Source organism: Anoplopoma fimbria, chromosome 20 (assembly GCF_027596085.1).
Source record: "Anoplopoma fimbria isolate UVic2021 breed Golden Eagle Sablefish chromosome 20, Afim_UVic_2022, whole genome shotgun sequence".
In the NCBI taxonomy this organism is placed as follows: domain Eukaryota; kingdom Metazoa; phylum Chordata; class Actinopteri; order Perciformes; family Anoplopomatidae; genus Anoplopoma; species Anoplopoma fimbria.
This window is the reverse complement of record NC_072468.1, coordinates 24,619,613-24,891,298: the sequence shown is the minus strand read 5'-3', so window position 1 is coordinate 24,891,298 and position 271,686 is coordinate 24,619,613. Positions and strand designations below refer to the sequence as shown.

The 271,686-nt window shown below is 38.3% G+C and overlaps 11 protein-coding genes across 11 annotated transcripts; 7 read left to right on the top strand and 4 right to left on the bottom strand.

Annotated features, from left to right (window-relative positions):
- Window positions 1-7,416: 7,416 nt before the first annotated feature.
- On the top strand, window positions 7,417-10,914 carry LOC129110032 (pentraxin fusion protein-like). Its single transcript, XM_054622192.1, has 5 exons — window positions 7,417-7,480; window positions 8,075-8,360; window positions 8,658-8,812; window positions 9,782-10,061; window positions 10,652-10,914. Exons 1-5 carry the CDS (start codon window positions 7,417-7,419, stop codon window positions 10,800-10,802), a joined length of 936 nt encoding a protein of 311 aa, XP_054478167.1. The 3' UTR covers window positions 10,803-10,914.
- Window positions 10,915-13,260: 2,346 nt separating this feature from the next.
- Window positions 13,261-17,512, top strand: LOC129110031 (uncharacterized). Its single transcript, XM_054622191.1, has 6 exons — window positions 13,261-13,297; window positions 14,260-14,346; window positions 14,492-14,771; window positions 15,048-15,202; window positions 15,781-16,063; window positions 16,252-17,512. The coding sequence occupies exons 1-6, from the start codon at window positions 13,261-13,263 to the stop codon at window positions 16,400-16,402; spliced, it is 993 nt and encodes a 330-aa protein (XP_054478166.1). The 3' UTR covers window positions 16,403-17,512.
- A 979-nt stretch (window positions 17,513-18,491) lies between these two features.
- Window positions 18,492-25,705, bottom strand: LOC129109111 (uncharacterized). Its single transcript, XM_054621075.1, has 5 exons — window positions 21,890-25,705; window positions 21,063-21,342; window positions 20,612-20,766; window positions 19,420-19,699; window positions 18,492-18,832 (listed from the first exon to the last, which is right to left on the bottom strand). Exons 1-5 carry the CDS (start codon window positions 21,951-21,953, stop codon window positions 18,682-18,684), a joined length of 930 nt encoding a protein of 309 aa, XP_054477050.1. The 5' UTR covers window positions 21,954-25,705; the 3' UTR covers window positions 18,492-18,681.
- Window positions 25,706-26,561: 856 nt separating this feature from the next.
- LOC129110029 (uncharacterized) lies at window positions 26,562-45,163 on the top strand. The gene is made up of 12 exons (XM_054622190.1): window positions 26,562-26,613; window positions 26,859-26,923; window positions 27,887-28,172; window positions 28,705-28,859; window positions 29,338-29,617; window positions 31,046-31,186; window positions 40,482-40,535; window positions 40,782-40,846; window positions 42,056-42,344; window positions 42,741-42,895; window positions 43,407-43,686; window positions 44,959-45,163. Exons 2-12 carry the CDS (start codon window positions 26,863-26,865, stop codon window positions 45,104-45,106), a joined length of 1,914 nt encoding a protein of 637 aa, XP_054478165.1. The 5' UTR covers window positions 26,562-26,613; window positions 26,859-26,862; the 3' UTR covers window positions 45,107-45,163.
- A 1,669-nt stretch (window positions 45,164-46,832) lies between these two features.
- On the bottom strand, window positions 46,833-75,538 carry dpy19l1l (dpy-19-like 1, like (H. sapiens)). The gene is given in 23 exon segments (XM_054621073.1): window positions 46,833-48,825; window positions 48,965-49,090; window positions 50,030-50,129; window positions 50,975-51,149; window positions 52,276-52,395; window positions 54,821-54,845; window positions 55,064-55,143; window positions 56,219-56,290; window positions 56,674-56,775; window positions 57,758-57,838; window positions 58,220-58,279; window positions 58,496-58,582; window positions 61,581-61,658; window positions 63,144-63,243; window positions 64,383-64,474; window positions 66,743-66,800; window positions 66,966-67,059; window positions 69,865-69,985; window positions 70,607-70,744; window positions 74,112-74,199; window positions 74,286-74,310; window positions 75,077-75,118; window positions 75,121-75,538. Coding segments are annotated over 23 exon segments (2,211 nt in total). The 5' UTR covers window positions 75,296-75,538; the 3' UTR covers window positions 46,833-48,653.
- Window positions 75,539-151,352: 75,814 nt separating this feature from the next.
- Window positions 151,353-164,823, top strand: tbx20 (T-box transcription factor 20). Its single transcript, XM_054622165.1, has 8 exons — window positions 151,353-151,482; window positions 152,715-152,952; window positions 154,581-154,745; window positions 157,018-157,126; window positions 160,376-160,534; window positions 161,469-161,545; window positions 163,785-163,897; window positions 164,403-164,823. The coding sequence occupies exons 1-8, from the start codon at window positions 151,353-151,355 to the stop codon at window positions 164,729-164,731; spliced, it is 1,320 nt and encodes a 439-aa protein (XP_054478140.1). The 3' UTR covers window positions 164,732-164,823.
- An 11,623-nt stretch (window positions 164,824-176,446) lies between these two features.
- herpud2 (HERPUD family member 2) lies at window positions 176,447-186,845 on the bottom strand. The gene is given in 10 exon segments (XM_054621448.1): window positions 176,447-177,397; window positions 178,301-178,412; window positions 178,632-178,967; window positions 179,328-179,453; window positions 180,031-180,194; window positions 181,114-181,178; window positions 181,181-181,220; window positions 181,876-181,943; window positions 184,079-184,496; window positions 186,715-186,845. Coding segments are annotated over 9 exon segments (1,281 nt in total). The 5' UTR covers window positions 184,236-184,496; window positions 186,715-186,845; the 3' UTR covers window positions 176,447-177,184.
- Window positions 186,846-190,896: 4,051 nt separating this feature from the next.
- pkdc (protein kinase-like domain containing) lies at window positions 190,897-194,345 on the bottom strand. Its single transcript, XM_054621712.1, has 3 exons — window positions 194,174-194,345; window positions 192,788-193,170; window positions 190,897-191,602 (listed from the first exon to the last, which is right to left on the bottom strand). Exons 2-3 carry the CDS (start codon window positions 193,156-193,158, stop codon window positions 191,011-191,013), a joined length of 963 nt encoding a protein of 320 aa, XP_054477687.1. The 5' UTR covers window positions 193,159-193,170; window positions 194,174-194,345; the 3' UTR covers window positions 190,897-191,010.
- A 7,657-nt stretch (window positions 194,346-202,002) lies between these two features.
- On the top strand, window positions 202,003-213,284 carry ankmy2a (ankyrin repeat and MYND domain containing 2a). The gene is made up of 10 exons (XM_054621711.1): window positions 202,003-202,218; window positions 202,622-202,686; window positions 205,239-205,377; window positions 205,486-205,584; window positions 206,485-206,645; window positions 208,868-209,082; window positions 210,192-210,327; window positions 210,549-210,677; window positions 211,560-211,689; window positions 212,366-213,284. The coding sequence occupies exons 1-10, from the start codon at window positions 202,152-202,154 to the stop codon at window positions 212,485-212,487; spliced, it is 1,263 nt and encodes a 420-aa protein (XP_054477686.1). The 5' UTR covers window positions 202,003-202,151; the 3' UTR covers window positions 212,488-213,284.
- Window positions 213,285-222,134: 8,850 nt separating this feature from the next.
- On the top strand, window positions 222,135-225,174 carry sostdc1a (sclerostin domain containing 1a). Its single transcript, XM_054622391.1, has 2 exons — window positions 222,135-222,351; window positions 224,729-225,174. The coding sequence occupies exons 1-2, from the start codon at window positions 222,159-222,161 to the stop codon at window positions 225,172-225,174; spliced, it is 639 nt and encodes a 212-aa protein (XP_054478366.1). The 5' UTR covers window positions 222,135-222,158.
- Window positions 225,175-227,260: 2,086 nt separating this feature from the next.
- crppa (CDP-L-ribitol pyrophosphorylase A) lies at window positions 227,261-269,220 on the top strand. Its single transcript, XM_054621815.1, has 10 exons — window positions 227,261-227,612; window positions 230,019-230,292; window positions 233,516-233,665; window positions 238,183-238,287; window positions 239,374-239,419; window positions 241,096-241,193; window positions 246,250-246,327; window positions 246,527-246,619; window positions 251,339-251,470; window positions 268,087-269,220. The coding sequence occupies exons 1-10, from the start codon at window positions 227,362-227,364 to the stop codon at window positions 268,189-268,191; spliced, it is 1,332 nt and encodes a 443-aa protein (XP_054477790.1). The 5' UTR covers window positions 227,261-227,361; the 3' UTR covers window positions 268,192-269,220.
- The last annotated feature ends 2,466 nt before the right edge of the window (window positions 269,221-271,686 follow it).

The following is a 271,686-nucleotide window of genomic DNA, read 5'->3' as shown; positions in this document are numbered from 1 at the left end:
TATGTCTTCTTTATGTATATAAATGTATGTCTTCTTTTATATACATATATAAATGTATGTCTTTTATATATTTATAAATGTATGTCTTTTATATATAAATAAATGTATGTCTTCTTTTGTATATATATATAAATGTAAATCTGAATTAGTTTTAGTAGGTTTTAATGGCTGGGTGACATTAAACAATAACAATAATAGTCTTCTTTTTTATATATATAAATGTATGTCTTCTTTTGTATATAAATAAATGTATGTCTTCTTTTATATGTTTATAAATGTATGTCTTCTTTTATATATAAATAAATGTATGTCTTCTTTTATATATATATAAATGTATGTCTTCTTTTATATATATAATATAAATGTATGTCTTCTTTTATATATATATATAAATGTATGTCTTCTTATTATATATATATATATATATATATATAAATGTATGTCTTTTATATATTTATAAATGTATGTCTTTTATATATAAATAAATGTATGTCTTCTTTTGTATATATATATAAATGTAAATCTGAATTAGTTTTATTGGGTTTTAATGGCTGGGTGACATTAAACAATAACAATAATATGTCTTTTATATATATATAAATGTATGTCTTCTTTTGTATATAAATAAATGTATGTCTTTTATATATAAATAAATGTATGTCTTCTTCATGTATATAAATGTATGTCTTCTTTTTATATATATATATAAATGTATATCTTCTTTTTTATATATATATAAATGTATGTCTTCTTTATGTATATAAATGTATGTCTTCTTTTATATATATATATAAATGTATGTCTTTTATATATTTATAAATGTATGTCTTTTATATATAAATAAATGTATGTCTTCTTTTGTATATATATATAAATGTAAATCTGAATTAGTTTTAGTGGGTTTTAATGGCTGGGTGACATTAAACAATAACAATAATAGTCTTCTTTTATATATATATATAAATGTATGTCTTCTTTTGTATATAAATAAATGTATGTCTTCTTTTATATGCTTATAAATGTATGTCTTTTATATATAAATAAATGTATGTCTTCTTTTATATATATATAAATGTATGTCTTCTTTTATATATATATATAAATGTATGTCTTCTTTTATATATATATATATATATATATATAAATATATATATATATTTTATATATTTATAAATGTATGTCTTTTATATATTTATAAATGTATGTCTTTTATATATAAATAAATGTATGTCTTCTTTTGTATATATATATAAATGTAAATCTGAATTAGTTTTATTGGGTTTTAATGGCTGGGTGACATTAAACAATAACAATAATAGTCTTCTTTTATATATATATATAAATGTATGTCTTCTTTTGTATATAAATAAATGTATGTCTTCTTTTATATGTTTATAAATGTATGTATTTTATATATAAATAAATGTATGTCTTCTTTTATATATATATAAATGTATGTCTTCTTTTATATATATATATAAATGTATGTCTTTTATATATTTATAAATGTATGTCTTTTATATATAAATAAATGTATGTCTTCTTTTGTATATAAATAAATGTATGTCTTCTTTTATATATATATATAAATGTATGTCTTCTTTTATATATATATATAAATATGTCTTCTTTATATATATAATATATATGTATATATATATATATATATATATATAAATGTATGTCTTTTATATATTTATAAATGTATGTCTTTTATATATAAATAAATGTATGTCTTCTTTTGTATATATATATAAATGTAAATCTGAATTAGTTTTATTGGGTTTTAATGGCTGGGTGACATTAAACAATAACAATAATAGTCTTCTTTTATATATATATAAATGTATGTCTTCTTTTGTATATAAATAAATGTATGTCTTTTTATATAAATAAATGTATGTCTTCTTTTGTTATATATATATAAATGTATGAATCAGTTTTATTAGGTTAAATGTATGTCTTTTATATATAAATAAATGTATGTCTTCTTTATATATATAAATGTATGTCTTCTTTTATATATATATATATATATATAAATGTATGTCTTCTTTTATATATATATAAATGTATGTCTTTTTATATATAAATGTATGTCTTCTTTTATATATATATATAAATGTATGTCTTTTATATATTTATAAATGTATGTCTTTTATATATAAATAAATGTATGTCTTCTTTTGTATATATATATAAATGTAAATCTGAATTAGTTTTAGTGGGTTTTAATGGCTGGGTGACATTAAACAATAACAATAATAGTCTTCTTTTATATATATATATAAATGTATGTCTTCTTTTATATATAAATAAATGTATGTCTTCTTTTATATATTTATAAATGTATGTCTTTTTATATATAAATAAATGTATGTCTTCTTTTATATATATATAAATGTATGTCTTCTTTTATATATATATATAAATATATGTCTTTTATATATTTATAAATGTATGTCTTTTATATATAAATAAATGTATGTCTTCTTTTGTATATATATATAAATGTATGTCTTCTTTTATATATATGTATATAAATGTATGTCTTCTTTTATATATATATATAAATGTATGTCTTCTTTTATATATATATATAAATATATGTCTTTTATATATATTATATATATTTATAAATGTATGTCTTTTATATATAATAAATGTATGTCTTTTTTTATATATTTATAAATGTATGTCTTTTATATATAAATAAATGTATGTCTTCTTTTGTATATATATATAAATGTAAATCTGAATTAGTTTTATTGGGTTTTAACGGCTAGTTTTATTGGGTTTTAACGGCTGGTTGACATTAAACAATAACAATAATAGTCTTCTTTTATATATATATAAATGTATGTCTTCTTTTGTATATAAATAAATGTATGTCTTTTATATATAAATAAATGTATGTCTTCTTTTATATATAAATAAATGTATGTCTTTTATATATAAATAAATGTATTCTTCTTTTGTATATATATATAAATGTAAATCTGAATCAGTTTTATTAGGTTTTAACGGCTGGGTGACATTAAACAATAACAAAATATTAACTATGAAATAGAAACTATGAAAATGTAGAATAAGATATGATAAACAAACAAACAAAAACAAATGAAGAGAACATTAAAAACAAATATGTTATTAAAGTGTCAAGTGAAGTAGAGTACATATTTATATATAAATAAATGTATGCCTTCTTTTATATATTTATAAATGTATGTCTTTTTTATATATAAATAAATGTATGTCTTCTTTTGTATATAAATAAATGTATGTCTTTTATATATAAATAAATGTATGTCTTCTTTTGTATATAAATAAATGTATGTCTTTTATATATATACAAATGTATGTCTTCTTTATGTATTATGTATATAATATATATGTCTTATATTTATATATATATATATATATATATATATATATATAAATGTATGTCTTCTTTTGTATATAAATAAATGTATGTCTTTATTTTATATATAAATAAAATGTCTTTTATATATATATAAATGTATGTCTTTTATATATAAATAAATGTATGTCTTCTTTTGTATATAAATAAATGTTATATATAAATGTATGTCTTCTTTTGTATATAAATGTATGTCTTTTATATATAAATAAATGTATGTCTTCTTTTGTATATAAATGTATGTCTTCTTTTATATATATATATAAATGTATGTCTTTTTATATTAAATAAATGTATGTCTTTTATATATAAATAAATGTATGTCTTCTTTTATATATAAATAAATGTATGTCTTCTTTTATATATAAATAAATGTATGTCTTCTTTTATATATAAATAAATGTATGTCTTCTTTTTATGTATATAAATGTATGTCTTCTTTTATATATATATATAAATGTATGTCTTCTTTTATATAATATAAATGTATGTCTTTTATATATATATAAATGTATGTCTTCTTTTTATATATAAATGTATATATAAATGTATGTCTTTTATATTTATGTATATATAATAAATGTATGTCTTTTTATATATATATAAATGTATGTCTTCTTTTATATATAAATAAATGTATGTCTTCTTTTATATATATATAAATGTATGTCTTCTTTATATATATATAAATGTATGTCTTCTTTTATATATATATATAAATGTATGTATGTCTTTTTATATATATATAAATGTATGTCTTTTTTTATATATATATAAATGTATGTCTTCTTTTATATATATAATAAATGTCTTCTTTTATATATTTATGAATTTTCTTTTATATATAAATAAATGTATGTCTTCTTTTATATATAAATAAATGTATGTCTTCTTTCTTTTATATATATATATAAATGTATGTCTTCTTTTTTATATATATATAAATGTATGTCTTTTATATATAAATAAATGTATGTCTTCTTTTGTATATATGTCTTCTTTTGTAAATAAATGTATGTCTTCTTTTTATATATTTATAAATGTATGTCTTTTATATATAAATAAATGTATGTCTTCTTTTATATATAAATAAATGTATGTCTTCTTTATATATATAAATATATGTCTTCTTTTTTATATATATATATAAATGTATGTCTTCTTTTATATATATATGTATTCTTTTATATATATATATATAAATGTATGTCTTCTTTTTATATATATAAATGTATGTCTTCTTTTATATATATATATAAATGTATGTCTTTTATATATATATAAATGTATGTCTTTTATATATATATAAATGTATGTCTTCTTTTTATATATATAAATGTATGTCTTCTTTTATATATATATAAATGTATGTCTTCTTTATGTATATAAATGTATAATATATATAAATGTATGTCTTCTTTTATATATATATATAAATGTATGTCTTTTATATATAAATAAATGTATGTCTTCTTTTGTATATACCGTAAATAAATGTATGTCTTCTTTTTATATATTTATAAATGTATGTCTTTTATATATAAATAAATGTATGTCTTCTTTTATATATAAATAAATGTATGTCTTCTTTATGTATATAAATGTATGTTTTATATATATATATATATATGTATGTCTTTTATATATATATAAATGTATGTCTTTTTATATATATATAAATGTATGTCTTCTTTATATATATAAATAAATGTATGTCTTTTATATATATATAAATGTATGTCTTTTATATATATATAAATGTATGTCTTCTTTATGTATATAAATGTATGTCTTATTTTTATATATATATATATAAATGTATGTCTTCTTTTATATATATATAAATGTATGTCTTTTATATATATTCATAAATGTATGTCTTCTTTTGTATATAAATAAATGTATGTCTTCTTTTATATGTATATAAATGTATGTCTTCTTTATGTATATAAATGTATGTCTTTTTTATATATATATAAATGTATGTCTTCTTTTATATATATATATAAATGTATGTCTTTTATACAGCCCAAATCAAATTGTTTAAAGGATATTCAACCTTTGTTTCTTAACAATATATGTAATACTTGACCTCCTTCTTAACAGGGCTTGTAAAAAGGTAATAAAGTAGTCCATGATTATGAGATATGGGATATCCTTGGAGCTTGCACGGGCATAAACGTATATATAAATAAATGTATGTCTTTTATATATATACAAATGTCTTCTTTTATATATAAATAAATGTATGTCTTTTATATATATATAAAAATATAAATGTATGTCTTCTTTATGTATATATGTATATAAATGTATGTCTTTTATATATATATAAATGTATGTCTTATATATATATATATAAATGTATGTCTTCTTTTTATATATATATATAAATGTATGTCTTTTATATATATATAAATGTATGTCTTTTTTATATATATATATATAAATGTATGTCTTTTATATTCTTTATGTCTTTTATATATATTTATAAATATGTCTTCTTTTGTATATAAATAAATGTATGTCTTCTTTTATATATAAATGTATGTCTTCTTTATGTATATAAATGTATTATGTCTTTTTATATATATATATATAAATGTATGTCTTCTTTTTTATATATATATATAAATGTATGTCTTCTTTTATATATATATAAATGTATGTCTTTTATACAGCCCAAATCAAATTGTTTAAAGGATATTCAACCTTTGTTTCTTAACAATATATGTAATACTTGACCTCCTTCTTAACAGGGCTTGTAAAAAGGTAATAAAGTAGTCCATGATTATGAGATATGGGATATCCTTGGAGCTTTCACGGGCATAAACGCGAGCTTAAACAAAGCTTCACTGTTGTGTTCACAACTTCTGCTCTCTACTGCCCCAAGTGGCCAAAAGAAAGGTTTGAAGGTCTTTCCATCAAATATTAAATATGTATTTCAACTATCTCACTCACAGAGAATGTGGCCTTTCACTGTTTTATCTCTGTGAGTTTATCTGACCAGGAAACACAACCATATTTATTTCGAAATTGATGGTAATCAGCAGCAACACACAGCATATTGTTTAAAAACAAAAGGTAGTCTATGGAGCAACACACATAATAAGAGCTTTGTGCATCTGTCCATCTAAGGCCAGGAGGTGGAGCAGGTTTACACCATCTCCTCTTCTCTGAAATGGACAACGCCATCTCCATCATCAGAAAAGGATCATTAGAGTCTTTTTTCATCAGGCAAACAAAGAAATGTACGTTATTCAGAGAAGGGATGCTTCAGATCAGGCTTTGGTGGAACCCATGCCTACCTTTTCTATTCTGGTTGAATTCAGCCTGGGCACCACAGCAAAAGAGAAAAAAGCAGTTGGACAAAATTGTACAATAGCTGATTTAATAAAACTTTGTTATTGAAAAGTATATTGTGCAATTTCTTTTGTTTGTTTTCACTTGTTTTGTGCACTTATGTCTGTATTTTGATAATGTTTAAAGAGAATAGCTGTTAATGTGACTATAACGTATTTGATCTTGAATCTACTAATTAAAAAAAATAGCACCTTTGACTAATCTATATATTAGGTCAAAGTCATCATTGGTAAATCATCAATGAATAACAGCATGTGCAGTGATAAGAGATGCACATAAATATCCCTGTGTGGTCCACATCAAGTCATACTCACCAACAAAACATCTACAGCGGCTCCTCGTCTTCTTCTGAGTTTATTTTGCAAGTCAAGGTATGTGTTTGAAGTTGAGTAAAGCTTTTAAATAGTCTGGAGGATCATTTAATTTGTGTCTGCTTAGTTTGCACAGTTAAGGCTACATATGCAGTTTCTTATACGCCACCAGTTATTCATCTTTAACAGTTGTTTCTTTTAAATGCACTTTTGATAACTACCTTCTGGAACAACGATTGTTGTAGGTCTTAGATGGATTTCATTCAGTATTAATGATGACAATATTCATTAATTACTCACTTGTCCGTCTCAACCAGAACAATGAAACACAGTTCAGTTCTGTCTTTGCTGCTCCTTCTGGGGACGTGCTCGGCTAACACCTATCGTGAGTATGATTGGTCTATATTTGTTATAAAACATTAAAGTCTCTCATGACCTGGCTGGAACGGCTTCAAGTACTTCATTTAGAAACAATAAGAGATGCAGAAAGAGTTGTAAGAGAGTGACGTTTGAAAAGACAAGATTTCAGCCTGAAAATGTGTAGAGTTTCTGCTCTCCTGGTGTAAAAGGGGAGCTCATTCCACCGTTCTGGAGCCAAGACAGTAAACAGTGTTGATTATGCTGAATCATAGCTGGGCCGTCTTTGTAATGATGGAGTAGCAAGCTGATTGGCAGGAGCAGAGCGTAGTGGACGGGCTGGGAAATAGGGTTTGACCATGTTCTTGATGTAGTATGGGCCTGAGCCATTCCACAAACAATAGGCAAGTACGTGTGTCTTGAATCAGATCTGAGCAGCCAATGGGAACCAGTGCAGGGTGTGGAGGAGCAGGAGAGTGTGGGAGAATTAGGGTTAGGTTGAAGACCAGACAGGAACGAGTTGCAGTGATCTAGTAATTAGATGAAAATAGCCTGGTTAGCAATTGCTTAGCAATTCACAACAAATCTTCCTTTATGTGATTTTCAACCATCTCATTCCCAGAGAACGTGGCCTTGCGTGGAAAGGCGACCCAGTCAGACCGCTATGAGCACACGTTTGGAGATGCCTACAGTGCTATTGATGGAAACAGTAACTCCGATTTCCATGCGGGATCGTGCACCCACACTGATGAACAGACCAACCCCTGGTGGAGAGTGGACCTGCTGGAGTCCTACATCGTCACCTCCGTCATCATCACCAACAGAGAAGACAATTATGCAGAAAGGCTCAACGGGGCAGAGATTCACATCGGCAACTCTCTACAGGACGAGGGTGCCGCAAACCCAGTGTGAGTGAACGTCATGAATTCTTAGATGCAAGGTTTTATTTCAATACGAGGAAATTGTTTAGCAGACATAAGCCACCCAAATCCTGATGCAGTTCATCTTATGATCTATTATCTAGTCGATCACTAAACGAAGCTAACACTCATTGAATATGTGGCATGTGATGTGTGAATCACTGCCTCTCCTCTTTTTTCAGCATGTTAAGTGTTGGTATTAATTCTTACTTTATATTGCAATATAACTTTGAAGTCCTGCATGTATTAAACAAATGAATGCACTGCTTCCTCTCTCTCTTTTAGGGTTGGTGTGATTACTCATATCCCAGCAGGCAGGTCTTTAAAGATCACTTTTACCAAACTTGTGGAGGGACGTTATGTGACCGTGGTGCTACCTGGTTCAAAAAGAATCCTCACTCTCTGTGAAGTGGAAGTCTACGGGTACCGTGCTCCGACTGGTGAGAACTGAACGAGAGGCTAAAGCCACACAAGATGTGATTTTTCTAAGTGAGCCCACCGTCTCATTTACTATACAGCCGAGGTCACACCAGAGTTGGAACTGCATTCTTAAGATAACAGGCAGAATGCATGCACTTCCTGTTATTTAAAGATCTCTCCTTTGTAAAGTTGTATTTATTGGAGCCAGATGTTTCTTGACTTTAACATAGTGAGACTCACTTTGAAAAAGAATGAACATCCGAATCCAAAGAAGACACAGTTTCACAAAAGTTACTGGGATGCTGGATAGTTTGTACATTGTGATACATACGGCACCATTTACACATTTACTATTGCTAGATGCCTTCAAGTCTTTCACCACTGATCCAGAAAACCAACATTCTCACTTTCAACTACCTCTCCATCTTTTACAAAAGTTTATTCTTACAAATAGTAGAGGCAAAAATGTGCAAATAGTTGTCAATGTCAGTTCAATCAGGAGAGACAAGTAAGATGATGGAAAGATAATTATTTAATATTAACAAGTGATGTGTAACGATCTTGACAGAGTCTTCGGGGCTTAGACTCTAAAGGGAGATTTGTAATCGAGGGGTGTCTGCCCAACCCATGGGGTCCAGACACTTGAAATGATGAATCTGATGAATCTGATGAATCTGCAAAGACTGGGTGGTGTTAGGGAGGTGGAGGGGCATGTGTCACAGCAACATGAACGTACAAAAGGCAGAGAGACAATCGTATTCAAAAAAAGAGACAGTGACAGTTGAAAGGCTTACAATGCAGGTGTGTCTCTGAGCTGGAAAGAAGAGAACAGCTGATCAGAACAGCTGATATCGTGATTAAAAGCCTGGAACCATGACAACAAAGGAAAACTACGAGTGAGCTTGCAGATGTATGAGATATAAAGTACAGCCATGAGCAGGCAAAAGTATAGTCTTCCTGACTGAACTTACGCTTTGTTTTGTTTGCAGGAGAGAACCTGGCTATCCAAGGAAAAGCCACTCAGTCGTCACAGCATCTCACAGGCATCGCCTATAACGCCATAGATGGGAATCGCGCCACCGTCTGGGACCAGGCTTCTTGTTCTCACACAGTCGGAGAGTTAAACCCCTGGTGGCGACTGGACCTGGGCAAGACCCATAAAGTGTTTTCTGTCAACATAACCAACTACAAGGATCCTAATTTACAACTAATCGGAGCTGAGATCCGAATTGGAGATTCTCTTGAAAACAGTGGCAACAGCAATCCCAGGTAGTTTAATGTCCATCAACAAAAATACCATCAAAAGTTTGAGATTAATGTATATGTGTAATTAGGTTTGTTTGAAACAACACATTCATGCACAATGCACCTTCACAGCACTAATGCTGTACATCCATGCATTGCTTTCATTGATGATACCCATTCCATTGCTTGTTTTGTGTTAACTTTAGCTAAATTATGTTTAAGTAAATCTCTTGAATGGACTGTTGACGTTGTGGCTGACTAGTCCAGGGAATGTGACGAGGAGAGAGTCCATGCTAGGTCATCCTTATAGCAAACATCATTCATTAAACAAAGGTTACCTCATATGAACAATGAGGCATTGAAATCAGTGATGTCCACATTGCAAGCAGTGCATGAATGTGTGGCATGTGTGCTGTGGAGGTGTTGAAGCTGCAAAACCAAAAGCAGGGTGGATGTCAGCTGTATGGTTGGAGACAGAGGACCAGTTTTTATATCCTGGGAGACCCAGTCGAATTAGATAAAGCAACTTAAATTTATCTTTTATAAGTAGTACTTTTTAAAACAAAAAAAAGGAAACTGAGACATAACAAAGGACGATTTTCTTCTTCCACTAGGTGTGCTGTGATCTCAAAAATCGCCCCAGGTTTCACCGAAAGCTTCCAGTGTAACAGGATGGACGGTCGCTACGTCAACATCGTCATTCCTGGAAGAAGTGAGGCGCTGATCCTGTGTGAGGTGGAGGTGTACGGCTCCAGACTGGATTAGGTTCACGATAAATCAACACCTCAAATTCAACTTTATCATATTCAAGAAGGGGAGGATTCACTTCAGGACTGTTGGATTAGAATGCATTATTTTTAGCAAGGTATACCAAAAAAACTGGCAACTGTTTGGATCTTTTAAGAAACCGGACAAAAACACAAGACGAGAACCGAGCTACAACTCCCAAAACTACCAACTGAGCTGGAATCAAGGTTTCATAGAAAACAGAGCTTTAAAAATGGACCTATTTCAAAGCAGACATTTTGGTATTTTATGTGGGAAAAGAAAAGGTATTACTTAGACACAATAAAACAAAACTTTTTTGTTTTAAAAAAACAAAACTTTTTTGTTTTATTAGTATTGACCTATTATCTCCTCCTTTGTCCTTTTGTGGTTTCACACTTCATTGTCTGTTTGCCTTGTGATGTGTGAATCACTGCCTCTACTCTTTTTTCAGCATGTTAAGTGTTGGTATTAATTCTTACTTTATATTGCAATATAACTTTGAAGTCCTGCATGTATTAAACAAATGAATGCACTGCTTCCTCTCTCTCTTTTAGGGTTGGTGTGATTACTCATATCCCAGCAGGCAGGTCTTTAAAGATCACTTTTACCAAACTTGTGGAGGGACGTTATGTGACCGTGGTTCTACCTGGTTCAAATAGAGTCCTCACACTCTGTGAAGTGGAAGTCTACGGGTACCGTGCTCCGACTGGTGAGAACTGAAGAGGAGATTGTCTGTTTGCCTTATCAGCATCAATAATATTTCTAAGAAAGCAAAGTACACACGTTGTCTAATCAGACCTGGAAGTTGTAACTTATATGATCCACCTGGCAGCACATCAACAATATTAATACCTCTTATTTCACTGTTTTATCTCTGTGAGTTTATCTGACCAGGAAACACAACCATATTTATTTCGAAATTGATGGTAATTAGCAGCAACACACAGCATATTTTTAAAAACAAAAGGTAGTCTATGGAGCAACACACATAATAAGAGCTTTGTGCATCTGTCCATCTAAGGCCAGGAGGTGGAGCAGGTTTACACCATCTCCTCTTCTCTGAAATGGACAACGCCATCTCCATCATCAGAAAAGGATCATTAGAGTCTTTTTTCATCAGGCAAACAAAGAAATGTACGTTATTCAGAGAAGGGATGCTTCAGATCAGGCTTTGGTGGAACCCATGCCTACCTTTTCTATTCTGGTTGAATTCAGCCTGGGCACCACAGCAAAAGAGAAAAAAGCAGTTGGACAAAATTGTACAATAGCTGATTTAATAAAACTTTGTTATTGAAAAGTATATTGTGCAATTTCTTTTGTTTGTTTTCACTTGTTTTGTGCACTTATGTCTGTATTTTGATAATGTTTAAAGAGAATAGCTGTTAATGTGACTATAACGTATTTGATCTTGAATCTACTAATTAAAAAAAATAGCACCTTTGACTAATCTATATATTAGGTCAAAGTCATCATTGGTAAATCATCAATGAATAACAGCATGTGCAGTGATAAGAGATGCACATAAATATCCCTGTGTGGTCCACATCAAGTCATACTCACCAACAAAACATCTACAGCGGCTCCTCGTCTTCTTCTGAGTTTATTTTGCAAGTCAAGGTATGTGTTTGAAGTTGAGTAAAGCTTTTAAATAGTCTGGAGGATCATTTAATTTGTGTCTGCTTAGTTTGCACAGTTAAGGCTACATATGCAGTTTCTTATACACCACCAGTTATTCATCTTTAACAGTTGTTTCTTTTAAATGCACTTTTGATAACTAACTTCTGGAACAACGATTGTTGTAGGTCTTAGATGGATTTCATTCAGTATTAATGATGACAATATTCATTAATTACTCACTTGTCCGTCTTAACCAGAACAATGAAACACAGTTCAGTTCTGTCTTTGCTGCTCCTTCTGGGGACGTGCTCGGCTAACACCTATCGTGAGTATGATTGGTCTATATTTGTTATAAAACATTAAAGTCTCTCATGACCTGGCTGGAACGGCTTCAAGTACTTCATTTAGAAACAATAAGAGATGCAGAAAGAGTTGTAAGAGAGTGACGTTTGAAAAGACAAGATTTCAGCCTGAAAATGTGTAGAGTTTCTGCTCTCCTGGTGTAAAAGGGGAGCTCATTCCACCGTTCTGGAGCCAAGACAGTAAACAGTGTTGATTATGCTGAATCATAGCTGGGCCGTCTTTGTAATGATGGAGTAGCAAGCTGATTGGCAGGAGCAGAGCGTAGTGGACGGGCTGGGAAATAGGGTTTGACCATGTTCTTGATGTAGTATGGGCCTGAGCCATTCCACAAACAATAGGCAAGTACGTGTGTCTTGAATCAGATCTGAGCAGCCAATGGGAACCAGTGCAGGGTGTGGAGGAGCAGGAGAGTGTGGGAGAATTAGGGTTAGGTTGAAGACCAGACAGGAACGAGTTGCAGTGATCTAGTAATTAGATGAAAATAGCCTGGAACAGACTGCTCCGCCTCCAAGGTGAGTAGAGGACGTATAAGTCGTTGGGAATTAATCTGCAGGGGTGGGTTGTTGCAGCAATTTTGGCAGTAAAATCCAGGTTCCTTGCGGTCCGATTCGGGGACACAAAGAGGTTTTTAATGGTGATCGGGGTCACAGATGGGAAATGCTTTCCCTTGGAGGAAGAGCAGCTCAGTCTTGTTAAGGGTTGAGCTTCAGGTGGTGTGCAGACATCCACTGACAGATGTCAGACACAGATTTGTGCTGCCACCTGGGTTTTAAAACCTGACCCCACAGATGGTTTGTTACACAGAACCATCTGAGAAATGGTCAATGGAAACTGAAAAAGGCCAGGCACTTTCGGACACAGATTTTCTCAAGGTGTTTCTTTAAAAAAAGAAGTGGTTAGTATTTTTTTACCAACATCTTTCAATCAAACATTTCTATGAGTATTTCATCAGTCTCACTCACAGAAAACGTGGCCTTGTGTGGAAAAGCCACCCAGTCGGAGTGTCATGTGCACCCATTTGGAGCTGCTTACAACGTTATCGATTTTTTTTGCTTTGAGCAACAAGTTGCCATTGGGCCCATGAGATTGCGACTTAAGAAAACACATGCAAAGCGACACAAACAAAACAACTTATGGAAAAATATTAATTAACCACCGACAAACAGATTAATACATTTGGCAACACATGCAAACACAATAAAATACAGAAATGCACTAAAATTGACTACATAACAGTGTATTTAATGTTAAAACACTAAGTCATTGAGTATTTAACTCCATGCCAACTAAAATATTGAGCAACTCACAACATTTCTCTCTGTGTTTTGTTGTCTGCACTTTGTGTATTTGCATGCTTTTTCTTTAGTTGTAGTGTGTTGCACTCTCAGAACCATCAAGTTATCATACACATATTTATGCTTAGCAATTCACAAAAAATCTTCCTTTATGTGATTTTCAACCGTCTCATTCCCAGAGAACGTGGCCTTACGTGGAAAGGCGACCCAGTCAGACCGCGCCGAGTACATGTTCTCAGCTGCCTACAATGCTATTGATGAAAACCGTAACTCCGATTTCTCGCATAAACAAAGCTTCACTGTTGTGTTCACAACTTCTGCTCTCTACTGCCCCAAGTGGCCAATAAAAGAAAAGGTTTGAAGGTCTTTCCATCAAATATTAAATATGTATTTCAACTATCTCACTCACAGAGAATGTGGCCTTGCGTGGAAAAGCAACTCAGTCAAACCGTCATGCAGACGGATTTGCCCAAAACGCTATCGACGGAAATCGTGAATCTAACTACGGGGCGGGATCGTGCACCCACACTGTTGAACAGACCAACCCCTGGTGGAGAGTGGACCTGCTGGAGTCCTACATCGTCACCTCCGTCATCATCACCAACAGAGGAGACAATTATGCAGAAAGGCTCAACGGGGCAGAGATTCACATCGGCAACTCTCTACAGGACGAGGGTGCCGCAAACCCAGTGTGAGTGAACGTCTTGATTTCTTAATTACAAGGTTTTATTTCAATACGAGGAAATTGTTTAGCAGACATAAGCCACCCAAATCCTGATGCAGTTCATCTTATGATCTATTATCTAGTCGATCACTAAAGGATGCTAACACTCATTGAACAAGTGGCATGTGATGTGTGAATCACTGCCTCTATGTTGGTATTAATTCTTACTTTATATTGCAATATAACTTTGAAGTCCTGCATGTATTAAACAAATGAATGCACTGCTTCCTCTCTCTCTTTTAGGGTTGGTGTGATTACTCATATCCCAGCAGGCAGGTCTTTAAAGATCACTTTTACCAAACTTGTGGAGGGACGTTATGTGACCGTGGTGCTACCTGGTTCAAATAGAGTCCTCACACTCTGTGAAGTGGAAGTCTACGGGTACCGTGCTCCGACTGGTGAGAACTGAACGAGAGGCTGAAGCCACACAAGATGTGATTTTTCTAAGTGAGCCCACCGTCTCATTTACTATACAGCCGAGGTCACACCAGAGTTTTAAACTGCACTATTAAGATGACAGGAAATATGAATGCACTTCCTGATACTAAAATATCTCCTTTTTTCAAAGTTGTATATATAATTTTAACCCTATATATTCTGAACCCAAACATGTAATATAGCGAAATTCACCAGCCAGAAATTTTGATTTTAAAATGAATAATCATCTTAAAAATGATTCATAGGTGATCTTAATTGGGAAATTGTAAAGAGAAACATTTTCTGAAAAGTTAAGATTTGCAAATTCGTCATACATAAAACCGAATTTGACACTTTGCCGATCCAAATAAACAACAGGCATCTTCACAACTTTCCATGACCTCTCCATTTTCTACCGCAGTTTCTACTTACCACTGGAAAAATGTGTAAATAGTCGTGAACAGTTTCAAGTCATACACAGATTGGGGCAACTTTGTTCTGCAGAAAGCATCAAGTAAAACCATCTATCAGTTCTGATGTTTGCAAATGTTTCATGCAGGAGAGAACTTGGCACTCGGAGGAAAAGCCACACAGTCGTCGCTGCATTCTACAGGCGTTGCAAATAACGCCATAGATGGGAACCGTGCGTACTACTGGGACCAGGCTTCTTGTACCCACACAAAGGCCGACCTTAACCCCTGGTGGCGACTGGACCTGGGCAGAACCCATAAAGTGTTTTCTGTCAACATAACCAACACTATAGACTCTGTGCCACAACGACTCAATGGAGCTGAGATCCTAATTGGAGATTCGCTTGAAAACAATGGCAACAACAACCCCAGGTATAGTTAACAGTCCTTAAACTAAAATATAACTAAAAGTTTAATGGGTATTTGTCATTGGGTTTGTACATTTGAACATTTGTTTTGCAAAACTTAATAAGCAGTGACTTATATTTATCAAATTAATTAATTGGAGCATTGAAATGATCATTATGTGAGTTAATAATTATAATTTGTTCCTCTTCTAGGTGTGCTTTGATCTCAAGCATCCCTGGAGGTTTCACCAAAAACTTCCAGTGTAACGGGATGGACGGTCGCTACATCAACATCGTCATTCCTGGAAGAAACGAGTACCTGACCCTGTGTGAGGTGGAGGTGTACGGCTCCAGACTGGATTAGGTCTGAGGAGGCTCATATAACGTATAACAACCACATTTTACACTGGTGACGTTCATATTAGGCTCTTGGTGCAATCATGGCTTAAAGGGACAGTTCACCCCTCCTCTCACCTGTAGTGTTTTTGATCAATATAGATTTATTTTTGTGTGAGTTGCCGAGTTCTCTCCAATACAGTGGAACTCGATGGCTCTCGGTTTGTGGTGCTCAAAGCGCCAAAAAGAAAATGCATTTGAAAAACTCGACACCAGTATGTCTTTCTTTCTTACACAAGATAATACACCCACCTTGTTTTGAATGGTTTAGTGCAGGAACAATTATCTTGCTTGAGTTTTGTCAAACTTATTTTTGGGGGCTTTGAGCACCACGAGCCGAGTGCCATCTGATTCTGTTATATTAGAGAGAAGGAAGACATCTATTCAGTTTATTTTGTATAACAAATTTGCCTCAGAGGACTTTACAATCTGTACACATGCGACATCCTCTGTCCTTCCCTCACATCAGCACAGGAAGAACTCCCCTAAAAAACCCTTTAACAGGGAGAAAAAAGGAAGAAACCTCTGGGAGAACGACAGAGGAGGGATCCTTCTCCCAGGATGGACAGAATGCAATAGATGTACACAATAGATGTGTACATCTCTACGACCGATATCTCCAACACTCTACATACAACTCACGCTAAAACAATCTAGATTGATTAATAGCGCTTCAGATAAGAGGAAAAATATGTATTCATATTCATCCATGTCAATCATAATCAGTGGGTTCAGAAATTAAACACATATTCTTTAGTTTTATTATTTTTCAGCATCAATATTACATTTCTGAAAATGTAACAGTCACACGTTATCAGCAATATTAATATTCATTTTACTGTTTGATCTTTGTGTTTATCTGACCAGGAAGTACAACTAGATTTATTCAGGAATTGACAGTAAACAGCATCAAACACATTTTTCAAAACAAATAAGGGGAAGACACATAATAAAAGTGCATGTTTACATTGTTCCATGTACATTCAACTACTGTAACACTGTAACTACTGTATTAATGTAACCTGATAATATGTCTACAGCATATTGCTCTTCTGATTTACTTCACACATTGAAAGAATAAAAGGATGTTACGTTTACTGGACTGTGTGTGTGTCTGTGTGAGAGTCAAGAGGGCGCCATCCAGTGGCGACACTATGTTGATTTCTTTGTTTTTTCAGTACTGTGAGCTTGTTCAGCTATGACAGATTGTAATTTTGCACAATCGTACGTCAGCTGATATCAGACTCTACCTGGCTGCAGAGAGTTTGTCAGTCCTTCCAAGACTCGGAGGGAGAGAAGGTTTACAACAGCTCCTTTTCTCTGAAGTGGACAACGCTTTCATAAAAAAAAAGGATCACCAAACACAGTTTCTTCTTGAGGCAAATCAGTTCAGTCTGTGACACTCTGCTATTAAATATATAAATCTTCACAACAGTATAGTTAGATTTTTTAATGGCTCAGTAATTTCCTAAAACAAAGGGCAAAGCTGGATGACCAACTGTGCAAAGCAGCATCACCAAATCAAAACAGTAATTCTAAAGTACTCTTGAAAATTAAAAATACAACTCCTGAATACAGGGACAAGGAAAAGAAAGAAAGACAAAGAAACAAAGGCCGGCTGTGTTTTGTTGCTTTAATGTATTTCATTAAAGTGACATAAAATCCATCTGCTGGCAGTAAGAGTACAAAGAAAAGTTTAGAATTAAAAAATTGAAATCTTCACTTTAAACAAGAAAAAAACACTTTAACAGATGTACAAAACAAATACAAAAGTTAATACAAAATCATATCTAGGCCTATATAGAGAACATTATCATTACTGTAAGTTAAATGCCATACAAATATACGTATTATTATTATTATTATAAAGGTAAGGATGGTCAGTTCTGCCCTGTGTTTCTGACAAAGAGAAGACAGACTTTTCTCACAATGAAATGCCAATATGTCTGTTGTAAAATAGACAGATTTTTTAAGCTTTATTTTCTATGAAACCTTCATTCTCGCTCGTTTGGTGGAACAGAATATTAAGTTTGATAATAGGATGTTTCTTGCGGAATGCACTTTGGGAGTCTTAGTTTGACTTATTATCTTGTGTTTTTGTCTGGTTCATTTAAAGATACAAACAGTTTCCAGTTTTTTTGGTATACCTTGCTAAAAATAATGCATTCTAATACAACAGTCCTGAAGTGAATCCTCCCCTTCTTGAATATGATAAAGTTGAATTTGATGTGTTGATTTATCGTGAACCTAATCCAGTCTGGAGCCGTACACCTCCACCTCACACAGGATCAGCGCCTCACTTCTTCCAGGAATGACGATGTTGACGTAGCGACCGTCCATCCTGTTACACTGGAAGTTTTCGGTGAAACCTGGGGCGATTCTTGAGATCACAGCACACCTAGTGGAAGAAGAAAATCGTCCTTTGTTATGTCTCAGTTTCATTTTTTTTGTTTTAAAAAGTACTACTTATGAAAGATACATTTAAGTTGCTTTATCTAATTCGGGATATAAAAACTGGTCCGTGTGAACACTCTGTCTCCAACCATACAGCTGACATCCACCCTGCTTTTGGTTTTGCAGCTTCAACACCTCCACAGCACACATGCCACACATTCATGCACTGCTTGCAATGTGGACATCACTGATTTCAATGCCTCATTGTTCATATGAGGTAACCTTTGTTTAATGAATGATGTTTGCTATAAGGATGACCTAGCATGGACTCTCTCCTCGTCACATTCCCTGGACTAGTCAGCCACAACGTCAACAGTCCATTCAAGAGATTTACTTAAACATAATTTAGCTAAAGTTAACACAAAACAAACAATGGAATGGGTATCATCAATGAAAGCAATGCATGGATGTACAGCATTAGTGCTGTGAAGGTGCATTGTGCATGAATGTGTTGTTTCAAACAAACCTAATTACACATATACATTAATCTCAAACTTTTGATGGTATTTTTGTTGATGGACATTAAACTACCTGGGATTGCTGTTGCCACTGTTTACAAGAGAATCTCCAATACGGATCTCAGCTCCGATTAGTTGTAAATTAGGATCCATGTAGTTGGTTATGTTGACAGAAAACACTTTATGGGTCTTGCCCAGGTCCAGTCGCCACCAGGGGTTTAACTCTCCGACTGTGTGAGAACAAGAAGCCTGGTCCCAGACGGTGGCGCGATTCCCATCTATGGCATTATAGGCGATGCCTGTAGAATGCAGCGACGACTGAGTGGCTTTTCCTTGGATAGCCAGGTTCTCTCCTGCAAACAAAACAAAGCGTAAGTTCAGTCAGGAAGACTATACTTTTGCCTGCTTATGGCTGTACTTTATATCTCATACATCTGCAAGCTCACTCGTAGTTTTCCTTTGTTGTCATGGTTCCAGGCTTTTAATCACGATATCAGCTGTTCTGATCAGCTGTTCTCTTCTTTCCAGCTCAGAGACACACCTGCATTGTAAGCCTTTCAACTGTCACTGTCTCTTTTTTTGAATACGATTGTCTCTCTGCCTTTTGTACGTTCATGTTGCTGTGACACATGCCCCTCCACCTCCCTAACACCACCCAGTCTTTGCAGATTCATCAGATTCATCAGATTCATCATTTCAAGTGTCTGGACCCCATGGGTTGGGCAGACACCCCTCGATTACAAATCTCCCTTTAGAGTCTAAGCCCCGAAGACTCTGTCAAGATCGTTACACATCACTTGTTAATATTAAATAATTATCTTTCCATCATCTTACTTGTCTCTTCTGATTTAATTGACATTAACAACTATTTGCAAGTGAGAATGTTGTTTTTTTTCTGGATCAGTGGTGAAAAACTTGAAGGCATCTAGCAATAGTAAATGTGTAAATGGTGCCGTATGTATCACAATGTACAAACTATCCAGCATCCCAGTAACTTTTGAGAAACTGTGTCTTCTTTGGATTCGGATGTTCATTCTTTTTCAAAGTGAGTCTCACTATGTTAAAGTCAAGAAACATCTGGCTCCAATAAATACAACTTTACAAAGGAGAGATCTTTAAATAACAGGAAGTGCATGCATTCTGCCTGTAATCTTAAGAATGCAGTTCAAACTCTGGTGTGACCTCGGCTGTATAGCAAATGAGACGGTGGGCTCACTTAGAAAAATCACATCTTGTGTGGCTTCAGCCTCTCGTTCAGTTCTCACCAGTCGGAGCACGGTACCCGTAGACTTCCACTTCACAGAGTGTGAGGATTCTTTTTGAACCAGGTAGCACCACGGTCACATAACGTCCCTCCACAAGTTTGGTAAAAGTGATCTTTAAAGACCTGCCTGCTGGGATATGAGTAATCACACCAACCCTAAAAAGAGAGAGGAAGCAGTGCATTCATTTGTTTAATACATGCAGGACTTCAAAGTTATATTGCAATACAAAGTAAGAATTAATACCAACACTTAACATGCTGAAATAAGAGTAGAGGCAGTGATTCACACATCACATGCCACATATTCAATGAGTGTTAGCATCCTTTAGTGATCGACTAGATAATAGATCATAAGATGAACTGCATCAGGATTTGGGTGGCTTATGTCTGCTAAACAACTTCCTCGTATTGAAATGAAACCTCGTAATTAAGAAATCAAGACGTTCACTCACACTGGGTTTGCGGCACCCTCGTCCTGTAGAGAGTTGCCGATGTGAATCTCTGCCCCGTTGAGCCTTTCGGCGCAGCAGTCCCCTCTGTTGGTGATGATGACGGAGGTGACGATGTAGGACTCCAGCAGGTCCACTCTCCACCAGGGGTTGGTCTGTTCAACAGTGTGGGTGCACGATCCCGCCCCGTAGTTAGATTCACGATTTCCGTCGATAGCGTTTTGGGCAAATCCGTCTGCATGATGGTTTGACTGAGTTGCTTTTCCACGCAAGGCCACATTCTCTGTGAGTGAGATAGTTTAAATACATATTTAATACTTGATGGAAAGACCTTCAAACCTTTTTTTTATTGGCCACTTGGGGCAGTAGAGAGCAGAAGTTGTGAACACAACAGTGAAGCTTTGTTTAAGCTTGCGCTTTGCACTTGCGCTTTGGCGCGAGCTCCGAGGATATCATATATCTCATATTCATGTACTACTTTATTACCTTTGTACAAGCCCTGTAAAAAATCATTAATTTTGAGTCATGTTTGAATCCACCTGATGAAACAACACAGTATCTTGGCAGGTCGTAAAATATTCACGAAAAGCAATCTACTGGTTTCTTGTACAGCGACACAAACTTTCAGTTTTCTTCATGTCAATAGAAAGTCAATAAGGATCATTTCGACTCACTAATTGTCGTGTCATTCATACTCTGAAACTCATAACGTACATCATTCTGCACAGTGAAGCTCAAAGAGCCAAGTGAAGTAACAATAACTAAAACACATTTTTTAAGTGAAGGGAGACTTTAATATTTTATAACAAATGTAGCCGGATCATACTTACGATAGGTGTAGGCCGAGCACGTCCCCAGGAGGAGAAGCAGAGGCAGAACTGAACTGTGTTTCATTGTTCTGGTTGAGACAAACAAGAGAGTCAATGATAGATATACACTGAAGGATTAACCTTCAACTTGAAATTTATAACAATATGTGTTCCAGAAGTTCAATATCCAAAGTGCACACAAATGAATCAACTGTTATAAGAAGAATAACTGCTGGCAAAGAAGAAACTATGTTTTTAAAAGCATCATAATTCAACTTCAACATACCTTGACTTGCAAAATGGACTCAGAAGAAGACGAGGAGCCGCTGTATATGTTCTGTTGGTGAATATGACTTGATGTTGACCACACAGGGATATTTATGTGCATCTCTTATCACTGCACAGGCCGTCGTTTATTGATGATAAACGACACGTGACTGGTCTTTGTTCTTGTATGTAGATAAGGTTGTTTTCCGCTAAACAGCGATCCGGAACTTTGAACAATATTAAAGTTTGATCTAAATAAACCTGAGCTAAGCTAAAAATCCACATTACAGTAAATACTATTCCAGCATCAAGAGGTTAAAGGGTTTCAAAGAATGTGCCGGGGAAATGACACATTTGACTCTCTCAAATATAAAGGACGTATATTGCACTTGGCTTGTGTTGCTCAAATTTTCTGGAAATCCAATAATAAAGACCAAAATCAATGATCCTACTATTAAGTATTGTCTCTGTAATTAAAGCTTGATTTTTTTCTTCCACTGTGCCAAAAAATCATCAAAAAGGCCACCAATGAGCCACACTGTTGCACTTATTGACATATTCCTTCATTACCATGAACACACACTGTAGTTTATTCAGAAAAGCACAGTATCAACTGAAAGAATGGAGGTCTTTAAACTACATTTTGACCAAATCTGATTACAGGATGCATCACAACATTGGTCGAATGTGCATTAAAACAATCCAAACATGTCTGACTTTTATTGGCTACCTTTGGTTTTGAAAATGTGTCTCGTGTACTTGCTGTTTACTGTCAATTCCCCCGAATAACAGAGATAAAACAATAAAATTTGAAAATGTTCCTGTTTATAATTCACCGCCAGACGGATGATATGGGACACAACTTCCTGGTTAGATTAGATAACGAATGAACTTTGCATTCTCAGGAATATAATATTGTTGCTGAAAAGGCAAACAAAACAAAGGAGAATAGGTCGATAATAATTGTCCAGAAGTCCAATGAAAAGCCAAAAGAATCAACGATGAATTGATCCTAATAAGTATTACAAGTCTTTGTAACCAAAAGAGGATGTATCTTATTCCTCTGTACAATAGAGCTCTATTGTCCAAAAACTATTAAAAACACATCAATGAGCCTCACTGACTGACATTACCATGAACACAAAAAATATTTAATTTTGAAAAGCAAAGTATCAGCTGAAAGAATTGGAGTCTTAAAACTAGATTTTCACAATTCAACGCTCCTCAAGATCAGAAGCAATAAATAAACCAATTCCTTCATTTCAACGTAACGTTTTTCCAAATTTCTTACAAACTACTAGTTTTAAAGTTTAAAAATAGTAATTTACTAAATCAGATTACACCATTGAAATCTAACAAAAGTAGCTCGTAAACACTTTAGGAATGTGTGAATCAGTTTCTAGAAAACATCAGTCCAATCAAGAGCAATCAAACATATAAACAGGAAGTTACTGTAGCATCACAAGCTAGCATAACCTCCAAAAAACACAGTTTTAGACATAAGATACATGTTTTGTAAATATATTTTGTAAATTTAAGGTATCACTTTGTATCACTTTTGATTTTTGCAAGAAAAGTGCATTTTTCAAAATAAAAATTCCTTTTTACTTTACTACATTTGACAGCATTAATTCGAATTATCAGCACTCATTTTAATAAATTCTGATGTTTAAGTAAAGCTACCCAGCAGTCTATAAAGTATTTTACTTGTCACTTGTACTTGTACTTGTATTTCTACACTGTTGGTACTTTTACTTAGGTAAAACAATCCACGTTGTAGTGTTCTCTGCACCACATCATCCATCATTAGTGATTATCAAAACCCCTCAGATTGTGTAACTACTTAAAGGGCCAGTGTGCAGAATCTGGTGGTCGGTTGCAGATTGCAACCAACTGAAACTTGTAGGAGAAGTGTAAGCGTGTAGGAATACTACACGAAAAACGCAAATAACCCGATCTAACACAAACACAATGATTCTTATTTTTAGGAGATTACACACCAGGTGGCAACCTCCTGTTCTGAAGCGTGAAGCCAATGCTAAAGTGTCTTAAACTTGCATTTTTTACTCTGGTTGCAAAAAGAAGATGGATTGTATAGAAGTCTATGAGAAAATGACTCTACTTCTCTCTTGATTTATTCCCTCAGTAAACATTGTAAACATGAGTTTATGGTCTCAATCTCTAGTTTCAAGTCTTCTTCAATACAGCATGATGTTCATTTAGTAAATTATGCTCCATTATGCTTTAGGGCGGGGCTACCTTGTGATTGACAAGTCTCTACCTGGGAAATTGTTAATGAGGTGCACCTTTTGATTTACTGTCTACGAGGACATGATGGGATTTACTCTTTAGTAAAATTACTTCCATTTCTGTTGATTTCTTTTTGCTGGAGGACTAAGAAAAACTTGAGTTGTGGTTCACAAAAGGAACCTTTTTGTATCAGATTTTATTTGACATAAGATCGAGCGGTGAAGTAACCTCTAATTTTGTAATTGAATGAAACCTAAGGAAATGTGTGTCCACTGCATCTATCTATCTATCTATCTATCTATCTATCTATCTATCTATCTATCTATCTATCTATCTATCTATCTATCTATCTATCTATCTATCTATCTATCTATCTATCTATCTATCTATCTATCTATCTATCTATCCACCAGAGTCATACACAGCGTCAATACATCAGTCCTCCGCTGTCCAAATATGGTCACTTCTGTTCACTGGTTGCAAAAAAGCCAAGATGGCGACGGCCAAAACATCAGACCCGATGCTTCAAAACAGCAGTCCACAAGCCGATTGATGATGCCACGATGACCATGTCCACTTCTTATATACAGTCTATGTTATACACTAAAGAAAACAAACCTAATAATATTATATTACACTTCTGCTACGCACTGTTCCTTTAATTATCATGAGTTGCTATGGGTTGTATTATTGAAGAGGCACACTAAGTATCATATTTTGGCAAGTAAAGTTTAAAGTGAACTGGGGAGAGTTGGATCATGTTTGTGTATTTTCAGAGGCAGAAACAGAGAAGTAGGCCAAGCATTAGAGATGTTGAAACAGAGAGACATTAAACTGATTTTAGGGAACGTGCACATTGCGCAAAAAGAATAAAAAAATCTGCAATTATGCATTTTCTGCATTAAGTGATACTGTTGTTTGGGTCAAAAGCTCATAGAAAAAGGCTGACAACAGCTATTTTCCTCACATGTTGGTTAAGGAGCACATTGCAAAAGACCTCTCCAAAATCACACAAACACCTTTAAAGCATCATACAGTTAAGTCTTGAGTAAGAAGCATCAGGCTGTTGCAAAATAACCAGGATGACATCTTTGCTTCTCTGAACTGAAGTTGTTTGTTATAGCTTCGTATTATTCTTCACCGGTTTATGAAGTGCAGATTATTTGCCCACGCTAAACCAATCCTCCTGCTGCAATGGTTCATTTTAATCAAGCCATTGTCTGCAGAGGCCGTTAAGGTCGTCCAGTAAGCAACGATGGAAGAAGTACTTTTACTTATTTAAAGTAGCAACACCACTCAGTGAAAAATACTTTGTTACAAGTAAGTAAAAACGTTACTTAAATATAAGAACTAAAGTACTTTTTAAGTATTAGGCAGAGTAGCCCCTTTTAAAAGTGTTATATTCTTATTATTATATTTTTATATTTTATTGCTTATCTGCTTATTTATAATACTTGTTTTTTTATCTTGTTTTTTTATTATGTCTCTTGTTTGCACTATACCCTATGCTGCTGTAAATCCGGGACTAATAAAGGATTATCTTATTTTATCTTATATAGAATATTATTACAGATAAGCAGTATTTTAATGCCACAGCTGGTTGAGGTGGTACTATCTTTTCTTTTTACTTCATTATAGACTGATAGATAGTTTAATCTATAATAATGCATCATAATTCATTTATTGATCACGTTTTGATTGCGAAATCATAATCTGCAAAGTAACATTAGTTTTTGGACAAATAAAGTGGAGTAAAAAGTGCAATATTTCCCTCCGAGGTGTAATACAGTAGAAGTATAAAGTAATATGAAATGGGAAAAATCAAATACCCCAAAACCTAAGTACAATACTTGAGTAAATGTAATTCCACCCATGACACTAAGTGAGTGTAGGAATACATTTATATTATGGTTTTATTAAAGATACTTTACCTACTCTTGAACCACTATTATTGGTGAGGAATTGATGTGTGTGATCTTTGGCACACTTCTTTGAATGTACTTCTGAAATTTAATTCACGAGTTTAGGGAAGGGAAGAACATGTGCATGGGAGTAAACCGATGGGATGTGATTGGATAAGTGTTGAGGATGAATTTGATCTGATTTCTGATGATTGGTTGGATAAGGTTTCACAAAGATGTATATAAAGAGCACAGGAATGCTTATTTTTCAGGGGTTTGGAAGTTGTTTTCCATTTCATTGAATCATCAGACTGTCGGGATCTCCAGGTAACATTTAATTTCTTAGAGGCATCAGATCATCTCAGTACATTAATAATAGTTGTGATATTGTTAACCATAATTGTGAAATGTAACTAAATACTTATACTCATATATATGCAATTTTACTGAACAGCAGTTTCCTTATCTTTTTGTTTAAATTCAATATTCAACCTTGTTGTTTAAATCACTAATAAAGAACAAAACGTGTTCTTTTTTTATAAATATGGTAAATAAATGATTCTCTCAACCAGAAAAATGAAAGCAAGCGTTTTCGTTCTGCTGCTCCTCCTGGAGACACGCTCAGTTTACACTTATGGTAAGTATTATCTGAGAGTATTTGTGAAGTTTCATTATACCAGGAAATGCACACATGTCTGTTTGTTAGCAAGGAAAGTAACTAGTATCTTCATGTAAATAAAGTTTTTAACTGTCGGTTGTTTAGCTTACCCTCTAAAATCTTTGGAGTTGTGGTGAAAGGAAGTAAGACATTTTTTGTTTGCTCAATCTTAGTTTTTCATACTGCAATTTCATTATCTTCCTGAGGTTTCTTGCATTTTTCCCCTCATCACACTTCATAACCTTATCAAGAAGAACACAACCAGGATTAAATAAAGTTTTAACCTACAATCAGAGTGCCTCGGATGTTTTTTAAAATGTACTTGTGATCTACACAAAAATGAATTTCACTCCTCAAATTAAATACATGTTTTATGTTTTGCAGCTGCAACAGCTAAACTCTTATAACATTGTGATATAGTTGGACTGCATTGGAAAACCAACGTCCTCTTTTCTGCAAACTTGTCTGCAACAACTTCCTGCATATGCATTGAGCAACAAGTTGCCTGGTGGCTCCTCAGATTGCAACTTAAGAAAACACATGCAAAGAGACACAAACAAAACAAATTCCACAACAAAGTATGGAAAAATATTAATTAATCAACGAGATACAGATTAATCAATTTGGCAACACATGCAAACACAATCAAATACAGAAACGCACTAAAGTTGACTACATAACTTTTAAAGCATTCAAACCAAGTGTATATAATGTTAAAACACTAAGGAGTATTTAACTCCATGCCCAGGTAACATCTTGAGCAACTCGCAACGATTTTCTGTGTTTTGTTGTCTGCACTTTGTCTGTTTGCATGCTTTTTCTTTAGTTGCAATGTGTTGCACTCTCAGAACCATCAAGTTATCAGAGACAGAGTTATGCTTAGCAATTCACAAACAATCTTCCTTTATATCTCATGTGATTTTCAAAACGTCTCATTCCCAGAGAACGTGGCCTTGCGTGGAAAGGCGACCCAGTCAGACCGCTATGAGCACACGTTTTCAGCTGCCTACAATGCTATTGATGGAAACCGTAACTCCGAATTCCATGCGGGATCGTGCACCCACACTGATGAAAAGACCGACCCCTGGTGGAGAGTGGACCTGCTGAAGTCCTACATCGTCACCTCCATCATCATCACCAACAGAGGAGACTGCTGCGCCCAAAGGCTCAACGGAGCAGAGATTTACATCGACAACTCTTCACATGACGATGGTCCCACCAACCCGATGTAAGAAAACATCTCCCATAAATAAAATTAAAACTTTTATTTTGCCTTTTTTCTTTAAAGTAATGTGAATAATGCTCATTTACACCTCCAGTAGAAACATTTAAAGAATGTTTCAAGCACGGATTTTTTAATTAAATACTATTCAGATCATTAATATAGCAGCAAACAACTATTTGCTAAAGTTGTAGGGGAGTAATGAGGTGTAATCAGCGCTTTTGCTGTTGTTTGCGCTGTTAGCTGCAAACTGCCGGCTCAGCTGTCTCCATGTTGAGGCGAGAGATATATATAGCACCACCTGAGTTATTTCCATAAAATATGTCTAAAATGTTGGGGTTATTTTATCCTCTTTTGACTAAAAGTAGTATCTATTCTTACATGTGAGGAGAATGACATCTTCAGTTTGACTTCCAAGAATAAAAAAACAAGAAGCCTGTTTCTCTCATCTTCATATTGAACCTTTAAGAAGTACAGGTATAAAATGTGATTCATGTGATGGTTTCTTACTCCTTTTCTCTCTCTCTCTCTCTGTTAGGGCTGGCAAAATTGCTAAAATTGGTTCAGGTGATTCGTTCACTCTGACTTTCACTGAACGTGTGGAGGGGCGTTACGTGACTGTGCTTGTCCGGGGCTCAAATAGAATCCTCACACTCTGTGAAGTGGAAGTCTACGGGTACCCCGCCCCGACTGGTGAGCATTTGAGCCATTACGTAAATTAGCATGCGGTGACTTTCATGTCATCTATAAGCTGTGGTGTAAACCAATAAATAAAATAATATGAAGTCAGTTTTTATGCAATTCATGTTATTTATGTTGAAGGCTACATTTGCATTTAATTAATAATCATATTACAGATGGTGTCTGTATCCTGCACCCGACACAATACCTTTTATTTAACATTTAAAGTTTAATTGAGTGCTATATTTAGTTTTATGTAAGTGTATTTGTAGTGTATTTTGTGTCATTGTACTATAAGTGGTGGTTAATTCTGTTTTTATTCGACTGCAAATTGAGTCACATTTTCTCAATGAGTCATTGGAGAAATGAAATCGTACATTGCAAGAAAAACAAACCAGCATCAGAAGACACACATGTTGCATTTTTAGTTTTTTACTGCAAAGAAGCCCAGGTAACCCTTTTGATATTTGTAAGTGTGATTGTTTTGCAGGAGAGAACCTGGCACTCGGTGGAAAAGCCTCACAGTCGTCTCTGTATGACTTTGGCGCTGCATATAACGCCATCGATGGGAATCCTGACGGCAAGTGGGAGGACGGCTCCTGCACTCACACCAAAAACGACGTCAACCCCTGGTGGCGACTGGATCTGCGCAAAACCCACAAAGTGTTTTCGGTCAAAATAACCAACCGAGAGGAAGACTCAGAACGACTCAACGGAGCCGAGATCCGCATCGGAGATTCTCTGGCAAACTACGGCAACGACAACGCCAGGTAGTTTACAACCTGTTCGTTTAAAATCACAGGTTTCTTCATTTACATCTTAATATACTTTTGTATTTTCTATTTCAACACAGCATACTTTACAGCTGCTCTTATTACATTACATTACAGTCAGACGCTTTTATCCAAAGCGACTTACAATCAGTAGTATATTACATATCATTCACCCATTCACACACTGATGACAGGCTACCATGCAAGGCGCCACCATCAGACTCTAACTAACATGCACACACCGATGGCAAGCCTTCGGGAGCAATTTGGGGTTAATTTTGCTCCCGAACTGGTATCTTGCCCAAGGACACATCGACTGCCGAAGCCGGGTATCGAACTACCTTGCTCTCCACTACGCCACAGCCGCCCCCAATGTCTTTAGCCTCACTTGCGGTCGGTCCACAACTTTGTTACTGACTGTAATTCCCATCCGTCTCAGCTGTACTTTTGAGTTTACTGCTAATTAGCACGTTAACATGCTAACACGTTTAACTAAGATGGTTATCATGAACATAACCTGATGCTGACGTTAGCATCACAGAGTTGCTACACTTTGCTAGAATGGCTTTTGACTTCGATTACAATTAGGGATGGGTATCGTTAGGATTTTATCGATACTACTACTCTTATCGAAACTGCTTATCGGTTCAGTTCCTTATCGCCACTCTTATAGGTTCTTTTTCATTATTTAGAGAGAACAAAAGACAATTAATTAAGAAAAATAATTTACATTGTTTTATTAATCTTGTATATAAACAAATATTCTTTCTTAAGCAGCAATATAAAAAGTCCAAAACTCTATAAAAAAATGTTTTATATAAATATATATATAGTTTCATCGGGTGGCTAGAAAAACAATGAATATAAATATGTTTGCCGCCACAACTTAAAAGGTGATAATATGTAAATTTAGTTTTTACTGATTGTTTTGCTGCCCCCAAGTGGCCAAATAATCAATTATTGCAGGAAAAACTGGTATCAAAAACAAAAAACTTGAGGCCGTCAGTTTAAAAGCATTATCGGTTTAGCTCCAAATTACATCTCTTACTAAACCCAAACATCGCCGCACATTTAGGTCAGCAGAGAATGCTCCTCTCTCAGTTTCTACATTTGCAACCAAGGATGACGGTGCATTTGCTGTCATGGCAACTGAGCTGTGGACTAAATCGGTGTTCACAATCTGCCTAGCTTCTTCTGCTGTTTTTGTTGTCATTTTTTTAATTTCAGCTAAATGCACCCTTTTAACCTGACTCTTAACTGACTTGATTTTTATATCTTCTGGACTATATTATATTTTATTTATTCTAACTCATCTGATTTTACTGTTAAAAGTATGATTTTATTACTGCTTTGTGCACTTTGTTAAACCGACAAAGACCAACCTTTTTTTGGAGTCAACAACATCGTTTCTGTTTCTCCTGCCAGGTGTGCTGAGATCACAAGTATCCCAGCAGGTGGTGTCGCTGAGTTCAAGTGTGAAGGGATGGACGGTCGTTACGTCAACATAGTCATCCCAAGAGAAGAGTTTCTGAGTCTGTGTGAGGTGGAGGTGTATGGCTCTCCCCTGGATTAGAGATGAAGAAGTTCACGATACACAACAATAATCAAAAATAAGTTCTTTTGAAAACTATTACAGTGATTCCATTGTGAGATTTTTTTATGGAACTTCTTGGTGTATATGTTAAAATTTCTATTGCTGATGTTGAGTTGTCTTTTTTATTAACAAACTTTTCGTCTATTGTTACTAGGATAAAACTGTCTGTAATCTGTGATAAAATACAATTAAATCATTAACACATCCACACCTGTTCTTTTCATTTCATCATTATTGGTCTGAATCAAAACCTTTTTTCTTGCATTTAAAGTTTCGACCACCACAGAGTGATACATTTAGCATAAACAGGACAGAAAATGTTTCATCATTGATTGAAGCACTTAAACATCAATACACCATCACATACTTACGGATAAGACTTATAGAGTTTTAATCAATTTGTGCTGTTCACTTGAATGTGCAGCGAGATATCACTCCTGAAGGGAACAGCGATGCTGGGCCTTGGACTGAAGAATTGCAAAACACAGGATTTTCACCCAGGAGACCACTGTTAGTGTCCCGTGTGAAAACAAAGGCAAATGTTCACACGTTGTTTTACATTCTGTTGTTTTACATTCTGTTGTTTTACATTCTGTTGTTTTACAATCTGTTGTTTTACATTTGTTTTAAGTACTGTTGTTTTAAGTACTGTTGTACAGTGGTTTTACATAACATTGTTTTTTTATGTTAGGTAGTTTTACGTACAATTGTTTTACATACCGTTGTTTTAGGTACCGTTGTTTTAGGTACCGTTGTTTTAGGTACCGTTGTTTTATTTACCGTTGTTTTAGGTACCGTTGTTTTAGGTACCGTTGTTTTATTTACCGTTGTTTTAGGTACAGTTGTTTTATTTACCGTTGTTTTAGGTACCGTTGTTTTAGGTACCGTTGTTTTATTTACCGTTTTAGGTACAGTTGTTTTAGGTACCGTTGTTTTATGTACCGTTGTTTTTACATTACATTACATTTACATTACAGTCATTTAGCAGACGCTTTTATCCAAAGCGACTTACAATCAGTAGCTCAAAGCTTATATTAACCCATTCACCCATTGACAGGGCTACCATGCAAGGTGCCACCTGCCCATCAGACTCTAACTAACATTCATACAACATCCAGTCCACACCGATGGCAAAGCCTTCGGGAGCAACATCCTTTCCTGCGGTCGGTCCTTTCCTGCGGTCTGTCGAGGCCCCCGCTATCAATTCCGTGATCTGTCAAGATCACACCAGACTTTACTGTGGTCTATCTAGACCCGCACTATCCTTTTCTGCGGTTTATCGAGACCCCCTATCCTTGTCTACGGTCTATCTATACCCTACCCTATCCTTTTACTTGACCCCTCTTAACTCTCTGGCCTAACTTTAATTCATACAAGCTCCTTCTAACAAGTTTTATCCATATACTTTCTCTCATGACTAATCTTCTGTTTCTGCTTAGGAGTTCTCTGCAGCAGTAGGTAAGTTATTTATTTTATATATTTATATAAAATAATTATCTCTTTTGGGGGATTGTACCTGCCTAACCTCAGCATTACTGCCCCTCTGTTAGACGGTTTCACCATGGAGTCCAATCGCCAAAGACTTTGCAATATTCATTTTTATGTGTAATAAATTATTGTAAAATGTTACTGAAGTCTCTCCTGATTGAAATGCCTTTACTATAACTTCACTTAGTCATCATATCTATAGTATTGATTATCCATCCATCTTCCATAACCGCTTATCCAGTTAAGGGTCGCGGGGGTGCTGGAGCCGATCCCAGCTGTCAATGGGTGAAGGCAGGGTACACCCTGGACAGGTCGCCAGCCTATCACAGGGCAGACATATATAGACAGACAACCACTCACGCTCACATTCACACCTACGGGCAATTTAGAGTCTTCAATGAACCTAAGCTGCATGTCTTTAGACTGTGGGAGGAAGCCGGAGAACCCGGAGAGAACCCACGCTGACACAGGGAGAACATGCAAACTCCACACAGAAGGTTGTAGTATTGATTATTATTTATGAAAATTGTATTATGTTAATATATTTTTTTAAGCACTTTGGGTCAACAAGGTGTTTGGTCTATAATACAGCACTGAAACAAAATAATACTAAATTGTGACAAAAAAACAAAACAAGTGCAATATTACAGAAGCCATAAACCACCCACAGTGTTATATGAATGACGACTGAACCAACCATAAAACTCTGTGTTTCTTAATGGAGAACTTTGAACTTTAAATATTGCTTAACATCCACTCTTGCCTGTCCAGAAAATCAGCCAACACAGGAGTTTCATGTTCCAGTAGTTCAGATTTCAATATTAATGCTTTACATTAATTAGATTTTAAGACAAATGTATTCATTTTGAAGTTTGAATGGTAATCTTACTGTCTGGTTATGTAAAGCAGTGTAACAAGGTTGTGACAAATTATTTCTCCTGTAATTTGTTAATAGTGTTTATTGTGACATATCCTGTTTAATATGATTTATCCAGCTAAAGAGAAGGAGATTTTACACAAACTTTAAATAAAATTATATCTCATCACATCCCCCAAAAAACTCTTTCTGTGTCTCATGTGAGCAAAAGAGCAGTTGTGCTGCTGTGACCTCCACTGACCTCAGACCAGCGTCTTCGTAGTGGGGGTGGTTGACGATGGGCCGACCTTTGGAGAGCTTCACGCTGGCCATGGTGGGCATGGCCCCAGCAAACACAGAATCTGCATCACACAAATGAGAAAAAAAAAAGAAAGGAGGGAATGGGTATATTGTATTGCGTTATACTGAAAGGTGTTTCTATTATTTATGTTAACCTTTTTTGATTTAAATTGGATGGACAAAATAAAATAAAACCAGTACAATTCAACAGCACTGCAAACTACATAGAGTTCCTCTCTAGTTTTAATAAAAACTCACTTTTCACGAAACACGTATTTTTCACTAAACATGTATTTTTCATTAGACATTTTATCATTATACTCTGCTTTTTCTATGTCAACAATATGTCCCTGTCTTAACACAATGCATCCACCACATCAGAGCTGTTAGTATTAATATCCATCCATCCATCCATTTCCTCCGCTTATCCGGGGCCGGGTCGCGGGGGCAGCAAGCTAAGGAGGGTCCTCCAGACGTCCTTCTCCCCAGCAACACTTTCCAGCTCCTCCTGGGGGACCCCGAGGCGTTCCCAGGCCAGACGAGATATATAATCTCTCCAGCGTGTTCTGGGTCTACACAAAACACAGGATTTTCACCCAGGAGACCACTGTTAGTGTCCCGTGTGAAAACAAAGGCAAATGTTCACACAACGCTTTTTACGCACCGTTGTTTTACATTCTGTTGTTTTACATTTGTTTTAGGTACCGTTGTTTTAGGTACCGTTGTTTTATTTACCGTTGTTTTACGTACCGTTGTTTTACGTACCGTTGTTTTACGTACCGTTGTTTTACGTACCGTAGTTTTACGTACCGTTGTTTTTACCGTTTAGGTATAGTGGTTTTACATTATGCTGTTTTATGTACCGTAGTTTTACGTACTGTCCAGTCGGCGTTCCTGCCGACTCCTTCTGCCTGCCGACTCCTGACCGTCGGCGTTCCTGCCAACTCCTGACCCGTCGGCGTCCCGGCCGACTCCTGACCCGTCGGCATTCCTGCCGACTCCTGACCAGTCGGCGTTCCGGCCGACTCCTGACCCGTCGGCGCCCCTGCCGACTCCTGCACCTCCAGAACCGTCGGCTCTCCGGCCGACTCTTGACTCGTCGGCGCTCCGGCCGACTCCTGCACCTCCTGATCCGTCGGCGCTCCGGCCGCGCTCCGGCCGAATACCTGCACCTCCTGTCCCGTCGGCGTCCCTGCCGACTTCCTGACCAGTCGGCGTTCCTGCCGACTCCTGTCCAGTCGGCTTTCCTGCCGACTCCTTCACCTCCTGACCCGTCGGCTTTCATGCCGACTCCTTTACCTACTGACCCGTCGGCTTTCATGCCGACTCCTTCACCTACTGACCAGTCGGCTTTCCTGCCGACTCCTTCACCTCCTGACCCGTTGGCTTTCCTGCCAACTCCTGCACCTCCAGAACCATCGGCTCTCCGGCCGACTCTTGACTCGTCGGTGCTCCGGCCGACTCCTGCACCTCCTGATCCGTCGGCGCTCCGGCCGACTCCTGCACCTCCTGACCCGTCGGCTGGGCCGGCTGCAGCATCCACCTGCTTCCGCTGGGTCACAGCGTCCCCCTGCTCTTGTTCCCGCTGGGTCGCAGCGTCCCCTGCTGCTGTTCCCGCTTGGTCGCAGCATCCCCCTGCTCCTGTTCCCGCCTTGCCGCCAGAGCCCCAGGTCCAAGAGACCTTGCCGCGAGAGCCCCAGTCTCCAGAGCCCCAGTCTCCAGAGCCTCTCGCCCGACCTCCAGAGAGGATCCGCCCGCCTCGAGAGACCCTCACCCGACCTCCAGAGAGGATCCGCCCGCCTCGAGAGACCCTCGCCCGACCTCCAGAGAGGATCCGCCCACCTCGAAAGACCCTCGCCCGACCTCCAGAGAGGGTCCGCCCGCCTCGAGAGACCCTCGCCCGACCCTCGCCCGACCTCCAGAGGGGATCCGTCGGCCTGGTCGTCTTCGTGGCCGACCCCCAGGGAGGCCCCGTCGGCCTGGTCATCCTCCAGTTCGCCCCCGAGAGGGGTTCTGCCTCTCCGCCTTGGTTGTCCTCCTGTTCGCCCCCTCCAGAGGGGTTCTGCATCTCCGCCTTGCCTCAGCCTTCAAGGATTCTGACTCTGCGGCCTCGGAGGAGTTCTAACCCTAACCCTAACCCTTTATTAAAATTGTATCATGTTAATATATTTTTTTCAAGCACTTTGGGTCAACAAGGTGTTTGGTCTATAATACAGCACTGAAACAAAATGATACTAAATTGTGACAAAAAAACAAAACAAGTGCAACATTACAGAAGCCATAAACCCCCCACAGTTATATGAATGACGACTGAACCAACCATAAAACTCTGTTTCTTAATGGAGAACTTTGAACTTTAAATATTTGCTTAACATCCACTCTTGCCTGTCCAGAAAATCTGCCAACACAGGAGTTTCATGTTCCAGTAGTTCAGATTTCAATATTAATGCTTTATATTAATTAGATTTTAAGACAAATGTATTAATTTTGATGTTTGAATGGTAATCTTACTGTCTGGTTATGTAAAGCAGTGTAACAAGGTTGTGACAAATAATTTCTCCTGTAATTTGTTAATAGTGTTTATTGTGACATATCCTGTTTAATATGATTTATCCAGCTAAAGAGAAGGAGATTTTACACAAACTTTAAATAAAATTATATATCATCCCAAAAAAAACAAAAACCTTTCTGTGTCTCATCTGAGCAAAAGAGCAGTTGTGCTGCTGTGACCTCCACTGACCTCAGACCAGCGTCTTCGTAGTGGGGGTGGTTGACGATGGGCCGACCTTTGGAGAGCTTCACGCTGGCCATGGTGGGCATGGCCCCAGCAAACACAGAATCTGCATCACACAAATGAGAAAAAAAAGAAAGGAGGGAATGGGTATATTGTATTGCGTTATACTGAAAGGTGTTTCTATTATTTATGTTAACCTTTTTTGATTTAAATTGGATGGACAAAATAAAATAAAACCAGTACAATTCAACAGCACTGCAAACTACATAGAGTTCCTCTCTAGTTTTAATAAAAACTCACTTTTCACTAAACACGTATTTTTCACTAAACATGTATTTTTCATTAGACATTTTATCATTATACTCTGCTTTTTCTATGTCAACAATATGTCCCTGTCTTAACACAATGCATCCACCACATCAGAGCTGTTAGTATTAATATCCATCCATCCATCCATTTCCTCCGCTTATCCGGGGCCGGGTCGCGGGGGCAGCAAGCTAAGGAGGGTCCTCCAGACGTCCTTCTCCCCAGCAACACTTTCCAGCTCCTCCTGGGGGACCCCGAGGCGTTCCCAGGCCAGACGAGATATATAATCTCTCCAGCGTGTTCTGGGTCTACACAAAACACAGGATTTTCACCCAGGAGACCACTGTTAGTGTCCCGTGTGAAAACAAAGGCAAATGTTCACACAACGCTTTTTACGCACCGTTGTTTTACATTCTGTTGTTTTACATTTGTTTTAGGTACCGTTGTTTTAGGTACCGTTGTTTTTACCGTTGTTTTTACCGTTGTTTTACGTACCGTTGTTTTACGTACCGTTGTTTTACGTACCGTTGTTTTACATACCGTTTAGGTATAGTGGTTTTACATTATGCTGTTTTATGTACCGTAGTTTTACGTACTGTCCAGTCGGCGTTCCTGCCGACTCCTGACCCGTCGGCGTCCCGGCCGACTCCTGACCCGTCGGCATTCCTGCCGACGGCGTCCCGGCCGACCTGACCGTCGGTGTTCCTGCCGACTCCTGACCAGTCGGCGTTCCTGCCGACTCCTGACCAGTCGGTGTTCCTGCCGACTCCTGACCAGTCGGCGTTCCGGCCGACTCCTGACCCGTCGGCGCCCCTGCCGACTCCTGCACCTCCAGAACCGTCGGCTCTCCGGCCGACTCTTGACTCGTCGGCGCTCCGGCCGACTCCTGCACCTCCTGATCCGTCGGCGCTCCGGCCGACACCTGCACCTCCTGTCCCGTCGGCGTCCCTGCCGACTCCTGACCAGTCGGCGTTCCTGCCGACTCCTGTCCAGTCGGCTTTCCTGCCGACTCCTTCACCTCCTGACCCGTCGGCTTTCATGCCGACTCCTTTACCTACTGACCCGTCGGCTTTCATGCCGACTCCTTCACCTACTGACCAGTCGGCTTTCCTGCCGACTCCTTCACCTCCTGACCCGTTGGCTTTCCTGCCAACTCCTGCACCTCCAGAACCATCGGCTCTCCGGCCGACTCTTGACTCGTCGGTGCTCCGGCCGACTCCTGCACCTCCTGATCCGTCGGCGCTCCGGCCGACTCCTGCACCTCCTGACCCGTCGGCTGGGCCGGCTGCAGCATCCACCTGCTTCCGCTGGGTCACAGCGTCCCCCTGCTCTTGTTCCCGCTGGGTCGCAGCGTCCCCCTGCTGCTGTTCCCGCTTGGTCGCAGCATCCCCCTGCTCCTGTTCCCGCCTTGCCGCCAGAGCCCCAGGTCCAAGAGACCTTGCCGCGAGAGCCCCAGTCTCCAGAGCCCCAGTCTCCAGAGCCTCTCGCCCGACCTCCAGAGAGGATCCGCCCGCCTCGAGAGACCCTCACCCGACCTCCAGAGAGGATCCGCCCGCCTCGAGAGACCCTCGCCCGACCTCCAGAGAGGATCCGCCCACCTCGAAAGACCCTCGCCCGACCTCCAGAGAGGGTCCGCCCGCCTCGAGAGACCCTCGCCCGACCCTCGCCCGACCTCCAGAGGGGATCCGTCGGCCTGGTCGTCTTCGTGGCCGACCCCCAGGGAGGCCCCGTCGGCCTGGTCATCCTCCAGTTCGCCCCCCCGAGAGGGGTTCTGCCTCTCCGCCTTGGTTGTCCTCCTGTTCGCCCCCTCCAGAGGGGTTCTGCATCTCCGCCTTGCCTCAGCCTTCAAGGATTCTGACTCTGCGGCCTCGGAGGAGTTCTAACCCTAACCCTAACCCTTTATTAAAATTGTATCATGTTAATATATTTTTTTCAAGCACTTTGGGTCAACAAGGTGTTTGGTCTATAATACAGCACTGAAACAAAATGATACTAAATTGTGACAAAAAAACAAAACAAGTGCAACATTACAGAAGCCATAAACCCCCCACAGTTATATGAATGACGACTGAACCAACCATAAAACTCTGTTTCTTAATGGAGAACTTTGAACTTTAAATATTTGCTTAACATCCACTCTTGCCTGTCCAGAAAATCTGCCAACACAGGAGTTTCATGTTCCAGTAGTTCAGATTTCAATATTAATGCTTTATATTAATTAGATTTTAAGACAAATGTATTAATTTTGATGTTTGAATGGTAATCTTACTGTCTGGTTATGTAAAGCAGTGTAACAAGGTTGTGACAAATAATTTCTCCTGTAATTTGTTAATAGTGTTTATTGTGACATATCCTGTTTAATATGATTTATCCAGCTAAAGAGAAGGAGATTTTACACAAACTTTAAATAAAATTATATATCATCCCAAAAAAAACAAAAACCTTTCTGTGTCTCATCTGAGCAAAAGAGCAGTTGTGCTGCTGTGACCTCCACTGACCTCAGACCAGCGTCTTCGTAGTGGGGGTGGTTGACGATGGGCCGACCTTTGGAGAGCTTCACGCTGGCCATGGTGGGCATGGCCCCAGCAAACACAGAATCTGCATCACACAAATGAGAAAAAAAAGAAAGGAGGGAATGGGTATATTGTATTGCGTTATACTGAAAGGTGTTTCTATTATTTATGTTAACCTTTTTTGATTTAAATTGGATGGACAAAATAAAATAAAACCAGTGCAATTGTACAGCGCTGCAAACTACATAGAGTTCCTCTCTAGTTTTAATAAAAACTCACTTTTCACTTAACACGTATTTTTCACTAAACATGTATTTTTCAGGCACAAGCCAAGTAATCAGGGATGTCCCACTTCTAACAAGGAGACATTAGACATTTTATCATTATACTCTGCTTTTTCTATGTCAACAATCTGTCCCTGTCTTAACACAATGCATCCACCACATCAGAGCTGTTGGCATTAATAGAATAACAAGAACCGCAACGGATCCAAATACGACTGCAGCCCTTCTCGTCTGTACCTTAAATCTCCATAAATGTATCTTATGCGTATCTGTCTGATGTGTGTAGTATCTCAATTCCCTTATTAATTCTCAGTTTGTCGTTAAAATGTATGCCGTTTATACTGGCTGAATGATTCTGTATTTACTCATGTACTCCTACACACACACATCTGGGCGTTCAGCCAACACAAAGCTAACCTCCTTGGCAGGACAAATTATACTTTTACCGGACAGGTTATTCTTATTTCCCATCTTTCCTGGCACGATGTTACAACAGATGATCTTAACAAACATGTTATTGGGTTCAACTTAACAAGTTATATAAAGTTGTACATTAGATAGATTTTGGTGAGGAATTGATTTGTGTGATCTTTGGCACACTTATTTGAATGTACTTCTGAAATTTAATTCACGAGTTTAGGGAAGGGAAGAACATGTGCATGGGAGTAAACCGATGGGATGTGATTGGATAAGTGTTGAGGATGAACATGATCTGATTTCTGATGATTGGTTGGATAAGGTTTCACAAAGATGTATATAAAGAGCACAGGAATGCTTATTTTTCAGGGTTTTGGAAGTTTTTTCCATTTCATTGAATCATCAGACTCTCGGGATCTCCAGGTAACATTTAATTTCTTAGAGGCATCAGATCATCTCAGTACATTAATAATAGTTGTGATATTGTTAACTATAATTGTGAAATGTAACTAAATACTTATATTATGTATATGTAATTTTACTGAACAGCAGCTTCCTTATCTTATTGTTTAAATCTAAGACATTCAACCTTGTTGTTTAAATCACTAATAATGAACAAAACGTGTTATTCTTCTATAAATATGGTAAATAAATGATTCTCTCAACCAGAAAAATGAAAGCAAGCGTTTTCGTTCTGCTGCTCCTCCTGGAGACACGCTCAGCTTACACTTATGGTAAGTATTATCTGAGAGTATTTGTGAAGTCTTTCATTATTAATCATCACCAAGAGATGCGCATATGCCTGTTTAAGTAGTATCTTCATGCAAATTACGTCTTTAACTGTCGATTGTTTAGCTTTTGCTCTAAAATCTTTGGAGTTGTGGTGAAAGGAAGAAAGATATTTTTTTGTTGGCTCAATTTTAGTTTTTTATACTGTCATTTCATTATGTTGTTTTTTTCTGTACACATGACCAATGTTGCATATATGTCCATCCTGGGTGAGGGATCTCTCCTCAGTTGCTCTTCCTGAGGTTTCATGCATTTTTTCCTTGTTAATTTTTTTATCATGTGACCTGTGTATGAGAATACTGCCCACTTAAACACTTATACGACTTGACAGTGAGAAAATGAAATGCAAACATGAACTAAAACCGACTGAACATACAATAGCAAAATGACTATAAATAAGTTATACTCTCATGCCATGTGACACAGGTCACATGACCTAATTCTTTATTTGTCACCTCATCACACTTCATAACCTCATCAAAAATAACACAAACAGGATTAAATAGGGTTTTAACCTTAAGAGTGCCTCGCTTGATTTTTAAAATGTACTTGTGTTCCTCACAAAAATCAAATTAAATATATAATATTTGATGTTTTGCTGCTGCAACAGCTAATCCCAACTCTTATAACATTGTGATATAGTTGGACTGCATTGGAAGACCAACGTCCTCTTTTCTGTCTGCAACAACTTCCTGCATATGCATTGAGCAACAAGTTGCCTGATGGCTCCTCAGATTGCAATTTAAGAAAACACATGCAAAGAGACACAAACAAAACAAATTCCACAACATATGGAAAAATATTAATTAATCAACGAGATACAGATTAATCAATTTGGCAACACATGCAAACAAACAAATACAGAAACGCACTAAAGTTGACTGCATAACTTTTAAAGCTTTTAAACCAAGTGTATATAATGTTAAAACACTAAGGAGTATTTAACTCCATGCCCAGGTAACATCTTGAGCAACTCGCAACGATGTTCTGTGTTTTGTTGTCTGCACTTTGTCTGTTTGCATGCTTTTTCTTTAGTTGCAGTGTTTTACACCCTCAGAACCATCAAGTTATCAGACACAGAGTTATGCTTAGCAATTCACAAACAATCTTCTTTTATACCTCTCTTATGTGTTTTTCAACCATCTCATTCCCAGAGAACGTGGCCTTGCGTGGAAAGGCGACCCAGTCAGACCGCGCTGAGTACATGTTCTCAGCTGCCTACAATGCTATTGATGGAAACCGTAACTCCGAATTCGCTGCGGGATCGTGCACCCACACTGATGAACAGACCAACCCCTGGTGGAGAGTGGACCTGCTGAAGTCCTACATCGTCACCTCCGTCATCATCACCAACAGAGGAGACGACTGCTGCACTGAAAGGCTCAACGGAGCAGAGATTTACATCGGCAACTCTCTACAGAGTGAGGGTACCACAAACAGGATGTAAGAAAACATCTCCCACAAATATAAAAAAAATAATATTTAGCCTTTTTTCTTTAAAGTAATGTGAATCATGCTCATTTACACCTCCGGTAGGAACATTTAAAGAATGTTTCAAGCACAGATTTTTTAAATTAAATACTATTCAGATCATTAATATAGCAGCTATTTCCATAAAATATGTCTAAAATGTTGGGGGTTTTTATCCTCTTTTGACTAAAAGTAGTATCATTATTCTTACATGTGAGGAGAATGACATCTTCAGTTTGACTTCCAAGAATAAAAAAAACAAGAAGCCTGTTTCTCTCATCTTCATATTGAACCTTTAAGAAGTACAGGTATAAAATGTGATTCATGTGATGGTTTCTTACTCCTTTTCTCTCTCTCTCTCTCTGTTAGGGCTGGCAAAATTGCTACACTTGGTTCAAGCAATACGTTCACTCTGACTTTCACTGAACATGTGGAGGGGCGTTACGTGACTGTGCTTGTCCCGGGTTCAAATAGAATCCTCACACTCTGTGAAGTGGAAGTCTACGGGTACCCCGCCCCGACTGGTGAGCATTTGAGCCATTACGTAAATTAGCATGCGGTGACTTTCATGTCATCTATAAGCTGTGGTGTAAACCAATAAATAAAATAATATGAAGCCAGTTTTTACGTTATTCGTGTTATTTATGTTGTGGGCTACATTTGCATTTAAAATAATCATATTACAGATGGTGGTTAATCATGTCTGTATCCTGCATCCTACACAATACCTTTTATTTAACATTTAAAGTTGAATAATCCACATCTGAGTGCTACATTTAGTTATACTTGAGTGAAGTGTATTTTGTGTCATTGTACTATAAGTGGTGGTTAATTCTGTTTTTATTCTAATTTTTACATAACGACTGCAAATTGAGTCACATTTTCTCAATGAGTCATTGGAGAAATGAAATCGTACATTGCAAGAAAAACAAACCAGCATCAGAAGACACACATGTTGCGTGTGCATTTTTAGTTTTTTACTGCAAAGAAGCCCAGGTAACCCTTTTGATATTTGTAAGTGTGATTGTTTTGCAGGAGAGAACCTGGCACTCGGTGGAAAAGCCTCACAGTCGTCTCTGTATAACTTTGGCGCTGCATATAACGCCATCGATGGGAATCCTGACGGCAAGTGGGAGGACGGCTCCTGCACTCACACCAAAAACGACGTCAACCCCTGGTGGCGACTGGATCTGCGCAAAACCCACAAAGTGTTTTCGGTCAAAATAACCAACCGAGAGGAAGAATCACAACGACTCAACGGAGCCGAGATCCGCATCGGAGATTCTCTGGCAAACTACGGCAACGACAACGCCAGGTAGTTTACAACCTGTTCGTTTAAAATCACAGGTTTCTTCATTTACATCTTAATATACTTTTGTATTTTCTATTTCAACACAGCATACTTTACAGCTGCTCTTATCAATGTCTTTAGCCTCACTTGCGGTCGGTCCACAACTTTGTTACTGACTGATATATCTCAACTACTACTTTGATGGATTGCTGTGACATTTTGCTCAGATATTAATTTTCCTTCCAGGACGAACTGTGTTCAATTTGTTGATTCCTTAACTTTTAAAAATTTGAATTTGTCCAATACTTTGTTCTTTAATACCTGCATACAATAATGTAATTCCCATCAGTCTCAGCTGTACTTGAGTTTACTGTTAATTAGCACGTTAACATGCTAACAAGTTCTAAGATGGTTAACATGAACATAACCTGATGCTGACATTAGCATTTAGCTGTGTAACATCACAGAGTTGCTAAACTTTGCTAGAATGGCTATTGACTTCGATTACAACTAGGGATGGGTATCGTTAGGATTTTATCGATACTACTACTCTTATCGAAACTGCTTATCGGTTCAGTTCCTCATCGCTACTCTAATAGGTTCTTTTTGATTATTTAGAAGAAAAAAAAGACAAATAATTGAGAAAAGAACAATTGCTTTATTATTCTTGTATGTAAACAATAGTCTTCTTAAGCAGCAATACAAAAAGTTCCAAAATCTATAAAATATATTTATATATATATAGTTTCATCGGGTGGCTAGAACAAAAATGAATGGACATATGTTTGCTAACATGTCTGCCGCCACAACTTAAAAGGTGATATTATATAAGTGTTGTTTTTAATGGTTGTTTTGCTGCCCCCAAGTGGCCAAATAATAAATTATTACAAGAAAAATTACCTTGAAAAAACCTTGAGACCGCGGTTTAGCTTCAAGCTACATCTCTTACTAAACCCAAACGTGGCCGCACATTTAGGTCAGCAGAGAAAGCTCCTCTCTCAGTTTCTACATTTGCAACCAAGAGTGCATTTGCTATCATGGCAACTGAACAGTGTTTACAATATTCTTTTGGTTTTATTTGTAACTTTAAAATTTTGGCTAAATGCACCCTTTTAACCTGACTCTTAACTGACTTGATTTTTATATCTTCTGGACTATATTATATTTTATTTATTCTAACTCATCTGGTTTTACTGTTAAAAGTATGATTTTATTACTGCTTTGTGCACTTTGTTAAACCGACAAAGACCAACCTTTTTTTGGAGTCAACAACATCGTTTCTGTTTCTCCTGCCAGGTGTGCTGAGATCACAAGTATCCCAGCAGGTGGTGTCGCTGAGTTCAAGTGTGAAGGGATGGACGGTCGTTACGTCAACATAGTCATCCCAAGAGAAGAGTATCTGACTCTGTGTGAGGTGGAGGTGTATGGCTCTCCCCTGGATTAGAGATGAAGAAGTTCACGATACACAACAATAATCAAAAATAAATTCTTTTGAAAACTATTAGTGATTCCATCGTGAGATTTTTTTATGGAACTTCTTGGTGTATATGTTAAAATTTCTATTGCTGATGTTGAGTTGTCTTTTTTATTAACAAACTTTTCGTCTATTGTTACTAGGATAAAACTGTCTTTAATAGACCTAAGTTAAGAAGGAAAATTGACTGTCTTATATAAATATAACTAGTTTCTAGTTTTCAAACATACATTTAAGACAAAGAAAAACAATAGTTCTAATGGCAAATATTTAATTTTTTTAAAATACAGACAAAATAGACAAATATTATAAAAGACATCTGAAACACACAAACTCCTGCAACAGGAATAAACCATCTGTGTTTCGGGAAGTGTGACGACAGTCCCACTTCTTAAAAACGGGCACTTGATCAACGAGATTACTTCCACACTATGAAACCTTAGTCTTTGTAAGAGTAGTACATGAAGAAAAAGCTCTGAAATCAGATTCACAAAATGCCACGGATTGAATGTGTACCGTTTGATTTGTTCAACCGCTCCCCCGGCACATTTAATCTCACCACAGTAGTTTCTAAATAAGGAATTTGTTTGTTTTTTGTCATCGCACTGATTTAATTTGTTCTTTTGTCTCATTCTGTTACCCAATCAATTAAAATAACCCGCACCAAGGTGTGTTGTACCGAAATTATTTCAACCTGTAACAAGTTCATACACAAAATACATTAAAGCTGAGAGTCTTTTTAGAAAGTAAAAACCCATCATGGAATATTTAATAAGTTGTGAAGGACATGGCACCATGTTGGTGGAGTAACACTGCAACAGATAGTCACGCTCCTGCAGGAGAAAGGGGTGTAAGAATGTTATGATGTTCGCTTCTTTCCTCCAACAAAGCGACGACTTCCTCTTATAACAATATTTCACCATTTTGGAAAATACAATTATTTGCTTTCTTGCCAAAAGTTAGAAAAGAAGATCGACACTTCTCTCATATCTGTTCATTAAATAGGAAGCTATGCTAGGCTCGCTTAATCATTCACGAAAAGGTTATTTTTCATTTGTCTAATCTGCTCGAAAATCAAAGTGAAACCTAGAAATTGTGGCTTTACAGGGTTTTTTATTTTGGACTAATTCTTGGCCAGAAATAGTAACGTGTCGTCAGCGTGAGGTTGCCAGCGGAGACTATTGTACAAACCGCTTCGTAAGACCATCACTCTTCTTTTCTGGACTTGTAGAGTTTTTGATAAGCATATATTTTGACAACGCTGGTTTTCCTTTTTCCCCTCTGCTTCCAGTCTTGAGGCTAAGCTAAACTAACTGCCTGCTGGCTGTAGTTTAATGTATCACCCCACAGTTCTGATATGGACCTTCTTATTTAACTATCGGCATGAAAGCAAAGATGTAAATTTCCTGATATACTGAACCGTCATTAATGCACCTTGAAGAAGAAACCAACGACTGCTACCATTTACATAAAATCCACGGCTACAAATTGTTTGGATCGGCTGTTCCAGAACTCACAAACTGATGGTTCTCAATCACTAAAAACACATATTGTATGTGGTACAGTACCTCAAATACGCAGTTTTAATAACAAGACCTCCTTTGGCAATAAACAGTAATTTAAGAAACAGAAATAACCTTTTGAAGGCTGTACATTGGCATTTTCCAAACGTTTTTGGGTATTTACACAAAAAAAATTTAACAGGGCACAGGAAGTCTACTTGTTTTGAAAAAAAAAAAAAAAACTCTTTACCAGTTTATAACTGAATTAAGAATGAACGGAATTCTATTATGTGAAGTTTTATCAAAAATCTTCTTGAGTGAATTCCATGGGGACTACCTATTGTTTTAACAGCCCAACAGCCTATTTATGCGACAGTCTGTTATCCTAAAAACAAATTCCCATTGTTCCGAAGGCTCATGTCTCAATCAAAAGCTAATTATTATTCTGAATTATGTCATTGGACCTTCTTGATTTCTTTTCCTACTGGCAGAGGCATGACTCACCACTCTTCCTCCTAACCCTTGTTACCTTTGTTGGTTGGGTTGGTTAGGTTTATGCATGAGGAGTGAGATTAGTTAGCTTTAAGGGTAAGAATATCAGGGTAAACTAACCAGAGGCAGAGTACGGCGGGTCATGTCTTTGCCATGGAAGGAAAAAATAGCAACCAGGAAGGTCAGATGATGTCATTCCACATAATAAATATCCATGTGCTTAGAGTTTATAATTTCCGAACAATGGATGTTTGTTTTCGGGATAATGGGCCGATGGACAAATTGGCTTTCGCTCCAATAAGACATTATCAGGACTATTAGGATTTGGAAATATTTTCTGTCAGACTAATGGTATGGCACCAATTCCATCTGGACATCACGGTATAGGGAGTCCCTTCTTCTGAACACAAGAACATAATTTCCCCCTCATGTTCCAAAGACTCTTAAAACACTGTTGGCTTCTAAAGAAAAACTTCTTAAAGGAATAGTTCACCCAAGAACAATATTGGTTGTTTAAAGCTCTCACCTCTCAGAAAAAAGTTAAAAACATCAGTATGAGGGTCTCTGATGTAGGCCGAAAGAGATTCCTCCGCGGGAGGATAACCAGAAATCGTTTGTTAGCAATAGTTAGGTGAAGATTTGGATTTCAATGAGTCTATAAATGGATACAAGAGACTTGGATAATGCTCTACAGTGATTTTATAACCTTTTTCAGATGTTATTGAACCTTTTTTCGCCCTCGGCCAAAGTCTGTTTGCAGTGATTTTTTTTTTTACTCTCTGCTCTCCCTAACACCATTCAATAGAAAACTTTATCTGGGACCATAGTGAGCCTAGGGAGGAGAGTACTATACACAATGTATATTGTTTTGGGGTGAACTATTTCTTAAACACTTTGAAGTTTGCATAAAAATGACTCACAAATAAATTATAAAAATAGCATACTACTGAAAAATCCTTTCAGAAATCAACACTGTTTATAACAATAGAAGAAGTTAGCTTTTGCCAAGTTTGCAAAGGGTATTGCTTCACAGTATGTGGACATCATCGATTGGTCCTGCCAGACAAAACGTACTTCTTATGCAAAAGTCAAAGAAAATGAATCCTATACAGTGAGACAATACACAACACTGATGTATAAACGGCATCTCTTTGAGGACAATGTTTCTCAAACTAAAGATTCTATATAACAGAACCAATGCAACAACCTAAATGAAGAGCTACGACACCTTTTGGCTTTTTACTCGGGCACCAACGTGCGTCATGGGAAACGTCGCTGGACGACAAAGATGCAGCGATAAGGAAGATTGGCAAATGTGGAGTTCCTTTAAGTCACAAAAACTCTCGGCGCACCAAGAGTGGAGAGACTCATTGTGATTGTTTTGGCTCTTGTCCAATCGCTCAGTGACTTAAAGCACTGCAAAAAAGGGGCTCTGTGGGGGGTTTGAGTAAAAAGCAGCAATGACTGATCAAAACCTTGTAAAAGTGGTGAAAAGAACAACTGAACCAGTCCGCCACACGTCGTTATCTGAGATCGTTGGTAGCTTTGGGGACTTTCAGAACTTTATAAATGTCATTGGAAAACACTGTGGTGAAGTGGGGTCTTGAGCTCCTGGACATGTGGGTGCAGAGGGGGATTTTACCAGCATTTAGGGGATCCTCAATGTCCCAGATCTCTGGCATGCTGCACCCGGGCCTGGGCGAAGAGAGAGAAAGGGAAACTAGATTAACGAAAAACAGAAAATCTCCGACCAGCATTTTAACTGAATTAAAGTCGTGGTCCTGGGTAACATTGTTCCCTTTTCGGTGAGAGAGCACTCGTGGTGTTGGGGTACCTGGTTCGCCTGGTGCACCAAGAATCCTCCAAGACGAAGAAGTCCACTCCCAGCTTCATCAGGTTGCCCTTAACTGTTTCTCCAGACATGCGACTGTACATGGAGTAGACCAGCTTGGTTCTCTCCCTGCGAGGGACACAATACAGCACCGTTACAAAAAGGCACAAGTTGGAAAATAAACTACAGTTAGGGCTGGGGAATATATTGTGATACGAGACAAGATATCATCTTGGATTTTGGATCTTTGTATGGAAATTGTTGTCTTTTACTGGTTTTAAAGGCTTTATTATAGTCTTACAAGATTGTTCTAGCTGCTCTATTATTTACCTTTACCCACTTTACCCACCTATCCATATTACTGATGATTCATTAACAAGATTTCATTGTGTAAATATCTTTTTAAAGCACTCTGGTTCAACAATACAATATTGTGGCAGCATCAATATCGAGGTACTTGGTCTAAAACCTAAAGATATTTGATTTTCTCTATATCATCTATCACTAACTACAGTCACAGTTAATGCAGAAGTACAGCAGTCAAACAATGAAATGATACTAAATGGTGACAAAACAAGTTCAAATCACCAATATTACAGAAGCCATAAACCTCCCACAGAGTTATATGAATGAGGACTGAATCAACCACAAAGCTCTGTGTTTGTTAATGGAGAACTTTGAACTTAGAATATTTGCTTAACATCCACTCTTGCCTGTCCAGAAAATCCACCAACACAGGAGTTTCATGTTCCAGTAGTTCAGATTTCAATATTAATGCTTTACATTAATTAGATTTTAAGACAAATGTATTCATTTTGATGTTTGAATGGTAATCTTACTGTCTGGTTATGTAAAGCAGTGTAACAAGGTTGTGACAAATAATTTCTCCTGTAATTTGTTAATAGTGTTTATTGTGACATATCCTGTTTAATATGATTTATCCAGCTAAAGAGAAGGAGATTTTACACAAACTTTAAATAAAATTCTATCTCATCACATCCCAAAAAAAACTCTTTCTGTGTCTCATGTGAGCAAAAGAGCAGTTGTGCTGCTGTGAGCTCCACTGACCTCAGACCAGCGTCTTCGTAGTGGGGGTGGTTGACGATGGGCCGACCTGTGGAGAGCTTCACGCTGGCCATGGTGGGCATGGCCCCAGCAAACACAGAATCTGCATCACACAAATGAGACAAAGAGAGGAGGGAATGGGTATGTTGTTAAGAATATTCACTACCAGTTCTTTAATCTGTAGGATTTATTTTCCTAGTATTAAAACTTTATACAACGGGCACGCAAAATACTTGTAAATTTCTCCGCTGCGGGACTAATAAAAGGATTATCTTATCTTATCTTACTTTATTCAACAACATTCAACAGAGTTCTCTATTTGCATCAAAGTGAGTTTTGTCATTTTGACTCGGTTTGTAAAACTTTATGTTGATGTGGAAGGGTGTAGTTTGTTAAGCTGTCGAATTTTATTGCGTTAAACTGAAAGGTGTTTCTATTATTTATGTTAACCTTTTTGATTTAAATTGGATGGACAAAATAAATTAACCTCTGCAAATCAACAGCACTGCAAACTACATAGAGTTCCTCTAGTTTTAATACAATCGCAACATTGTAACCTTTGTGAAGGAGGATTTACAGCAGGACTGTTGCATTAGGTTTAGCTATATTAATAAATATTCATAACAAAACAACAGTTACCTATTCAAACATATTAAGTTTGTTTATTCTTAGAAGTCTAGACATGTTTTGTTTCAAAATAATGCTCACTGGGTAGAGAAATGTCCAAAATGACCTTTACCTCTTGACCTTTGAAGGGAATAATACTTTTGTTCAGCCTGTTGTAACTCTGACAGTATCTCAGATATATTGAGAGGACCTGTCGGACCACAGAGTTGTTAGAAGTGGAACCAGAAGCTCTCATGCTGCTGTGTATTCTAACTTTGTGTTCATCCTAACTCATTATACTGATATTTCACTGTAACCATGGAAGTGGGCGACCTCACTCACCCGGACTGGTGTTGACCTGGATCCAGTCCAGCAGTTCCTCCTGCGGCAGGTTGCTGAACTCTCCGATGATCCCCCACTGGGCCTGCAGGTTGGCCACTCCCTGTACGGCCATGATGGCCATGAAGGCAAACACGGCGAGCTGGTGTTTCAACCTCTCCCCGATCCAACCAAACAACTGACAGAACCACCAGGGGGGGGGGGGGAGAGAGAGAGAGAGAGAGCATTATTAAAGGACAATATGTGAGCAAAACAAACTGCATCATACACATATAATATAGGTGGAGAAGAAATGTAACATTGTGGCATTAAGGGAATGCTTCACCCGAAAATGTTCTTAAAGAATTCTTAAAGAAAGCTTTTCAAATATTCCTCCAAGGTGAACGAAGAGTCAAAAACAGAGGAAAGTCTTGATCAATTGAAGTAAATGGAGGCCATGTTTAACAGTATAACTAAATAAAAACATCTGTTTAAAAACTCTCTCACTACTCGGGCAGTTTAATCCAAGTTTCACTTATCCAGTCGTATGCTCAGTACTTTCCAAACACATGCATTTACAATAAAGCTCGACTATTCAAAACACTTCCGCACTCCCATGAGTCTTCCTCGTAGCACTTATTGCATTCGTATTAGTCTGTTGCAATTATTGTATTCGTATCAGTTCGCTGCACTTATTGAATTCGTATTCGTTTGCTGCACTTATCCTATTCGTAGTAGTTTGTTGCACTTATTATATTCGTATTAGTCTGTTGCAATTATTGTTTTCGTAGTAATTTGCCTCTGCACTATACTTTTGCTCTGGTTTATGCTTTTAGATGCTTGTTTAAGAAAGGAGATGCACTTATGACTTCTGGTGACTAGTAGTTCTCTTGAATACCTATGTTGAATACACTTCCTGTAAGTCGCTTTGGATAAAAGCGTCTGCTAAATGACTGTAATGTAATGTAATGTAATAATCCTTCTCATGCTTGTGTTGACTTGCTATTCGTCTCATGATTTGCTTTCATGAATGTTTTAAATAGTCAGGTTTTAGGGAAGATGCATGTGTTTTGGAAGTACATATGACTGGATAAAAGAGACTTGATGTAGATTTGCTGCTGTTGAACGTGACCCTCAATTAATTTAATCATCAAGACTTTTCTTTGTTTTGGGATTCTTCGTTCATCGTGATGGCATGAGACATATAAAGTTTTCTTCAAGGTAACACGTGAAGTAGGGTGAAGTGGTTGAAGTATTCCTTTAAGGAAACAAATACCCTTTTTTTAAAAATTGGACTGTATTGTTATTTTCAGTCACAGACAGACCTGTTTGGAGCAGATGAGTGAGGCCATGATGCACATGTGCGGCGTCAGGAAGAGCTTCAGACGCATGATGAGGACGGCGAGGACAAAGAACGCCACCAGCTGCAGGCTGTGATACACCAGCTGCAGAGGAGACAAGTTCACACGCAATCTGATCAAAACTGACAAGAAGGCGCAGAGGAAATAAAACGAGCAAGATAATCTACCAGGAACTGTGACTGATATCTAAGGGCAGCTATACACAAGACAAACACAAGACTCAGAGCATTACTGAAGACATAAAACAGCAACAACAAAGCACATTTTAAATATATAAAGAGAATGAAAGTTGCTTTTTAGTTCCCCAAATTGGCGATGTGTTGTCTAATTATGCTATTGGAAACTTGAGCAAACAGAAAATTATAGTTCTCAAAATAATGTGCTATTTAACAATTAAAAAAGTGAAACGTTTAATTTACATTCAGTATTTTCTGATTAAAATGCATTGTGTGTATGCCTAAAGTCTATAAGGCATTTAATCCCCCATAAAATATTGTGTTTTAAAGCTCTGCATGGTTTATACCCATGTTTGCGAGTGTGCATTCTTATTCTTTTTATTCGTTGGCGCACTGCTACATTTTTCGATGCATTACCGACACCAACTGATGATTAGTGTTAGAGCGTGAAACCTTTGGCAGGTGTGTGTGTTGCATTTCTGCATGCTTGTGCGCATAAATGACATATAAACAAAAGGTGAACCCACTCTAGCAAACATCACTTCAAAGTGGTCAAAAACTCCAGTGACCTTTAAAATGAGCTGATGTTCTCATTCTAAATCCTTATAAATCAAATATCTATGGGTTTGGGAGCACTGAGCTGATAAAACAAACTTTTTGAAGACGTATTCGAGAACTTGTAAATGTGTAGACTAAAGAATTTATCTAAGAGAGTTACACATATAAAAGAAAATAGGGCTGTCATTTCTTTGAAGTTCAAACGATCAGTTGAACATGGGATAGATTGTAATGTTAAGGAGGCATTTTGGATTCTGCGTCATAGATTGAAGAATTGGCTGCACGCTGATGTAAAATGCGACCGCCTCACAGTAACATTAGCTCTTTACGTATTTGAGGAAGCGGAGGAACTACGAATAGACAGAACGTTAATACGGCAACGTAGGTGAGGAATGTGCGATAAGGATACATTTGAATACATTTCGTGTTCTAAGTTTGTCAAGATTGACATTTCTTAAAAGGGACAGTTCACCACAAAATCCAAAATACACTCGTGCATGGACGAGAGGCTCCTGCTTGTGACAGTGCAGGCTAATATAAATTCCGCCCTGGGTGGCTGAGCTGTGACGTTATCCAGCTGATTAGAAGTCCATCTGCGCGGTGATACGTTTGGCAGATGTAGCTCGATAGAAAGAAAATAGTCCCTAAGATGAAACTGCTCACAACAAGGTCTGTGGAATATCTTGAGAATCTGGGTCGTGATTTCTCGAAACCGGCAGTGCCGTTGAGTTTTACAAATGTATTTCTTTGACGCTTTCAGCACCACAAGTTGGGCGCCATATACAGTAGTTCCCCAGCACCTCAGACATTCCCCATCACTCGCCACTTTCAAAAACTGCACTTAAAACTTATCTATTTAAATCTGCTTTCAACCTGTGATGCTAGTTATGCATGTCTTTTTTCTTGTTGTTGTTTTGTTTCTTTCTGTTATGTCATGTCTCTGCCTTGTTTACATTTTTATTTATTTTATGGTTTCTGTCTTTATCATGTAAAGTGCCTTTGGGTACCTTTTAAAGTGCTTTACACATCAAACGTATTATTATTATTATATTGGAGAGAAGGCAGACATCTCTCCAGGCGGATACAGGTAAGAGTTAAAATATGCATTATTCATTTTGGGGTGAACTGTCCCTTTAAAAAGTAACAGCAGCTCACACTGATGAAATCATCAGCTGCAGTGCTGCCGTCAGTGAAGCTATGACCTCTTTAGAAGCAGCTCCGCTCCAAACCAGACCTGGAAAGCTTCATTTGCTGGACCGACTGTATAATGACATTTGCATGACGCTTTGATCTTTTTGAACACGTCCCCGCGAGGAGCGATGAACGCCATCAGGAGCTCTGCAGTGTTACTCACTGAGCCATACAGAAATATTAAAGCAATCATCTGGGAAACTCTGGAAACTTCCACACAGTGTGGAGGGTGGATGAACATCTGAACGTTATCCTGCCCTGGGAGGGATATTACAGAAAATGAGATGAAGCAGCTGAGAGAGAGCCGACAAAAGGCAGCACAGGGAGATTTCATAACAGAAGGAGGAGGCTGCCTTTCATTTCTTAGTAATGAGAAAAGGGATGAAAACCATTTAGGGACATGGAAACTGAGCAGACGTTGCTGCACCGGAGGAATCTAATCAAATAAAAACGGATTAAAAAATATGGAACGACGCTGAAAAAGAAAGAAAAAAGCCCTCGAGTTCACACTGAGGTGTTTATATATAAAGCCTGAGCATATACTCAACAATAACTTAAAGGATGTGAAAAGTATTTGTTCTCACCTCTCCTTTTGCAGCAATTTCAGACCTGCAACACAGAACAGACAGAAACATATAAACTCAGCTGTCCACGGCCCAAATGCCTGAAGAAAATATCTATTATTCATCATGATATATATAGATATATACTCATTAAAAGTTTTAATAACATATTGTGACAAAATAATTCCCATTTTCCCATTTAAAACTGTTAAGAGTGAACTAGTGAATACAGTGAGATCAGCAGAAAGGCCTCGGGACGCTCACCCTGCAGCTTCATCAACATCATCCGGTTTGACAGACGCCTTCCCTCCGTCCCTAAGGAACCGGACTACATCTTGGACAGTCTGAAAAGAAAAAAAAACGGTTAGAATAAAAATGCAAAAGGAGAACCCTTCAAGTGTCATTTTTCCAACAAATAGTGCACAGTAGGAGAATATCTTCCCAACAGCTTGCTCATGTATTGCATTACATTCTTTGTCAAATCTATTCTTAGCTCAGCGTGGGCAGGCGTAATGAGATTACACTACATAAAGAGCAGTTCCTCAAATATATCTTTTTCTCTGATGCTTCTCCCCCCCCCCAAAAAATAACATATTTCATGTTTCAGGAATAAATCTGTTTGTTATTCACTTCTCAGAGCTTAAATAAACACATGTAAAAGCCAACTAAGCTTCCTGTGCAGAGCAAATAAAAACACTGCAATTGTCTGAAACATAAAGAGTGTGAAAGCGCCTCCTATATGCAAGCAGTTCTCCTCAGGGGTAGAAATGTATGCGCAGTAATCAGAGCAGATGCGACTCCCAGCTTAGTCTACCTGCTGCGTCTCACCTCACGTTTGACTGCCTGCTGTTTGGTTCTGAAAAGGTGGGATGGGAGGCTTCACACTGCAGCCCTGACACTCTCAGTTTATCTTACCGGCTACACAGAACAATATTCATTTGTGAAAAAGGAGGTGGGTGTTATTCACATATATTATTGTTATTTTCGGATGCATTTTATTCACTCCAAGATGTGTTGTTTGTCTACTGTTTGTGTATTTCCATGTTTGAATGCAGATTAATTACTGAATGTGTGCAGTGAAAGACAATGAGATGTGGCTCTGGAAAAAGCTGGAAAGGAGGCCTTGAGTTATTTTATTAAAGCTAAATAATCTACAGTTCCTCTCCTGAGATTTATTAAACCCCTAAAAAGTCATCTCTGTTCATAAAAAAAAAAAAATTGCCAATAAAAGAAAATCCCTTCATGCTTAAAAAAGGGGATCTTTAATCACACACAAATCCTTTATGTCCTCTTCATTCTTTTTCTTACAGACTTTGTGTAGTTAAGATGTCTTTCTGGTGGTTCGATTTGTTCTGCTGCTTTGAAAACAAACCAAAGTGTTTGTCTGAGGTCTGGTCTGAGCTCTAGAAGTGAACTTACCCTCCCAGCGATGAGAGCAACCACCAGCATGTTGATGGGCAGCAGCAACGTCCTGAGGTAACGTAAAGGGGTCTAAGGGAGAGAGAGAGAGAGAGACACAGAGTAAGGTAATGAACACTGTACTCTACCCACAGGTATGCATCATAACAACATGCAAACACAAACATGAAAGCATGCCGCTGTGTGGCAAAAAACTCAAATCAAAACCGGTTCTGCTGTCAGGTTTCTATTCCCCGTTAAATTCAGAGCACAGATCTGTCTCCCTCTGCACCGAGAAAAAAACCCACTTAGATGCAAAACAGCAGGCTTTCTTTCCCAGATAAAATGAAATGGTTTTCACACCAAACCACCAGAGACTTACATTTTATCAGTGAACGCTGCAGCACACAATGTTACAAGGATGAAAAAAGGTGACTCTGATCGAGAGCTGGATTTTTGGTAAAAACAGACTTTACCTCCAACTCCATGAAGTCAAATTCTGCAGCACAAGTGTACATCAGAGTGTGGAAGTCCTTGTAGCTCGTGAACTTAGACTTGATCAGTCCACTGATGTGAGCCTGGAGAAGACAAAACAAAACAAAATAACTATATATTTTTATTACATTTCGTATTTTTTAAAAATCCTCTAACTCCTGACTTTTAAATGTATGACTTTTTCTGACGGTGGCATTAAACAATATGACAGTTAATTAGGTTGTTAGCTTCACAAAGATATAATAATAACTAACACAGTGTCTGTTGAGTAGTGTGTATTGTTGCAAATTTGTATGAATTGATCCACAACTTCTTTTTCACGTTTCAAGTTTTTTTGTGCAAATATTAAACATTTATTTATTTATTAATTATACATTTAGTTCAAAGCTTCATTCAAAATGTTGACATTTTAACTCAAAATTGTCATTTGAATGCTGCAGTCTATTCATCCCGTTATAAACTAGTATTCCTGCACAGTTGCAGATGAAGATCAGCCTACATTAATATTATTACTATTATGATATATATAGAACATGGTGGATGCTAAGAATAACTCGTGTGATGAAAAACATTTCCAATATCTCCAGAGTGTTGTAAAGTCTCAAAGCCAAAATTTTATAAAGATGGTATTTCGTACAAAATCCACAAAAATGTTTTTATCTATTAAAATACTCTGCTTCAATCCATATTATCTGTTGCCGTCTAGCCTTTCAAAAACCAAATTTTGGTTAAGAAAACAATTTGCTCTTTCAACTGCTGCACCTGTATTAACTGGGCATTGGAGCAGCAATCTAACAGCACCATAAAAAAACCTTTATACAATCAGAATAACAATCGAAAATTCTCCATGATGTCTTAGAAAGAATATTCATTCCAAGCTTCATTCCAAAAAAACTCTCCTTCTAGGATCATGGAAACCCTTTTAAGTCATTCCTTTTGATGTGTAGTAAAACATTTGAACATTATCATATCAGGAATTTAATCTTCCGTAAACATAGTACAAACTGAATATAAGCAGTTTTTCCAGACATATGAATTTCTCGAGTTAAAGTTGCTGTGGCTTACATCATCCGAGGCACAAAGGAGAGTGGACAGCATGAATTTGAGCAGAACTGTGGAGCCGACCCAAGCCAAAACCTGCATGACCTGAAGAGAGAGAGAAGAGATGGACTCACACTCACAACTGAGACAGGAACCTGTAATAAAAACCTCAAGGTGCTGGGGAGTTGGGAGCAAGCCAGGTAAGCTGATGACTGAACATCATGGTTAAAAAAAAACAGCCATTTCCAATATTTTACTACTTTTAGCTTAATTCTTGTTCATCTAAATGATAAACAAACTAACTAATCCAAAGTTAATGCTGCATAATCAATAGCATGTTTATTTTGAGATTTTCAAATACGAGACAATACTGAATTCAAATATTTAAATATGCCTGCTTTTTAGCCACAATTGGTTATTTCTGCCATAATGAAAAGGCAAAAATAATGTGCAATGTGCAAAGAAAAAGAAGTATCTTCAAAATACCCAGATGACGACGCCAGGTTTGAAGACTTGAGCAAATCGATCCCTCAATGCAACGATTGCCTGAAAAAAAGATTTCACCAAAAAATGATTCAAAACATGAATCCACATTTATAACCATACATATTATATCAACAATGATTTTGTATTTCCATCTGCAATGCCATTTACTCGTTTTAGACCATTGATCAATTTAAACTTATCTTGACTGACCCAAAATATCTCAGAACATTCAACGGTTGTACATGCAGATTATCGGACTCTAAAGATCCAACTCACCCAGATGGAGACGAGCGAGGAGGCGTAGAAGGACGTGAGCAGCATGGAGTTTCCAAACATCAGGACAAAGCAGACGGCGAGAGTTATCTGAAGGATGAAAACATGTGGGAGAGGAGGTGTCATTAATTAGGGATAAATCCCCCGGGAAACGGGATCCTTGGGAATACAAATCCAGAATATTTCCAATTTAAAAGAAAAATATAATATTGGGAAAAATATAATATTACATTCTAGGGGTAAACCTAATAGGCTTATACGTACAAATATACGTAATCCGGCGTAGATGCAATTCTGAGAATGGGCAGGGAAGCACAACTGAACAGCAAACTGGTAACTTTCCTTTAGCCAGCAAATTAATCTACTGTAGGCTCTACCATCTAAATTAAGCTAACGACACGAGGTCTTTTTAACAAGCTTTTGTGTTGAAATACTTAATATAAAATAAATAAATAAAATATAATTCCAAATAAAGAATATAAATAAAATGAATATAATTATAATACTTATTACAAAATTTAACAATCATGATGATGACTCAACTAACAGATTATGAAAATATGTCTCAGCGCAATAGAAATTTAAAAACGCCAAATGACTTGCTTTAACGAATTTTGTTTGTTTATACGATAAAAACTTGTAAAATGCACAGAACTTGGCATTTTTATATTTCTTGCAGCTGTAGTAAAGTTTAAGCTGCATTAAAAGTTTATCTTATGTTCATTCTATTGTTGATTATTAACATAAATTGCACCCTATGCCTGAATACATTTTTATACCACCATATAATACACTGAAGCGCTCATGTTGGGAACTCATAGGATTATTCATATTTCTCCTTAAATCTAGCTAGAAATTGACCAGTGCATTTTGACTTCAGATGTTCTTTTCATACTTTAAAAACAGTAAAGGCCCGGTGATTCCTGGGACGGTTTGATTCTGCTCCCGGGACAGAAAATGAATTTTCAGGGGAAAAATATCAATCCCCCATGTACATGATCAGATGGTGTAATTATAATAATAATGTCAGAGGTTTAACAGCTTCTGTAGGTTTCCAGTGGCCTCATGAAAACACTCCATATTCACATATACAGCGGGTAAAATAAGTATTGAACACGTCACCATTTTTCTCAGTAAATACATTTCTAAAGGTGCTATTGACATGAAATGTTCACCAGATGTCGGTAACAACCCAAGTAATCCATACATACAAAGAAAACCAAACAAATAAGTTCAGAAATTAAGTTTTGTGTAATAAAATGGAATGACACAGGGAAAAAGTATTGAACACATCAAGAAAGGGAGTTGCAAAAAGGCATGGAAAATGAAAAATGGTGACGTGTTCAATACTTATTTTACCCGCTGTATCTTCCCTTTCTCTACAGCAAGAGGGGGGTAATAATTGATTAGGGATGCAAAAATCTTTTATTTATGAATTTGCTTATTTTTTTGTTAGTATATAACAGCCTCATATACAAACTGCTTGTTTAAAAAGTAACAGGTTACCATCATAAAGGCATACGAAAACCTGCAAATGTTCACATTTAAGAAGCTACAAGCTGTGGATTTTTGGCACTTTTGGTAAAAAACAGTTTATTTATTATCAATTTTACGCAGATAAAATTTCTGAATCAAAATTTAGTTTGATATTTTTGTACAAAAAAAAGACAGATTGTTTATCTTTCAAACTAAAATATAAAATATTTCTAATTCCAGCTTCAGAAATGTCTGAACTTGCTGTTTTTCTCTCTTTTTTTTGCAATATTAAATGGAATATTTTGTGAGTTTTGGATCAATTCAAAAGCATCAACTTGGGAGTAGGTGAGTGATATCGAGCAAACAGTCTGGTGAGCCGAGAATCAAACCAGCGACTTGCTAACCACCATCAGGTTGCCTAAACACTCAATTAATCATATACGCACCTATTGTTCTGTAATCGCACAATACGTTTAAACGTCATCATGCATCTTGTTGTTGCACCTTTATGTTTCATTATATTTGCTTTGCAGCGGGGAGTTTGGAAGCAGAACTTTTGACCTCTACACTGTATATAGGAGAATGACAATTAAGTCTGTCTTCTGTTATTCTCCAATCTTAATAACAGACAGATTAGTTGATAATGTAGGCATTATCTAGTTGCAGTCCTACACGTTTGTAAGCCTCGTAACAAGTGCCACTGCTCAGCCTCAATGTGACAACGCTGTAAGTCACATTGAGGACACACGTGCATGGTTTTGTGCCTGTATTACTTTTCTTCAACACAACACACACACACATACACAAAGCCAAAGTCACCGTTTCCAAGCTCTCTAAATTATGCAGAGGCATATGCCTTCCTCTGACACAAATCTCCACCATCTTACCACAAAGGCCGTTCTCCTTATCTGTGGAGCACACAGGGCCTGGCTAACGGCCTGGCATGCTGAGCGGATTAGGGAGAAAGAATGTGGAGGAACGGGACGAACGGCTCGAATAACACACACACACACGATAACAAACATCCTTACACATCAACAGATATACTTTTGTCCTTGGCAGGGAGAAGTTGCAAACACATCCTCCCTATTTCACGCTTTAAAAAAAAGGGGCAGTCGTGTACACGCGCTCAGAGGAATCGTTAATGCTGAAGAAAGTCATCCCTGCCTCGGCTGGTGTTGTCCTCGCGGCTCATAAAATTCTTCCGGCCGAGGAGCTGAGCGAGATAAGGAGAAGCGAGGCAGAGCACATTACGGCTCAGGGGACAGCGGCTGGAAAAGACTTTCACTTATGTTGGGCACAACACACAATCCTCACACTCAGTGAAAGCTAATGCACATTTGTGATACACCAAAATATTCAGAAACAGCTCAGCGAAACACCTAAAACCCTCTCCTGAGGTAAACATTTTGTCTCTTTTTGGGTCCTTTCTCTCTGTTTTTTTTGTCTCACCTGCACAATCTGGTTAATTGCATCTTTCATTTATGCATTTTTTAAAACATTATTTTCACTGTTGAATAAAACCAAGCAACCCAATAGTAAACATATCAGGTTAGGAAACATAAACTCTCACAACACTCTGGTGGATTGATTGGTTGGTTATCTACTGTACCATATGAGTGACGAGGATGGATTGCATCTTGGCGGCGGCGAGGTAACCCAGGATGTAAGAAGCAAACAGAGAAGCCACCTAGACAAAAGGAAAATAAATATATTTTTATAAAAATAAACTCCAGGAAACATGCAAATAATTAACATAGGAACGATCTGTTTCAATCTTTTGATATCTGGAGTCAGGCACAGATGATACAGCTGACACAAAAGCTACACCTAACAAGACACTTCCTGCATATTTTCAGTTTTGAGATCCCACATTCATAACCACACCATCATTTCTAAAAGAGGACCTGAAAGTGACATTTAAACTATTCTTCTTTAAATACCGATCCTTACAGACTGACAGATACACACAGCACTTACTTAATCCCCATAGAAAACAGTGTTATGATAGGTAGGTAAGGAACAACTTTCGTAATTCAAACTAATCTAAAAACAAGGAGTACATTATAAGCGTCTTTTTAGATTGCCATGTGTTTCTTTTATATCTTGTCTTATTGTCTCTTTATGTGTTCATGTTATGCACATTGAATTCCCTTCAGCTCTAAATATATACTAAACAGCCAAAGTACACATTTGAAGTGCATGTCAATAATGCTGTTTTGGAACGGCATAAATTAAAAATTAACTCTTTGCTAAGTCCCGCCCCTCAAACAAAGACTCGCCAATCATAACGTAGCATCAGCCAGCTCCGAGTCTGAGAACTACCCGACTCTGCTCCATAGACTTTCATGCAATCGTTTCAGATTTCTTCATTATCAAATAGGGCGAAAGTCTCTAATTATTCTAGTTTTATATACGGGTATGTAATAATGATAGTGATTAGAGGTATCAGAATACTAGAGAGTAATATCACCAAACAGGAGAGTGTAATAATGCCACTGATTGTGTGATTCTAATATGGTTTAAAAGCCATATGAGAATATATTTATTCTCCCTTCTTGCAGACTGTGGGGTGAGCAGTGCGGGGACACTCAGTATTTATTTCACTAGTAGTGATAATTAACTAACTTAATTAGCAGCTTACAAGTGCAAAACAATGAAATAGCTGTGAAATAACTCGTCTGGTGTTGGAATCAGCGGCGCCCTGAATCCAACAGCGTGGGCTGAGCTGCTGCCGAGCACAGACGCTCTCAGCGGTGACCCGATGGTTGTGGTGTCACAGTTCAAACTCCATCTCCTGTCTGCCAGCCTACACTCTGTAAACTACCGTTCCTGTTTTTGACTTGCTCGTCTCTGAGAGCATCTGTCCTTCTCCACAGTCTCAACTATTCTACTCTTAGGATTTCATATGCATATTTTCCTACTGTTTGTCATGAGAGGTTTATGAAATGAAGATGTAAATGGGTGCATTCTTGGAATATCATAATCTCCTTTTTTCCAGTCTTGCCTCTTTTGTTTCTTTTTTTCCATCCTGGCAAACTTCTACAATCCAGCCACCTTCCTTGCCAGAGTCCTCTGCTCTCTCTGAGTCTCTATTTTCTCCCTAATCTCCCTGCCCCTTCTGCTTTCCTCCCACACACACTCTCTCCCGATGTCTCTCTCGCTCTCCGTTTACCTGAGTGAGCAGCACAAACTGGGCGAACTGCCAAGGCAGCATAAAGCACAAATTGGAGACGCCCAGGGTGACCATGGCTGTCCTGCTCGGGTTCCGTGTCCTGGAGAGAGGCGAGAGAAAGAAATATAGCGGTGTGGAGGAGATAAGAGAAGATGCATTAAGACGGCACATTCAGTTTCACTCCCAGTCCGCTACAAAGCCCCACTTTTGTCCTGAGCCTGCCTCAGAAATATTACACGCCAGAGTTCATTCTCCTTTTACCGCTGCTGGTAGAAGAAGTCACAGTTTACTGACTGCACTCGCATAACAGGAGGTGGCGTCCACTAGTTGATGTGCAATGAGAAGATTACTAGTCTGCCTGACAAGAACATTGGCTCAGCATGCTTCAGTGCACCGTTTAGTAGACAACAGGGGTGAGCCAGCTCTGCCTCACCCCAGTAATTACAACACACAGGGCCTGTATCACTGTAACATGTCAAAGAAGCAGCAGTTTGATCAAGTGTTACTTCTGTTGTTTTGCATATTCAACAGGATGTTCAAGTGAAGAGAATTCCAATCCATGTTATTCTCCCAACAAAGATCTCATGCACCGAGATACAATCAGATTTGGTGAATGAATACCAAACTAGTGCGCTGTGCACATGTTCCACCGTGTTCCATTAAAAGTTTAAAAAGCTGCATGTTTAATGAGATGATCACATGGGGGAGCGTGATGACACTACTGGCAATGAGCACTGTATGTGCACCTACTGGTCTGGTAATTATACAGCAGTAACAATCAATACTTTTTGAGATTTTAGAATAGGTTAGATATCCGCACACTTGTTGTGCAAGTGTGGAATCCACTTGTAAGCCTCTCGGTACTACACTCAGCACTTTAACGACCTAACCTCCACCACCTGGGCGTGCACAGGTGTTCATACAGTGATTGGAATGTTTGTTTGTTTGTTTCTGCACCTGCCATTCCAGCTGAACCATGTTTGCTCTGATGAAGCTTAAAAATAAAGTGTACTCTGCATAGATTCAAGTGTGCGGATATCTATTCTATCAGTTTGAGCTTTTTGATTCTTCCAGCACCTTATTTGAGATGAAGACGGGTGGAGAGGTGGTTATCCTGCATGTATACAACTTGAAGAAATTAAAATGACTTCCACTCTTCTACATGTCTTATGGAGAATTTGCTGGAGAATAATGTGAACCACTGTGATGTTAAGACGGAGCTGCTGGTGGTGAGTTTACCGTAGGATGTAGGTGAGAAGGAGCATCTGCAGGACTAAGAACGGGTAGGCGAAGCTCTCCCTCAGGGGCGGAGTCCACATCACACGAGTGCTCTGACAACATCCACAAAGACACACACACACAAAAAAAACATGCACATTAAAAAGCTAATCAACACATCACAGTGGATGGAATCACTTAGCAACTATCTTTAAAAGAAAAAGAAAAAATTTAGTGAGGCATTTCCTTCCTCTGCAGCTTAAAAATAACCACAGTGATTTAATCATGTATTAAAACATGAGGTAAATGGGTTTGTGTACTCTCTGCAAGCTGGTCTCTGTTCTCAACCAAAGATAGTTTCTGTACAACCACAAGCTGAACTTTTCCTTGTTTTAACTCCAACAGAGTCTTCCCTAATGAAACGACTTAACAGATCACATCACATTCTCACACTTTTATTAAAATATCAATAAGTCAACCCCATAAGCTTAATGGATTTGAACCAGGATCTTCAGTAATTAAAATCAAGTGGGCTCGTAAAAAATAATGTGCACCAAATTTAGCGGCCTACAGCTGTTATTTTAATGTGCCAGATGCATATTAAATCAACACTGCATATCTGCGGCTAAGTCGTTTTATTATGTATACTGAGCGTCTTTGGCACACAGAATTAATTAAGTTTTATCTGATCTCATTTTCCGCTTGAGTGTTTCCATGGCCAGCTGTGTCATTTAGGTAAATATAAGAGTCCGACTTTACTCTGTATGGACAGACACTCTGTATCAAAGGACTCGGATCAGGGCCAAAACAACTTGATTTGGACATCCCTATTTTCTTTTGTTCACTTTTATTTAAAAAGTCTGCCACAAATCAATCCCATTTCTTTAATCAACTAACGTAACATCTCAACGCTTAGTTTCCCAGATCCACTTTGTTTGAACCGATCCGACAGCATCCAATCAAGTTACAGGAGAGAACTATGAAGAACTAAAAAAAAAAAATGGGTGAAAATCACAGATGCTCCTGAAATCTACCACCAAAAGAAAAGACTGGAAAGAGGGGAGCATCACCTGCTAGTGTGTGTGTGTGTGTGTGTGTGTGTGTGTGTGTGTGTGTGTGTGTGTGTGTGTGTGTGTGTGTGTGTGTGTGTGTGTGTGTGATTGAAATGTGGGCATATTGATCTGAAAAAAACCTGCTATTTGTTCTGGAGGAAACTGGAGAGAATAAGGTGGGAGGAGGAACTCAGCTTTGAGCTCCAGCTGAAACTGACACTGAAATAAGTCCCTCTGCTTTTCTAAACGCTTTTTCATTTGGAGTTTTACCCATTTCAGAAACCAGAGAGACTGATTGCTAGGGACGGGAATCAGCAGGGACCTCCCGATACGATACTATCACGATACTTAGGTGGCGATTCGATATGTATTGCGATTCTGTGGGTATTGCGATTCTGTAAGTATTGTGATTCGATATTACGATTTCTTTTGGTTCTTTTTTTTAAGACACTGGACCATGGAAAACAGTTGAATCATACCTTCAAATACAACACAGTCAAATTCACTTAGAGCTTTCCAAGTTTTATTTCAATTCCTAAATCTTAACATTAACTTAATGACTGCAGGGCAGCCAATAGAGAAAATAAATAAAAATGTGCCCTATTATTGTACAGCCCCTTGTCAACTGCACACAAACTGACAGATTAAGAAATGTATGCCACTTAGGCTACTTTTAAACAATAAATAAAAGGTAAATTAAATGGAATGAATAAAAGTTTACTTAAAATATAAACTTTGAAATAAAGTTTATATTGAAATAAAGTTTCCTCCGCCGTTTTGTCTGATAACTCAGGATGGTGTCGAGTGATATGGGCACGTATGTTGGTCGTATTACCACAATACTTTATCTTTCCGTGGCATAGTTTGCAGACAGCATTGCTCATGTCTAACTCATTTTTTCCTCGTAAATTATGAAAGCCAAAGTTCTTCCAGACGTGCGATTTAAACTGTTGAGGTGCAGCAGGAATCTCGGGACTAACGTCTGACATGTTTGCTGTCCAACATGTTAGCCTTTGTATTCCTACCTAGCTACTACGTGTGAAGCTGCGCTTCTAGCCGGAAGGAAATCATGAACGAATAGATTGCATTGCGCCATCTGTAGCATTATAAGCGGCAACGTTTTTTTCCGCCTTGAATAAAATAATTAAAAGTAGGCTACAGACAAAATATCGATTTGGGAGGCCGTGTGGCGATTTAAAAATCGTCACACAGAAGAATTGCGATTCGTAACTGAATCGTTTTTTTCCCCCATCCCTACTGATTGCACAGAATTATAGTGGGAAGCAACAAACATTTATCTCTCCTGGAGAGTAAAGGCGGTGCACTCACCTCTCCGTGATTGAAGAAAAAACACATCGTGGTAACAATGCCGCCCAGTCTACTGCCACTGGACAGGAACAAAATGGAAATGAAAAGGAGTAAAGAGCAAACGATTTAGAAAAGGTCATCCTCCACCTCTGGTATCACAGAAACACAAAACTGTATTCTGTCAGGGTCTGACAGCTGTGCTGTGACATGGAGCATAAAATAAATGGCAGGTAAGAGGAGTTACCTGAGATAGGCACCGTAGATGAAGAAAAGGCTCATCATCGCACCGTTCAGCAGGAACACAAAGGTCACGTAGAAGTACGCCGGGTCGCCCATCCCTGATGTGCACAACAACACACACATTCAGAAGGTAAACAGAAAATGTGTTTTTTAGAGCTGAATGATTACTGATGAGACAGAAACCAGTGCTTCTATTGAACAATTGATTAGTCAATGAGCCAAATAATTACTTGTAGTATCGGAAAATGCCTCAGATGCACCGATCCAACATCACATTATATCATTTACACGGTCATTTAAACAAGTGTCACTCGCTAGGTGTCACTCGCTAAACCAGCCGTACACCCTGAACGATCTCTACTGCAACTCTCAACAGAGATGAGAGAGAAGCGGGATGGCTCACTCGGTAGCTACTTCCATCATCAACTCTGGAAAAAACGCAATGAATCTGCATCTGAATTTTGATGGTGGAAGTAGCAAAGGATTGAGTCTTATCGCTTCTCTTTCGTCTCTGTTGATAGTTGCACATGTGCAGTGCAGATTGGGCAGGTGCTAAAGGAGAGTGTAACATTAGCCAGAGCTGTTTGTTTTTAACGCTCCGGTATTGGATCGATAGTCGTATCGGCCGAGAAGCAAGTTAAAGTATTAGAATCTGTATAGGGAAGAAAAAACATGGTTTTGGAACATTACTTGATATGAATTTTAAGCGTTTATGCCATTTATCAACCAAAATGCCAAGCATTCGCTGGCTCTAATCGTCCCTGTCCCCTTCCTTATTTTCCTGTTACCTCTCTACCGTGTCCTATCCAAATACAAATTTCAACAAAATGTTCTAATATTTTATGGATTATACAAGTAATTCCACAGTAAAAGACTATTCTAACCAATGCAAAAGAGAGGATATGTTATGTTCATAAGACCTGTGCCTTTATTCAGTTTTCTGTAAAAAAGTCTTGATGCAAAAAATAGCCCATGAAACAGGTAGCGTCTCTGCAGAGCTCTCAGCCAAGGTAATAAATTCACAGTGCTCTGCCACAATCCCGGACGATCCCCTGCTGCAGGATGTCTGCGTTTTTATTTTTAGCTATTTCATTTGAGATTTCATATCACAGAGAAAGAGTTGTGGTTTGGTGGTTAAACACAATCCATAGACTGTGATCATAAAGTCTCCAACTGCGGACCTCTCTTTAAAGCAATCCCTCCCCTTCTCTCTTGCCACAGTTACCTCTCTACTATCTTTCAAATAAAAGGTAAAAATGGTTAAAGATATATACTGATAAAGATAAGGAGATTCTGAGGTTCAATGTTGTTTTTACAGACCAGGATAGATAACAATTTCTGTTAACCTATTGTCTATAACGATCACATATATCTCGGAATTGAATTACACAAAAGCTGAACTGAAACTTGTATGAGAATGTGGCATATTTGAGATCTGGGGAACGAACAGAGCACTTCCCTTTGACCAGTCAGTGTGTTGACCAAATTAAAACCAGTTTACGCAAGAATATATTACACTGAATAACAATATATTCCCTTTTTGGTCCAGAAACTTCCTCAATTAGTACTCAGAGAGAAAGTATGTGGACAGAAATTGACCTCGCCTCACTAAATTAGCACGTATGCAGAACAGATCGACAAGGCTGCAAAGACTAACAAGGCACTTGGAAGTGTGTTGACGTTACTGAGAGCTTGTTCCATCAGCAGCTTGGTATGAAAGTGTAGAAAAAAATGTGTCCTTTCTGCGTCTCACAAAATTAATGTAGCGGCTGATAGTTGCAGGAAATGTTCTCACTTTCTGACTGCTCGATCTTATGCGAGGCAGCTTGTTTCAGGTTTGTGTAAACACAGTGAAAGCACACCGCGTTAGTCGACCCGGGGGTTCCTCGCTCCGCTAATGAGACTGACGGAAACACACAGATTGCAGCTCCACAAAAGGGAAAGCTGACAACAGCTTGTTTACCGTCAGCAGATTTACTCTTCTCGGAAATGTTCCCCGCAAACAAATATCAGAAAATGATTTGTGGGTAATAGGTTAAAAGCATTTTTCTTTCCTTCAGGGCTACTATAACAATACTAATGGTCCTCTTGCTGTGTTCTACCTGTTATTTTGCCAATTTATTTTGCTGCCATCCTTAATGCTGTACCTTTTCCTGATATTCCTGATTTTGTGAGCCTTGCTCAGTAAATCTCACTTTTCTTTTTCCTCTTTTTAATGATAATAGTGCTGAAATAATTAGTGGATTAACAGATTACTGGATCGTAATTCGGCAACCGTTTTTCTGCTTTTCTTTGTCTAATGTGATTTAAAGTCATTTATTAAAGAATTTGTTGAACTTTTTAGAACTACACTTATTCTTAACTGGGCAAGTGACTTCATTGAGTCTCAATTGAATATCTGGCAACATAACAGTAGGGGTGCAATGGATCACAAAAAAACATGGTTCGGATCAAATCACGGTTTTGAGTTAATGATCAGATCAGCATGATTAAATAGGGAACAAATATAAATGTTTAGAGATGCCAATCACATTTCTTATTGCAGATACCGATTGCTGATGATCAATATCGACCAGTAAAGATCATTTTCGTTGTTGTTTTGTTTGATCAATTCCTTCTGTATAATTTATACATTTTCTCTTAACTGCCAACTCCCCGTGAGGCTGTTTTGACTGCTTCTGTCCACGGGTGAAGAAAATCATCAAAGTCTGGGCAGAAATGAGTCATCAAGTCAGCGCGAGACTGTGTGAGTGTTTTTAATGTCAGCGTAGCTCCAGGTCGTAACCGTGAAACTATCTGCCTGTGTGATGTAGTCATCATTCAACCTGCTGCCTGTGTGTGTGTGTTTGTACAAACGAGCATATTTGCAGATCAGGCTGCAGCTCCCAGGCGACAGTCTGTACCTTCACAGCTGTCCACAGGAGTGAGTCCCTCTCCTCTGTTGATGGACCAGCACATCTTAGTGGGAATCCCTAAGTACCCCATTACACCGGTGTACATCCGGTACCAGCTGGCCAGGACCACCTGCGGAGCAGAGACGGATGAGAATCAGTGCAAAGCCTGTTTAAACAACAAGTTTGAAAAGGCCTTTCTGTCCTGTTATCTCTGGGGGAGGACGGACACACAGCGTTCCCTCTGTAGTCCTGTAGAACCTCATAACTTTCACAGTGAGTGTTGATCTCTTCTGCACTGTTTTGTTTAAACGAGTAAATTGTTTAGTCCCTAATACAATTGAACTAGCTTTAGAGAAAGCAGGAAATTAAAACTGGTAAAAGTTCATTCTGGTGTCGTCTTATTAAGCAGCCCGATTACATTATATTCAAGACAGCACTAAATCTCTTAAGATTTAACGATATCCCACAAATTCACTTCAGACATTAAACTTGACTTATCATAAAATGTTGTAAAGGATAGTTTATTCCTGCAAAGCTGCAGGAATAAACTATCCTTTTTAGAGATTCCTACATTCACCTTTTGCAGATACTGTGCAATTTTTAAAGCACCCGCACAGGAGGCTTTCTTTTTATCTTATTTGTGCAGGTTTTAGCGGCCGCAAAAGCCGAGTAATCCTTTTGTGAATTTGCCCCTGAGACAGGTAACTGTACAACAAATCCTACGAATAGCATGCACAAAAATGAGCATTACCTCTGGATAGAGATTGAATCTCTTCAGCGTGTTAATGACCAGAGGGTACTCTGTCAGCCGATCGTTCATGACCATGTGGAGGCCGTCCAGGAAAGTTGGCGCATCAATAATGGTCTTGTAGTAGGAATAGTACAGACCCTGGAACCAACAGAAGATATATACAAATGAACTTCAACGCATACAGAAAATATATCTAAATGAAGAGGAAGTCAGAAAGATAAACATCAAGACAGAGTGCCAGAGAAAAGACAAAGAAAAAAGGAAACGCCTAAAGAGAGTGTGGTGGAAATTCCAATACAATTTACTATACTAATACACAATTTATACTAATACTATCTATGTTCCGAGCTGAGTCTCAATGAGCCTTGAAATAATGATCAAATGTCCTTGAGGCAGTTTTATTTCTTGCAAGAAAGAGACAGCGGTTCACAGGGAGCCTGCCAAGCACTGAACCCCCGAGTACGGCTGCTCACCCCTGTATATATGGGAGCCGGGGTGGCCAGGCTCAGTTCTGAGTTAGCATCTCCTGACAATGAATGTGTAATGGAGGGGGGTATGAAGAACATAAGGGGTGCATGAATGTCTAGGAGAAGGAAGAAGACCAAAAGGTGGGAATGAAGATCAGGTGAGGAGGAAGGACAGAGGTGGGAGTATGAATGACAGTGTAATACTATCATACAGAGAGACAAGGTTCTCGACCTTTAGAGTAAAATCTTCACATCATAGTACATTTCATTCAAAACCTTTACACTATATACTTCCAACATACACTAATATCATTTTCCATTACAAGAGAGAGAACAAAGTGATAGAGAGAGACAGCAGTTAGACAATAATTATAACTCCACAACATTACAACTCAGACAGAAGAAACCAGAACCAGTCACACCGGCTGAGCAGATGGCAACAGTTCACAGCCCATTTGGTGTCACACAGCAGGGGTGAGGAAAGAGAAGTGTTCTGTTTGCATATGATAAAAATTCTCACCTTCACTGTCACCTATCGAAAGGGCACGAAGCCCGCTCTGCATGTCGGATAGCAGAGACTTTTTCACAATAACAGCAACGGTGACGCACAAACATATGCCACATGAAATGACACAGTAAATGGAAAACGACAGAGAGCAAGCGCGACAGAAATAAGGAATGCGCCAGAGTTTTGCATATTGTTGGAATCACAAATGTCAGTTTTGAAGGGCAAGTTCAGCGTTGTTTATAAAGTTGTGGGAGGAAAAATTATTCTTGTCTGACTGTGCAGAAGATATGGAGTCAGTGTGGTCACATAATAAATCTGCCTTGAATTATAATTTTTTTCTTCCACGTTCACATAAACTGAAGTCCGTATTGCTGACAAATTCAAGCCTGCTGTCCTGTTGTGATCGCCTGACAAACTGTGGCAGAGCTGCGGGTCAGAGTACACCTCCTTTCAACTTTGCACAACGGTTACCAAACAGAAACACAGTGTTTGGAAATGTCGATGTCATTAGTCTAGTGCTGAGTCATCACCTTGTTTGGAGAATAACAAAAAAAGCACAGTACAAACTCTGAGTGTCGATTCCCATACAATCGGTCAACTAATAAGCTGTATGCCTCGCTGTGTGAAAATGACTGGGATCATTCTATTATATGAAAGGAAACTAAAACATTGTTTCATAACTTAGTAAAACAAAATATAACAAATAAATACATAGATATAAATGTACTTAACTGTAAGCTATTGAAATAATGGTATCCAACACCATATCGGCCTGCTGTCACGATACCCGATCCAGCTATACGAGTCTGTATTGGCCTGTTGGATTATTATCCATAGAATGTGCCAAACTTAATCATTTTATTCCATTTTTTCATATATGTTTCTATTTGTATTCTATAGTTTTTTTGCTATTCTTCTGTTGTAATCTTTAATGAAACTCTGGCACAAGAATTTCCTTCAGGATTTATAAAGTTTTATGTTATCTTATCTTTTCTTGAAATAGTGCCCAAGCAGCTGTCCCAAAATTGCCAAAGTCAAAAACCCCAAAATATAAAATCTTCAATCACATGCACAGAAGAGCAAATTGCCTGTACTTAAACAATAATTGTTCATCAAATTGTAGCAGATTCATTTTTTTTGTCAGTGCCATTACCCTGTGACCTTCTGTTCTTTTAGTTCTAAACTGTAATTTGCTGAGATGATATGAAATAAATATTTATGCAAAGGAAAAGTAGATAAGTGGACACTGCCCATCCTCCGTCACACTATGAATAAACTCATCATATCACTGTTTCTGCCTCAGATTATCTTCTGCTTCACTTTTCTATTATATTTATACATTAGTTACTTAGTTGTGCATACATTCTTTGTTCAATAAGCAACAAATAAGCAACGCATCTTAGTATTAACAGGTATGTCCATTAGTTTGATTAATGGATTGGTCTGGAATGCTCCGTAACTGCTCTGATAATCAATTAATCATTTAAGTCATTTGTCAGGCTGATCATCTCACGGTTCCAGCTTCTCAAATGTGAGAATGTAAAGCTTCTTTTGGGGGGTTTTTGGACTGTTGATCCAACAAAACATTGAACAAACACAATTTGAAGACGTCCACTAGGGCTCTGGGATTGTATAGTTTCTTTAAATATTTAGGATATTTTACAGACAAAGCAATTTGTGGATACATCTAAAAGATAATTGCAAATCTAAGTGATAATGAAAACAGTATAGTATCAAACATGTTTGGCAATATGTGCAATTGCATTATATCTCAAACTGTCCTGGCTCATCTCAGGGAAAAGTGTCATCCCCTTTAAAAAAAAAGTGTTACCGGCCTCGGTGCTATTGATAGCATGTGAAAGAGTCTGTCGCTGCGTGACCAAAGTCCTAACAAACTTTCAAATGGGGCCCTGTAGATCTAATATGAGAGATGATTCAGAAAGAGGATCACATTTTGTTCAGAGAGAAAGATTTTGGGCGGACTGCTGCTGTGAAATAATAAAGTGAAAGATAAAGTCATAAAATATGACGGCAGACAATCAAAGCCAAATTTGAAAACCGCAATAGAATTGGGCTGTATGAAATACAATTTCATACAGCCCAATCAATAACAGCAGCTACTCTTAGGGAGTGCAGAGCAAAGCTTTGTTGAGCAGGCCTTTGGGGAACAAAGACATGGGGGGTCGGATCCATGGAGAACACACGGGTCTGTAATTAAGGATTTAAATTCCCTCGTCACTAGTGCTGATAAACGGGGCTCAGCGGGAAGACATGCTGCTCCGACGGAAACATCTCAACATGCACAGTGGGGCGCAGATTCTAGAGATTCCTACATTCACCTTTTGCAGATACTGTGCAATTTTTAAAGCACCTGCACAGGATGCTTTCTTTTTTTATCTTATGTTTGGCAATATGTGCAATTGCAGATATCTCAAACTGTCCTGGCTCACCTCAGGGAATACCTTTTAAAAAAAAGTGTTATGAGTGCATCCTTAATAAATAAATAACAGAATAACAATATGATGATTACCATCTCGGTCCGGAAAGCCATTTCCTTCTCCAGGTTTGACAAGTGTGAAAAGTGTCTGTCATTCTCAAACAGCTGTGAGAGGTGATGCCTAAATCAATCAATAAAGGAGAAATATGTGAAGCTTGCATCCAGACAGTTATGAATGTGTAATAACATGCTGATGGTGCAGCTCACCAGTGGAGAAACCCAGTCAGAGCAGCTGTGAGAGAGAGAGAGAGAGAGAGAATAACACTTATAGATATATATATCTACATTTATAGATACATATAGATATACACACTTATATACACACTATATATATACACACACACACACAGATATATATATATATATATATATATATATATATGTGTGTATATATATATATATATATATATATCTACACTTATAGATATATATATATATATATACACACACTTATAGATATATATATATCTACATTTATAGATAGATATACACACTTATATAAACACACTATATATATATATATATCTACACTTATAGATATATAGTATATATATATATATATATCTACATATATATATATATATATATATACACTTATATATACACTTATATATATATCTACACTTATAGATATATATATCTACACTTATAGATATATATATATCTACACTTATAGATATATATACACACACTTATATATACATATATATATATATATATAGATATATATATATATATATACTTATATATATATATATATACAGATATATATATATACACACTTATATATACACTATATATATATATATCTACACTTATGCATAACAATATAGGTGTCTATTCATAACGTGAAATCATATAAACATTGGCTCAAACTTTGTCAACACGTGTGCTGCACAGGCAGAACTCCTTCATCCCGCGCATGCGCAGACGCCGCTCAGCGTTAGCCTCCGTTAGCACGCAGCTAGGCTAGCTCGGTGCTAACGCTCCGGACTCACCGAGCAGCAGCGTGATCCCCAGCTTCCCCGCCGCGGAGGGGGCAGCCCCAGCTTGTGTCCGAGCCCCGACAGCCCGTTCTGGTGGGAGCCGCTGGAGGCTTTGCCCTCCCTGCCCGCCGGCCGACGAACGACACTTTTCCCCGCAACGAGCGGGCTCCGGTCCCGGTCCGCCCGCAGCCCCGGACTCCTCCCGGGCTGCTTCCTGCTCTTCGCCACCATGGTGTGTTTGTTTTAACCCAGGGGAGAGCCGAGGTGTGCAGAGGGCAGCGAACACAACAACACAACCCGAGGGGTGTGAGCTCAGCAGCTCCACCGTGGCTCGTATCTGGTCCTCGGATCTGCCCCTTTTACTACCTGAGTGATGCTGCACACTGGCGCTCTCTCTTCACTGTGGAAGTCTGGTGGAGCTCCGCCCCCTGCTGGCCGGCTGCCGCCACTGCAGGGGGCTTCTGGAGGTCACCATGACAACGACAAGAAGCAGGGTACCAAATGTTTTTTTTTTTTTTAATTTTTTACTTTTTTTAAATTTATTTTTTATATATATTTGTTTGAATCAAAAAAAAAATCAATTTTTTGTTTTTTTCTATTTTTTTTTCCCTAATTTCTAATGTTTTTATTTTTTTAAATGTTTTTTATTTATTTAATTTTTCAAATATTTGTTTAAATAAAATAAAAAGATTAGATTCTAATTGTTTTATTTTTTTTTCAAAACATTTTTTCTATTTATTTTCTAATTTCTATATTTTATTTATTTTTTCTACTAATTTTCCTAATTTTTTTTTTTTTTTAATATTTGTTTAAAAAAAAAAAATGTTGATAGATTCTACACTTTTTTTAATTTTTTTCAAAACATTTTTTCTATTTTTTTCCTAATTTCTATATTTTATTTTTTTTTATTTTTATTTTTTCTTCTAATTTTTCCTAATTTCTAATTTTTAAAAAAAATATTTTGTTGTTAGATTCTACACTTATTATTTTTCTAATTTTTTTTTTTATTTGTTATTTTTCTATTTTTTCTAATTTTTTGTTGTTAGATTTAACTTTTTCTAATTTTATCCATATTTTTTTTAATGTTTATTATTTATTTTTATTTTTTTATTATTTCATATTTCATATTTCATAATTTGTTTTCCCCACCGTGGGAGAGCCGAGGTGTGCAGAGGGCGCTCTCTCTTCACTGTGGAAGTCTGGTGGAGCTCCGCCCCCTGCTGGACGGCTGCCGCCACTACAGGGGTTTCTGGTGGTCACCATGACAACGACAAGCAGGGGTACCAAACTGTTTATTAAACTGTTAAAACAATTTTATTTTTATTTTTCTAATTTTCCTAATTTGTAATTTTTTTAGATTTTTTGTTTAAATAAAAAAATTATTTTTTGTTAATAGATTCTACATTCTCTTTTCTAATTTCATTTTCTTTCAAAACATTTTTTTTTTTTCTAAAAAAAAATTTCTAATTTCTATTTTTTTTTCTTCTAATTTTTCTAATTTTTAAAAATGTTTTCAAAACATTTTTCAATTTTTTTTCTAAATATTTTGTTTTCATTTTTGTTAATTTACACCTATTACATTTTTTTTAAAACATTCTTTTTTGTTTTTTTTTCTAATTTTCTGATTTTAGTTATTTAAAAATATTTTCTTTGTTAGATTCTACACTTTTTTTAATTTTTCTATTTTTTTTTTTTTCTTTTTTTATTTCTTTATTTTATTTTTTCTTTCTAATTTTTGTTTTTTATTTTAATTTTTTCTAATTTTTTGTTGTTAGATTTTACTTTTTTAATTTTTTATATTTTTTAATGTTTATTATTTTTTTTTATTATTTCATATTTCATATTTATTTTCCCCAGGGCAGAGCCGAGGTGTGCAGAGGGCAGCGAACACAACAACACAACCCGAGGGGTGTGAGCTCAGCAGCTCCACCGTGGCTCGTATCTGGTCCTCGGATCTGCCCCTTTTACTACCTGAGTGATGCTGCACACTGGCGCTCTCTCTTCACTGTGGAAGTCTGGTGGAGCTCCGCCCCCTGCTGGCCGGCTGCCGCCACTGCAGGGGGCTTCTGGAGGTCACCATGACAACGACAAGAAGCGGGGGTACCAAACCTTTTTTTTAAACTTCTAATTTTCCTACTTTTTTTAAATTTATTTTTTATATATATTTGTTTGAATCAAAAAAAAAATCAAAACATTTTTCTATTTTTTTCCCTAATTTCTAATGTTTTTATTTTTTTAAATGTTTTTTATTTATTTAATTTTTCAAATATTTGTTTAAATAAAATAAAAAGATTAGATTCTACATTGTTTTATTTTTTTTCAAAACATTTTTTCTATTTATTTTCTAATTTCTATATTTTATTTATTTTTTCTACTAATTTTCCTAATTTTTTTTTTTTTTTTTTAATATTTGTTTAAATAAAAAAAATGTTGATAGATTCTACACTTTTTTAAATTTTTTTCAAAACATTTTTTCTATTTTTTTCCTAATTTCTATATTTTATTTTTTTTATATTTTATTTTTTCTTCTAATTTTCCTAATTTCTAATTTTTAAAAAAAATATTTTGTTGTTAGATTCTACACTTATTAAATTTTTCTAATTTTTTTTTTTTTTATTTGTTATTTTTCTATTTTTTCTAATTTTTTGTTGTTAGATTTAACTTTTTCTAATTTTATCCATATTTTTTTTAATGTTTATTATTTATTTTTATTTTTTTATTATTTCATATTTCATATTTCATATTTGTTTTCCCCAGGGGAGAGCCGAGGTGTGCAGAGGGCGCTCTCTCTTCACTGTGGAAGTCTGGTGGAGCTCCGCCCCCTGCTGGACGGCTGCCGCCACTACAGGGGGTTTCTGGTGGTCACCATGACAACGACAAGCAGGGGTACCAAACTGTTTATTAAACTGTTAAAACAATTTTATTTTTATTTTTCTAATTTTCCTAATTTGTAATTTTTTTAGTTTTTGTTTAAATAAAAAAATTATTTTTTGTTAATAGATTCTACATTCTCTTTTCTAATTTCATTTTCTTTCAAAACATTTTTTCTAAAAAAAAAAAAATCTAATTTCTATATTTTTTTCTTCTAATTTTCCTAATTTTTAAAAATGTTTTAAATGTTTTTTTTTTTTAAATATTTGTTTTCATAAAAAAAAATAGTTGTTAGATTCTACACCTATTACATTTTTTTCAAAACATTCTTTTCTATTTTTTTTTCTAACTTCTAGATTTAGTTATTTATATTTTCTTCTAAATTAGATTCTACACTTTTTTAATTTTTCAATTGTTTCAATTTTTTTTCTTTTTCAAATTTCTTTATTTTATTTCTTTATTTCTTTATTTTTTCTTCTAATTTTCCTAATTTCTAATTTTTAAAAAATATTTGTTTAAATGAAAAAATATATTTTGTTGTTAGATTCTACACTTTTTTTTTCTATTTTCATTTTCTTTAAAAAAAAAAATTCTAATTCTTTTTTTCTAATTTCTATATTTTATTTATTTATTTATTTATTTTTCTTCTAATTTTCCTAATTTTTAAAAATGTTTTAAATGTTGTTCTTTTTTTTAAAATATTTGTTTTAATAAAAAAAAATTGTTGTTAGATTCTACACTTTTTCAGGGGGCTTCTGGTGGTCACCATGACAACAACAAGCAGGGGGGTACCAAACTGTTTATTAAACTGTTAAAACAATTTTTATTTTTATATTTATTTACATTTTTCTAATTTTCCTAATTTGTAATTTATTAATTTCTTTGTTTAAATAAATAAAAAAAAGAAATGTTGTTAGATTCTACAATTTTTCTAATTTCATTTTTTTTAAAAGATTAGATTCTACATTTAAAAATATTTTTTACCAGGGAAGAGCCAAGGTTTTGGGGGGCAGCGAGGCGCTCCGTTGAGGGAAAACAAAAAACACAATCCGAGGGGTGTTATTTTATTCATTTAAAAAATAATAATAATAATTCTCGAGGTTTATTATTTAATATTTAATAAATGTATTAATCAGGGAAGGAAAATTATTACTATTAGACTATTAATATTTATATTTATGGAGTTGAGATGTGTCATGCAAGTTCCACCAGCATTAAAAACCAGTAGATGTCACTAAAGGATCACAATATATCTGCACTCTAAAATCACGATTCAATATTTTAAAACTACATCACTCTCAACAGTGGTTCTGTTTCTCTGATGCCGATCAGATGAAGGTGATATCTTTATTTAAAGGGGTCACATGGGTTTCCCACCCACATTTTCCAATTTTCTTATTTTATTTATTTAAAAAAATGCTATTTTACTTTTTTGTTCTGTTTCAACAAATTCACATTTTAGTTGATAGCAGCCAGCCGCACTGCAGCTGCAGCCTTCTTATCATCATCTTTGTATTGAAGAGATTCTGCAGAGCCCCGGGCTAATGAAAGGAAGGAGGACAATTGTATTTTCATAGGATTCTGGCAGCTGAGCAGACAAAGCAGTGATGCAGCTTCCTGTGAGCTGAGACATGGGTGCCATAGTTATCTATCCACAGAGGCAGGAAGATCAGGATGAGTTGATCTCTTTTTTTCTTTAGCTTGGAGAAGGACAAAGATGGAGCATGAGGGGGAAAAAATTATTTACGGTGGTAACATCATGACAGCTTCCCTCAAATTCCACAAACGGGTGGAGAAGGTTTTCTGGGAGACAGTGTGTTTGTTTTCTCTGCCGCCTCGGAACTTAGAGCCAAAGGCTGAATGTGAAAATCTTGAGAATCTTGAGGGAGGAAGGAGATGAACATGGGGGCAAAGCAGAAGGAGTGAGTCTAACCATGTCGTACTATAAAAAGGATTATTTGAAGATAATTCGACAGGGATTTGTGTCTTTGACCTGAGCCCAAAGTTTGGTTTGTCCCTTCTTGGCTACTGTAGAAACATTGTGGTGCAACATGGCTGACTCCGTGAAAATGATTAAAGTTGCTTTGAATAAGACAACAAACGGCACAAACTGTCATGAATTAATAATAATAATAATAATAATAATAATAATAATAATAGTAGAAGTATCCTTGATTGACTTCATAAAAATCCTCTCAATCTAGGCCAAAAACACAAAATGTAGTTCTCACTCCCTTAGCTCATAAACTATTACATAACCGCCTTTATTAGAACAGGCTTTCCTCACTGCCCACGCTCATCTGACAGGATGCTTATTGTTATACCAACCTACAGCCGATGTTGTTGGAGCGTCGCTGAAAACCACCAGCACATGTGGACATCGCATGGGATGAAACTCCTTCCCTGCGTTCCACATCTCTCATCATCAACCCGCAATTTGCAACCCACCAAAAGCTCCCCCTGCCCTCGCCTCTCATGGTGGTATTTTCTCAAACTCCCGGCTGATCTACGGCTGGCCGGCTGGGATGAAATACAATAACTGAGGCTGAGTTGTCGTCAGGGCTGTCAGAAACCCAGAGGTGTCGCTGGACGGGACGACGGTGAAGGACGAGCTATTGAAAACTGTTCGCTCAGCTTGGGATCACACTGAGGGAATTTGTTTTTACACCAAACACAGCATGGCAGAGACGTGGGTGAGGATGAGGGTGGGTACAGTAAGGGGTTTTTGGCCGAGTCATTGTTATGGCTGGGGGTTGACAACAAGACTCTTCATGTGGTGTGTTGCTTAAAGCTACTATGAGGAACTTTTAATTGGATGTGAAACAGTCTTAGTTTAATATCGATGCCTTTATATGACCTTCGTAAGTAAATGAGACCATCAGGAAGGACCAGAACCAGGACTGAGCGGAGCAGACTGTCAGACCCTGCTGTTGTAAAATAAGATGGTTTTCTAAGGGACTCTGGTGCTCAGAAAAACTACCACTTTTGTCCACAGGTACCGCCAAAATTGAAGCAAAAATAAAAGTTCCTTGTAGTAACTTTAAGGGACCGCCTTCTGATTAAAAAACACGTCCACTCAAAAGAAGAAGACACAATTAAAGACTGAGCTGGTTAAAGAATTAGATACAAAAATTACAGGATTGCGTTAAGATTTGTCGTTTCCCGTTGTGTTATAAATGGCTTTTTTGGTTGTGCATTCCTAGATTAATGCAGATCATTTATATTTTATCTGTGCTTTTTCATGCATTTCAGCCAACTCATTATCACATGATTCATTTCTTGGAAATATCAACTCTTGGGAACGTAAATACAGGTGATGACGTCACTCGGTTCCTTTAAATGCAATATTGTGATTCATTCCTCTTCAAAATAGCACATCCATTGTGTCTTCTTTTGTGTGTTTGTGTGTCTTGTCAGCAAGAAAAGCTGAGGTGTGAAACAGTTAGCAGTGTTCATGAGCGGCAGCTTTCAGAGCACTGGGTTCGTCTCTGCTCCACAAACATCTCGGATATTGATGCAAGAACTGAGGAAGCAGAGGAGGAGGTTTCTGGTTTGGCATTGATGCTGAAGTAACAAAGGAACAGTGGGAAGATGGCTGTGTGTTTATGTGTTATTCAATCATGAAATACAATGGTAAGAAATAACAAAACTGCCACAGTATGAATCAGTATTTGTTGAAATAACCTCAAAGCAGACCGCTGTTTGTTCTCCATGTGAAGCAAAAAGTAATTGTTGATTTTTTTGTCACCTAACTTTTGTGCTTCAGTAACGGCAACTCCGTAGTTATTTTAACCCCAACATCGATCTTTCCCTAAACTAAACGAAGTAGTTTTGTTGCTTGAACTACTGACTGTATGCATGTGTGCAGCGAGCGGAAATTGACATGTGTTCTTCTAAGATAAGATAAAGATAAAGAGGTTTTTATTATCATTGTAGTGATACAACGAAATTCTGTTTGGTAGCCCTCAGCCAGCCAGCAGCAGCGAACAACAAATACAATAACAACAATATACAAGATAAAAATACACAAAAGGAATGAAAACGTTACTATGTACAGCAGGTGAGTATTTAAAATTTAAAATTCTTCTGGTTTTACAGCAGTTGGCATCCATCTTATTGGTGCATTACGGCCACCATTGATATGTGTTGCTGAACTCAAGAAGCTGTGTTTCAACTATTGGAAATAGCAATAAATGAAATATAGGCATAAGAAAAATAAGCTTATAATGCTGTTATAATGTTCCAATAGTTTTAAGATTGTTATTTGTTTTAATTGACTACATTAAAACCCTGTGATAGTCTGGTTTAAACCATCATCTCAGGTATATATGGAGCTAAAATCATGCAGCCTCGCAAACAACGCCAAGGGGAATACAACATCCTCATTTATTTATATTAAGTTGATCTAATTTTATCTGAAATTGTCTCTAATACCGTGTGTGTGTTCCTACATTGTGGGGACTCGGCTTCCTTTTGGGGACAAAATGCACCACCCTATAACGTTAATCATTACATTTTAGGGTGAAGACTTGGTTTAGGGTTAGGTTTAGGTTAAGGTTAGGGTCATTCCAGGAAATGAATGTAAGTCGATGTAATGACCTCTAAAGTGATGGAAACGTGTGTGTGTGTGTGTGTGTGTGTGTGTGTGTGACAGAGAGTGGGTGTGGACAGAGTGGGACCGGACAGGGGTGCTGCTGCTGTGACATGTTTATCACGGAGCAGAAACACATGCTGTCAATGATCACTCGTTGTTTGAGTATCAGTTATCTCAACATTACGGCCCATTAGTATTCTCTGGAAGTCAATTCAATTAGCGCTCTCCAGGGGCCCCCGGGGCCACAACACCACATCAGTCAGGAGACAGCGGCTGTCGCAACCACACAGTGTGTGTGTGTGTGTGTGTGTGTGTTTGTTTGTGTGTGTGTGTGTAAGTGTGTGAGAGAGGATTTAAATCTTAGAGGTTAAGAGGAAGGAGAGTTCGCCTGTTTTGAGTTCTTCTTTTGGCTCTATTTTGGGTTAAAAATGTGTTTTTTTGCTCATAGATATATTGTATATTTAGAAAGCCTATAAATATCTTTAACATAAATTTATCATGTTTAGATTCATCCCTATCCCCTAAAAATTACATTTCCATACAAGCAAACCGCATTCTCAATAACATTTTGAGGGAAATGCATTTTCTCCTGGATTACAGCAGTTTTATTTATGTCTTTAGTTGACAGGGACAGTGCACAGATTCTTAGCTGTACCAGAGTTAGTTATGAGCTAATATACATGTGTAGTCCCTGGGCAAGTTTGAGATAATAACACCACTGTTCAGAAAACACAAATTCACAACAGTACATGTTCACGAAACGATAACAATACAACAACAAAATACGGCAGCACAAACAAAAATACTCAAAATTTCTCATGTTAAGACACGTCAAGTTGCAATAGGTCTATTATCCGAGTGCTTCTTTCAACTCTTTTAATGGGGGAGGAGCCACATCGTTGATCACTTTGTACACTAAACTAGCGAGTTTATGCTTCTGGATGATGTAACAATGATTGTAACTTGAGGTTTTTTATTTTTGTCCAGTGACTTGAGTGTTCACCATTGAATTTAGATAAAACCACTTGTTTAGGTTGAGCTGAAGATCAGGGTTTACATAAAAAAAAGTACATTAATTACAATAACTTTAAGTTTTGGTTTCACACGGGACACAAACAGTGGTCTCCTGGGTGAAAGTCTGTTCGACCCATCCATCCACCACGACCTCATCCTTTCATGCAGACTTTTATTAGAATTTGATTATTTGTGATTTTGAAGAGACCAGACTTTCACATTCCAGGTGTTATTTTGCATTGAGTGACAAAAATAGTTTTTTTTTGTGAATCAATCTTACCTCAAACCTTTTTCTTCTTCTTCATGTGTCAGTTTGTTTTGTTGTTACATTCTGTTTTATAATAATAAAACTAAACGCAGCTCAGACATGACTTCTTGTAACGGCATTGCATTGGTGTTTGTTCTGTTTATTCTCTTACAGTGTCCCGCTTTGACTCAGATATTAAAACTTTATTGTTGAAATTAAGATGACAATTATTTTTGCCATCAAGCGTTAACGCAGGAAATGTATTTGTCTGACAGTCTGAGCTGGATGAAGTTTTCCTTTATGTTGAAGGTCTAGTTTGTGACTCCTGAATAAATGAACAGGTAAATGGTGAGTCCTTATAAATGCATTGTGAAAGAGAAATTAAGTCTGTTTAATTGTTGCCACATGAGTATTTCAGTGTGCATGAAAATGTGAAATATTATGTAAATTTTACATTTTTCAGATGCTTTTTCCAGATCGTCTTCAACCCAAGCAGGTGTTGCAGCAGTACTACTTTTTTTCTCTCCCCCCCCAGGTCATCGTCATGGTAACACCTGTTTTAGGTGGACAGAACGATGGCCTCGTCTTAATCCTGGTAACACAGCTGCCCGGATTACCGGCGCACCTTGACCTCGAGGGTTTGAATCCCTCGCTTCCCGGGACAAAGCTGTCGGCCGGGTTCACCTGCCGCTCTGCTGATGGAGAGATAAACTGGGGAGGAGACGTCAGGTTCAACAGAGTGTGATACTCATCAGAGCTTCATTTCATTAAACCGAAGCTGCCGGTGGCTCAGCAAAGTACGCAGATGAGAATCAGCTAGTCTGTGCCATCCGTCTTTGATATGATCGGTTTTACATTCTGGGATAAGGTATTTATTGTTGTTGGTAATGCTGCAGAGAAGTTTAAGTGCCCATTCAGAAGATTCTCCAACAGTCAAAGAGACATTTCAGTGAAAACACAATTCATTTCTTGAAAATTACAACAGCGCAAGCAGGCTCACATGGAATATGTTCATTTTACATGTGGCAATAAGACATTTTGTAAACGAGTCACGAAATTCCTGCCTCACTTTCTTTGAAATATCCTGAGGTAAATCAGAAATTATTAAAGGGTAATTCCTGCATTTTTGTAAAACCGTCTCTGAGTCGTATTTGTTGGTTGCAGTTTGTAAACAAAATATTCAAAGTTGGCCCCTCCTTTCCGGCTCAACGAGGGTTATGGTCCTCGTGAGCGAGTAAAAGCCGCTTTGGAACGAGCATTTTTAATATATTTGCATTTAGTCTGACACTGTCTCGCAGTTTTTCGTAGCTTCCTCTTGGTTGCATGCTTACGATCTTTTCCTTTGCATGCTTAACTTTTCTGTATGTTTTTTAGATTTTAGAATTTTATTCCTCTTATTTAGAGCAATATTAATCACATAAGTTTATATATTACATATAGATGTGGTTTCCACTTTTCAAACATTCTGCCCTGTCGAAGATCACAGATTGAAACTTATTAACGTCATTAATAAACTTTTTATTAAGCTTTAAGGTAACAATTGATTTATGTACAGAGGATATTTTGTTCTGAGTTTATAAATCTGACGACTGTAAGTACAAATAAAGATTTAAGAGTTGTAGAGCGAGTGAGAGGCCAAGCGGCGAGTTGAGAGAGAGGACATGATTGGCTTAACTCAGTGCAGAAAGATTGTTTCCTTTGGCCCTGTGCTGCGATTTCCTGCCCTGTGATCATTCCTTCCATATGATTAGGCCGATTTGCAGGGCATGCAGTCATATGACGGGCTTTGCTCCGCGCTGACTGTGCAGACAATCGAAGCAGAGCAGCAACAAGAGTCAGCGGGCGAACACACAAGAGGATTATAGACACTCATGGTTTAGCTAACAAGGCTAGCTGCATGTTAGCGCTGGTAATAGATGGCGACACTGTTTTAACCTTTCCCTCTTTCCCCTTTATACTCTTTTACCTCTTCATTCACACACACACACACACACACACACCAACATATCCTTAATCAACAGTTTGAAAAAGTAGCGTTTTCCTACGAAAGCCAGCAACACGTGTCAATTTTCACTCTCAACATGCAAACAGTCTTTTCAAAATAAACGTTTGTCTTAGCAGGAAACAACTTAAGTTTAGGCAACAAAATGACATGGTTAAGTTTGGGAAAAGATGATGATAGTCACGATTACTTGGATTACATAAATTAAGATTTTGTCAGGTATCTACAAATTGCAGCGCAATATTCTTTCATAGGTAAAGCCACAACTGTTGGATGAGAGCAGCCGGCACACACACAGTTGTAAGGACCCTTGTTGACATAAAGCCTTAAACACTAAAATAAAGTCTAAAACCTTCGATAAAAGTGAGGATCTGAGGAAAAGTGTGTTCTTGTCACTGGTCCTCACGATGATACATGTACAATTGCACACACACACACACACATATATACACACACGTAAATGCAGACCTAACCAGCCCTGAGTAGGGTCTACGTAATATAATTAGCCACAAATCAGTGACCTCCTTTTCAGACCCTACACAATGCCAGAGGGGCCCTGCTCTCCCTCAGCAACACACACACACACACAAACACACACACACACACACACACACACACACACACACACACACACACACACACACACACACACACACCTTCAAACTCCCTCGCCACCAACACTAACCTCCACAGTCGCCCAGCTGGGACCTTCTTGTTAACAATGTGGGACTGTCTGCCAAACATACGGAGAAAAGGGAAAACAGACAGCGTGTTTGTGAGTGATAGACGTGATGAGGTCTCTGTTACACTGCAGCCTGTGTTAAAGGATTCTTAATTAGATATTCAATGGAGTAAACATAGCATTGCCTTTGATTTTTGTTTATTCATATGATAGTCATGATCTAAAATGTTCATATTCTGCCATTTTTAAAGAAAAGCTATATTATATGTATTTTTGGAAATTTTGTTAAAAGCTGAGCTACATTTGGATGAAAACTTGAGTCAAATTATCGAGTTACGTTATTAGTTTGTTCTGTTTTTTATTAGAACAGATTAGTTAAACAATGCAGTCTTTTATTAATCCAAGAACTGTAAAATTAATTTAAAGAATTAAACTATAACAACATAAATGAGTAAAACATCACACTTAGGTTATTAAAATAATTTTACGTAGCTACTTAATATTTACCAGAGCAATTGTTTGCTAATTTGTATATTTATGTCTTTATTTACTTATCACGATCTTCTTTATTGACTTGAGTTAGACCAGAGTTAGGTTAGGTTACGGATAAACATCATGGGTTGGGATTAAAATAAGTACGTAAACTATGTAAAATCAGTAAAGACTACATGGGATACAAATGACATCCAAAAAGCAAAAACAGTGAAAGTAAATGACTTACGAATTTTAGTGTCAGTCATATGTCAAGTAGTGAGAGCGAGCTGTGATCCTCAATGACTTTCCATGATGCCACCACCACTTAATGCACTGTTTAGAGGTCGTGGTCATTGCACGTTTAATAATAATAATAATCACCTTTATTGGTCATTGTATATACATATATACATGACATTTAGCCTCTACATATAACCCAGTCTTAACGGAGTAGTGGGCTGCTGAAAAAGGGCCCGCGGAGCATTTATTGGCGGTCAGGCTGGTCTATAGACCTTCTGTTGGTAACAGTAAAATAAATAATACGGAATAAAGAAATTCATATCCACATAACGTGTTCCTGTCCATAAAAAGAATACGAGAATGAAAACAGAAGAAAGGACTTAAAGACAAATATGAATTAAATGACCATAGAAATTTGATACATGCAAGTGTGCAACAGTTGTGTAAATCTGTAACTCACTTTCAACCTGCTTTGACGATATTGTACTAAATTATGGACGAGCCAATGAAGTAACTCATGGGTCATTTTCAATGTTTCATCACAGGAGACTTGCTTCGAATGAAGTTCTTAATAATTCCCAAATTTCCCATCTCTCTCTCTCTCTGTCTCAAGCCAAACGCTTTGTCTGCCTGTGTCTTGGTTTATTTCTCTTTCTCTCTCTCCCTCCTTTTCCATTTTGTGCCCTCTCTCTCTCTCTCTCTCTCTCTCTCTCTCTCTCTCTCTCTCTCTCTCTCTCTCTCATTACCACAGAGATATTTGACTAATCCTCTTACTGCTCCAGACGAACCTGATCAAGTATTGGGGAAGCAATCTGGAAAGCCAATTGCTTTAATTAAGAGTCCACGACCATTTGGTCAAACGTACAGCTAGTGTGTGTATGTGTGTGTGTACATATGTGTGTACGTGTGTGTGTGTGTGTGTGAGTCTTACACACTCAACGAGATTCCTCTGTCATTTGTCAACACCCTGACGGTTTAATCTTTCCTGCCTGTGCAAGTATTAAAAGATTATGAGCGTTCTGCATGGCTTCGTGCATGCCGCATAAGGGGCTGTTTCTGCTGGGGCCCCTCACTTCACTCTCAGGGGGTGAGACGGAGGCCGACCAGGGGGGAGAGTGAGGCATGGAGAAGCATGTCCAGTTGCTGATGTATTAGAAGTATTCTAAAACTTTAGCCAACCCACTACACTATCATACGGTGAGTTTTTAGGCCGTTAGGAGTGATTTTCAAACATGATTAAATGTTGGAAATTCCAGTTCCCGAGAAGAAAAATGCAGCGGCGTGTCCATACAAGTTTAAATAAACATCTGTTAACCTTTCCTGTTAATGATGTTAATTGATGCCAATATACAGCCTGAAATTCTTGGTGACTTTTTAAACAATAGGTCCCTAAATTTAAGTGGACAACAGCAAGCTTTTTATTTGTTGCTATAAACCGTCAGTTTTGCCTGCTGAAATGTCAACTGTTGCTGGAAAATTTGATGAGCTGGTAATTCAGCTAACGTGAACTTTTTTTCAGTGAACAGAAGTGACTGTATTCGGACTGCTGGACTAGTGACGGCGTGGTGGAGACGTCTCATTCAGCCCGCTTAGGGAACTGTCAATCACAAGGTTGCCCCGCCCTGAAGCATACCATGCTTTAAATGCTTTAAAGTCTATTTGACTCTAAATGGACCATCATTTACTAAACTAGAGATTGAGACCATAAACTCATGTTTACAATGTTTACTGAGGGAATAAATCAAGAGAGAAGTAGAGTCATTTTCTCATAGACTTCTATACAATCAGAGGAGTCGCCCCCTACTGGCTGTTAGAAAGAATGCGAGTTTAAGAGTCTAATCTGGGGTTATTTGATGTGAGATCTGAAGAATATAAACACAAATCAAAAAATAGTTTTACTGTGTTTAGTGTTTGACAAACACTCCCATAGTGCTTCACTGCCATTCTGTCCAACAGACCAGGCCAGATGTGTAGTGAGTATATATTTCTTTCAGGCCGGGTTTGTGTGTGTGAGAGAGAGTGTGTTAATTAGCAGAGGGTCCAGGTACTGAGGCGAGCTGTAATAGGCTCTTTCAGCGCCTCGGCTGGCTGGCGTGCTGCGGTGATCTTTCAGCGGCCGGACGCCCCGCTAACACCTCTCTGCTCACTGCAGTCCTTCAATTAGCAGTTTATTATTGCAGGGGCCCTCGGCCTCGGCCCCCCCGGTGCGCTCATAGCTACATGCCAAGGCCGCTACCGATGGTCTGTGAGCTTTGTGTGTGTGAGAGAGACGGGGTGCAGAGCGACGCCTTTCAGCGGCAGACTTTGGGGGGTTTGATGAGACGTACTTTGAGCTGAGCAAAGATTTTATATGTGTGAGCAGAATATACGGATCCACTTATGTTTGTTTGTTCTGCATGTGTGTGTTTGTGTTCATGCCCGAATGAAACATGTGTCCTGTTCTGCATCGTAAAAGCACGGATGTGTTGTGGATGACTCAGTATAGCACGGCAAAATGGCCGCCATATCAATCAGAATTAACTATGGATGGATGATTGGCTCTTCTTCTCCGCCCTTGTGGACCTTAACACATCCACATTGTTCTGTTTAAACTGAGATGATGTCTCCAATGTAGAATGATTCTCTCTGGGCTTTGTCTAAGTTTAACAAAAACATTTATTAACTAAAGAAGGAGAGGAGATAATCAATACCAACGATGTCTTTGCTTAGCTTAGCATAAAGACTGCGTGTAGGGGGAAACTGCTAGCCTAGCTTCGTCCATTAATTTGCTACCTGCACCTCTAACGCTCACTATTAACCAGCCCAGTGTGTCCGGGAATTACTTTATTTCTTTTCTAGCAACCAAATAAAATCTAAGAATATAGAGAAGGGACATGAGTAGCTTGTTTATACTTCTCAGAAATATATTTTATCAAATAACAAGTATTGGACTTATGACCTCAAGATAACGGCATTAAAAAAATAGTGGCTAGCACGGCTCTGCTTCCGTAGTTTTGGACATGAAAAGGCACGTTTTATATTTCAGGGTGGAAAGAATTACACAACAGTTAAAATAGTTTGAGTTTTCTCTGCAGAGGTCTCACACCTCGCTGCAGCTTTGTGTGTGCTTTACTGGCTGGGAGTGGGTTAACACACACACATACACACACAACTGACAAATTGTAGGCTTCTCTCTCTTGTTCTTTTGCATGATCTGAAACTATGCAGACAAACAACACACACACACACACACACACACACACACACACACACACACACACACACACACACACACACAGAGCTGCTCCCCCCCCTCCCTCGCTCTCCTCTGCTGCCAATGCGCTGCTGGTTAGATATTGTTAGGATTCCATTTGCCATTTACATTTTCTCTGCTTGACATAATTGAGGAATGGATGCTCTTATGAAAATTAAACTCGCAGTCCTCCCGGGTTACTGTAACCCTGTTAAAATGTAATGAGATTCTTTATGCGTCTTCCTGTGATTTTTTTATTAAATAGAATATCAGTATGACTAATTCCCCCGGCCCAAACGTGGACGGGGACACCACATTATTGATAGGCCAGTGCATAAGTGGTCTCTCTTGGCCTGCCTCTAATGGCCTAATAATGCATTATACCAGTATCAGTGGGCCTGCGGCTTGCAGTGCTTATTGTCGTTACCGAAAACACCTGGGCGGACCATTCATCAAGGTTAAATCACCAGGGCCCATCCGTTCATTAGGCTGTCAGTAAACATCTTTATTTAGTTTAGGCTGCCGATACTGACAGAATAGAGGCACGAGGAGGCCTGACGAGCAGCTGCGTCCCCCTCCCAACTCCCCCAGAGCGTCCAGGAAGACATGAGGACACGGGGCCGGGTCCGCGGCGAGGCTCCCGGCCCGCGGCCCGGCTGAGGGGCCCCTGTCAACTGGACGGATGACGGAGCGGAACGGATTAGGTCGGCCGTTCCCGGAATGGAGGCAACGTTTTACGATAGCCGTGCGTTCGCTGTGCATATTTATCTTCTCTGATGATTGTTTTGAGTGTAAGCAGAGGGAGAGACTGAGAAACTGTCGGGCAATCTCAGAGAATTTGGGGGCTTTTTTCTCTCCACGTGACGGATGGCATCGAGCTCCTAACGAAGAAAGATCGGCCCGCAGGCGGTGGAGCCGGTGGAGAAATGATTAACCTCATTGACTCCCATCTTTACTTAAAGAGCAACTTGACAAATCATCACTGTGCAGAATGAAGGCAGCAGTTTTAACATATTAATATGGATAATAAATAGCTCTAATACAAAACAAACAGATTCTTCACCTGACAAAGTACAATTAAATTAAAATGATGAGAGACAAGTGGGAAAAGGCTGCTCAATCATCTGAAAATCAACCATTTGTCTCGTCGAAATGTGAAAATTCAAGTTTTAATTTCTTAGGATATTCATTATATACTCTTCTTCTCTATTGATTTGTCAGCTGACCTTCATTTCACACACAAACAAGCAATTGTTTCATTTAGATACAATATTTTGGAAAACAATATATAAAAAAATTCCTGTATTAACTCAGTATTCTTTAAATACTAATTTGCCTTGTGTAATATAAATACAAAGTACCGAAATTTAAAACAAAGTCTGTTTAAATCAGTTTTCAAACACAGCCCAACAGGCCTGGCTTCACTTTAATTAATTAACAACCGTGAAATAAACCTTTGGGCTCACACTAAGAAATAAAACATCATTAAGCTATAATAAGACATAAGACTCATTTGTTTTATCCCTGGCACAAACATGGATAAATAATTCATTGTCTACTCATAATGAATTTCTTTGCAGCCACTGGACTCTCGCTGCAGAATTGGACAATTTAATGAATAAATTAAAGGCAGGTTTGAGAGAATAAGTGACGTCTACTGCTATGTGCCGTAACACAAATGCGAACCTAATTCGGTTGACCGTGACATTAACGATTCATTCAGAGAAAATTCCAACAAATTAGGTTTTGGGCTTTATTTTTTATAAAACAGAACTCATTGGTTTGGATTCTAATCTGGAAAATGGGCTAAAAATCAAACGCTGCCATCACTGGCTTTTAGTTGGTTCTAAATAAATGATGAGGGGGACTTCTGGGTCGGTCAGGATGAAGATTACAAAAGCATGGTGGGGAAGAATTTGCTGACTTGTGGCCCAGTGAAACAAATGATATGTGTTGCTTCATCAGTTTATCACTGACTCTGCAAAATGCACTCAAAATAAAATTTTCTTTGACTTCAGCAAGATGAACAACATATTTTAGCTGCCCAGTCCTATATGAAACACAGGCTTCTAAAAATGTATGTATTTATGATATCAAAATATTTGCTGAGCACATCACCACTTTTCCAGTTACATCTGACTTTCCCCAGCATGGAGTTACTCTAAGTCCCAGTTCAAGACTGGTCAATGCACATTTCCACCTTGCCTCATTTGCACACATTTATTTTGCAGAATGGATTGTTTATTTGAACCATCAATGTAGTTTTTAAGTTAATTAAGTTGTCAGCAAAGCCAATATTATTTGCAAAATAAGCTGCCGTCTGATATTTCCTCCAAACTATTTGTGCAGTTTATTTGTCGGAAAAAGCGAGAACTGATATTATTAGCTAAGTTAACAAACAAATGTGTCAGAATTTGGGGAAGAACTGAAAGAACCAGAAGTTGCCACCATTCTATTAGAGCGGTAACGTCTTCCAACTATACATGCAAGTTTGAATGCAAGCTGTTCTGAGAAGTGTACAATTTTTTACTTTCACTTTCACTTTATATTTAACGTTATTTTTGGCGGTGGTTACACTTGACTATTCAATGTGACTTTTGTCATCCGACATCCGAAATAACAAAAATAACAAGAATTTATAGGAACCTGTGTTCATCACCAAATAAGCAGAGCTTTTAGTGAAGCTTTTCTTCAATAAAACAAGTCTACTAAGACTGCAGAGAGGAAGAGTAAGCAGCAATCTAGAGGATATATTTATTTTGACCAGGAAATATATCCGATCACTATCCTGCCTAATGTTACACTGACTTAACATTAGCTTTCTACATTAGCGTGCTAAAGACACTCTCTAGTGGCTCTCAGAAAAAACTCTGATGTTATACTGAAACATTACCCTGGTTGCTCTAACTATGGCAATGTAATGACCTCAACGTAGACATCATTCAGTCGGCATCACAAACACAAAACATACAAAGTGTCTGCTAATCGTGTTACCTAGTGACTCTGTGTCGTGGTTGCTTGTAGTAACGGCAGCTGTGTCCTCTTTAAAGCCTTCAATTTGACTTTAATCAATTTTAAAGTCATCTGTGTTTATTAGCTACGACATTTACACAAGTTACTGGTAGAGTTACTACGACCCGCTCCACCACACTGCTAGATGGTGGAACAAACAACAAGGTCGCAGAATTCATCTTTAAGAATAGTTCCTGGTTATAAAATCCTGCTCTCAACATCTAAAGGTTTACCTCCATGGCACTTTTCTTTCATCTTGATGTTGCATGATTAGCAGTAGACACACGTGCAGTTTTAACACAGTTTAAAAATAACAGTCTAAAATAAAAATGGACCCTCAAAATATTACAGCAATAAAGTTTCTTTTGGTTGGTTTTGATTTAATGGAATTGTGGTGATAAACACAGAGAAAGAACAGGAAAAGGTCAGAAGAAGATGTGCAGACAAAAGAGCTGTGTGTCAGCGTCTAGAGGCCACACACACACACACACACACACACACACACACACACACACACACACACACACACACACACCTCTGGCACACTTGGACGACGCTCCACATGTGAAACTGGCGGCCGGCGGTGTTGATGAATTGATGTGGCGGGCAGCTCTTCTGCTGCCAGCTCGGGACACACAGCTCGGCTTCATGGGAACCAAAAGTTCCAGGGAACAATATTTCTCTCAGAGGCCGAGAGTGAGGGGGGAGGCTTTAAAGAGCCGCACACGTCTGTCAGTGAGCTGGTCGGGCCCCGGGGGCCTCAGACCAAACACAAACAAACTGAATCAGCTGGACCCAGGCAATTCAGATACACACAGTCATGTCTATCACACAGATTCAACTTATGTAACATCTCATATACTGTTGGAGTAGCAAGGTGTTTATTTGGAGCAAAACCACAGAGTTCTACTTGAGCTCAACATAATATTTTTGGAGATTAATGTGCCGTATATATCTACAAAATATATTTTTTTAATGTAATGTCTGTCAAAAGTAAACTTTTATTCAAGTTTATGTGTTGCATCTGACTTTCTAATTTCAGAATATGGTGAGTTGTATTTTTCCTGCCCCATTAGATATTAAGATTATTACCTTCTTTGAGCTTTGGGTTTAGTAAATAGGTTTAATATTATACTACCATGTTAACTATCGCATTGCATTGTGGGATATTTATGCAAGCATATCACCAGTGTTTGCATACAGTAATATTCCGTTGGAAATTGAATGTAGTTTGCGTACTATTGGTTTCAAACTAAGGTTTTGGACATACTGAAAAATCTCATACTGTTTTACTAAATAGTTTGTAAATATGGAATTTTCAAAGCAACCCAAGTCTAATTTTCTTTTGCATTGTACATGTACTGTCTTGCACCTATACACACACACTATTAGAATATTCCTACACATTCAATTTAGGAATGAAAGTGGACACTTTGTTTTAAAATGTCTTTTACTGACAGATGAGTCTGATTTGGTGTGTCAGTTTTTCCCAAGTTTCTAAAAGTCTTTGTACTGAAACATACTGTAAAGAAAATCTAATAAAGGGAAGCGTCCCAGTTGAGGTGTTGGATTTAGCATTTAGTGTCATACTGACTCCTTTTCATTTGTGATTTTATTTTGTTTTAGCCGCAGCTTTCATCCAAAAACTGCCTGTCATAACCTGCAATAACATGGTAAGTATAAAGCCAGTAAGTTTACCCTGACTGGGAGAAACAGCTGTGTCATTCCTACTTTGACCTCCAGGGGGCGATAACAGAACGAAAAGCATCTTGACTTTACACACAATCAAGCCAAAGAACTGCAGAGAGAGAGAGAGAGAGAGAGAGAGAGAGAGAGAGAGAGAGAGAGAGAGAGAGAGAGAGAGAGAAGAAATCACTTCTGAGCTCTGGAAAACATGAAGAGTCACAGAGAAGAGGGAAGTCTGCAGACACAGAAACAAGACGGACATATTTCTTTTTACTGGTCGTAAAAACACGTCTCTCTCTCTCTCTTTCACCTGGATTCTTTCCTTCAACCTATTATGAAAAGAGAAACAGAAAGTGCCATGATGTCTAGTCCCTTATAACCCCCAAGAATTAAAATGATAAAGTTTTTATTGTACTAAAATCTCAAATTTAAAGAAAAATACATTTTAGAGAAACAAGATTAATGTTAAAACATGAAAAAACAATACTGTAGAAAATATACAAGGAAAGGTGCAAAACAAAGTTGAGGACACTTTCTACTTCTTCGTCTATCTCCACTTTATTCCCGCCAAAGTTTCACCTGCTCTTAGCATCTAAAACCTGCTGTTTTTCCGTCTTTCAGAACGCTGCCGACATATTTTTCCAAGCGTCTGGAGACAGACACGAACAATTAAAAGCTGTTAAGTGACCTCGTTTGGCAGCGACGGCAGGCGGAGCGAGACTGAAGAGGGGAGAATGAAGCCCTCTCGACAGCGTTCGTCATCCCGCGGGCCGGGCCCCCGAGAACTTCTGAATGAGTAAAATGATTTGATTATGTTGAGGCTAATGACGGGGGGCATACTTAAATCCGTCTCCACGGTTTTCCTTGCTTCTGCCTCTGATTCAGCGCGCTGTCAGCAGCTTGTTAGACGGGTTTGTGCTGCAGTGCTTCAGCTCAGCCGGATGAATACTGAGAGGGGCAATAAGGAAGAGAGTCGAGAAGTTTGACCCACATAGTCCGGAAACCGAAGCTAATCAAAAAGTTTAAACCTTGTGGAAGGGGTGGAAGAAGTTCTCAGATATTGTACTTAAGTAAAATATGTGATACCACAGTGTAGAAGTACTACTTTAACTACCAAAATAACTCAAAAGAATGGCCCATTTAATTAGAATTTATATTATGTTATTGTGTTATTCACTTAAATGTTGCAGCTGCTAAAGGTGGAGCTAATTTGACTAAATTTATATTTTTTATCTGCTGGGTATCGTGTGAAAGATAAAGAAATGTGTGTTGTTTATATATTTATATCTTGTGATTTTTTGGACCAAGTAACTTCCTGGGGCCTCCGCTGGTTGCCCGGCAACTGGTCCGGATGCCTTTCAATATTAAAACAAGTGACATGCTCGTGCAGCTTGTCAGTATACCACCTTCACTCAGACGTAAAGATGTTAGCATACCAATGATAATTTGTGTCCCTGCTGCAGAAGTCAATACAGACCATATGGAGACATGAAGTCACGTCTCCTTGTAATTGACAGAATTTTAATACGACGAGCAAAAGTGAACAATCAGCAGCAGGCCCGAGCTGCACTTTCACCGACGTATCAAAAGGGGGTCAAACAAAGCCGGGCGGCTGACGGACAGCGACCTCCTCCTTCCTGCTTGTCATCACAACAAAGACATCAGGCGTCCATTTACAGGCAGCTGCCGCTCCACAACAATCTGAAAAACCAAACGAATTACTGTAACGAAAAGAAAATCACGTTAAGGGACGAGAGTGGAGGTGAAAAAGGAATCGTGTTCTGTTGTTCTAATATTAGCGGCGCTATTGTTGGAGGTAAAAGCCGGAGCCTGCTGGGAGCTCTGTGAATGGTCGTAATACGCGAGCAGTTGTGTCGTTGTGATTGAATTTTGTGCTCGGGGACAATGTTCGGAATAATCTGTGTGTGTTTTGTTGTTTGCGTGTCTATTCTCTCAGATGCATTAGGTCCAATCAGTGGACGTCAGATGTCCTGTTACTGTCTCATCCACTGTTGTGTGTGTGTGTGTAACAGGATTAGACCAATGTACCCATGATGCTTAGCTTTTATTTATTATTAGAAGTCAGTCTGTTGTAATTTGACAATATGATGGAGTGAAAAATCTGGCAAAATTTTGATGAACAGTCTGAAAAAACTACATTTTTCGCTTTGGGTTTTTTCTTTTTTCTTTTATTTAGTGAACGTCATAAAATAAGTCTTTATTAATCCCCAACATGTAAATCCAGGTGATGCAACAGCACAAAGATTGATATAAGTACAGATTATTAAAGAAATGAATGTGAGTATATACAAATAGTATAAAAACAGAAGTAAACAATACAGCAGCAATTATAGAAAGAGGTTACAACATAATATGTCAACGACTTAAAATCATTATATTTATTCAGTTTTGTTTCCATTCCATATATTTAACATCATCAAAGAACACATAGCCACATACAGGTATATAAACACAAGTAAATCAGATTAAAGGAAATACTTTTTGAAAAATAACGCCATGGAGGATTCTTCATTTTTGTATGTATTGAATTTGACATAAACATCATTTTTTATTATTTTAAAGTTTCTTTTAAGGAGATTTGGGGGCCAAATGTTGGTCTAAATTATGGTCGCAACTAACCTTCTTTTTAAATATTTGTTAATTAATCTTTAAATTAATCCATGAATCAATACAACCCCAACAAAGTACTGAAAATGTAGTTCCCGAAAGCTCAAGTTAACATCTGTAAATTGCTTATCTTGTATGACTAACATGCTAAAACACAAAGATTTGAACTTACTACAATAAAACAGAGAAAAGCAACACATAAAAATGAATCAATTATTAAAAGTACTGTTTTATAAAGTGTTTGAAGTAGTTTCAGCACTAGTCCGAAGTCTTTTTTCAGGCTGGCAGAAGTAAAACAATTTTGACAGAAAATATTATCTATCTATCTACAGAAAATAGGTTCTCAAAAAAAAATCTGAATAAAATGCATTTTTCTGCTACTGTGTGCGTTTCTTGTGTAAAATAAACAACCCGTTAGCCTCTCGGCATAAGCGACACTTCCTCTTCCACTGCAGCAGGTAATAAAAAAAAAGACAAAGCGAGAGCGTGCAGAGCGAAATGAGAGAAGAAGAAGAGGAAGGAGGAAGAAAAGAAACGTTTCACCGCTTTCAGAGAGACTCTATCGGTGAGGAGCGTCCCCCCCACCCCTCCTTCTCTCTAATCACATTACCCAAGAAAACTTTTACTTATGGCTAATGGAATTCGCTTAAAATTGAGCCGCTGGGGCGAAAGTAGATTTGCATTGATCCAGATATGTATAGAGCCAAAGTCAGTCTATCTATTCTGTGAGGCCGCTAAGCCTATAGAGCCAGACTGTATAATCCTATGTTAAAAGATCAATACTGGCTGGAACCCACGTGTGCGTTTTTTCATTGTGTGCGTGTTGTTGCTTGTCTGCCTGAATAAACCCACAATACCCCTCCAACCTGCGTATTTTCTACCCAGAATGTGTTTTCTGGCTGTAAATCCTTCAGTTTGTTGGACCTGGCGCTCGCTCTGCTCGTCTCTGGCCTCCGTTCATCGTGAAAGGAAGGGATCTTTTTTCTGCGGGTTGAAAGGGTGTGGTGGGGGCTCTGCAGTCAAACTGTTAACACCACACAAATAAGCCTGGCTGCCCGGCGTTTATTTAGTCTGACACCCATCGTCTAGCGTTGCCCTCTGACAGCTTTCACCTCCTGGGAAGAGCAGATGAGGCAGACTGAGTTGGCAGCCAAAATGTGGTGGGTGCAGCTTTGGCTTCGACGATCAGCAATCATCTGGATGTGGAATACACCGTCAATGTTCCTGCCTCCAGCACATTTAAAAGACACATCAGAAACTCACCTGGCAAGAGGGAGGTTTCTGTGACCAAACTGTAGTTGCATCTGTTAAAATGTATCCAAAAGGCAGAGGATGATGGCTTTATGAATACATTTTTTAAATGTCTTATTCCTACAATATCTGAATGTATTATCTACAGTGTTGTTAAAGTTAGGCAACTAAAACTGCTTGATTAAGGTTAGTTAAAGATCATGGTTGCAACAAAACTACACTGTCAGGCTAACATCTCTGTGAAGAGGAAACAACATTGCGGCCTGCTCTTAAACTTTCTGTCCATACAATCCACCAAAATGGACTTCTAAATACATTTAAGTCCCGAAATGGTAATATTTAGCACATGTGCTGTAAAAACATCTTAGTTTAGCTTGCCAGCATGCTAACGTTTGCTACTTACAAAGTGGCCTTCAGCTGACTCTGATGGAAAAGCCACTAGTTTTGCTGAGAATTTAGCCGTAAACCCAAAGTGTTTGACAAGGTGCAATTTTGTGCCGATGATGGTACCAATTAGTAATCTACCAAATTTCTGTCAAGGCATTCAATAAAAGACAAAAATGTCAACCTGCGGGTGGTGTTAGACGTAAAGTCAGAGGGTTTGAGGTTCAATCTCTGGGGACGATCAATGTCTGTAATAGATGCTGCGATATTTCAGTCTGCTTACAGTTTTTCAGCGCAATGGGGGATCATAATTGACATTTCACTTCCAATTTAACCCTCCAAATAAAGTGGTTTTCACAGACTGCAACTAAAAAGTATTTTCTTTATCAATTAGTCTTCTCATTCTTTCTAATAATCTCTTTATCTGTAAAATGTCATAAAATAGTGATACCCATATGTTTAAAAGCCAAAAATGTATTTGTTTACAATGATATAAAGATATAAAGAGCAGCAAATCATCACATTTGTGAAGTTACAACCAGAGAGTTTGACCTTTTTTCTTAAGAAATGACAAAGTCAATTCAGAGTCAAGTTTAGATAATTTGTTTAAATATGATTACATTTGTCTAAATGTTAGTTAGTGTTAGTTAGTGACAGTGATGTCAGAAGTATGTTGACAAAACGATGATGGATAAACCTACAAAAGTAAGACCATGTTGAGAATTAAACCATAATTGTCCTTAATATTGACATATTTTACATCCTGTCATCACTAAATGTTCGACTTTAGACTTTGCACAATTATTATCCTAGCGTAACTTCAGGAAAAGTGTTTTTTACTTTGCATGAGCTGAACATGGAATCAACGAGGGAGATTAGCTAAGTGGTCAAGCCTAATGAAATCACAAGGTTTTAACTGGGTGACATTGATCAGCTGTGGAAAATAATTCCTCCTGGCAGTCCATCAATCTCCTCCGTATTCACCCCCCAACCCCCCCGAACATCTCCATGCCCCCCGCAAACCCTGAGAATGTGCTAAATGACCTCACACACTGACATCGTCGCCACGCACACACCCGATAGTGACCTCATTGATGAGCCAGCTCCTGCCAATACTGAAGCACACAGACACACACACACACACACACATAGACTCATCAGTCCGGAGGTCACAGCGAACCCATCATCATCACACCGGCTGCCATGGGGAGCAGCAGCAATGACATTGGGCAAATCTGATGACTAAGAAAATCCAAATATGAGATTAGTTCTCTCCGACTCTCCTGCTCCTAAGTGCCACTCCACACAAATGGGGCCCTAAGAAGATAATAACCGTACAATTGCTTTTATAGGGATGGAGTTATTCAATTACAAGCCCCCGGAGTGAAATGTTGCTATAACTGTACCACGGCTGGAAGAATAGGAGCTTTGTTTAGAGAAAAAATCCTTGAGGATGAGAAGAAATGTGTGTTTATTTGCCAAGTTTTTCTTTTCTTACTTCAATATTTATTATTTCTTCAACTGTAGTTAGGTCCAGGGTAGATTTTTCCAAATGCAAACGCTCCCTTGACAAACACTTCACTCTTGATTTGGAAGCTGAACAGTGAAACTGCAGTCTGATCTGTTGGCCAAACAAGAGGTTAAAGGTTAAGCGCCCTTGCTCAAGGCCACCTCCGTGTTGGTAATAATTATGGAGGAGAAAGTTTTGCTCTTTCACATTCTAGAAGAAATTAGCAACTCCAGGGCATGTTTTCATGTGTATGAAGTATAAATATGCCTTTTAAAAAAAATTGCTATCAACATTCATTTTGTCCGTATTTCACTTTATCACATGCACAACTCTGCAGAAGTATCAATCACACATGCAAACCCAGATGCAAGAAAAAAACGAAATGTACGTTTCTGCAAACCCAAGAAAACGTTGAACGTCAACATTTCGGAACCAAAAATATTTCCCCCCAAAAAATACATCACCTCTGGTTCTGCAGAGTAAAGCAAATGCGGAAGAGTCTTTAAACTTGCATTCTCTCTACTGACCAGTAGGGCGGGTACAGGTCGCTACCAGAGTCTACTGTATAAATAAAATAGACCTATAAATAGACGTTTTGCTAATTTCAGCGACGGCTGCTAACGGCGCGCGGCTAAAAGTGTCTTGGCACAACTTGCTCTTATAAAGTTTGGTTTGTGCATCAACGGTTCAGCACAAATACACAAACTGTTCCAGCCCTCGTTGCCAAATAAATCTCATAATTAGACCTTGAGTTGGAAAGGTTTTGCTAATGTCCCCTATGCAAACGTACACGTGGCCTTTTAAAAAATCGAACGTCGTTCTGCACAGGAGTTCACCATCTTGCACCAGTCACATTTGTGTTTAATTTGCATATCGAGAGCCTTATTAAAGTCAGCTGATTTAATTGAGCTGCCACCTTCAGATGCATATACGAGTAAACCACAATCTCTCCTAAACCCCCCCCCCCCCCGACTGCTGCCAGAGCTACAATATCGTCTTTACCTCGCTGCACCTTCCCACCGATGAGAATGAACTGCTGCCGTGCGGCGGACTGGTCCGGCTAAAAAGAATGAGTGCGTTTGACCATTCTTCCTCGCCTCTTTGGCAGCATCCACTCAGAGCTGTTGAAAGTCCAGAGGCAAGCTCGCCCTCTCCCCAACCCGCTACCTCCGACTTAATCCTGTTTGTCCCCGTTTACCAGGATTGAAGTGGAGAGGCCTCTCTGGATTTCCACCCCCTCCCTCCCTCCTCCCCCCTACTGCCTCCCACGTTTAAAAACATTTCCTGGTCCATATCTTTGTGCCCTCATCCAGGACAACTTCTATTACTTACAAATTACAGGCTCGGTAACCCAGTTACACACCGAGGCTCCGGTTCTTCTGGAAAAAAAATCGACAGGGTTTCCAGGGGACAGTGGCTCGGCCCAAGGGCAAAACACAGCCGGGCAGGTTGTCTTCATAAAGGACAGATGTTGAGAGTTGAGACACACAAGATCGTTTTTTTTACAAGCTGCTGAGGCTGTTATGAAAAAATTTAGAACTTTTTAATATAATTTAGCTCATCAGAAGGTTCAATATCTACAAAAACTAATAAGTCAAAGCTTATAGGGTTAATAAAGTTAAAAAATGGTAATTCAGATCAGAATATTTGATTTGCTCATTCTCACGTCACTTTCACATGATAATCGATCATCACACGCCTCCGTTCTCCCCAGAGAGATCCTCAGTAAAGACTTACAACAGCCGTTATATTTATTGATCGATCAGCCTCAGACACTTCCTGACTGTCTTAGGAGTGAAGGTGGAGATGCGCCTGTGGATAATCTCCCATGAGCCTCTGGGGCATCAGCGATTAAGTGTGGAAGAGGTGTATTAGTGCTTTCCATGGTTTAATTTAGGTCTATGATGATTTTCTGTACTCAGATTACTTAAACTTGCCACTCTACTTTAGTTTCACTTTCATTTTTGAGCACGCTAAGAAACCTGGAGGATGAATGTGATTCTGTTCTTTTTTCAATTCAAAGAAAATGTTATCATCTAGCTTTTGACTATATCTTTAAATGTTTAGTCCTTTATGTTTGAATACCAACTCTAGTCAAATCTATAATAATGAACACAAATGGGAGAGACATATCCACATTTTCTTTTCCTTCAACATTATGTCAACATGCCTTGTATCTGTGTGTCTGTCATACTGTCAGCTGCTTTTTAGGATTGAGTGTACCATCATTGCTCTTTTTTATTTTGTCTTTTCTGCATATTCAAACTTAGCTTTTGTCTTCAGACAGCAGACGTGGAAATGATTCTGCAGCTCCAACATCAGCTTGTGAAACTCTTCCTGCTCAGGAACTTTCCTCATCGTTTGTGCAAGGAAGTTTTACAAACCTTTGTCTGACTCAGCCCGACCATCAGCTCGGTTAGTTCTTCTCAGCGTCTGACAACAAAACATGTATAGCGCGTAAATGCAACTATCCGCCAATGGCAGAGTAACTGACGTAGGTTAAATATCAAGATAGTCCACACAGGGATGGGAGGGCGGTTGGGTCGACGGGGCAAACAAAACCAGACTATTGTCCAGGAGAACGCTGTTGGTTTTCAGTCCGAAACTAAAGTTAAGCGTTGACATTTTGTTAGTCAATCGTTCGTCAAGTGACTCACAACTGTTTTGTTTTTTGCCTAAACATAACTTCCTTTGAATATGAAGGTTTATTTTGAAAATACTTTTTTTCTGTATAATTGTTGAACATAGGTATAAAAAACTGACAACAAAGATAAAGAAAATAAAAATAAATTTTAGTCTATTAACTTGAATACATTTTGGAAAAAGAATAGTTTTTCATTGAATTATTCAAATTAAACATTTTCTTTCCAAACATTAGATGATAAACCTTAAGAAAAGAATACTTTGTGTTAATCAGCCACACATCCTGCTCATCTGTCGCTCCGTTGTGTCTTTGAGCAGACAAAAGTCAAACCACGATCCATTCTTTTTCTCCAGACTCGAACTCGGTGCCGATCCTGCAGCACAATACCTGGATGCTGCTCTGTTTTCTTAGTGAACGAGGCCATGATTCAACAGTGAGGAGAGAAGACAGCTCAGCTTGGTGAGGTTCCACACAGTCTTCATAAAGCAGCTATTTTTATCCGCCATCAACGAGAGTGTGAAGGAGTGAAGAATGCAACAGACACATAAATCAAGTTCACACACTGTAAAGCTGCTTCATCCAAACTTGTTCTTTTTGAAAATCATAGGCCTGATTCCAATTAATCCCCCCCACTCATCCACTCTGTGACGGTTCGTTGTCACATTTACAGCTGAGGGAGGAACCCTCGTTAAAGGTGCAGGATATAAAAAACAGTGGCACGAAAGCAGAACTGTGTTAACGTTTCTTAACCGAACCATGGTTTCGCATCAGCATCTTTCAGGAGCGGCAACATAAGGCAACTTTCCTTGGTTGCATTTCTTTACATTTTTTTGGTAAACATCTTCCTGATTTTTAATGCTGATGTTTATGAGGCGCTTGGTTTTTGCAACAGTCCCTGTAAATAGAAAGTTCACACTCAAATGAACACATCTACCAATTCCTAGACTAGACAAGGGTTTATTTGATCCAAGTTTTTTACTTCTTTATGACAATATTAAAAATCTACCTTAGTTTGTGGTCTGTGCTTGCTGTAGCTCCAGAAAATTGCGGCTTGTGTTCTCGCACGCTTGGTCATGAAAAACATAAAAGAGAAAGAGAAGTCACTTAGATTAGACGCAATCAAACGAACGACGACCAATTATTATTAGACTAAATTAACCATGTGAGCTCTGGTAATTTCACATCCTTCCTTTTTCTACCCGGCCTTTATTAGACATATTTACGTGTTGGTGCTTTTATCTTATCGTTATGTTAAAATATCTTTTTACATTATTTATAGAATTATTTTGTGAATTCTTGTAAAATCTTAGGTGACTTTAAACTCTCTTCCATTTACTGTAGCTCCATTTTTATAACTTTTTCAACAACTAAGATGTATTTTGAGATAAACTCTATCTTTGCTACTGCAGCTTTAACTAACCCTAAATATTCCCTCCAGCGTCACACTGTGTTGCTTCTCATCGTGGGAGCGTTCCTCCGAGGAGCCAGGCCATGTGAGAGGGGGCTTTTGAGAGACTCGCGTGATATACGAGTCTTCGATAAGTGCGGAGGTGTGGAGATCTCGGGACTCACGGACCTGTTGGGTTGCCGGAGCGACCTGCAGGCCTCCTACAAGAGGGGGATTAGGTTAAGCTAACGCTCAGTCATTTACAGTTTATCACACAGTGGCTGTTTCTGCCAACTGCTTCAGAGCACTTTCAGCGGAGAGGTGGGGTCTGGGAAATTTCACACAAATGGAGGCTTTATTGTTCTTATCAGCACACACACACACACACACACACACACACACACACACACACACACACACACACACACACACACACACACACACACACACACACACAAACACACACATGGCATGCAGCCAAACATGATGTATGAACACAGATGCATTTATTAGAAAGCCAAAGTATCAAGCATCAACCAAAGAAAGTAAATAAGCTAAACCAAATGTCTACTACTATTGTGTCTGAAACTTTTTTTAAATATTACCCAAGTCACCTAAAACTAAAAAGATCGCAATAAAATAAAAACTAAATTGCAATAATCAATACTATGTAAATACTATATTAATTAATTAATTAAATTAATATCTCTTTCATTATATCAATGTGATATGCATCATGGATTGCTGATTATTTCTAACCTTTATTAAACCAAGATCATTTAGATTTATTCAGGGTTTTGACAACTTTTTTGTTGGCGTGAGTATTTTGATTGATGTAATCAAGTAAATGATTAGTGAAATGATTAGACTCTATAATATAACATCACCTGTAATTGAGTATATTGTCTTGTCCATCTCTATCGATGACACATGATATTTATATTTACTTATACATTTTGTTTTTGTGAAACAAACTTGCCCACAAACAGAGCGGAGCAAATCGTTTTATGTAGCATTTTGGGGTCGTACATTATGCTGATTATAGGATCTCACCACGCAGTTGCTCATAATCAACTGGCATTCATCTAGTTTGAATGGGAATGTTTGTGCAGTTAAGAAAGTTTCCCAAATCCATTTTTGAACACTTACTATGAATAAACTTCACCAGGAAAAGTCCTAAGGGTTTTGGAAAAGGATACAAAAAAGTCTCTGACTGAAACAAATGTAACAGGGAAAGAGAATCATTAAAAAGAAGTGCCAGGAAAGATATAAAATACATGTTAAAATACAAATAAATATACGTTACACAATGCACACACATGCATGCACTGTAAGATCCACTGGATATGTTTCCATCCACCTTTTAAGTGACATTTTCTATTTGATCATACAAAAAAAACATTTTAACGCTCTACTGAACAAGTGGAACAGATTGTGTATTCAAATAAGAGAAGATGTGATAAAGGCTGACAAAAAGAGATATCTGGATAACCTTTAATGTTTTGCTACCTGCCTCTTCTACTGTAAACATGGCGGCCATGACCTGCAGCTGCCATCACACACCTCCACCAGAAAGGCCAAGATAAATAATAAAGAGAGCGAGATGTCAGGACTTACATAGCGGTGATGGCCTTGGTTAGAGGAACATGACATTTTTAAAAATAGAAACATAACTCTCTTCTGTCTCTGGCAAACACTAACTGTTTCCTCTTCTTCACTACCGTGCACACACATTCACACCACCTTGTGTCTCCTCCACTTTATACCCACCACCAGGCCATGAGGGCAACAAACACAGTAAGTAGCTAGCTAATTAGCTAATAACCCGCTAATCAAATTTCCCCGCCGCCGGCCCTTTAAGGCTCGGGGACAGCTCCATTAGCATCAGAGACTGTCGTCGGAGCTCTGATCCGTCCAATGTTCAGCCAAAGAGCCCCAACGTCCCTCATCCAACGTTGCACCTTTATCCATTCACAGGCCCTGCTGATAACAGCCCTCCTGTCTGAAATGAAACGTCCCTTTGAATGTCTGCCTTTACGGTAAATGACCCAACACACACACACACACACACACACACACACACACACACACACACACACACACACACACACACACACACACTGTCTTTAAGAGCTCTCCTCGCCTCCCCAATTAGGCCTCTAATTTGGCTAATGGAGCATTAATGGAGAAAGAGGCTGCTGAAGACCCGAGCTCAGCACAATGTCCTCCAAACCAACGTCACACACACACAAACACACACACACACACACAACACACACACACACACACACACACACACACACACACACACACACACACACACACACACACACACACACACACACACACACACACACACACCCCTGGTACCCAAACCCCTCCACCCCCAACCCAATACGACACACAGATTAGATTTCACTAACAATAGTATCAGAATGCTCTGGAGACAACACACACACACACAAACACACTTACAGATAGGCTTCTTTACTTAGATCCACACACACATTTGGTCTAGCAGGCACACACAACAAAAACATGTTGGCATGGTGACATTATAAGATAATATAAAGATATGATTTCACCAAAAAAAGGGCTTAACCTGAGATAATCAATGTTTAAATTTAAAAAGGAAATGGAAACATTTCTAAGGATCGTCCATTGTTGGAAAAACGGTCTAGAACTCTAAAGTGTCTGTTATCCAGACTTTATTTTATGGAATTGCAATATATAATGTCCAATGTGACAAATTGCTAATACTTTTTGGCACACATTTAGGGTGCAACAGCTTAGAGAGTTTGAGATATTAGTTAACTGAATATAAAGGAGGTTGTACAGAGGGTGTTTTTTGTGCATAAAGCTATTGTTTGTTGTTATATATTATTAATATTTTTTTAAATGGTCTCAGGTGTTTTTTGTTGTTTAGTTAACTCACTTTTTCTTATTCCTTTTTTTTAAAATATGTACCATGTCAACTAAATTTTTCTATGTTCTTTTGTGCAAGATTCAAGTTTAAGCTTGGCATAATACAAGACAGGACTGCACAATGAAATGCAGTTGTAGCTCCCATCTTTGCTACACACACAGAACATCTAACAAACAGATATTCAAATATTATATTAAAATATAATTAAACAAAAAGCAATAAAAAAGAAAATCATCATATTTACAAAGAAGAAAAACAGTTCTATATATAAATATATGGACACAAAAATATGTACAATATCAGTGTAATATGCAAGCTATAGTGTATAATATCACAAACACATAAATAAACACACAGCTGCACAACACATCCACAGAGAACACACAGATCACACTCATTAAAGGATGTGGACAGCATGGGAACTACTGCGGCGCTGTTGAGAGGAGGATCAACATGGCGCCATCACCCTGCTCCTTATCACACACACACACACACACACACACACACACACACACACACACACACACACACACACACACACACACACACACACACACACACACACACACACACACACACACACACACACGGTGGTGGTCATGTACTGTATATGTACATAACCCCTTGTGATACTCTAAACACGTGTGACCTGTCTGGTGGAGCTCTGCTTCGACCTTTCATATCTTTGACACGTATTGAATGAATTTTGTAGATTTTTTTACACCAAACATTGTATGAATTTGATGACTAACGGTGGCCGAATTCAAACCCTAAATGATGAGGTCATCAGCCGGTCCGCTCATGTTTCAGCAGCGTGATTGAATATTGTCCGTGTGTTGCGATAACGCCGCAGTGAACTCCTGCCACGGTGCCTTGTTGGGTTGCGTTGGAGTTTCCAAGGCATGACGGCGCTGGCGACAGCCGTATCTGACGCTCTGACCCTTTTCAAGTCAGCCGCTAGCACTTCAATCCCTCTCTCTGTTGCTCACACACACACACACACACACACACACACACACACACACCCTCCCCACATCTGTAGATAGTGTCACTGCTTCAGTCTCCAGGCCCACGATAAGGGGACCCCCTGAAAAAAAGAGGAGGGCTGCAGCGAGTGTTCATGAGCAGTCTGAGAATGGAAACCCAGAGAAAGAGAGACAGAGAAAGTGTGTGTGTGTGTGTGTGTGTGTGTGTGTGTGTGTGTGTGTGTGTGTGTGTGTGTGTGTGTGTGTGTGTGTGTGTGTGTGTGTGTGTGTGTGTGTGTGTGTGTGTGTGTGTGTGAGCAGTCGTTCTAATCTCCAGCCCGGCTCCATAAACACTGCCGTGGCCCACAGAGCCAGATCCCCAGCAGCCCAGCAGCCCTGCGGCTCCAAGTCTGAGGCAACGCGTCACACTGCCGCTGACCAACAACAAGACCAGATTAGCTCAACCTCCTATCTGATGATGTCATCAATTGCAATTTCTGGTGATTAGGAGGGAGAAAGTTACAGGTTTGGCTTCATTAGAGGTCTCTCAGGAGCATTAAAGACTTAAAAAAAAAGGAAATACAGACACAGAATTACAATAGATCACTCAATATTTAAAAAAACAGAAGAGTGCAGAAACAGGACGCTCTAATGGTAAATTTCACCAAAATGTAACCAGTAACATCCTGGATATTTAGCATGAGTTGCAAATTTGTATCAATAACTACACATTAAGAAAAACAAGACCAACCTATTGATGGTGTTAGTCATTAAAATTTGGTAAGAAATGTCAATATTAACACCAGCATTTATGTTCTTCATCAAGGTTCAGTTAGTTTATAACAAAAAAAACACATTTAAATGTGCAGTTACTCTTCTAAAGCCAAAATGTTGACCAGCTGGTGGCGTTACAGCATCAGGGGATCAGGAAATTCAGGTGGATTCTTCCTCTGGGCATTATTTATGTATGTGCAAAATTTCATGTCAATCCATTGAATTCTTCTTGAGATTTTCTACCAACAGACAAGCCCACAACAGCATAGAGACACGCTGCTAGCTTGACTGAAAACTTTTAGTTTTTTAGGGAAAAAAGTCTCTAAAACAGGGATTATCTTTCTAAAGCAGGGAGTCTGATGTCATTTAGCTGACTAGTTAGCTTGGTCGCTAATGGGACTCAAAATACGTATTTGTACCATTGACTTGGAAACATCTAATAAGCTGTGAAGGCCTCCTTTAATTCAGATTCCCTGCCTGTTCTTTCCGTATCACTGCCAAGACAGTTTGCTTAATTGGTTAACGTTGTGAATTCATGGTTGCTAAATTTGTACTTGACATGAAAGAATTTCATGGATTATGTTGCATTAATGTGCATATCCGTTAATCAATTCAAATGCGGCTGAAATGTTTTGATTTTACTGCAAAATGTTGCTGTTTTCAATGCTGGCGTGACCTTTAATGAACTGAATTTAACTACTGCCCCCATCAGGAAGACACATAAATGAAATCATTATTGCTAAAAAGAACAACAAAGAAAAATCAAGTTTCTATGTCTGACGAAAAGCCAACATAATTGCTGATATAATTTATGTAAAAAATATACAGATTAGGTACCTTTGAAGGATCTTTCGTCATAATTTCCATTTGCCAATACAGCTTTACAAAAGCAATTTGCAGATTCCAGAATCCAGTAAATCAATGTGAACATGCAGGATTTGTCTATATACTAAAAGTGACATCTGTAGTCCTTTTTGTAACATTTCATTTTTACTTTCTGTTTTAAAAAAGACAAATTTGACATGCCGCCGGACTTATGTCAAGTTTAACAATAAGAAACATTGATCCCTGAATTAACTTTTAGAATGTTCATTTCTGGGAAACGTTAACTAAGAATTTAGTTTAAGAAATTCAGCCTAAAAGTTGCTCTTTATCCATAAACATATCACACTGCTACTAACATCTGTCCGCAGTCCTGTAATATTTCAAAATGCTGATTGTCTCAAAGAACAACAATGGTGCGTTTGTATCCGTCACTTTCTTCATCTTATCACAAACTACATTCTTTCGAACATATTATTATTGTCTACATTTGATTTCCAATTCACAGAAAGATTACTGCTGTTTTTTCTCTTTTTTTTGCTCTATTCGTTTTGGATTCGCTCCTGGAGTTTAAACCGGGCTGTGATTGGTCGATACAGAGGACGAGGTGAGGTTGCGAGAGGAGGAGGCAGATAAGAGACGGAGCCAGACCAAAATAAAGAGCAGCAGTCTGTTAGCATTCCTCACGCTGCTCGATACCCCCTCTACCACACACAGACACATTCCTCTGCTGTCCCAGAAAAAAAAGTACATGAATTTAAATGTAACATGGTGATATGTGAGTGTTCCACTATTCAGGCTGCTCAAACTTATTTTATAATCTCAAATATATCTTGTTTGTTGATAGTGCACAGCTCAAAGACATACAAAGGTATCACAAATATGCCCACAAAATAACTGAGAGTAAATATTAAACGGATAACGGACACAAGAAGAGAATCCGAACAGTCGTCATTAAGGTATGACTTTAAACTGACATAAATAAGTCTATGGTTATAATGCAGTATCACAAAGAGGCAATATTTATACAACACAGACTGACTTTGGAATACTTTTTTGCACAGAACAAGGAGTCAACCATCTTAAAGTCTAAGAGAGAAATTTTTAACGAGACAAATAAGTAAACATAAAAAATATGAGTATTGTAGTACGACAGACTTAGAAGAATTCAAGACAATAACTCATTTCAGTATTATTATTATCAGTAGTAATATATCTGGAGTTTTAATCCCTTAAATATCTTTATCATCCTCAAAAATCCTGTATTTGTTGGGTTTTAATACAGTAAAAATATCAATAGCTATGTTATCTTTTGTCTTACATATAATATTCTGTAGCCTGTACATTAAAAACAATCAAAAACAGAGTCAAATTCCTTGTATGAGTACACATACTTGGCCAATAAAGCTGATTCTGATACGAAAACATAAAAAGTGCAAAATGTCTCATTTGAAGCAGAAAAATTGTAGTAGCAAAAGCTGCTGTACTGCTTTCACTTTTACCGGCTGTGTTCCCATCTTTGGGCTCATTGAACAGGATGTCGATCTTCAGTGTTTTCCTGTTAGAACCAGCGGTGACTCAGGCATTTCAAACTGTCTTCAAGTTATTTCGCTCCAGATGAATGAGAAGCTGAAAAAAGCTCCCGAGTGGGAACTGCCATCAGCATCAGACACGGAGCGCTTTCTCTTCCTAAGCAAAACACCAGGCGTCAAACACAACAACCGGTCGACAACGAGTACGCCCTCTCACACTTTCGCTCATTCATGCGATGGGAAGTAGGATGCCGTTCGTTACGAGCGGTTGTTTTGCTTGTGTCAGCTTTTACGAGTGAATGAGGAGATGTTGGGTTCCTGTTCCTCGTAGCTCAGACCACCCACCTTCCACACGTTGAATTAAAGTTATATGATGAAATAGTTAACAGACAGAAAAGTCAGCATGAGTGAAGTTCAACTAGTGTTTAGAGGAACATTAGGAACTTTTTAAAAACTTTAAACTGGAGGGCAATTTTAAACTGGAGGGATTTTTCCAATAATGTTTTTAAATTTTACATTTAATACATTTTTATAAGAGTATTATGGTTTTGATCAGATTCAGATCATCTTTATTGTCCCACCGGGGTAAATTTGTTTGGTTAGGTTTTCTAGATATGAGGACACCATAAACTCCACAGTAGCAAGTAATTTAAAATTATTTATAAGAGTATTATAGTTTTGATCAGATTCAGATCATCTTTATTGCGGGGTAAATGGTTAGGTTTTCTAGATATCCACAGTAGCAAGAAACCTTTAGCATTACATCCACATACGACCACAATATACTCATGATAAACCACCTGACAGCAAAGAGTGCAATGTTTACCCAAAGCGCTGGTGGCATCTGTAGCCTAGCGTAAATACGGGGCGCTAATTTTAGAAATAGGAAGGCCTCCGGAGATATTGCTTTGTCTGGACACATCCATTATCGTCTCCTTAAGTGTAATGACCTTCATGGTCACATTCATTTAGTAAAATAACAAACACATCATAGATTGTTTCAAATGCACAAAAAGGTGCATTCCTTTTTTTGCAGACTTGATCTAAATAATTAACTTCAGGTAGTGTTTTCCTTCCAAAAAAGAACTCAAGTGCTGAAGTGTATCACACCTGAGAGCGAGGGCTAAGTGTGTAATAATGCCTCCGTTCATTTAGGTCACCGACAAGCCAAGACTTAAACCACTTGACAGCCGTTTTCATCTTTGATCTCTCAGGTTTTACCTCCGTGTTCGCACCTCCTCGGTGAGCAATCGTTCCTCGACTGAGTGTTAACAGACAACGCTTCAAAGAGCATAAACACATCTGTTGCATCTGCGGCACAAGTTGCTTTGTGTCCCATGTTGGTATTCGTCTCTGAGGATCTAAACACTAGCTGTGTTGTTGAGGGTGTAGCTGCAACTACGGCCCCCAGGGCCAATCCACCAGGCTGAGAGGCTCAAAGCCACACAAGAGGAGCTAAGCCCTCCTGAAGAGAGGCTGTCATCTTCTCCGGGGCTGCACCTGTGGAGACTGGCCTCCATCTCCATGGGCCTAAAGCCCGGGAAAGAGAAGGGAGCTTTGGGAGGATTTGGGGGAGAATGGAAGCGCACTTTGCACCTTGAAGCGCTAAATGCCTCGGATAGGAAGACGGCCTTTAGTATTGGGCCCCAGATGGGGAGGGGATGGAGATCAGCAACAGCAAACTATCACATGGATTTGTTGACCCCAGTTTTAGCTGAGTGGATTCTGAGGATGTTTATTTACGAATTAATGAACCATACCCGTTTTATAAGAAGTGGACATGGTTGTCATGACATCACCCATTGGTTTGTTGACCCATGTTTTAAAGCCTCAAGTTTGGTGGTTTCGCCATCGCCATCTTGGATTACAGCCGTCACTATATTGGGTTTTTTCCGCAACCAATGAATGTAAGTTACCAAATGTAGAGGAGTGATGTAGAATCGCTGTATATGGATCTGGTAGCAGTCAATCACAGCAAGCCCGCCCTAAAGCATACTCTGCTTTATGGTCTGTTTGACTCTAAATGGAGCATCATTTACTAAATGAACATCATGCTGTATTGAAGAAGACTTGAAACTAGAGATTGAGACCATAAACTCATGTTTACAATGTTTACTGAGGGAATAAATCAAGAGAGAAGTAGAGTCATTTTCTCATAGACTTCTATACAACCAGAGGAGTCGCCCCCTGCTGGACAGTAGAGAGAATGCAGGTTTAAGTCACTACTGCATTGGCAGAACCGGAGGTTGCCGGCTGAAATGGACACACAATGAGTCGATTGAATCAGACAATACACAATAGATCAGAATGACACTGTAATTTAAACACAACACCTGATTAAGTACAAGGCAGAGCCAGGTGTGCCAATGTTGACTGCAAATTTTTAAATCAGAAGGTTTTTAAAAATAGATTTTAAATGAATACAAAGATTAAAGAATGACATTTCTGTTTAATTACCTAAAACAAAAATCAACACAGTAAAAATCATTAGCAGCATTCATCCACAAGCAGTTTGTTCACTCTTCTCTAAGTATTTTTAATTTAATGGGGCAAAACTCACATAATGTAAGTGAGGTATTATGATGGGATTTAATAGGGGAAGTTCCCATGGCTTATTTAATGAACATTTTCCATCAAAATATTTGTAATTGTTCTAAAAACTTAAGATTGATTTCAGTGGAGCATCACTTGCCTTGATTATTTAATCACATCAAGACGTGATATTCAATAACTATGAACACAATCAACCTAAAGCATAAAAAACAGAGCAGACTCAAACAGGAAATCTTCATGTGGAGTTGAGCATTAGTTTTTATTGTTTTTCTCAGATATTTAAAACATCATAGAGACAGATATATATATGTGGCACTAAACCTGCTTGATTTTCCCAAACTGCCTCCATCCACAGGAGAGCGTTTCACAGTCTGGTACTGCAGACGTGTTTACACACACTTAAGCCTCACTGTATTTATTACTGACAGACTTCCCAGGTACTTATACAGTCAAACCACCATTTAAAGAAATGCACACACTCTGACACACAATCACACCCGCACACACTTATGAATATCATCCCGCACCGAACACAGTGTTTTTCCCCGAACGTGCAACCTAAACTCCTTGCAGGTACTTAGCGCATTAGAGAAACAAAACAGATCTACCTCTCAGCACACACTTTAATCCTCAGGCATCCAGCTCTGGGATGATGTGAGAGAGAGGCTGATGCTGAGCTCTGCATCCCAGCAGGGTCTGCGCTGACAGACGGCGCTCTCTGCAGAGGGATAGGTCACCGGGTCAGGTGACCTATCTTTGGACGTGCCCAAAGCAGACACGAAGGGCCACACCGCTAATCCGCCCATCCTTCTTCGATACGCTTTCGTCGGGCAAAGGGAAAGTGTGCATCTGCAAAAACTATCTTTTTTCAGGGCTTGAAGGTGTTCATCGAAACGTAAAATGACTTAACTTAAATCATTTTTTTAATGGAAAGAAAGATTCAATATGACCCAAATGTGGCCCAAAATCTTCTTTGTTTAGTGTCTTCAGCTGAAGTTGCAGCTCTGCTTGAGGACAGAACAAAGGCACAATTATGCTTTAAGGATGTTAATGTGACCGCAAATAATGTTTACACAAATAAGACTCAACTATGAAAGCCACAAGAAATTCAGGTTTAGTCGTCAGAACGTATCAATGTCCCTGGTCTCAGTGTAATGCCATATATGAGTCTTTACTCTTTTAAATGCGTAAAATAAGTGAAAAAGAAAAAAAAGTTTAGTCTTTTGTTGTCCAATGCCCTGAAAATGACTTGCAAGTTGAGACTGAAGCGTCTTCTTCTACCTTGAGAGACAGCGAAGGTCACGAAGGTCGAGCTGCTGATCTCCACGGTGAACAACCCTGTTCAGTGTTTGACCCACAAAAACTTTGACCCACAAAAACTTTATGTGTCTGTGAGATGGAAAAGGCAACTGAACTAAACTCTCAAACTGGGGACTAAATATTGCATTCTTGCTGCTGTGTGACGGCTGCAGGTATTAATCAATCTAAATACAAGGTCTTATGTTGTATTAGCAATAGAGTCCTGCAGGAATTGCATTTTTGTAGGCCAACCAGGAAGTTAGCATCAAACTGGTCATGACTCATTACAGCACTCTGCAAACTAATATCACTATTTATGTTTATGCAAAAAGCAGTTACCATCAGTGACATGTGAATGATATTACTGGTATTTATTATTTTTATTGGTAAATGTAAACAAGCACACATCTGCCTACAGCATAATACATCAGCTAACCCAGGACCCTTACATTGGAACATGAAAAACTCCCTAAATAAACCTTTAATGTGAAAAAAGAGGAAGAAGCCTTTTTTTTAATCATAGTTGACTGTCTTCTTCTCTAGCTTTTGCTGTTGCATTACTGTTAATTTACTGCCACCTGTTGATCAGCAGAATAGTGTGAAAACGTATGAATTTATGTTGTGACCGCACGGACGAGCAACATATCCTCATACAACAGTTCGTATGATCTTACGGAAAGTTACTCCTCATTGTTCATGCGCCTACCAATGAAAGCCAGGATCACGTGTTAACTTCCACTCGTTTTATTTTTCCAAGGTAAAGCTACGAATGCTGGATTAGACCAGCTTGCATGCAGGAATGTGAACAAATGATTAAATGAAATAAAGACGAGGCTGGAAAAGCATAAGTTGACCGTCATTACGAGGTCAGTCGTAGCAAGCCCTGATTTCAAATAAATCAAATCAAACAGGTTCTGTACGAGCTAAATACCACAATGTGAAAGTACTGTTACTGACACATGTAACTGAACAAGGACCCAGGGAAAACCCCACACTCTGTTAAACACATTAAGATGCTTGCTGCACGAAGTGGATGTGGACAGTTTGAGAAATGGACGCGTTCACAATCTGCAGAGGAAAACGAATGGAGAGCTGAACGAGTGCTAGCAAAGTACGCGATCGATCACAGAGCGGGAGGGGAGGGACGAAGACGTGTGAGCGAGGAGGGGAGAGATGGAGTCGGGAGTGAAGGAGTCGGGGGTGGGGCGGTGGGGGTGGTGGTGGTGGTGGTGTTTGGTGGGTGGGTGCAGATAAAGCCGAGCTCTGGAGGATTAACTTGTCTTGAGTGTGTTTCAGAGCCGGCGTGGTTGAGGGACAGGCACTCTGCTCCGGGGCTCTGGAAGTTCTCATCCAACATCCAGACGCCCTGTCTGCAGTCACACACACACACACACACACACACACACACACACACACACACACACACACACACACACACACACACACACACACACACACACACACACACTCGTACATAAACAGAAAAATAACATGCATGAACACAAAGGCACAACTAAATACAGACATGCTCACAGCGCGAGCATCAACAAACTTCATATCGCTGTCTCTCTCTATTTTTGGGCCACCAACTCCTGTTTCTTCTGGTTTTCTATGGTATTTAAAGCCTTTCAGCCTCATGTATTGTGTTTGTAGGTTTTCCATGTATGAGATACCTCTCTTTGGTTTTCTGTGAGGCTCAACAAACTTGTATTCCCATCCGAATCTTGGAACCAATTGGCTAACGCTCTGATACCCATAGGCCTCTGGGGGGTTAAGGGGCTATAGTTCTGTGGTTCTGGTGTAGACAGCGGCCGAGACTTCCTTTTCCGTCTGCTGCTCTTTGTTTACAGTCCGATTAGCATCATCATCGCCAGACGATAGCCGTTGGGTTACAGATTGTATTTCAGCTCTCCACATGTGCTGTTTACCTGCATTCAAACAGAAGCTACTGCTCTGACTGTACCAACAGGAATCAGAACCTTCCGATGTCAAAATCTTGTCCCGTTGGCGACAGATTCTACATTTGAAAGCAGAATCTGTTTTTAGTAATTAACCCCCATCACCACTTATGATGTCATCTTATAGCTCATAACATTTAAAAAAAAAATATATAAATCAAGCAATTATTCTTTGTTTGACAAGATGGGTGAAAGCAAAACAGTTTTTCTAAATGCAAACAAAAATTTGTTCACACAGTCATTTTATGGTGATTCACCTCAAATATTCAGCCATAACGATTTGGGGTTAAGACTCAGACTTTGGTTAAGGTTGCACCTTTTTGATTTACATGAAGTGATTACAATTCAAGTACGAGTAAGTAGAACGAATGTTTGAATGAGTGGCCAAAAATGTAGCATTTTCAAAGTTTGTTTTTCTATTAAGAGTGACGATTTAGGGGATTTTAACAATGTAAAAATCATATAAGTGGAATTGTGAAGATTATCTTGCCGTACAAAACATATTATAAAAGTTTGTTATCCACAGAGCTTATTTTTCTGCAATAAACCAAAACTCAATGGATACATCTCATTGGCTTTTTGAGGTACTTGCTTCCAGGTTTGGCCTACAAAAATAAGTTTCCCTGCTGCTCCTTATTGCGTCTTTATTAACACCCACCTGCGAGATGAAACATAAACATTAAGATGATATTATGAGCAGGAAAGAGAAAAACTCCTAAAATAGACTTAAATGTACAATAACAAACCTTATTAGCAGATCAACTAGCATCTCAGTTTGCCAATAGGATAGTGCTAATCATCAACTCATGATCAGGAGATTGAGATTTCTCCAACAGGAAGTTTTATTTCCTTTCAGTGGTTTGCTTTAAGGCACGCTGGCAGTCATTCCTGAGTGATGAGCGACTCTCTCTCTGTTTCTCGACTCTCCTGGATGTTTTCAGAGACCTTTTAATCAACCAGCGACATGAGTTAGCGGGTCTGTTTCACACCATGACGCTCTTCTTTTGTCTGGCCGCTTCGCTGGTGTCGGCTGAGGAAGGTGACAGGATGTCGGTGTGAAAGCGCTGATAGGAGCTCGCTTTTTCCAGAGCGTTCCCACACGGAGCCGACTCCAGAGCCGCCAACACTGATGGGCATGACGGGTGACAAGCGTGGCTGCTGTCCGTCATCCAGCAGAGCCTTAACATCACAGCAACCACAGTCAAATTTGTAAAGATGCAATTATTTGTCAGTTAATTGATAAGTCAAAATAGGCCGGAAAATCCAACGTTAAATAACATTTTTGATTAGTTTTCTAACATGGATACAATTATTTGGTGATTTTAAAAGATGTAAATGTTCCTTTTACAGGAAAATGATCCTACTTCTTTAACTAAAAATAAAATCCCCATTGAATTATATGAAAATGTTTTGTCACAAGGCTGAAAACAGTTGTGTTAGAAGCTTTTTAATACAACAATCAATTAAACATTTTAAGTTATATTAATTGAACGATAGAGGTAATCAGTCTTGCCTCTGGTGCAGCAACCTGCGATGTACTTTTGTCACTTTTTGGGTGATTTTAAACCGTAAAGAAAAGAGAAAAACTTAACATGATACATCATTCAATAATAAGGATTATCATTAACCTGCTGCTTTGCATATTAAGTTGATATCTTAGGCGTTTGAGCTGAGGCTATGACATTTAAAGCTGCAATAATGTGAGTTTTTGGCCACTTAGGGGCAGGATAACAAGCTGATATTATTGCCTTATATAACTTGTTGGCAAACAGTTGTTTGTTTACACATCCACCAGATGTGGAGAAACATTGTCATTAATCTCCTTTTAGCTAAAGTTTGGTCTCCACCAACTACTGAGGGTAAAATTTGTCTCTTTAGCTTCTAAGTCTTTCTGTCTTTTAGGTGCTGAGCAGGTAAAGTGTACGGTGAGTTTATCACATTACCTGTAGTTGATATAAAACTATTGATTAGTGTAGCTTTAAGTTTATGGATCACTAAATTTGAAAGCAAAACCATGAGCTCAAAGAATCAGTAACATCTTTTCAAACACACAGTTTTTTATCAAACTTAGGAAAGTTTTATTTTTCCAGTACCAGTAATGTTTTTTTTCATTCCTTTTCATTGTGGTGCAAAATTGTTTTATTTATTTTTTAATCATTGTTGTATTAATAAAGTTCTTTTACATCATTTGTTATTTATTCAATGCTTTAAATTCTCAATCATCCAAAATACTAGCATAACAATTTATTTTTCTGAGAAAATATTATTGTCAAAGTTTGAATATTTTATCAAAAAGAGAAACTGTTGTTATACATGTTATACCATATACATTCTCATTTAAAAAGCCATCTCTCTCTTTCACTCACACACACACTCACACACACACACCTACACACACACTCTCTCCTACAAAGAACAGATGTTCAGGTGACAGAGAGACATAATCCAGGCAACAGGTGACTGTGCTTATTTGTGTACTTGTGTATCTGTGTATTTCTATCCATGTATGTCTGGTTGTGTGTGTTGTTCAGACGTCATCATTACTGTCATGTTGACAGCAGGACACACACGTAGTGCTAAGAGAAGTGTGTGTGTGTGTGTGTGAGCAGCCTCAGGGTGCGTCTGTGTGTCAGTGGTGGTGAGTTAATCGAGCCATTACTCTGATTATCTCCTCGGTGTCTCTGCTGTAAAACCAGGGTGATGGTTAGCATTAATTTTGACAAACAACAAACCCAACTGTATTGTGTGCATGTGTGTGTGTGTGTGTTTGTACAAGAAAGGTGTGTGTGTTTGTACAAGGAAGGTGTGTGTGTGTGTGTGTTTGTACAAGATGTGTGTGTCGGTGTTGATGCAAAGAGAGGAAGTATTTTTCATGGGAGGCTAAAATGCTTCTTAGTTTTTAATGTTAAAAAAGAATCCACTCCAACCTCAACATTGGTTTCTCGTTGGTGTTGATCAGTCTTTAAAGTTAGATTTAGTGAAGTTGCATCGAGATGTTTCCAGCAGCTGTATTAAATAAAATCATAAATCAGTTAAGGACCTGACAGTTCATCATTTCAAAAAAAGCAAAAAAGCAAACAAGAAACAAACTTTGAAATGTGATAAATTCAGTTTTTGTTTTTGATTATTAGAGCTATCAAAAATAATAATAGCAAGAACTCACATAGCTTCTCTCAATCCTTAGCCCCAACTATGACAGCAGATTTGGGCCCAAGCCTGATCAAAAATCGAAATGTCTATTGTAAAAGTAAAATAAAAAATAGTATTAAAAAATAGTATTACAAGCTTAAGTTAAAAAAAGTATTTTTAGATTATTTCAGCCCATTCTTTATTCATGAGAGATATAAAAAATGAAATAAAAAACACCAGGAAAATGGAGTGAACCCGACCAGATTCAAGTCAGGGATAATTTTGGGCCAAATTGGGTTCAGGAAGAGAATCAAAGCTCATTTACAATGAATCTACATGTTTTATTTTTTGACATTGATACAAATTGAAACATGAAAATTCACATGTGCTTTTTTTGTAATGGATCCTGGATTCCTTTCAAAGTTTCTAAAATCTCTCACCAGTTCTATATCTAAACCTTAGTGAGTAATATTTTATTTTCACTTTCATTTTCTGTTTGATTTATTCACTTAAACCTCACCAAACAGCATCCTCTTGTACAGCCACCATAAGCCAGAGGAGATAAGCTCTGAGTTAATAATAATTATTGATTCTCTACTCTCATCTACGTTGCCTGTATTGTGCAGCAAGTTCAACTTTGTGTTGTTGGACTTTCTATTTGCCCAGTTCAGGCTGCAATGTAAAGTATTCCTGCAGCAAGAATGTATTTTAATCTCACAGTCTTTGCATGCTTTAATTTTATTTCTACTTTATTTCAGTCCCAGTTCTCTATCAGTGGAGGTAAATGTAATTTCCAGGGTAATATAGAATAATACAGAAATATAGGCCACATATTAAACTATTTTTTTATAGATTTATGGAAGACCTGAATGACTTTACAATTGTAGACACTTCTTTTTAGTATTGCTTTATCCCAGAGTGTATTTATCAACCAAATATTTAATCTTTTCTTTTTTTTATTCAAACGTATCCTATTTTATGATATTTATCCTTGTTCAATTGTTAATATTCCAGATTTTTCTGTTTTATGTAAAGCATTTTGTATTGTATTTTATGCATGACCTCAGATATAGAAATTATGTTCATTATTTTTGTATTTATATTATTATAAATGCATGTTAATAAACAGTACCCACATATTCTATGACCCCATTGAAACTAAACATCGATCATTTAAGGATATCTCAGAAAATAACCAACAAAAGAATGAAGAGCCACCACCGTTCTTACAAGTTAACGATAATAAACCTGCAAGCAAACCATGTTTTGATGTGCACATTATTAGACTCTCTCTGCAGGCCTCTCTACTCTCCTGGATTTCTTCTCTTTTCACTTCACTTCATCTTCAGCAGCGTCTTCACTCAGCAGAACCTCTCCAGCGGCTGTTAGCTCCATTGTGTCTGTGATTTGTCATCTTCTCTTTTTTCCTTAAAGGAGACTTGGCCGGGGGACAGCTGCCTTTGTGTCGCCCTGGTGTTGAGCCCTGGTGAAAAGGCAACAGAGAACGAGGCAATGAGCTAAGTGATATTTAGCTCTTTGCCTGCTACACACACACACTCACACACACACACACACACTCACACACACACACACACACACTGCTACAAAGACTCACACATGCCTACAAACAGATTTACACACACAGATAGACGTATGCATGAAACCAAAAGTCATGCACTCAGCAGTCGTCGGCTCCAAACCTCTAAACAATCACCACACACACACACAAACACACACACATCCTCCGTCAGCCTCGAGTTGACGTTGACAGGCTGCTCTTTTGTCCATCATTCACCCGCAGACAAGAGCACAAACAAGAGGGAGAGAAAGGGAGAGATAAAAGCCCTCCCCCTTGCCCGCCGTAATCCAATTACAGGCCTGCAAATTTGATTGGCGCCCCAGGAGTGTGCCTTCAGCTGTCCGTCATTAGCGACTAGAGAACAGGGGGCTCGCTGAGGGTGCTGTTAGGGTGTGCGTGTGCGTGTGTGTGTGTGTGTGTGTGTGTGTGTGTGTGTGTGTGTGTGTGTGTGTGTGTGTGTGTGTGAGACAGAGCAGGACTCACACTCAATCTCTGCTGGCTCAAAGACGTCTCCTCCGTCTTCATGTGCCAATGTGCGATGTATACCTCCCATTTAGCGTCCATTAGAATGAAATGAAGCGCACTGAAAAATGCCTTTTATTAAACATTTGTCAGATTATCAAATGTGCTGCAGATTCCTGTGGTGGGCCTCGTGATCACAGCGGGAGTAGATAAATAAATACATCTAAAAAAGCACTTTCTGTTTGTCTGATAAATCTTCGACATCCTGGTGATCCGCTCAACTCAGCTCCACAGATGCTTAAAAGGAAAAATAACAGCGGAAATGAAAGAGGTCTGGATACTGATTGGCGGAGTGGATAAAGTGATGGAGGGTCTGTTACACATCCAAGGCCAAAGTCAACATCTTGGTAAATATACTGCATTTATGGAGCACTTTAATCCAAAGTGCCCGAAACTTACCTTAACCTTTAACCTTTAAGTCTTTACCCTAAAATGTTATGATTTACATTATGGGGATGTGAATTTTGTCCCCAAAAGGAAGGCGAGTCCCCACAAGTGACTGTGCAAACAGATGTCCCCGCAACGTTAGCAATACATATATACACACACACACACAGTTTTACAAACAGCTTGAGGTCAGGCTTCCGAGACACCATTCCTTGTGCACAAAGACATTAAATTAGATCAACATAATATAAATAAATGATGATGATGATGATGATGAGGAAGGCAAGTCCCCACAATGTGACTGTGCAAACAGATTTATGTCCACACACACACACACACACACACACACACACACACACACACACACACACACACACACACACACACACACACACACACACACACACACACACACACACACATCAATTGCATTGAGCTACCATGCAAAGAGTCAGTCTAAGCATCAGGGCAGATAGTTAAGTGTTAAGCATCTTAAGGACACTTTGACATGTATGACCCGCCCCTCGGTGTCTGATACTGACGCAAAACACGAGGCGCCCTTAAACGTCTGTATGAGACACAATGGGCTTTCAACTAACTCCAAATGGAAACCCATTCGCTTAGTTACTAATGGCGACGATCAGAGCAGCTGACGAAGTATAAAAAGGGAGAAAGACCTTGTTTGAGGTCGGACCGTTCAAACAAGCACAGGACTTTCACCCAGGAGACCTTGTTCTTGTCCCGTGTGAAACCAAGTCCACATTTACCTTAGTTTTGTTACATTTTCCTAAAATTTAAAAAAACGTTTTGCACCTCTGAATTTTTGTAAGTTGGCTGGCAGCGCACGCTATCAGGTGACTGTCACAAATAGTTCACTGATTAGAGCACTATTTAAATGTCTAGGGATTATACAAAATAGGCAAATTCGCTTTTAAATGCTTTAGAAACAGGAGGTCTTAAAAATCTTCATTTAAATAAAGATTTTTCCAGTCAAATCAAATTGTTTACAGGATATTCAACCTTCGTTTCTTTATAATGCATTTAATACTTTATTTATTTATTTACAGGGCTTGTACAAAGGCAATAAAGTAGTCCATGAATACCAGATATGGGTTTATAGATAATTCGAATCCCTCCTCTTCATTGTGGAGGTCGATTAATGGCTTTTTTACTGGTTACACCTACGGTCTATGGGCATATCTCTGGGTTATACTCGTTTAATTTTGCTTAAACTGCAAGTATAACCAGAGCTTTAATCAGCCTTCTTAGGATTGAAGAGAAAGGTTCAAATATCTGGCATTTATGCCTGTTTCATTGCAAGACTTTGCAAATACTTTATAATACAACAAAAGGGAAGGCCAGGAAGCATCTCTGCCAAATATAGTAGGCGCTTAGGAGAGCAGCTTTAATCTAAACGGTTTACATGATTAGAATGTGGGCTGGTTAGAAAACCTGATGTTATTTGCCCTAATTGACTCCATTATGAAGCTCGTGTCATGACTGATAGCAGTCACAACCCTGCTGTAGAAGAGGAACTCAGATTTATCTTCAAAAGGAGATATTTGTTAGAATGTGAGCAGTACATATGTTGTGCTTCACTGTGGATGCCAGTGAGACGCCAGACGTATCAGCGCGGAGCCTTGTATCTGCCGAAGGAAGATCAGTGAAGAAGTCTCAGACGTGGCCCCGGGTCTTATCTTTTATTGGCTGGCTCCTCGGGGGCTTATCTTTTATTGGCTGGCTCCTCGGGGGCTTATCTTTTATTGGCTGGCTCCTCCTGAGGACGGCCTGTAAGCCATGCAGCGCTGAGGTGGAGGTGGAGGGTGGGAGGAAGAGGCACTGCCAGGATGACTGGGACCGACAGAGATAGCTCTATCACCAGTGTGGGAAAAACACACAACCCTGTTTCCACCTTCAGAGCAGGGAGACAGAGTTTTCCTCCTCCTCTTCCTACTTCCTCTCCGTCTTCACTCCCACTTCCCTCTCCATCAATCGACCATTGTTTTGACCTCACGACCCGTTTTACACCTCATTTCTCGGTTAGCTGATGCTAAGACTCATTGGGGAGTTATTCAGACTCGTAAAACACAAAAATCCTGAATCATTTTTTTATATTATAGAACAAGTGAAGACATGTACAGTATATACAAGGTTAGAAAGAAAGTAAAAGGAAATAAAAACAACCAAGGGGACAAAAGTAACTGAAGCAACTTGAATGAGGCATTATTATAAGATATCGACACATAAATACACATGGGATACACACACATTTATGTTTTATATGTAGGGTATAAAGGGAGTAAGAGAAAATAAAAAAGTAAATAAATAATCATAATAATAATAATGACAATAATAAAAATAATAGTGGAAATAAAAGAGAATATATCTTTTTTTTTAATTGTTGCAAAAAAAAGAAAGGCGTATTTGGTGCATTTCCATCAACTGGTTTTAAACAAACAAACTAGGCTCTGTAGGTTTGTCAGAAGTTGGCGGGTTAAGCAGCGCTTTGTGCATGACTGTAATCCCCCAGTAAACAGAGGTAGAAGAAGAATTAAAAGTTTTAAACCAGAAACAAAACAAGTCGCCAGGGTCATATAACCATCGACAAGAGAAAAATCTTTTCAGTTTTTTGTTTAAATTATTCTTTCATGTCAGCTAGTATTGGCCATGTGTCATTATGTATAGAAAATATAAATATATATCCGGGAAAATGCCAACAGCAGCAACAGCTGATCAGTCATGGGAGTTAAATGTTTGCTGCTTCAGAACTTATTCGGCAAAGATGTTTCCATATCCCATTAAATAAACCACTCATTTTCTACGTAGGCACAAAAAACAAAACAAGGGATTGTAAAACCATTTTTGCACAATTGAGGAAGTTTTATCAAATGTTGGTGTTTCCATGCAGCTTTTCTTATGTGATACTTCAAAATGTGCTTAAAAATACGTTGAAACAAGGCTTCTTACGCTGTGTGTGTGTGTGTGTGTATGTATGTGTGTGTGTGTGTGTGTTTGTGAAATGACAGAACTAGACGCTGCTGTTCTCAACACTTTTCACTGGAGTCTGGCCTATCAGTGAGATAAACAGCAGATCTCCTTCAGCAGGTCTGTTACAGGAAGTGGTGTTCACAGGCGTTACACAGTTTTATCATCCGGAGGAAAGCTGATAACTGAACTCTGCAGACCGACTGAGTGTTAACGATAATTAGCATTTTTAAGAGCTACTTGTTTCCAACAGCAGATGTCTGTAAAAAGAGACACCTGTTCTCATTAAATACTGCAAATATAACTACACAAAAATAATGTTTTTCTTTTGAATATTTGATACTTTGTTTTTGTGAAGCGCTTTGTAATTGTTGATTGTGATAAGTGCAATATAAATAAACTTTTAATTATTGCTAAGCTATAAACTTTTTAATATACCAAAAGTAAAAGTATAGTCTTTTTTTAATACTTTAAACCTTTTGATGCATTCTTTCATGACCTGAAAAATGTGTAAAACATATAAACACTTTAGTTGAACAGAATAAAGGTGCAACATTTGGGGCGTTATATCGGACTCCCATGGTTCCGGAATTTTTTTTCTCATAGACAATGTGACTCACATTTGGAAAAAGTTCTCAGATGAATTATCATACAAATACCTGTACAAATGCAGAAAACATCTGTTTCTTTGATAAAAAGTCAAATGTAGCTGCATACTTAAAAATGTAATCACAAGATAAAAATGATGTTATGTACGCTGCAAATGGATACTGCGATTGAGAAAACAATGTGAATGAAAAGTCGATTAGGATCCTTTTTTGTGATGGACAAACAAATGAAATGCATCCAAGTGACTTTGCCATTATCAGATATAGTGACGTAGTATTAAACAGTAAAGTATTTAAAGGGAAAAAGACAAACAGGGTTGGAGGGGAGATGGAGGAGTCCAACAAGTTATTGTGAAGTTATTGTAAAGTTATTGTGAAGTTATTGTGAAGTTATTGTAAAGTTATTGTGAAGTTACATATGTGACGTTTTCCCTCAACCTATGTTTGTTTTGTTGTAAACCTATTTTTACTTTGCTTATTTCAAGCCCAACCATGATGTTTTCCCAAAACCTAACAAAGTGGTTTTGTTGCCTAAACTTAATCTTTGTTTTGTTACCTAAATCTAAGTTTACTTGTACTTATTGTAAGCCAAACCATGATAATTTTTCCTAAACCCATCGAATTGGTTTTGTTGCCTAAACCTAAGTCTACATTCCGATATAAGCCCAACTATGATAGTTTTCCTAAAACCAACAAAGTGGTTTTGTTCCCAAAACTTACGTTTGTTTAGTTGCCTCAAACTAAGTTTATGTACTTTTTTTGTCCAACGTTAGCTTTGGTGCCTGAACGTTACATTGTTTCCGTGGTGTCCTGATGTAATTGTTCATGTGGTGTTCACACATTATCCGTTGTTACCAACTTATTTCTGAACTGTGAGACGACTTTGTGTCCAAGGCTCATGGGATTTGTAGTTTTTAGAACTGTCCTTCATGCCAAACGGATGGGGAAGAAAAAAACGATGTCTCCCAATTGAATTACTCAAAACTCATGTCCATAACATAAAGCTATAAGATCACTATAGATCACAGATATGATCTACTGCATCCTGTCTGTCTGTCCGTCCTGTCAGCTGTCTGCTTCCCCCCTCCCATGGTCCCTGGACCCCCTTATCAGTCCCACCCCCACACACCTCCTGTCCCACCACGACTCCCCCACCAACCACAACCTTCCCCCCCAAAACAAACACTGAAGTCCTCCATGCCGCCGACATCCTGATAAGTGTGTATGTGTGTGTTTACTGTGCGTATTTGGGCCTCCGTCTGTCTCCGTGCCTCGAATGACATCACTTTGACCACAAAGAGGGAAGTGTGTCTGGAGGTGGTTGGGTTGTCTCAGGGTTGCCGTGACAACAGCATCATCCATCCCATGGGAGGGCGAACTGGAGGCTTATCACTCTGAAAAGCTTTTAAAACAGGAAAAAAAAAGAAACTGTTGAGGCTTTAGGAAGCAGAGCCTGATGGGTAAATAAGTTAACCAGGATCCATCTCTGCCATTTACGACCAGTTTCCCGTATTCCCTGATTACTAACTGAATACTGTGTGAGTGAGTGTTTGTGTGTCTTTGTGAGGTCCTGAGTTGTTTCAACAATGGGTTTTGCCAGTGTTTCATTTTTGTTGTCTCAGTGTGAATGTCTACTTAACTGATTTTAAAGGACCTGCAAACCTAAACAGGTGTTTCCAGTTATTTGTTGATTTGACATCTCCTCAGGTTGACGTTGAATGGAGCTACGATGGTAATAACATGAAGTCACCCAACTCCATTCAATGATAAAATCAAGTTAAGTCCAACTTAAGACAAAAAAGATCGAACATGCAACTTATTTTTTACAAAGGCACTGTACATTTGTGAATTTCTGACAATCGGAGAGGAGGATCTTCTGCTGAATTTTACCTAATTATTATCTCTGACAAGGAGGTCATGCTTTTGTTTTTGTTTATTTGTATATTAGTCAGAAGACAAAGTACAGTAAGATGGGATTTCACCTGGTTCTTATATTGAGACTTAGTAGAACATTATTTTGTTAACTAACTTGCTGATTCCTCACGCACCAACAACATATATAAAATGTCTGAACCACATATTTTAATTAAGTATGTCTTTTTAATTTTCTCATAAACTAAAGGTGTTAAGATGTTTAATTTCTCCTTTAATATAGCACAAGTAAACATTGTTAATAAAAACAAATGACACTCACAGTGCATCATGCTTCTATTTCTCTACATCGCCTCAAGTCTCTCATCCGGCCTGCTAATGAAATCAGGATTGACAGCACGCCATGACATTCTGCAGCTCTGTCGTCTCATTGGCTGATAAACAGGAAGTCATTTATGCACTTTTTTTAAGAAAAAAAAAAACATTCAACTTTTGGGGTTATGATTCAGTGAGCAAATACAGAGGAAATCATATATATCATATAAAAACATCTCGATTATGTGCACACACACACACACACACACACACACACACACACACACACACACACACACACACACACACACACACACACACACACACACACACACAGTCTTCTAAAAACACACACACCCTCCAGACGTCCCTCCTTATCTCTCAGCTCCTTGGCTACATCTTGACACACTAACCATGTACAAATATGGAGAGAGCAAAGCACTGTCAACACCATTCCAGTCATCCCAGTATGGACTAGGGCACACACACACACACACACACACACACACACACACACACACACACACACACACACACACACACACACACACACACACACACACACACACACACACACTCTCACTCAAACACATTATAGAGACATACGTACCAGGACAGACAGGTGCAGCAGTGACAGCGAATCCTAAATACTAACTGATTTCTGAATTCAATGGTGGAAAAATAATTACGATAAGTTAAGTACAATTGTATGGTACTGATGCTTCACTTGAGTATTTTTAATCTGTTCTTCTACTCCAATACAATTCAGAAGCAAAGTATGTATTTTTTACTCTTGAGTTATGAGTCACTTTGGAGATTATAATAATACAAAATAAAATCATCAAATACCCTGGCCTGCAGGTCATTTTAGGACCACTGCTACTTTTGCTTTACTTTGACTTATGTTAAAGTATTGAATACTTCTTCTAACATTGATACTTACACACACACACACACACACACACACACACACACACACACACACACACACACACACACACACACACACACACACACACACACACACACACACACACACACACACAATATAAACAAACACACACATATTCATAGCGAAACTCAGACTCACTTGGGTTGATTCACACACAGAGCTTTCTCTTTCCTACTTAAATGCTCAGACACTTTCACTCTCTCAGTTATAAACACACACACACACACACACACACACACACACACACACACACACACACACACACACACACACACACACACACTAACAACGACCCCCCTCCCTGGGAAAGGGGTGAGAGGACAGCAGGCCGTCACTGTTAGCGTTACATACCATTCACAGAGTGCTCTGATAAGACAAGCAGAGGAGCCGAGTCCTTCAAAAGAACCTCGACCAGATCCTCACTGAGCTGCTGACAACACAGTTAAGAATATTAAAATATACGTGAACCGCAGACTAGACCATCCTGACATTCATACCTGCTTGTCTGTTCTATTACCCTCGACCCCCTCTGTCATTAAATACTTTCCTTCTCTGCCTGTTTTATTCTAACATGGAAATAAACACGGAAAAGTATTTTTCTCAAAAGAAATAGAAGAATTGTTTTATTTTGAAATTGGGCAGCACTTCCTTAATGAGAGCTTCTCCTGTCACAGAACTGATTGGGTGGTTTGGGGGGGGTGTTGTGTTCACTTGGTCACTAATTTAAGACGTTCTATAACTGTGTCTCACTAATGGCCTGTATAAGAGCCCCTATTAGGATCAGTGAGATTGTTTATCTATCAGCTGACCTGGACTGAATACACTGACCGGACACACACATAAAACACACACTTTTTCATTATATTTTGAAGCTAATACTTTAGTTATTTTACTTTTACTGGGTCTGTTTAGCTTCCATAACATGTCATCTTTTAGATAAGTGGAAAGAAAACATCTAAAATACACATTTAGGTGTTTATTTTACTACTTTGTCTATTTGATTTGTAGATTCCTCCTGAATTTGCGTAAGTAATAAGGAAATGCCTCATTTGCATATTTAAACATACAATTTTAGAAAACTTGTTAAACTGAAAACAAATGCCTTGATGTTAGTAATCAACTGCTGTGGTGATATATATGTGTATATATTTATGTTTCATGGTGATCATTTCTTTTATCCTTTTTGCCTTTAGTGTCTTCATAATGTATGTCATTTTATAAAACATATCTTTAAAGTTTTCTTTGCTAAATGCAAATCCAGAAATCTCCACTTCAGTAGCACTTACATACACCAAACTTTCCAGTTTCATTCCAATCTATATATAATTTGAAGGGTTGTTGCTGCTGTTTACATCCTGATATAAATGAAAAAAATGAACTACAGGAATGCACCAATGTTTTATTGTTTCATGTTTTTATTCTGTAGCAGATGGGCTACAACTGCATTTCGTTGTGCAACCCTGTGTTGCATATTGACAATAAATGATCCTTGAATCCTTGAAGTAGCTGTGTAATAAGCAGGATAATGTACAGCAAGCGATTCATCTTCGTGAATTGAGCCCCTTAAGTGGTTCCTGCTCCAACGTATCCTCATACAACGGTTCGTATGATATCCTACAACAAGTTACTCCTCATTGTTCATGCATTTTCCTAGAAAAGCCTGCAACACGTGTCAATTTTAACTTTTAAATTAACTTCCATCTTCACAGGAAACAACTAAGCTAAGTTTACTAAAAGATTGTTGTTTGGGTTAAGATTATGTTAAGGCTACTAGTGTCTTTACTAATAAATCAACGCCTAATCTTTTTGGGAACGAACATCGATCTCTTGTGTGAGAGATTTAAGTTGGAACATGTATTTTCTTTGTCAATACTTCAGAAAAAAAGGTGAACAATGAAATGTTCATGAAATCATTCTGAGCATCTCTTGAATCCTCCTCTGTGGTGATCCAGCGCTGTGGAGCTCTGAGGGTTTATCAGGGGGCCGCGGAGGGGGGGTCAGCAGGTCACAGCGGGAGTCCAGAGGGTTCAGGGACAGTCTGTCTGTCTGTGAGCTAATCCTCCAGCACACACATTCACACACACACACACACACACACACACACACACACACACACACACACACACACACACACACACACACACACACACACACACACACACACCCTTAGACCTGACCCCTCTACCTCCAACAATCTCTCGGTCTGGACCAGGAAGCCGAGCGTGTGTTTATATCTGTGTGTCGGTGTGTGTGTGTTTGTGTGTTTGTCTCAAGACACACATTTTACTGTGTGTCCATCGTGCTGCTGCTGCTGCTGAACGGCTACAGACAGGGAGGCAGGGTCGGGGGGGTCAAAGGTCGCAGAGAAACAGAAGTCTCTGGCCACATCTATCTGTCGCCACTCCATCATTCTGCACCTTCTTTTTCAGAGAATTGCAAAGTAATGACAGCGCTATCAACACTTACTTTCTTTTTCTGTTGGCAACATCTTATTTTAGACAAACTTAACACACTTCTCGACTCTTTAAATGTTCTACAGTTTTTATGTAAAAATCCATCCATCTTCTCAGCCTAAATTGCAAAGACTTTCCAGCTTCTGTTAGGGGCTCATTTAATTATTTAATAATAGTTCTTCAACAACGTTGGAGCTCTATTGCAAAGAAGATTAGGATATGTCAGGGTTGGGATACACACACAATACTTTTAAGTAGGATCAATTCATTGTTGGTTTTGGTCTTTTCCTTATTTTTGACAGTAAGAAAATATCTAAAATATCACCAGACTTAATCTTAAACTCAACATGCAATACAGCTGCTGTTCTGCTGCAAATAAATTACCTTTAAAACACAACATATGGTTCAACCATGGCTGAATTTCAATACAGGATTTTGCTTTAGGGAAAGGGTCATGATTTGTGATATTGATATATTGGGGATATTACAGATTTGACGCAATTCAAACCCAAATTGGTCGCCCCTGACTCATTTAAGAATCCAGAGTTTCTGAAAAAGCAGCTGATGTGCAGTTTTGTATTGCTTAATCAAAAGTCCCCCATCTTACACTCACCAGGCTCTGTATTTGTATCTGTGGAGGTGAAACTGGAGAAATCAATCGTGCATGTTTTTAAAACCTGATAAAACACGATTCTTATGTACCTGATTGATTTTCATTCTTCAGCTCGCAAAGACAATGAATGTATCGGCTGACACAATGGACACAATTGTTATTTGTGTCGGGAGTTGGGCTTCAGGAACGTGTGACAGTGTGTATGTGTCATGTGACAGACTGAGTTACAGAGTGTGTGTTTGTGTGAGTGTGTGTGTATGTGTGCAGATGGCGACCATTCAGAGGTGATACTGTGTATGTTCAGTCTTCCATAGATTTTAGCAGCAGTGTGTCCGCTGGGCATCGCTCTGTTCTTAACGGTCAGTGTGTTTCTCTGGAGGGTTGGAGACAAAGTGTGTGTACATGCATGTACAGTGCATTGTGTACCGAGTGTGCACACGCATGTCCCGCTGGATTGTGAGGATTTTAATCTTTTTACAAGCCTGTAGTTAGACTCTTCACTCTCAACGTGTTGGATCCGATTCGAAAAGGTGTGGAAACCATCCTAACCCCCAAAAAGGAGGCCGTCATAGTCAGAACCGACCGACATAAACCCAATAGGACAAAATCTAAAATAGGGTTGACCTGAAGTGACCCTTGAAAAGAAAGAATACCATGGTGGAAAAGAGCAACAATAATATTTATATCCTTCAAATGAAGAAGCTAATGGGAAAATAATATGCTTCAAATCTCATGGATAGAAATGATTTGACATTCTGTTTTTACCTTCTGCACCGACAATAAAACAATCTGCAGACAACTGGATTATATATCCGACATAAAACAATCTTTTCCTAACTAATTTCATATCTTAATCGTAATTGTCAATCATTTATTTACTGGCAAACACTATCTCTCACTGTACACTCACTGCTACTTTCGCAGTTTTATTGCTTACTTTACTCGTTACACCCACAAACACATCCAACACTCAAACAATCATACCTCGCTGTCGCTCACGGCTTGTGTGACAAAGCAAATTCTAAATTACCAGTATTGAAATCTAAAGGATTGTCACTTTAAGGAGAACACTTGAGGTGTTTTATGCAACCGGCCCCCAGGTGAACTACTGCATTAATCAGCCAGCTGAATCTATGTCATTTCATGCTGTTTCTAGTTGTTTTTATATAATGTATTTGCACCTTTTAATGTCTTTAAATGACATGTTGTTGATAGATTTTACAGTACATTACATTACATTATATTACAGTCGCTTTTATCCAAAGCGACTTACAATAAGTGTATTCAACATAGGTATTCAAGAGAACTACTAGTCACCAGAAGTCATAAGTGCATCTCCTTTCAGTATAAAGTTGACCTACTGAGTCCGTGACTCATGTAGCTTCTCATCAGTCAGATCATGTTTCCTCATTCCTACGTCCTGTTTCCTATTTCCTAAAAAGAGGAGATGACTTGTTGCAGGTCATCATCAGACAGGAACATTTGATAAATAAAGAGTTTTAGTTCGCAGGCCTTGCACGGTGTGCAGAACTTTTCATTGGTTTGTGCTGGAGCTTTCTTACTTCAAGTTCACATTGTTTGTCATTGCATATGTGTTCTTTGTGTACTAGTATACACTCACACACACACACACACACACACACACACACACACACACACACACACACACACACACACACACACACACACACACACACACACACACACACACACACACATGCATTTCCGCTCTCGTGGGACTGCAGCAGTTCTTAGCAGCTGCTTGGTGTTTATGTGACACCTTTTCAGGGGTGCTAATGCTGGAGAGCCGTTTAACAGCCAAACAGGCCGTCGGGCGCTCTGCTGCTCCAGGAAACAGTAATGGATGGTTGGGTAGCGACCTGAGGGGGAGAGGAGGGTGAGGAGGGTGAGGGGGTGAGGGAAGATGTTGTTATGAGGGAGTGTTTCTTATCCCGATCCCATGGCGGCTCCCCTGCTGCGCTGGATGAAAGCTCCCCGACCAGCCGTCGTCGCGGTAACTAATTTGCTGAGATTTTCTGCTCGGCTGGAGGCACGAGGAAGAGGCCACCCCCCCCCCTTCTCCCCCTCTCCTCCTCCTCCTCCTCCTCCTCCTCCTCCTCCTCCTCCTCCTCCTCGTCTCTCCCTCAACACTCACAATCTTTCCATTTCTGCTCCCCTGACTCTCCTCAGCCAGAGAGACCTTCAACTTCAGAAATCTTAATTATGTTCATGAAAATTCCTTCATAGCAAAATGTTTTATGAAGATTAATATCTGACTCTTTTTATTACAGTAAAACTACAAACAGTTTATGAAACTGTCCTCTGTCACATCAAGTAAAATATGGGCAGCCATTGGAGGAAAAAGTGTACATTTAACAATTTTTTTGCTTTTGTTTTTGACATTTTTCTTTTTTTGTGCTGTCACAGTACGGGTACTTGGAATGGCCAAAAGGCTTGAAATAAAATTCGCATTTCAGCAATAATTTTTACGTTTTATGTCCCAAATGAAATCGTCAGCAAAAAAGTCCTAATCTGATAATAAAAAGTTTCCATCAATAGGTTTATAACATATTTTGAACTCTCATAAATCAATCAAACAATTGTTTTCTTTCAGAGTTTCCTCATATTTTAACTGTTAGAAAAATAAATTCTTAATAGGTTTAATGAAATTGAAATGGAGTCCTTTTTAGAATAACCGTGACTATGACCACGTTGGATTTTAAGTTATTTTACTGGACTGGACTTTTACAACAAAGTACATATAGTAACATATAGAAACTGTCCTAAGGTGTAAACTCTAAAATCCTGTCCGTCAGAGGTTCGCTGATATTTTCAATGTAATCCCTGAGTTGTAGATAGCGCTACTTTAAAAGTCACAGGAAAACCAAAAAGTCAGTAGGAATCATCTTCTGGGAACCATGAATGTCTGTTTAAAATTTCATGTTGATCCGTTAAATTGTTTTCGGTATATGTCAGTCGGACTGAACCACATTGTCGTCTCTCAAAGCCACCAGCATGGCTAACAATGACCATACAGCAACTCATACAACTTTCTCTCTCTCTCTCTCTCTCTGCCTGTTGTTATCTGAGCTTCTTCACTTCTATAATATCCTCTAATCACCGCAGTGGCACCCTTTAAGGGTTCAAACGGGTCATTGGCAAGAAGCCATAATCCTCTTCTTGAACCCTGGCCCACGACGGCCATTTTAATGGGGTCAAATACTGAAAGCGGATCACCTCGCATCCTGAACCAGCGCCGCAAACTCTGACGTTGTCGGCTGCCAGGAGGTGAGAGGACGCCGATGCCTTTCACACCTTCGGGGGAATCCAGCAATTATGTACCTGGAGCGGATAAACATGAGGATTAAACGCGGGGGGGATCGATAACATTGATGGGGACACGGCATCAGATTGTGTAGTGTATGAAAAAAAACATCTGCATGTGTGACTGGATTACCAATACATGCATGGGAACGGTGTGAAAACTGCACAAATAAAAATAGCACTGTGGCGAGTCTCTACGTGTGTTTGTGCATGCATGTGTTCATCTGTGTGTGTGTGTGTGTGTGTGTGTGTGTGTGTGTGTGTGTGTGTGTGTGTGTGTGTGTGTGTGTGTGTATGTTATGGTGTAACTAAGTGCCGTTAATTCCAGGCAATAACAACACTTGGACAACAATGGACCTTTTCTTCGGGCTCTCTTCCAGTTTCCCTCAGTGTTATTTTAGCTGCGATGCTAATCCCACTTCTAGCAGCGTTCACGTCCGGACGAACGCACAGGCCATGAGACCGCAAGATTATGGTTTATAGATGTTTGTTTTTTTTAATCCCACACATAGTCCCATATGAGTGTGTGTGAGAAAGGTTTAGGGATTTGTATTTTTACATTTCTGAATGTAAACAAACAAAACTCTTGATTTGATTTTGCAAACACTTTTTAACTTAACTCAGCTTTTCTTCGGTCCCGGCAGCTACAGGATTACTATTTTATAATTTCCTGGTTATGCAGAGTTAGAGTTGATCCTTGAATTACACAAAACTGTGGTTATTCTGTTACTGATGGATTTATTCGTCTTAAATGCATCTCAGTCAACAATTACTGTCGAACCGTTCAAAATATATGACAAGAAAAGTCTGCGTTCGCATCGTACACAAACTGTTTTCACGCAAAAATGTATGATGAAACATAAATAAACATCTCACCTCACTAACTGCACACAACTAGGAGGGAAATGAGTCCTCTTGACAACCAATAAATGTAAAAAAACCAGACAATGCAATATCACTAAAAGCTAACTTAAATCTTTAAGCAGAGTATAAAAACATCTGCTGCTTCACATGTCTTCTTGGAAGAGATTGCCACCACTAAATGAGTTCCTGCACAACATAGGATGTAAACATATGAACAAAATCAATATTCATGAAAACAAGCCGTATGAATAATAAAATGTAAACAAACATATCAAATAATGAGATGAATTATATTTATGCCAGTTATATTTGGTTGATTTCTTTCCCTCTCCCTCTCATGCTGCACTCACACAGGTGTTGTCACTTCTCCAGGCTGATTAGATCTCTACTCAGGACTGTGAGGCTTGATTGGTATCTCTCTCACTCACCTGTGAAGGCAAGACAATGTGCAACGCTCTCAAAGCAATTTCGGATTTACAAAAGGATCATTTTGCTTGCAAAATAAATTGATTTCAATGAGCACAGCAGAGACAAAGTAAATCAGTGCAAAGCTTTTGCATCAACTTCCACTTTGAGGAACTTTGACGTGATGTGAATTTGTGCAGTTGATCAATAACAAAACTCATTGGGATGCTCACCTTTGAGGGAGCGGAGAGGAAGAGAGTCAAGTTTACGTTTCTATTTATTTATTGTCCCGTTAGCAACCATACTAAGTGGCTTGATAACTGACACTAGGTATGTGGAAAACTGTTGTGACTGACAAGCGTCAGCATGTTCTGACTGGTTAGCGCAGTCGTGGCTAACGACTAGGCCGGCGAGTAGTTACTACATCACCAAGTTTCTGGCTAAGATGGAATGAATAAAAGTCGCTGTGCTTTCTGATCCTTACTCTCTCACTTACTCTCCACCAAATTCTAACCTGAGCAGAGGTCCAATCAGCCGGCAACACAGTCTCGTACATAATTATGTTATGTTAAAAGTAAACTGCATTCTCGATAATGTTTCAAGGGAAGCGTCATTTCTACCAGATTCCTATCACAGTTTTAAACACGTGGTTAATGCTGTAGATTGAAACAAACAAAAAGGGCAAAAATATTACTTGATTATGTTAAATAAATCATAACGCTTTTGATTGAAGTAAATATGTTTTTTTTTACTTGATTCAATTTGCGGCAGAATTAAAATAATGATGACTTTTGGTTTCATATGGGACACCAACAGTGGCCTACTGCGTCAAAGTCCGGTGTTTGTTCGACTGTTGAAAACCAATGAAAAGACGCAGTTCTTGGAGTTTGCAACCAGCGGGGATATTTTATTGCAGACGAGCTTACAACAAAATTCAACACGTTATTCCTTACATGATCTCTTATATACCTTTAATCTCGCCCCCCTTCCATCACTTTCAGCCAATCACATCTCGTCGATTGGACCATGATAAAGCATCTGGCCTTTCACTCACGTCAACTTAACCGACAGGACTAATGTCACTCTCACCTCCCAACACCTCCTGGCACGACTTTGGCACTTGTTAATGGGAATCGCTTATCTCCCTTATTCCCACAGATGATCTTATCAAACAAGTTATTGGGGTTCAACATAACATGTTATGTAAAGTTGTATATTAGATAGATTTTCCTCAACACGACCCATCCACCCAGACCTCCTTCCTAAGCCTACTTCCATGAACTATGAATAATAAAAAACAGACGTAATTCGGGGGAGAAAATACATTTCCTTAAAAATAAAATTGACAATGCTGTTTCAGTTTCAATATCAGTAAGACAACTTGCCAAACAAATTAAAACAATATTTTAGGAAGTAACAACATGGTTGATAACTGAAAGACTGAGCTCAAGATTTTAAATGATCGCAGAAAATTGGAGAAAGACAAATTTAAAACGCAAGATCTTATTTTCTTCACAAATGTATGTGTGGGTGGAATAAATGTCTTCTGAGCGACCTCGCAGAGCATGACGAGAGCCTGGAGCGGGTGGGGTTGAGGAGTAGGTGGGGGTGGTGGTGGTGGGTGATTGGTGCTCGGGGTTGTTGGGGTCATTAAGTGAATGAAGGTTAAAGTCAGTTCTACTAACAGGGGCTCTTTGCACATCCGCTGCCTTTGCCTCCCCTCGCTCCGCCGGCTGTTAGCACCCTGCATCCCTCTGCTCTTCAGATCCGACCTCCACCCTCCAGCTACCCCCACCACCACACACACACGAGATGTATCGACACAAATCTAAAAAAGTAATTATGTGCGGTACATACTAATACTTAATATGGGGTGAGCAGATCTGGTGACTTGATGAGGAAAATGAAAATAATAGCATGAAGCAACTAATTGCATCAATATTTAGGAAAATCCTGGAATATTAACCAAAACAACATTTTTATGTAAACTTTAGAACTCAACAGATCTGTGAGACTCAGAGTAAACTAAAAGGATGAGCCTTAAAAAGATTTAATGTTGGAGAGTTCAAATGTCTCTCTGGTTGTTTGCTCTTAAACTATGTGAACTACTAATCCATTTTTATGGAGTAAACGAGGCGGAAAGACAGATGTCATTTTCAAATATCCACAAAATCAATTTGTATGTTATCCACATGATCATGAACCAGGAAGTATAAAGACCACAAAAACCCACACACGAGGTGGATTGGTCCAACCAACAGCATCTTTCAGACTGTTCATTCCCGAAATCAACGTTGATTTATTCGTCCAATAAGTTACGGAACTAATTAACGCGCCTGCGGTAGTTGTTTTAACCCAAACAACGTTCTTTTTTTAAACCTAACTAAGTAGTTTTGTTGCTTAAACTTAACTAAGTTGTTTTCTGTGAAGACAGACATTTATTTAGAAAAGTCTGTATGCAAAACAAGCATAAAATGACACATGAGATGAGGAACAACTCTTTGATAAGCTATCATACGAAGTGTTGTATGATGATACGTTTAAAACAAAACCTTTCAAAATAAAAGGCCTAAACACATAGTAATTACATGCGAGTGTTTCCTAAACGTGTGTCTATTTATTTGTCAAACCATCTGTAGTGTTTTGTAAGGCTTACTTACTAAACTTACCTACTAAAGAAATACTTTTCACAACCTTCTAACTTGTGCAATGACCTTGACCTTGACTTTGACAGTCGCGGTGCGAAGCTTCCTGTGAGCAGACCTCCTTCTCTCTCTCTCTCTCGCTCTCTCTCTCCTTGCCAAAGTGAAAATCTGTGGAGCTGAAGTGTGGAGTTCTGAAGTTGAGGTCAAACTAATAGAAGGACACAGAGGTGAAGTCCACAGTCTAACATGCAGAGACTTCCTACACCCCCCCGCTCTGGCCATATTTAGAGATGTGACTCCTGGCACATCTCAGGAACAGCCTTCCTCTGGGGGGGTCGACGGGGTCGATGCGGTCCGAGGAATCACAACACAATTACAGCACTCCTCCTTAAAGAGATGTACAAGGAAGATGGGTAGGGTGGAGTGGATGCATTTCTGAAACCCCACCATTGGCTTTTAGCACCCCCCCCCTTGCTGCTAAAATCTTCTGGTTGTCCCGTGAAATGCTGCGAAAAGGGTTTGGGTGTTGCAGTAAGCGTGTTGTTAGCCTCTCGCCGTCGGTGTCTGTCACGCTCTCTCAGAACGCCTGTAGATGTGCATTAATCCGCAAGCTCCTCAATTATTCAGCAGCAGTGCGGAGTCAAACATTCCCATTTAAAGATCTAACACTTGTTTGACCAGCTGAATGTCCGATAGTCGTGTCGAGACAGATGGATGGGTGAGGGGCAAAGGAGGACGGACACGAAGCACTTTTAGGCTGCAAAAAAAAAAAAAAAAAGGTCTACGAACAGACTTTATTCCAGAAAAGCAAAGTCGACTTTAAGGTTTCTACTTTCCACCTACATGCTATTTAAAAGACACTTCGTTGTACTCCTGACTCACCACCTCCTCCTCAGTTCAACAACAATATTGCTATTGATTTTAGACAATTCCGCAAAACCTTGGATTGTCTCCAATGTTTTTTTCTGCAATGTATTGAGATCAATGGCTGCCTGTAAGGTCGCACGTTGATCTGAAATCTTGTGCTTTTTGGAAAACAGTTGGCAGCACGATGTAGTCCTTCAAAAAAAGAAACTGGCTGCAGAGTTAAATGACGTCTCCCCCTCTCAACTTTCTCTCCCAAAGCTCCATCTGTATCACAGTGTTTGTGGCTCATCGGTCCCCTGATCCATCACATCCTCGCCCCTCTCCCCTGACTCCCTCTTTTTTTTTTTCATTTGACCTATCCTTCACCAAGGCCCGATGTAATCCCATTGAGTTTAGGGCAAAACAGACTTTAAGGGGGAGGGAGGGAGGGAGGGTTAAGGAAAAATGCTCTTTAATCCAAAAGTCAGAGACTCGATTCTGAAGCTACAGATGTGTCTTTAACGGCAAACAATGAAAAAATAAAATACACATGTCCCCATACAACTAAATGGTATTCTTTGCTTACAGATTTACGGTCGCAGTTTTACACATGTGGTTAACGTTGTTATTTGAAACAAAACCAAAACAAATTACTTTAGGGTAGGTTTAGTAAAACTTCATGGTTTGGCTTAAAGTAAGTATGTTTGTTGCATTATTGAAGTAACAGAGGTAAAATGAAATAAGTCAACTTTGACTTTTGGTTTCAGATAGGAGTCAAACCTAAACGTATCCATACATCCACTCCAGACTCCTCCCTTTGCAGATTTCTATGGACTATGATTAGACACGTATGTGATACGTCAAAAACACGGATATATAAGGGAGAAAATATGCAGTTTTGTTGTCTGGGAACGTCATTTTTTAGAGACCAGGCTGACAAAAAACACTTCAGTTAAAGCAAAGCAGTCGCCTTTATGCTTTAACTTGACTTTAAAAACTGGAAGGAAACAACAAATAAACACTGTTAGCTGATACAAAATATCAACATTGAACTCATCCTGCTCTGCATTCAAATAAAATGTATGCTAAAAGCTCACTAATCTGTTTTATAGGCTCAGTTAAAAGTGAGGAAGTCAGTTTTTCCGTCTGAAAGACACTTCCAATTTGTGACAAAATGTGTTTGTTAAAGCTTTTCATGGGGGAGATAAGTAGAGGTGGACGGGGGTCGTCTGTCGGGGGAGGGGGAGGGGAGACGTCGGTCCTGCATTTGAACTTAACCTGGCTGTGGCCCGGGACTGACGCAGCAATTAGCACCAGGGATCAGCTTCAAAAGGAACGGCGCAGTGTGAAGCTGGTCTAATTAGTCATATGAACGGAGGCAACAGACCGACCACTGCATGCCTCAAGCTCTGGAGGGGGAGGGAGGGTGTTTGGTGTGTGTGTGTGTGTGTGTGTGTGTGTGTGTGTGTGTGTGTGTGTGTGTGTGTGTGTGTGTGTGTGTGTGTGTGTGTGTGTGTGCAGAGGGTTGATTATCTGCAGCAGGTGAACAAGAGTCCACGGCGGTGAAGACATGCTTCAGATCAAAGCTTCGTCATGTCAGCTAACGTGTGATCTGAGATGATCTGTTTTCTGAAATAGAAAGAAAACATGGCCACTGCTTCTCGGCATGAATATTGTTTTATTGGCGTGCATCGATGTTGTAGTTGAACCCATCAACAACAAGAAGCTTAGACGTTCTGATGAAAGCATCAATATTGTACTGGTTGTCTTTATGTTGAGGTATATTTTAGGGTATGTCTTCATTAAGAAGGCTACATTAGAAGAACTAATCTTTTCCTTTTATTAGAGACAGGCCTTCTTAATTCCCCACTTAATGCAAACTCAACACTTTCTCCATGTTTACCTGCTGTCTTGATTAACTCAGTATTATGTCGCTGTTAGCATTCACCAATAATTTCCAATTCCATAATAACCACTTAGTTTGAGTTGTTATTTAAAGCCAAACCATGAAGTTTTTCTTAAACCTAACTAACTTTATTGCAGACTTCTCTTGCGGAAGGTTTCTCCTCATTTTACGTGCATTTTTCTACGAAAACTTGCAACACGTGTTAGTTCCTGCTTGTAGCATGCATATGGTCTTTTCAAAATAAACTTCCGTCTTCACAGGAAAGTCTTCCGTCTTCACAGGAAAAATAAAACACAGGAAGTGCCGTTACATGCCGAAATACGCAAGTTACATAATAAAAACATCAACGTTTACTTGTCAGCTAGCAGTTTGTCTGTACAAAATGTTGTGCAGATCAATACAGAAGATGTTGAGATATTTCGCAAGATATGTGAAAACTTTAATCTGCTGGAAAAAAAAATTCAGAGGATCACTATAGTCTTAAAAATTCCTTCTCTGAGAATCATGAATGTTTGAAAAAGAATTCATGGAAATCCATCCAATAGTTGTTGGGTCATTTCAGTCTGAACCGACCAACGACAGACGGACATTCAATCACCGGGAATAAGTTAAGTATCCACATCCACCATTAATCAAAGTGTCTATTAACGATGAATCATATAATTGGAGCATGTTTGATTTACAGTAACATAACTTTATTTATATATAATTTAGAGACAAGCTGATCTCTTTTACGTCAGTAGACCATTAAACAATTAAAAGAAAATCGTTATTTTCAGTAATATACAAACATAGATACATACATAAAAAAGTTGGGATGAAATCACTTGATATGTAAATAGACTGTAGTATAGTTTAATTTCACTTATATCTGAGATTGTGAATGCATGTTGGGTAAGGACACTTTAAAAGGTTCTCCAGAGGATTCAATGTTTAAACTGTGGTGGATTCATTTTGGAATTAATCAAGCAGGTTTGGACATGAAGACTATAAAGCCATGAAGACCAACCGACCAACGACAGACGGACATTTCCATTGCAGACGTTAGCCGCTAATGTGGCTAAACACAAGTTTTAAAGAGCGGATCTCAAACCTGTAGTCATAAATCTCTCTCCTCGGATAGGGGCCCTCTGTGGCCCCGTCAGCCCCGCAGGTGAACACTGTCATGTAATATGCACAAGCATCTGTGATAATGGGGATTTACATTGACAAAAACAAACCTATGCACATATATTAAATGTATTCCTGTAGGCAAATAGTCGCCCCTGCTGCCTGCTCTGTAATCGGGTAAAAAATCGTCAGCGAGGTGAAAGGGTCGGGTCACAACAACAGCCATTTCATTACTGTGGCTCAAATGTCCCAGGATGCAATTCAATCACCGGGCGATTATTTTTCCTCAGATTCCACTCTGCGGGGAATTGGCTGTCGTTTGTTGCTGACCTTTTTCGCGCCTCGGCCATTTATCCCGAGGAATAATTGTTCAGACGGTTTGGGCGTCATATCCCTGAGTGCTGCAGCTCGAGGGCTCTCAGTGTGGTGAGCCGTCGCCTATCCTGTTATCGGCAGAAATACTGATGTGAGGCAGGACGAGCAGCACACACATGAATACATTGTGAGAAGTCCTTTTATCCTCTCAGATAAAAAAACAGAACAAAAAAGGAGATCGTTTCAGTGGTTAAATCATTATTTTCAGGGGTTTTCTTGAATCAAGTTTCAGGTTTTCGACATTTTTAGGTGTGAAATTATTTGTTAAAAGAGACTTGTTCTGCAGGTAGTAATGACTTAATGAGTAGTAATGACATAATTACATCATTTGAATGACAGTAAATAAAGGGAATGCATTGAAGTGAGTTATAGAGAATATGTTGAGATGAAAGATTATAAAAAACGATAAAGATGAATACAGTCAACCAAAAAAATATAAAAGATCCAATCAGGTAGAAGAGATTGTTCCTCTTGTTTCCAACATAAATCTTTATTTCACGTTTTCAACATTTCAAGACTTAAATTATTTGTTAAAAGAGATTTTAACAAGTAGTAAAAAACTGCAAAATCTGTCCGGAGAAATCAATATTTTATCACGTTTAGTGACCTGACAAGAAATAATTTCACTTACTTTGAAGGTAATCTTTCTCAGGAATGAACTCGATGCTGGTGTCTTTTTTACTGATATTAGTGGAATAATCTGCAACATTTATTATTATTAAAAAAGGTAGATATCTAAATATCTAAAAGATATCTTAACTGACGTACATTACTAATTGCAAAGTTTGTTTAATGAAACAGCAGCATTGTTTTGTGTGTTGCTAGTCATAATTAATGTCAATATTTATTTTACCAGCATCAGGAAACATGAATCCGTACAGCAGTGTGACATCTATGTATTTAACCAACTGTCGATGTGATGACACCAATCCTGCTTTGAATTTTTTTGGATGCTTTTATTGAATTAATGAATTGATTGTTTCCTGTAAAAGTTGCCCAACGTTTGTTTTGTCTTTGACCTTCTTTCATCTTTCTTACAAATATGAAACGAGTAAAAATAGAGCTTATCATTATGGCAAGAAACTGAATAAGTTAAGTATCCACATCCACCATTAATCAAAGTGTCTATTAACGATGAATCATTTAATTGGAGCATGTTTGATTTATAGTAACATAACTTTATTTATATATAATTTAGAGACGAGCTGATCTCTTTTACGTCAGTAGACCATTAAACAATTAAAAGAAAATCGTTATTTTCAGTAATATACAAACATAGATACATACATAAAAAAGTTGGGATGAAATCACTTGATATGTAAATAGACTGTAGTATAGTTTAATTTCACTTATATCTGAGATTGTGAATGCATGTTGGGTAAGGACACTTTAAAAGGTTCTCCAGAGGATTAAATGTTTAAACTGTGGTGGATTCATTTTGGAATCAATCAAGCAGGTTTGGACATGAAGACTATAAAGCCATGAAGAAAAAGGTGAATATAAGCCAACTTATCCAACATCCATGCTTTTGACTCAGCTGGCTCTGAGCCATCAATAATTAGTCAACAACCAGAATAGGAGAACTATGAATCCTTTAATTTCCCTGTTTGATCTGTGACTCATCCTGTGTTCGGCTGTGAAAGACGCCCACATGAACCGCCATCTGTTTCCCCCTCCGTTGGTTCTCAGGCCGGCTGTTTCTTTAAGGCCTCTCTGGCCCCTCAAAGTGTGAATAATATTCAGTAAGAAGTAACGCTTAAGTGGGAAAGCTTTTAGCACATTATCCACTGGCAATTGCAAACGTAATCTTATTTGCCGGCGCAGGTCTCTTATTAAATATCTGCAGCAGCAGGATTTGCATTCAGGAGTCTCCTAATAGGTTTAGCTGCTCCGAGGAGCTCTGAGTCGGTGTTTATGTGAGCCTCCATCTCAGAGAGAGGAGGGAGAGAGTGACATTGAGGACGAGAGGTGATCCTGCTCTCTCCCCACACACACACACACACACACACACACACACACACACACACACACACACACACACACACACACACACACACACACACACACACACACACACACACTGTAGCCTTTAGAAAAACTCTGAAGTCAGCGTTTTGCAAACCTGATGCCTTCAGGTGCTCCTCGGAAGCTTACACTCCTTACTCAGCATCAAACTGTTAAACATCCACTTATTTATATAAATTATAATATTTACAGTTTATCCATCACTGTCAATAAATATATAAATCCTGCATGCTGTATAAATTATTGTAAACTATATGTGTTTGTTTACAATTGTCAACAGTGTGTATGTTGTTGTTGAAAGTTGCTTTTTTGTATTTATTCATATATATTTATATTTTTCACAGACTTAAATGTACGTTTTAGTTCATTGTTGTTGTTTTTTGTTCAGCTTTTTTGTTTCTATCTTCATTTCTATTGGAACGGTGTGTAAGTACATTGAGAGCAACTTAAAACCGCAGTCAATGAAGCTGATCCTGATTATCTGATTGGAATGTAAAATTCCAAGTCGAGCTATCATGCAACACGGGCAAGTTGTGAAAAAGAATTAAACGCATTGTTTCATTTTCCAGAGCTGATAATGGACGTAGTTAACAAGTGAATCTCTAATTCAAGTCATGCTGATAAATCAACCTAGTAATGGCTTCTATCCAACTACAGTAGAGTAATACCGTTGAATGTATATAAGAAGTGGACATATTGACTGTGACGTCATCCAATGATTTTTGGACTGCCGTTTTGAAGCCTAGAGTTTGGCTTTGTTGCCGTCGCCATCTTGGTTTTGTCTGTCGCCATCTTGTTTTTTTAGTGACACAAGGGGTTGGAGCTGAGTACGATCGAATAGAGAATGAAACATTATAGGTGACAAAATTGTTACAGTTAGCTTTCCTAAACTGGAAACACACTGTAAAAGTTTAAGACGAAAACACAGACAACTCCCAGACCGGACAAGGCCGTGGTAGAGACCTGTCAATCACAAAGTAAAGCATACTCTTCTTCATGGTCTGTTTGACTCTAAATGGAGCATCATTTACTAAATGAACATCATGCTGTATTGAAGAAGACTTGAAACTAGAGATTGAGACCATAAACTCATGTTTACAATGTTTACTGAGGGAATAAATCAAGAGAGAAGTAGAGTCATTTTCTCATAGACTTCTATACAACCAGAGGAGTCGCCCCCTGCTGGACAGGAGAGAGAATGCAAGTTTAAGGCACTTCTTAATAGCTTCACTTTGCAGACACAGCGGTTGCCACCTGAGTGGTGCTTAGTAAAATAAAAAAACATGTATTTACTGTACATACACAGCAAAAAAACCTTTAACTTTGTACTTTGAGTGCTATCAGTCGTGTTGAGGAAGAAAAAACATTTTGCCTTGATAAAGACTCCTTCGCTTTAGGTGACGTCTAGACCGGATTTAGTCACTATCAAGTTAAAGCAAAGGAAATAAAAACAGGAAAGATGTGTTTTATCCGTCCTGAAATCGCTTTTCTTTGATATTATACTGAATCAGTGACTGAATGAGTCACTGAATGAGAACACAGCTGGATAAACCTACAGACTGCAGACCTGTCTGTTGTCACCAGTAAAAAACAACCGGGATGCTTCAGTTATGCCTCATAGAAATAATGTGCATTTCCTGTTGTCACGTGAAAGCTGTGTGTGTGTGTGTGTGTGTGTGTGTGTGTGTGTGTGTGTGTGTGTGTGTGTGTGTGTGTGTGTGTGTGTGTGTGTGTGTGTGTGTGTGTGTGTGTGTGTGTGTGTGAGTGTGTGTGGTAAAGATTAGGGGCTCACTGGTGTGTGTCACAGAACGGATTAACCCAAGACTGCTGCTTCTGCGCTCAATAAGGTTTCTCTCTGTGTGTGTGTGTGTGTGTGTGTGTGTGTGTGTGTGTGTGTGTGTGTGTGTGTGTGTGTGTGTGTGTGTGTGTGTGTGTGTGTGTGTGTGTGTGAATTGTAAAGGCATTTCACACAGTTTATGAGGATCTCTCACACACCACATAATGAGGGCAACAAATCTGAATCAATGCTTCCTCTCATGTATCTTTTCCCTTGAAAAGCATTAACTAGAAATCACATGTTTCTGCTCCAACACTCACGAAAGAAACAGGCCTGCAATATACGTAACACTAAAATATTTTTTTTATTGCGGAGAGTTGAGGAGTTGTTATTGTGTTTAATTTGAGAATACTGTATGTTGGTGTGTTGTAGTTTATTGTATTTTTAAAATCACATCACAAACACTCACTTTATTTATCATCAGACCTTCATTAAGGCAAAGCTAACACATGACAATCAGAGAGGAGCCGTATTGATTTATTGATTTCACATAATTATCAGCATATTTTTCTGAAATTTGTTGACATAAAAAAAAAACCGTCATGGAATACATCGGATGTTTTAAATAAGTGGCTACAGTTCAATCAATTGATTCGCTTCCTTTTACATTCAGAGCTCACACAGGAACACTGATGCCTATTTACCACCAAAACTGTCATTTAACAGTTTGACAGACAGAGAGGAACAACACATTTGTGATGTGAACCTATTAACTATGATTTTGGAAAAAAACATTACTAAGTATGATTACAAATTGAAGAGTTTAATATTGTATTTGAAGAGCTCATTGTCCTTGATCTGTTCCAGAAATCATTAAAACGTCCTCTGATTCTGGAAACGTTTATAAAGTGATGCAAAGTGTGCCGGGTTCTTCTGATCCTATTCACCTAAAGGTTAATTGAAGAGTTTGTCAAGTTGTTTTTACACCTCATGTCCTTTTATGTAAAAAGCAAAATGATCACAAACATGGTGACATTGTCCCTGACGTAAAGCAGTTTGACTTAAGTGCCTTTGAATGAAATACTGAATCCTAAACTGCTCCTGATGTTTGAAATATACCTTTAAAATGCAAAGCAACAAAGAAACTAAAGAAAAAAGGGAGCAGAGATGATCAAATGGCTTCTTTTTTTTTTACAATGTTAAAATAAAAAAAGAGAATAAGCTGCAACTACTTATTTATAACATAAAATATTGGATTGCATTATAATGTAGATAGTCAGATAGACGGGGAAGAAGCTACATTCTATATTTTGGGACACATATATAATGTGCATTAACAGAGAGAGAGAGAGAGAGAGAGTCTGAAAGCTACTGATCGCTAGGTATTTTGACTAAATTGTTTTAATTTCTAAACAAAACTCGTGAATTTCTTTCCTTTTTTATTTGTTAACTCTCTGGGATTTATGATGATACTGAAGCTAGAAAATCTAAAATATATGAGTGTGTGAAGCTGTCATCGTCACCTCACTGCTGCCATTAATTATCAAATAGCACCATCTTGGGCAAAGCTCTCTGGGTCCCAACATGTGGTCCGGGGCCCCTCCAGGGGTCAGTCAGAGGGATACAAACACATATTTTGATTTCCCTCCTTAAAATTGTGCAATGGTTGCAAAGCATCCTCAAGAAGTACTACCCTGAGCCTTCCTCGTAGCACTTATTGCATTCGTATTAGTTGTTGCACTTACTGTATTCGTATCAGTTCACTGCACTTATTGAATTTGTATTTGTTTACTGCACTTATCCTATTCGTAGTAGTTTGTAGCACTTATTATATTCGTATTAGTCTGTTGCAATTATTGTTTTCGTAGTAATCTGCCTCTGCACTATACTTTTGCTCTGGTTTATGCTTTAAGATGCTTGTTTAAGAAAGGAGATGCACTTATGACTTCTGGTGACTAGTAGTTCTCTTGAATACCTATGTTGAATACACTTATTTTAAGTCGCTTTGGATAAAAGCGTCTGCTAAATGACTGTAATGTAATGTAATGTAATGTAAACCTTTTTACTTGAATAAAACCTTTGAATACAACTATTGACTTACTCCATTAAAGGTTAATGCATTTCTTTTGAAATATATTTCAACTTAGTTTTTACTTTTTATATGGAGTAAATGATTGGACTTAACATTTTAACATTTTAACTGACTGTACTTTTGCTCTGGTTTATGCTTTTAGATGCTTGTTTAAGAAAGGAGATGCACTTATGACTTCTGGTGACTAGTAGTTCTCTTGAATACCTATGTTGAATACACTTATTGTAAGTCGCTTTGGATAAAAGCGTCTGCTAAATGACTGTAATGTAATGTAATGTAATGTAAAGCATCCTCGCCATATGTTTCTCATTTCCTGCTTTCATCACCACACTATGGACAGTATGAAGTCATATCTTGAAACACACTCTTTGGCATGTTATATAAAAAAGGGCCTCTGACAGCTCCAGGTTTCTTTTAATTGGCTGCTCGGTATCAGAGCTGCTGTGGGACAGTGGGAGTGTGACGTGGAGGCAGAGAGGCAGCGATTGGAGGGCAGACTGGGACTATAAGGAGAGGCTGGATCAGACCAGAGCTTCCCAAAAGAGCAGGAGGACAGAGATCTGGCACCGCAGGAGTCAGAGGAGTCAGCATGCAGCCAGAGAGACGCACAGCTCGGCAGTGACAAGTGTCCCTCCGGTGCAAAGAGCCACTCCAAGGACAAACTGTGCATAATTTTCTTTTCCATTTTATTTATTTTCTTCCTGGAGCCAGAAAAAAAAACAGGGGGATTCGAGCGTTTCTGTTGGATTTTTATTTACATTTTTTTTTTAATTTAAAGTGGGATTTTTTTTGGGGGTGTCCAAGCTTTTTCACCGACATGGAGTACACGTCATCCCCGAAACCGCAGCTCTCATCCCGGGCAAATGCTTTCTCCATAGCCGCCCTGATGTCCAGTGGGAAGCCCAATAAGGACAAAGAGACGGAGGAGAACACCATCAAGCCTCTCGGTAAGGATGGAACAGGGAAATGTGAAATAATAATAATAAAAACTGAATTTAGGTGAATTGGTTTGCAAGTCTGCAGCTGTTAAAGTTGTTTTTAAAGTGAGGAAACAGAGACACAGCAGCAATAGAGAAGAACATAGATACAAGTTGAATAAATAGTCTACAGTCAAACAATCCCCCCATAATATATATATATATATATATATATATATATAGGCTAATAAACGAATTAGGTCGATGACAGTGAGGTAAAACAGGAACGATCAGGCTTAATATAGAATAAATAATATAAATAATATAGTAAATATGTAGCCCAAATAAGGTGACAGGAAACATCTGCAACATCCACATTATTTTCACAAATAAATATAAAAAAATAGCCCGTTTTATTTACCAGTGTGTGATTGTTTAAAATGAAACTATTTCTATTTTTAAGCTATTAATTATAATTAAAAATATGAAGTGCTCGGTTGACACAGTTTGTGTGAATTATCTAAATTCATGGGCTAAAATAAAATAAATGAAATCACTTCACTGGAGTTTGCAGCAGAGCTTAACCAGTAAAGATCAATCTGAATGTTATTTTATTTATTTATAATAAGCAGTTTATGTGTCATTTGAAGCCTTCAAGTGTTCCAGAAATCCACTCAGCATGCTGCCTTCAAGTGTTCCAGAAATCCCTCAGCATGCTCACCAAATATATATTTTTATTTAAAATATATAAATAAAACATTAGTAGAATGGTCATTTTATTTATTTAGCTTTTTATATATATATATAATTTGAGGGAAATTGTAAAACAAGTTTCTTTCCCCCTCAGAATGCTGCACCAAATATATATTTTTTATTTAAAATATATAAATAAAACATTAGTAGAATGGTCATTTTATTTATTTAGCTTTTTTTATATATATATATAATTTGAGGGGAATTGTAAAACAAGTTTCTTTCCCTTAACAATTAACATGTTTTATAGATTTAAATACAAAATGTGAAAATGCTAAATGTTATTACTCTCTATATCATTACCCTGGAGACGTATATGGAAGTGTGGATAATAACAATGATGATAATAATAATAATAAAAGTATTAGAGACAACTCTATTAGCTGCAGGCTCACTGACACAGATTTATAAATATATTATATAAATTAAATATTTTACAGAAAATAATCTTCACATATCTGTTTATTTCTCTGTTTGCTTCAACAACAACAACAACAAACAAAAAAAAGAACAATTTGTGGAGAAGTCCTCCTGCAGCCAGCAGTCTCTGGCTGACCTGTCCTCCCTGGACGTGCACGGTGACTTCAGCGGGAGCGCGCCCGGCGTGTGCACGGAGCCGCTCATCCCCACCACCCCGGGCGTCCCCAGCGAGGAGATGGCGAAGATCTCCTGCAGCCTGGAGACCAAGGAGCTGTGGGACAAGTTCCACGACCTCGGCACCGAGATGATCATCACCAAGTCTGGAAGGTCTGGATTTTATTTTAATTATTTTTATTCTAATTATTTCATTCTAATTATTTTATTATAATTATTTTATTAATTATTAATTATTTCCAATTATTCTCACTCTTCTTCTCCTTCTTGTGTTTATTATTATAGTGTTAATTATACAAGATGACTTAACAAAAGCAATAAAAAAATAATAATCTAATTATTTTATTCTAATTATTTCATTCTAATTATTTTATTATAATTATTTTATTCTAATAATCCAATTATTCTCATTCTTCTTCTCCTTCTTGTGTTTATTATTAGTGTTAATCCCATACAAGATGATTTAACAAAAGCAATAATAATAATAATAATAATAATAATAATAATAAATAATAATAATAACATACATACATAATACATGCTAATAATGCTTTTAAAAAAAAGGACACCATAAACGCAAATAAACGAAATTACAATGACATATATTGTCCTAATGTAGTGTCACATTTTCAGATTGTACATTTAAAAAAAAAGAGGTAATCTATTTTATTCTAATTATTCCAATTATTCTCACTCTTCTTCTCCTTCTTGTGTTTATTATTTAGTGTTAATCCCATACAAGATGACTTAACAAAAGCAATAATAATAATAATAATAATAATAATAATAATAATAATAATAATAATAATGCACAACTAACATACATACTTTTTTTTTACATGCTTAATTAAAAAAAAAAGGACACCATAAACGCAAATAAACGAAAATACAATGACATCTATTGTCCTAATGTAGTGTCACATTTTCAGATTGTACATTTAAAAAAAAAGAGTTAATCTGCAGCTCTCTGTGAGTGTGTTCACATTAACTACACACCTTCATCTAATGCCTCACTGACCTTAAAGTCCTGTGAAAAACAGAGCAAGCTATAAGTTACGACCACATACACACACTCACCGGTCCACAGCGGCAGAATGTGCACTTGTAATACGAAATTATAATAATAAAAACATATTATTTGATCATATCCTGGATTAAAAGCATAAATTATATTACATATTTCTGCACAACGTGGCCTTTACGTGTAAATGGAGGACGTAAAAGACGAGTTGCAGCTTCCAGCAAGGACAGTGAGGTCACTCAGGTTAAGAAACCTGCAGGGTTTTTACAATCTACAGTTTAAAACAAATAAAGAAACATGAAAGACAAATAGACTAAATAATAATAAAAAATAAAAGGGGCCGAGATTTTATTACTTAATGATATTTCCTGGGAGGCTCCAAAGATGCATTTCGGAAATGAAACGTGAAAAAAGAAGAAAAATGTGAAAATCCAAAAGTCCAAATATACCAAAAATGTATCGACTCTTCTATTTTTTACTCTATTTTTTTTCTGAGACGGGAGATGGGATGCATTAGAGGCAAGACACCAATTCTTTATTATAATGATTTGATTTAGATTCTGCCATAAAGCAACATCCACATGACCCACACATGTCAACATATTATTATTAGTTATTAATATGGTAGTAATAATAATTATACACTTAAATAATAATAACAGTAATACATGTATACAAGCAATTATGATACTAATACAATTACTAATGATACCAGCAGTACTGATAATAATAAAAATACAACCTGTCACTTGTCCATCAGGAGGATGTTCCCCACCATCCGGGTCTCTTTCTCCGGGGTGGACCAGGACTCCAAGTACATCGTGTTGATGGACATCGTCCCAGTGGACAACAAGCGGTACCGGTACGCCTACCACCGCTCCTCCTGGCTGGTGGCCGGCAAGGCCGACCCTCCTCTGCCCGCCAGGTACCCAGACACACCGCCACACCTGGAGGGACCCACCTGAACAGAAGACGCTCAATGCATCCTCAGAGAGAGCCTGCGAGGCGATTAAGCAAAAGTTATAGAAGCCATTGTGTTGCTTTTGGTTTAAACAACATGGTTTTACAGGGAATTAAAAAAAATACATATATATATAAAAAATCAACAAAAAAAGCAAATTCAAATAATAATAATAATTTCTATTTTTAAACTATTAATTATAATTAAAAATATGAAGTGCTCGGTTGACACAGTTTGTGTGAATTATCTAAATTCATGGGCTAAAATAAAATAAATGAAATCACTTCACCTTAATATAGAACCTACAAATAAGTAAATATGTAGCCCAAATAAGGTGACAGGAAACATCTGCAACATCCCCATTATTTTCACAAATAAATATAAAAAATAGCCCGTTTTATTTACCAGTGTGTGATTGTTTAAAAAATAAACAATTTCTATTTTTAAGCTATTAATTATAATTAAAAATATGAAGTGCTCGGTTGACACAGTTTGTGTGAATTATCTAAATTCATGGGCTAAAATAAAATAAATGAAATCACTTCACTGGAGTTTGCGGCAGAGCTTAACCAGTAAAGATCAATCTGAATGTTATTTTATTTATTTATAATAAGCAGTTTATGTGTCATTTGAAGCCTTCAAGTGTTCCAGAAATCCACTCAGCATGCTGCACCAAATATATGTTTTTATTTAAAACATATAAATAAAACATTAGTAGAATGGTCATTTTATTTATTTAGCTTTTTATATATATATAATTTGAGTAGAAAGCAAATTCAAATAATAATAATAATAATAATAATAATACATTTAATTTATAGAGCGTTTTTCAGAGTACTCAAATACGCTTTACAGACATTTAAAAACAACATTTAAAAGCTACACACTAAAAACTTAAAACTTAAAACACACAGCATTAAAAGCAGTTTTTATAGAGGTGAGTAAATAAATAAACAATCATTATTAAGTCCTATATATTTAGTGGAAGGCATGGTGTGTTTATTGTGTTTATGTTCGGCATACTTTACATGGTATTCATCGGGTTTCTTTGCACCAGATGTCGGTGTTGATAATATGTATTGCTGACAAACGAACGGATCTCACCTTCACATAAATATTTTTATTTTATTCTTAAAATGAAACATCACCAACAACTCGTGAAGAAACTCGGGAGACCAAAGAGCTCAAAATGGAGACCGATGGGATGATTTAATCTTTTCCAGGAAGCATCTGGGAACATTCAGTCCATGCTGATTGATTTTCTTTTGCATTAGTTGCTATATGTCATGCATTCAGACTTGTGTTTTGTCTGATAATGTGTGTTTTATAGTTTACATTCTACAATTAAAAAGCTACACACGATGAGTAGGCCCTCAAAATCGACCTCTTGCAGCTCAGAGAAATAAGCCAAAAAATAAAGAAGTTACTATTTATTTCACCAAAAATGATATTCCTGACTTTGTGTTGGGAAATAAACTGTACAAGGAACAAAAGGGAGGCTCTTTTTAATGCAAACGTCCAAGATGCATATTTAAATGTTTCATTAAATCCCCCTCACGTGTAGGATATGCCTTTTTGTTTAATAATAAAATGATTTGCTATTAAATAAGTATATTTCGATTTTATACTGTTTCTGTCTTGCTCTCCAAAGTTGAAACAACCTAAAAAAAAACTTTAAAAAACAGAAAATACAAGATGACTTAACAAAAGCAATAATAATAATAATAATAATAATAATAATAATAATAATGCACAACTAACATACATACATAATACATGCTTAATTAAAAAAAAAAGGACACGATAAACGCAAATAAACGAAATTACAATGACATCTATTGTCCTAATGTAGTGTCACATTTTCAGATTGTAAATTTAAAAACTGCGGTTATTATTCCCAGCATAAACAAACCAAGATGCATATTTAAATGTTTCATTAAATGTGAAACACGTGTAGGATATGCCTTTTTGTTTAATAATAAAATGATTTGCTATTAAATAAATATATTTCGATTGTATACTGTTTCTGTCTTGCTCCCCAAAGTTGAAACAACCTCAAAAAAAAAACTTTAAAAAACAGAAAACTAACAAATGCTTCATATACATGGAGCACCTTCAGCAATATTCAGCAGTATCTCTCTGATTGGTTATTGGACATTCCATTCGAACGCCTCTCAGCCAATCACAGCTCAGGATTTGATCCACTGTTCTTCTTCTTCTTGGTCTTCTTCTGCAGGTTGTACGTCCACCCGGACTCACCGTTCACCGGAGAGCAGCTGGTGAAGCAAATGGTTTCCTTTGAGAAAGTGAAACTGACAAACAACGAACTGGACCAACACGGACATGTGAGCACTTTAGACTAATTACTATATAGAGTTATTATATATAAATATATATGTATACTGTATTTATATATATATAAATATATATATATATATACAGTACCAGTCAAAAGTTTGGACACACCTTCTCATTCAGCTACTTTGAAGAATGTAAAATATAAAACATATTCTGGTTTGTTGAGCATTTGTTTGTTCACCACATAATAATTCCATATGTGTTCCTTCATAGTTTGGATGTCTTCAATATTAATCTACAATGTAGAAAAAAATAAAAATAAAGAAAAACCATTGAATGAGAAGGTGTGTCCAAACTTTTGACTGGTACTGTATATATATATATATATATATTTTTTGGTGCATATATAATAAAAGTAACCAAATATATTAAAATATACAGTAGCAGTCAAAAGTTTGGACACACCTTCTCATTCAACTACTTTGAAGAATGTAAAATATAAAACATATTCTGGTTTGTTGAGCATTTGTTTGTTTACCACATAATTACATCTTTGGATCAATTGCCAAACATGTTACATTTAATAGGGAACAGCACAAAACAATAATACAATACAATCACCATAAAACTCAATGACAAGCAGCAGATTAATCGTGAATATCTGGCGTAGGCATTATTTGAGTGTATCAGATACATATTTAATCAATATTCACCAAACATGTTACATTTAATAGGGAACAGCACAAAATAATAATACAATACAATCACCATAAAACTCAATGACAAGCAGCAGATTGAATATAATATATATATATATATATATATATATATATATATATATATATATATTTATATATATATATATATATATATATTTGATGTATCTCAATTGGTGGAAGCAGTGTTCAGATATCCTACCCTAGTAAAAGTAGTAATTAGTTGAGGAAAAGTAGTATTTGGTTCAGTAAAAGTACAAAAATTTGTATCAAAATGAACCAGGAGTAAAAGTACTCATCATTTCAGAAACAAATATACAGTACCAGTCAAAAGTTTGGACACACCTTCTCATTCAACTACTTTGAAGAATGTAAAATATAAAACATATTCTGGTTTGTTGAGCATTTGTTTGTTTACCACATAATTCCATATGTGTTCCTTCATAGTTTGGATGTCTTCAATATTAATCTACAATGTAGAAAGAAAGAAAAAAAAGAAAAAACATTGAATGAGAAGGTGTGTCCAAACTTTTGACTGGTACTGTATGTCTCGAGAAAAAAAGTTCTGGTCTTGATTTGTGATTTCTTACACTTTACACCTAATTCTGGATATCGACCAAATTGCAAGTTAAAACATGTAAAAAAAAGAAGTGGATTCTCCAGAAACAAGTTTCAGTTAGTAATTCATTTAGAATTTCCATAACAAAGCTGTGTCTCTGTCAGGTTTAAAGACCGGTGTGACGTTATAATTACTCCCTTGACAAGAGCAAGTTGCTGCTTTAATCCTCCTTTCACTAAAGGCACCAGGCCAAGCACAGGCAGGGAGCAGGGAAACATTTCAGAACCAAATAAAACAAAGTTTTTCCGATAATATGCCAGAGAGGCTAAGACAGTCTGGGAATCAAGGTGTTTATTATCTTAAAGGGTGTGTGTGACGTTTTTTTACCAGTCCAAAAATAGCTCCTGACTTTTAAATGAAAGCAATCAAAACAAATGACTGCGTTAAAAAAAATGCTGTACTGTATATCTTTTTTATTTATTATTTTTGACTTGTCAGATACATATTCTTTTATTTTTCTTATCTTTATTGATGGTAATCCATATATTGAATAAACAGTAGTTTGTAAAAGAGAGATGTAGCAGGTTTTGGATATGCTTTTACACATATTTTAGTTGCTTGTTTTAAGTAGAATTAATGTATTTATACCTCACAAATGATCATGAGGTCATCGTTATTTTAAAGAGCTATTAAATTAATGTTATCATTTTTTAAAAACAAAACTCTGCAATTATTGTAATATTAAAAAAATGCAGAAACAATATTTCCCATAATTTGATGACCTGAGAAACATTAGTTTAATTTTTTCCTTTCGTGTATATGTGCTGCTGAAGCCCTGACATTTGTAAAAATATAATTGAATATTGGCACAAGAATTATACTGAAATAAAGCATTATCTTTATCAAACAGCTTCTGCTTATCAATAATTTATGTATTGATTAGCGGAATGTATATGCAAGAAATGTAAGGATTTACTGAGAGATGTACTATAATGAATTAATAAATAATAGAATTTGGTGTCTAAAGATGCACATTTTAAAACAGAGGTAGCCTGAAAGTTAACAATACAAGAATATAATACTGTATCCAAATAAATACACCCATAAGAAAAAAACAATCAGCTGTATGGACAAATTCTTTGATAAATGAGAGATTACTTTTTTAATAATAAAAAACCAAGCTTGTCAATTGAAATAATCAGCCGCACTGGCATAAATTAGATTAATGAATGGCGATAATTATGTAATTTTGCATCATTTGTATCAAACACACACACACACACACACACACACACACACACACACACACACACACACACACACACACACACACACACACACACACACACACTATCTGTATAATATCTGTATTTTCTTGATGTTTAGAGTGCTGAGTCACCGGTCAGTCGGTCAGACACGAATGTTTTCCATTTCAAATGATATGCAAAGCTGCACAAAGTCAGGAGCAATGAAGAAGCAATGACCTATTATGCCATTTTACAAACGTTTATACTGTTTTAGTTTTATTTAAGTATTTTTTTATAGATGTCTCCCTTTTTATTTTATTGTTATATTTTGTTTGTTAACGGCAGTATTATATTGTATTTATGAAATACAAAATATCAGGAATAGAATGATAAAGATCTCAACTGTGATTCAAAAAAAAGTTTCTAATCAAAATCAACTCAACGTCCCTTTAGTTGTTCTGGAGCTGTCAATCATATCACAGGTTCTTTATCAGCAGATGGGGTTTATAGATGTTGAAATCACCATTATTTTGACTGTTTAAGTTAAGTTAGTTTAATTGCATATATCTAATAAATGCAAAAAGTATACACTGAACTTGATTTTCCCCTAATTATTTCAGTAGGTGGAGAAAAACTAGCAAACTTTAGGAAAACAGAATTAAATGTTGAATAATTTTTCAATATTTTTCCAGTCATTTAGTCTATAAAATGTCAGACAATAGAGAAAAGTACCCTCCATAATAAGGTGATGTCATTAAATAACTCCCTCTGCAGATCATCCTCAACTCCATGCACAAGTACCAGCCGAGGGTCCACATCATCAAGAAGAAGGACCACACCGCCTCGCTGCTCAACCTCAAGTCCGAGGAGTTCCGCACCTTTGTATTCGTCGAGACCGTCTTCACCGCCGTCACGGCCTATCAGAACCAGCTGGTGAGTGATTGACGGCTGAACATGTTACATTTAATAGGGAACAGCACAAAACAATAATACAATACAATCACCATAAAACTCAATGACAAGCAGCAGATTAATCGTGAATATCTGGCGTAGGCATTATTTGAGTGTATCAGATACATATTTAATCAATATTCAGGTTCATATATATATATATATATATATATTTGAGGTATCTCAATTGGTGGAAGCAGTGTTCAGATATCCTACCCTAGTAAAAGTAGTAATTAGTTGAGGAAAAGTAGTATTTGGTTCAGTAAAAGTTCAAAAAATTTGTATCAAAATGAACCAGGAGTAAAAGTACTCATCATTTCAGAAACAAATATACAGTACCAGTCAAAAGTTTGGACACACCTTCTCATTCAACTACTTTGAAGAATGTAAAATATAAAACATATTCTGGTTTGTTGAGCATTTGTTTGTTTACCACATAATTCCATATGTGTTCCTTCATAGTTTGGATGTCTTCAATATTAATCTACAATGTAGAAAAGAATAAAAATAAAAATAAAGAAAAAACATTGAATGAGAAGGTGTGTCCAAACTTTTGACTGGTACTGTATATACATTTTATGTGTAATATTATATATTTTTTCAATTACTTTACATGTAGTGGAGTAGAAGTATGAAGTAGCATGAAATGGAACCACACAAGTAGTTTTTTTAATTTAGATAAGTGCTTGAGTAAATGTAAAAACAGAACAACGTGATCTGGATCATCCTTATTAATGACTATGAACAGCTTTTAAACCCGGAGCTCTATTGTGTTTGTAGAGCAGAGAACCAGGCTGCAGGGAGGAGCATGTTGAGGCTGGAGAGAGAGAAAAGACAGAAACAGACACTGTGTGAACTTTAAAAAAAACGGAGACGGAGACACGTTAACACTTTTCTCTCCTGCTGCGTTTCTCAGATCACCAAACTGAAGATCGACAGCAACCCGTTCGCCAAAGGTTTCCGGGACTCGTCACGGCTGACCGACATGGAGAGGTACAGGGGATTCTGGGACCTGCACTGTTTGCTTACAGACGATGATAAACACAATGAGGGAGGAGTGTGTGTGTAAGATATCCTGCTGCTCATTAGTCAACACAGAACAGTTACTGTGTTGACTTATCTCTGCTTGTGTCAGAATTAAACAGATAATTCTATATCACAGGCTTTATCAGGTGTCCTTCTGACTTTGTTCATTTCATCAATGTCCATCTTTCCTTAATTGTCACTGCCTCTTTCATTTCCTTCCTTTCTTTGCTACTTCACATCATTTCTGTCTAATCTTTTTTCCTTCTAGTCTATTATTTTCTTTCTTGTCTCACTTTCTTTCTTTCCTTCTTATACTTCTCCTCTCCTTGTCTCCTCTTTGGACCGTTCTTTTCTTCCTTGTTGTCCTATCACTCTGTTTTTTATTCTTACATTGTGGCGTTTCCTTTTCTCTTTCATTCTTCCTTTCTTGTTTATTCTTCATCACATCTTTACTTTGTTTCCTTTTCCTTTTCTTGTCTCACATTCTTTTTGTCAGTTACTTTCTCTCTGTCCTTCCTTATTTCTTTCTCATTTTCTCTTTCCTTGTTCTTCCTTTCTTTCTTCCTATGTTGTCTTATTTTTTCATCCACTCCTTCTTTCATTGTCATTCCTGGCATTTCTAGTCTTTCTATCTTTCAGCCTTCTCTTTCCAGTCTTCTATTCCTTTTCTTAATTTTTCTTTCATACTTTCCTTTGTCCTTTCTTTCTTTCATTTCCCAGACACTGTAGTTTTATTTGTATATATGTGTATATATATATACATATATATCATATTATATTGTCGCTGCTTGATGTATTGTACTACATTTAGCATTAGACAGATGCCTCTCACACACACACACACACACACACACACACACACACACACACACACACACACACACACACACACACACACACACACACACACACACACACACACACACACACACACACACCGTTACAGTTACAGTTACAAATCCCCATCCAAAGGATTTTCAGGGACGCTGCCAAAACACACACTTCTCGTAATTCCTGATTCCGGCACTACGGCCAAAACCAGCTGACAAAATCAAAACATCTGCCCATTTCCCTCAATCAAACATCCCAAACCAGAGACGACCCAATCCGAGCCAGACCTCCTCCTCCTCCTCCTCCTCCTCCTCCTCCTCCTCCTCTGTCTTTCTCTTTTTGAGGGCTGTGAATTAGACCTGATCAATTGATCTTCGGGGAGCTGCAGAAATCACATTAGTCTGGAGTCGGCCACTGCACTAAAACACACTATAATTCAATTGGCTGCAGTGACTGATTGAAACCAGCATGGCCCACTCCCCCCCGCTACCCTTGCCTCCCTCCTGCCCTGCCATGCATTGTGGGAGTTTGCTGTGGCCTCTGTGCCGGAGAGGCCCGACGCTGATAAAAACACACACATTTGTACTCCTCTGCTGACAGATATTGCACTTTCCTAACCTAATTGGAGGGGTGGGGGCTGCTAATGTGGACGCATGGCTCGCATGATGCAGACCACTTGCCTGTCCACCCACACACACACACACGCACACACACACACACACACACACACACACACACACACACACACACACACACACACACACACACACACACACATGCTCACGACCTCCCTTAACAATTTGTGTCACTGTGTTTGAGAAGTGCGATCTGACAAGACTCAAATGAGCTAATGCACTTTGTGGGATGGTGACACACACACACACACACACACACACACACACACACACACACACACACACACACACACACACACACACACACACACACACGCCCAAATCTACATGCACAGTCTGCACAAACATGAGAGGAAGCTAGGAAATAAGTCTACTTAATTTTTTCATTGTAATTATTTAATTTAAATCTTATTTGTAATTTTACTGTTTTAATTGTTTATTTCTGATCTTGTAAAAAATCATCAGAGAATTTATCGGGTAGATTTCAGTGGAACTCTGCAAAAACAATTCTGATATATACATGTGCATTAACACAATACATGAAGGTTATACCAGATAATAAGAATGATGTTCATGTTGAATTCTTGATTACTTTTGACAACATTTTATCATATTCAACAATTTAGCTATTGGGGGATAAAAACAACAATTTATTTTGGGGTGCAACTCCACAAAATTAATACCTAATTTGGAAAAAAAAGAGATTTATTTTGGGGCTCTCTCTTCAACTTTTGCTGCAGGGAAAGTGTTGAGAATCTGATCCACAAGCACTCGTACGCCCGGTCGCCGATCCGAACCTACGCCGGCGACGAGGAGAACCTGGGCGAGGACGGACACCCCGCACACACCAGAGGTGAGTGGCCGTCACACACACAACAGATCACCTCAGCACAGATACAGGAGATGAGAGGGATCCTATAAAAAGAGCAACACAATCATTTAACGTAGGATGAGGCTGGTGTTAATCTGTATTTTTCTTATTGTCAACAAATCCCATGAAAAGATTAAAACCAACAATCTGTTTTTTCCTCCTCTGAATGCTCTCTGATTCAGTTCCAAGACAATTTGTTCCTACTGAATCCATACTTTTTTTAAATTACTGAGTACAAATATATATTAAAAAAAATGTAAAAAGACACACAGGTGGGCACTGTAGTTTTTAGGAACCTTCTGCTCAAACAGAAGGAATGTGCGTTTGTTGAAAAACAGCTGTGTGGCTCAAAGGATGAGGAAGTTTATTTTGGTGTTTTCATTGGATTAGTTGACAACAAGAAGGAAATAAAGAATATTAGCAGTTTTTTTCTTTAATTTCAGTATGCATTACCCTCATATTTACATCTACCCCTTGTCTCCTTCAGGCTCTGCGTTCAGCGCCTCAGACAACCTCTCCCTGAGCTCCTGGGTCACCACCACTTCGGGCTTCTCGGGCTTCCAGCACCCACAGTCCCTGTCGGCCATGGGCGCCGGCCCCGCCTCCCTGCCTCACCCCATCCAAGGCTCCCTGCCCCCCTACAGCCGGCTGGGCATGCCGCTGACACCCACGGCTCTGGCTGGAACCATGCAGGGCAGCGGGCCGTCCTTCCCTTCCTTCCACATGCCCCGCTACCACCACTACTTCCAGCAGGGGCCCTATGCCGCCATCCAGGGACTCCGCCACTCCTCCACGGTCATGACGCCCTTTGTATGACTCGGTCCTGGGGAGGAGATGGCCGACCTTCGCTCTGATCCCCAAACCAGTTATTTATCCACTCCGGCTCATCACTCCGCATCCTGTTTGTATCTCCCCCCCCCTGGTCTTTGTAAATAGTTCACCTGCAGGTGAAGAGGATGTGGCATACTGATCCAGAACATTCAGAAAAAAAAAAGGACTGATGCCTCCACAGGACCCACGGACACATCCGCAGGTTTCTATGAACAAATTAGTGATATTCTACAAACACTTGCAACCTCAAAACAAACTATAAAACCTAATTCAAGACGATACAAGGAGCATGTCTGGTTTTGGCCCTTGAAGAACAGAAAATGGAGCATCAATTTAAACTTATTTGAAAATATATTCAGAAGAACCTCTAAAGGTTTCTCCACCGAGGCTTTAAAGATGCCAGGTTGCTGTGGGATCCTTCAACGTGGTGATTTCTTTGGAGAGACTCATCTGATGCTACGTTGTGTTGGCCTCCGAGGCTCAGTCTTGAGTCTGTGAACATTTCAGCGTCTCAGAGTCTCAGCTTTGCTCTGTTTTCTAGAAAGCCAGCCATATGTACAGTTCAAACCTCATGCTGTGTTGAAAATAATGTCAGAAACATGTTAAAAATGCATTGTACAAAGATGAAAATGCAACATTTACTCATAGGAAAATTCTCACTGTAGAGTGCAAAAAAAATAATCATAGGACGCATGCTGACAGCAGTAGACAAACACGCTGGGTAAACTTTATACGGAATATTATGTGATGAATAAGCTCTGAGACGGGGAGAAGAATATCTGCGTTCTTTCAAAGGCCCGGTCACACCAGCATGTAAAAACGCAAAAATCTATCATTTCAATGGAATCTGTGGATACATTTCAACAATTATTGCGCCTTTGGGTAGCACTTTGGTTAGTCTGACTCACTGGATGTAGACTCTGGATCGAAGCCTGCCATTGGCCGCCTATTTCAGCCGCCATTTTCCTCCCATTATGCTATTTTTGCTTTAGCAAGGCCACCGTTGCTACATCCTGTGCTTCAGACGATTAGGATTGGTTTAAAGAAATACAAACAAGCCAGATTGTTTTTACACTATAGCAGTATGATATTATGTTGAGCCTAACCTATTTGGTAAACTTTGCAAATATCCAACCATTGGCCGATAGCAAACTGTCTAAACAGCGCTGACCTTCTGAGGTAACGAAGAGCCAGAGAAACCAAAATGTTGGAAGCTGTCGTAGCTTATTAGATATGTTACTCTATACAGTTTTATTTAACCACCTCTGCTGGAGTGTCAACTGCTCCATAAAGAAGGGGTTATGAGTTGATGGTACAAACTGCTTGTTGGGAACATAACCAATGAGCTACTGAGCTGACAGTTCACAAACCAGCTGGCTTGGAGAGCTTGTTGTTCCTCTTCTTAAATGAAATGCTGAAAACAAAATTACTGGGAATCAAACTTCCCAGTAAAGAGAAAATACAAAGAGACTCAGAGGGTTATTTTGACTGAGGGTTAGCAGTTAGCTTGTGCAGAGTCCACCTAGCCTCTAACACGGATGAATTTTGTGGTGCTACTTCCTGTGTGACCGGGCTTTAATTAATAGGGATTCATCCACATAATCTGTTGACTTCAAATCATATTTTTTTTAAATTGTCATATTTTGATTCAGTGTGAGAAACCAGCCCTAAAAGGAAAGCCCCTCATATATCTATTTTCACTGGTAGAATTTCAATCTCTAGCAGTGTGACTTCATATGCTTCATTGTAAACAGACAGAAACATCACAGTGTTTTCAGCCTCTTAGCGGCTGGTTTTCAGCAGGTGTTACCGAGCTGATTCACGGCTGCATCACAGCGTGTCGACAGGGCGTCCTCACCTGGAAATAATGGCTCTCTGTCGTCTCAGTTAAACATGCAGTGGAGGAAGAAGAGGAAGAAAAGGCTGCATGCTGCTGGAGTCGACTCACACTCATTATCTGTGCAGGTGCATAAACATGGCAGCTCACTGGTGGAGTAGATGGAGTAATTTATTTGAAAAACGTGAAGAAATACCAGCTACACAAATGAGGCTGGAAATTGCAGCACCGAAACATGTCAAAAGTTATTTATAAGCAGTCTCTGAATGCAGTTTGTCTCCCAGAGAGAATTTAAATTTTCATCTGTAAAAGTTATCTATTGTTCGCTAAACATGACAAATTTAAATTTAGCGCCATTTTTCGACCAGCAGTCCAAGACCCCCAAAATATTCAGATAACTTTCAGAAATAAAAAAAGAAATGCATAATATCCTGAGAAGAATGTTTGACATTAGATCATTTCTCAAAGTACCCATCGTATGACTAATCAATTAATCAGCTCATTGTTTCAGTTTTAAATTCTTAACCAAACTGATTTAAGGGATCCTTTTCAAAAATGTTTGTTTATGTACATTAATTGGCTGATTATTCAATTTATTTATTTTTTTCTTTCAAATATCAAATATTTGTATCAGCTTAAAAAAATCTAATATTTATCAGGCTCTATTAAAAACATTGTTTTATCAACAACAATATGACTTTAAGGACACAATAATTGACAAAATCGCTGGTTGTTATGGAGATTTCTTTGCAGTGAGGTCGTCACGTTTTATGCACAAAATCCCAAAAAGAAACACAATGAAATATTTCAGCTTCTTGGATCGTGAAAGCAGAATTTTGGACGCATCCAAAGTGGAGCATTAAGTTCATTCAGGTGTGTGATGATGACGATGAAGTCACTTTTATCGCTGCTCTGTGCAGAATTCAAACAAATGTATTAAAGTGATTCATGAGCTGGTTTCACAAACACTGTAAATGTCCCAGTTTGCCACATTTGAACATCATATGAAGCCTGTTGCAGTGAAATATGGACATAAATGTTCTGATCTGACCTCTTGCATGTCATTTATGTGCAAGCAGTTCATTTTATTTCATCTGTTTATTTAAGAAAGTCAGAAACATCTTGTGCTTTGACCTTTTTTTCTTTGCTTTGGAAATCAGATCTTGGTTCTTTACTGATGTGCAACCTGAGCCTTGTTTGTCAGGTGTGCACAAATGAACAGAATGTTGTTTTCCATCAGTGTAAATTTAAAACATTTTTGTTTCCCCTTTTGAACCATACGCACATTCCCAACTCACCACTGAAAAAAAAAATTCCCCTTTTTTAACAAGATGTTTTCTTTTGTATGCCGTAATACGAAGACGACACCAAACGAGATTGTTGTTTTGATGATTTTTAAGTGCAATATATTTATTTTGCTCTCTGGAAATAATGTGTAATGTACTATGCCACATTTAAAAAAAAAAAAAAAAAAAAAAAAAAAAAAAAAATGTTATTTGTAAACCTTGAGAAATATATATCACCACCCAAAACTCTTGGAGTTCTTTTTTTCCCCTGACTGACATTCACTTTTCTCTCTCCATTAATCACAGGTTGTCAGAAATGAATTAAAATGTGAATTATTTCAAAATAAAACTGACACACAGTGAGACACTCTATCACTTCTATCTCAGTAAAATATCTGTAATTTATTTTCTTTTTCACATGCAAGTATTAATATCGCCATGAATTACTTCTGTATCTCCTAGTTTGGAGATTATTGGACTAAATATTGTTGTTTGTTTTGTTAAAAAGCCAGAACAGTAAATCAGTTGGCAGGAGCTTCAGTGTCACCAAGAAAGACAACAAAAACACAAGCAGAAATTATTCTATTTCCAAAGCTTCATCATAATGCAAACTATCTTTAAACTATAATAAAACACATCCTACACCACCACCTAGTGGTCAGCTGTTGCATTGGCTAGTACATGAATTATGGCCAATGGTTACTAAACACTTTATAAGTTAAACCTCCAGATGTTTTCGAATATATCACATCAGCAAGAATATTTATCTGAAAACGAGCCATAAGAAGCGTCTGAATATTAACGCTTACTTTTACAGACTTTAAAGACAATAACCAGATTAATTTGGAAACTTTCTTCAGAGGTGCAGAGAACTTGCGGACAGTATATAACTATAAAGAATAAGTGCACCTCAATCTCTCATTGTATTCTAATTTATTGTACATCAAGTCAAAGTGCATCCAGAAAGTATTCAGATTTCTTAGCTTTTCTCACATTTACCGTATTTTCCGCACTATAGGGCGCACTGGATTATAAGGCGCACTGTCAATGAATGGTCTATTTTCGATCTTTTTTCATATATAAGGCGCACCGGACTATAAGGCGCATTAAGCGAAACAAAACAGTCAGTCAGTCAAACTTCCTCCACTTCCTACCATTGATTCATTAACGTTGAATTCTCTCGCAGCTGCTCTATTCCCATGTTCTCCTGCGTGACTGACAGCCTTGAGTGTTCAGTCCGCGTCGTAAGCGTGTCTCTTGACCGGAGCCATGTTGGGTCCTTATACACACACACTGTAATATTATGGTGAAGCAAAGTATGTATTACTCCACGACGCTCCTGACTACGCTAGCCGTAATGCTGCTGCATTAGCCGTAATGCTGCTGCATTAGCCGTAATGCATTAGCCGTGATGCATTAGCCGTAAAGCCGTAAGCCGTAATTAGCCGTAGCCGTAATGCTGCTTAGTAAACTACAAAGCCGCACCGGCTTTGTAGTTTACTAAGTCTACTAAAACATGTTGACAGAGCGCCGTGTACCACACAAAACCGCTTCGAGGTCAGTAAGCACAACCAGAATTAATCCATATATAAGGCGCTCCGGATTATAAGGCGCACTGTCGTTTTTTGAGAAAAGTAAAAGGCTTTTAAGTGCGCCTTATAGTGCGGAAAATACGGTATATGTATATATTTAAATTTTCAAGTTCTTATTTTTAAGATCTTAAGTTGATGCCACGAAGGCTGCAATATCATCTATTATCTTTATTTAATGTTTTATTTTCTTTTTTAATGTTTTTTCTTTATTTAATGTTTCATTTTCTTTATTTAATGTTTCATTATCTTTATTTAATGTTTTATTCTCTTTATTTAATGTTTCATTTTCTTTATTTAATGTTTCATTATCTTTATTTAATGTTTTATTTTCTTTATTTAATGTTTTATTTTCTTTATTTAATGTTTTATTTTCATTATCTTTATTTAATGTTTTATTCATTTTCTTTATTTAATGTTTTATTTCTTTATTTAATGTTTATTTATCTTTATTTAATGTTTCATTATCTTTTTTATGTTTTATTCTCTTTATTTAATGTTTTATTATCTTTATTTTCATTCTCTTTATTTAATGTTTCATTTATTTTCTTTATTTAATGTTTTATTTTCTTTATTTAATGTTTCATTCTCTTTATTTAATGTTTCATTCTCTTTATTACGGCATACTTATATACGTAAGTATATTTCATCCACACAACAAAAACAAATAAGTATTGTACTTTTGCTCTGCTTGGTCAGCTGTGAGACTTTATACACACAAAGGTGTGTGTGCCTTTCACAATAATGCCCAATTAGTCAAATTTACCTCATGTGGACTCCAATCAAGGTGTAGAAATATCTCAGAGATTATCATGAATATCAAAACCTGGTATTTCGATTCCTCTGTGCCATTAAAATAGCTCCATTGTTGAAAAAATGTAGTTGTACTAAGTGATATGTTTCTTTTCATGCCACGTGCCCTGCAGTTACCTTCACCTGACCGTCTCACCTGTTCCTCATCCGCTCATCGTGACACCAGCAGTATAAATACCGGCCCACTGACACACAGAACTGTAGTTTTTCTCCTGCCAGTCTGGTAAGCCTGTGTGTACTTTTGTCCTTGTTTGCCGTCTATAAACTCACTTCATATTATACAGATACTGTAGTTTATTTTGACTCATTCTCGCACACAAAATCCTGCGGCCAGAAATTCTTACTACAGCACCAACTGTGGATTCCTGAAAATAGTCCTTGACAAACGCACTTTTTCCTTCTGTTAGAGTAATGTGTGCCTACAGTGCAAAGCTGTTTTAGGAAATTTTGAAACCTGTTTTTAGAATTCATTATTGGGGTTGAGATCCACAGACAGGAGAGGGAAGTCGGACAGTTCTGACATTCAGAAGCATCTTAAGATCTTGAGTTAATTATTTTCTCATCACTTTATTTAAATCTTGGATATTAAACTCTTTACCTCGAGTTAATGACCTGTTTGTTTTTCAAGATGATGAGATACTTAATGCTTTGAATTATTGCCACCATGGCCAATTTTCAAAAGTGTTTTTTTGTCTTTTTTTATTAATAGTAATGTAACTAGAGACCATCTTGTGATGGGATCACACCAGTTGCAACGCAAAATCAATCCAGGGAGAAAAGTAAGAGGGTTAATGATCCCTTCCCCACTTCTTTAAGCTCCGCCTTTATTTAGATCTCAACTACACACCTGTAAAGTGTCTTAACTGCATCTTGTGACGCTATAGTGAACATATAAACACCTGGCAAAGTCCTCTAAACGTCCGTGGTAGTTGCTGCTACAGTAGGCGTCCCCTTGACCATGATGACTCACACACACACTCACAAGGTGAAAACAACACCAGCCACATGCATCCAGAAAAACACCGACCTTATCTCTGCTAAACTGAGGATGTCTCCTGCCAAAAAGTAAAAGTAAGAGTCTGTGATTCTGCCAAAAAAATGACCAAATGAATGATGATCTTAATGAGACTGAACAACATCCACTCTGAGGAGTTGTTAAATTATTAAAGCCAGCGCTGAGATCATAAATCACAATGTTCTGTAAAAGCTAATAGACCTGGAACTGAAATGCATCACAAATATCTCCCGATGGGACCACAGGAATGCTGTCGATTTACATTTTAGGCATTTTGCTGATGCTTTTTATGAGCATTAACATTACAGGAAAGCAGCTGCACTTTGATGTAGATGTTTGAATGTGTCAAAGAAATGTCATCAGGCTTCCTCAGAATAAAATAAAAAACAATGTCAGATGAGAAAATAACGTTCCATGTTTTAATGATTGTTTAATCACAATCCATGGAATGAAAAACACACCCATATCTGCACTATTGACTCCAGCATACACACTCATACATATAAACACACACACACACACACACACGCTCACACACACTGTCGTCTATCACCAGAACCATCACCCGCCACCGCAGACGAACTGACGGATCGATGGCCGGGACGTTAGTCACCGTTTCACCAGGAAGGAGGGCCCCACTTCGGCCCTGATAAGAATCGGTTACATCCTTCGATAAATAAATAAATAAACAAATAAATAACGTCCAGTGTGGCTCTGATTGGATTAAAGGGAGAGAGGAAGGGCAAGACAAGCCGCCGTGAGGTATGGCCCAACAAATTGGAGCCAACAGTCGGGCCAGAGAGTCCATTTTGGGGCATAATTTACACAGTGAGGAGCATGAGCTGAATCTAATGTCATTTCCATCAATTTTGCATTCTTCCCCTTCCCCCCCACGGGGCTTTTAGCGGTCGTTTGAATCGTCTGGCGGAGGACAGCCGTCGAGCATTACAATGTCGGAGACGTCATTTAGCACGGCAGCAGAGCGAGAGGTGGTTCTTTATGGCGTGGTGACTGGCTGCACATAACAGCGGCAGCGTGCGTCCATTGCTGCAGCCATCCAGCTAATGGCTAACAATATGCTAATAGGGTCTGGGAGAAGAGAAAGGGCCCCAGACAAGCCACTTAATGGATGTTTTATCTGCAGGTCAAGAGTCTCATCAGCCGCAGTCTTGTCCTGACGAGACGTGCCAAGTCAAATTTAGCGATAAAGCGCTTTTAACAAACCGGCCACAAAGTGCTGCAGGGAAGACGAAGGACACAAACACACACCAAGCAAGAGTTTGTGCTGAAATGTGAAACCTGTTTGGCAACCAATGGGAAATCGTTTATTTTATTTTTTTGAAGGGAAATGCACCTTGAAAGCAAAGTTGCCCGAGGACAAGCGGAGACGACAGGACTTCCTGACAGAGCTCAAGATAAATTCACTTCCTGCCCACAAACGGCGGCATTTCTGCTCATGTAAAAAAATGATTTTAAGGTTTTAAGACCAAATGTAGTCCGAAGTTAAGGCTGCTGTCACATTACTCTGGATATTTATTGGACCCTAAACATGTTTTTTTAATAATACCATCAAGAAATAAGCAAAAAGCAGAGGTGAAACAACGTAGTACTGCACTATATTGAGGTACTTTACTGGAATATTTCCTTTTTTGCTACTTTATATACTTAACTACATCTTATAGGGAACATTTTGTAGCTCCACATTTATCTGACAGCTATAGTTACTTCGCAGAAATCCACTTCACATACAAAACATCTGTCAAAACTCAAGCAACACTTGTATATGGAACAACTTTATTGTGAGACGAACGCTAATGTTTGACTTTTAGGTTTTACTAGGTGAAGTTTTTCCAGAAATCTCCACTCTGTTCAAACAAAAGACAAGAAAAATGTACTATATTAGTCAGTTTTTATATGAATATTTGTGTTATTTATGTCTGCACCTCCAAAAACCAAGCGTAACATCCTTGTTTTAAGATAATTGATGCAGGTGGTCAGTGCAGTCAGCTCCAGGTGCTGCTGCTTTGAGTGTGTGAGAATGTTTTTGACCCTCAGACTTTCTGGATTTTGTTTTTTTTCAGGCAAATTTTTGGTTTGTTTTGGGAGAAAAGGAGCAATAGAAAACTGGAACAGCAAATGAGCTTTAAAGAACGGTGTCACGATTCTGAACTTTTGGTGAAACTTGGCATTTATTGGAAACACACATTGTTAATACATCTCACAGTATCAGCACCTCAGTGGCTCGTTAAGTGGAGAAAATAGTCCCTACAAGTATCTGGTACTGCTGCTTTAACTTTCCCACCACTGTCTTTATTGATTATGTGTAGATTAATAAAATCAGACGACTCTATGCACTACGACAACAATTTTAAACTCTCAGCTAATGCAAAAGGTTGTTTTGATGTTGATGCAGTTTCGTTTGAGAATCAATTGAATCACAAAGTTAATCGCAAACATATCTCGTACGTGTTTGTGACAGTAGTGAGTCGGAGGATTACGTCGGCTGTAAAAGTTTTCCTTTCAGTGTCAAACACGGCAAAAGAAAATCCACTTTACATGTTACATAATATTACCTCTGACACACCAGTCTGTGCTACGTCACGATGATTTGTTTAACTCTGAAATAATGACACAAGGGTCGGACTTCCACCTGGGATATAAATGACATGTCTGCTTTTTATTTTTTCCCCCTAAAGTGTCCTCTGACTGTCCAAATGCCAAAATCCATTTCTGGATTTTCAGGCTGCATATATATTGCAGTAGAGGGAGACTACTCAGGGGGTTTGGAGGTCCAACCCTAAACCCAGGTTAAGAAACCTCTGCCTTCAGAAAACCCCATCTGAGATCCAATGTACATGATGTAAAGTCCAAAACAACAACAAACCATGAAGTGACGTAATCAAATTGCTTGTTTATTCTGACCATCAGTCCAAAACCCAAAGATATTTAGTATCATATACTATAACAAAAACAATAAAATCACAATATTTGATAAAGTGGGATCAGCGAATATCTGGTGTTTTTGCTTTAAAAAGATATATGTTCGACTGTGAGATTAATCGTTCCAGCTTTGCATACATTATTTGCTATCTGGTTAACAAACCAGACAATAAGTGCATTTTCCAGGATATTCTTATTAATACACCCAACACCTAATATTCACATACCAGTAGAGGAAGGAAACGCGCACTGATTTGCATTTTATTTAGCAGATTTTTTAAAATTCTGTAAACATTTGTGCTCAATTTGGATAAAAATGAATACCTGTTTCTTTAATAATTCAAACATGTCTTCAGGCTTTCTGTTCTGCATTTTTCTTGTTACTTATCGGTTGACACACAATTTATTATATGTGTGATCAACCTATAATATCTCAAGTTCTACCTGCTCAGTCGGGGCACTTTTACCGAAAGCTTGCTGCTACAGAGCATCTTCGTCCCGTCCTCACAGGTGTCACACACTCTATCCCCCCCACCCGTCTCCTCTGTGTTTACTTAATAAAGTGGGTGTATCTGGGTGGCATGTGTCCAGCCCAACTGCTGCCTCCACAAAGACAACGAGGCCTGATAGCGGGGAAACAGCAGAGAGCCGTCTGCATAACAACGACTCATTATGATGATGAAATGTCCTACAAGGCCCCAAACACCCTTTTAAAGAAATCTCTCCCTCTGATAAGGGGGAGTCTAGAGAGAGGGGGGGGGTCCTAACCTGATTGGATCGGCGGCTCGGAGGGGGCGCGGGTAACGAAATCAAAACGGCCGTCAAGCCGCTGTCATGCATAATTAATTGGGCCTTCTACGACCAACTACACAAAAATCCATGGTCATTTGATTAGGGGGTTTTGGAGGACTCTCTGAAGTGCATCGCTGTCTGAGCCGCTTCCACGCTCACCTCTCTATCAGTGGGGATACAGTGTCGGAGGCCTGCTGCAGGTTCAACTCTAACATCCAGCAGGGGCTAAATTCAAACTCTCATTGGGGGGGGCTTTTAAAACTCAAGGACATAATATATCTACTTCATAGTCGGTGCAAACTGTGCGGTCGTGTGTGTTTTGCTGAATGTCACTACAATCTATAGATACAGAGACATCTAACAGTTCTCAGCAGGTGAAGACAATGAAACATCCGCCCTTCTATCCTTTCTACCACAGAGCTGCCCTTGAGCAAGGCACTCAGCCTCCCATTTGCTCCACTGGAGCGTGCAGTGACAATTATGAGGCGGTATGTCTATAGCCATGCTTCTGAGGCTAAGTTTCATCTTAATGCTAAAATTAGCATGCTAACACGCTCACAATGACAATGTTAATATGCCGATTCTTTTAGCAGGAATTGTTCTCCCACGTTCACCATCTTAAGGCCTTATTAAAGTGAGGGCCTGACAAATAATTAACTCAAAAATGTGAAATACACGCCCACCATTTTTCCCCATTCAAGGAAAAAATTACGTCGCTTTTTAGCCTGCATAATATCGTGAAAGTATTTAGGACAATAACAACGGTTTGATGAAATACATATTCATTTGTGCCAAGTGTTAAAGTAGACACACTCATTTTCATGTTTTTTGGGTTTCTACTAAAAGATGTTCACATTATTCATTGAAGCTGTGTTCAATTCACACCAGTAAATAGATTATTTGTCCATTACCTCTCATTGTGTGTGGCAAAAGCCATAAATTACAATTATTTAATTTCACTTAACTTGTCTTTATTTCTGTTATTTTACATATTATAATCTTGTTATCTTTTTCTAACTATTAGCACTTGTGGTTTAACATTTGCTCTTATTTTTGTTAATGTGTTGCTTTACGTTAAGCATTATGTAACTTTTTGAAAATGACAAAGCTTTTTGTGATCATTAACGTTATTATAATTGTGTGCCATGTAACAGTTACCATATGAAAATGCTGAAATGTGACATAACAAAAAATTATGGACTTAAGAAAATATTTCTAATAATTTGGTGTTTATGTAAAAGCAGTAGTTCTGATCATCAAATAATTCAAACTATTGTTGCATAAAAACAATTTATGAAGTTCTAATAGAAGGAAGTTTAATGAGCCGTACGTCAAACTACTGTGACATCTGTGTGTGAGCACCGCCACCTGCAGGACATCAGAGGAACTACAGATAAAAACAACAGGAAGTGAAACACAGTAGACGAGTCAAACCGCAGCAATATTTTTATTCAAAAAAAGCATATATTCAGGAATTAAAGATGCATATACTTACATGTGTAAATAATATTCAAATACACAATGTGGGAAAACAATGTGCTTCAGTAGCTGCAATGTCTTTATGCAAATCGTGTGCATACATGAAAATGTCTTTAGGGATGTGGGGTTTTCATGGTTTGTTAAGGACACAACATCTCCCTTTTTATTTTAGGGAGATCCTGATTTTTTGTTTTAGTTGTTTTGGTCACATCCCTCATTTAAAAAGTTTCAAAAGCATGACCTCATCACTGTTTAAAATGGAAGACAGCATCCTCCGGGTTCTCTCACCATCACCACGTCTCAACGAATTCACCAATGAAAGTAAAAAAAAAAAAAAAAAAAGAAGAAAGAAAACTATCACTGCTGAAGCACTAGATCCATTAACACAACGTGAGATTAACTTTCTTTATTATCCTTTATTCTCTTAACTTCCTGCAGAGCTCACAAAGCATCTGCTCATGAATTTAAGAGGAGCCGGTTTTGAATGTAGGAGGTGTGTAGCCGCCTGGCTCGGGTTAAACCGGGCGGTCCGGGCGGGGAAAAGGGTATTTGAACGCATCGGGGTATTTGAAGATGCTTTGGGGGGTATTTAGGGGGGTAAAGACCAAGGTGGGTATTGTGGTACTTCTGTCGAGCGGTACCTGCTGGCAGGATGTAGAGGGGTGTATGAGAGGTGGGGGGGTCGCCCTAGTTGACCGGTTGGCGCCGTCCCTCTGGGATGATCGAGGTGAAGAAGGTGCTGATGAAGGACCACGCGGTGGTAACGAAGCTTGGTTCGGGGACGACAGGGGCGGCGGCGGCGGCAGCTTGGTCTTGGTCCTGGTCCTCTGGGCCTCCAGCTCCGTCCTCACCCCTGTCGTCCTCCTCCACCCCCTCCATCCCCTCATCCATCAGGCGCTCCTGGGACACAAGATACAGAGAATAGTGAGGATGTGATGCTACACGCCTGCAACGTGATCATAACATTCATTGAAGACCTTTATGTTTTGGTTTGATTTTCAGAAGTTAATCTCCAAAATTTGATTTTAATGAACTTTGGTGGAAACTTGGGCTTTGCTCTAAAGAATGAATAATTAAGAGAAGATAAGATCATTTAAAAGAATCCTTTATTAGTCCCACATCGAGGACATTTGCAGGATTACAGCAGCGGAGAGGATAGTGCAAATAAGAGACATCAGTAAAAATAAAACAAGATCAAAACAAGTATTATAAATAAGTAATAACACAGTAAAGAATAACAAATAAGTAAAAAAAAAACTAAAATATCATAAACATACAAAATGATTATTAGTATTGCACAGAATTTGTATATTGCACAGATTTATATTCATAATTCTTTGGGTATTTCATCAAAATTAAGTTTTGATGAAGATCTGCTTCAAGGTACATATCTAATTACTTTTTCCACATCTTGATGCAGCTAATTGTCTCTCTTTCTCTAGTGTTTCTAAAGATTATTTTTAGGCATTTCTTGCTCATATTTGACAGAGGACAGTGTAGAAATGGGGGAGAGAAAGAGAGAGAAAGGCGTATGACATGCAACAAAGCTCCCAAGTGCGGAATTGAACCCAGGATGTTGAGGTTTGTTGCGTGCGCTGTAACCACCAGCTTAAAATCTTTATGCAGATCTATTCAGACTTTAATCTGGTCTCTTGTCAACCTTAGAAATCTTACTTAGAACGACGCAAATTATATTTAACTGCGGTTAACAGCAGCAAGTCGGACAGATGGGTAAGAGCTGTTGCATGGTTCCTGCAGAGTTAAAGACAGAGTAGGGAGGTTGAGAGTCGCTGCCCAGCTCACCATTTCCTGTATGTCCTGGTGTCTCTCCGGCTCCTCCTGAGGAGGTCTGACCCGTTCTCCTCCTCTGTGGTTCTGCTGCTCCGGCCTGAAGGGAAACCAACCAGCCTGATGCCTGGAGAAAAAAAACACAAACACACTCTTAAACTTTTATCTTGCAAACGTAGACATTTTTTTAAAAAAGTGGTAAAAAAAAAAAAAAAAAAAAAGAATTCCATTTGAAAGATTTGTTAAAACTGACTCTGGCCACAAACACAAACACAACTAACTGAATACAAATAAGCGCAAATGTGAGATATGTAAACATATGTGTGTGTAAAATATAATGTCTCACAGGTATACGAGCAGCATGGCGCCGATCACTATGACGAAGCGGCTGAAGGAGGAGTAGAAGTAGACGATGCTGAGCAGGACGCCGGCGCGGGACACCGTGTACAACCAGTCCAGCCAATCGCGGTTCAGCTCGTCGTCGTTCATCACCGCCCCGCCCTGCGCGTTCATCTGGATGTTCGGGTTGGCGGGTCGGTTCTCGGGCAGAGGGTTGGGCGCCGGGTTTGGCCCCAGCGGGGGCTGCACGGCCTCGTTGGGCTGGGGGGCGGTTGAAGCGGGGAGGAGGAGGGAGTGGAAGGTGGGGGCGCCGGGAGGCTGGGAGGCGGCTACTGCTGCTTGGCTGATGAGGAGGAGAAAAAAAACAAACATTCAGATGTTTAGAGGAAAAAACAATCAACTCAACTTCAGTTTATAGGTTTGGTTTTGATTTGAATCTGTTAGAAAGAACTTGAGAGGAAGAAATAACTTGTTAAAATAACATAAAAATATTTAGATAATACATTAGTTGTTTATCACAATGGACCTCAAATTATATCTCTAAAAGTAGCTGTAATGAATTATTTATATGTATTCTAACACGTCCATGTTCCCTTTAAGTCCTCACCATTATATTCATTATATTTAATAATCGTGATAAGGTAGCAATTAGAAAAAGATCAAACAGCCGTGACCACTTTCAGACACATTTTTTTAAACTTACTATTGCATGTAGTAGTGGCGTGCGTACATCTGCTGCCACCACAGCATCTGCATGGGCATGTACATGGGGTGGGGGGGCATGTTGGCAGGGAGGTCGCCCTGTAAAGGGACCTGGGCTCCGTCTGGCCTGAGGAGGAACGCCATGTTTGTTATTACATGTAATTACACGGTGCAACAAACACACAGCGTCCAATGACAACAACGTGTTCTGTCTCACTCTTTAGTTTTCACTCTTGATAATCCCTATTTAAAATAGATTTGATTATCTTCTGCTTGCTTGTAAGGTAATATGTAAAAGTTATTCAACAGTTCTGCTTTCAAAATAAAAGACTCCACAGTGATGATTGTGTTGAATCAGCAACTCCCTTTCAGTCTCAACAACAACTGATTGTAATAACCTTCTTTTAAAGGTTTGATTTATTGCAGGGCTGATGTATTTGATCACATTAGATTATAAAGTTCCAATCATTTTTTATAGGAAACATGCTGTAAAAAGGATTTGCACTGGGTGGCATGTATGTGAAAAATAGGATGGTCTGTACATTTTGTAGTAGAAGACGTTGTTTGATGGCACAACAGAGTTTGTTTACTGTATCAATTATTATAGATCATTAATATCATTGCCTTATTTTGAGGAAAACGCTGGAACATCGGCGAGAATGAGTTGGTCATCAGTTATATTGTGGTGTCCGAGACTTGCTTACCACTGAGGAACAGCAGCGGGGCCCTGAGGGTTGTACTGGGGGACGCCGCCGCGATACCTCACCCCGTCATAACTTCCTGGGACAGAAGCAGAGGAGGAGGAAGCAGAGGAGGAGGAGGGGGCTGGCTGACTGGCATGGGAGGCGGATCCGGCGCTGTCTGAACTCTGAGAGACGAGATGTGAAAACCCAATCAGAAGTTGAGCATAGCACATTTCTGCGTTTTTGAATAATCAATACAAAGAAAAGACATGATGTTTGATAAAAGGTGTCTTTCTTTGTCTGCATCCCTACGACTAATATCTTTACAGTCAATACAAAGGCTATTTGTGGTGAAAAAACACTGCTGAATAAAGTCAGAAATAAAAATTACTTTTTAATCTGAACCAGCTGGCAACCTCCGGTTCTGAAAAAGTAAAGCCAATACTAATGTGTCCTAAACGTGCATTCTTTCTGATGGCCACCAGGGGGCGACTCCTCTGTTTCAAAAAAGAAGTCTGGTTGTATAGAAGTCTACGAGAAAATGACTCTACTTCTCTCTTGATTTATTCCCTCAGTAAACATTGTAAACATGAGTTTATGGTCTCAATCTCTAGTTTCAAGTCTTCTTCAATACAGCATGATGTTCATTTAGTAAATTATGATTTCATTTAGAGTCCAGTAATGCTACCTTGTGATTGAGAGGTCTACCGCAGCGTTGTCTGGTTCATGAAATTAGTTGTCACCTTATTGATGCTCTAAAAATGTCTTATTAAGCGTTTGGTTGCACTTAGCTCCACCCTCTTGTGTCACTTCTGGTTGCAAAAAAACAAGATAGCGACGGCCAAAATGCCCAACTTGAAGCCACTTCTTATAACCAGTATCTGATCTGAACACACCTCAAGAGTATCTTGACTCTAGAATTAAGCTGTGTACATTAGCTGCTAGCACAAAACCTAAAGCTCTAAATCAGATAAGTGAAAGTAAACCTGGTCCGCTGTACAGTAGCCTCAACTCCAAACAACAAAGTTGTCACACACACACACACACACACACACACACTGTTAAAGCCCTACAAGACGGTGTGTGTGTGTGTGGTCTACTCACGCTGGCGTCAGAAGCAGAAGAGCTGGCCATGGCGGGGCTTCGAGGCATGGGTGAGGCTGGGGGCTGTGAGAGGCACACACTAGATGCATCATGTGGTATTCATCCTGCTGCGGGTCCACGAATCCAGGATGTGGGAGGAAGAGAGAGAGAGAGAGAGAGAGGAGAGGAGGGGGAGGAGGAGGTGAGGGCAGCAACAGATCAGAGAGATAAAACAAGAAACCGAGAAAGAGAGAGAGAGAGAGGGGAAGGGTTATTGAGGAACTTGCCAGAACTCAGACACAACGCTCAGCCTTTGTTTGTAAAACCCATCAGATCAGCTATTGTTTCCTAGGCAGCATGTTTCGGTTCTCCAAAAGCACACACATAGATGTGTGTGTGTGTGTGTGTGTGTGTGTGTGTGTGTGTGTGTGTGTGTGTGTGTGTGTGTGTGTGTGTGTGTGTGTGTGTGTGTGTGTCCTCCTTGTCAGCTTTTTTATGTGCAAAGATGCCAAAGATTTCCTGCTACGAGCTTGTCAAATGAGTAGGTTTGATTATTTTCTCTGTCAAACTTGATGGGGTTTTGGACTGCTACATTTTAAGACGTCCACTTTGTGGGAATTCAGACATTTTTCTATATTTTATGACATTTTAAAGACAAAACAATTACATAAGAAAATGGCTTTTTCAGACAGGGACAAATCTATTTGAGTGGGTTGCCAAATTAGATTTTATCCATGCAGAACATTGACCGAACATTCACCTCATGAACAAACACAGCCTTACCTTTCTGAGCACATCTCTGAGCTGTAGGTGGTCTGGAAGGAGCCTCCCCGAGTACACCAGTCGCTGGTCTTTGGACAGCTAAAAACAAACAGAGACGTATGGTGAGACAGAGAAATGACCGGTGTAAAAACAGCGTCAAACGGTGTAAATGTGTTTTCTTTTAGGTGTTAAAACGGCAACAGGAAAAGTGCATTTAGGTCACTGGCTGTGTGACTATCTCAGTCACTGTGTAAACAGATAAGGGCGTATTTGCCTCGAAAGAAAGAGCCCAAGAGCAAACTTTGAAGCTAAAACCTCCAATGTTTCAAGTGTTCCCAAGGTCAAATAAGAAAACCCGTTTGAGAAGTCGCAAAGGAACAAAAAAATAGAAAATTTGAGCGTCGATAATTCCATGAAAATCGGAACAAACTCCATGTGCTGATGGGAGATCATGTGCTACGATCATTAGCATCAAAGCAGAGACCAAATGGAGCTTTTGTGAGACTTTTCTCAACTGTTTTTTCAAAGGTCAAGCATGAACACACTCAACGGAAACATGATCCTTTGGTCGGCTCTGATGTGTCTGTTTCTTACTGTGAGAGGGGGAAGACCTTGTTGTTGTGTAGAGTTAGAACATGAGAGGCGAGTGATTAGGCACCTTTGGATTAGATTGCTTGGCTACAGATTAGATTTTGAAGTTTAATAAAAGCACATCCAGCGTGTGCAATCATATTCTCTGTGCTTCCCGAGGCTCTGCACTTTATCTCATTAAGGACACTCCATGACCATGAAGTTATCACCTCGTTCACACTGACAATACAAATATATGATTGTGTTCCTGTGTGCTATGCTTTCTCTTTTATCATCTCGTCTTCTCTCTCCTTTTGCAGCACGATCTGGTTAACGTGAGGAACAAACTTTCACTTTTATCTTAACACATATTACTTGTTATGTGTGATTTCACAGCTTTGCTTCGCTCCTCATAGCTGTTTTTAGTCATGACAAATTGAAACCGAAACATTTGTAAGGGTGTTTTTTTTTTCTTCCCCATTCCATTCCACTGAGTAAGCAGGTCAGAAACAGCATGCCATTTGTTTGTTTGACTCAGTCAAATTCAGTTTTTGTTGTACTGAAAGTATCAGGTTTAGAAAAAGACATGAAAACTACTGCTCAACTCATCCGTGAAAATCCAGCCTAGTCTATTTGTTAAATACAAACTTTAAGAGATTATTTTTCACCAAATATGCGAACAGGAGGCTTATTGTTCACAAAGCATCACAACGCACCTCAACACAGTCGTTACTCAGGATGAAGACAGGAGTATTGTATTTTGTTATATGATCGTGTAGAACTCTCTAAACACACAATCGGAGGGAGTGGTTCAAAAAGTATCAGTCGTATTACTGACATGATTTCTGCGTCTTTGCTCCACGAAGAATGAAAACCACAAAGTGTTTACAGTTATCCTTTCAAACCTGCAGGTGTACAGGAGTGTTCTGTTCTCAGGAGATAAAATGTCTGTTTACTTTAACTGTTTGCTACGTCGTGTCATGAATGCCTAAGATGGTGGCTAACTGAGTGCCTCGACTGTACATATGCGTCATTTCAATAATGTTATTAACTTATATGTGAATTATTTTGCAAGATATTAGTTTTTTTTCCTGTTAAGTCTGTTTACTAATTCAACTATGAATAGATATTGGTCCAGAACTGAATAGAACCAGAACAATTAGTTGTTTAGTCATTTGGCAGAAAAATGTTAATATTTTCAAAGAAATATGAAAAATATTTGTGAGAATTTTATGTTTGGGAAATGGAATATCTTTGGGAACTGTTCGACATAGAAAAAGTATCTGAAGCAGGTTGGCTCTAGGTGATTGCATATGTTATGTTCTACTGTTTTGTAGACCAACCTGTTGATCCATTACAGGAAAATAAATGGCTAATTAATTGATAATTAAAATAATTGTTAGTTGCAGCCCTATATTTGTCTTTTGGTACGCTTTAGTCAAAGTGTATCTAGTTCTATATCCACCCTAACATTATCATAAACTTTTAGGAGTCACTACAGGTCCATGAGTCAGTTTTAAACTCCTTTTCAAGTGTATTAAACTCCAAGTTAAGACAATAACATAAGACCTTATTTATCTGAAGGAAAATACGTGAAAGAAGAAAAACCATCGAACATGAGGTAGAGCGTAACCACAAGGTTGGTGGTTCAAACCCCTACCGAGGTGCTTGCTGGGGTACACGTTGGTGATGTGACTCTTCAGCCTCTCCACGGTCCAGTTGAGGAAGCAGTTAATGGTCTGGTCTTCATACTTCTGGTTGGGGGCCTTGATGACCAGGGTAACAGGACTATCAACTGCCAAGGAGTCCATGGCTCATATTACTAGCAGGGCGGGCTCTGAAGAACCTGAGTTTTTTGTGTCACAACTCAGGAATCACCTGAGGAGAAAGCTGCCTCAAATCCTCTCCATTCTGGGGCTCAGATAAAACAAGACAACTGTCTCTGCAGTGGGTTTTGATGGTGGGGGAGGGATGTGGTTCCCCTTCTACAGCGTCTGCTTCATCTGCTGGGGAAGTTGGTGGCTTCCAATTATATTGATAGGAAGTCTTCTGTCGTGGTAGTTCTTGGATTTCTGGTGGAAGAAAAACATGAAGAAAAGTCTCTTTTAGGGGGTAGGACGTTTTTCACACATATTATATACAGCTTTTACTTTTATTTGAACACGATATTTTACTGCAATCCTGTTTTCACACCCGTAAAAACATTTTTTTATGTCTTGTCTTGTCAGTTTTTATACCTCGGTCCTAGCAATGTTGTATTTAAGCCGTATTTGTGAAAGAGGAATTGATGAAAAAGCATAATTTGCTCAGTTGCCAGTCAGTTTAGAGGCTGTAGTTTGTGGTTCTGTTGAATTGGACTGCGTTATAATCAAAGCGGTACAATATTATGTCGATTTCATTTATATGAATAAGACTAATTATATTAGAGACACTTCGTAGTATAACATTTGGGCTGCCGCGTCTTAGCTCTATTTAGAGATCTCTTGGTTCTTTTTGTATGCTTTTTCATGCTTTATTTCAGAAGAAACTTATGGGCATGTCTCTGGTAAACACCAGATTTAAAGTTGTGTTTTTACATTCCTACAGGTGAATTAATAGAGTTTGCTGGTACTTTAACACCAAGAATCTGGGGCTTTTATGTGAATCCTAGGATTCCTCAAGATTCCCAATACTACAAATTAATCCAACAGGTGATCTAGTTTTGCCGGAATACTGTACATAAAGGTTAGTTTAGCTAATAATAATGAATTTAGTAATGAAATCTTTTTTTCTCACTCTGTTAGAACCTTCTCTGGCTGAGTGATGTAATAAACACTGGTATCTGTACATCTTTAAAGCCCTTGTCGATGACAGTGGAAAATAGTACATGGACACATTAACAGCAAAAAGAGATAATACAAAGTAAAATAAAGACAAATGACCAAAACAAAAAAAAGGGACAAAAAGCAAACCGTGGGTCCAAAACAGATGTCTGAGAAGGTGGATGTGTGTTTGTCTTGTATGTGATAAGGATAAGCGAGTGAGGGGTGATGAAATAGGAGGTAATATAGACACATATCCTCGTATATATATATATATATATATGCATGTTTATTTTCAAGTGTAAAGAAGGAAAATTGAATTCAAGAATAATAACAAAGTAACCAAATATTAAAATATATGTAAATATTAAAATGGCTTGCTTGTTTGATGTCTTTGCATCATTTTAAATACAAAATGTGATTCTCTGAGCTGGAAATGTAGTTTTGAAATACCTTCACACACACACACACACACATACATACATACATACACATGTATGTATATATATATATATATATATATATATATATATATATATATATATATATATATACATACATACATACATACATACACACATATGTGTGTGTTTCTTTTTAAGTGTAAAGAAGGAAAATTGAATTCAAGAAGAATAATAAAGTAAAATATTAAAATATATGTAAATATTCAAATATCTTGCTTGTTTGATGTTTTTGCTCATGCTTGGCATCATTTTAAATACAGAATGTAGTTTTGAAATACCTTCACACACACACACACACACATATATATATATATATATATATATATGTGTGTGTTTCTTTTTAAGTGTAAAGAAGGAAAATTGAATTCAAGAAGAATAATAAAGTAACCAAATATATGTAAATATTCAAATATCTTGCTTGGCATCATTTTAAATACAGAATGTAGTTTTGAAATACCTTCACACACACAACACACACACACATACACACACACACACACACATACATACACACACACACACACACACACACACACATACACACACTCACACACAACACACACACACATATATATACACACACACACACCCACCCACCCACCCACACACACACACACACACACACACACTCTCTCTCTCTCACACACACACACATATACACACACTATAATGTTTATAAAAAGGTAAACAAACATCAACATGTCAACAGAGGAGCTGATGTGGAGGTCACGTGGTCCACCTGCTCCGTTGCGTCATCTTCCCAGTGAACAAACAGCTAACAAAGGTGTGCTAAATGCCCCCAGAGTCCAGCTAACCCGGGACACACAAGCAGGGCCAATGCTCCCGGGCCAAAACGCACATGGAAGCAGCTCAAAGTGAGCCTCAAAACAGCTGTTAGCAACACGGTTAGCATGTGTGCTAACGCTAGCTTCCGTGTTGCTAACTAGCAGTAAAAACGATAAAAACACGTAAATAAAAACGGGTTTCACGGTGTTGACGTGAAGAACAGAAGCTCAGGTACTCACACGAGAGAGGGTTTTGTTCTCCGTACCTGTGTGCTCAGGTGGTGCCGTCGTCTGCTTCGTCCTCTCGGCTCGCCTTGTTGTTGTAAATGTCGCCTGTGTGTGTGTGAGGGAGAGAGACCGGAAGTCACGTCATCGGCCACGTCATCAGCCACGTCATCAGTCAGCTGATCCGGAGAGGAAACCGGAAAGACCATCACTTAAAGAATGTCTATCTATTATTATCCTTTATTATTATCCTTTATTATTATTTATTATTGTTCCCCTTTATTATTCCCTTTTTATTATTCCCCTTTATTATACCCTTTATTATTCCCCTTTATTATTCCCCTTTTATTATTCCCCTTTATTATTCTCCTTTATTATTCCCTTTTTATTATTCTCCTTTATTATTCTCCTTTATTATTCCCTTTATTATTCCCTTTTTATTATTATTCCCCTTTATTATACCCTTTTTATTATTCCCCTTTATTATACTCCTTTATTATTCCCCTTTATTATTCCCCTTTATTATTCCCCTTTATTATTCCCTTTATTATTCTCCTTTATTATTCTCCTTTATTATTCCCCTTTATTATACCCTTTTTATTATTCTCCTTTATTATTCCCTTTTTATTATACCCTTTTTATTATTCTCCTTTATTATTCTCCTTTATTATTCCCCTTTATTATTCTCCTTTATTATTCCCCTTTATTATTCCCTTTATTATTCTCCTTTTATTATTCTCCTTTATTATTCTCCTTTATTATTCCCTTTATTATACCCTTTTTTTATTATTCTCCTTTATTATTCCCTTTTTATTATCCTTTATTATTATCCTTTATTATTCCCCTTTATTATCCCCTTTTATTATTCTCCTTTATTATTCTCCTTTATTATACCCTTTATTATACCCTTTTTATTATTCCCCTTTATTATTCTCCTTTATTATTCCCTTTTTATTATTCTCCTTTATTATTCTCCTTTATTATTCCCCTTTATTATTCCCTTTTTATTATTCCCCTTTATTATTCCCCTTTTATTATTCCCTTTATTATTCTCCTTTATTATTCCCCTTTATTATTCCCCTTTTATTATTCCCCTTTTATTATTCCTCTTTTATTATACCCTTTATTATTCCCTTTATTATTCCCCTTTATTATACCCTTTATTATTCTCCTTTTTATTATTCCCTTTTTATTATTCTCCTTTATTATTCTCCTTTATTATTTTATTATTCCCCTTTATTATTCCCCTTTATTATTCCCCTTTATTATTCCCCTTCGACAACAGATCCGGAGAGAAAACCAGAAAGACCAGCCGAGGAAGTATTCAGATCTCTATCTCTGTTTGGTGCATACATGACTTCAAGTTATTTCTTCCTCCTCACTTAAAGAATGTCTATCAAATAAAGCAAGAAGATTGGAAAATATTGTATTGTTTTGATTTATTCCCCTTTTATTATTCCTCCTTTATTATTCCCCTTTATTATACCCTTTATTATACCCTTTTTATTATTCTCCTTTATTATTCTCCTTTATTATTCCCCTTTATTATTCCCCTTTATTATTATACCCCTTTTATTATTCCCCTTTATTATTCCCCTTTTATTATTCTCCTTTTATTATTCCCCTTTTATTATTCCCCTTTATTATTCCCCTTTTATTATTCCCCTTTATTATACCCTTTTTATTATTCTCCTTTATTATTCCCCTTTATTATTCTCCTTTATTATACCCTTTTTATTATTCCCCTTTATTATTCCCCTTTTATTATTCCCTTTTTATTATTCTTTATTATTCCTTTTTATTATTTCCTTTATTATTCTCCTTTATTATTCCCCTTTATTATTATACCCTTTTTATTATTCCCCTTTATTATTCCCCTTTTATTATTCCCCTTTATTATTCCCCTTTATTATTCCCCTTTTATTATTCCTCTTTATTATACCCTTTATTATTATTATCTCCTTTATTATTCTCCTTTATTATTCCCTTTATTTTATTATTCTCCTTTATTATTCCCCTTTATTATTCCCCTTCGATTAACAGATCCGGAGAGAAAACCAGAAAGACCAGCCGAGGAAGTATCCAGATCTCTATCTCTGTTTATTGCATTATGACTTCAAGTTATTTTTCCTCCTCACTTAAAGAATGTCTATCAAATAAAGCAAGAAGATTGGAAATTATTGTATTGTTTTGATTTATTCCCCTTTTATTATTCCTCTTTTATTATACCCTTTTTATTATTCTCCTTTATTATTCCCCTTTATTATTCCCCTTTATTATTCCCCTTTATTATTATACCCTTTTTATTATTCCCCTTTTTATTATTCCCCTTTTTTCTTTATTATTCCCCTTTATTATTCTCCTTTATTATTTTTTATTATTCCTCCTTTTATTATTCCCTCTTTTATTATTCCCTTTTTCATTCCCTTTATTATTCCCCTTTATTATTCCTCCTTTATTATTCCCCTTTATTATTCCCCTTCGACAACAGATCCGGAGAGAAAACCAGAAAGACCAGCCGAGGAAGTATCCGGTTCCCTCCTCTGTTTGGTGCATACATGACTTCAAATTATTTTTCCTTCCTCACTTAAAAAAATGTGCTCTATCAAATAAAGCAAGAAATATTTGAAAATATCGTATTATTTTTGATTTATTCCCCTTTTATTATTCCCCTTTTCTTGTTTTGTCCATGCATAAGATAAGATAAGATAATCCTTTATTAGTCCCACAGCAGGGAAATTTACAGGATTACAGCAGCATAGAGGATAGTGCAAACAAGAGACATAGTAAAAAAACAAGATCGATATAAGTATTATAAATAAGCAAATGAGCAATAAAAAAACAGTAAAAAACAGTAAAGAACAATAATAAGTTAATAAATAACTCTCATGATGGATGGTCTCTTATTGAAGCACTTTTTCATTGTATAGAGAATGATAACACACAGATTTTAGACATACAATACATTGCAAACACAATAATTACTTTAGTGAACTGTGTTTTTATAATTCTACAATTGATTACATTACAGAAGTCATAAGTGCATCTCCTTTCTTAAACAAGCATCTAAGAGCATAAACCAGAGCAAAAGTATAGTGCAGAAACAAACTAATAGGAATACAATAAGTGCAACAAACTAATACGAATACAATAAGTGCTAAGTGATCCACCCAAACACACATATCACTTTCTAAAAGAAAATATTGAAATTATCTCTCTGGATCCTGTATATTCTGTAATACTGGCGCAGAAGCAATTCTACATTTATTCTATGAATGCTATGTTTTATTGATGTAGAATATGTATTTGATGTTTTATATGTGACTTAGAAAAGAGATGTTGTTTTTTATTATGGGCAAAATGATCTGGACCGAAGTTATGTCTTCTTTTTCTTTTTTAAATCATCTAATTTTATATTTGGTAAATGTTGAAACCACAAATGCAAATGGTCCGAAAGGAAACCCAATGTGTATCAGCTCAAGCATGAAATGAAACTGTTCAGTGAAACACTGAAACTACTGACAATTCAGGACTATGGTCATGTATAAAAAACACTTTTTAAGTTAAATAAGTATGTCAACCTTTTTCCTCTTTTTGTTCTTTTTTGTTACTTATTGTATTCCTCATTTTCTTTGTAACGTTTTATGAGCATTAAGTAAAGGAATGTTAAAATAATCATATTAGTGTATACATATATTGAAACAACATAAACATTCTAACTCCCTTTGCTTTAAACCATTTCTATAATATTTCCTTACAATGTTTGTGTGTTCTCCACTTTGTTATTGTTATAATCAACCAAATTCTTTATTAATAGGGCAAAATTTGGAAAGACACCACTTAGTTATTACTATGAAGCTATTCATATGTAACTAAATGTAACAAAGATATCTATATATTACTAGAAAATGATCTCATTAAGGGAATGTCTTTATAACTAACAATGGTTTGCTCATTTTATTCTGATTTGTTTTTATTCTACTTACTGACGGTACTAATAAACCGTCCTGCAGTTTGAAACTCCTCCGTTCCAAGCGTTATCATTTTAAGTCACATAATGACACATAAACAAAAATGTTTTGGTGATCATGAGGCCAATTCAGAAAAGACGATGCAATGTCTTACCCATTCAAAGAGCTGCAGTATCGGAAAGAAAAGCCACAGCCTAACTTTTTTTAGACATTTATTTTTTCCCGGAAACGTTTTGCATGCTTCTCAGTACACAGATGTTTGTGGCTGATTACATTTTTTACATATACTGATTTTCAGTTTCAAACCGGTCACCTTCCAGCCACACGCTCAGTTCTCTGTTCACAGTTTCAGTTTGCGAAGAACCTCCTTTGTCAGCTGTTTACTGTAGCGGTTGATCTTCCGGTGTCCGGGCATCCATCCCAGCAGAAAGCGATGGAAATCTGTCCACGCAAACACAAACATCTCCCTCCACTCTGTCTCCAGGGCAACAAAGTCCACATCTTTCTTCACGGCTTGCTTTAGTTCAGTGAAATAGTAGTCCAGAAGGCCCGGTACCCTCTTCTCACACTCCCTCTCCTCCATGCAGCTTCCTAAAAAATACACAACATCTTTCATCCCGCAGCCTCCTCCGACGTACTGGAAGTCCACAGCTGCCACGTCCCGTCCGCTCTGTGAAAAACAGAAGTTGGCTAACTTGGCGTCTCCGTGGACGACGGTCTTGAAGCGACATCCGTTGAGTGTCTTGTCGATGTCGCCTGCCGCTGCTTTGAGCTTGGCGTCGTCCATGGCCTCCAGCTCATCCGGACGGGTCTCCAGGTGCCAGTAGGTGCCGACAGGCCACAGGCCGTCTGGAGACACACCCAGGAAGAGAGCGTGGAAGTGGGCAAGCCAGCTGAGACAAGCCTTTATTTCTCTGTCCTTCACGCTGGTCCTACAAACACAAACAACAACCCTTTAATTATATACCAGGAAGAAATGTCTCACTCTCCTCATTGCCTTGGAAGACATGTTGACAAATGTTTTCAGTCTTTAGGATGTTTAAAGACAAAGGTCAAAACAGAGAGCTTCACTTTCAGTTTCCACTTGTTCTTATTTTGGTTCTGAACTCCAGCACATTACATTTGAAATGCATCCACATCTTTCCCCATTTTATCCCATACATCAGTTTTATCCTACATGTGAAATGTTTATCCTACATTTGTATACATAATTAACGTATTACTTATACTCTTTTTATACATTATTTTGTAACACTTGTGAGCTGGATGAGATTACATTTCATTCTGCTACGCATTACCCCGTGAATGGCATAAATGACAATAAAGTTCATCTTGAATTTTATGAACACCAGGAGATGTTTGCTGTTTTTAAAACATTAGCTGAATTTAAAAAGGCTTTTAATCCAGGCCTTAAGCCAACATGATGACAATGAGAAGGTCTTGTTCACATCATTGTTTTTGAAAACAATGATGTGAACAGAAACGCCTTGGACTCAAGGGCGAACTATTTAGATTTTGGGGGTCAAAGGTCACTGTGTTTTTTTGGGCATAACTCAAGAATTCATATGCTAATTATGACAATTTCACACAAATGTCTATAAAAGGGTTAAATGAAGAAGTGAGGACATTTTGTAGAGATAAGGATATAAACTTCAACTAGACTGGTTGGCGGAGGCAAACAACCGCGATGGTGGTTATTGTAGTTTTTAAACAGCTGAGGAAAAGATTACATTTGGTGATTATAAACATATGACACATGGGGATTTTGAAGGCTGATCTGGATAACTTTTAGTCTAACTATCTTTACTTCTTTACTGTTTTAATGCAAAAAGTCAAATATAATAAAGGGAATTTGTCTTTCTCCACCAGAATTATATTTTGGCAGTGTGAAGAAACTTTATAACAGTATTTAGGAGAATAAAATGGACAAAAAAATATCTATACTTGAATGAATAAAATGCCGAAATGACAAATGTATGAAAAATAAATGAAAATACCTACAAAACGTTAAACTGCATCACTTTCATGGAAATGTAGAACCCGTCCACTCATTTGATGCACTAAACTCAGCAGAGCTACAGACTGTCCAGTGCATCATTCATAATCTGTGCTCATACCTTCTCTGATCATAACCCGCCACGTCCAGATCCTCCAGCACGATCAGCATCTCGTCTCCATGGGAGCAAGCAGCCAGGCAGGCCGGGGTCCGACAGTTCGGATCGGTGGAGTAGTTCTGGTACCAGTGCGTCTCCACCTGGTAGGATCTCACTTTACGAGCGTGGGAGCGGTCCGTGTTCCAGCCGCCGGGGTGCTCGGCCTCCTCTGGGAACTTCACGTGCTTGACGACCACGGATGGCCGGTCGCAGCCCTCCAGGTGCAGCCGGACTATCTCCCCATAACCGCTCCACAGCGTCTGGATCTTGGCACCGACGCGCAGGGATGACGCAGCGCAGGCCTGCAGGATGAGATCCTGGTGCTCCTGTTTCATTTCCAGTCAGAGCTGAACAGTGAGGAGGAAGCAGAGTGTTTATTTAAGTACAAATTCAAAGTACTTGTACTTTACTTGTGTATTTCCACTTCATGCAGCTTTACTATTTAGCTTTACTATTTAGTTATAATAGTTTCTGTCTGTATATATAATATTTCAGTTACTGTGGATTCTTTACTGTTTTTTTATTACTCATTTGCTTATTTATAATACTTATTTTTATCTTTTTTTACTATGTCTCTTGTTTGCACTATCCTCTATGCTGCTGTAATCCTGTAAATTTCCCCGCTGCGGGACTAATTAAGGATTATCTTATTTTATCTTATCTTATCCTTCTACTTTACTCCATCTCAAAGGCAAATGCTGTAGTTTTTACTCCACTTCATTTGTCCGACAGCTTTAGTTACTTTTCAGGATATATTTTTCCTCCCTTTCCTTTATACTGAAAAACCTTATGTCTCCAGATTTGTTGATTTTTAATTTGAGGTTTTTTCTCTAATAAACTGAAGGATGAAGTGTTCCTATATGTGATGAGAAAACTACTGCATAACCAAAATGAAATCTTTAAAAAAGCTGTAAAATGCATCGTCACAAAACACAGGATAGCAACACTTTAAACACATGATGATCTTATAGATTATGATGCATTTCTGAAGATTAAACAGCCAACAGGATATAAAGGAGTAAAAATGGAACATACACATTAATGCAAAAGTAATATTAATCTAGAATTATCGTATATAATAGTAAAACACTGACAACTACTACTAAAGCTACTGTAAAATCAACACTTTTTTTAATGGTAAGTACATTTTGCTGATAGAACCTGCACACTTTGAATGCAAAACTTCTACTTGTAGTTAAATATCTTCACAGTGTGGTGTTAATGCTTTTGCATTAGTAAAGTATCTGGGGGAGCAATATTGATTATTCTGTCTCTCCACACATCTCTCATATTCATCATCTTGTTACTGTTGGTGTTGGTTCCTGCAGCATGTTGTAGTGTATCACTTACCTCACTCACAGATGATCAGGTTTTTGGCATCCAGACAGTAAAAGAACAAGCTTTATTTATGTTTCCTTCTCACACATTTAGTGGATGCTATTTTGACATATAACATGTTAGTATGTAACAATTAATGTGTCGGAAATGTGCCAAAACACAGCAGAAACAAAACTCTCAGCTTCATGACAGATAACAGGAAGTATTCTCCACATCCTTCTGTTTGGTGCTTAAAGCTACAGACATGAAATGAATAGAGCTCAATGAACAATGCTGCAACCTGCTGGTCTGGAGTGCATCAACAGCAGCACTGGACACTGTGTGAGGTGTAGGGTGCTAAATCACATACTTTTTCTTTTTACTTTAGGTACATACTGCAGCTGGCCTTACAAAGTATGTACTGTTGCATGCAGTATGCATTCATTTGGGACATACCACTTCCTCATCACAGGTCACTTTGAACTTTGACCCTCTTGCTCATATATCTGCCTCGCAAATGAATGTGTGTCAGGATAGCCTGAAAGTGCAGGTGAGGTCCATTCAGTCAAAGGTACAAGCAAATACTACACTGTACTTCCTGAAGGATTTGAATACATTCAACGGGACATGAAGAGAGACAAGAGAGAGAGCACAGAGAATATAAGGTCAATCAGCTGATATTCTCTTCCTCACATTATTATTTGTGCACCATATATTAAACAATAAATGACATAAAACAGCAAAATGCTTGGGTTTCCCGAAAAGCTTCTATTAGACTTTTTCTTTTTTTTATCTCTTTCTACTGACAAACAGAAATGAACCAGATTCTTAATCTTGACATAAATGTGTATAAAGGCTGGACAGTAAAGGGTGACTCCTTCTCACCTGTTGTCCACATTGAGGCACTTAAATTTCTGAATGAACTTTCTAGACCTCTGTGGAACTTATTATTTCAGCAACAGAACAGGGGCTGATATCCGTAAAGATTTTCTTTCTGATTTGTTATGATTTGCTCGTCTTTGACCCTCTTGCTCATTTATCTGCCTTGCAAATGATTGTGAGTCAGAATAGCCAGAAAATCATGCTGGCATTTTTGGCATAATGCATTTGACATATTATGTATTGGGACGTACTAAATCTTTGTCTGGCATAGTAAATAGTGTGATAATTTGAATATTGAACGCAAGATCCCGTTCATGTCAAGGAAAGCATCTGCGATTCTATTGTGAACAAATAACCTCCATATATCGAGAAAATATATAAATATATAGAAAAAGTAATTCCTTACTACTCCAGAATCAAAGGAATGACTACATTCCCAACCAGAACTGTTAGCATGTAATTCGACATGCTTTTAATTGGGCAAATTTTCGTAAATATCAACAAATGTAGTCTTTAAAAAGGTGTTCAAATTGTAGCATGGGGGTCTAATTTAATGAAATTATAATTGTGAAGATCATTTTTAAGAGATTAAGTCATAAAGATCTTATATTTGGTGACTTGATGCTATTGTGGTGTTGTATTGCACTGCTTTACTTTATATGATGTAAATCATGAATATTACAAGCAGCAAACAATACAAAGAAATCCAATACGACAACACAGACTGGGAACTACAGAATCAGAAATGTCCATACAATAGAGTCAACTTCTCCAGGGCTAAGGGGCCCCGGGGCTAAATTAAGTTGTTGGCCCCTCCTTTCTGCAGCATGGACACAGGTTTGATCTACTGTGTGTTAATCTTATAAAACAAAAATGTATTTTGAAATATGCACCATGTAAGCCAATATCAACATATTGATACCGGGCCACTTAACAAGACAACACCTGCTTTAAGGAGATTATTATTTCACTTTATTCTCGCCCAGCTAATCCAATTAAAACAAAATAATTCCCCCCCATTGAACCTAGTTGGTAGTCCAGCTTTACATCTCTTTGGTAGAGTCTAGAATATTGAAAAATGGTTTTCAACGACTTTTGTTTGCAGTGTTTCTGTGCTTTAGCGTGTACAGTCCTTAAGTGTAGGTAAAATTATTCTTATTAGAAGGAAATTTGCATTTGTCTTGATTCGGAGCCTGCTTGTGTTTTACGTGCTGAGGAAGAAACATTTGCACAGAGTGGACTGATGACTACTCAGCAAACATAAGTCATAGGTAAGTCTAGATATAAATTCTCTGCAATCACATAATGTAACCTCAAAATGTTTTTTTTCTTTTTAATCTTAACGAACTTTCAAAATGTTAAGAATAAACCTTTCAAGTTTCAAGATAATTCATGATAACAACTTGCAGAAATTGGAATTTAATGTTAAAAAAAGTTATTTGTTTAAAATAGAAGAAATATTACAGATATTTGTAGTAAAAAAAAGTAAATCCTCTTTTTCCTCTCGGACATAACAGATATGGACAGAATCATACATCTAATTCTACTTCTTTCAGGTCAGTGTTTCTCCTTTTTACAAAGTGTATAAGGGTCATTGTAGGTAAAGAAAATAATAATTACAGAACTGTTGAGAAAAAACCCCAACTCAGAATTCTGAGATTAGAGCTGAAAATGTATGAGAAGAAAAAGTTGTTATTCTCTGAAATTAAAGTGGGAGATCTACAAGAAAGAAAATACAAATTAGAGAGATAATAAAGTCATACATTTAAGAGAAAATAACTCAGATAGTCTCTGTGACTATATTAAAAATGTTGGGGGAAAAAAGGAAAAAATAAATAGAGATATAAAGTCATACATTTACAAGATAAAAAAACTAGAAATTCTCTGAGATTAAAGTGGCAAATTTACAAAAAATCATGAAATCATAAATTTGCGAGATGATATAGGCATACATTTACAAGAAAAAACAATAATTGTCACATATATTTCGGACTTTATAATCTCGGAAAAGTGCTATTTTTTTATTGAAAGATTTTCCACTTTAATCTCAGAGATTATCCATGATCTTCAGTTTTTTCTCTGAAAATGTCCCCTCCCCGGCTCCGTAATTATGATTATTTTTTACCTACAATGGCCCTAATATGCCGTTGTAACCTTTTTACTTTGCGTGAGTGCAGATTTACATCACATGACATTGATCTGACGGACCGATGTGACTTCATGATGAGAATATGTTCATGTAACGATTCCTGCTGTATCCGTTTGGGTTCTCGTCCCCAGATGTTTCACTCTCTTTCCCTCCACTGTCTTTAGATCTTTAATTAGATTTTTCAGGATTCTTACTGAAGCACATTCTTATCAGTTGACCAGTACATAGTGTCTCCATGACTTCTCTCCCACAGGGCTGTGTTCTCTGTCCTCATGTGTGCCTCGGCATCAATACTCTTTTGTCCAAACTCCCAAAACCTGGTACGAAGCACAGAGCTACTGCAGAGAGCATTGTCTTGACCTGGCCACCATAGACGACATGAGCGAGATGGAGACGGGTCTTAAACTTGTCCAGGACAAATTCGACGGCCTTGTGTGGATAGGCCTTAGGAAAGGGAGCACCAAGGCGTGGCACTGGTCTCTGGCGGACAAAGATTTCTACAACGAGGGAGAAAGAAATTATGTGCAGTTGAGCTTATCTGATGATCCGAACTGTGGAGTTTACCAGGCAGGGAAACTGTCTACACACCCCTGTACATACAATCGATATTCAATGTGCTTTGATGGTGAGTCATTCACACACACACACACACACACACACACACACACACACACACACACACACACACACACACACACACACATACACAAATACACAGTGTTGTTTCCATCAGTATTTGGGGACAATCCATCATTGATTATGCATGCTAGATGTATATATGCTTTTTGCTATGATGTTATTGGAGGAACTGAAAACCCTGGTCAAAACAATAGAGCTAACCAAAGCTACGCTAACATGCTCACAATGCTGACATTTAGCAGGTATATTGTTTACCGTGTTCACAATCATAGTTGAGCATGTTAGCAGAAACCTGCAAACATATTCCAGGGACTGTGCAAAGGTTGACTGTACATTGCATATTTGTGTTATACTTGGTAATGAGATTTAATCCCAAATATGTGCGTTAATTTGTCCTGGGGGAAACATGTATTTGTGTACCACGTTTCATAGCAATACACCCACTAGCTGTTGAGACATTTCACTCAAAACCACAACTGTGAACCTCATGGTGGCGTTGAATTCAAGGGATCTTTGATGTTACTTGGCTTCATCCTCTGGGGAACATGAATGGCTGCACAAAATCTGATAAAAGTTAAAAAATGTTAGTCTGGACCAAAGTGGTGGACCCGATAGACGGACAGACAGACAGACAGACCGACAGACTGATAGATACAACAATAAAACTATGATTATTTTTTTTCTAAGGAAGAAAACAAGGTCGCGATCAGTATGTCCTCATTCGAGGAATATGATTTGGGCTGCTGCTCGAGACTACTGCAGAACACACCACACCGACCTGGCCAGTGTGAGGAACGACACAGAGTTTCAGATAATCCAGGAAGTAGCCGGTGACCTGATGGTGTGGATTGGCCTTTTCAGAGACGTCTGGGAGTGGTCAGACCAGACCTACTCCTCGTTTAGGTACTGGAAACCAGGCCAACATGTTTATACTTCATCTCAAAAGGCCTGTGGTGTTTTGTTGAAGAGTGCATCTGGTCGATGGGGAGAACGGCCATGTGGAGAATCACACAAGTTCCTCTGCAACTGTGGTGAGCAACGCTCTTCATTTAGATCCCTCCTACTCTGTTTTTGTAACATTTCAGCTCATAATGTAAATTACTTGTGATTTTACAGCGCTAATGTTTATTATCGTCATCATACCTGTATTCAAATCAATGAACAGCTCAGTTTATATCCTGCTCTATCTGGTCCGGTCATGATGAATATTATGAAATGTGTGTGTGTCTCATTATATCAGTTCCCAAGCTGAGGATTAAAGTGAGGATCAGCTCACGGGACTCAGTGCTGGAACAAAACGAACCCGCGGTGCAAGATGACATCTTGAAGCAAGTGAGTCAAAGGCCCCATTAACCTTGTCGTTTCAAGCATTGGGATAAAATCCAGATGAGGAAAGCAAACCACTAACTTAGGTTTTGAAAAAGAATCATTGTTCGGCTTAACATAACCATGTAAGCTTAGGTTAAGGTAACAGAACAAACATAAGATTTAGGCAACAAAACCACTTAGTTAGGTTAAGGAAAAGAAGCATGGTTGGGTTTAAAATAAGTATGTTAGCTTAGGTTTAGGCAACAAAACCAATGTCAGATTTAGGCAGCAAAGCCACTTAGTTAGGTTTAGAAAATGCATCTTAGTTTGGCTTAAAATAAATACGTAAAGTCAGGTTTAGGCAACAAAACCACTCAGTTAGGTTTAGGAAAAAACATCATGGTTAGGCTTAAAATAAAGGCAACAAAACGAAGGTTAGATTTATGCAACAAAACCACTTAGTTAGGTTTAGAAAATACATCATGGTTGGGCTTAAAATAAATACGTAAACTTATTTTAAGCCCATTAAAACATGTATTAAACTTAGGTTTACATACTTATTTCACAAACGCATCACTTCAGAACCACACTTTGAGACAGGATCACCAGTCTTGAACATTGTTTTGTGGTTTAAAGTCCTGTGTTTGTTTGACCCATCCATCTTCCCTCCCATCCAACATAACTCATTTTTCTCACTGTTTAATACTACGTCACTAGCTCTGAGCGCTGCATAGCCACAGGGATACAATTAATGTGTGTGTGAGCCATGAAAAAGGATCCTAATGTTCTTCTCATTGGCATTGTTTTGGTGCCACCACCAGGTATTGTGCTGTTGCAGCTCAAAGCCAATTCACATATTATCACATAGTTTAACTAACATTTAAAAGTTGCAGTTTGATTGACATGCATTCGGCGCATTGTGCATAATTTCCTGCTAGTATACAGTAAATGTATGTTCATTATTGTTTATGCAAAAATGTACTAGTATATTAAAATATACGAAGACAATTAATGTACAGTAAATACTGTATACATTGCAGCATGGAATAGGGACACAGTAGAGTCATATTTTTTGTGATATTTTTGTATGTTTTCTTGGGGGAAAAAACCCCAACAAATTGGGATAGTAAGATGTGCTCTTAATCTGTGAATTTTCTCTTCTGTTCCTCAGATCGAGGAGGAGCTGAGGAAGAAGACTGGGACAGTTGGTATCAAATTACAATGGAAAAAACATCCTGATGGAAGAGTTTTCATCAAGGAACCTCACAGAAGTGGCTGAAGAGGGAGGAAAGGCAGTTTTAATAGTGGAATTCATATAAAATACTAATAAATGTGAAGGCCACACTAATCAATTTTAATATTAGAAGTGAACAATGACATTAACAAGGACTGTGGACCATGTAAAGACTGTGTATGCTATTCTGCTGTGGTCATTTTATTACACCATTTGTTTTTAGATTCGACACATTCAAACATGTATTATCATTACCATTGGCCACACAAATTATAATAATTTTAAAATGTATGTATATTTATATCAAGTGAATCAAGCATTATCTTTACATGATCATTTCCTGCATCTTCACAGAGCTTGTACTTCTTATTTTTATAGATTTACTAGTTTTTCTCCAGCCTGAACATTATAATGGTTTAACCTGATTCACTGAGTTTTTTGATGGATTGACCTTTAATATTGGAGCAGATTTTCATCAGGTGGAGCAGTTTTGACTTGAATGTTGTAGAAAGACACACTTTATAGAGGAAACGTTAGGAGATCATCACTGTCTGTACAAAATTTTGTGCAAATCTATGTTATAGATGCTGCGATATGTTGCTAAATAAATGAGTATAGTAAGTGTTTGTTGCCTAGCAAATCACTAATATATAAGTGTCATGAAGTGTCATGTCTTTTTAAGCTAATTTTATTATTATTATTACTAATTAATGTGCATATTACTATTAAGAATTAGTCATTTTCTGAGTAAAGTTTGGAGAAATCTGCACCCCAAACAGACTCTCTGAAAGTCCCCATTGAGTCCACTTGACTTGATAATTTGCACATTTGGAAAAACCTCTGCACCCGTGGATTCTGAGTCTGTAAGTGCAGGTGAGGTCCATTCAGTCAAAGGTACAAGCAAATACTACACTGTACTTCCTGAAAGATTTGAATACATTCAACGGGACATGAAGAGAGACAAGAGAGAGCACAGAGAATATAAGGTCAATCAGCTGATATCCTCTTCTTCACATTATAATTTGTGCACCATATATTAAAAAATAAATTGGGTTTCCCCTAAAAGCTTTGACTTTTTCTTTTTTTTAAATGACACTGATCATTAATCTTGACATAAATATGTATGCACACTGCACAGTAAAAGTCACACCTTCTCACCTGTTGTCCACATTGAAGCACTTAAATTTCTGAATGAACTTTCTAGACCCCTGTGGAACCTATTATTCCAGCTACAGAACAGGGGGGGTGTGACATCAAACATTTTCTTTCTTATTTGTTATAATTTTCTCGTCTTTGTTGCAAGTCAGTATGCTTTCCCACCTACATGTATACATATATATATATTAATTTAAAAAATCTTGAAGCTACCTGATTAAAATGTGAAGTGTGTTCAGAGTGGACTAGTCCACCCCTGCGAAAACGTCCACAGTGGTACATTCCAAATGACAGCTAGAACCTATTATTCCAGAACAGGGGGGGTGACATCAAACATTTCCTTTTTTATTTGTTATAATTTTCTCGTATTTGTTGCAAGTCAGTATGCATTCCCCCTACATATATACATATATATTAATTTTAATAAAATGATCTTGAAGCTACCTGATTAAAATGTGACGTGTGTTCAGAGTGGACTAGTCCACCCCTGCGAAAACGTCCACAGTGGTACATTCCAAATGACAGCTAGCTCCATGCTCCAGCGTCTGCAGGCTGCCACTACCACTGAAAGCCTTCTTTAAACCCTCAACTTCTCCACTTTCTTCGTGCCATTGTAGCCTATCTTCTTCCTATTAACCTCCAACATGTCCACACCTAAGAAGGGGGACTTGTCTCCAAGCGAGAAGGAGTTGTTTGAGGTTATCACTGCAGGTAAGCCTCTTCTGCTAATGCTAATCCCTCCAGAAACCTGCACACTGGCTGCTAGCTCCTGTTAGCTTGTTTGATAGGATTCTCTGCATATATCCATGAAATACTTATGCATGCTTGACACTTTTGCATGTTCAGTTTCTGCCATCAATATTTGCTTAAATGCATGATTGCTTGCCAGGATTGGTAGGAGTTAATGTGAGATAACAGCTGGTTAATGATGTTTTCTTGCTGTAGATTCATGCAAGTGTGTATTTAAACATTATCATAACAACAGACAACTTGATGACTAAGAACAACAAAGTGAACAGGTGGCATCCCCCTCCAGAGCTGCATAAACTGCATGTAAAGTTTCATTATTTGTGTTAATAATTAATGCAATAAATACTGATTTGTATGCACTTAGGAAATGTTCAAGAGGCCTCCAGGCTGCTGGGCTGTAAGGATGTTCGTGTCAACTGCTTGGATGAGGTAACACAGCATTCCTGACTATTAAAGCAGGTCGACACATTAGATAGAAACCTTCATTTCAAACTTGACATGTTTTAAGTTATGTTTTTTGTATGCACATCAATGGAAATCTTAGATCTCAGGCTTCCTCCAACAATGCTCATTAAATAAAGCCCATAAAAGATTACATACATACATACATACATACATACATACATACATACATACATACATACATACCATCATATATATATATATATATATATATACACACACACAGTACCAGTCAAAAGTTTGGACACACCTTCTCATTCAACTACTTTGAAGAATGTAAAATATAAAACATATTCTGGTTTGTTGAGCATTTGTTTGTTTACCACATAATTCCATATGTGTTCCTTCATAGTTTGGATGTCTTCAATATTAATCTACAATGTAGAAAAAAATAAAGAAAAAAACCATTGAATGAGAAGGTGTGTCCAAACTTTTGACTGGTACTGTACATCAACACGTATTTGTTGTAGGCAGTAATTGCTAAATGAATAAACTGTACTTTAACAGGGATGAAGTAGTCATTATGTCATAATGCTTTGCACTATTTTCAGAATAAGTTTATTTATTTGCACATCTAACAAAACAACACAGAAACATAACCTTAAAGAACTGTGCTGGTGAAATAGAAGGAAACATTTAAGATAAGATAAGAGATAAGATAATCCTTTATTAGTCCCGCAGCGGGGACATTTACAGGATTACAGCAGCATAGATGTAGTGCAAACAAGGTACATAGTAGAAAAAAACAAACAAGTATTTTATAAGTAAGTAAGAAAAATAAAATCCACAATAACTAAAAAAGAAAAAAATATATATATTTAAGATATATTAACAGCAGATAGACCACGACAAACTCGTCGTGTCTTGCTGCCATAGTGCACTACAGTTAAAGCAATTAAATAAGTAAAAAGAAAAATAACACAAATTTAAAGGAAAAGCTCAGAGGTGAGCAGGAGCTGCTGTAAAAGGCTGCCATTCGTGCGGCGCCGGAAGTACAATTTTATGTCTAAGATTAACCACATTTTGTAATCATGTAATAATAGTTTTGATTTTGGAGACTTGTTCATTGATGATTAGTTATGAGGCAGACAAATCAAGCCTTGCATTTGACAGGAATCAAGAATTCCTCTATACTGCTAGAATAAAAGTATTTTATATGCTCAGCGTAGAATTTTCATCCATTTACGAGGTTGGACTGTTCTACTTTAACCAAATAGATGGATGCCGGGAGCGACACATCTCCTGGTTTGTCCTCCAGCAAAACTCAAAGATTCATTCTCACGTTAATTTAACTTCATTCATAGCTTCTGTTTAATTATAACATTTTCATATTTCCCGGCATCATCAAGTCAGTCTTTTGCTTTCATTTGTGACTTTAATGTAGTGATTCGTGCAAAAGTGTCAAATGTAGACGTGAGAACATACTGGGATCGTTGCGCAAAGCTCCTCCTTTGTTCAGTGACATATGTGTGGGACAAGAGGACTCATGACAGTGCACAGGAGGGCTTTGGAGGACGTCCTTCATGTCCTCCCTTGTCCCTTCTGTCACTCCTTTTGTGTCCGCCTGTCAAAATCAGGTGTTTGAAGCAGATTTGCGATTAAGTAACTGAAGTTGTGTGAGTCTTTTGAGTACGTTATTGTTCTTTTCCCTGTTTGCATAAGAGGATAAATATACCATCATGTTTAAACCCCTTTGGAAAGATTTAAAAAAACAACTCACATTAAAGAACAGGCAATGTGAAGAAAGGTGAAACTATATTTGGATCTGCAGAATTTGAAATGTGGCGCCAAAGCTCATTCAGTCAACGGAGCGCTGGAAAAAGGAAAGCAGCTCTTGTATATCACATTATTATTTTTTCTTAATAACTTACTGGTTAGTTTCCGGTTAGTGGGTGTCGGGCTATCAATAGCTAAATTGACCAATACACACATCCCTACAATCCATTAATTGTTTCCATAATTTCTTAAGCACAAACTTAAATTTTGGGTTCCAGCTTCTCCAGAGTGAGGTTTGCTGCTTCTTTCAATTTAATTGAACATGTAAAATGATTATCTTTAGTTTGTTTTTTTGTCAGACACAAGAAATCTGATGCCACCAACCAATAAAATGCAACATTTTCTTTACTATCTGAAATTTGACAAAGCCATTAATCCATTATTTGAGAAAAGAATCAGCAGATTAATGACAAATTAAAACAATTGTTAGTTGCAGTCCTTAATGCATGTAAATGAGTGCAGTTATTAGGACAGCACACACAGGGATAACAAAAAAGAAAATGTAATATGCTAAATTATTGAGATTATGATTATTGTTATTTATTTGTTTATTTTATTATTAGTATTATTATGAAAAAGGGGAGACAGTATTCATTATTTGTGATTTTATAAAGACATATATATTCATGATTAACATCTTTTTGTTTTGAATTTTTAAGAACTTTTTTCATGTTTAATGTAAAAGTGAAATTGTTCATATAAATTGCATAATGTCTCTAATCTGTTTTTTTTCTCGCCCACAGTACGGGATGACCCCTCTCATGCATGCTGCTTACAAAGGAAAAGCAGACATGTGCAAGTTGCTGCTGCAACACGGAGCGGACGTGAACTGCAACGAGCACGAGCACGGATACACAGCGCTGATGTTTGCCGGCCTGTCAGGTTAGAGTCGACCACCACGGCAATATGATTTAAAAAAACTCATCTGTTAATCTTTTGAAAAGTCTCTCCGTGTGTGTGTTGTGACTCCTCTTCCCTCTGTGGCTGCAGGTAAGACCGACATCACGTGGATGATGCTGGACGCGGGGGCGGAAACAGACGTGGTCAACTCTGTAGGAAGGACCGCCGCACAGATGGCCGCCTTTGTCGGTACGTCTGTTTGTGACGTGTGATCGTTCAAACAAAAGCAGCCCGACGCTGTTGAGCCTTTTTATTGTCATCCACACAAAGACATGGGGGTCACACAAAGCACATTTTTGTCAGATAGGACAAACGACAAACTCTTAAGACAAAGCCCTGGTCCGCTTGCACTTCACTACCTGACTGGATATACTGACTAAATCAAACGCAATTGTATAAAAAAAAAAAAAAGTCTTGTTAGGCTCCAACTGGTCTAAAGTTTGTGAAAAGCTGCGATCCATTGCAAGTCGGAAGTCGGTATTTGTGTCTTCCAGTGTAAAATGCATCCCAGTGCGTCTGCTCTGGAAAAAAAATGGACGCCCACAGCTTACTGATGTTTGTTTGGCAACTTTACAAGCATCTGCATTAATCACCACAGCACCAATTAGCAAAGAGAAACAGTGTATAAAGTAACCATCTTTAAATCAACAACTAGAGAATCCTGTGGAGAAATATTTCTGAAAAATCGAATTCAAGACGTTTCAAGTATCCGCGGCAACCCTGTTAAAAGAGACAAGAAAAGAAGCTCGTCACAGTCACTCCACAAAACCCTACGTAAAGTAAAAAGTGAGAAAAAGCTAATTCACTGTGTGACGTCAGTTTTGTTTATGTCTGCAAAGATACATTTCAAGTTTCTGACTTGGAATTCCGACTGTAATGACCATTATATGGGACTTTTTCCTGTTGGATGTAATTTTTTATTGTGTACAATTGATTGCAGCGAAAGAGCCAAAGTTTGTTTGTACCGACTCAAACTGTTATTCTAGTGTTGCATTTAAACCTCTTGTAACTTCCTCTGATTGAACATAAACATGTGACAAACATACAATCATCTCTTCTTCTTCACCTTCTCTTCTTTACCATGTGCAGGTCAACACGACTGTGTGACGGTGATCAACAACTTCTTCTCCCGGGCCAGACTGGATTACTACACTAAGCCTCAGGGTTTGGAGAAGGAACCAAAGCTGCCACCCAAACTGGCCGGACCCCTCCACAAGGTCATCATGAGCACCAACCTGAACCCCGTCAAGGTAGGACACCGCTGGACAGGGAGGATGTGTTTTATAGTAATTAATGTGTGAATATAATAATTATAATCGTAATAACTTTATTAATATATAGCACCTTTTAAAAATAACAAAGCAAGGCAATAAAACATCAGAGAGCTAAACAGTGAGGTCCAACAAAAGCAAGATGTACTAAGGTCAAATTTAAACACTGATAAATCTGTACAGTGGAGGCCACAATAAACAAATTGATACAATAAGAACACAAAAACATAAGAAAAAAAATAATATAAAAGCAGTAAAAAGACAGCTTTACATAATTATATTTAAACACCGATAAAACTGTAAAGTAGATTACACAATAAAACAAATCGATACAAAAAGAACATAAAACAAATAAATAAATATATAATAATAGAAATAATAAAATAAAAGCAGTAAAAAGACAACTTCACGTAACAAAATGTCAACACTGATAAAACTGTACAATAGATGACACAATAAAACCAATCGATACAATAAAAACCCAAAACAAATAGATAAATCTAATAATAAAATAAAAGCAGTAAAGACTGCTTCACATAATTCAATTTAAACACTTATAAAACTGTACAATAGATGACACAATATAACCAATTGATACAACATGAACACTAAATAAATTAAAATGAAATAAAAGCAGTAAAAAAACGACATAATAAAACCAATCGATGCCATATGAACCCAAAACAAATAAATAAATAAAATAAATCTAATAATACAAATGATAAAACAAAAGCAGTAAAAATACGACTTTACATAATCAAATTTCAACACTTATAAAACTGTACAATAGATGACACAATTAAACCAATCGATACGATAAGAACCCAAAAGTAAATAGATAAATTAAAAATAATAAAATAAAAGCAGTAAAAAAGACGACTTCACATGAAGCCAGTCTGTTTAAAAAAATGGCGTTTTAATAAGTGATATAAAAGAGAGTACTGATTCTGCCTCATCGCCTTAAATATCCTCTCAGATGTAGATTTAATTAATCTCTCCATCCTGCAGCTCCCTCATCCGACCGTCCTCTAGTGTCTCCTGGTTCTGGGGAACAATAACAGTAGATGAATATGAATTGATGAGTGGTTCCTCATCCAAGCACATCAGCAACCAATTCCACTGATTAGATTCCTCCATGTAGAGAACGTGGGAGTGATCCGAGGACAAAATGAGGTTTTATTTGTACCAAAAATACACAACTTCCAGTACAGCCTCCGGTTCCGGCTAAAAAGGGGAAATCCAAAGATTCAACACATCAGGTCTATTAAAAAGTCTCGGGGAGGGGGGACGTTAAAAAAATGTATAAAGTGGCCTTTTGTGGCTCAAGAAGGAGCAGAGAAAAAGTGATGTCATTTGAGTCAGCATCAGTCGGATTTAAACCACTATTAAGTTTGAAAATGAAACAAAATAAATTTGGAGGTGTGAGGTTGGAAAGGAGTGAGCCTCTGTAGCCTGCAGCTCAAATCTGCTGCAGGTTAGCATCTTGAGGCTACATTAGCCGGAACTGGCGGTGGCTGAGGTGCACTGTGGGTAATGTAGGCGGCAGGTTTTTGATAAAGAGGAAAAAGACATGGATTTAAAACAACGCTATCTCTGTTTTTGCTTTATCGGTTTTGATTATTTTCTTTAATCTGTCCATCATGAGTCCAGCAATGTTAAATATTAGTGTAATGCTATGTTTGTTGAGTGCTCCTTTAAATAACTTATAACTCAAGGAATCTTATCACATTGATGCAAAATCCTCTTAATTTAATTTAATACAACAGTCCTGATTTAGTAATTGGTAACGAACCATTTTATATGAAAAAAAATACTGTTAAATACAGAAAAAATACAATTTTAATACAATTAAATAAGTAGCTTTACTTCACAGTCTGCTGTCTGCTTTTAATCCAGGAGAAGAAGAAGAAAATGTTTTTTCTCTTTGACTTGAGGTCTGCAGCTAAGATCAGGAAAGAGAAGAAAATATTAGCTTCATCCATTTTTTGGCAATTTATGTAATAGCTGCTCGTTATTATCTTTGACATCTTGTGTACTGAAGTGATTAAATAATTAATAATTTAAGATGAACTGTAGGAACAACAGAATTGGATAAAATAAGTTTATGACAAGACGATAAAAAGCAAATACGCGTCACTGGTGGGGCTTTAATTTGAAAAGTAGTATTTTTTTTATTACAAAGTGTCTCTTGTGTTTTGCAGATGGTGATGTTGGTGAAGGAGAACCCGCTGGTGGCTGAGGTGGAGGCTCTGGAGAAATGCCGCCGGGTGATGGAGCTGATCTGTGAGAAGTGCATCAAGCAGCAGGACATGAACGAGGTGCTCGCCATGAAGATGCACTACATCAGCTGCGTGCTGGGAAAGTGTGCGTCCTTCCTCAAGGACCGCGAGGACAAGCTGGATGGCCTCGTCAAGAGGTGAGGACGATATTAACCATCATTTTTTTAGGGTGTTTTGTTATTTACCAAAGGAGGTTTTTATGCAAAATAGCTGCTGCATCTGATTTATCACAGCAGACTTACCCACTGTAGAAAGGTTTTGTGTGATATTTAACGTCTTGGAAAAGCAGGTGTAAAATCTGCAACGCTGTTATCAAACACAAACGGAGGGAGAGAAAAAGACGTATTACACACTTGTTTTATCAGAGATCTCAAGACAAAAGAGCAGCAGTTCAACAGGCAACAGTTAGTTTTTCTAACACGTCCCTACTTCTTAGTTTTCCTGTCTTTTAATTGCTCACGGTAGCTCCAGTCCAGTGTGCTACGATCGAAGGACCCAGTCATAGTTATTTAAATAAACAGTTGTATTATCTGTTTACAGAAATTAGAAATATATTTTTTTTAACCAAAGATTTCCCACTGATTTTTCCTAACTCAATCACACATCTTTTTCTTGAACAGACAACATTGAGCTGTTTAACTAAGATACCCTTAAATATAATCAATACAACTTGAGTGATACATTCACGTTAAAAGTTCCCCAAATATCTTCTCTTTAACCAAATAATTAAATTGGAGCAACAGAAAACACTTGTAGTTGCGCCCCATTGCTTTCCATACAAACGGCTTCTGATCTTATTAAGTGACGTTTCTATGCAAATTAGATGAAGTGCAGTTGGGCTCATTGACATTTATAGTTTTAGTAAATACCCATGCTAAATTAAAAAAAGTTTGTGAAGAGCTTTTTAAATATCCCTCCTCATGTGTGAGGTTGAAGAATATTTGATCATAATCTTCTATGAATAAATATCAAAAGGGTTAACTGTAATATCTTTAAATAATGAGGAGAGATGAGAGGATGCTCTTTGCAGCATTTTATGTTTTTTAGGCAACTTTTAAGGGAACTACTTTTTAGTTTTAATGTTTGAGTGTTTGTTTTTGTCTCTCAGTTGAGAATTGTGATGCTGGTTTGGAAACCAAAGGATTTTAATCATCTTCAAACACATACTTGACATTTTATCATCAGTTATCATGTGATTTGCATTTCCCCTCATAAAACTTGATCTCCTTGGTTCCCCGTCCTGCAGCCTACTGAAGGGTCGGGACAGAGACGGCTTCCCCGTGTACCAGGAGAAGTTTCTCCGAGAGTGCATCCGCAAGTTCCCTTACTGCGACGCCACTCTGCTGCAGCAGCTGGTCCGGAGCATCGCCCCCGTGGAGATTGTGAGTCTGGACGAGAGTTAATCCAGCAACGTGTTTTAAAGACAGTATTTACAACTCCTCATTACATCACAGTAGATCTGAAAAATAAGGTTTTGGTTTCGCTTTACATTGAATTTGAATGAGTCTAATCTGAATGTAAACTTTCTGTGTCAGTGTCTTGTGGTGCAAAGCCTGATTTAAGTTTTGTTGTCTTTTCTTTTTTTTTTGTTCCATCATCGCAGGGTAACGACCCCACAGCTCTGTCGGTGCTGACTCAGGCCATCACCGGTCAGGTCGGCTTCATGGACGCAGAGTTCTGTACCTCGTGTGGAGAGAAGGGAGCCGAGAAGAGATGCTCCCTCTGCAAAATGGTGAGTGTCAAAACAACAGAAACGTATTGATTTACATCTTTTTATCATGCCCAAACTGTTTTTTTTTTTTTTTTGCAATCTTAATTTTTTTTTTTATACAATAAAGATAATATTAAACATTTTAAAATACCTGGTTTGACTTTGCATTTCATGGTCAGCGTCTCAATCGCTGAGCCAGGTGAACTGACATGTGGGGCTGTAAACCTCTTAGTCGATCAGTCGACGAATCCCTATCATAGTATAGTGATAGTCATAATCCACTATGATTTCTTCATTTCATCAGTCATTGTTTGTGCTTTTTCATGCTAAACCACATTTCGGGTTAACACAAGATTTAACCAGAGAGCCCTGTTTTTTAAAGCCTCTATTTTTACATTTTGCCAAATTGGTGCCATCAAAAGTAAGATGAAGTAGCTATTAGCAGGTTCTGTTTGTAATCCACCCACAGATGTACAGACAACTACCACTGGTGTAGTTTGGTTCTGAAGAAAACTTAAAAACGTGATGATTCTGTTATAGGGATCATCTTTTTTTTCTATTTAAAAGTGGATTTATGGAAGATTTAAATATGGATGTACTTACATATATGATATCCTTGGTAAGTCACACTGAATCTAAAGATATTTGTATACTGTGGTTATAACCTGTCGACCAATCAATCGTTTTGCATAAGCAGAACAATTATGTTTTTTGGGGGGGATTTCTATAAACTTGCATTGTTCAGCTCTCTGTTGAGACGCCTCTTACTGACCTGTTTAGGTGCTCTTTCTGTAATTACAGTACAATTGTTTTTTACGATATTTCTTCTCTCTTAAGTTTGTGGATTTAATTATCACATCACAGGTTCAAATGAAGTCACCTTAATTTTTTCTTCCGTTCTAGGTGATCTACTGTGACCAGGCCTGTCAGAAGATGCACTGGTTCACCCACAAGAAAGTTTGCAAGACGCTCCAAGAGCAGAGAGAGAAGCAGGAGGCGGAGTCAGCCAAACTGAGGATGCAGCAGAGCAAAGGTACTTCTGTCTGTCTGAGAGACGAAACGTGACAAAGAATAAAAAATGCCTTTTTTTTCTTTTAATTGAAAATACAAAAATGTAATATAAATGTAAGTAATAAATAAATATATAGGACTCAGAAAATGGTCATTCTTTCTGTCATGAATAAAAATACAGATGTTGGATTAGAATAGAATAGATACAAAAGGAAAATGTTCATTAAAATACGGGAGAAATCATTTTTAACAAATCAATTTTTTGTTATTTTTTCATTTATTTTTTGGGTTGGTGGTAAAAACAAATCAGTTTCTCAGCAGGAAGAAAAGTTCTTGAATGTAAAAAAAAAAAAAAAAGGTATCACCATGAAACTTACTGAGTTGATCACTTACATTACACAATAATTCTTTATTTTTTATTTTTCACAAATGTTTGAATATGCAAATGAGGCATTATCATGATTTTTTTTTTGTGAATTTAGAAGGAAAATACTGACACACATGGACAAAGTAGTAAAATAAACACCTAAATGAATATTTTGGATGTTTTCCTTCCCCTGGTTTGAAAGACGTCATGTTATGGAAGCAAAATATCCCCGAAAAATTGCCTTAACCCAACATGACAACCTCAGCTCTCAGATGTTTTGTTTCAGTATAACATTATGGTCTGTCTTAACTTTGTCGTCTCGGTGTTTCAGAGGAGAGTGCAGCGTTGCAGGAGGCCACAGGCTCCATGAAGGAGCTCTCCGTGGAGGCCAACAGTGAGGCCCCGCCCTCAGAAACCCCAAACCCCTCCTCCATCCCAGCTGCTGACAACTGAGCGACCAGAATCCATCATTACACCACAGACGGAGAGAGCTAACCGTGAGCGGGACCGAAAGCCGGAGACGAAGACGGACCAGCCGGAGATGAGAACCCATATTTATTATCCACCTGAGACTGTCTCAAAGGCCGGGAGACCCTGACGAGGACGGTTTCGTGGCCACGGCGGTCATCTTTTTCTTTTTTGTCCTTTTTCTTTTTTTTATATGTCAAATTTTCCAGATGATTTTGTCATATGTGAATGTGAAAATTGATGTGTTTGTGGTAGAGGTGTGAGGAGTGTGAAGAGCTAATGGTTCACATCGATGATGGGACGTCATTTTTGCCTTAAGAAACCGTAGCAACCCGTGCAACGAGAGACGAGACTGAGTAGCCAATCAGAGCGGTGGTTTATTTGCTACGACGTTTTTGTTGTTTTTTTACCGATAGCAGATCATGAGCGGATGGCAGGGCTGCACAATATTGACCAAAAATGTATATTTTTTAAATATAAACAACATAAATATGAATATAATTACTGTATATCCTGAAAGATGACATTAATGCCTGTGATTTTCCAAACTGCACCAAAATGCAACATCATTTGTTGATTGAGCATTGTTGCACACAGCACAAGAACAGCAACATATTCTAGTAAGTGTGGTTTTGATAATCTTTCATTTATTGTGCAGCCTGAATGGACAGAGATGCTTCAGTCAGATGATGGATCCAACGAGGCTTTGTTTGACCTCAACACTGATAATCTCCAACATGTCAAACAACTTGAGCTTAATCACATTAAATAAAGACCAGCTTCATCAAAGTGCCCAGTGGTCTTATTTACTTTTTTGGTGTAAAGTCTGAATCTCTGCGTGGCAGTGATCTGACATGGCTCTGAAAGCATCATGTTGCCTATATTTGTTTACATTTTTGGCAAATTGGTGCCATTAAAAGTAAGATGAAGTAGCTATTAGCAGGCCCTGTTTGTAATGCACCCGTAGATGTACAGACAACTATCAGTGGATTAGTTTTTGTACTGAAGAAACCTTAAAAACGTGATGGGGGAAAAAAAGGGAGCGCCTTTTATTCTATTATTTATGGACAATTTACATACGGATATTCCTACGGATATAAGATCCTCTGTAAGTCACACTGGATCTTAAAATGTGTATAATGTATAATGTCTGTGTGAATAACGAGTTAAACTCAAACAGTTTGAACTTTTTTTTTTTTTAAAGTTAACTTCATGCGGTTTGTGTTTCTAATTGAAAGAAATATTTTTTAAATGGTCAGTTCGCCCAAATTCTTAAAAAGAAATACTACAGTTTCATACGATAATAAGACAAAAAAAATATTTAGTTTTATTAACTGAGGTGCGTTTGAGTCCGACTATGTACAATCCACAGACCTTGTTACCAGTTTTCACAAAAGGTAAAATAGGAAGAGAACGCAGAATACTTTAAAGGAGTACGTCACCTTTTTCCTGATTAGTATTGCACTCAAATAAAATTGCAGGAGTCGAAATACAGTTTTTAAAAAAGAATCAAATTGATGCTGAACATACTAGTTTATTTATTCTATGGGTTTCTTCCTCGTCAAAACCTGGCACCTACATTACCCACAATGCATCTCAACGTTTGGTTGGAGATGTGGGTGTTATGATAGAAGCGGCTAATGCAGCCTCCATAGTCTCAGATCACTTTCAAACTTGTAGACTTACGATCCAACCAACTTGTTTTAATGCAGATTTTACGCGGCTCCCTCTGGAGCTTCTTTCGTCACATGCAGTCCTACTTCAGTAAGACATGGGGACAAACTTTAATATGTAAAATCAGCAGAGTTCTCCTTTATGTAAATGAAGGAGGAGAGACTACGTTGTTGCCCGTCTGCAGAAGGCCACAGGCTGGAGGACACGATGGAGCTCGTGGTTGAACATCTGGAAGGACCTCTTCCTCTCCGCTGACTTCACCTCTGACGACACAACAGATAACAATTTAACAAAAGGAACAAAATACAAGCCGGACCAGGTAGACGTTTGTGACAGATCAGAGATATGTTTCCCAGAGATCTGACCTTTTCTATCTAAATCCTGGATGGAGGGCAGGCAGTGGATCACATGGAGCCGATACCCAACTTCATGGGAGATGGGATTCAGGAAAAAAGCTGCAAAAAAGCCCTTATTTTGTAAGTATTCTGTCATTTTTGGGATTGTTTTTAGGTTTGCTGTGTATCTGTGGACTTTTAAAGCATAAACAAAGACTTTATTACTTGCAGTTTGGAGCTGCTGCATCCTCCTGAGCTCGTGCATCGTGTCCTCCAGCCCTCTGATCCGGTTGTTGTGGAGGAGAAGAAGTCGGAGGCAGGTCAGATGATTTAAGGCGCCTGTATGAGAAACAAGGGAGGATAAATTTAGAGGGTCTTCTTTTCTTTTTTAATGTTTATTTATCTAGTAGACATGTGGTGAACTCGTCTTCCACGCTTTGCATTCATTCAGCTGCACTAGTTGATACTTAATAGTGAGCAGCCTCACTGTTTGTGGGTTAAAGGAGCATTAAGTGATTTATATCTTCCACTGGAACCATAATGTGAATCTATGTTGAAAAGATTATGAAAAGTAAATGGCAAGAACCAAAAATAAACCCCTTTATTGTTGCGTTTAAGGGCATCTTATGATCAAGGTTGGAGGTGTTTGACATTTATCTCCCCAGCCTTAGTTTCCCCTGCATGTCCGGGGATTCAAACCAACAACAACTCAGCCAGAGGTCCATTTATTATTTAATTATCTTCCCAGATAATTCACAGGAGAATTAAAAAACTCACCAGAAATAGACTTGATGTTATTGTTGTGGAGGTAGAGTTCAGTCAAGCAGCAGTTGAGGGAACGACAGCTGAGCTCTCTGATCTAAATGAAATAAATATTCATTTGTTTTTACCGCTCAGTTTAAACTTTGAACATACACACAGCTCAACAGAAGCCTACCTTGTTGTTATTCAGCCAGAGCTTCCTCAGAAAGTGAAATCTTGATAAATCAGGGACACTGGTGAGTTTTCTGTTAAAAAAATCATGTTAATCATTTCTGAATCCAATTTCTTTCCACAGACAAATTTGTTTTAAATGACCACAAAAAAGTGTCTTACTTTGTGGCAAAACTGAGTTGGCAAACGTCTACATCCCTCTTGATTCCAGACTTCCAGAGAGACTCCTTTGTGTCCTGTATTTAGGGTGAGAGAAGAAGAAATCACAGATAAAAAATGTGACAGAAGTTACATTCATGTTCTTTTTGTAATCCAGGTTTTATAAGTGTTTGAGTTGAAGCCGTCTACCTCCACCACCTCCATCGTCTGTCACCTTAAGGATCCTCACACCTGTTGCCAGGAAACTCTGTGTTGTTCTTGAAATCACAACAAACAAAACCAATTCTTCTCTGTTATCTTTCAAATATACACCAGTTTTATGCTATTTTTTTTTCTTCCATGCATGGTTTGTGGTAAATTTACATGTTTTTCCTGTTTCAATTTGGTGTAGATTAGTGATTAAATGCCTTCATCGTTCACCTGCAGAGAAGGCAAATATCCAGCAGAGGGCGATGTTTTACCAGAATTAATAGGCAAAAAAAGGCAATTTAGTGCAGTTTGCGGGTTTATTTATTCACATTGTGGTTCCTAATAATGTGCAATGGACTCGCAAAAGAATTTCTCTTCATCCTCTAAAGAAAACATATTAATATTAAATCCCATTTCTGCCAATAAATCCCCCTTAATGCTAAACACTGTACCTTTAGCTAACAAATAAAGTTTTTGCATCAAAATACACTCAAAAGTGCAAAAAAGTTACCATTATAGAATTATATATTACATTATTTAATTATAATTGTTGATGCATTTATATATATACGTTGCTTCAATGTTTTTTTAATCCATATATAGGCCTACTGTAACTTTCCGGAAGGGATGAACAACATTCTTACATTTATCAGCAATAATACATCATACTTTATTCGTTGATTATATTTTGTGTAATTAATCTCAATCTGTAAAGTAACTAAAGGTGTCAAATAAATGAAGAAGGACAATCTTTGCCTATGGAATATTGTGAAGTAGAAGTATAAAGCAGCAGAAAATGGAAATACTCAAGTAGAGTACCTCAAAACTTTACTCCAGTACACTACTTTTGTAAATGTCCTTTGATACTTTCCACGTATGCAACACACTGATAACTTAAAGCCCTTGTAAATGCACCATGAGGCTGTCGGTGTGTCACATTATTGATAGTACATGTACCATTGTTTGTCCTATCTTTCTCAGGGGACAGCAGCAGTGATGGAGACACCGCCCTCCATCCGGTGGAGGTCGTCTGGGATCTTTTCCAAACTCTGTAACCACACTGACCTTTCTTTCTCTCTTTGTTCCAGGTGTTGTGCATTCCTTTTGTTCCCCCCCTTCCGGTCGACCCCCCCCCAGCCGCACCTCCCATTGCTGCATGTGGGCGCTTCCTGATCACGCTCACTCTTCCTCCGTGCTGCTTGTCAATAAGCTATTAACCCAGCCACCTCTCATTTCCCATGAGGGTTAGGGGGTTGTGTGTGTGGGGGGGCTACCAAATTCCTGCTGCTGAGTTTCACTTGTGCCGAGGGCACAAAAGAGGGAGCCCTATCATATTCACGTCTCCACATTCATTTAACCCCGGTCCCATAAGGAGCTCGGAGGGGGGAGACGAAGTGTAACAAAGTCTTCTGAGAAGAGCTGGTCATGTCGGCCTTTTATTTTCTGTCGGAAGTGGAGTGAATGAGCCTCAGGTGCTCTTGTTTGAGGACAAACAAGAGAGAGGAAACAAAAACAGAAACTGTGAAGTTTAGTGAGAATTAAAACCATTAGAGTCGGGAATTAAATGTATTAAAGGTTCTCCATTTGATATTCAGAGCTTTAATAAGGCAGCAAACAACTATAAACATATATATATATATGTGTGTGTTGATATCAGAGCTTTGTGTGCTTTGTTGACATAGACGGGCCGGCTGTACATGCTTTTAGTGCATGTGAGCGTGCACGACTTTTCTTAACTGCCCTTATGTCTCACGTCTTTCACGTCTTTCACGTCTACGTCGCGAAAAGGAAGAACTCACCCCCAACACCGTTTGCTTCGTCAACACTGTTTGCACTGTTAGCACTGTTAGCACCGTGAGCTGCTAGCCGCCGGCTCAGCGGTGGCCATGTTGAGAGCCGCGTGGAGGCAATCCCTCAATCCAAAATAGTTGCAGCGTCAACAATCGTATATACTACCCCCTACATACTCAATATGGGTAATATTGTTTCACATTCTTTCTTGAGATTTAAACAGTTATATTGGTCTTCTCAGATGCGCTGAGCTGTTATTACATGGCACCTTCCTGAGAGCGTCCTCGCTGGTCGGTGACACGGAACCATGTTAAAGGTTTCAGTGGAGGCCGAGGTCGAGGCTCTCTCAAGTTCTTCACCACCAAACTGGTAAACAACCTTTCTTCATGGAGCTGGTTTTGTTTTGTTGAAACCAGAAGCTACACAAAAAAACCTCAGACTAAAGGTAAACAAGTATCCACAGAGGTTTCTACTCACAGTGCATCGCTAACCTTCTTACTTTCTGTCCTTCTCATCTTCCATTTCATTCTTCCCCTTTATCTTATCTATTTACTCCTATCTTTCTTATCTTTTCTTTAAATCCTCCCTTCCTTCTCCTCCTACCTTCCTATATCAAACATTTCTTTCCATGTTTCATAAAATATTTAATATGTAAATTCCTGAAAATAACCAAAATTGGAGGAATGATATTTTCAATTGGCAAAACTACAGTCTGCTTTTCTTCATGATGACTACTTTATCAAAACACTTACGTTAATACTTTTGTACTTTTTAACAGTACTTTTAACACTGTGGTATTGATACATTTCAGTGTTTTCTGCACCGCTTAAAATGATAAACTTTCACTGGGGAGGAGTAAAGACTTGTCCTTCACCCTGAAGCGAGACCACAGATCTAATAAAAAAAAAAAAACAGGGTGCTCCTGTGGTAATGAAACAAAGGGATCCACATATCAGCTTTCATTTACATAAGCAATAATTAGTGTCTCTGCACGACGCCTCCTCTCAAATCGGTAAGACAAGCCTGGAATGAACCCACAGAAGTAATTACACCTCTCCAGCGGACACACAGAGTCTCCAGTTGGTCTAGGCAATCAGAATCATCAGACGTGCAACTGACGGGGATTGAGGAACGACAGACAGCAAATTACACGCAGACAATATCAGCTTTCATTCACAAATTAAACCAGAGAGAGAGAGAGAGAGAGAGAAAGAGAGAGAGAGAGGCAGGTCCAAACGTGGAGAAGATCCACTAACCAGAAGGTACAACACGAGCCTTAAATCATCAGTGTGTGATTAATGCTCCATCACTACTGATTAACGAGCACCAGGGGCAAATTATGTCTGCAATAATGTCGCCATGGCAACACCACAGGTGTCAGAGAGCTCAGACCTTTTTTTAACAGTGACAGAGGGAATTCAGCAAAAAATGTCTCAGTAATTGATCATCTGAGTTCAGATCGACGCAGGCTGATTTGTTTTTTGGCTCATTGAAAGGAAGTATCATCGTTATGATAAATGAGCACATATCACAGCTTCTTCAGAGATGGAACAGTCTCTGTCGTGGTGCCTGGTGTTCTCACAGTCCATCTATCAAAACAGAGTCTGTGTCTGACAAAAGGAATTTGGAAAGTGAGAGATAAAAACTGGAGGCAGACAATCATATGCGTGATATTATAGGTATTTTTTTGCAATATTTATTCTTTGTTCAAACGCTTTTGCTGATCTTAGAAATGTCTTATCTACTTGCACAAGAAAAGTGTTTTAATGCTGATAAGTCCGGCTTTCAAACCCAGACTTTTTTCTCTCAGCATGTGGATGGAGATGTCAATGTTATCTAAAAAATATGGGACAAATCAAAGTTTTATTTCCTGCAGCTGAAAATGTTCTGAAAACAAATCTGGAGATGCAGGTTTTTCACCTGACTGAGGAATCCAACATCGCAGTACTTTTCATTTTACATATAAGAGTATAACTACAGCACATTTGGGCAAAACCATATTTGATCTCCTTTGCATGTGTTCAGAGAGATTAGCACGCCAAATTTCATCTGCAGGTTTCTGGAATAAAAAAAGGACAGTGTTGTAAATCAAAACCTTTACATTTTCATTGTCACAAGTTGAAGAGTTAATGAGCATTCTTACTGGTTTTCCAAAGTGCTGCAGGAGTTTTTGAAGGATGGAGCAGTGGAAACACTTTCACACATCTCCGAGCAGCTGCAGCTGTGATTTGGAGTTCAGCGACGGAGGGAACATTTAATGAAACGAATGGATGCAGGCATTCAAACGAGCAGGAACATTCTGTCCGCAGCAACTCGGCGACGGCCATTAGAGGACTTCTGATGATTTAATGTGAAAACCATGAAGGATGAGAATAAGATACATCAGAAACATACAACAAACAAAACTCTGCTTTGAAGTGAAAAAAGAACATCCAGAAAATACAACCAAAGAACAGCAGGAGTCACTAAAGGCAAAGTGTGTTTATCACCGCACGTCTTCAGCAGAGCATCCTCGAGGAACAACAGTCAATATCACTTCAAAGGTCACCAAAGTAAAGCTAAAACATATTTAGCATTAAAATCTGGTTTGAGGACAGTTTTGAATGCATACATTTTTTTTATATAGCTACAGAACACTATTTCCCTCCTGTGATTCATTTATTTTGACCAAATAAATGAAAAAAACACTGTTCCTGTTTCAGTTATATTGTAGAAGCCGCTGCATTAACATCTGGACTATTTTTTATTGTTTTCATTATTAATTTTTTTTAAAATTGTCTCTTGCAATCTGGAAAACTTCTTGTTCTGCCAATATTTCCCTCAAAAGATTCAGATATGACATAATAATCAAATTTAAGAAGCTCCATCTTGTCTGCCTCCTGTTTATGTTTTCCATATTTCTTTATGTTAGATATTGATCTGCTGTCTTCATCTTGATGAAGGTTGGTTGACCGTGAAAACACCAGGGTCAAAGATGGAAACAAATCCAGATTTAATAACTAATTCAATGGTTTTTCTTTATTTTCATTCTTTTCTACATTGTAGATTAATATTGAAGACATCCAAACTATGAAGGAACACATATGGAATTATGTGGTAAACAAACAAATGCTCAACAAACCAGAATATGTTTTATATTTTACATTCTTCAAAGTAGTTGAATGAGAAGGTGTGTCCAAACTTTTGACTGCTACTGTAGGTAAATATAAAAAAAACATAATGTTGTAAACGTATTTTATAATTTCTTCTTTTCTTTTGGTTGTAAAAATCTAAATGCGCAATAGAAACCGCACAACTAATGAATATATCAGGAATAAAAATAAACAAAAACATGTATTGATTCATCATCATCATCATCATCGGTTATATTTGGACTGTCATCGTGCCACCTACTGAGGCCCTGCTGACACCCACTACTACTTCCATTATTATTATTAATCACATTACTATCCCTATTTTCATAACTATAATTCTACTGTAATAATTGCTGCTGTTATTATAAGTAGTCTTATTATATGAATCATTTATGTCATATACATTGAATGTGTCATATACATTGAATGTGTTGTATCTCTGTTATGCTGTTCATTCTGTACACATGACATCTATTGCATTCTGTCCATCCTGGGAGAAGGATCCCTCCTCTGTCGTTCTCCCAGAGGTTTCTTCCTTTTTTCTCCCTTTTTTTAGGGGAGTTTTTCCTAGGGAGGATGTCGCATGTGTACAGATTGTAAAGCCCTCTGAGGCAAATTTGTATTGTGATTCTGGGCTATACAAAATAAACTGAATAGAATTGAATAAATGCAACAAACTAATATGAATACAATAAGTGCTAAGTGGAAGGCTCAGGGTAGTACTTCTTGAAGAGGTGATGTTTTTACATCTTTAAGCTTTACCCACACTAACACAGGTTTCTTCCTTTTTTCTCCCTGTTAAAGGGGTTTTTTAGGGGAGTTTTTCCTGTGCCGATGTGAGGGAAGGACAGAGGATGTTACATGTGTACAGATTGTAAAGCCCTCTGAGGCACATTTGTAATTTGTGATTCTGGGCTATACAAAATAAGATAAGATAAGATAAGATAATCCTTTATTAGTCCCGCAGCGGGGAAATTTGCAGACTTACAACAGCGTAGTAAAGTAAGACATAGTGCACACAAGATAAGACATAGTAGAAGAAAAAAGAAAAATAAAAATAAAATAAAACAAGTATTATAAATAAGCAATAAAAAAAAAACAGTAGAAAAAACAACAATAACTGAAATATTATATTTACAGACAGAGAAAAAAACAACTATTTTTAACTTTTTTAACTATTATTGCACAGTGTAATGTGTAATGTATTGCACAGGTTTTTATTGTCATGTTATTATTGTCATGTAAACTGAACTGAATCATCATCAGGTCTCCTCTGCAGCATCCAGGACCCTCCACAATAAAAGCAGTGGGTGTGGTTATCTCACTCATGGAGACCAATCACAGCCTCCCTCCAGGGCCGGCTCTATAAAGCTCTGTGTCGGGCATCATCTCCATCCACAGTCCAGCCTTCCTCCAGTCGGACCTGTACACCTCTCCAGCCATGCACCTGAGCCAGTCCCTGGTGCTGCTCTGCGTCCTGCTGAGGAGCTTCAGGAGCTGCCAGAGCTTCAGGAACGACGCCACGGAGCTGCTCTCAGGCCTCGTTGTGCCTCCGGAGGTCCGGAGCAACGTGACCCTCAACAGGGCCCGCAACGGGGGCCGAGGAGCGGCCGGAGGAGGGGACGAGAGAGGAGGTGAGGACCGGAGGATGCTTCATCATTTATTATTTATCATTTATTATGTATTATTTATTATTTATTATTCATCATTTATTATTTATTATTTATTATTTATTATTTATCATTTATTATTTATTATTTATTATTTATTATTTATCATTTATTATTTATTATTTATTATTTATTATTTATCATTTATTATTTATCATTTATTATTTATCATTTATTATTATTATATTCATCATTTATCATTTATTATTTATTATTTATCATTTATTATTTATTATTTATTTATTTATCATTATTTTATTTATTATTTATCATTTATTATTATTTATCATTCATCATTCATCATTTATTATTTATTATTTTCATTTATTATTTATTATTTATTATTTATCATTCATCATTCATCATTTATCATTCATCATCATTTATCATTTATTTATCATTTATCATTCATCATTCATCATTTATCATTCATCATTTATCATTTATTAGTAGTAATTTGCCTCTGCACTGTACTTTTGCTCTGGTTTATGCTTTTAGATGCTTGTTTAAGAAAGGAGATGCACTTATGACTTCTGGTGACTAGTAGTTCTCTTGAATACCTATGTTGAATACACTTATTGTAAGTCACTTTGGATAAAAGCGTCTGCTAAATGACTGTAATGTAATGTAATGTAATGTAATGTAAATGTAATTTATCATTCATCATTTATCATTTATTATTCATCATTTTCATCATTTATCATTCATCATTTATCATTCATCATTTATCATTTATCAGGTGTCTCTTCAGCTCCTGTGTGTGTGTGTGTGGTGCTTTAGAAGAAGTTGCACTGACCTTTTTGTGCTTTAAGATACATATTTAAGGATTATTTGTGTCCTTTTTATTTGAAAACTGGGGTTATTTGCATGGAACAACACAGTTTATATATCTGAATACTCTCTTTCAAAGGCTTGGCAATGTATTCTTGTAGTCCAATATCTTACTATTAATCTCATAAGAGCATTAGTAACAGATGAAGAAAACAGAACTAACATTTGTTTCCCTCCTACCTTATCTGGTTTTCTTTAAGTAAGGATGCATGCATCCGTTAACTCTTGATTAAGCTCTGTTTTTTGTTTTAGATATCAAAGAGCTAAATGACAGACCCCTTTAATCACTCACTTAATCCCATCATCATTAACACATTCTTGAAAGAGATGCAGACGACATGCATCATCAAAGCACTTAAACACTATCAAACCATTGGCGAAAAGTTGACGTGTATCACAAGAACCCTGCAGCTGTAGAATAATAATAATATATATATATAAAAAGTAACATTACTATAAGTTTACTGTGAAGTTAGGAGGGTTGTGTCAGATGAGATCAAACAGTGGATCTGCTGCAGACTCCCATTAGCACAGTGAGCGGAGGAAAACACTCAGTGTAACACACACCTGGCTGCAGGTACGAGCAGCCTGACTGCATGAATGAATGAAGGTGGGACAGGAAGCCTCTGATTGTTGGAAGGAGCAAGGAGGGGGAGAGGAGAGGAAGAGAGGAAGGGAGGAGTTCATTCATCAGACACTGTCACTGAGCTGTATGGAGCCGTGTGAATGGACCTGAGCTTTGGTTACAGTGGTGGTGGTGGTGGTGGTGGTGGTGGTGGTGGGGGGGGCAGTGTTTGTAGCCTGCAGCAGAAAAACACACAGACAGTCGTATAGCTGCTGCACAGATGTAATCCTACTGTTAAATCCCTGCCATGCTCATAAAAAAGAAAGTTTTACCTTTTTTTACATGCATTGATTCCTCAGCTATTTGACGCAGAAAGGTCAAAATGCTGTTTTGTTGCTTCCCTTGAGTTCCTTTGACTTGTCAGAGGCTTCCAATGGGGCTCATAACCAACATAATATACAGAGTAAAGGCCTTGGCACTGATCCTTTACTATGTATTCACCTTTATAATGTCACGATAAAGGAATGACATGTGCAATTGTGTTGTCTCAATTGGTGCTGAAGAGGAAATTCTGATGCAAAGCTCTCAAAACCAGATCTAAAATCATAGCTGCAACAATAAGTCGGTTAATTGAAATGAATCAGCGCCTTTATTTAATGAAGAAATACTCATTGTAGTATACATTCTCTTGTTTCAGCTTCCATGATTGGTGGATGAATATTTTGGGGGTTTTGGAGTGTTGGTGGTACAAAACAAGACTTTTACAGACATTACCTTTGACTGTGTGAGCCTTTAAACAGACTTTCATTACTATTCACAGACATTTAATAGTCAGAAAATAACCCTTAGCTGCAGGCCCTATATGATTTAGTAATTCTTTTTCCCATTTCCATCCTGTGCAGCTGCCAGATTCTCACAACTCTTATTGTGCCTTATTTTCCACAGAGCGGGGCCAAATCGGATGCAGAGAGCTGAGGTCCACGAAGTACATCTCCGACGGCCACTGCACCAGCATCAACCCCATCAAGGAGCTGGTGTGCGCCGGAGAGTGCCTCCCGGCTCAGATGCTCCAGAACTGGATCGGCGGCGCCCACGGCAGGAAGCTGTGGGGTCGGCGGAGCGGCGGCCAGGACTGGCGTTGCGTCAACGACAAGACCCGAACCCAGCGCATCCAGCTGCAGTGCCAGGACGGCAGCGCCAGGACGTACAAAATCACCGTGGTCACCTCCTGCAAGTGCAAGAGGTACTCGAGGCAGCACAACGAGTCGGGCAACAAGTTCGGGGAGACGGATGTGTCGCCGCCGCAGATCCTGCACAAGCACAAGTCCAAGAGCAAGAGGAGGCCCGGGAAGAACCGGCTGAGCGGGAACTGGCACGACACTGAACCCTGAGACCCCTCAGCCCAGAAAAACCCACATGCACCTGCAGGAGTTCTGGTCTCGGTGATGTTGAGACCCGACGTCCAGAGCTTGTGGATTTACTCAAAGTGACTGGGACTTGATTTAGGTGAAGCTGGTTCCTCGCTATGATGGAGAACCCCAGAGGTCATGCTGAGGACTTTTTGTGGTTTAATGATAATGTGAACAGGACCGGGGCCCAAAACCTTCTGGAGCCCCGAGCCAACACACATTGTCCCAGCCATATATGTCACTATATATTCATTTTATACTCCGATGGAGATTTGCAGTCTAGACACCAACACCAGTAAACACCAAACAATCCTTTTTTTGTAAATACTTTGTACATATATCAAAATTCTTACTTGCCTTTTTGAAGTATGGCCATGTGTATAAAATTTTACTATGTAAGATTTATGATGTATGATGTAATATATTTCCTATGGCAACGTATAATACGATATGTTGGTTGATAAGAGCATGTGGTGGAAATCTGTAAAACGCTTTGTCATCAATCAGCCTTGTAATAACTTTATATGGAATAAATATCACATTTTATCACATGTACTGTTGTCAGTGGAAACTTTACCAGGTACAATATGTCAATTTACCATGAAAATATAGGAATATTGATGTTTCATTGACAGGAGGGTGGATGTTAAAACTTATCTTAGACTATGGAAATGTTAGAATTTATAGCCAAAAGGACAAACTTCATCTTAATTTAAAATAATGCATTAATATGTATGTGTATGAATTCATTCTTACAGACTGTAATCTGAATTGTGCACTATTTCACAAGTTAAAAAAACATTTTGTTAGGAATTTTCACTGCAGGTAAGTAAGGTAGATTTCCAATTCCAAGGCTGCTGTAGTATCTTGTTCTCGCGAGAGTTCTTGCTAGTACAACCTGAAATCACGCGAGAACTTTGACCGGAGGCGACCTGTAGCAGCTGTCCATGCTTCTCCAAAGATGCGTCAAGTTCTCACTTGAATTTGACCGGAAATTAAACAATTTCACCTATAAAATAAAAGTTGACTCAAACAGAAAAACAAAACATTATAAAATCTGTAATTTATTCAACCATTTACATTTACAAGGGAACATATTGTCAACCATATAGATTGTATGTATTTGTTGTCAGTAGGAACAATATAGAATATTATATTTTCTAATGTAAGTGCTATAAAGACTGAAGAACTGGTACTTTACTTAAGTATTTTCAAACAAATCTTAACTCAAGGTCTACTTAGTGCTTTTCTGGGGCTTTCAACCACATCTCCTAATCTCTATATAACATTACATTACATTACATTAGTCATTTAGCAGACGCTTTTATCCAATAAGTGTATTCAACATAGGTATTCAAGAGAACTACTAGTCACCAGAAGTCATAAGTGCATCTCCTTTCTTAAACAAGCATCTAAGAGCATAAACCAGAGCAAAAGTATGAATACGAAAACAAACTAATATGAATACAATAAGTGTAACAAACTAATACGAATACAAACAAACTAATATGAATACAATAAGTGCAACAAACTAATATGAATACAATAAGTGCAACAAACTAATATGAATACAATAAGTGCAACAAACTAATATGAATACAATAAGTGTAACAAACTAATACGAATACAATAAGTGTAACAAACTAATACGAATACAATAAGTGTAACAAACTAATACGAATACAGTATATATACAATATATATACAACTATATAAACTACATTTCCTGCAGTGAATGCATCTGACAAGTGCGTTTTTTATTGCGCATTTAGATTTTTACAAACAAAATAAAAGAAGACATCATAAAATACAATTACAACATTATTTTTTCTTATTCTTAACTACATTTCACAACAATTACATTTGAATTGAATTCGCACGGGGGGACTAATATTTTACTATGGAGTATTTTAATTGTGGCATTAGTAGTTTTTCCACAACTTATTAATTAAGACATTTAAAAACACTTTTCTTAAGGTTGCAGACTTGGTGGTGAAACACAAACAACCCTGACTTCTTTTATTTTGAAAGAATACACCAGAAGAACCCATTTAATGGTTCTAACTTGACAACTATTTTCCCCAAATATCCATGCATGTTGTCCATCAGCTGGGGATGGACAGTTTAGGGAATTACCTGCAGTGACCCCTCCCCTTAACCCCCCACCTGATGGAGGTAAACAACACCTGCATGCAGAGGGACACTTGTGAACCGGACAGGGCCGCTCATCCGGGGGTTTTCCCAACACGCGAATCCGGGAAGAGCGACCCCAAGCCCGGGCAACTCAGCATGGACTTCCCGGTGTCTGTGGTTCTTCCTGCAGGAGGCACAGGAGAGAGAACAGGGCTGCAGACCCCCAAACAGTTCTGCTCCATTCAGGGTCGGCCACTCATCAGCTACACCATCCAGGCTTTTGAGAGGTGAGGAGAATTATGAAATGCAATAATGTTGAAATGTTATAAACCTTTTTTTTGTGTGTGTTTGACACATATCCAGGTACAGGTGAGCAGTGCACAGGTGAGACTTCTGCCTCTGCAGGAATGCAACTGAATGCACCACTTTCTGCAACATTTTTTTTTGCACATTTTGTTTTGCACTTCACTCCAAGTATTTGACAGGTTTAATTAGGATTATGCATGCAAAACCTATGCAGAGTTTATAGAATATGATGTTTTCTTGGGAATTAAACTAGCCAACAATATAAAAAAAAGTACAGAAGAAATAATTCAACAGTTAATTAGTGTTAGAAAATATGAGATGATTGTCAGAATGGGATAATGGTTTAGAGTCATTTATCATGCACATTCTGCAGCTTTTTTTAAAATGTCAAATATATTCATAATTCTAATTATTTTATGCATACATTTAGGATTATGATGTGATTTTTGCACATGGATGTACATACAGATGAAAGAGAGTTTGAGAGAGAATTTTAAAACCCTGCCCAATTTCTCACCTCCGCACTGCTTTGGAAAGTTGCAAAACATCTGAAATGTGTGTAGGAGGAGGTTCCAGATGTGGTTAAATGATCCGTCATGCACTTTGTCTGAAGCATAATGATGTTTTAACTCTGAAAAATTCAAAGTACAGACTGCAAACATTATATGGGTTCCTGTGTGTTCTGTGGATCATCAAAGAAACTTGATGTCTCCCTTTTTTCAATATCTGACATATCAAGGTACTTCAAACCATTGATGCACAAATCATATTAATTGGCAATATTTCCTTAAATCAGTCTTGCTCATTGATTTGCATTAATGTCCACACTGTGACATTACAATAACAGCTACCATGGTATGTGTATCCCTGTCACAGTGATTACCATATTGACTTACAGTACTATATAGTAAGATATGGACATGACCCCAATCATTTCTGCTGACCTCGATATTGCTGTTTACACTCAGGTAAACACTGTTGATGTGTTAGCGCTGTTAGCTGCGAGCCGTCGACATGTTGAGAGGCAATAGAAATGTTTCCAATCTCGTATAAAGCACCTTTTTAAAGGGTGCACTTGCTTTATTTTGCTAATATCTTATCATTCTGTGGCATGAAACGGTCTTAGAATTACAATATTATTGTTTATTGCAATTATTTCTTTAGCTTGAAATGATATCGTCCAACAAAATTAGTAATTGTGACAGGCCTAATTGTATGGTTTATATCACCCTGCAGTCCACAGTCATATCACCCAACTGCAACTCTACACCAGAAACCAGAGCAACATTAAACCAAACTATCTTCAAGCCTAGATGTGACTCGAGGTAAATGAGAAAACAGTTTTGTTGTAATGTGGGTGAACCGACCCTTTAATACTGTCTAATACCTGTTTACTGCCAGGTGTTCCTCTGAAAAGTCTGGTTTGGTAAAGTTGCTCCTAGATTTTGACTGCAGTTCATTACATTTCGGTGTTGAGTCTTTCTTCCACCACTGGAGGACGGACAGATTTCAGGCTCCATCACAGCTAAGAGTAGGTGGATGTTTGCACCGTGTGGTGATCACCGCCTGACCCTCATTACAACAACACAATAACAACCGGTGTTTATAATCACACACGTCTCCTCTTAGCTTATTGTCAGTGTTTACGTGTTGTAAGGAAATGAGTGCAGCAACATCCTGGGAGCGGAGAGCGGCACGGAGATGCTGCCTGTGTGGCCCGGGTGATTACAGAGAGGTCGAAGGTCGTCAGTGTCGCTCCTGAACTTGAATGTGTGTTTCAGTCAGATCCACAACCGGAGTCTGGTCACTCATGAGTAGGGATGCACCGTCTCAAAATGTCTTCCAGATGTTTTGTGATGTTGGTGGGACTTATTTTGCACAATTTTGATATCCGTATCACAAAAAAAACAACCGTTATTTACCAATACTTGATACCTTTACAGATTATTAGTCATTGTGATAATTTGTTGACCATTTCAGGCATTTTTTAAAGGAATTGCCTCTTTCAAGTCTGTAAACTCGATATGACGCCAGAGCTGGCAGAGATTTAGCGTAGCTTAGCATAAACTGGAAACAGGAGGGGTCGAAAAGCCAGCAAAATCACAACTAGTTGTTTTAACACTATTTGAATCGTGTCTCTGTTTTATGTCTCTTAAATCAAATTTGTTTGGGGTTGGACTGTTGGTTTGGAACATTTTGAAGACGTCACCTTTGGCTTTGAACTTGAACATTTTGTCAACATTCTCCAGATTAAATATGCAGAACATAATCAACAGATTAGTAACAGCCCTGTTTCCTAAATGTAATAAGATCTGGGTGTTATGCTCTGCCGATCGTCCGTGGTCTCTCTGACTTCTCGCCCGTCTAAAACAGAACTGTTCTCGCAGGGTGCCATGGATCCAGAGCGTCGTGGTCGTCGTGGCCAAAGAAAACATGGACCTGATGACGGACATCGTCCAGCGCTTCCAGCACAGGAAGGTTCGAGCGGTGCCAGGCGGCCCGACTCGTCACAGGTCGATCTATAACGGAGTCCTGGCTCTGGGGCAGGAGGAGGAGGAGGGGGGGGAGAGGTCGAAGGTGGTCATCATCCATGACGCCGTGCGGCCTTTTGTGGACGAGGACTTTCTGTACCAGATCGCCACGGCTGCTAAGGAACACGGGGTCAGTTTGATAAAAGATATTTTAACCAAAACATGTGAATCTTCAAAGGGATGGGGACTGAAATCCCTCCAACATGTTACATCTGCTGCTTTTTCTCATCCATATCAAGGATGTTTTATCATTTATCTGAACTGGATTTACCTTTTTCTTTTTTTTTGTTGGTTCATTTGGTCAAGTGACATTTTTGACACTGAATACATGAAAGACAAAACAATGTAAAGGTAAATCGTAGTATTAGAATGGTTCAACAACTATTCTGATAATGATTTCATTAAGAAGTGGCTCTGGTTCCAGCTCCTCAAATGTGACTATTTGCGGGCCGACCGGGCTGAATGCTTTGTCTGTCACATTGCTGCTTGCAGTTTTCTCTAGAAGCGCTCATACAAACAACTTTTCAGCCCTCCCCCTGCGTTTCCTTGGCTTCCTCGGCTTCCTCAGCAATACACCTGCCATGACATAGTTGCCTCTCATTCCCAAATCGAAGCTAATCAGAAACACGGGTGAAATACAGTCTGGTTCACCGTGAAAGAAAACACGTTCAAGTCTGGCTACTTACGTACAGAAACATCTGGGAAACACACTTAGCGGATGTATTTGTTTCTAAATAGGCATAAAAGTCGCTTGCCTTGACGTGTCCTCTTTTGGTTGTGAAAAACATTAATTGAATTAGTCAGTATTTTGCAGGCGGTAAGGTTATAAGTTAGCATGGCAAAAAACAACACAATTCGAGCCTATAGGGTATCCATTGGGGCCAGTTGACTCAAGGGTAGTTCGGTTTTAACGTTATGTTTTATGAACCAAAAAAAAAATCGATGAATCAAGTAAATAACTGGCAGATTAATCACTAATAAAAATAATTGTTTGTTGCAGCTTTATATAAGAAAAGATATCTGTAAATCCTGTGAAATGGGTGTTTGTCAATGATTTCGGACATTCCAGACAAAATTATTGATCGATTTAATAAAATAAGGTCAGGTTGATCTATAATTTAAATAATTATTGGTTGCAGCTCGTTAGAAGCCCAGGTCTTTTACTTGTCAAGTCGTTTCTGTGAGGTTAAACCTTGCAGATATCTGGAGAATACACTAGAAATGTGGCCTTAGCTCACTGCTAACATTCAATTTCTGCCCTGAGGAAGCGTTCAAAGCTCAGTAAATGTCAAAATGTGGTCATTATCATAATTAACCTTATCGCCAAAGCTCATTTGTGAATATGAGGTGGAGATGTGTAACCTCTGTGGACTGTCAGTGTTTCCAGTTGCACATGAAGACAGGATGCGTCTATTTCCAAGAGAGCAGCAGTTCAGAGGCGGATGGTCATCCCTCTACGAGTAGAGGAAACCGACCCCAAAATGCCAGAATTTCCTCATGCTTGGAAAACATAGTACGGCTAATTAAATCTCGCCTGTAGCTCATACTTCATTTCTGTGTGTAAACAAATCCGTCATGGTTTGCTGCATGGAATCAAACCTTTCACCTGGTGGAACGACGAGTTACCAAAACGCATCACACGCCTTTGCTTTGTGCGTCCCTGTGGTTCATTTTTCACCGCGCGGTGCGAACATAAACAAAATCTAAAAAAACACAACAAACAAAGTTTTCCAGTCGGGTTCAGAACCCAAAAGAGGAAAAACAGTTCTGGTGATCACACCTTTTAATGTCTCTCCATCTTATTTGTTTATCAGATTGACAGACCCCATCGCTCCCGGTGGTAGAGTTTATTCCATCGGTGACAGATGAAAAACATTTGGGCAGAAGTCACAGGGCCGCTGTGACAAACACACTCAGTCATCAGTCTCTTAGTGATTCATGGCCGAGACTCTGCTGCACGCTGGTTGTGAAGAAAGCAAGAGCTCCCTGACACGGAAGGTGCTGTGTGAAGAGCCTTCACAGCGGTCTGGTCTTCGTTATCGTGCCGCTGTCCACGCTCGTGGCAGAGAGCCGGCCTCCGCAGAGAAAAGCAGCAAATTATTTTTGATTTCAACAGCATGTTGTAACACGCAGAACACATGTTTGCTTTCCTTGCAATCGCGAGACGTTCTATTGCTCCTAGAAACTTTCTCCGATCATTCTATGGTCAAATATTATCTCAGAAATTTTGATTATTTTTGGATTTCCAAAAAGAACAAGCAGTGCGTGTTCTAGCTGCGCTGGTTAAGATGGATTTATGTTACGTTTTAATATGGCTGCGGTCTTGAAGTACGATCAGGGAAATGTTCTCTCTCTGTGAAATGTGCAGTTATGGCTGTACGGTTATCAAGATTATTTGAGAAAGAAAATCTTAACTAAATATATAATAATAAACTATAATTTCTTTCCATTTCTTCCAGCTTTCCACAGCATTTCATGATCCTTATTTGGGTTTCATGATTATGTTGTATTATATTGGGATGGCAGTTGTTAATCCTGATTTAATCTTCCAAAAACAACACTGCAAGTTTGAGATTTTATGTCAACATTTTGATTATTCTAACCTACAATGGACAACCAAATTGAAAAGTGTGGTTTTGCTACAGATGTTTGCTCTGACAACATCTGCTGCCCCCTCTTTCTCTGTTTATCGACTAATCTTTGTAAACTAAGATTTTTTCAAGTTGATTAGATTTTCTTTTTTCATGCTGAATGGCTCGTTTCACAGAATCTTCTGAACACATCTCTGGTAAACACAAGATTTAAAGTGGTGCTTTTGTGTGATTCTTTGTGGAGAAACTCAGTTTTCAGATCTGTTGATTAAATGAACTAAATCAAGCGTGAGACGACTGAGAATTTCTTTTTGGTGGAGGACCGCCCTGACTCTCTGATTTCAGACTGATTTCAGAATTTACCAGGGTTTTCCTCTCTCTGTACTGTAAACTTGTGTCCTCATACAGTTTATGATCACGTCAATCATTTGGTCTTCTGTATATTTTTACATCTTCTTGTAAACAAACACATTTAAATTTAGCTGTAAATCAGTTTTTTGGACAAAGTTTATTTACCGTCAAACTAAGTATTGTGACGACATCAAACTGTATGTTTTACTTTCTTTTACTTTTGAAAAACGCTAAAATCATTATTCATTCGGCAAATGATGTCACAGATTATGTTGCTCTTTTTGAGAGCATCTTTGAGACTAATTAAACCCTTTACAGAGCTCGTCTAGGGGCGCAACCTCTCTCTGCTATTGTAGTTGAAACAAATACTAACTGCTCTTTTTTTTTTTTTTTTTTTTTTTTTGCACCTAGGCATCAGGAGCTATCCGACCTCTCGTTTCCACGGTGATAGCCACCACATCAGAGGGCTACCTGGATCATTCTCTGGAGAGAGCCAAGTACCGAGCCAGTGAGATGCCTCAGGGATTCACATATGACGTCATCTATCAGGCCTATCAGCGGGTAGAGTCTGTTTTTTTACTTACGTTTTTGCAACTTCATCATCATCGTAGTGTGCAGGTTTTGGTTGCTTAGTAACGGCAGGCGTGACAGGAGCCCAACCACCCAAGCACCTTGGATAATAAGGACGAAAACAGCCCAGCTTGCATTTTCCACTCATTTTTAAATGCAACTTGAGAACGGCCCTTAAGAGTTTTGTTCTATTCATTCTGTGCAACAGAATAAGTCAAGCAGCAATCCAGGATTTTTTTTCCAGAGTTAATTTATACAACAGCTATATTTGTAAGAACCACACATTATATCAAAGTCCTGCAGCCGTGTGACGATTACTCTCAAAGCTAAAAACAATGACAGTCAGGTTGAGATTCATGCTCTAAAAATCACACCACTTAGTTGACAAAGGACTTTCTGGTGCTCATACATCATAACAGGCCTTTTTTTTTTACAGTCATTCATTGTTCAGCTGATGTGCCAGAACCTGCTGGGCTTCACTCTGTAGCGCTTGTGGCGTGGGCGCTATCGTTTTCACTCGGCCTGTGCAGCGTCTGGGAAAGAAATGACACCCTAATATATATTCTGCCACACAGCAGCAGATTAGTCTGTGGAACAAATGTGAACAAAGGCTCCGCTGGAAAATAGTGAGAGAAACAGAGGGAGAGAGCGCCGAAATTACATGGCACATTTAGGTGGAGTCGGATTAATGGTCTTTGCAGTGGAGCGCGTTTTTTAATACGTGTACCTGAAAAATGGAAAGAATTTATCCGCTGACGTAAAACCGTAAATATGTTGATTCTTCCCTGAAAGCAGGCTTATTGCTAAGACTTGGCAGGTCTTTTATAATGCAAGCCGACTTTATGTGAAATTTGAAATGCAGAAGTTGACCTTATTTATGTTTTCAGACACTTTGCTTTCTCAACCTTGACTCCGTTAGACGGTTTGTCCAATAGCCACTTTTTTTATTTTTTTTTTATTGAAGGACGCAGCAACCTTTGAGCTAAGAGCTGAAGTATGCCTCCAATTGGAGCCACATTTGTCCTCAGTTATTTTTACTCCTGGCACGTTCGGACCTTCAGATTGCTTTGAGAGCCCTGTTGGCTTTGGCGCTGGCCTTTTTCAGAAAATGAGCTCACATTTATGCCGCAGTGTCGAGTCGGACAAACCAGGGAGGTCGCTGGAGAAGAGAGAAGGTTTGGGGGGGGGCGACGCTTGAGAGTTTGTCCCCCGTCTCTCCTCTCTGTTGTTGTTCTCTACCTCTTCAACCTTTCAAAAGATAGGGAAAGTGTCAGGTTAGGACTTTAGGACATTTGCACGGTCGTAGCTTGACGTCCTTTGAGAGCAGAAGAAGTGTGTGTTGGAAAGACAAAAGGAGGGGAGACACTTTATCCAGTCCCCAGAGAAAGCTTTTGTACCGGGAGAAAATGCTAAAGGTTGAATTACCTCAAGACCTGAGAGCGTATTACTGTAACTTCTCTCTTCAGTTCCAGGAGACCCCTCTCTTCTATAGCTCGATAAAATATTACTCAGGTATAATCTCAGGTAGCCTGGTCTTGTCTTTTGTAGTCCGGACTGTATTTTTAAAGCAAATGAGCTCATCGCCTCGATCCAAACCTCCATGTGATCTGCACGATGTGAGCTTTCCCAGCTGTGAGTGAAAGCACAAATACAACGCTCATTGGTACGACAAAGAGTAGGAACTCATCTTAATTAAGATGAGGATTTATACTTTATGGTGAACATGGCTAAATGCATTCAGCAGATGATTCCTTCAGGAGTTCATGGGGGCCATAGCAGAGTTTGGAAAGTGAATATTGGACTTGCATATAGCCAATTGTTTTAACATTCAACAAAAAAAACTTTATTAGGTGATAAGATGGCAATGTTGTGTTTTTAGCTTCTATAAAAACATCTGTAAATTCAGCTTTATGTTTATTTGTCATTCAAATAAGTAACAGAGCAGGATATTGTTAAACCAAGAATAATTAAACAAGACTAAAAAACAGTTGTCTTTTTTTCGTCAACACATTGTTGGGTGGTACTCATAAAGAATTGTGGTTTGGTACTCAGCCCTACACACAACAACAAAATTCATCTTCGCTCAGAAAAAGAGTTTTAGTTCTGCCCCCTCTTAGTCGTTTCGGTCAAAGTCGACGGAGATTTATTTTGTTTGTTCTGTCATTCTTCTTTTTTCATGCTGAATCAATTATGTTCAAGAATCTGTGGATGAAGTCATCTAGACACTTTGTCGTCAAAATCCTACTAGTGTTGTAGAGTAGTTAGAATTTCTTTAGTTAAGGATGGCGCTAAAGATATTTCATACCTTTTTGTTTTAATTTTTTCCTTTCAGAAGTGACATTCAGCTGTTTAGCACAGACCTGACCTTCCTCTCTTTTGTAGCGTTCGCAGCCACAGTCATGCATGTTTTTGTATAACAAGTAACACATTTATTGAAGCTGTTTATCAAAGTCAATATAAGCATAACATTTGAATTTGTAGCATTTCCTTCCAATGAAATATACAAGAACCACATGTTCTTACCTACTAATTACTTGAAAAAAAAAAAGAGGAAAAATATAGTACTGGAACAAAAAAATGTCACATCTCTGCTGTTGAAAAGGGGCAGTTTTATAAGTTACTGCTTTTACGATGAAATTAAAGTACTATACTGTAAGTAAATTCCTGTGGGTCACACTGTTGTTGGCGTTAGGAGTGAGAGTTTAACAATTTGCGACTGAAATAAACAAGAAGCAACAGTTCACTACCATCACATCAGGCTCTAAGATAAAGGTTTTTTTGCATATTCACCAACAAACATCTGTCTCGCACCCACAGTTATACAAGAGAGCACATCACATCTTGCAGTACAACTCTGGGAAATGACTTGTGACATGAAACGACATTCAGAGAGATAAGAGTCTTACACGGCCAACGGCCCATCAACACCAGCTCCGAACACAAAACAAACGGCGTATGAAAGGCCTTCAGATATAATTGGTTAATATGGGTGGAAAGTTCAAGTTGAAGAAGAATTGCATTTCTCGAGGCGACGAAAAATATGATGCATGGAACCAAATGAGCTCAGGAATGTCTGGGAAAAAAAGAAGAGCCTTCTCAAACAAGTGGTGAATCAAAGAGTACACAGGAAGTCATATTCAGGTCTGAGCTGAGGCAATTCTTTAAATGTAGGTGTACAAAGTAGACCTTTCCAAGCATGGTTGATGCTGATATTGAAACAAATGGTCTTTCGATGGCGTTGATGGTTGGTCAATTGAAGGCTTTGGTGCCATTTGGTATCTCAGCAACCATTGGCCACGTCGTCATGAAATTTGTTTTGGATATTCCTGATCTGCCAAGGATTACTCCGCCTGACCTTTCCTCTACAACCATCTGGTCAAAATTTCCACATGCACATGAAGAAATTTCACAATATAAATTGGAGATCGGCGTGAAGTTTCAGGTTCCATTTTGGTCTTTTCATGGGGTTTCCCCCTAACGGCACCCTCAGACCAAAATCTCAAAAACGATATTTCACAATCCAATCGGCATGATTGCGATGAAACGTTAGCCGCATATTCAAGTTCACAAGGATAGGACATTAACCTTGAATTTTAAACTTTAACTCCTACTATTGCTTCCAATAATTCAACTTTGGTTTTGTTCTTTATACTTCATTGCTAGAAAGAAGTAGGAATTTTAGTCATGCTAGCGGTATGGCTTTCTGTCGGTCAGTCAATGACGTTCAAACTGAAGTATCTCAACAACTGTTTGATGGTTTGTAATGGAATTTTGTACACATATTCATGATCCTCAGAGGATGAATCTTTACGCCTTTGGCGATCCACTGACTTTGCCTCTAGAGCCACCCTGGTTTTCAGCAAATAACTATTGGATTGATTGCCGTGGAATTTGGTAAAGGCATTCATGGTCTCCTCACGGTGAATTGTTCTAACTTTTCGTGATCCCCTAACTTTTCCTCTAGTGCCATTTCAGGTCTAAATTACCTACATTCACATCAGTCTCAGCTCTTCTTTGTGAAAAGAAATTAGCAAATGCTAGAATATTAACGGGCTAAATCTAAAAATAAACATCAGCATGTTAGCATTGTCATTGTGATAACGCATTTTAGTCGCTGATGTTAGCATTTAGCTCCAAACACAGATGTTGCAGCCTCACAGAGCCGCTAACATGACTGAAGACTATTAATTGTGTTGATAATAAGCTCAATTTGGCTTTTAGTTTTTTTATTGAAGTTTATGTAATGGGCTGTCCAGTTAAATAACAGAAGAATCTAGAAAATTGCCAAGTATATGTACAGTTTTGACATCTAATCTACACACAGTGCGTTATAGATTAAAAGTGAGTTTGTATATGTAACCGGGCATCAGTTGCTGGCGGCCACTGGTGCAGTTCCAACACTGCAGTGGACCAACACAGTGTACCTCAGCTCCACTGAGTTGAGATGGAAATAAATTGTTGTCAGCAGTCGTCCACAGCCGCTCCTCTCCTTTGTGTCCCCTCCGCAGTGCAGTGAGTCAGACTTCGAGTTTGGCACCGAGTGTCTCCATCTGGCTCTGCAGTACTGTGGCACCAATGCCAAGCTCATCCAGGGGCCGCCAACACTGTGGAAGGTGAGCTGGCCTAGGGGCCCGGGTTTGGGTTTGGGGATTTGGTGACATTTTGGCTCGCACAGCTGTGTGTGCCCACTGCTGATTTATCATATGGGCACCAACAAAGCTCAAGGATTGAAATTGAGGGCTGCTGGCAGAAGAGGAAGCACCAAGATATTGAATGTGACATCCAGGATTAGCATGTAGAAATGAGTCTAAATGTTAATGTTCTGAATTTAACCCTCTATCAGATCATGTAGCGTTCTGGCTTAAACAGATACTTCGCCCTAATTACACAAAGACATATTTTTCTTGTTAGACTCGGTGTTATCTAGCCGTGAAGATCGTTTTGGTTTTATGTGCTGAGGCTCTGATATTTCTGCCTTTACTCCGGTATAATGGACATCATTTTACTTGTGGTTCTCAAAGCATTGAGAAGACGTTTTAGGACATTTTAAATAACAACTTGTCTTTCCAGAAACCATTACCGGGTTACTCTGGATAACTCTTAGTGGTGCTTCCCAACCTTTTCCTTGTAATAAATACCAAGTCATGTCTTACGTCGCCGGTTTGGTGTTTAGGAGTTGGTAGCAGCTCAATTGCTGATTTAGTTTTTTTTGATTGATTGATATTTCCCTTTTCGACCAAATAGTTCCAAGAATCTATGGAGCCATAGCAACTAAATCAGGAACTAAACATCGCCTTTGCTGCTTCTGAGCAACTGTGACAATAGTCCAATAAATGATTAAAAACAGGTGTTTCAGAAATGTTTAGAAGCTGTAAGAGGCAAAACCTTGCAGTATTTCTCAAGAAAAAGAAAAATGTAGAGAAAAAGTACAATAAATACATATTAATTTCCAATTTCCCTTTTCCTTTTAATTATGTTTTGACACTGAACCATTCTTTGAATGGTATTTTTTAATGCTTTGAGGAACCTAAATTAAATTCCAACCATCTTCGTTGTATTGGCTCGGTGAGATACCTTTCAGAGGCAGATATCTGAAAATCTTAGCACATAAAATCAAAACTATCTGCATTTCCAGACACCTCAATGGATGAACATGTTTTTCTATTTCTAATTTGGGTGAACTGATCCTTGTCCTCCAGGTTACCTACAAACGGGATTTGGCTGCTGCAGAGTCCATTATCAAAGGTGAGTTACCTTCTTTATACATTTTCCATCATCATCATTTCCTGTACTGTTCATAGTGGGCTTTTTCATCTTCTTATGTTCTATACACACATGATGAATCCATGTAGACGTGTATACATGAAAGGTTTAAGGCAGGAGGTCTTCTCAGACAGGTTAAACGGTCAGAAATTAGCAGTGTGAGAGTGTTTGTCTCTTTTTGTAGAATATGAATAACGACCCAAAAATCACCGCTCTCTGTTCCGAGAGGGATAAATTCTGTGTGGCATTGTTCAGCTCTGCGCAGAGCAAGTCAGGACAAGAGATACTATCACAATCAGAGACATGGAAATAAACACAGCCCTATATTTAACCCCCACCAGCACCTGGACCAACAGTTACCTGTTTGATGATGGCACAAGGTGCACAGTGATTATTCCCAGAGCCTCTGATGTGAATGAATTCATTGTGTGTGTGTGTGTGTGTGTGTGTGTGTGTGTGTGTGTGTGTGTGTGTGTGTGTGTGTGTGTGTGTGTGTGTGTGTGTGTGTGTGTGTGTGTGTGTGTGTGTGTGTGTGTGTGTGTGTGTGTGTGTTTTTTTCTTATTTATTTTTTTAGAGACGACGTGGAAGAAAGTTCTCACATCTGTCAGAATGAGAAACTGTCATGTATTTCAGTTTTTGTGTGTGTGTGTTTGTGTTCCTGTGCGCCCACACATACTTTCATATGCGCGGCTGTGTGTGTGTATGTGTGTGTGTGTGTGTGTGTGTGTGTGTGTGTGTGTGTGTGTGTTTGGGTCCTGGTTAGAAGTGTGTGTTTGTGTGAACACTTATGAGCCGCATTCTCAAGAGATTACTTTTTAAGTGAGGCAGCCGCCCTGGAGGTCCTCAGTTTCTTGCAGCTGTGGCTCTGATTGGTTGATGTTGTTTCACAATGTTGACAAGTTGGCCATCTGAACTTAACGTTGATTAAACTATAAACTTATTTTTATAAACTTTTGTTCTGTTTTCGAAAATGAAACACAGTTGCTAAGTAGGAGGTGCTCTTGCCGGCGCTTAGACTATGTTACCTGACAGTTGGAGCACTTCTACAGCATGAAACTCTGTAAAAGCATCAGTACAAAAGATAAAAAGATAAACAACTAGAAAATATGTGGTTAATTGATTAAAATGGAAGGGACATGCCTGTGTACATTGAACTGCGTAAATGCACAGCTAACGGTGGCTAAAAGCTAAATATTATGCTGTTGAGAAAACTGAAAACACAATCTGCATCTTAAATGAATTTAATTCAAATTCTGGGATATTTAAGGATGAATTCAGAAACTATGGCGACGCGTTTCATTCCCAAATTAAACAACAAATCTCTTTGAATCCACTGTCACTCTGATTCATGCCCCTGATTGGCCTCTTCTCCATGACATCATGAGCTCATATGTACTTTAAGCCGAGCAACCTGCCAAAAAAATAGACCAGTTCTTTGTTACAGAGTTAAAATTGTTACTACTGGTGATGTCATAGCCAGAACCTTTTTTCTAGGATCTGTTTTTCTAGCCTGGTGGTGATGATTTCAGTTAATTATTTGTGTAAAGCTTATCTAAAGGACCTTTACTGAAGGAACCAAACTACGACGTGCCTGTTTGTGTTCATGCACACAAATCCATGAAAGGAATTTTCTCAGTCACGTGTGTTTCTCTTGCAGACTCTCTATCGCGGTCGGCCTGTGTTATCACAGGTGGATCTGCACGCGCTGCCACGCTGGCTGAAGCCCTCCAGAAGGCTGTGGGAGCTCTCGGAACGGTAAGAGTCCGTCACTCACAGCTAATTTCAAGTGCTGGTTATGGTCGATGACAGCATAACGGAAGATCCCTGAGACTTTTGCCACTTTTATTTTCCTCTATCTCACCGTCCCTGTACTTCCGATCCAACAACAAACTCGATGTGAGCTCCACTTGGGTGGCCCCGGCGGTGAGACTCACCATCTGCGGTCAGACCCTCTAATGGAGTCTGTCTGTGGCATCCACTCTCTGCAACTTTCCCTCATCCTCCTCCTCGTTTTCACCCTCCATCCTCAACCTCCACCTCTCACTCCCCTGCATGCAGGAGAGCAGATGGCGGTCATATTTTCTGTGTCGTGGGAGTTGATTAATTGAGTGTTTAGCGATGAGTTCTTGCCTCCTCGTCATTCTCTTTTCACTTCTGCTCAGACTTTACAACATCACAGTTTCCACCACGGTTCACATCCTTCTCTTTTCACTCTAAATAATTTTTTTTTGTGCACATCAAAGTCCCCATGTTGCAAACATCCTCCTTTTTAATTTGCTAAATTGTTCCTAATAGACGATGGAAAACAGTATCCATATGCAAAACAGTAAGAGTGACAGTCTGAGATATTCAGTCTGACGGCACAGACCACATAGAAGGTCCACATGTGAAATGTTCTGACCGCAACAACTGTTGGGTTTCCCTTGACCAAGCCACGTAACCACTCAACTCTAGCAACCTTTTGTGGGATCGCTCTCCCAGGACGGACAGACATGCAATAGTCGTGTTCTTCAGAAAGAATTCAAAGCCAAGTTTTGAAGAAGAAAGTGACGATCTGACGAGCAATGATGGTCGATGTATTAGCTGTAAGAATTAGATTTGAGACAAACAATTGAACCCAACAGTGAAGGTGTTTGACTCTATGGAGGTGCCACCTGGTAGGGAAAAGCTTATTGATCTCAGGTGGTTGGACATAAAATCATGAATGCTTTCCACAGTTTTTCCCTATCTCTTCAGTTGCGCATCGATGTTATAGCTCAGCCACGAACTGAAAGTGAAACTGGGATCGTTTATTGTACTTATATATACACATATATATATGTGTGTGTATATATATATATATAAAAAAAAACAGGAATATGTAAAGACAGATTTCAGCCGTTGTTTTGAGGAATCAAATATTGTAGGTTTATAGAGAAAATGTGCGTTTCTTCTAGACGTCCACCTGGACTAAAGGATGGAACTGATTTTGGGGGTCAAGGGTCAACGGCACTGTGATCTAATGTCGGTCCCATTCTTGTGATGTCTGAGGACTGCCTGGAGTGAAGGATGAACAAGGATGAACCGGTTAGATATTTGAGGTCAAAGGTCACTCTGACCTCACCAACACACGTTTTTGGCCATGACTCAATGATTCATATGCTAATTATTAAAATTTCACAGAAATGTCCAATAGGATAACTTTAAGGCGGTAATTCTAGTTTATTTAATGGTTACGGAACCTGTGATTTCATTCAGAAAAGAAAAGAAACAATACAAGCTTCGCAAAATGTTCTAGAACTTTTGTATTGGATCAGATCGTACAGGTGTTTGTGATATTATGTCCATCCCTTTATGTGCTTATATTTGATGCCCATCACTTATTACTGATCTCCAGAGCAGACAAATCACCCACACATGGCTTCATGTATTGAAATGTGTTTCCTGGATCATCCTGATGTAGATATAAATTCCCCGTGTGAAGGTGTTGACAGGGGAAGAGGGGGAGGCAGAGCACGCCGCATTACACGTTTCCATGTTCCAGCATGATCCACACAGTCCATCCTCCTTTATACTCGCTCCAAGTCCTTCATCATCCGGTGTCAAATGTGCAGATATGGCCGTCCGGTGGTGGACCGGGGGCCCCACAGATGGATTGGACTCGGTGTCGGTGTCTCCTTGGATCGGCTGACTGGAGCCTTTCCAGTCCGCTCTCAGGTGGCTGGTGTTTTTCCAGTGCGCGTGTTTCGGAATCAGATACATCCTTTTTCAGGGAGTTTTGGAAGGAGGAAGAATGGAGGGGGAGATTAAAGGAGAGTGGAATAGGCGGAGGACGAAGAATGACCTTTGTCCAAGTGCCATTATGTAAATCTAATACAGGGGTAACAAAGCTGGACCGTCCAGACAGTATTGTGTTCGTGTGTGTGTGGAGGATTTGGCTGCATGTGCAAGACTGACACGCTCACTAGAAATATGATTAAGGTATTACTTTCCCCTTTTGATACATAATTATGAGCCATCTACTATTCCAACATTTGGCTTCAGTGAATTTGGATCAAAGGCTAAAATCCAGCCAAGTAGATATTTTATGGCCCAACCTATATAAACAAGGAAAGTATTTAATAAGAAAAAAGGCCAAATCACCTCCTCTGTATTCTCTCCTTTATCACTAACCCTTTTATCTTGATTTATGATAATATTCTTATATCAAGCCCAGATCAAACACAATGCTCAGTCTCATGTTTCAACTTAGAGACGTTTTTTAATGATTGACCTCAACCTATAAGAGGATCAGTCATTGAGGCGTAGTGGAAGGAGCATTGCTGAGCAGACACCATGCCAGGAAGAGAGCTTTTATTGTCCGTCAGCCCCTGATAGTGATGAGTAACGGGTTCAGAGTTAAAGCTAGCAATTAACAAAAGTTCAATCGGGTTAAGGTTAGGCCATCAACTGTTACTGTAGCTGCTGTTAGTCTCCATCATCATGCCACCTCAGGGTTAAATATTTAATTAAGTAAATCATTTATTTTCACTCCTGTGGTAAAAGTCTGTCTCTGCTTTATGTAGCAATGCTCGTCTGTCCTTCGGTCTCTCCTTACTTCTTTGGTTGGGACTGAAATATCTCAAAAACTATTGGACTGATTCATGTTCCCCAGAAGATAAACCATCTCAATTTTAGTGATCCCCTGACTTTTTTCTCCAGTGCCACCATAACTTTGATATTTGCTCTTTTGACCCCTATCGGATGCATTGTAATGCAATTGCTCCCTTGCTTTTTCATCAAAAGCCATTATTAGTTCAATATTTTTATCCGTTCAATACTTGGAATTATTACCGAATACCTGGAAAACTAGTGGCATTCCCACTAGGCTCAGCTGTGCATTGTGTTAAGTACAAATAAGTGTATGTTAGCATGTTGAATATGGAAAGCATTATACCTGCTAATGAGTGTTTGCGTTCTGACGTTAGCATTTAGCTCAAAGCATCACTTTGCCTAAATACAGTCTAACAGAGCTGCTAGGGTTGCTTCAAACTGAGTCTCCTTAAGCCTTATTTAAAATACCAGCCAAAGTTATATTTTATCAAATATGGGATGATGGTAAATGCTAAGACGTAGTGTAACAGTAGCACAAGTAGAAAAGGGTCCTAGAGTCAGCAAACTGACTCAATAATGTCATTTAAACAGCAATTTCTACTAAAAGTTAGCTAACATTAGCTAATATTGACCACCGGATCACTCAGCTACATGTCCTACCAGACCATTTAAGGCAAAACTTTTAAATGTGTTGATTAGTGTTGATTGTATTGCTTATAGTGTAGATTTTTATTTGTCAGATCAAAAATGTGTTATATAGTCCTTAAAGCTGCACTAATACTTTTACCTGGGCAGAACAAAATGGCTGACTATTGGTTAGTATGGCGAACGCAGTGGAGCATTTAGCAACTAAAGAGTCAGATATTTTCCCTCAGGAGTTAATGGAGACCTACAAGAACTAAAAGAAAGTCAATATTGGACTTTTTTTGTCTGGTTGCCAGAAACAGGACTCTTAATGAAATTCTATTGTTGCTGTGTCATTACTGGATGTGTAGATTAGCCACTGTTTGCTTACACATTTGCCATAACAACTTTATGAGGTGATAAAAAGTTTTTTGTCACAGCTTAATTCCACTACAATAAGCAGCCATTCTTATTAAGTATATTTTGATGAGATATTTTTGTGTTTAAACACCACATTGTTTTAAATTAAACACTTAAATCTCTTCCTTAACACATTTAAAATTAATTTCCAAGGGGTAGCTCACTGCTGTGTTGAGCTCTTTGTTTTTCTTGCGTCCTCCAAGTGGTTAGGTCGTCGAGCCTCCGTGGCTTCTTGGCTCTCCAGGCCATGCCGAAATTTAAATAAACAATTCTGGGATTTCATGCCCAACCTGGTTTAGATCATGTCAATTTTTTTAAACCCGGCAAATCTACATTTCGGACTGAAATGATTTCCCTCCCCGAAGCCATGGGCAGTTATCTTTCAGGACCAATTAACCCACCGACATGTGTTTCTTATAACCATTTCAAATTTCCTATGGCTTTCCTGTTATTTTAACGGGTACAACAACTGTATCTCCATGCCAAACTCAGCCTGGATGTTTATTTCCTGCATGTGTGAAATTGTCGGACCAGGCTGTAATTAGAGACACAACAACAAAGATAAATGTTAAACAGACACGGAGGACACGGCGTGCTATTCGGTTGCCTCATGTCACCCGTGTGCCAAGGTCGGAACCGACTGGATAAATCAGGACCAAAATGTCCTGGTTCTTTTGTGCAAAAAAGCTTTTACGATTCTTGGCCATACGTCGGCCTTTGACTCAATTTGCAGCGTAATGAAATTTAAGTTGGCTCGTGTCTGTTCGCTGTCCCCGGCTTTTGAATATGCAAGAACTTTCCTGCCGTTTAAGAAGTATAAAATGAGCCCAGAAACACTTTATTCTTTGTAATCTCCTCCATTTTGTTCTAATAAGCTTCTGATTACAGTTGATGGAAGTTGGCCACTCAGTTGCAAACTCCCTAAATGTGTTTAGATTAGTTTATAATCATAAAATCTTTCATGGCAGGAAAAACAGGTGGGCGTACTCTCTCACATTAAATGATTGAAGAAGTGGCTGAAAGAAAAACCAGAAGCCTCTTGACCTTTCTTTGCACTGAAGTCAATCCGTCACTCGACATCAGAAGCATTAGGACAGCCGTACTGCAGCTCTAGCTTAAAATGTTATCACTCAGGATCATATAACAAGCAGAATGTCAACTGCATATTTAACATCAGGCTATCTCCATCTTACAGGAGCTGGATGTCATCCCAGATCTGATGGGAGGAAACGGCAGGTATCTGTTAAAGGAGTGGAACTTCATCCAGGTTTCTGTAAGTTCTGATTTTAAGCTAAACCTTTCTTAGAAATGAAAAATCTCATCTCAGGGTATATTTCATCTGTTCTGGTTAAAGGAGGGTCTGGACTCTCTAAAAGCTTCTAACATACTTTTTTATCTTGATGGTCATAATGGAGAAATTCAATTTTTGCTCTGAAAATTCTTATCTGCTTTCTGGTGTCCTCGGCCTCCAGGTCAATAGTTCTTGCCTGTCTGAAGTGGAAGCAATGCTGACAGATTTGGAGGCAGCGAATCGGGCTCTTCTCCATCCGCCGGTCATCATTTTGGTGAGTTCATACGCAGATACTGCAGCCAAGGTTATGCAAAAAAGACTGCCTCGCTGGCGGCCGAGACTTGAACATTTGTACCAAATTTCATGGCAAATGATCCAATATGTTGTTGGTTTCACTCAAAAACCACGAAAATGAACCTTAGGGTGGCTCAAGATGAAAGGGTAAGGCTCCACCAAAGTCAGTAGAATGCCATCAATTTCATGGTAATTCATCCAATAGTTATTTCAGTCTGGGATGTGATGTGATTTACTGTGATGTACTGACTGATGGACCGTCACTGCAACCAAAGCCACCTGAGATTTCACATGAATCTTAAACTCCCCAGACTGCAGCCCTTGTTGTTGTCTGAAGAACTGATTTACAAACCAGTGAAGAAGAATGATTGCATAGATGATGGGAGTTACAGGAGCTGTCCCGCATCAACAGCACAGCAACTCTGGCATGCAAAGTTACGGGGAGAAAACTTGAATTCGTAAAATCCAATCTCAACTTTTTTTAATTTGGACCAGTGGACCAGTGCCCAGATTAAAACTTGGTAACGAGGCCAACAGAACCTGGAAAGTCTGCTCTCTGTGATTCTGTGATGTGGGTTTTAACAATAAAAAAACCCCCTCCAATTTAATAAGTACAAATGTCACACAGTATTACTTGATTAAATAGCTGCCTTGATTGGTTTTTGGTATGCTGGCCTCCCAATAAAGCTGTAAGTCACATTCATTAGTACAGGACTTCTAAAAAATCTGTGCAAATCTTAATTACTTTCCTGAACATTTAAAGGATTTTACATGAGGGAAAAGCTTTCTGTGTGTGTGTGTGTGTGTTTTTAAAAAAAAGAAAATGTATTGACTGTTTTGCATCAGTCTATCACCAATTTCTACAACACATTAAGTCTTCACAGTCATCTTGCATGTAGTAGTTTCAACCTGTAGACCTATAGTTATAAATATGGACGTAGTCTCTGTGACGTCATCATAGGTTTCTGAAGAGCTGTTGGAAAGCTCAAAGTGGCATCTTGGCAGTAGACAAACATCAGCTGCATCATTTTCTTATTTTTTTTTATGCGAGATTAAACACACGATAGTTAATAAACAGCTGAGAGATAATAGCTCTGTTTCTATTTAAGGAGAAATAACTTTTAAAAGTCAAGAGTTTGCACTTTTTACAAGTTATGAGTGATTATTATTCCAAGAACTATAAGAATAAGTTGTTTTTTTCCTAAGTGCTGGTGGAACAGCCTGCATCAGGTTTCAGGCCTTCAGTGCGTGTTTTTAAAGAGTAACTGTGTCTGTGTGTACTGGAAGTGAAACAAGTCTCACTGTCGTTTCCCACACTTTGAATGAACTTTTCTTTGCAAGTTCTTGAATACAGACATCTGGCGCAGGATGGATTGAGTTTCTTCGAGGTACGTGTACTACACAGAGAGCCAATCTTTGTCTTTTTTTTTTTTTTTCGCTTGTAAAAACGTCACCTGTAGCTGTTTGGAAACCGTACACCTCCGAGGAGAGCACCGCCGCTCGGCCTCGCTTGCGACTCGCCGACGTCCCCCTCCAACAGAGTAACACTGAGCTAAGAGCTCACAGGGAGAAAACTCGAGAACAAACTGATCAAATCTGATCAAAGAAACATTTAAATATTTGTGAAAGGCCTCTAAAAGCTCTCTTTTAATTTGGAAAATTTTTACTCAGGAACCAAAACAATGACAGGTAATAAGAAAAAAATAAACCTACAGAGGGCCGATTTCTACAACAAACAAGTCTCAATCACTGTAAATGTCACGCAGCATTACTTCACTGAAAACCATTCTGTTTTTATTTGTTGAACAAAGTTTTCAATAAAGACTTGAACACACATTCATGTATTCACACATGTAATCACACAGACTGAAGCTGGGTTTTAGTGGGATTGACTCCCTAAAAAAGCATTTCAGAGTTCCCACAGCTCCCACTAGCAACATATTTCTGTTCTACACACCGGTTCAACCAAATCGCATTGCTAGGCAACAGCTTGAGTCCATGTTGACTTCCTGTCAGCGGATGTCATTGACATACACTGCAACAAAGGCTCAATGCGTCATTGTGACACCATTTCTAATTTTGCAAGAACCGGTATTGAAGTCGACATTTACAAAGGCAGATAAAATGTAACCTACTGCCAATAAAATTACACATTATCGCTATTATCTAGGTTGGCTAATGTTAGCCCTCCAGGAAAACCAACCCTAAATCTGTTAATACAGTACTGCTAGCTAATGATATAGCTAGCAAACACATACACATACTTGGCTAGATGACTAGTGTGAATGTAAATCACTGAGGCAAACTTCAGGCATTGTAGGAAAGGGGAAAGTCCTTTATTTATCTTACTTTGAGAGGCCCACCAGTTATAATCAGAGCCATTATTATTATTATATTCCTTTATTGATCCCCATGGGGGAAATTCGGGTGTTGCAGCAGCTCAACTACATAGAAACAGATAATAAATACACATATTATACAATAAAATAAAAAATATAAAAATAAAATAAAAATGTACAGTATATCAAACAAGTCTCATTAATAAATTGATCTGGTTATAAATTGATAATGGTTTGGTTGTGTAGCTGCTGGACAGAGCCATTATCTGTTTGGAGACCAATAACAAGGGAAACACACACACCTTTGGATTAAAATTTCTTTTTTTTAATTGGTGGAAAAAATGTTTTTAGTCGAAGGAGAAGCAACACAGATATGATGGTTAATTCGGAACTGCTGAAAAAGCTACTGCATCTGTAAAGTTTAAGTCAAAGGGCATTTAAAGGAAAACAATCAATTACTATAACTGATCACACAGAGTTTACGTTTCCCTCCCTGTATAACATGATTTCATGGTCACGTTAGAATGTGTGTGAACTGTCTGGGAAGTTGTGACTACGAGGAACGAGAAGCAGCCTCTTGAGTTTCACGGTTATAAGTGATGAAGCCTAGTTCAGCACAAATGTGTTTTTCTAACTTTTGTAATTCGCAGAGGGCTGCTGTTAGATTGCACACGTAGCGCGTTATTTATGGCAGCTTTGATCACATGGACGCGATCAGTGGAGGGGTGATTGAGTTTGAAGTGTAGCAGGCAGCCTGGAGGGCAGAGAAGCAGACTGGCTGATGGAGGTCACCGTTTCAAACCTTCTGTGAAAATGAGGTGCTATGGCCTTGAGCGTTGGATCCAAACAACGAGCCCCATGTTGTTGATATTAGCACCTTATGTCTCGTGTTGTTCAGGTATCATAAATCTGTGATTGATGTCTGTTCCAGGAGTTTTTTATAGTATGTAGCAGACACTTTTTTTCTTAGTAATTGGCGGTTAAAATAACATGTCGATACACCTTGAATATATTTCTGCATGACAGTTTAACGACCGAACAACAATTCTTGTGTTTTACACTGTGTTAGCATTTATTTTAGGGGAGAAACTAAGATTGAAGGGTTATGAACAAACTTCATTCACGGAAGAAAATATATGATTGATTGTTTAAACACTGTCACCCTTTCTTTTTATCGGTAAATGCTCATTGTAAATGTGCATTTACTGATGGAGGTAGGTTTGTTATTTCTCTTCTTTCATGGCCATCATACTCTCATTATGAGGAACGGACTCCAAAAAAATCTGACATTAACTGCTTATGTTTTAGATCACCAATAACAATTGCTGTTGTTATACTCTCTAGTAGTTGCTGTATAAATATATTAATGTATTTTCTTGTTGTAATTAGCCAAACGTGCACTATACAAAGTACTTAACATCTCCAGTAGATAACTTTTTACATGTTACAATTTGTTTTTCCACAGTTACTTAGGTTGTTCCACCATTTTCGATACTGGGGATAATTATTGCAAAGAATTTAAATGGACATTAACACTTCCGTTTGCAAAAAACAAGATGGCGATGGCCAAAATGCAGAACTCAAGGCTTCAAAAACCCAGTCCACAAACCAATGGGTGATCTCACTGTGACCAGTACACTTCTTTAATACAGTCTGACAAAAAACATTTTTGATTTATTAATTAATGCTGTTGTTGATGGACATGTTTGTGTTTTGGAACTCAGTAATTCATATTGTCGGTGAAAGTATCACTGTCAGTGTTTCAGTCGACTCCTAGCCTGGAGGTTTAACACCCTCTAATGTGCTGAATCATCACTTTTCAAACGTTTCATACACCACCTGTTGACAGCAAACGTCTGATTGATATTCAAGTATAAGTGTAATAATTGCACGTTCAGACACATTTGAAACAATTCTCCTGACTATAGCATCTCACTGCTGCAGTTTTTTTAAGGACATATGACAAAATAATTACAGTAAATAAATCTTGAGTTAAGTTTCTGACAGTGAGATTTGGATTAGGGATGACACGGTAATGTGAACCAATGTGTCTGGATCATGCTGCCCTAATTATGGAAGATAAACCACAGAGGCCCGACAGATTTACGGCTGAATTAGAGAATCATTATATGCTCAGACAGGACTGTGCATTAACCAACCTCTGTTTACTCTCAGCACAGCGGAGCTTCTCCGAAGGCAACTTTAGATAAACAGGCCTGTTGAGTTGCAACAAGTTTAAACCACTGCGTGAACAATAAGCTGTAATTGCTCCAAAAAAGGGGGGTATAATTGCTGCTCTTGTAAGAGATCCTCTCTATTGGCAAGCCTTTGATTGGGCGCCTTGTCTTTTGTTTTTATAGGTGCTTTTGAGCGATTCAGATGAGCTGTCCGTCAGCGGGAGAGTGGCAGAGCCAGCGGCTATCATGGACCTGGCCTCCACAGCTAAACTCCGAAATATTCTCCTCTACGGCATCCAGCTTCATCAGTCAAAGGTAAGCTCGGTCTTTCCCTGTCTTTCTTTTCTTTCTTCCTAAAGTCGACTTTAGTCGCTGTGCTGTGAGAGGCCAAACAAAACAGAATGGGGAAATGTCTTTCAAGTGTCTCGTTCCAATGACTTGTCATGCTTTTATGCTTTAGGCGAGGTTTCTGTCTTTTATCACACATGTGTGAGTGTGTGTGCTTGGACGGGCGCGTCTTTTTTCTTTCTCTTTATATGTAGGAGCAGGTATAAATGTGTGTCGGAAAGTGTGATTAAAAGGGCAGGATATCAACTTTTCACCTTCCGCCGTTCGTGTTTTGTAGTATTGTTAACACCAAAGGGATGAAAAGGATGCGGAGGTGCTTTAGGTGTAATGTAGCTCAGCCCAAAACGCGTGCATTGTAGGTCCAACCCAGACCGCAACCTCTGTTTCTGCCGAGTGAAGCCGATACGGGAGTCTGTTGAAACTTGCTTTCTCTCTAATGACCATCAGGGTGTGACCCCTCTGGTGGTAAAGAAAAATCTGATTGTATAGAAGTCAATGAGAAAACATTGTATACATGAGTTTATGGTCTCAATCTCTAGTTTCAAGTCTTCTTCTATACAGCATGATGTTCATTTAGTAAATGATGGTTCATTTAGGATCAAATAGACCATAAAGCAGGGTATGCTTTAGGACGGGGCTTACTGTGATTGACAGGTCGCAGTTGCTACCAGAGCCATAAACGGCGTTTTTACGTCAGTCCTCCGCATTCCAAATATGGTAACTTCTGTTCATTGGTTCATTACGGCCGTAAACAAAGATGGCAACAGCGAAGTCGGCGAATTCGAGGCTTCATAACAGCAGTCCACAAACCAACGGGTGACGTCTTGATGGCTACGTCCACTTCTCATATACAGTCTATGGTTGAACCCCCTTAGTTAAGCTGTGTCATGGGAATCCTCTGAGAGGGACTGCCAAATGTGCGCTGGAGTCAGCGGGGTGGATGCGGTTGACCTGAAATCCCCCAACCGACTGCTCAGTTATTATAGGATTATGAAAAATGGAATTATTCATCCAGTGCAGTGAGAAGTGTCAGGATTCTTGCTACCAAAGCCATCAAGTCAAATCGCTACATTGGGGCCAGATGTGCGGGGGCAAAACCGAAGACGGATGCTGAATATTCATGGCGTCGTTGGCCTTCAATGTGACATCCATCATGATTTATGTTCATGACTGACTGCAGCGGTGTGATAAATGAGGTTTCTTGGCAGCTGCGTCGCTTTGCAAATCAAACGTAAAAGCCTGCGTGCCTCAGGCGAGGGGATGTCGGCTATATTCTCTCCTGCAGAAGAGAACGGTGAGCCGAAAGAAAGCCGTGGTCAGTGATCTTAATCATGCGTTTTCGAGCCTGATATCACAGCGTCGCCTTATTAAAACGGGATGCTTTTGTATTCTCGATAGCGAGGCTTGGCGCTGCTGGCCCACATATGAGTTTGATTCAGCTATCGGATGTTGGACATCATGCTTTTCCTCTGAATTATGGAACTATTGCTGTTAATTAGTCATCCTGCCTAGACGGAGAAAAAGGGGAAGGGAGTGGACGGAGATAATGTGTGTGTTCACCATGATAAAATGCTTATCATTGTGAGATAGTGGAGCAGCAGAATACAGGCTTTTGTTATAATGAGGATAATTCTTCCCAGATGGCCTTATTCATACTTGTGGAGATGCCTGCCAACACTTTCTCTGTCAGCCGTAAACTAAATATGAATATTCCCTCACAAAGTTTGTTTTATTTCTTTGTCTTTGATTTAAAAAAAAAAAAAAAAAAAAAAAAAAAAAAAAAAAAAAAAAAAGATCTGATGGCAGGCAATAATGCACACAAAGTGGACATTTTAAGGCAATCAGTCTGATTAGTGAAAGATGCATTAAATCTGTGTGGATGCTTGAAAATACTTTTCTTTTCTTCATTTTTTGTCCAAAGTATTTGTTGCTTTAGCTAAAACAGCCCTATATAAATCATAAACACATGATGATATGGCGCTGTGATTATATGAGCAATCAGACCAGATGCTGTCGTTGGGACTTTATAACTGATCTATAACCGGAACACATACTTGTACTTTCTCTGAATATGTGGAACCCGATGATTTCACATCACAGATGATGAACAAAGGCATAAACATGTGGGTCTTGCAGGTGTTCTGAATTGACACCAACTGCAAAAGGGAAGTGAATTTTGTAGGCAAGGTGAATTGAAATAAAGATATCAGCAATAATCTTGAGTGTTTATATAAATTAAAGGGATCATGTTTCGATTTAATTACACTTTGCTGCACTTTCTGAGGTGAGGTTTAAAGGGTGAAGTCATCCCAATGACTGACATAATGTCATAATTTCCGCAATAGTAATGGTTCACAATACTTTATTCATACTTCACATACTAAAAAAACAAGTAAGTTGTTAAACATCAGGCAGCCATTGTAGAAATACTGAACTGGGTAAATATATTGAGAAATGTGCTCAGTTTTAAGCTGGCTTGTTTTTTGGGCATTACGTCTTATGAATGAATAGTGTTTACTTTTATGTATTTAACTGCAAAGTTCAGAGGACCCTTAGTAAGACATGCTGCTGCCAGTATATAATACTTGCAGAGCTACATGTCACTGGAAATATTTAGAACCCCACAAACATTTTCCAAATAAAAAAGAGTGCATGTTCCAAAGCAAAAGCTGTTCTTGTGTCTCTTTGTTTATGTTTTTGTAGGCAACAGTCTAAATGCGATTTGATTTTGGAATGCAACTAGACCAGGGTTGTTAGCCGTTCTCTTAAAGTTACTATGAGGAACTTTAAACTGGTTAAGATTTGATACTGATGCCTTTATATGAACTACACGAGTAAAGAAGACCATCATTGACAACACTTCTTAATGCTTATCATTGGTGTAACTGGTTGGGTTCTGGTAAAATCATACAGGTTCAACAGAGAATTTTTCGACCCATGGAAGGAAGGCATGGCTCGACCAGAAAGTAGGAGACTGTCAGACCCTGCTGCTATATTTTTCAAACAGACTCTAGTGCTCAAACTCTACCACCAAAAAAATCCTCATAGTAGCTTTAATCACGACACCAAAAACTGACAGTATAACAAGGTATGACATAAATGCCTTCTATGTTTTCCATTTTTAAAATAAAAAAACCTTGTTAAAGATGTTCCACCATAAACTCAGATTCCTTTAGTTCCTCCCTAAATGATTTCATTCTCTGCTCCGACATGACTGGTTGTTGTCAACTTGACACCAGTGAGAAGAACAACCTTTGAGAACATTCAAGAGCCCCTTGCCTCTTGTTATGTATCACTCTGAAGAATTACTGGACGCACCCACCTCTTTGGAAAAGTACGGCCATTTGGCTAATCTAATTTAACCTCTGACAGTGAGAATTCATGAGCGCATGGAACAGTATTTGTCCCAGAGAAGTCAGGAAAACGATCCACCTCATTGACCTTCAGTGATGTCTTTTTGGATAAAAAAAAGTGGATTCTCTCAAACGAGGCCTGACTGTGGTTTCATGTTATTATGCAGAGTAACACTGAACCACTGAGGCATAATGCATCCAGCAGCGTGTCGCAGTGCGTGCCACTTCGCTTTGTGGAGAGAAGAAAGTGAAATGGAGTCACGGACAATCAACAGCGGTCTCTCTGAAAAAGGACGTGTGATCAAAGCGCTTCAATAGAGCCTCTTTCCGTTTGTGTTGTTACCTCGGCGAAGATGCCCACAAGCCAAACCTCAGGTGCGATAATGTGTGAAAACATCAAACCTAAAGACGTTGGCTAAGGATATTCAGACACCGGATCCTCATAAACTGACTCCATGTTGTCCACGGTGACGGTATACGCTATCAGTGTCTGCAGCGGCGATAGGAAGTGTCATTGGATCCCTCCTCGCACAGGGTCCTGGCGACTTGTCATCCGCTGAAAAGGCAGTTGTCACGGTGATATATGGGTGTTGTAATCCCCGCAGTGAGAGCCCTGATGTTTACCCAACCCCATATTTCCGTCTCCTCAAAGAGCCCGGACCGGGAATCCTAAACCTGAGAAGAGATTAGCCCGGACGGGGAAGAAAAGAGAGGGAGAGAAAGGAAGAGGAGGGAGGGGAGGGAGGAAGAAAAGGAGAGGACTCTATAGGGCTATTCTCCTCTACCTGTTCAGATCTAGGCCTGAAAGGCAGACAGGTGAAACCGAACACGAGCCGGTGTGAAGCTCTTGAGGTGACACTTGTGGAGTTGCACCCGTGGTTTCAGCACACTCCAGATTTTTCTTAGGCTAAATCCGCCATTTGTCCTCTGCTGAATAAAAGATGATAATGGGGAGGCACAGCTTTGAAATGAAAGGAATCAGAGACAAAATATTAACCAAGGGGAACACACTTTGATGCTACTGCTAGCTGTTGGAGCTAGATCTGTTCTGTGACCAACATCCAACTTTAGCATATCAGCTAGATTTTGGTATCCCCTTTGCAGGACTATCTCATATTGTCCTTCATTCGGTTGTTCAGTTGGTCCTTGCTGTGTTTCTTGCACAATATTGGGTGTGGAGAAACAAAGTTGATGAGATGTTCTGCTGTTTTGGCAGCAAGCTAGCTGGAGCTAAACCTGGAGTTGTGACGTCACGTGGAACATTTAATTGGTCAAACATATAGTTCCACAGGTATATTAATGACGATGTTTACTATCTTAGCTGAGCGTGTTATAAGCATGCTAATATTTGCCAATCAGAACTTAAACTAAATACTGTTGAGGCTGATGCAAATGTCATTCATTTTGTTGATATTCGTTGATATTAAAATGTTGACCTGATGGTGCTAGAAGAAAAGTTAATGTATAACCAAAGATATAACTATTCATCCGAGGACACAAATGTCAACCTCATGGTGGCACTTAACAAAAAGGTCATTAACCATAGGTACCAAATTTTTTCCCAAACGTAATATAGTGGATTTGGAAATATTTCACTGTAAAAAGTAAAACTTTTTCCTGCTGTTGGCACTAGATGAAGTCAGCTAATCACCAAAGTTAGTAGAATTCGTCATCTGGGGACCATGAATATATGCACAACATTTCATAGAAATCCATGCAATTGTTGATGAGATTGTTTGAACCAAAGTGTTGGACCGACCTGACATTTCCATCCCTACAGTAGAGCTAGTGAAAATTGGCTGAAAAGAGTGTTTAAGTGAGTTTATAAAGTCATAAACAATGATTCACTGCAAAGTTCCATAACCGAAATCTGGCCCTTTAGTTAATTTCCCGTAAAGTGAATTACACACTCCTGGGGAATTTTCTTAATGAAGCGGAAAGGGAAAATGAGCTCTCCAGAGGTCTTTGTCGACACTTTTTTTTTCTCACACTACATCTATCAGGCGACATACGCAGCTTATCCTGTTCAGGTCCAGAATGGCAGACAGGTGAAACCCTACACAAGAAGCCGAGTCTCTTGCTGTGACACCAATGTATTCGCACCTTGGCGGGGTCAAGGGAGATCAGGGATGGCTGCCCTTTCTGCTGTCTCAGCACATTCCTGACCTTTCTCTGGGTAAATCCAACAATTGTCCTCAGATGAACAAGTGACAGTGTCATATTTTCTGAGATGAATGAGTGTCGGAACCTTTCATTTGCTCTTATAATCTATCGTCATCTCTACTACGAGACAAATGCGATCACTTAAATCACACGCATTAGCCTCTATGGCTAGTCTGGTCTGATTGCCAGCTGAGGAGAATTTCTTTTTTAGAAAAGAGGAAAAAACACTGAACAGAATGAGACACAAAACATTGCAGGAAGCGGCAGAGATAAGAAATGACCTTAGATCTCGTAAAGCTGTTTTCGGTTGCCCTATAACATCTGGGAGGGCTAACGGATTTGGTGAGTCTTTCCCGCTGATCCACTACACTTAGCATCCAACATCCACCTGGCCCCTTCACACAGTTTTTCCCCTGCTGTTTGCCTAAGTACTTGTCTCTATTCTGACAATTAAGTCTTTAAACTTTTATCTAAGATCCCCCATGGAAATGTGGATGAGAGCACTTGGCTCCCTCGGTTGAATCCTGACATCTCCATACAGACAGAAGCCCTGGAATCGCCCCCTCCCCGCCTTAGTGATGTATTTGTAGAGTGTTAGGGTCAGAGCCCTGGGAGAGACTCGCACTGCCGCAACATGTGCAGGATATCAAGCTTGATCTTCCACACTGAGAGCGCTCCAGATGTGTGTCGGTATGTGCGAAACTTGACCGCCGGAGTTTGGCTCAAGGAATTAGACATACCAAAGCGGTGTTTACTCAGCTTTGATTTCTTAGATTAAAAAGACTAGCGAGCGCGCTGTTCGGGGCTGATACGAGTTAACTCTTACAGATGATTTGGAAATGACATTCCAAGAGACAATTAGTGTCACAAACAGACGGTATGTTTTTAGGGAGGATTAATGTGAGCCAGCTTTTCACAATTGGTTTGTAAACATTCAATCACTCAGAGAACGGAGAAAACATACATGTATGTTTGTTTTGCCACTTGGTTTTGAGCTGTTTCTGACCACCCACAGTAGTCCTGGTTTGAGTTTTCTCCCAGCTCTTTGCATGTGTCGCGGTTGAGCCCAGCTCTGCAGGGATTACGCCTTCATTCAAAAGGCCTCATCAAAGATTATTTTCACGGCGCTCACCTTCCTGCTCCGCTTGTGCTTTTGTTTGCAGGGACCTCTCGGTACACATGCTTGTCTGATTGGGTGTGGTGGAAAATAGCTGCGGAATAGCACACAGTGTATTCAGACCAGGGATGGACCAAAACACTGGTTAAACTTTGGCTCAGGCTGCTAAATGTATTTTGCTCTTCCAGTCACTTGGAGGGCATGTACACCCCTGTCATGGCTAAACAATCCAAATTATCTTGATAACAGAGCTTTATTTTATTTGAAATCCTTGTCTATACTGCGACTCATAGTGAAAATACACTAAATCCAGCCAACAAACAAACAGACAGACAGACAGACGTGTCAGAAACTCAAATGGAACCCAAAATATGTTTCTGAAAACATTTAAAGTGCGAAATAGGCAATGCAGTAACAGAGTCTTCATATCTGATGATTCATATCTGATCAGCTCTGCCTGGATTGACAGTTTGATCTGACCTTTGCGAGCCTGCAGCCTCTGTGATAACCTCACTTCATTTTCATAAAGTGGAGGTTGATTCTTGATTATTCAGATACTTACCGAGCCGTGTCCGTCATGCTGATCGTACCACGATCATGAATAGGATTTCTCATTTTCAAACACGGTAACCAATTTGGTGTATCTCCACCACTATTGAGAGTCGGCTCTATACGCAAATCAGCGCTCAAGTGCTACGTGTAAACTATTCAATGATGCAATCTGAGAGGCTGGCCGATGCATCGCAGACACATTCCAGATCCTATTGATGAGTCCTCTTGGGAGCTACAGCCAAGAGAGTACAACAAAGCAACAAAACGTTGTTTGGGGACCAGACGCACTCATTTATCCCTCCTGATTAAAGACCTCTGTCAGTCAAGCGGTGTGGGAAAGACTTCAAACCATGCCGACAAGACTCCAGATAGAGAACAGCAAGTTGTGTAGTGTGAACAGTACATATATCTGAAGCCTTTGAAAGTTTTGTAGTGTGAACTTCGCTAAAATCAACAAAAATGTGCTATTGACCAAATCTGATTGGCACGGTTCAAAGGTTACCAACCGAAAACACAATGTGGCCACATGGTCATGGTAATCATTTAGCAGGATTTTATGCTCGAGATATAGTTCAGTGTTGGATTTCAACCATTGGCACAACACCCGCAATGGATGTATCATACGTGATTGGGCAATGTCCTGCTTTGGTAAATGTTTCACCTCACTTTGTGATATAGAGCAACGATTGGCTCACACGGGGAAAGAGGAGGGGAACAGCAGCTACAGTGTAGCTCACAGTATGGCCCCAGGGCCATGAAACCATAAATTAAGCTTTTGTTTGTTGGCCTGTGCATTACTTTGGGAAATTTCCGAATACTAAACAGGACCAAATCAGACTGAAAGCAAAACTGAAGTCAGCTGGTAAAAAAGTGAAAACGGCTGCTGAGTTTTGGGATTCGGGGCCCTCAATGCCAAAATCAAATTGCCTGCTCTGATGGAAACCCCAACTGGAAGTTTATAAAGTTATAAATAACCAGATTTCAAGGTAGGGTTCAAGAACTTAAATCTGGTCGGGTCTTTAGCGTCCTCAAATGAATCTCACGGCCATGAAGTGTCATGTGAAAATGATTTTCCTTCACAACTCCACAGTTTTCACGTAGCGGACCCTTCTCGTTCTCACACTACATCTGTCAAGCCACACGGCCTGCTTTATCCCCCTGATGTTTAGTCTGCGGTACACCGATATTATGACAGCAGTACAAAAACACAGTGTTGCACCTATGTTTGTACGTTTGGCTCACGGCCTACTGCGATAACGATCTCGTGCTTGTGTTGAGCATGGAAGTGAGGACGCTAAGCCTAGGTTGGGATGTGCGTTTCCTTGAAAACCCAGCTTTTAATAAATGTCTTGTTTTGTGAAATACTCCTGCACCTGCACCTGACCTCAGATGGCCTGGGATATAAACTGTATTCGGCTTGGTGTAAGTGATACAGTGTGATAAGTAAATGAGGCATCAGTTGAGGGTGTGTGCATTTTTGGGTCTCTTTCTCACCGCAATGTGGGATTTGGTATGTCCCAGTTCATAAATCCCAGCCATGCCTTCATGCTTTCATACCTCCTCAACTAAAGAGACATTGTTCTGCTTACTGTTTTGAGGTATGTCTTTCTGCAAGTCAGATTCAAACAAAGTCATCTCTCACCAGAACATGTTTTAAAAAAGCTCTCACCGAGGGGATGCAGTGGAAATACGGACCCCCTCGATGTCCCGTTCTTAGCAGGGGTTGACTTCTCTGGAGAGCAGAAAGAGAACAGGCACATTGGACGTGACTAACAAACTGCTATGTTTGCCCAACGGACGCCCCTAGACAGGATATTTTGGAAACCCGTGTTGAAAGAGCTTTACCAGTGTACCGTGAAAGGGTTGTGTGTGTGCAGCAATTGTTCTCTCAATGGGGTTCTGAAAAGAAGTTATCAATACAAAAGTTTGCTTTTTCTATGGCTGGAAAGTCTGAGGGGAAGTAGGGTGGGATACAGACTTATTCATTTTCCTCCATTATGATCCCTTTCAGATGAAGTGAGGCAGAGTGGGAACGACACGGGTATCTAAAGGACAGACATTCAGCCAGTGACACCAAATACCTTGCACAAATTCAATAAAAACATTCCCAGAAGTTTGAAGTAATGCTCATGTCGCTGTCATCTCGGTCAACTCTAATGCTTTCAGTTGGGATCCAAGCTCATTTTTATATCTAAGGCTGAACCTTCAGTGTAAGCATGATGTATACTCTGAAGGTTGTTAAGATCAAACGCTCTGCAGTAAATATTATAATGGACTGGATCTAAGTGTGTCCAGGTTTTTTCTCCTCTCTGTGGACTTTAATGTATCTCATTAAAGTATCTTTGATTGGGCCTGTCAATTTTCACCTGATGGGGAAGCTGTAATACTTTTCTTCCCAATAAGAACTTTTACTCCTTATATTTGAGGATACATTGCTGCTAATACTTATTGACTTCTACTTTATTAATCACATTGACTTCTACTTGGGGTTCAGTCGTTTAAAAACTCATTCTGTGAAGCCAAATATTATCCAAACCCACAAATCTTTAATTCAATTTTTTAGTGGAGAACGTTTCCAATGTTTCCAAAGATACCAAACACGTCAGACTGAATTTTGGGGACAATCCGTAAAACATTATGCATAAGACATCTAGAATATTTCCAGCCATTAAAACATGGAGTCTTGGGTTCCAATATTTCCCTCGTCTACATACGATGAAGAGCTGGAACAAGCAGCTAAAGCATCAAAATGAAACTGTCAGAGTGGAAGGACAGATCCTGAAAGCTGCTCAACGGGACATAAAAGGGGACATGGATGTTAAAGAGTTAAATGCAGGACTTCTACTTGCAATGGTGTATTTTTTCTCTCCGTGATATTGCTCCATTGACTAAAGTCAATCTGCCACCATTCTTCATTGTACTAAATAAGTCTCTGCAGCACCTTAGCCATGTTGAATCTGCGCTCTAATCAGACTTTTGGACCGGCCAGTAATTGGACCTGTTACCCTCTTCCCCTCTTCGTGGTTTCCCCCCAAGCTACTGCCTTTCTTCAACGAGACACGAAGGGGAGCAAGGGCAGCAGGACCACAATACCCACTCGTCAGGGGACGAGCTGTCAGAAGCTCTGAAACACTATCCTCTCTCAGACCAAAGCGCCGGGTGTTTTTAGGCAGTATTGTATCACTCGAGATTCAACAAGCAGGTCATTTCGGGAGAGTTTTTCCGAGAAAATTACCTCATGTATTAAAAGGGCAGAAGTCAGGGTAACGCAAAGTTCATGTTAGGTAGATTTAGCGTCAAAGACACCCCGAGTGGAGAATGCTGTCTGGCCTTATTTCTAGTAATGATGCTGCCCTCAAGTGGATGCTACAACTATTAGGACAGCAGCACCCTCATGTCACAGGAAAACAAAAAAAGGCCATAAAAACTTTGGTTTTGGTAGCTGGTGTGACTCTAACAACTTTTTCCACTTCTCTTGGCTCGGGCTCTGCGCCAAGCTTTTCCATAAGCTGTTTTTCAATTAGGACCCAGCGCAGTTGGCATTTCATGAAGGCAACAGCAGTGGAAGCCCTCGGCAGCAGCAGTCCTCGGGGCTGGGGATCTCAGGAGGGTGACAGAGGCGTACAAGTTGTCACCGTTAAAGGTCCTAATTGCCAGAAACCTTAAAGCTTCAAAGCAGGTTCTTCTTGTGTGGCAGAAAGTGCTCCTCTCAGGCGGAGAGGTTGAATGCCTCTGTGGCATTAAAAAGAGAGTTTGAGGATCTCTTATTGTGTGGTCCGCCCAAGCTTTCCCGCCCCATCCCCCCCCTTTTGCTCTGCGTTTCAAAGACCTGTCGCCTCACAGCTTGTCAAAATCCTCCCTTTTAAACAGTAAGCAAAAATAGAAGCTAATGATTGAAGTTCCATTCCATAAACTTGTGGTCCACAGTGTGGAATAACAAGGCTGTTGCATGTGTTTGTAAATTCATACACATGGGAGTGATTGAGAGCGATTTGATTTTAGTTAGTGCCCAGTTAAATTATTATATATTGCATTGTTTATGTATTAAAACAATGCTGTTACTTCATTTCATAATATGACTTGTCTTTTGGACTTGAATCTAGGTTCTGGGTGCACGAAGAATAAAAAACTGAACACTGCTAAAGTCCCCAGACCTCTCTCCAACTATGACTCGTATCTAGTGGTATTTTTCCGCTTTGATAGCAGTTCATATATTGTTTGCGAACAGTCTCTATTTTTATAATGTAGAATCTGTCAAGAGAAACTATATAAATGTCATCCAGGCCACCAAGGGATTGGACGCGTCAGTAAGCGATGTAGCAGAGGCTCTGCTGTCAGTGGAAACAAAAAAAGTGTTGTGTTTCAGAAAATGTAAATGTGTCGCTCTGCCATTCAACATGGCATACATTACCGGTGATGGGCCTTCCACTAATGTGAATAAATGATGATACTTTTGGCTCGTACACCCTTTAAGCCGGGATTTGTGGCAGTTATTCATTATGAAGTGGAAAGTTGGTTCCCCTTATGCCTGATAATGGTCGAGTGAATCTCGTAAAAACAAGCACTTTTAAGAGTAGAATAAAATAAAATTCCCTCTTGTGACTGCACTTAAGACTTTGGCACATGAAGAACGTTCTCTCTTTGGAACATAAGAGGATTAATTCCACACTGTAAACAGGTGAGGAGCACTTATTAGCTCAGATAGCTCTAACAATCAGACTAATCTGCTTGCGATTTTCTTCTCAGATGCTCAGTAACGCCTGCGCTCCACATTTTATCTCATGTGTCACCAAACAACCAACTCCAGGTCTGTTTGTCTCAGCGCTGCCACAGGAGGGAATTATTCAGCCTCAAAGTGCTCGTGAACTGGTTTCTCCATCTCCAAAACTCAGCTGGAAGGAGACACTGGGACAGAGACAGTGGAAACGCTGGCGGGGAGGACACCGGCTGTGATGATCTGGAAACATGCAAATCCCTCCAGGATCACATTCCCAGTTGCACATGTACGAGTTAGAAGTAGCTAACCGATCTGTGTTTCGTATGCGTGCATGCTCTCTTATGTGTCCCAACACATGGGTGTTTGGGTGTCCTCCTGGATGACCCTCAGTGGAAAGAGGAGACACGAGCACCCCCCCGCCGACGGCAGTAAAGCCCCGGTCAGGAGGGGTACCGGCTCTTTTCTGTCAAGTCTAACTGGAGTGAACTCTTTCCATGAGCGGCGATCAATCAGTTCACAAGCTCATATAGATTTCTGCCTGAAAGCAGTTAGTTATGCAAATGTCTCCGGAGCCTCTGAGTTTGTTGCTGTTCAGTAATTCTACCCCTTTGTCCTGCTTTTTTTCTCTCCACCACATTTGAAGCCTGAGTGGCAGTTGTGACTACTTAAAGCTGTGCCACGAGCCAATGAAGAGCTCAAGTCATATTTGCGTTCCACTGTGCAGGCAACTACTTGATTTAATAATGCCTGTTTTATGAGGCATGATTCATATTTCAAAGGCCGCATATCTGGGGTGGAAATAATTCAGCGTCGGGGCTTAGACAGGCTCAAAACTTTGATCCTCCTTGGTGATCTCCACTTGCCTTTTCTTTATTTTCTCGTGTGCAAACTCACTTTTTTTGTTTTGTTCTGCCTATAAGAAAACAGACCACTGTAATAGAGTCATTAGCTGTGGTTTGATTGCTGTAGCTGTCTTCAATGTGCCCGAAACACCAGGAGTTCTCGTGACTTTCCCATCGTCCTCGTCAATGCACTTGGGTGGGAATCGACAGACGATCGTGCTCATCACATTTATCATCCCCGTTGCGTTTTAGCTCCTCCGAACACATGCAACATCTCAAATAGTTTCCGTGCGGAGACGTAATTTCTTTTAGATAACAATCGGAGGAATGCTTTGATCTGATTGCTTATGGGGTAAACAATGAAAAGATGCAGTTAGATTAATCTAGGATGCTTTGATTTCTCACTCCGAGCTCCTGATTCAACACTGATCACTGATGAATCTTTTGCATATTTCCGAGGATATGTGGTTGTGCTATCAGCTGCTTTCTGTTGGCTGCTAACAGATGTACTGGCCGATCTCCTCAGCGCCTCATACTTGTGATTAAGCCACAGAAAAAAACAAACTGTAAAGCCTCACTGTTTTTCTTCACCTCGTTTCCTTTGATTCTTCAAAGATTTATCCATTTGTAGATCTAAAAGCATATTAAGAAAAGATTGTAGAAGCTGACAGAGAATGCCTCTGGAGCTCATTCAAAGCTATCATATTTGGATTCCATCTTCCTTTATTTTTTTACATTCCCCCTTGTTGCTTTAATCAACGAGGAGGCTGGAGTCGCTGATCTGTACTCCAGTTCCCCCTTCAGTCGGCTTGGTGTGGAAAATCCATGTCATCCGACTCCCCTCCTCCGCTGGTTCTGATTAGGGGAGGAGTGCTCCGGGAGTTCTGGATCCCGGGGTCTCTAGCGCTCATTAACCACGGTCAGGCCCGATTCCACGCTCATCGCTCTCACACCTCGTCACATTCCCGTCCAGTTCTTGCACAAGAAGATGGAGAATGGACAGAGTGAGAGACAAATCTTATTTTTCCTCCTGTTGTTGATCGCACACTCGGCTCCAAATGTGTTAAAACTGCTGACGCATAGTTGTAAAGCAAAAAGCGTTTGGAAGCCAGACCTGAAGGTATGTTGAATAGGATGTTCCAGATCACAAATCATCACAGATCATCGCTATTTTGTCATTTCAATAGGATTTATTTTTAATATATTTTTATGTTCCTCTCTGTGGATGTCAGGACATTAAAAGCTTTGTGAAAATCCCTCCTAAATTATTTTATTTCCCTCCTTAGCAAACCTGCCTTTTGAGAGCTGGCTGATGAAATTGGTTAGAGACCCAGAGGAGAAAGTGTCGGAGTGGTTGGTGAAATCAAATCCAATCCTGTTTTAAAGGATAATAACGACTTGGATCCAGTTATTGTGGGTTTAGCCATCGTTTTTGTCTGTTTTGATAACCGTGTGCTTGCCAAAGTCAAAGGTCTTTTTCACAGCAGATGCTTTGACATCTCGTAGTGGCGCAAGAAAATAAAGGCCTTTGGTGTTGTTCGTCCTGGCTCACTGTCATGGCTTAGTGGAACACCTGAATGGAAACGAGACATTCTCACTGTCATTAGTTACACCTGCTCTCTTGACAGGTGACCGGTCAAAGTGACCGCTGTTAAAAACGTCTATTGTAGATATCTGAATGCACAACGAAATCACTGAAATAAGTTCAAAAAGAAAAAAAAAGTTGAACAGAAAAATGATTACCCAAACTGTTGGTTGAAAACATCTGTTAAAGTTCAGTCATTAACTTTGACCTCTTGTAGTGAACGTAGTTGTATTGGGTAGCAACCAAAGCAGATGCAGAAGTCTGGTTATGTAGAAGTCTATGAGAAAATGACTCTCTTGATTTATTCCCTCAATAAACATTGTAAACATGAGTTTATGGTCTCAATCTCTAGTTTGAAGTCTTCTTCAATACAGCATGATGTTTATTTATTTATTATGGTCCCATTTAGAGTCAAACAGACCATAAAGCAGGGTATGCTTTAGTGCGGGGCTACTTTGATTTACAAGTCGCAACCACAGAGTTGTCTGGTCTGGAAGTTGTCATGTTTTTATCTTAGAACTTAAACCCTTTCTCGCCGTATTTTGAGTCAATGGAAGTTAGGCCTTTTCTTTACATATTTTTTTTACTTAAAAGAAAAAGGAAGCTGTAATCATTAAAAAGCAAACTTATGGAGCTAACACAGCTCAATTAACGTAGCATATTGGCAAAATCAACGTTCATCAGCCATAAATGAGAAGCCTGCTTTTGTCTTTCTCTGTCTGAAAACAAAAAGAGTTACTATGAATGTTTTACATTAAATCTGCCACCGTTTTCATTGTAAATGACATGCAAGAACTTAAAGCTTGACAGCAACAGAAAATTGAAGGGAATGAGGCTTAACATACAATTAGTTGGCCAAAACTGTGGAAATAAGAAAAAAATAACATTATTTAACTGATCATTTAAGTTTAATGTTTTATGAATGCAGAACTAATGTATGTGAAACTATTTCCTCGTTGCAGAAACCAAAATCTATCCCAGGCCTTTATTTTTCTTTTGCTCTGTGGTTAAACGTCCTTTTTTTTTTTTTTTTTTTTTGCTGTGTGTTCTCTGTATCCTTTTAAAAGTTTCAAGAAATGAAAAATATATTTTTAGATGTTCTCCTTCATGCATGCCGCTACATCAAACGCTTTGTCAAAAAGCCTTATTAAAGTCCACGATCCGTTTATGAAAAAGTCCAGGTAGAGCATGGAGCATAAATCTACGTGAGGAACAAGTAAAAAAAAAAAAAAAAAAAAAAGTAAAGCTCCTTGAACTGCAGCGCCTTTGAAAGATGGAAAACAGGTCGTTCTTGGACCTCATCAAGCAACTAAATCAAAGTATGGAGTCGCTGTGGCCCGAGGAATGGAGTCAGGGGAGTGAAAACCATTAAAAGTGCATTAAGCAGGCGGTCTGCCGAGAACAAAAAAGAAAAAGAAGAAAGAGATACAGAAGAGAGGAATCACCAAAGCAAAAAAACAACCACAACAGTAGAGTCTGCCTTTAAGAGGAACAGAATGTATGGTCTCCTTTAGTGTTGCGTGTGGTTCAGCGTAGAGCTGTCCAATATCATGCACCATAGATCTCCTAGTAGGCCTCGTTGGTTCACAAGCTTCAGAGGACTTGACATTAACACAAATTTGTAAAAAAAAAAAAAGAAAGTTAATTGTGTGGAAAGTTAATTTTTTTTATCCCCCTCTTTTGGTAAATTGTTCCCAGCTGTTGATTGGAACATAAAATAACATGGGAGTCACGAGAAAAATTCTTGATTCCACAATCAAATTCCATGTGGTGAATTCAGTTTGTGCTGCGTGTATTTCATCCTTGTGGGAACGCCAGCTGATGATTTGGAACCTTGCCCGCTTCTTTTCTTTTTAAAAAAAAATTTTTTATACTGTGTGTGAGATGTTCACACAGCTCAGATTGAAGCCAAACCCACAGATGTTGTAACTACTTCCTTACAGGCCTGTTCCTTACTTTTGCTATTTCTACAAGTGGAACAATGCTAGTTTGAACTGGCTGCTAACGCTAACTGGATGCTGCTGGCCCGTCCCCGCTGGTGTACAAACATACGGATGACTCAGACGGAGTCGTGACTAGTGGGAGACGAAATAAATGTGAACAAATGTGAATGTGCGTGGAGATGTCTTAGTTTGTTATTGCAGGATTCTCTACTACTGAGATCACGTAATGAGTGTCTGTCTGTAGTTTTAAAGGACCTCCCTGTCTCTCCTCCTCCTCCTCCTCTTCCTCCTCTTCCTCCTCTCTCTCTCAGGACACCCAACGTTGGGAGAGGTCAGTATCGAGGGTCGCTGAGATCACGTCAGCCCTGATCCGGGAGAGGAGCCCCGCCCTGGTGGGGCAGCTTCTGCAGGCGTGAAGGGAAGCAGCATCAACAGAAAATCCCCTTAAATCCCCATAAACTCTGCAGCAATGAGAGTTGTGTTTTTATTCTGTTCATCTCTTTATCAATAACGGTTAAAAGGGGGGACTCCAACGATTAAGAACTGCCCTCCCATAAAGTGTGGGGACTTTCAAGCTCCAGATCTCCACAACATCTGCAGGATTTCTGCTAAAAATGTGGTTGTTGCAGTGAAAAAGGAAAGCAAGTCTTCACTATAATCAACCATCATATGGAGGAGATGGTCGGTTCTAAATATGTTTGGTTGGTAATGTTTCTCTATATGTTCTGTCATGCCACTGATGGAGAGGTGTTTGAGATATTAAAACTGAAAAATATTCAAGACATTTTTGCTACATGAGACTTAAAGGTACAATATATGGCAGCATTTTCTTAAAAAAACAATGTATAGCCCTCTCAATCATCACTTATGACTGACTAGAAGTGTCTACGACCCTACCCTCTGCACGTATTTTCTTTTTTCTTCATATTTTGCTGTGTTTGTGACGTTTCTGTGCGTCAACAAGGAGCCTTTGGGCCCCACGTGGGTGTAAACCCTCAGCCATAACAGCTCGCATGATGTGCAGCCGTTTCAGGTCGGCAGATACCACAGCTTTGTCAACAAACAAATATTGTTTTCTTTATTTCTCTCCCTCTTTCTCGGCTCGTTTGATCGGCGGTCAAATTTGAATGTTGTATGCTTACAAACAAACCAACAACAAATCTGCTTATAAATACCTTTAGACATGGGGCGTGATGAAAAAAGACACAAAAATGCCACATACTTGTCTGCGAATATTCCTCATCAAAACTATTCATACTGGCAGCGATGAGAGTATTAATAAAGACACAAACAGTCATGTGAAAACTCAACATAATGGCTTTGAAATGGCTATAAACAAAATTCATAAACTACTGTATTTTGTCATAACCACTGCTTTTACCACTGGATAAAGCTGTTAATGACTAAAACACTATATATGTAATAAGAAGCTGCTTTTATTTTTGTACTCCATAAAATCTGCTTATTTAAAACAATAAATGGCATAATAAAGATGTTTCTTTTGCATATTGTACTGTACTAGTGCTTATTTCAGGAAATGTTCTTTAGATTTTGATTCAGAAATCCCAAAATATTCAGATTTTACCACTACTCTAAAGTCACAGGTTAGACCTCGACAGCAGCAACAGGTCTGCACCGTCTTTTCAAGACATTCTCACTCACAACTCATCAAAAGGTCTTGCATAAAAATTACGTTATTTTCTTTTTCACAGACATTTTTCAAAAATGTTTGTTCTTTATATATATATATATATATATACACACACACACCTCTTAAGCTTAAGAAAATTTAGAAAATTAGCTTAAGAAAATTCTCAGGATGTATCTTAAAATAGGTGTTTTTCACAGAAGACATTTGGACTTTTTCATTAGCAGGAAAAGCTCAGGTGTTGCTAATCACAGCAATACAATATTTCAACATGAAATCAAAGCAGCTAAATGGATTTCTCCCATCATTCATTTGATCATTTAAACCTGTGCTTTTATCCGCTGTGACTTCCTCCAGTCACCTTCTCTCTGGAGATCACCTGACCTCTCACCTGTCTGCTCAGCTGACCCTCATTTCCCTCATCAGTCTCATCACATAAATACAGAGGGGCAGCTCTCACTCACTCTTGGCCACATTCTCCATGTTGAGAATAAATCGCAGTGCATATTACATAATTCGTTAATCACATGGACTATACACTTATATTTGGCTCTTGCTTTCTTTTTCCTGAAACCTAATTTTGATAATTCCCAAAATGCAGCAACAACAGTGATATTCATCTCATGTAGAGAGTAAACTTTGTCATTTTCCATCTCTGAAGCATAACTAAATATCTGGGATTATTAATAATAATAATAATAACTTTATTTATATAGCACCTTTTAAAAACAAGGTTTACAAAGTGCTTTGACAGACCAGCCAGCAAGACAGTGCATAAGAAACAAAAAATGAAATAACAAATGAAATCAAATAAACAAAAAATAAATTAAATAAAATAATAAATAAATAAAATCAAGTGATAATGGTAAAATATAGTAAACAAATATAAGATAAAATACCAAGACCAAATGAAAATGAACCAATAAAACGACGACATCACATAAAAGCCAATCTATAAAAATGTGTTTTAAGAAGTGATTTAAAAGAGATTACTGATTCTGAAGCCTTATCTCCTCCGGCAGGTCGTTCCAAAGCCGAGGGGCCCTTATGGCAAAAGCACGGTCGCCTTTGGTTTTCAGTTTCGACTTTGGAACAACCAGAAGGGCCCCACCTGAGGATCTAAGGCTGCGAGCTGGCTCATACGGGGTCAACATTTCTCCTATGTATGCTTTAAAAGTGATCAGCAAAATCTTAAAATCAATTCTAAAACGAACAGGGAGCCAGTGAAGAGAAGCCAGGATCGGGGTGATGTGATGTCGTCTGTTACAACCAGTAAGAAGCCTCGCTGCGGAGTTCTGAACCAGTTGGAGGCGAGAGAGTGACTTGTGGTTGATGCCAGAGAGGAGGGAGTTACAGTAGTAATGCATGTATGATTTTTTCCAGTGAGGATAGGTTTTATTTTGGAGATGGTTCTGATTTGGAGGAAACAGGACTGGACTACTTTTGTGATGTGGGGTCTGAAAGTGAAGTCGGAATCAAATAGAACTCCTAAGTTCCTTGCCGTGGATTTTATATTTAAAGGCAGAGGACCATTTACATGAGTGTGTTCATACAGGTGACTGCACCTGTCCTCAGGGTTCATGTACTTGTCACAGGAAAGGGTTGAAAACAGCCACTGAACATCAAAGAGACCTTAAAAGTGTTGATGCCGGAACATTCCTCAGATGACCACAAAGGCCTCGTCGCTCTGTGTTCACCTCTCTCTACTTCCAGGGCGTCTCCTGTTTCCTGCGTTTCTCTCCGTCCTCTGCAGCTCCGTGGAATTCTAACCGTTGATGGAAAAACGCCTCGGGGCATCTTCAGATTCCTGTAATGAACTCCTCACAACAACATACACTTATATTTCAGGGATTTCTCCGGAGATGAAGAGTCCTGTCAGCAAATAAAAGTGTAAAATGAATGCAAGCATCTGCGTTTGTTGTATTTTTTAAAATTCATTCATTCAGGAATTTCCTCTTCATTTAGGTGCCTTTGGAATTCTTCATCCACCTTCTCTACTTGTATTTATGTATTTGTCTTTATTGTACCTCTGTGTGTTCTGTGTTAAAGGATAATATTCATATTCTATATTTTTCTCAACAAATCCCAAGAAAAAAGTTCTGTCTGACCTCTCATGTCTTATGCCCATTCATCCCTACAGAACACTAAACCTTTAATAATAAGCACACATATAAAGTTTTATATTGTTTTTAAAAACTCAGTAAATTCCATAAAAAAGCTGGTCACTGTGGCTTTTAGTAAATGTTGCTCAGACAGGAGGAAA

Coding starts and splice junctions, on each gene's coding strand:
- LOC129110031 (XM_054622191.1), top strand. CDS start 13,261: ATGAAAATAGCCTGGAACAGACTGCTCCGCCTCCAAG. Junction 15,203..15,780: donor CGGGTACCGTGCTCCGACTG/GTGAGAACTGAA, acceptor TGTTTCATGCAG/GAGAGAACTTGGCACTCGGA. Junction 16,064..16,251: donor AATGGCAACAACAACCCCAG/GTATAGTTAACA, acceptor TTCCTCTTCTAG/GTGTGCTTTGATCTCAAGCA.
- pkdc (XM_054621712.1), bottom strand. CDS start 193,158: ATGAAACAGGAGCACCAGGATCTCATCCTGCAGGCCTGCGCTGCGTCA. Junction 191,603..192,787: donor GCGGGTTATGATCAGAGAAG/GTATGAGCACAG, acceptor TTGTGTTTGTAG/GACCAGCGTGAAGGACAGAG.
- crppa (XM_054621815.1), top strand. CDS start 227,362: ATGGAGGTAAACAACACCTGCATGCAGAGGGACACTTGTGAACCGGAC. Junction 238,288..239,373: donor GGCCGCCAACACTGTGGAAG/GTGAGCTGGCCT, acceptor CTTGTCCTCCAG/GTTACCTACAAACGGGATTT. Junction 246,328..246,526: donor GGAACTTCATCCAGGTTTCT/GTAAGTTCTGAT, acceptor CTCGGCCTCCAG/GTCAATAGTTCTTGCCTGTC.
- LOC129110029 (XM_054622190.1), top strand. CDS start 26,863: ATGAAAGCAAGCGTTTTCGTTCTGCTGCTCCTCCTGGAGACACGCTCA. Junction 42,896..43,406: donor CGGGTACCCCGCCCCGACTG/GTGAGCATTTGA, acceptor ATTGTTTTGCAG/GAGAGAACCTGGCACTCGGT. Junction 43,687..44,958: donor TACGGCAACGACAACGCCAG/GTAGTTTACAAC, acceptor TTCTCCTGCCAG/GTGTGCTGAGATCACAAGTA.
- LOC129110032 (XM_054622192.1), top strand. CDS start 7,417: ATGAAACACAGTTCAGTTCTGTCTTTGCTGCTCCTTCTGGGGACGTGC. Junction 7,481..8,074: donor GTGCTCGGCTAACACCTATC/GTGAGTATGATT, acceptor TCTCATTCCCAG/AGAACGTGGCCTTGCGTGGA. Junction 10,062..10,651: donor AGTGGCAACAGCAATCCCAG/GTAGTTTAATGT, acceptor TTCTTCCACTAG/GTGTGCTGTGATCTCAAAAA.
- tbx20 (XM_054622165.1), top strand. CDS start 151,353: ATGGAGTACACGTCATCCCCGAAACCGCAGCTCTCATCCCGGGCAAAT. Junction 152,953..154,580: donor ATCATCACCAAGTCTGGAAG/GTCTGGATTTTA, acceptor CTTGTCCATCAG/GAGGATGTTCCCCACCATCC. Junction 157,127..160,375: donor AACTGGACCAACACGGACAT/GTGAGCACTTTA, acceptor CTCCCTCTGCAG/ATCATCCTCAACTCCATGCA.
- sostdc1a (XM_054622391.1), top strand. CDS start 222,159: ATGCACCTGAGCCAGTCCCTGGTGCTGCTCTGCGTCCTGCTGAGGAGC. Junction 222,352..224,728: donor AGGAGGGGACGAGAGAGGAG/GTGAGGACCGGA, acceptor TATTTTCCACAG/AGCGGGGCCAAATCGGATGC.
- ankmy2a (XM_054621711.1), top strand. CDS start 202,152: ATGTCCACACCTAAGAAGGGGGACTTGTCTCCAAGCGAGAAGGAGTTG. Junction 205,585..206,484: donor ACAGATGGCCGCCTTTGTCG/GTACGTCTGTTT, acceptor TACCATGTGCAG/GTCAACACGACTGTGTGACG. Junction 210,678..211,559: donor GATGCTCCCTCTGCAAAATG/GTGAGTGTCAAA, acceptor CTTCCGTTCTAG/GTGATCTACTGTGACCAGGC.
- LOC129109111 (XM_054621075.1), bottom strand. CDS start 21,953: ATGAAACACAGTTCAGTTCTGCCTCTGCTTCTCCTCCTGGGGACGTGC. Junction 20,767..21,062: donor GAGGGTGCCGCAAACCCAGT/GTGAGTGAACGT, acceptor CTCTCTTTTTAG/GGTTGGTGTGATTACTCATA. Junction 18,833..19,419: donor AGTGGCAACAGCAATCCCAG/GTAGTTTAATGT, acceptor TTCTTCCACTAG/GTGTGCTGTGATCTCAAGAA.